The following is a 270,283-nucleotide window of genomic DNA, read 5'->3' as shown; positions in this document are numbered from 1 at the left end:
GTAGCAACATATATAGTTGTTTGTTTGTTTTTTTATTGGTGTTATACTCTTAACATTAAATATATTTAGTTGATCGTTCTTACATATTTTTACCATATATTTCAAAAGTAGAAACGATGTTGAGACCTCATTTCTAGGGAGGTTAGTCATAAAGAAATTAGCCTTCGACTTGTCCAATAACTTTGCTTTTTGTTGTTAAAAATAAACTTTGAACACTCCAATTAATGGGTCTAGGAGTTGGATGAGAAAAACCCATGATAAGAACGAGAGTACTCATGCATGTTGTATATATATAATTTTGATATATTGCACACGTATCATGTATGTTAAGGTCCTGTAACAAGTGGCTTGTTGACGATTCATAAGTGCTTACTTTTGGGATTGGTATGCATAAGGAAGCAAAAATAAATGTGTGGGAAAGAAGGAATGCGTAGTTTATAAGCGGTGGAAGTAATTTAAACAAAAAGTTACTTTCCCTCATTTGATATACAACTTCTTTTTTCAAAATAATAATAATAATAATAATTTATACATTAAAGCCACCATTATATTTTCTGATTGAATGACTTGTCCCGTCCAAGAATCTGGAAAATAACATTATTAATTCTTGAGAGATATCAAGAGCGAAGAAGATAGATAGATTTGGCTTCTTGGCAAACTCACATGCATTCACACCCGTGTACGTAACACAACTTTCAGTATAACCACTCTTTTCGACTTTACTACTTTATGCTGCAGCTGCCCTTTTGCCTTGGATGCTCTCAATACATATACACATACGTATTCGATCATATATGTATATATAGATATGTATGCGCATTAAAATTCCGCGTCGTCGATATTTATATTTATGCATGACTGAGGATATATATTGATCCCATCATAGAGGAATTAATAATTACTCAATCGATTACTCGATACAGGATCAATAATTCAGCTGTATTCCTATATAAAGCGTATATAATGTTCCAATAACCGTATATAATAACAATAATATCTTAGTACAAGACAAAAGCTGGCAATGTTTTGTGGATTGTTGGAGCAAATCTGAATTTTCTTTTGTAAAATAAGAAACCCAAATCCCACACTCGTAGGAGGCAGCTTACGCATCACAAAAGAGTCCGTCTACTTTCTAAATTCCTTGACGAGAAAGTTGCATACTTTCCATGCATCGAAGGGGTTTTCTTTTTAATAAAGCGTCTCCTTTCCTTTCAGTGCTCCTACATATATACATGACACTTACATTATATTTAGTGCCCCTCCTTTAGAATCTACTTTCAAAATATATATATATATATATGAGTAAGTATCTTGTGAGACGGTCTCACGAATTTTTATCTGTGAGACGGGTCAACCCTACTGATATATTCACAATAAAAAGTAATACTCTTAGCATAAAAAATAATATTTTTTCATGGATGACCCAATAGTTTCTGTATTACATTTGGAGAGATGAATTTGAAATCCATGTATCCTATTATACTTTTATTGTTTATTAGATCTTAGATCTACACCTTACTTATTTATATATTAATAATATAAAGTAGAAAGAATTTCAGATTATATTATTATTGGATGATCTTGAAAATCATCATAATTGACACGAATTACTATATAAATATGTAAAAAGTGGATTTGAATTTATGATCTTATTTTTTAAAATAACAAAATCGTATTTTAAATCCATGGATTTAAAATCAAGCAATCCAAACACAAAATCGGTTACAACTACTAGTGATAGAATATCAAGTATAATATGTCAAAATTTCGAAATTTATAATGCGACATGAACTTAAAATAATTTAATTAAATTAAACCATCTTTGATTTTTATTCAACGAAATCACTAAATGTATGAAGTTATATTTATTTTGGCTTTGTGGGATATTTATCTCTTCTCGTCAATTTCTCGATTGCTTTTCCTCCCTTTAGATTCATTCGGTCAACGTGAATATGACATGTCTTAATTTGTGCCACATTTGGAAATTACACGGTTTCATATAAATTTGTTCCGTAAAATGTTTTTTTTTTTCCCATTTTCTAGTTTTTTTTTAAAAAAAAACATAAGTTGATTGATTAAAAAGCTCTTACACTAAGCAAAAGTGGATTAGAACCAACTTTCGAAAATAATGATTCATGTACTCTAATTCTATGCAGAAATTGAAAAATAATAAAAAATAGAAAGTGTTCGATTTGAACATGAAAACATGACTAAAGTGGTTTTTAGTTAGAGTAGAAGAAGGGAGGAGATTCTCGAACGCGGAAAAAGATCGCTAATTATTTATCGTTCAAATCAAACGGTTTTATGTTTAGATAAATTAATCATTCAGTGTGTGAGTAATTAAAAACATTTTTGAAGTTTTTTTATTTTGAAAAAAAAAAGTACAAGTTATGGTTAAAATAATTTTAAATTGAGGGAGACAACTGTAACTTTTCATAAATTAAAATGAGATACGTTAAATTTAAACTCACCGACAAATTTCGAGGTTTGTAAAATTTCCCCTTTAAATTTTTTGAGTGTCGACATCATCATTAATGGCTGTCAATCATTCAATTTGGATCCCTCGTCTGGTACCATAATAATAATAATAATAACCACTACTTTAATCCCAACAGAATGTACACAACCACAAATATTAGAATAAAGATTTCCCAAGAACATTAAATATGAAAATATTATTTTGAAAAAAATTAATTAATTGTTGTACATGTTTATCTTTTTGTGATTTTATTCATTTCTATTAACGAATTTTAATCTTAATTTAGTTCATTATTTTTACTTTTTAGCAATTTTAATCATTTTTCGATATGATGCTGACATGATACAATTGCAATATTGATGTTGTACTGACGAACGTAGTGTCACAACATTCTTGATGAAAAAATTAAAATTACCAAAATCGCAAAATATATGACTAAAATTAACTGTTTTGTATCTAATGAGTTAATTTAACAAGTGTTTTCTGCCAAATTCTCTGTTAATTTACTGAAAACTAGGTTTGAAAAATAACATCTTTCAGTTCAAATTAAGGATGTAATCGAATCGAACCGAGCCGAACTCTTGAATGTTTGAGCTTGGTTCGTTTATAATCGAGCAGAGCTCGAGCTTTATTTAACAAATATATGCATGACTTACGAGCTTATTCAAATCTTTATCGAGCCTAAACAAATTTAATAAATATAAATTATGCATTTAAATTTTTATTAAATTAATTGAAAAGTAAATATATATTTAAAGAAAAATATATTAGTCTTATTAAAATTTGTAAATTTATTATAATAAATAAATTTAATAAACTTTTCTATATATTTCATAAATAATATGCAAAATCAATAAATCAAATATCAAAATTATTATTTTTTCATCTAAAAGATGACTAATGAACTTACCAACGAATATGTTCATGAGCTAACGAGCCGAATACTGTAAAACTTGAGTTTGGTTTATTTATCTTAACGAGCCTCATTAAACGAGCTCAAACGAGCTTTTATCGAATCGAGCTTCGAATAGCTCACGAACGGTTTGGTTCGTTAAATCCCTAGTTCAAATCCATCCTACCGAATATCATTCACATTCAACCTCATTGGATAAAATAAAATAAAATCGCTATCGATCCAAAAGCAATTTAAGCTCCTAAAAATTCCAAATGAAAATTGATCGCCAAGGTGCAATTATCACTACCAAAACCATACTTTTAAATAATATTTCAATTCAAGTTATACTTAAATACTTCAAAACAACTTAAACCTTGCATTTTATTTCGACAAGCAATTTTAAAAAACGGCCATCCAAGTAATGAATAGAATAATGAGGCAGAACTAACCACGAGGCCCCATGTGATTTGATTAGGACAAACATTATTAAACTAATTGACCCTTAACTACGTCATTATAATACAACTAACTGCCATTCAATCAAACACGACTGATTCATTAAATAAAAAAAACAACAGTCCAGAACATCATTAAAAGCCGCAAAACAAGTACTATGTTCATATAATAAAGTCATTAAAATACATAATCTGAAATTACTGAAAGAGACACAGAAATCCCATTGCTATGCAGATCTAACGATTCAAAATATTAGTGCCAACTTTTGCTATGAACCACAAAAATTTCAACTGCAATGAACACTACCATTCAGGGAACAGGCTAAAAATCAAGATTTTCTTGAGCTAATATGCAGTTGAAACACAATTTCATTAAAAGGGTTACATTATTTTGTTATTTCGACTCCTGGTTTCGTAAATAATATCCAGTGTATGGTTAGTTAAAACCAACGAAAACCAACGGAATAAACTGAATAATAGAGGTATGATATTAGAACATCCAGTACCAAAATGTACCTCTTTTTTTCCTTCACAAAGTTGGGAACACTCTGCCTAAACCAAGGAGTGAATTAGTTATGCAGAAACTCAGGCAAGAAATGTATTAAAGTTCAGTGGGTCAAAAGTAGTGAGTTTCGGCTTGAAAGACACCTTCTTCATGAAGCAGAAGTAAGAATCCCATCAGCATCTCCAAGCCGAAGCAGAGATCAACTCCTTCCGTTGCCAACAAAGAACGAGCGACGATTGCCTCTTTTCTACTTGGAATCCACGTACGGGAGTCTTCTTTATGAGGCATTCGGCTTGTGATTCGGTGAAATTGCTGAATGTTACTGGGGAAAAGCCTGAAGATAGAAACATAGTCCTCCAATGCTGTGTCTTCTCAGGATAACGAAAACGACCCATTACAACTTTTTCGATCCCCGGATAGATAAAAAACCTCTCGATATTTTGCATGGCATCTGCATTCATATTAACTGCTTCCAGCGACTCGAGAAGGTTGGAATATGATTGAAGGGCATGAATAATATGGTTGGCAAATGAAAGATCAGTTCGATCACATCCTCGGTCCACAGAGACAACAATTCTTGGAGACAATTGTTTCACAAAGTGAAGGACTAAAGGAACCGGTAACTGGTAATTGACGAGGGAACCAACTGGAAGATTCACGGCAACCACTTCACTATCGGATGTGTGCCAACACTGAGACCATAAACCAGAATTCAAAGAATCGATGCTCATAACCTCGAACTCAAATGCTAGATTCATTTCACTAGCAAAATGAATGAGATTTTCCCGAGTGAGTCCGAGCTCTATCTGCTCATGAGTTGAGGTTGACGCAAGTACAGTGATTTTCAAAGAAGGTGTGCCCTCGTTCCTTAGTGCTAGTTCCTGAATGAGAGAGGCCCATTGTCCACCATACCCAGTATCAAAATCTACAATATGAATCCTACGGAATCCGTCAAAGGCTTCTAGGAGGGCTTGATTGCAAGTAAAATGAGCAAATTGTACTAGGGGTGAAATCTCAGAGAAGGCCTTATAAGCACCGATCTTGAAAATAAGACTAAACGGGGAAGAAGTGGTGGGACACAGGTCAACATTGTTGTTAGTTTGGAGGAGCATTTGCAACGCCTCCTTGCAATAAAAAGCAGCCCTATGAAAAGGCTTATCAATAGGAGAGAACTGGTGATTGAGCCGCGCCAATATCTCTTGCGCGAGTACAGGATTCCCTGTCTGGACCAGCTCAGCCGCTTTGTACAGCTGGTCGATTATTGCCTGCTGTTGTTGCTGGAGGCTATGCCCTGGTTCATCCCCGCCGACAATTTTTGGCTTCTGCCCTGGACCCATCGGCCTATGTTGCCGATATTGGGGAAGTAATTGAATCTGATGAGGAATTGCCTGCTGTCTACTAATGAACAACTCTTGTTGGCCTGTATCCTCATAAGAACCTTTCAACATTTGGCCACGGGGATCGAGGCCACCACAAATAGAACCCGTGTGGAGCCTTTTCGCCTGAGCAGGAGCCACAAAAAGATTCTGCTCTTGGTGTTGTGCAAAAGTTAGAGGTAAGTAAAATGAGGGGTTCTGAGATTGCTGAATTTGGTGCTGATTTATCAGCAGCTGGGGATTGAAAATGGGAGGCTTCATTTCAGCACCAGAATCAAATGCAGCTTGATGATGCAGACCTGCGGCTCCAAGATTGTTGGATATTGAGGAAGGATGCATAAGATCTTTCGAGCTAGGAGGCAACTTATAGTTACTTGGGACATTAGAAGCCAGAACAACACTTTCGGCATTGGATCTATTACTATTGGGGAAATTTTGAAATGTGGGCATAAATTGTGCGTCAAATTGGTCACCACCGAAGCTTTGATCCACAGCCCCAAACCCCGCAGTAAACTCAAACTCCGCCGCAGCTGAACTGCCACCACCGCTAAATTGAAGAACCTTATTCAGATTCCCCATTCCAGGGTCCTCCGCATCCGCCATGATCATCCGGAAAATGGACTGTTCTTGAGTCGGAGAAACGGCGACGGACTCCGACAGCACACTCTCCCAATCCTCCATAGCACATTTCTCCGCGTTCCCCACACCGCCGCCGCAGGCGATTCCGGTATCAAGAGACGTCGGAATAGGGAGGAGTTCGGAATCAACTCGCCCGACATTGGAGCTGGTGGCAGTAGTCGAATCTAGGTGCCACTTGGGAGATGGGTTTGTGTCCGAAACCGCCACCACCCCCGCCGTGTCGTTAGATGCGGCACCGCCACCACCGCCACAGAAAGAAGAAGACAGGGTTGAGGAAGACGTGGGCCGGCTAGAAATCCTTGCAGAATCCAGGACAGACGTGGGCTCAACAAAACCACTATCCAAGAAACAATTTTTCTTGAAAAAATCAAATGAAAGGATGCTACAATCAGTAAAAAAACCTCTTTTCTCCACAATCAGCTCCAAATCTAACACCCCTGACCCCTCAAAATCAAAGGGCAAGGGCATCCCCCTCATTTACGAAACAAATTAAACACCTAATATCCACCACTTCCTTCAATTCCTCCAGCTTTTACAACAAAAAAGCATCAGAACTACCCCACCAACAGACCACAGAGCCCAAAAAGTTCAAGAAAATCCCAATCTTTACAACAAAACCACATCAAACACTATTCCCAAATACCGGAAACTCAAGAATACATACAAACAAGCATATGCATGCATGTATGTATGTATGTATGTATATACTCGCAACAAAATGTGAAAATTTGCAGTGGCTAGCTTAAATCTTTTCACTTTCGGGGAAAATCAACAGACTCGATGGGCCGGGGGGGCCTGAGGTATTCTCCTTTTATTATTTTTTTCTCCCCCTCTAGTTGAAGGAGTAGTTTCCCTACCTTGCATTTTCTGCCATGGATGCGTGCAACATAAAAAAAGTAGTAAAGTGACCCCCTTCATCCATCCATCCTCCCTCTCTCTCTCTCTCTCTCTCTCTCTTCTATTTTCTTCCTTTTTTTTTCTTTACTTTTTCATTTTATTATAAATAATTTAATATATATCTTTCTTTCGCCCCTTTTTAGTCAATTTATTTTATTTATGAGGCTTGTCTGAGACGGAGTTATCTTTCTCGCTAGGGTTTCCACAGCTACACCCAACCCTCACGCGTGTCACGCACTTATATCCTCAGGTATAATTCCTTTTTATTATAATATAATATTCATTTTAGAGAACTTAAATTTCCCTTTTGTCATTCGGTTCCAACGTCCAAATATATGATCCACTCAATTCAGAAATGCATATGAATAATATTTAATTTGTTATATTCCATATAAAATATAAATATATAAATGTACAATATATATATATATATATATGCACACAAAATAACTTACTTGTCTAAGATATGTACATACAGTATAGTCTTATATTAACAAAAATAAATAAATTCTTATAAGTTTTATATGTTTTTAATAATATTTTTCAAATGAAAATTAAGATGGATTTCAAATTCATAGATTTTTTTTAGTTTTATTATTTACAATAAACAATAAATTAAATCTTAAATATATATTTTACTTATTTATATATTAATAATACAAAGTTGAGTTGATTTCAAATGACACAATTACTGAGTGAACTTGAATTTCACACTTATTAACGTAACACATATTTGAATTTTGTTGTCTTACTTCTCTCTGAACAACCAAAATATATTTGAAACACATTCATCAATCCAAACACAGACAATCTTAATTTACTTATAAATAAAAAAATAAAGAAATGGGTATTTGTTTAATCAGTGCATTAGTTCAATGATGTATGTCACAATAATGCACCTTAATTATATGACTTTGTATTAGTAAATTGTTTAAATCACCATGCAATAATGTTACGATTCAATAATTACGAATTTCAAATTGTCTAATTACGAGTCCAATTTAAAATATATGCCATTTTAATTAGCTTATGACCGACCTGACACTGTTTTTAGCTTCCAATCATTTTAATTTCGTAGCGATTAAATGAGTATGTGGGAAATAAAAATAAAATTAAATATTGTATTATTATTTTAGTTTATTTAAAGATTTGATATTTATTTTGGAAAAAGGGATACACGCGCGTAGTTGGTCGAGTGGTTTGGAACACGGACCAACAAAACATGGGGAGGTGAAGTGGCAGAAACGGCGTCCTTTCTTGCGTACCAAAATTGTCCTTGCACATGCAGCTTACTGTCACGTTGTCTCGCTTATCGATGTTAGGGTGATTCCGTACTTTCACACATCAGCTTCCGCTGCGACACTAGACGAGGCAGATCAACGTACGGGATCTCGTCAGAAGATGAGATGAGATAGACGGCCAGAGATCTGTCTCAAAGCAACTGGCGCCTGGTCTTACTGTATTTGTCCAGGATACATAAAATTCGTAATTATTTTAAAATTAATTATTCATTTTAGAAATTGAGAATTAATTTGTCATGATGTTTTAGTGTAGAAGTAACGAAAATTCGTTATAGCGTTGGGATGCAGGTGCACGATGATCAGGGCGGGTTTGTGGCGCACAAGCTTTCTCTACCACCAATACTGGTGGTGTAGATGGTGCGGAATTTATGCTTATTCGTGGTGGAATGGAGCTGTGTTTGTATCTAGGGTTGGTCAATGTATGTATTTTTTCGGACTCCAGCATGGCGGTGCGGGCAGTTTTAAATCCAATGGTCGAGCTTGGATCAGTGGGACTTATAGTGTCGAAGATTATGTCATTGCTACAGCTTACAAATTTTTCATCCCTCTCAGTCATATGTGATCTTCTTCCAATGGCGCGGCACATCTTTTAGCTCGTAGAGAGGGTTTGCTTACTTCTACGAATATCGGATATCCCGTGGTTTTTGAATTTTGTATCTCGAGATTATTTGGATTAAGTTCACTGAAGTTTTCGTTTCAAGAAAACAAAATCATTTAAAATTCAAGAAAAATACTTACACGTAAAGCAAGCACATGCAATCTAGTTGGAGTTGTAATTGAGGGGAAGAAGAAGAAGAAGAGAGTGACACGTGAATTCTTGCATGTATCTCAACATTTGGACCAATTCGATATACATCCATGTATATGTTTGAAACCGATTCAGCTTTATTGATTATGCATGTAAGGTGGTTATATATTTATCACTTTTTCCTGCCATTCTTTGTGAGAAATGAGATCAGAGGATTAAGGGAAGAAATAAACGATTTTCTTTACAATTCGAACCGTCCCTATATCACCACTGTTTGTGATATGACAGAAGATATTTCGAAAAAACGACAGAAAGGAGTTGAGAGTTAGTTATTTGGTGTGTTAGTTGGTTGAATTAGTGTACGTATTTACAATGGTTAGAACAACTGCACATAATTGTAATTTATTCGACCGCTTTCGTATTTTTGACTTTTAGTTGGAGAAATTCTTGTTTGACGAAGATTATGATACTCTTTATATTTCATTTAAATAATGATATTCGTACAACTCCACGTTAATATAACCAGAGAATGTATAAATTCTTAACTTGATAATTTACGTTCCCTGATTTTAATTTGAGTAGGTTTCGTGGAAGACGGTCTCACGAATTTTTATCTGTGAGACAAGTTAATTCTACCGATATTCATAATAAATTGATGTTAGTTTTGTCTTATATTACAAGATGATGATAGGGAATCATAAAGAATTCGATTATTCGAATGAGTTTATGAAATAAAATGAAGCTTCGAATGCGGTGATGGTTAAATAATAAAAATGCCGTGAGAAATATTATATTATATTATATTGAAGAAAAATCAAAGGATGCGTCCCAAATCATGAAAGGATTTGTCTCCTAGTGAAGACAAATATGAAAAATTATATATATAATTGTCCCCTCCATTCATAATTTGGTGATTTCAAAAAAAATAATATAATAAATAATTATCTCTAATATATTCTCTGTATTACACATGCAATATGTTAATAAGTGCCCTTGAATACTTCCTACGAGAAAATTTTAATATTTTAAAGAATACTATATACACAAATGTCTGTGTATATGTATCTAATTCTTATATTAAGAAGGGACCAGAAACCTCTTTAATTTCACAATTAGGTTCACAATTCTATGATACAAACTAATTTGATATACGGATATAAAAAGTGTGATAATTTGGATGTTAATTCTTTTCTCTCATCACAAGGTACCCCTTCAAATCTTTAACCAGATACCTCAACACCCTTTACAAAATAATTGAACTTGGTTTTGTTCTTTCGCAAAACGGATCAATTTTGTGAGACATGTGTCATATTTAGACCACTCATCAAAAAATTATTTTTCATGTCAAAAATATTATTTTTTTTATTGTAAATATTAGTAAAGTTGACTCGAACGTCTCACAAAAAGACCTATTCTTATTCTTTTAGGTTCATCTCTATTGTTATCAGGTGGCCGTGAAAAAAGGGTAGCTAAAATGTGTATCTACCTATGACATTAAAACAACAATATCTCGTGTTATACCCTCTTTTTCTCGTTATTTAATGTTGTAACTTACGTCGTGTTTTCTTAGCTTGATTATATCTTAAATCCAATTAATTCTAAGTTAATCTATAATTTTTCTACAAATTATCTATCTATCATTTAATTTTTCTACAAATTTTCTATCTATCAACTTGGAATAAAACATAGTGTATATATATATATATGTGTGTGTGTGTGTGTGTGTGTCTTGTTCTCCACCTCGATCATTTTCTTCTCAATATCGTTCCTATACTTTTGTTTGAAACTAAATAAAATTATATAGCTTTATTGTTGTTGTCTTCCTAATTATTATTGGTTGATATAGCTTATTTTTTTCCCTGGAATTTGAGACCTAACTATGTAATACTTATATCGTTGGGCTACAGTTATTCGTTCAAATGAATAACATGGTTATTATTGATATTTTTATGGGAAAATGGGGTCAAATATTTTTTTTGGCCCAAAGTCCATGAGACCAAAGCTTTTAGGTTGGGCCGAATGTGTGTGTGAGTATTTATATATATATGCATATACATATGTGTATATATATATAAAATTGTATTTTATTTTATTATATATATTATATTTCTAAAAGTAAAAAGGAGAGAGCGAAATTAATTCAAACAATATTATGCAAAATCATTTCATCTGGCTAGCCAAATTATGGACAAACGAACCCTTGTGGAACCTTCTTGCCACATGAGTTGACCACCAAACTTAATGCTAATGGTATTTTAACCTTGACAAGTCCAAGTACATTGGCCTTAATAGCGATACACAAACACAATGCAGCTTCAACATCTGCCAAACCCTCGACTACTGCACAACATTCCAGGCTAGGCTTCGTTCCAATAACCTCGTGCACGAGCCCTAGCCAGTCTCCACAAACGCCGAACTTAAGGGTGTCTCTGGGGCACTTAGTGGCCTTGGTTGGGGTCGATGGAATAGGGGTTTTTGGTGGGCATGGCACGTGGTCGGATGAAACACAAGAGAAGAAGACGATGTTAAGTATCATGAGAATATATATTGATGGATTTGAAAATGCCATTTTCTTGGATTGGCCGATTTCCAAATGGCTAGCAAATTGATCAACTGATTGGTTTGTGTCACTTTGGTATTTGTAGGGGTTTAGGATAAGGGAGTTGGGGTCACATTTGTGCGAAGTTGATAGCGGATATTTTCAAATTTGTGGTTGATTTTTGGTTGGCCCATGAATTGTGTTGAAGCCGAAAAGATGTTCATTTTTTGTGATTGGCATGATTTGAATTCATCTTAGATTTTTTTTGTGATTAATACCTATAATATATGATTTGGCCCATTAATTTGGTTTATATTGTAGCATGTCAACAGGATTATGTATTGAGTGATGCATGTTTTGATATATATATTTTTTTACTTTCTAAAGACATAAGTTGATTGACTAAAAAATGCTTATATTTTTGTCAATAGTTAATTATAACCAAATAACCAATTTTCTAAATACGACATAATTTATTTAGATATAACCGTATTTTTGGTTTTATATGATTTTATTTATTTATTTATTTTTTTTGCAGTTTTGATCTTTTTCATTGTCAAATTTCAATCTTATTCAACTAATTTTGTTTTTCTTGAATTTTTAGTAAGCAATAGATATTTCAAATTTGCAGCAGATAAGGGTGGTTGGAAGGCTGAGACAGGAAACCTGGCAATACCATCAAATAATCTCTTACTGCTGATTAATTTGCCATCAATCATTATACATGTAGGATTTGGATTACATATACGTTGAGGTATCTTTGTAGTATGAAATGCCATTATCGTTGTGGTTATATTTATTCAGTTGGTTCATGCAAAGATAATCAAGAAGCGATGTCATGTTTGTATTAAATTTTTGTTCGCGAAATCGAAAAAAAAAAAAAAAAAACCAGCAAGCTAGTTAAAAACAGAAGTTTGACAAATTGAAACTATTTTATATAAAGATGGATCACAAGTTTTATTTGTCAAATCCCTTCATATCTAACGCTATATATCCTTAAATCACTTGTTCATCATCTGCTATATGAATCAGATTTTCATCATGGATGTGTGCCACATATCTCAAAATAAAGAGAGCAGCACCGTATAGATTGCAATCAAAAGTTTCAATTCTTTATTGCTGAAGTCGGAAGAGGTGAAGTAAATTTAACTCACCACCACTATTAAGCAAGCTACAATCTCATTTCTCAAGTATCGATTCCAAAATTTGGTCGTAAAAAATTGTTTGAAATTCTTTCAAAGGACGGACAAAATCCAAAGCATCTACTATTGAAATTGTAATTGAATAGCCATACCGTCGCGCAAATGGACCAGCATCTGAACAAAGAACGACACCCCCACATTCTTACATTGGCTCTTATTTCTTGATGAAGTATCCCAACAAAATACCAAGCAAGAGACAGAACAGCACTACAATGGTTGAGACACGAGCACCTTGGCCATGTCTGGTCTGTTTTCTCAACAATTCCTGTCCAAAGAAGAAAAGTAAGGCTAAACTTAAAGCAAAAATGTTGAATCGCAAATGATATGTACCATTTGCGTGAATAAATTTATAACAGATTTAAAACAGATAGACTTGCTCAAATTTTGGTTGATTGGTTATTCATGGAACTTATATATAGACATAAAGAACTAAGTCAAGCCAAAATCAAGCCTAAAGTAGTTCATTTTCGAGCTCAAGCCTGCTACAAAATTTGATCTTGACTACGAAAAATGGAAGACATTTGGATTAAATTCTCACTGATATGTTCAGTTAGTGTACTTGGCAAAAAGATTATGATGATTAGCATTACAAAAATTAAAAACACCCCTTCAATAAGCATACCACCCTGGCAATATAAAATTGCCACATGCTTGAATCCACGACATGTAATAATAATGGATATAACAAAAGTAAAAATAAGAAAATATGTTGCTCAAAAGAAATACAAAATATGATATCATCTAACTATTTCCTATAAATCTCATTTTTTCAACCTGAACAAGGTTAAAATGCAAGGGCACATTCTCATGGTTTATGTAAGTGCACAACGTGTATAATAAGCAAAGTTGTGAAATTTACATTGTCATGCGAAAAATTTTCAATAGGGGTTATATCATTAGGTGAGATATCAACAGACGTCAACTAACTGCTTTGAAACTGTTAAGATAGAAACATGTTACCAATTCCTCTTGGAGCTTCTTATTTTGTTGAATAGCTGAAGCTTTCTCCTCATTCAATTTGGAGACAGCAGCCCATGCCTGAAACAGATTTTATTGTGAATTAAATCACAAACATCACCCCAAGAAGTTACAAGAAAACCGACATCAAAGACATTTTACTGTTGAAGAAAATTCAACTATACAATCATTCAGAATGAATGTGCTAATAAAAATAAAAAAGGGCAGTGACTAACCATGTAGAAGGATCAAATTTCTCCCGTAAATAACCTTTCAAATATGTTGAACTGATTAGCCTCATCTTTTACTTTTTCATAATCTACTTCATTTAGTCAGAATTAATTTGAGATTTAATTCAAACTAAGATATATACAGTATAAAAAAAATTGCAACACATGTGTCTGGATGAATCTTGGGTAATTATGGACTTGCGGCTTCCATGTGATTTTCACCTATTCCATAGGTCCTTGAGATGGATTTTATGCAAAGAAAACCTGTATTTGTTGCATTTATTTTTTTTCAACAAGTTTATCAAAATTAAAAAATCAACGCTCGCACAAGTCATCCAAAAACAAATAAAAAAAATAAACTTGTAAACAATTAGGCATACAAGACGATCAGGGGGATCGAGCAAAAAAAGCATGTTCTGAGCACCGGATTATAACAGGGCACGTCCACTGCCAACACGTGAGGGACTCAAGCACTGAACGCAACTAAAGGGCCACTACAGTTTACATGCTGCAGAGAGTCTTCATTATTGGACAAGCTACAATTAGTGTGTTAAGAATCATTTCAAAAAAAATAAACTAAGCAAAGAACCTAATTCACCCCTTTTAATTATCTAACACTTGAGCAGAAACAATGCACTCTAAAACTGACATTGTTCAATACAAGCTCAAATCCTTGCTTAAATCATTATGTATACTTAGATGGATTTTAGTGAGTTTATATGAAGTTTCCAGACTTCCTTTAAGATGGGTAAAACCAAAGTTTTGTAGGAAAAATAAATCAGAAAATGCATGGCTTGTGGCGAATCAAATTTTTATTGATATTTTCTGCTGTTGTGTAGTGTAATGGCCAATAACTTGATGCTTCTAGTACATCTTATTATATAATTAATTGTACACAAACTTATATTTCAAGAACAGTACAAAAATAAGGCTCTTAGACATTTATGATAGATATATTTCCCATGATATAACATCTAGCACCCTCACAAACATCATAAGTTAAGAGCAGAAAACATCAGACATTTTTTCAAATATATTACAATGTAATGATATTTTTGGGAAAATAACAAATATAAGCCACCTCGGAAGATAATGAATTTCCCATTGATTGTTTCAACGATCTTGCAACCTGAATTTAGTGACTGGAATAAACAATTTGATCATAGCTGAGGCAGAGGTAAACACAAAGAAATATTTGAAGCACACTTACAGCCTCAGACAATGCTGACTTTCTAATCTCCTCTTCGGCAGAAGATGATCTTGGAGAATTTCCCTCTTCGTCTCCTTCGGGTACTGGGGAGGGGGGGTTTGCAGGGATATAAATAACCCTCAATTTAAACTCATTAACGACCTTACCATCCTCCCTGTTGAACTGATATAAAACTGACAGGCATAAAAATAATGGCCGATTGCTTTAAATACCATCAGTTATATAACCAACTCAACCCACCATTTCTTGAGTGACATCCTTGTTCGTTGAACCAATAGGAGCAACAGCACTTTGCACAAGAAACTTATCCCGACATTGCATATCTGGGGGCGCATCTTTTTGCGCTTGCATAGTAACTAACGGACAAAAGAAACAAGCACAAAGATTTTGAAATACACAAGACTTACAAAATTCAAAAAGATAAAACGTAAGGACCAACAATAACTTCAGAAAGATCAAATGGTTTTCACCTGTGACATGGCACACAGAATTGGGCAAAACTATACCAGCATTCGGGCGAACCGAGTACTTTTTGGGATTGGTTGTTTTGACCTTTTAATAAAAAAAGCAATAATCAAAATACAGATCGCAAATTAACTTGTACCCAACATCTGATAAAAGGATCAAACAGGTCTTGTCGTTCTGAATTAAAATGAGAATTACCTTAAATGCAATAAACTGATCGGTCTTATTGGCCAACTGCATAGAACATGAGCTCTGCTTCCTCGATTCAACTTTATGCACAAGACCACATCAAAAGAATCAAAACACACGAAAACTCATCTTCAAAATTAACAAATCAAATTAGGAAAAAAAAAACAAAAAAGCAAACTTTCTATATTCATTCCAATAAATTGGGCAATGATTCCATTGAATGCAAACAAATAACGCAAAGATCATTCAAACGAATCTCTGAAAGCTAACAAGAATTTCATATAAAGCTAGCATCTTTCCAATTCATGGTTCATTTGTATGATTGAAACAAACAAAAAATTAGATGAAAGAAAAAAAAATCAGCAATTTACCTACCTGGGAACTTCAGTTCTGAAGGTTGAATATTGATAAAATCCCCCATACTCATGTTTCTAAATCTTTGGTTGTATCAAGCAATTAGATATATAATGAGCTAAAATTTTCACAAATTGATGGAACGAAAAGGTTAAACAATCAAAATTAATACAGAAAAATTATTTCTTTCTTTGCTTGTGTTTGGACCACGAGTAAATCACGAGGGAATGAAGGCTACGAATTTTTCTAATTTCCAAAAAAAATCAATATATATGGATAAAACTGATTTTTTTTAAAAAAAAATAATATAATCCTTAACTTTGGCGAGTGTTAATTTCTAAGAATCAGATTAAAAGGTTGTTTTTCCTGAATAAGAAACGAGTTTATAAAAAAATTGGTTAAAATTTAAATATATATATTTTTTTGTAAAGGCATAAACTTTTTTCAAAAGTTCAAAATATACTACATTCTTTTTTGAGCAAACAAAAATAATACCTTTTGCTTTAAAGCTTTAATTTATTTTTAAAAAATAAAAATAATATATATATATATTTTACTTTATTCAAAGATATATTATTTCATTTTTTGATGAAATCTTTTTTTAAAAAATGTTAAAAAAAGAACATTTGGTTTCGAGTCGGCGATAGCCGTTGGGCTTGGCTGTATCCAAGGAGCCCAATTCTAATTTCTGGTGGGCCTAATCTGCCTATTCGATTATAAACACCAAACAGGCCTCTATCTTTGCTTGATTTGCACTAGAAAATTGACAATTTTAATGTTTTTCTAAGATAATATTCACTAGTAGACTTATATTGGCTGATTTTCAATAATTTAATATTCCTTAATGAATTTTAAATATATATATATATACACTTTTTAAAAAAAGAAGTTATTAAAATATAAAGTTATTATTTGGAGTGATACTTTTCTCTAATGAAAAATAATCAAAATATGATGTTTAATTCAATTGTTCTACAATTTTAAAAAGTTTAGCTGTATCATTATTAGCAACCGTAGTTTCCGACAAAACGATATGCATCCGATCTACAATTATTATCTAATTTTCATTCATCTCGAATTTTGTAAATATATAAGATATAAATTCTTGGACAGAATATAGGATTAATGAAATTGTTAAACAATAATATAAATAAATAAAAGAAATTAAAGAAAGAACAAAGGTATAAACTTGTGTCAATAGTCTTGCTTCCAAGTCATAAAAATTTATAGTGGCTGAAATAAATTTGTTTTCTATTCAATGCAATTTAACAACCATTTCCAACGATTATTATTACCGCAATAAATAATAGTCAGTACAGCATAATTAAACACACTAATTGCGGTAGCTACGTACCCACAACCAGTGACGGCGCCAACGGGGGCGGTGGATACGACGGCCCTTTCAGTTTTTAAATTTTATTGACTAAAAATCTGAAAATATTTATTTTTTATTTTTTAATTTTCTCTCTAATATTTGCCCTAGAGTCCTTATATTTTTTAAAAATCTTGTTATTTTCTAACCTCTATTTTCTGGCTCCGTTTCTATCCTCTCTGGGTGTGCAAATTTTCGGTTAAATCGAATTAACTGACCGGACCGAATTTCCAGTTAATTCGGAAGTTCTGTTTTGAAATTTTAAACAATCAGTTAATTCGGTTCGGTTTCCGTTTTAATTTAAAAAATTCAGTTAAATCGAATTAACCGATTTATTATATACATTAATTTAAATTGTATACGGACATTAAAAATATATTAGAAGGAAGTCCGATTTTTCATATATTAGAAGGAAGTTTATTCATCCAATGATTTTATTTTCAATATTTATATTTGTTATTTGATAATTTTTGTTCAATGTTTCTTGTTATTTATAAGTTCTCCATTGTTTTCTCTTTTTTTGTGTATTAAAATTCGCATTTTAAAAAAAATATTGGTAACCGAAATAACCGAATTGAAAATCGGTTCGGTTAATTCGGTTTCTATGAATATTTCGATCGGTTCAATTATTAAAAAATAAAATCGATTATAGATCTGTTCGATTACCTAAGGTTATTGCACGTCCCTACTGTCCGCAACCAAGTTTTAATATAATATAATAAGAGATTATTTAATAAAAATTATGAATTTTTTGACAATTTGGATTGACACGAAGATGCGTACTTCTTTACGAGTTGTGTTATTCATACTTCATTGACTCATGCACATGACGATTTGTATGATCAGGTCACAATAAAATAAAATAAAATAAAATAAATTTTGAAATAAAGTATGTAACCTATAATAAATTTATGTGAAACAAAGTAATTAATTAATATTATTTTTTATTTAAAAATCTAAAAAAATATGAGGCCAAATACTTGAGAAATCGAGTTCGACTCCTGCTTTAGAAAATGATAAAAACTTGTGTGAGACGATCTCACAGGTCGTATTTTGTGAGACAGATCTCTTATTTGGGTCATCCATGAAAAAATATTACTTTTTTATGCTAAAAGTATTACTTTTTATCGTGAATATCGGTAAGGTTGACCCGTTTCACAGATAAAGATAAAGATTCGTGAGACTGTTTCACAAAATATCTACTGTTAGAAAATGGACACTAGTTGTTTACGAGCAACTCAGGTATGACTATTATATGTGAATGAATGGTCAAATAAGACAAGACTTTTCATTCGTTTGTTGTCGACATTTCTGGTTCTCAATGACATGTTCAATAAGATATTTTATTTTATTTTTTGTAACTTGATTTCTATCGGAAAAATATAATTATTACAAAGAAAGACAATATACGTCATCTTTTCAATTTTGAAAATGAATTTGAAGAAGTGTTTACATAATATAATTACCATATTTTTACCATTTCTTCAAGCATTGTATAATTTTTTTTTCAAAAAACTAAAAGACTTTGTTCGTATTTGAATAGGTCTCTTGTGAGACGGACTTACGAATTTTATTCGTGACGACAATAAAAAATAATATTTTTGGTATAAAAAGTAATAATTTTCATGGTGGATCTAAATAAAATATCTGTCTAACAAAATTTACCAGTTTATATGTTCATATTATATTCAGTGTTTTTATGCTGCTTCCTTCCAACTCTTTAGGCTTCAGCCCCCAATTTTGAATACTAAATATCTCATCCATTAATCATAATTAAGCTTACACCTCATTCATACTAAATTTCAAACCCCAAACCAAAATTAGCCACAAAAAATGCACCAAATTTTTACTCGACTTTTCAAAATCATTAATCTCTCTATTATGTATATATAATACCCATGCTTTTCTCAGATTCTTTACACTTTCGACTCAATACTTTGCAATTATCAATTCATTGAGTTACATGACTTGTAGTATAAAATATGAGACAAGCATCTCACGTCCTCAAATTTCAGGGGCACCAAATTTTTTTTTAAAATTACTAGTATAGTAAAATATAGTTAATTTACGAGCTCATCCCATAAATAATGATTAATGAACAGTGACTCGTCATAAAAACTTGAAATCTCACCGTACCATTCATTTATTTTTTAAATCTCTCTCATAAACATTCAACAATAATCGATAACCAATACAAAATACATCTTTCATGAGTTCCTGCAAAAAAAAAAAAAAACAAATCTTACGCTATTCTACGACGATCAAGTTCGTTATCGCTCAATTTCTCTTTTTATCGATCCGTTTCAGGCGATTTTTCGATACTTGACTACATCATTTTTGTGATCCATCAAAAGTTGCATATGCCAAAGGGTGTTTTTTCAAGTTGAAGTTCCTTGAAACTTATCTATGATCAACTATGTTTCAAAAAAAAAAAAAACTAAATAACTTGACTATGTTATCGATCAATAAAAAAATAGTTGAGAAAATTGATTATGCAAATTTTATCAATATTTTAGCTTCCAAATCGCAAGACAAAAATATTCATGTGAGTATGTATTGGTCTGAAACATGAATTTAATATTTTGTTTGGTTGATATATACACACACATTAGCGTGGAATCATGTCTTATAAAATACGTCTCTCTCCCTCTGAGGTCTGCCTCAGCCTTACTCTTTTCCGTTTAGCCATGTCCATAGATGACCCTTGGCCTTTCTCCTAGTATTCTCAGAAAAAAATATAATTTTATAACCCTTCTCTGAATACATTCATTTTTACATTATCTGGCCAAGGTTTTGGAAAAGTTAAATTTCCAGGGAAAGAAATATCATGAGCAGGAGACGTGGTTTCTTGATCAAACACCGTCTGACGACGCTTTTCCGGCAGTTCTTTAGGCGAAAGCGCGCCCCAGAAACGTACCTCCGGCTAAACCCGATTGAAACTGAAGCATCCAAAGTCGTTTCAAGACTCATTAACTGGACACAGCACCTCAGAACAAAAGCGCTGGCAATAGTATCAAGAAATGATCATCATGCGGGTGGGGGATACATCCGGGTCGGTGGAGACCCGGTTCTGGAGAAACCCGTGCAGGTTCCTAAAGGGCATATTGCGGTTTACGTGGGTCAACAAGATGGGGATTCTCAGAGGATGTCGGTGCCCGTAGTGTTTATTAATCACCCTTTGTTTGTGGATTTGCTTAAAGAGTCCGAAAGGGAATACGGGTTTGATCATCCGGGTGGGATAACCATACCTTGTCGGATCTCGGAGTTCGAGAGTGTCCAGACCCAGATCAAGGCGGTTCAATATACCCGGAAATTGCAGGTGCGCAAGAGATCCAAAAGGAGCTTAATCGGTTAACGACACACACACACATAAAATTTTATAATTTTATCAACAATATCATGTATATCTAATTAGTTTATAAAATTCTTATTTTCTCCCAATTTTTGCTTGAATTATAGAGGTTTTGATTCACAGTGTTTTATCATAAGCAAAAACTTGTATGAGACGGTCTCACATGTCGTATTTTGTGAGACAGATCTCTTATTTGAATCGTCCATGAAAAGTATTACTTTTTATGCTAAGAGTACTAATTTTTATTTTAAATATCGGTAGGGCTGATCTGTCTCACATATAAAGATTCGTGAGACCGTCTCACAAGAAACCTACTCTTTATCATAATCGTGGCTGATTTTTTCCCAATTTTTGCTTGAATTATTGTATAGTTCGAATATCTTTGTTTTCTTAAAGTTTATTTTTTTTATTATTATTAATAATATTATTTCTTCTTCTTATTTTTATTTTCCCTTTATTTGCATGTCTATTTTTTTGTTCCTATATGAAGCCAATGAATATTTGAGCACCACAGATGTCCTCCTCAGCTACGGATATATTGAAGCATATCCTATCAATATTTGGGGATGAAAGCCAATTCCTACACGCACTAAATATCAGTATCCCCGGCCATTTTGCATCATTGTATTTTAGGTTTCAAATTTGGAGAAATGCGGGATAGCTAGATAGGCACGGATTTGAAACGTTCAAATATTCTAGAATACTGTCGCTCGGTGAGTAGATATTATAGGAAAATTTCATGCTCTCGGGGGATCATAACTATTCATTTGATGTGATTTTTTATGAAGCCTCGCGTAGCGTAGAATTTTCCGATATTATATCAGCGAAACCTATCCTTTAAATTGGTCGAGATTTATTTCGTGTTGAGTTTGATCATGATCGGTACTACTATTATTTCAAGTTTTAATCGGTTGTCAACTATGTGAGCTTGAGATTGAAAAAACCATGCACTGGTTTTCGTGTTGTAAGAAGCTATATTTTTAAAAAAATCAGAAGTAGTTTTAGTCCACGTATTCTTTATAAGATACTAGTGCACCGACGCACGCGTTGCGTGCTTGTATAATATTTTTTATAATTCATTTGATTTATATTTAAATGAGGATCAAATATAATTATAAAAAATAGCGATGGACTAAACCTTAATTTTGATATATAAATCAAAAAATAAATTGGAAAATAAAATAATAAAAAAATGATTTCAGTAAGAATTGAAACTATAATCTAAACCTCAATAAACAATGACTTTATCCACTAAACTACATATAACTTGCATTAAAATTTTAACATTTTATTAATATATATAATTATTAAAACAGACCATGACACCAAAATTAGTTACTCTAAGTGTCTCAAACTTAATAAAATAGTATAGATTTTCATTAACTTTTAACGATGTTACGTGTACATCATTTTATAAACAAAAAAATTCTATGAGACCGTCACACATATATTTTGTCACGAGGATATCCTATTCGACTCGATACTTGAAAAATGTTATTTTTAATCTCAAAATTATTACTTTTTATTTTGGATATAGATCGGTCGAGGACTCTCACGAAAATAAAATATGCCAATAACTTTAATTCTATAGTAAGTAGAACGTAACTCATAAGTAACATAAATTGGAGTGTAGAATAAACAGTGTGACTCTCTACCTATGAGTTTTCCATGCCGTATAATTTGATGCTTCAGCTGCACTGGCAATAACCGGTTAACCCTTCAACTTGACCCCACTCGCCGTGGATGAACCCGGCCCGAATTTTCATACTCTCCATAATTTAAAGTATCCAATCCAGCGCTCCCATCCCTTGGCATCCAACCTTCCGGGTCGATCAAACTATCCAAGAAAGTTGTCATCTACACCGTGAGTGAGTATATCTTCCACGGACGGCCCAATTAGTAGGTCCTCACGGAGCTTTGAACTTGTTCTAGATCCTCAGCAGCCGTCGCCCGACATTCATGAACGTAGATTCCGGTTTTTTGTCCGGGGTTGACCCGGCCCTGAGCGGTCACGGTATTTATTCGGTTGGGCGGATTTCTTGCATACATGGTGCGATTTTGAAACACAACCGCAGATTGACCGAATATGAAATCGACTGTACCATATATATCGCACTTCCGAAAAAATTGTTGATCGCAATGAACATAGAGGGTGTCTTGGTATCCTTCAAAGCTGCCTTGGTAGAATACATAGCGGTCGGAGCCTGACCGAAGGTTGATGGCACCGACGATATTCTGAAGGTGGCCTCGAGCGATGAATCCGTCTCCAACTATAGCTTTACATGTATCATGTGTGGTAGTTTTTTAAGACGTCACAATTTGGTTGATTATTTATAATCAAATATTTCAAACTTTGTTGCACTCGGATGAATGGATTTGGAGCTACAGATTCAAATTACGGACTATATTAAAGTTCTACTTTTTAAAAATATTTTTAATTTGTTAGTTGCGAGGACAAAAAATTACATGCCGAGTATTTAATGTTCAAGAAAATGCTTTACTTGAAGCGAGATTAGGTTATTGAGAAATCACTTTTGCTTAGAGGTGCGGCCGTCTTGAAAGTGGTGATTACTCCTCCGGCGCTTATGTTTCCAGTGATGATAGTCTTCCCAATGCCATCTCCTAAAGACGTACGTGATGTTTACCAAACCAGACCCAATATTTGCATATTCCCTGTACGTACCTTCCTTACATAAATGAAAATATGACGTATCTTACTTTCTGATTCGCCTCCCCGCTGCTAAAACACCCTCATTCACTGCCGTGTAGTTGCCGGAACTATCTCGAGCCTCTGAGACATCTACCTGAGGAGACGATAACTGCAGCAACTTCCGGTCATGCTGCTTCACCCACGGTACGTGGGAACCCTTTTTTGTAACTTGTCCCCCTAAACCCTCCGCCACTCCCATTATTAGTCAAGGCTAGTGGCCTAGTGTGTTACTAAGCAACATACTGACGTTTTTTTTTCATGATTAAGGGCAGGATGTTGTGGACTACACCGAGCTCGAAGAACCCCATTCGACATCTCTTGAGATTCGTGAGAGCCGTGCTTGGCCATGTTTGAGCATCTACTGGGGTACACCGTACACCAAACATTTGGATCTAGGGTCTTGTTGATTTTTTTATTGCGAGCTCATACAACTCGATGAAATCTGCCCAAGCTGCCTTTTCGCCTTCATTACGACATTTGGGACCGAAGGAATACAGGTTGTATAGGGCGTGAAAGCATTGCTCTAATGCGAGTTGCGTCGACATTTTGAAGAAGTGATGTTTGCTCTTAACAGGAAGCTTGTAGTTATGGTTTTGTGAAGAAGTACTCGCAGGGTTTTGGGTATGGAGTTGACCTACGTCATGCTTTTGTTGCCGCATGGAAATAAATGGAAATGGCGGGAGAAATTAAGAAAGACATCAAAATAATTAGGGTAAGGAGTGATTTTGATGCCATTGCTAGTCAGGTTATAGTTATTGGTTATATTGGGGAGCTTCGTTGCGTGGGGTAAGTCTATGTTATACTGGGAGTAGATCCACCCCCGTTTTTTTTTTGTGTATATGTCAATCGTCTTACTTAAAAATAAAAAATGTGAGGTCCATCGATACTTTTTTATTTTATAGTGAGATAATCGGTCGAACTTATATAAACACACCGAAAAATATATCATCCCGTATATATATAAAGGGAAGAATTTTAGTTTTTAAACTAAATATTGTGAACTCCAAATAAGATTTTATTTATGGCTTCCAAGACTCCAAGTGATATTTATACACTACCCCGTCGTATTCGTGGCACACGCATCCTGTTAATAAAATGGAGAATAGAATATGTTTTTTTATTTTAAAAAGAAAGTTATCAATTTCTAAATTAAAATGGTAATTGATAAAATTATATTGAAAGATAAATGTGGAATATGAAATTGAATATTTAAATGGTATTTTGAAATTATATAAAAAAAATCACCAACATACTAAAAATTAGTTATGCTTGGTGGTTTAATTTTATTAAATAATAATATACTATAAATATTTATAGTTCGTACGTATTTTAAAATTACATGATTGTAAAATAAAATAAATTATATATTTATAGTAAATAATATACATCACAGAACATGATGAAATAATTAGGGCAAGACCGCAAGAAACGCACATTCGAAATAAACTTCAAATATCAAATAATTATTTTTCAGTCATTGTCGTGAATTTTAAATTAATCTCAATATAAAGTCATTTTTTAAATGAGCCCTTCAAATATTTTCTCAAGTCTAAATAATTCCATTTAAACTCATCCTAAAGAAAAATAAATTGGTTCGGTAACAAATATTGACAAAATGAAATCAACAAATTTATGTGCTTTTTTTAAAAAATATGTTTTACATTAAATTTTTTTGTTAAATGAATTTATTTTTGACAATACAAAATACTATTGAAAATTAAATAAAAAAATTCTTAAATGAAACTGCATGTGTTGAAAAACATGACTTTTTTTGAAAAAAAATGAGCTAATTTTTTGTTGGATTTATTATATTAAAACAAGCTAATTAAAATTTTATTTATTAACTTGTGAAATAAGCACACGTATTCTGTGTTATTATTTTTTTAAGAGCATAGGCATAGCTTATGTTATTATTTTTAAGTCGATAAATAATTAAAAAGAATTATTTATTTATTTATTAGAGTCGTTCAATTTTATAAAAAATAAATAAATTTTTAGTAGAGTTTTTGGTAAAAATAATACTTTTAATGTAATTTTTTTAGTAGAGTTTTTGGTAAATAAAATACTTATTATAAAATTAAATATGTAGGTGTCTTTAAGATGCTTCTTAAATAAAGACCAGAGAAAACCCTAGCTCAATAAACCTCAGCTTTTTCCTTGTCTAATTGAATCGACGGTCGCTGTATCTGTTGCAAAAGGTTGTTCTTTTAGTGTTGAATTGTTATATACTTATATTTTTATCTTTGAATTAGCGAAATTTGGACGAGATTAAGGATACTTGTGTGGTGCTTGTGTTTTTCTGACGAATTTTTACTGGGTGCAGCGAGAAGAGAGTTATGGCGGGTGGATCGGATGCGGTGGAGACGACAACCTTATCATGTGCTAAATGCGGCAAGCCTTCTCATCTGCAGTATGTGATCACAAGTTCTTTTTAGTGTTTCTGCAACTTTCTTGTAACGGGTTGAGATTTACACAATGACCGTATCAGAAACAATAAGAACTCAATCTTGATCGTGTGCGTGCGTGTGTTGCTTGTGTTTTCTGAAATTGGGGTGTGGCGTTGAAGGAGTTCAATGGTTAAATCTTTGAGCGCGAGTTGTTTTTTGTTTTCCTTACAATAATCTGATTGGTTATGGGGTCGAGCTTATTCTTTAACGAACTTTTTAAACTGATGATTGGTGGGGTGATTTGGTTAATTTTTGGCTGATTGGAACAAGATCGTCATTGATTTTAGTTACTCTTTTTCTTTCCTTTGGTATGTTTTTTATGTAGATGAACGACTTCTGCTGCATATATTATATTCTGCAATCTGACAGGGTGATGATTAGTTTGGTATTTTGTTCATCACTTGCACTACACTTGTTACACTTGTACGTGGCTGTGAACAATCGTCACAGCTATAAATAGCAAGAATAAGAGATGGATTTGTCATTTAGCTACCTGATCAAATTTTCTCAATTCTATTTTCCAATTTTCTACATCTTCTCGAGTTTTACAAGCTGGAAATTACTTGATACAGAATTTAATCCCTTTTAATTCTTGTTGGGGTGGGGAAGGAAGATGAAGTATGTTTGCATCTGTCGAAATTGCATTACAACATATGGTGATTGTTGAACTCTAGAAGGATAAATTGCTAATATAGGTGCCAGTATGTGTGAGATTGCTTTTGGTGAGAGCAGGTTTTGAATAATTGCTCTTTGCAGGTGCCCAAAGTGCGTTGAACTAAAGCTCCCTCGTGAAGGTGCTGCTTTCTGGTTAGTTACTTTGATTTGCATAAATTTAGTCTTGCTTAGCAAAATGAAACGTATGGAATATTTCAAATTTTAGATTCGGTAGTGCTGACTTAAGCAAGACTTTTTATAGTCATTATTAGAGCCCAGTTGTATTTCATAACTTAGGCACTGGGCACGATAAGCCTTATCAAGGCGGGGCTGGACATAATATTGTATGGAATAGGTATTTTCGTGACATATCAGCCAATATGTACTTTACGAACTATTGAAGAACAATAAAATTATTTTTCATTTGTTTATGGGGGAAAAACAAAAAATTGTTACATTTCAATTCACTTTGGATGTACAGTCCTTATATTTAAGGTGTGCTAATTGTGTGTGCTCCTTGAGCCTTTAATATGCATCAAGGTGCGAATTTCATGGTGAAAATCATTGAATTGCTGACTGCTGAGCCTTGGCTTATGTTTAGACATGAGGGTGGGTTTAAATAACTGTGACTCAAATAAAAGCAGGATATTAAGATGAATAACTTACAGAAGTACTGTTCAGATCCCAATGAAACCCAATGATATTAGAAAGTTAAGAATTAATATATCGTTGGGGAACGGTTAAGAGAGTGTTAATGATTCAGTCTCAGGCATATGTATTATCATAATATATAGAACTTAAATGTACCAATGCCTCAATGTTATCATCATTTAGTGGAAGTGGCTGCCTTGATTTTTCTTAATCTTGTTTGATAGATGATGGATGACAAAAAAGAACCGTGAAGACATTACAGATTTACTGTTAACTGAATTCCCTTTCGATGCCATTGTTGATGTTAACGACTCTTTGTTGTCAAAATATTTTTTCTTCCAGTTCTCAAGATTGTTTCAAGGAATCTTGGAGTTCTCATAAATCTGTTCATGTGAAAGAAAAGTTGTCTTCCCCGGGACTTGAAAATCCCAGCGAACAAAATTCAGGCTTGTCTAATGATGTTTGGCTCTATTGCTTGAGGAAAGGGCAAGCTCGTTCACCAAAGATTCCACATTTTGACTGGACTGGGTATGCTGTTACTAGCCATATTTTTCAGGTTTTGTATTCAATCGGAAATTGCAGGAATTTACCTCAATCATGTTTAGATTTTGTTTTTGCGTGCTAGAGTTTTTAGCTTAATATTTAAGAAGATAACCTGCAGTGGAGATAATATTTCTTGTAACAGGACCGTGAAAGCTGTTACTTTATTTATTTGGCTTGATTAAATCTGTATACAGACTTCATACCAGCTTATTCTGTGATTTTAAATGTTCCTTTTATTCAGAGGAGCAGGTGATTCAGTTGTCATTATTCTTTTTCAATAAATTAAAACATTTTTCTTGCAATAGGACTTTTCAACTCTTAGCGAAGTTTTCTAAGTGGTCTCGTTTTAGTAGCTTCTTCGCAAACTTGGTCAAAATTCATCTTTGACTTCATTTATGCTTTGATTTGACGATCGAATGGTTTTATAGGTTTTTCATCTACTAAAAAGGGTATTAAGTTCAAATTTTTTGTCAATTCAGCTGTATGTTTCACAACTTATCCTTGAGTTTCTCTGTTGCAATGCACTCTGCTTTTCAACTAGCAATATTTGATGTGCTTTGCTTGCTACTTCTTACACCATGGATGCCTTTTTCCTTTCATTTTTATTTCTTTTTTATTGTAAACTGTCATGCTCAGCTGTTACCCTGAAACCGTTCTATTTTTCTTTCAGATCGTTAAGACCGTATCCAATATCAAAAAGGCGTCTCGTACCTGCTCACATAGACCAACCTGACTGGGCAATTGATGTAAGTAGCTTTGACTCTCCGGAGAGTTGATCTTTGTATTTATGCCGCAAGTATATCAAATGTAGTTTTTATGAGAACAGCATTCTTGTGTTTGAAATCGAATGGTATTATTGTCTGTGAGTTGCAATAACAGTCCTCTATTCAAACCTTTACAGGGAACACCAAAAAGTGAACCTAACAGTGATCTGCAGCATCATGTTGAGGTATCGTTCATTATGTCCATAGTTCTGGTTAATTTTTCTAAATAAATATTTGACTGAACACAAACTGTTTATCATGATCCATGTCCCGAAGATCAAGACTCCTGATCAAATTGAGAAAATGCGGGAAACCTGCCGAGTAAGCTTCTTTGTTGCTCAATCCAGTATAAGGATAACAGTTCTCTTCTTCATTTTTTTGTATGAATAATGTGTCTCGTAGAGCTTCATTAGCATAGGCTGGTAAATGAAAGTTCAAAGAAACAAACAGTCAAGGAAATAGGGAAAATACCATTTCGAGGCATTTTTCATCATGTGTGATTAGATAAAACATCTTTTTGGCCTTTAAGGTTGATGAGAAATCAATACAAGAGGTGTCTGAAATTTTCTACACATGTAACAAGTCATCCATTATATGAATAATAACGAAGACCAAGCTCACAAATTAAGGTCTACTGCAGTTTATTCTAATGTTAGTTCTTGATGCTTTTTTAATTACTATCTTCAGATAGGAAGGGAAGTTTTGGATGCTGCTGCTCGAATCATTCGACCTGGAATTACAACTGATGAAATTGATGCAGTGGTTCATGAAGCGACAATTGCTGCTGGTATGATCAGCATGCCCTGCATTTTCGTTAATTTATAATATTACAGAAGGAAATGTAGCGTCTTTCAATTGGTGTGCTGTTTGATCATGCATATCAGGTTTCTCAACCTTCTTGTTTGGAGGTAAAATGTCTTGGTAGTTAGTATACCACAACTGTCTAGAACTCGTTTTGGGGGTTCGATGGTGGAATGTAATAATGATAGAGACATTCTATATATATTTACTAGTTCCACCGGCTTCCCCTTTTGCCACCAGTTGTGCAGAACGTTCATGCGGCAGGCTAATGAGTGTAGTGTAATTGGCTTTTGGATTTCCTTATGTATCTTGATGTCAGTGCATGTCAATGTGCCATTTGTCTGTGGATGCTACTGTTCAATATTTTAATCTACTCAATGCAGGAGGATACCCATCTCCATTAAATTACCATTTCTTCCCCAAGTCTTGCTGCACGTAGGTATTTTTTCAATTGAAATTCTGTTTCTTTGCGTTCTTTGACTCTTAATTCCGATAAGTTGAAATTTTACTCATTTTGTTTCAGATCTGTTAATGAAGTTATCTGTCATGGGATTCCAGACGCAAGGTATGTTCTTCACTTGTGGAAGAACCTCCTTATACAATTTTGGATCGTAAATTCATGGAAAGTTTTTCCTTTTCTTGCTACCAACTTTTAGTTTGGGCTGCCGTTTTATATCTTTTGTTTTTCCAATTCTTGATCCCACTAAAGGTGGCGTTTGAAGCTCATCTTCTTCCTCACTGTTTAAAATTTTATTCCCTTGTTTATGAGCTAAAACTGTGCTATCTAAAGAAAATAAATATTTGAAATAATTTCTTTCAGATTTTCAAAAGCCCTAGTTACATGGCATTATCTTCATCATCCTTCTACCAGAGTGCTATATCTGTTCTCTCGCCACCTCTACTGATCTTTTTGCTGGCTCAGGAAATTAGAAGATGGTGATATTGTAAATGTTGATGTAACTGTGTACTATAAAGGGGTACATGGTAAGTGAAAATTATATCATACTCAATGTTGATAGTTTTGCCATTTCTTTACGTTACAGAAACAAACATTGTTATTCCTTGCCTATGCAGGTGACTTGAATGAGACATTCTTTGTGGGTAATGTTGATGAAGCATCTCAACGGCTGGTCCAATGTACATATGAATGCTTGGAGAAGGCAATAGCAATTGGTAAGTGTGTGCTCTGTCTTGTGATGTTAGCCATTATTGCTGCTGATGGTTTGTGTGCTTTAGAATTTCATTTGACAACTTGCATATCTCCCTCCAATGTTGTTGCATAATTTCTGTCTTGTTTACTGGTGATTGTTTGATATTTGAAAGAAATTTTTTTTACATATCGTTTGCAATGATTTTGAGTTACTCTAAATCCCTCTTTTATGTTGTTTCTATATTAATGACGCTTATTGCCATGGCTTGTTCCTCCCCTTTTCAGTTAAACCTGGTGTACGATTTCGTGAAATTGGGGAGATTATTAACAGGCATGCTTCTATGTCAGGATTCTCTGTGGTAAGTGAGATGTATCATTTCTTTATGAACTTCTTTCCATTGAGGTTCAATGTGTGTTAATATTTCCCTATTTCCGACCATGGTATTTGTGATATTAGGTGAAATCATATTGCGGCCATGGTATTGGTGAGCTCTTCCACTGCGCGCCGAATATACCTCATTATGCAAGTATCCTCGAGGCGATGGGTTTATTTTTTTTTTTATTTCTATTAATGTTAGATGTGATTGATTATAGTTTCATTGACGGTGGACTTGCCATAACCTACTGTTTACTTCAGGCCAGGGCCGGCAATTGGCCAGAATTAAAATTTTTGTACCATATTCTTCGAAAGACCACACCTTTTTGCAGAACGAGTATTGCTGGTCTCTTCTTGTATTATATTTTTGCTGTCCCTTTGTCTCTGTGGTTCTTAACCTGAGCAGGAAATAAAGCAGTTGGAGTAATGAAGGCTGGCCAGACCTTTACCATTGAACCAATGATTAATTCAGGTAAACATCTTGTTGGCAAAATAAGTTGATATGACTTCTTTTCCTTTCCATCTCTGGTGTCGTAAGACATTTCCCTGTCTTACCAATTTTAAATCTCTGCTTTCATATAAAAATAATCCCAACAGGCGTTTGGCGTGATCGAATGTGGCCTGATGGATGGACTTCTGCAACTGCTGATGGCAAACGTAGTGCTCAGTTTGAGCACACTCTTCTGGTAATCAGACGTTCTTTTGTGTGTGTAGGCGTGCTCACGCTTGTGAACATTAACAAACTACCCTTCATGCGAATTAACTACAGGTAACAGATACAGGAGTCGAAGTTCTGACAGCACGTCTCCCCTCGTCCCCCAACGTGTTTCCCTGGCTAAATCCATAGTCTGCTCAGTCCATTGAAGTTGATCCAAAAACCGATTATTTCACCCTTGTTTTCTCAATTAATTTATGAGTCTTCCCTCCGCCCTGTTCTCCGAGCTTATAACGTTTTATTCGTGTGTTTCATTTCATTATCGGATTAAGGTTAAAAAAAATTCCCTGTTTCCCCAGAATGACTAAAATAATGTCAGGCAGGACTCATGTATGTGACCAGCCGGCAGGTTTTCGATTTAACATTTTGCATTTAGAACATATATATTACACACGTCGTGTGTGGAACCGGAACAACCTCTGTAAGATAACGTATGAATTATAGATTGAATGACTGAGTACATTTTACAAATTGATGAAAGGAGACGACACTTCTTTGTGCCAGCCCTTTTTTTTTCTATTTTCGGAGCCCGTTGAACTTACGAAGCGAAAAAGCAAATGTTTTGTTAACCTCATTTTTTTAGGAAAAATATATTCTAATTGATTTTTCACTTTACGACATCATTCATCACTAAGTTCAATTAACTCCACAATTGGTTATAGTTTTGCAAGTGGGGAAAGAATAAATATACGAACGTGTGTCGGTGTGCTCATGCTCCCATGTTTTTATATATATATTATCTAGCATTCTTGTGTACACGCTGTATATTTGTTCAATTTTTATTTTTTTCCAAATTTTTGATTATTTTGTTATATTTTAATTATTATTTGAATCACAATTATTAAATATTAGCTTTCATTTATATGTGATGCTTATATGCATATTAAAATTGTGGTTAATAATTATTCGGGAAAATTCTATATATTATATTAAAAATTATGAGATGATATGATCATCTAAAATTATGATATGTCAAATATACACATTCATTAATTTTATGATTTATTTTATTAAGTAAAACGGAATTTTTCGCAATTTAAGAAGAATGATTTTTTTGTTTTTTTTTAAAAAAAACATATCTTTAACTAAAGTCAGTTACTACAACGCAGAATATTATTAATTACTGGTCAATCATGTGTATGCGATTACTAATATGAATAATACAATAGAAATCGAAATAAAACCAGATGATCTGCTGATAAAGAGTAGTAAATAATGGGATGACATTCTCCCAGTTCCATTTTACAACCTCCTGCAATCTTTAATGCTACCAAGAGGATAAAAGCACACACTCGCAATAAAACATCGTACAAGACAACAAACTCAGACGAGGCACTTAAATACATACATGCTCCAAAAATTCGGAACAATAAACACGGTCATTCAGTCACCTTTATACCTGTAAGGTAGACTTGGGACTGGATCACGCTACCACCAATCCAAAAGCCCGGTGTAACCATCAAACCGACTTTAGGTTTTTTATCACCGTCTTCTATAATGTATTTTTTTACTACGCTTTCCATATAATCTTCTGAAAACTCGTTATCGCGCTTCACTTGAAATATTTTGGCGGGATGATCAAAAGAATGTGCCAACATGTGCAAAAGCCAGATTGACTTGGCAAGTTTCAGAAAAGCCTGGTAAAAGGCAGTCCTAGGATGCCCACCGCCCATGATGAAATTCCATTGGTCTAGGTTTCCAAAAAATGAAGCTTCCATTTTCGGATGGATCAGTATGAGGTATTTGTTCTGACAAAATTTTCCAAAAGCTGAATCTGGAGTCTGGCAAACGGCATCTAGAGGATCCATTTCCCTCAAGGTAAGATACTGCTGGAACAAACTTTCATTTGGGACCTCTGGTGGGTTTTCTGGTTTTATGGAATAGCTTGTGTCTTGGAAATCAATGAACATTCTTTGACAAATGTGAGATTCAAAGGCATATTTCTTGTGAGCTCGCTTTGCATAAACAATATCTGGCTCTATGGAGTTTGCTGCCGCATCAAGATCCCATCCAGCTGCTTTCATCATGTTAATCAACGGCTTGGAAAAGTCATGAATGGCCCTAGAAGCAGCTTCCACAGCTGACTTGAAAAGATCCGGTGACAACTCCAATGAGGAATATCTATTTTCATCACCACCCCCTTCAGATTCTTTGGTTGACAAGCCTCTGAGCTTCAAGTTCTTCTCAAGTTTTACACGCTTCTGATTAGCCTCTTCAATAAGCTGCTGTAATTGAAGGATCTCAGAATCTTTATTCTGAATCTCAGACTGAAACTTTTTCACCATGACCTCATATGTTCTCAACAAGCTCTGCTGTTCTTGAATCTCAGCAGCTAGCCGGGAGTCTTGGGGGGAAACACAGACTGGTTTGGGGTTGTGCTCTCTATAGAAGTGCTTGAGTTCGGATAAATTTTTCAACTCTGATATTACGAGTTTATCGGCAGCTTGAATTTTGTCAGGGTCATAAGGAGTATGAGCAGATTGAAGTTGAATGTAAGCTGACTTCAGAGAGGATATGTTTGTAAACATCTTAGATACTAGGTTTTCCATAGCTTCAGGATTTTGATTTGTGGCCTCTTCCATTGGTTGGGGATGAACCTTTTGGTTGCTGCTTTCACGAAGTTGGGTATCTTTCGCACCAGTGTGTTGCATATCTTCTTTTGGTGATGGCAAAACTCACCAAAATACTTTTCACAGAAGGTAAATACTATAGAAGGAAACGTGAAAATAGATAGATTAATTACACGGGATATATCAACTGAATCTAAGAAATGCTTGAACAGGACCAAGACAAAATCATGGTAAAAAACAGTCAAGCTTAAGTGGCATGTCCCACTCCAATACAGTGAAACGATACCATCATCATTGAAATAACAGCTTTCTAAGAGTGCAAGCTTGTATTTGCTCTGAACAAGACTTCAAGAGCCAACGAGAATTTAAAGAACGTGGAAAAAGAATAACACTCATGAGATCACATGCACATCTATTGGGATATGTATTATATAAGTATGTTTGTGTGTGTTTCACCAATATGCAAATAAAACCAGTAATGTCATGTGTCCAGGGGCGTAATAACTTAATTGATTACACACACGAAGAAATGTTATTTAATTAGCACATGAACTCTAGTAAAGAATCATGTAATACACCCCTCCCACTAGCCTATAACCAAAACCTTCAGCGGGTAAACAAATATTAGTAAACTGTATAACTGATGCATCATTAACACCTCTCACTTATTTGGTAACATTTCCAAAGTTAAATTTTGATATTCTGATTTATGATTCTTTGCAACTCTTCAGGACTATTATAGAAGATTGGGATAAAACGAGTTAGAGTATAGACATTTAGAATGGTAACATTCATGTTTCATGACTTTCATCTACTCTGCTAATCCATGAAGATAAATAGCCCACGTTTAATCTTCATAACAGACATCAATAAAATTGAAGAGAGTCTCCTATTCTTGCCGGTGTTAGGTCAAGGTTCATTAAGCTTAAAAGGTACCGAGCAGAGTCCAAGGCATTTTGGGTGGAATATAAGAAGTTCCTCCCATGCACTACGAAAAATCTACCTGGCTAACTAATATCCAAGAATTGCTTAAATGATTTTTATTTTTGATAATTAATTGCAATCACTTATTATGCAAAATGTTGGTTTAAACTGCAAAGAAATTGTTGTCTTCCATTGACAAAAAACTTCCAATCAACACAACACATAATATTCTTACTGTGAAAAGAATTTCTGTTATCTACAACAATTTGGAAAACTCAAAGTGAATAACACGGAGATTCAATGACTCAATTACTTCCAACTGTGTACCAGCGGCCATTGACTGTAAATTCAACTTTTACCAACAGACTTGACAATTTTCCTAAATCAAATTTCCATCCACACTGAAACAATCACGCAAATCACCAAATGCACTAAGCAGTCGTCCTATACTCTGCAAACCAAGAATCAATTCAAAGATAATCCGGGCAAAAAAAATGATTAGCAGTAGAAAAGAAAGATAAAATCGTTGTAAATAAGTAGCACCACATGTAAACATTACTTCAATTCAGGCCCATCAAAATCACACCCCACTTAACAATCACAATTAGATGAAGTTTTACGTTAGGGAAATCAATAAAAATAGATGATTGCTTCCCATTTTTAAGCAAAAATGCAGAAAACACCGATGAATATACCATGTGAAAGACATCACCAGCTCTTCCTGAACTTAAGCATTTATGTAAAACTTCCATCAACCGTTTCTAAACCTCGCTTCACACATACTAAACAAAAAATCTTCATTTTAATACACAGCTGCAAAGTAAGTAAAAGAATAATCGCCTCTAACCACACATATATAAACTCTAAAATTCGTCATAGGCAAACCCTAGAAAACAAAAAAAAAATGAAAGCAACGGAATCTTTTTCACATCTTCCGATTTAAAATGTAAAGTAAGCGGTAAAAAAAACTTAAAATAAATCGACAAGCTTTAAGCTACCTGCTCGGGATCCCGCCGGCAATTGAGGTGTTAATCTGCCGCAGTTCGGAGGACAGAGTGACTTCGCGGGCAAGACTAAATCTTTTTTTCCGACAAAGATCTCGTCCATCACTCCGGACAGTATTAAAAGTAAAGCGAAATTAATACTAGATAATAATTAAATAATACGAAAAATAAATAAATTTATCGAAATATCGAGAAAAAAAAAATCGTAGGCACCGAGATTCAAGACCTCGCCACCTTATTATCATTATTATTATTATCATATAAAAAGTAGAAGTAAGTATTCTTAAACTTCATAATTTCTATTTTAAAAAATTAATCATTTGTTTATTCAAACCATTAACATGCAGAACATAACATAAAAATAACAATGGAAGATTTCATTCCAGTTTTTTATCTTCGTCAAGTTACATAGTTATGAAGATTCTTATAATGTGAGTAGTGTATATATTTTATAAACAAGATAATAATTTGAGTTCATACCTAACTTTTATCCGAAACTCACCATACTTCAATTTATAATGGTTAAATAGTAGGTTTCTTGTGAGACAATCTCTTGTTTGATCCGCATTGTGTGAAGCTGGAGTTATTTATGTTATGTCCCACGACTCAATCGGGCTTGGAGAGAACGGACCGACTCATCAACCAATTGAGTATGTGGCAAGTTTCCGAGCAATGCCTAACATTTTGATGCTCCGCCCAGCTGATGGCAACGAGACGGCTGGTGCATACAAGGTGGCTGTTCTTAATCGGAAGAGGTCATCAGTCCTTGCCCTGTCTCGACAAAAGCTAGCACAGCTTCCTGGAACCTCCATTGAAGGTGTTGAAAAAGGAGGCTACATCATATCTGACAATTCATCTAATAACAAGCCTGATGTCATTTTGATTGGAACTGGTTCCGAGTTGGAAATTGCAGCAAAGGCTGGTGATGAACTTAGGAGTGAAGGCAAAAAAGTAAGAGTTGTCTCCTTTGTTTCTTGGGAACTTTTCGACGAACAATCTGATGAATACAAGGAAAGTGTTATGCACGTCGCCGTAACTGCTAGAGTTAGCATTGAAGCTGAAACGACATTTCTTGCTTTGAAAACAACAATTTTTTCTGGGTTTCTTATTGGTTTGTGAAATCTAGTAGCAAAGTTTGTAGTCTAAATGGAACAACAAGAGAGAGTAAGTCATATCATACCCTGAATTTTTATGGCGGATATCGTCTTAATTTTGTATGTTAACGAGTTTCGAATAATTACAATGTTCTTGTTTCAAACATGCAAAAGTAGGTGGGCAATATGAATGTGTGCATCATTCCTCTCGAGCTATTGCTTGATCCTTCAACATGAGCACTTGTCGAGCTACTCATTATCATTATTTTTATGGTTTTAGATTGGAACATGAATTCAAAACATTTTTCTTTATGAATTGGTGAGGTGAAACTAACCTCTTCTTGAAAAATTTGAGGTCGCATCTGGTAAAATACAAAATAGAGATAGGAGCCACAGCATGAATGCAAGAGGGATCCATCCATCCATCAAACTAGTATGTGGTAAGTGAAGGTATGAAACGATCTCACGAATCTTTATCTGTGAGACGGATCAACCCTACCGATATTCACAATAAAAAGTAATACTCTTAGCATAAAAAGTAATATTTTTTCATGGATGACTCAATAAAAGATCTGTCTCACAAAATACGATCTGTGAGACCGTCTAACACAAGTTTTTGCCTTCTTTCTCATTGCCATTTACTCTTTGCATTTATTTAACTGTCAATTTCAATCAAGATTAGATGATGTCATTTTATATTATTATTTATCAAGACCTTAAGGCCGAGTCGCCCATTTTGAAGGCTATTTCGACCTGTGTAGCTGCAAAACTTTGAACGTCTATTAAAAAAAAAGTTCAGAACTTGGTGTTTTTTAATGGTTTTTAGTCAAATAATTTGCGATAAAAATTTAATAATGCATTCAATTACAAAAATATTTTAACAATCACGATTTAGGAAACCGTTGTTCCTATATCTAAATCTACCCTTCACATGATATTTGATATTACCGAAAATAAATGCTAAAAGAAATCGATATTTACAAGTAAATTAGTCATGATATTAATGTATATAATATTGTTCTTGAATTTGACTATTTCAAAAAATAAAATATTTGTGTTTTATATATTAAATTGTTATTTATTTAGTATGTAGATTATGGTTTAAAATTTTATATTTCATAATTATAGATTTTTTTTATGAATTTCATGTCTTATTTAATTTTATAAATTAATGTATTTTTAGCAGTCGAAAAAGGTTTGGTGAGACAAATTGGATCTCAACGACCCACTTTGCCACAATTACACTCGAGTCTTAACCTGCGCACACCCTTCCCGCTAAACTATACCACCATCCTCGACCAAAAACCCAAGAAGAATTAGGAGGGATTTTTCTGAATTAAAATATATATATTCCTTAGGAAGAAATTGCTGTTGTAAAACTCCACGCCTTTTTCCCGATCAAAATTGCTGAGACTAATATAGTTCTTCGGAGAAATGGCGCACGTTAGCAACATGGCGCACAAACTTCCCCCAAGATTCTCCACCATTAATGCCAGACCTTCTGCTGCAACTTCGAATCCCTTGTTTTTTGGCGCAAAGAATCTGAAACGCCCGTCAAATTATTCATGGGCTGTGGATAAAAAATCAGTCTTTACAGTTCAAGAGAAGATTTCTGTAAAGGTTGTGGCTTCTGTTGCAACGGCGGAGAAGCAGTCAACGCTGCCGGAAATTGTGTTGGAACCGATCAAAGAAATATCCGGTACCGTTAAGTTACCGGGATCCAAATCCCTCTCTAACCGTATATTACTTCTTGCTGCCCTCTCTGAGGTAATGTTGTGGTGTGTTCTACATCGTACGTACATGATTATTAAATTTTTCTCAGTTTTTCAGTGTCTGTGTTGTCATATTGGGATTATGGAAGTGTGAATCTTGTGGGATTGTGCATGAATATGGGTAAAAAAAAAATTCTGTTGTGCGAATTGAGAATGCCAATTCTTCGTCTGATTCTATGCTGTGTAGCTTTATGCAAGAATATGAGTAACCTTGAGAAAGAAAGATTCCACAACTTTTATTTATCTTAAAAACGAGGTTTGAATCAGCTGTGTACTGTGCCCCACAAGTCTTGAGAAGATTTAAGATCCAGGCCCAAAATGCCTCTCTAGGTACAATACACTATGAGCCCGAGGTTCATGTTATTGCAGCCAAATATGTCCGGATTCTTTGATCCAAGTACAATCGTGTGATAGACATTTTTATAACTGCTAATGAACTTAATGTGATATAGTGCCTATCGCTCTATCTGTGCTTTTGTCAGTTTGTGCAAAGACATTTACATGCCAAAATGCATTGTATGCGCTGTATGCAGCTATTTTAGATTGAAATATCTTAAGGGGATTGCTCATTGTGTATATTTTTATGGACCTCTATGAGAATCACTGTTTTTATAGAGTATGCTGGCGCTACATTTCTTGGATGGAATAATGTTTTGATGAACTTTCTGCTATAACGGGAAATAGTTGCATATGAAAACGATAGAATGGAATATATTTTTAGATTACACATGAACTTGTTTCAATGCAGAGTAAATGGATGTAAATATGCAATGGTAGTGGTTAGCTCAAAATATATGCTTTTGCCGTAGAAGTATTGATATGGAGTTGAGAATTCTAATGACATTACTTGAGGTAAGGATACTATTGGAAATAAATTGAATTGCGAGCTATGGAAAATTTATTTGACAAGATGAGAACACACATTCATATATGTATGCTTGAGCCTCATTCCATTTACTTGATTCGGGATTACACAATTTTAAATCTGTGGTTTGAGAACAACAATCTAAGGTTTGGGAAACTGTTTTACGCATTTGGTTGTATCATTATTAAGTTTGTCAGTTTATTTTACACCATGCCCATTTTCAATTTCATCGGTTTCTGTTAACATTATTCCAGGATTCTTGGTTGTCCACATTCCATATTTCTTTTTAATGCACGCTTTTTATAATTGATTATTTAAGTATTATATGCCTTTCTATATCAAAATTCTTACACGAGCTCGCGTTACACAATACACATGATTTTCTAGGGAACAACTGTTGTGGACAACTTACTAAATAGTGATGACATCCATTATATGCTTGGTGCCTTGAGAACACTTGGACTGAATGTGGAAGAAGATAAAGCAAATCAGCGAGCGGTTGTGGAAGGATGTGGTGGTCTATTTCCAGTGTCGAAAGATGCCAAAGAGGAAATTCGACTTTTCCTAGGAAATGCAGGAACAGCTATGCGCCCTTTGGTTGCTGCAGTTACTGCTGCTGGTGGAAACGCAAGGTATTCTAAATGAATTTTGTTGATTCTTTCTTATGTATTCCCTGGTCCTCAAGCACTATTTCATGATTCTTTTTAAGCCCAAATATTAGCTTGTGATTTTTTTTTTCTGTGATCTCTTAACAATTTTATTTTACCTCAAAACACAGCTTACCGATCTAAATAATAGTGATTGATCTATACCTACAAAATATCTTGTTGATTCTCAGATATGTCCTTGATGGAGTTCCTCGCATGAGAGAGAGACCAATTGGTGATTTGGTGACTGGACTTAAACAGCTTGGTGCAGAGGTTGATTGCTTCCTGGGGACGAACTGTCCCCCAGTTCGTGTTGTTGGGAAGGGAGGTCTTCCAGGTGGAAAGGTGTGTCTTACTTTCTTTAAAGAGCTCTTCTGGCTGGTTTCAATAGATGGATTAATGTGACATCAGCTTGTACACAAGGCATGTTGATTGCCTCGTTAATTATTTTTGAATGAAACTCTAGAGAAAAAGGTTGAAGCAAAGTTATAACTTGCACATTCACCGAAGAGTAAGTAGCTAGGTGCCTTGAAGAATAATCAACGGGTTATTTCTGGAGAATGTCTTTGCCAAAATTTTCTTATATGTCATTTTACTCCCTTTAAATCAACTTTCCATCCAAAATTTCAGCCATTAGTCCAATTTGCTATCCTCCGTTAACTCCAGGAAAGGAAGATGTAAAGATGTTCAATCAAATTACCTGGTGATTTAAAATTTATAATACCCACTTGGTGATCCATATTTTTATAGAGAAAATGAAGCAGTGATTTTTTATTTCCGAATTCAATTTTTATGAATGTCAAAGAGGAGAAGAAAAAGTACTCCGGTCATTCTTTCTCAATTCAGTTTTTTGATAAGCAGTTAGCTCCTTATCCAAAATAACTTACATGAATTTACTCAATAATCCAGTAAAAAAGAAAGAAGACACCATTTTACATTATTTTATTGTCATTCCAATTTCCCTGCAATGAGATTGATCCTATAGGCTAGAGTTACTTTTGTTATTCATTTTTGTCAATGAGGTGTCTCTCATAGAAGTTGGCATTATGATGGTGATTATTGAGATGAAAGTTGGGAGGGAAACGTAAGCCTGGTTTGGTAACTGGTGAGGGATCAGCCCTTGGTGTAGGGCCAAGAACTATGTTCTTGAGTTTGGTTTATGAAAATAATTTGTAGTGAATGAGATATTGGGAATATTTTCTCAGAAGCAATTCCTTGTTTTGTTAGCTTTGTTTATGTACTTATTAGTTGGTCCTGGCTCTGCAGAAGTCTTCTAGTCCAAATGAAATGGAGGAGAAGGTATACTGTTCTTGGACTAGGATTTGTGATGGTTTAATCTGTCTTTTGGCAGGTGAAACTCTCTGGATCCATTAGTAGCCAATACTTGACTGCTCTTCTCATGGCAGCTCCACTGGCTCTCGGCGATGTGGAAATTGAGATAATGGACAAACTAATTTCGGTTCCGTACGTGGAGATGACCATTAAGTTAATGGAAAGGTATGGTGTCTCTGTTGAGCACAGTGATGAGTGGGACAGATTCTTGGTTCGTGGAGGTCAAAAGTACAAGTAAGTCCCAATACTCTAATGTTTTCAAGGCTTTGAGAAACTTAACATCATGGAAGTTTAAGGACAAATTTTTCACAAGGTCTCCTGGAAAATCTTATGTCGAAGGCGATGCCTCAAGTGCCAGTTACTTCTTGGCCGGTGCTGCTGTTAGTGGTGGAACTGTTACCGTTGAAGGTTGTGGGACAAGTAGTTTACAGGTACCTATTGCTCCAAAAGTCTCTACTTTTCACGCATTTTTGTGCTATATGTGAAATTAGAAATTTGCATAGGTCTATTTGACAACTTATCTACGTATGGAGTTGATTTTTGACAGCATTCTGTAAAATGATGCCAAGTTTTTTTGGCGGAATTATGCTCTTACGAAGTGATCTTTTGTAACTTCTTATCTTCAAAGTTTTCTTCTTTAAGGGTGACGTCAAATTTGCCGAGGTTCTTGAAAAAATGGGTGCAGAAGTCACGTGGACCGAGAATAGTGTCACTGTTAAAGGCCCTCCACATGATTCATCTGGAAGGAAACATTTACGTGCCATTGATATCAACATGAATAAAATGCCAGATGTCGCCATGACTCTTGCTGTTGTAGCACTCTTCGCTGATGGGCCGACTGCTATAAGAGATGGTACTACTCTCAACTTAAAACATAATATTTGATCATTATTATTTAAAAAAGCAAAGAACAAAAGGAAGCAAGCCAACCTTTTTATGCATATGTTTGCAGTTGCTAGCTGGAGGGTGAAAGAAACTGAGCGAATGATAGCCATATGCACAGAACTTAGAAAGGTTCTTCGCTTTCTAGCTTTCACTTCGTGCTTTCAACTCTCATCAACTTGCACCTTTATTTAAGTCTGAAATAAGTAAGCAGTATATACAAAGCGGCCCCTTGATGTCTTCTCCCTTTTTTGTTCTGAACTTCAGTTGGGAGCAACAGTTGTAGAAGGCCCAGATTACTGTGTGATTACTCCACCGGAGAAACTAAATATAGCCGCCATCGATACTTACGACGACCATAGGATGGCCATGGCCTTTTCACTCGCCGCTTGTGCTGATGTTCCGGTCACAATAAGAGATCCTGGTTGCACTCGCAAAACATTCCCCAATTATTTCGACGTTCTTGCTACTTTCTCACAGCACTGAGAAGCTTTTTCTTTTTTCAAACTGAAAAAATGTATGTTCGCGATTATTCGAAAGATAGAGTAATCTCTCCTTGATGTGAGGAAGAGATGGATGGGAATCTTCCCTGGTTTTCAAGTAAACTGTGTTCGAATGTGCATTAAGGTATTGAGATTGTTGTGATATCAGGAAAAAAAAAATGCAGTCACTTTTGTGTAATTTTTTTTATAGAGCCTTGCTTGTAGATTTAACAGTGTATGTCCATGATTCACTATTAATCAAATAATGAAACGTATCACAAAATGTTGTTTGATGTGTGTGATATATGCTCTTAATCATTAGTTCTTGAATATTACTACTATTACTTGCAAGTAGCTAATTACCTTTCCCTCGAAGTAGACTCCAATTTGTTTGATAATCAAAAGTGAAATGGCTTCTCAAAACTTCTCTTTGTTTTCCCAACATTTTCGAATATTCCACGGTTCATAACCCAAAAAGAAAATCACACACAGGGTAGGAATATGTAAACATGGGAGAGGAGCCAGTGCAGATCATTTAATAAATAAAACTGTTACAATTTTTAGAACAAAATTTCACATGCAGAAACCTAACAACATGGGACATGGGCGGTTCTTGAAAAAGGCAGTTGCCCTGTTCTGAAGTTTGTTTGCACTGTAACCACACACACTAAATGTGACTCCTCCAACCCACTTTGTCTCCTCTTTGCTACTCTACAAGCATTTAAAATCACACCTCTATTTTGTCCAAATATTAATTGCTATGCCCCCTAACTGCGTGCTAGCGTACCATTACATGAATATATGAGAATTAGTGCCTTTGCTAGCTGTAAATTTCATAAATTCTAATACCTCACTTTTGATTTACTTTTATGTAATCTCTAATAGTTATGTTGGTTCTATGTCACACCGATGTACTTTTATACAAGAATAATATTTGAATTCAAAATAAAAATATATAAAGTCCACCAGATTATCGTATGAAAATCTTATATCAAAACATTTGCTGAACATCTCTTTTCCTTGGTTTTGATTTGAACTCCAAATGGGGTTTCTATGATCAGGTGGAATTGATGGACGAAGTTTCCAAGATGGTATGTATTGACATATTTGAGATTTCAACTATTATCTATTAAAAATCAATAGAAAAGTGTATTTATTTTTAATAGTCATAACATGTTAAGGAAAATGTCTGAAAATAAAGTAAATTTCATTATGTGTACAAAATAGCAAATAAAAGGAAAAATTTATTCTTTGCTTCATGGTGACTGTTCTCACTATATTTAAATATCTTGTGGTTCTATGATAAACAAACAATTTATGATTTATATCCAAGTGATTTTTTTTTTTGTTTTGCCTTAGAAAACCCATGTTATAATTTTCTCCACACCAAAAACCGAAAATTTATATAAGGCAAAACTTGTGTGAGACGATCTCACGGGTCGTATTTTGTGAGACGAATCTCTTATTTGAGTCGTCCATGAAAAAGTATTACTTTTTATACTAAGAGTACTACCTTTTATTGTGAATATCGGTGGGGTTGACGCATCACACAGATAAAGATTAATGAGATCATGTCACAAGAAACTTACTTTTTACTTATATACTAATTTTAATTGTTCATGCGTTAATCTTTTTTAAAATTTGGCACAGTTTAGATTACATTTGCATCAAAAAGCTTTCGGAATATTTCCATAAATTGAGCACTTCCTGTTACAAAATAATGCTCCTCCCATCACTTTCTATACACAATTCAAAAATTATGTAGCTACGATAATACTACATGACAGACCTAGAATAATCATTTTTAATGTTACAATCTAATAATATAATATAAAAATTATCGTGAGATCGTCACACGGATCAATTTTATAAGACGAAGATATTTTCCAATCTCACTCATGAAAAATATCATTTTTATGTTAAAATTATTATTTTGATGAATCGTGTGGATCCGTCTCACAAATACATATCCGTGATACTGTCTAACAAGAGACATACTCATAATATAATACACAAGCTTGGTATACGACATGCACAGATAATTGAATAAATAAAAATTTGATTTTGGAAATTTATATTATTTCCGTCATTTCAATCGATGAATTATAATAAGGTATTAAAAAGAAAAAAACAAAATCCCAACAAATCTCATGCACTTAACAATCCAATGGCATGATAATTAAGAACCCCTCATGATTACCCCCAAAATCTCTCCACCACACCACCTCCAACAAATGAGCCTCAAATTCACACTGCAAATCTCTATTTTAAATAAGAAATAACCCCACTAAATATTTATAATATATTTTTTGTGTGACGATTTCGTATATCTTTATTTATAAAACGAGATAATCTGATTTTGAAAAATAATTTAGATGGGGCCGATAAAGTGGTGAGTTTGGGTAAAAGAATTCACATGAGAAAGAGAAATTAAAATTATAAAATTCACAATTTGTATTAAATGAAAATAATTGACTGATTTTGGAAGACAACCCCTCATCCTTCCGAAGTCCACTCTTCTCTTGTTTTGATATATTTTAAACTTTCTTGAGACCGCTTTTCGCTCCCTCCTCTCGTTTAGAAATCTCTTCGCCCTCTCTCCAATCACCATTTTTATTCAATCATCAACTCTCAAATCTGTTTTTCCAATGGGAAAATCGTAGGAAAAGGAAGGTGGGATTTTTTTTTTTGAAAAAGAAAAGGAAAAAAATATTCAATTACCACCGCCACTACCAAACATTTTCTACAAGAAACCAAAGATTCCCCATGAATAAAGTGTAGAACTATTCCACACCACCATCTCTAGGTACGTAATCCGCATTCCTGAGAAGCTGCGTTTATCAAATTTTGAAGGGGGGAAAAAATCACTTTAGCTACTCATTTTACGCCCAGGCCCTCTTCGTTGATTTTGATTTCAAGAAAATCCAAGAAAACCAGCAGATAGACCGCGAAGGCAGGGAAATTGGTCGCGGGAACTCGTCGAATCTCGAGTTTTTTATTTTGTTGGTTAATGTCACAGATGAAGCACATTGACAGCGGCCCTTCAACCCCAGGAAAGTTCAAGATGGATAAGTCTCCGTACAATAGGGTGAGGCTGCATTCTTCTCTGGCCAAGCTCGCTTTTTGGTCATTTGTTTTCCTAGGCTTGATCTTTTTGTTCTTCTATAGATCACCCTCTTCCTCATCCCCTGTTCCTTCAGATCTCTCTAGAAGGTCCCTTAGAAGCTCTTATGGTGACCCTAACTTTGAAAAGAGGGTCAGGGCCTCTGCTAAAATCAGGTCTAGAAATGGGATTTCGGTTTTGGTTACAGGGGCTGCTGGTTTTGTGGGCACTCATGTCTCCTCCGCCCTCAAACGGCGGGGGGACGGTGTCTTGGGGCTGGATAATTTCAATGATTATTATGATACCTCCCTGAAGAGGGCTAGACAAGCACTTTTAGACAGAACCGGGGTGTACATTGTGGAGGGTGATATCAATGATGCTGCCCTATTAAAGAAGCTTTTTGATATTGTGCCCTTTACTCATGTTATGCATCTGGCTGCGCAGGCCGGTGTTCGCTATGCAATGGAGAATCCTAGCTCCTACGTACATAGCAACATTGCCGGCCTAGTTAGTTTGCTCGAGGTTTGCAAGAATGCGAATCCGCAGCCAGCGATCGTGTGGGCATCGAGTAGTTCTGTGTATGGATTGAATACTAAGGTTCCTTTTTCCGAGAGGGACAAGACTGATCAGCCTGCGAGCCTGTATGCCGCAACTAAGAAAGCCGGTGAAGAGATTGCGCATACTTATAATCATATATACGGGCTTTCGCTTACTGGATTGAGATTCTTCACTGTTTATGGACCATGGGGTAGGCCGGACATGGCATACTTCTTTTTTACTAGGGATATTTTGAAGGGGAAGTCGATCCCAATCTTTGAGGCTGCAAATCATGGAACGGTGGCGAGGGATTTTACCTACATTGATGATATTGTCAAGGGTTGTCTGGGTGCATTGGATACGGCAGAGAAAAGTACCGGCAGTGGTGGCAAGAAGAAGGGGCCGGCTCAACTGCGGGTGTACAATTTGGGAAACACATCCCCTGTACCAGTTTCAGATCTTGTGAGTATTTTGGAGAGGTTACTCAAGGTGAAGGCAAAGAGGTTGGTTATGAAGTTGCCAAGGAATGGTGATGTACAATTTACGCATGCCAACATAAGCTTAGCTCAGAAAGAGCTTGGTTATAAACCCTCGACTGATCTACAGACTGGGTTAAAGAAATTCGTTCGATGGTACCTCAGTTACTATGCTAACGGGAAGAAGAGCACTCTATAATACAATTTTTTCAATTGTGCGGTAGGATCATTCCATTCTTGTTCATTTTGATTTTTACAATTGTTTTAAGCTATTTCCCTTCTTGGAGATTCTCTTGTTTCCACAAGTCTCGAGTGTGATATAATGAGGAAATTCCTCTCTCATGGTGAAGAAGCTTTTGTGGTTGCCGGTTGGTGACCATTGGTTCCCCTGGTGTTCCTTTTTCCACTCATGGGATTGTAATTGTTGTAGTTTTATATAATTTGTATAATTCATGACTGATAGAGCAATTTGCTGACTCATGGACGTGTATAATCTGAATTCGATTTTAAATAAAGTAGCACACGATAATTTTGATGTTACAAACTTTATTTAGATTCATTACCATTTTTTGTTAGTTGATTTATCATTGATGAAGTAATTTATTTTCCATATTGTTTTTGGCGGTACACAGCACATGCCAGCTTTTTAACTGCTTGTTCTCCAATAAATGGTAATCTATGTTGGTTGATTAGTTGCTCTTCAGTCACTCACGATCACTCACTCACTCCTATGATTTTGGACCAACAACGGAAGCACAGGGTTGCATATTTATGTACATTTGATGTTTTGAGTTTATACATGTTCTGTGGTGGAAAAAGCGATCATCTTATGAGAACATTCTTGATAGAAACTTGGTGTAATGATTTTTACACATGAATATTTGTGAGAACGACAATCACCGGATGCCTAGAACATCATGTAATGCAGTTATATTTCAGAGAATGTCATTGTCGATTAATAAATCACAGGCAATGAATGTAGTTCTACTAGATGATCAAGAAGTGTTGCCCAACGTACCAGAAGGCTTTGGAGATATGTTCCTGAAATCAGTATTCGATGATCCTACTTAATCCTTTACGAAAGATGGACTGGAAAATGATAGCAAGAAGTATGAAATCATCGTTGAATTTAAAGTAGCTGCCATAAAAGTGCTCGTTTGCGACGATCTTGTGAAAATACTCCAATCTATAGTGGCCGAACTTTTACATTTTTAGAGTAAAAAATGACACTGAGAGTTTGGTGCCCCCAGGTGCTGCTCTTTTTGTTTCTTTTAGTGGGAGTACTCTCTTCTGGGGCCTTCTCCTCAAGAAGGACTAAATTAAATTATTATGCATTTCTAAAGGTGGTGGACTACCATTTCAACATCATGGGAATATTCACACACAAAATTATATGATACTCAAAATAGTAGAGAAACACTAAAGTTTTCTCATTTTAAAAAATCGTAAATAAGGACAAGTTTGTACTGCAACTAAATTTGGAATCAAAGAAATAGTTTTATTTTTATTTTTTAGTTTAAAGGAAACAATTCAATCATTATTATTTTATGAAAATGAAACAATTCAATTATGATTCCACCATTTACTGGAGAAGGAGAACTCAATTGGTGTAGCACATATATGAAACAACCGTTCAGCGTTTCGTGCGTTAACTTTTGTAGATGTGTGTGGAATGGGTACGAGAAAAACAGTGTGGTTGATGTGAAATCAATAAACTTTTTAATTTATTTTTTAAAAGAATTTATAATTTGAACCCATTGTTTATGTTTATATAACAATTATGAATTATGTTTTAAAATCTTTTCTATAATTTCGACTTGTCTCCGAAATTTCTCATCGACCTTTATTTGCAATAAAATGATTTAACAACGAGCTTGTCAACCTAGAAAAAGAGCCTTCGAGTTGGAAATATATATATAGTTGGATTTATATGTGAAGGTGATTTTATCTTGGATCACCGCCTTTTTTTACAATGATAGACATGGACACATTTGGGGATGTAAACGAATAAGAAGCTCGCGAATTACTCGAAGCTCGGTTCGTTAAAAAGTTCATTCGAATTCGTTTACGAGCATGTTCGCGAGCTCGACTAGTTTTTGGGATAGTTAGTAGGGCTATGAGTTTTTATCTCACAATGTTATTTTAGTAAATGTGAGAGTATGTTATCCTAATCATAATTTATTAACATACCATTATGACTAATCTCTTAACCATTTAAATTCAATTAAAATTTTCATCTTCAACTATTTAGGCACTTTAAATTCATAAAATTCATGTATTCAATTGAAATGCTTAAAATCAATCATTAATACTTTAATTCGCCGCGAATTTTTTTTTAAAAACTTTAAATTGCACTAAACTAATATTCAAGATATCAACTTTCTTAATTTCTCAAACTTTGAATTTTAAATCAAGAATTAGCACTTACATTTCAACAATATCTTTAATGATTCCAAAAATCAAATTTTGAATATTTGAATCATACATCTCAACAATTTGGAAATCCCCTAATTCATAATCATAAATTTTTAAGAAATCCTAAAAATTTCTAAAATTTGATTGATATCTTGAATCAAATCAAAGTTTGTACTTATATTAAAAAAAATACATTAATGATCAATATTGGTACCAAAAGATAGCTCTAGTCGAGAACTTTCCAACCATATATTTATTTTAAAATTTCGACGATCGACGGTGAAGTTATGTCTGGTCAAAATGTTGAGATTGGTAAAGAAATGAAGAAATAAAAGGTAAGGGGATTTAGATGGAGAGAGTGTTGTACGAGGAGAGAAAAACAAGATTATGTGGAAATAAGATGATGATGATGGTGATGATACCTATACCTATATATAATTAATTAATTCAGCTCGTCTCGACTCGTTTACACATATCTAAAGACACTATCAGAATCCCAACTATCCGAATATTAAATTTAATCACATTGAACTGCTATTAGCCTCTTGCATAATCTTTTATTTAAAATTTTAAAAATACCATTTAAGTAACTATTTTAAATCAAACTTTATTTTCTCATAATAAATTTGATTGCACATTTTATAGAACATGGCTTGTTCATCGCATACCCATCTCATTCGAAGAACATATAATGTCTTTTCAGAAAAGTAAAGAAAAAACTGAAAATAACCAATAATAGAATAAGTAAATAACAAAATAATGATCACTTTTGAAATGGCCATTTATTATTTATTTCAATTCAAAAATATTGAGACATCGTCGATAATAAAATCTTCAGAAGCCCCATGCCTTATTCGGACGTGTCAGAAAGTTTCAGCCAAAACTGTAACAAAAAGACACCCTAATTCTTTCAGCCAGTGAGAAACCCAAGTGACCAAATTGTAAAACAATCAAACTTAAGGGAGACAGGGATTGCCAAAAATGGGTAATTGTCAAAAGCACCACTTACAACAAGATAGAGGGCTGTCCCGCTTCGATATTATATATATTTGTTTCATTATAGGAAAATTATAACTATGATAACTCAAACGTTCCATTAGTAGTTGTGCGTGCCGTTTCATTTGTAAATCAATTAGTATATTATTTTAGTATTTGTATTAAACACGTTCATCAGTTCATATTATATATCTTTTATCGATTATTGAATTATAAAGGCTAAATAATTCTGATGATTAACATTAATGTATCAAGTTTGAGATGATATATCAGATTTTTCAAATCAATTGTAACAAATTTTCCATATAACTAAAAAAAGTAAAATAGTTTTCATTTTTCAAAACTCAAGAAAACAATTTTAGAGTGTGTTGTGAAATTTAGATGTAACCTCGAGGTCAAATGTTCAAAATACTCAACTTCAAGGTGCATTTTGCCAATAATAAAATTTTAAGGGAACTTCTGTAATTGCCACCAAACATCCGCATTTCCCCATGTTGAAAAGGCTGCCTCAAGGCGACCGACTACCGGACTTCCCAGTAATCAAGATTTCAAAAACCTGCCCCACTCAAAGATCTCTCGAACCTATTATGACCCTATCCTCTTCTCTCTGGTCCGGGAACCAGGCCAAGGACAAGCTCAACCAATGTTCCAAACCTTAAACATCTCACATCTTGCACAATATATTAAATGATAAAGTATACTGAACTTTCATAAAAAAGAAAAAAATTCAGCGGAGCAAAACTTAAAGTAAATCAAATCGAGGTCAGCACGAAGTACATTGTCTTTAAATCATATTTGTCTTTTTCTATATGTGCTTCGAGGATCGTCTTGGACGTCTGTTTCCCAGAATACAACGGAACAACCAGTAGTGATTTAGCACGATGCACTATTACAATGAACTGAAAACGTACCTTCACTTTATCACCAAAATTTAACGGAGGCCAAACGGAAAGCTAACGATATGAAATGCAAAATAATACTTGAAAGAGATCTTGAATGTTTGTAAAAATCATGTACATGTGTTTGAAATAAAGAAATAAACACACTATTTATAATCTCAAAATACAAAAATAGTCATGTAAGATTAATTAACTAAATTATTTTGCTAATTAACTAAAAAATATGGATAATCAAAAGATATTTCATGTTCATATGACATAATTTTTATTCAAACTCTGATTTTAATTCAAATTTTCTAACATCAAAATCCCCATTTTGATCCAAGAAAGGTTCAAACTTTAGCAGCTCAAATCGAAAATTAACAATCTTTATCGACTCTCTCTCTCTCTGTCCATTTCCTAGCAAAGGAGAGAGCTTTCTCGAAACACAGAAAAAATGGTTTTCCTCCTCTCCCTTTTCATCATCTTCTTCTCCACATTTCTCCTATTTTTGCCACCCACAAACTCCCAACCAGCTAACTCTAACACCTACGCCACTTCTTTACCTCTTCTAATGACAATCAAAGCTTCATTGGACCCTCAAAATCTTGTTCTTTCTTCGTGGTCTCTAAACTCTACTTCTGGTCCCTGCGATGGATCCTTTGAAGGGATTGCATGTAATGAGTTCGGTCAAGTGGCTAACATTACACTGCAAGGAAAAGGACTTTCTGGTCAAATACCACCTGAGATTGGTCAGCTCAAGAACTTGACTGGGTTGTACTTACACTTCAATGAACTTCATGGGGTTGTACCTAAGGAGCTTGCTGACTTGACTGACCTCTCTGATTTGTATCTCAACGTTAATATTCTCTCTGGTCATATCCCTTCGGAGATTGGGTCTATGTTCAGCTTACAAGGTGGTTTCTTGGGTTATTTTTCTCTCCTCTTCTTTCAGACAATAACCAGAGAAAGTTAATTGAAATACACATATACCGGTCTTCCAGTTTTTTATTTTTTCTCCAGCAAAGTATGTTTATCTTTGATTTTTGTGTATTGAATGTAAATATCAGTACTATAGTTAGTCGAAAATAAATAATATTGGATCCTTTTCTTTCTTTAGTTGGCTATATTATTCTTCTTCTTCTTTCCTTTTTAATCATATTTTATTTTATTTTTCTGTGTTTTGGGTATTAGGGTATGTTGGGTGGAGACACGTGAACAGCAAAAGTAGAAAACTTTGCAATTCGATCTGTTTTGTTTCACGGTTAATTCTTTATTTAAAAAGAAGGCTTTATCATTTATCGATAAAATATATTGAGGTATAATCTGCTTAATTAACAATGGAGAATGAAGTCATGGTCCCGTAGCTTTCACCACTTAGCTTTAGATTGTTCTCACGAGTTGTAAAAAGTTCGGCATTTAGTTACGGTGATCAAGCTATAACTTGCCTCGCCTTTTCTCTATATTTATGCAGTGTTGCAACTCTGCTACAATAGATTAAGTGGAAACATTCCCACTCAGCTTGGCTCTTTAAAAAAACTCAGTGTTCTTACTCTGCAGTCCAACAAGTTAACGGGTGCAATCCCGGCGAGTCTAGGTGGTTTACTGGTTTTGACTAGGTTGGATTTGAGCTTCAATAATCTCTTCGGTTCGATCCCATCTAAATTGGCGGATTTACTGTTGCTTAAAGTTCTTGACATCAGAAATAATACTCTTTCTGGCATTGTCCCTCTGGGTACCTTCTTGATCTTGAGATTTGCAGTTTCCAAATGATGATTATTGTTATAGTGGGATCTAATGATATTGTTTATTTTCTTGTATGTCAAAACAAAGAACTGAAGAGACTGAATGAAGGTTTCCAGTATGCAAATAATTTAGGGTTGTGTGGGATCGATTTTTCTTCGTTAAAGACTTGTTCTGATTATAGTAAAAGTTCCAGTAAACCTGAGCCATTTGGGCCTGGTACTGGTCGTCTTCCATCTAAAGATATCCCGGAGTCAGCAAACGTTCTACCAAATGGATTGAATCAGTCCAAGATAACTCATACTACTGCAACTGTTGTTATAGTTATTGGATTGATCGTTGCTTCGATGGTGGTTGCTGTTTTCACACTTTCATGGTATCGTCACAGGAAACAGAAAATCGGTAGTGCCTTTGATTCTGGCGAAGCTCGACTAAGTACCGATCAAGTTAAAGATGTTTGCAGGAGAACTGCATCCCCTCTTATTAGTCTCGAGTATTCCAACAGTTGGGATCCTCTGGCTAAGCGAGAAGGTGGAAATAGTTTCTCTCAGGAGGTTCTCGAAAGCTACGTGTTCACTCTGGATGCAGTGGAGTCTGCAACTCAGTACTTCTCCGAGACGAACTTATTGGGGAAGAGTAGCTTCTCGGCTATCTATAAAGGAATATTGAGGGACGGATCTGCAGTTGCTATCAAGTGCATTTCAAAGATTAGTTGCAAGTCCGATGAAACTGAATTTCTCAAAGGATTGAAGCTGTTGACGTCATTGAAACATGAAAATCTTCTGAGGTTGAGAGGCTTTTGTTGTTCCAAGGGGAGGGGAGAGTGCTTCCTCATATATGAATTTGTTTCAAACGGGAACCTCTTGCAATATCTTGATGTGAAAGACGATAAAGGGAACAGTCCTTGGTTGGGCCACTCGGAAATCTATAATTCAAGGGATCGCCAAAGGTAAGCTTTTATTCAGGTCATCTTTTGTTAAAAAGTTTTTGATCTTTATGCTATATCTCATACTTGTGTTCTTGTCATCAGGTATCGAGTATTTGCATGGAACCAAGAATAACAAACGAACATTGGTTCACCGTAACATATCAGCTGAGAAAATCCTGATCGATGAGCACTACAACCCATTACTCTCGGACTCTGGCCTTCACAACCTATTAGCAGATGACATAGTTTTCTCGACGTTAAAAGGTAGTGCTGCAATGGGGTACTTAGCTCCCGAATACACCACCACAGGCAGGTTCACTGAAAAGAGCGACATATATGCATTTGGTATGATCATATTTCAAATCCTCTCGGGAAAAAGCAGAATCTCACAGTTGAACTGTCACGGGGCAGAGTTATCAAGATTCGAAGACTTCATCGATGCAAATCTTGCTGGAAAGTTCAAGGAATCTGAGGCGGCTAGGCTTGGAGAAGTCGCACTTCTTTGCACAAACGAGTTTCCCGACCAGAGGCCAGACGTTGGAACTGTGATGCAAGAACTGGATGACATTGGTTTGAACTCTTGATCAAACATGTCACTCCAAAAGAAGTTAGTTTTACCAATTTTTTGCTGATGGCAAAGTACGCAACAAATTTTATGCCTGCATGCATCCTGTATCAGCCATGAGTTAACTTAAGTTGCTTGAAATCCTAGACCAGTAAGGAACGGATTTGCCTCCACTCGCTTGACTGAGCTTGTTGTATTATTTGTACTCATTTTATCATTAAAGTGGGGGACAATTTTCTTAATGCTGATATTTATCCAAGAAACAGAAGCATTATAGGCGTTTCTCGTGTAATCTCATATTTTTTTTAAGTTCCGAAGCCTGAGTGAGTAGTCGTTACCCAGATAACCAGATTCCTACAGCATTCTTAGCAGAACTGGATGTGAATTCATATAAAAGCTACCATTTAATTATTATTTTCTGAAATTTTCATATTTGGTCACGAGTATTCATTTGGCAGGCTCAGGCTTTCTGTCTTCGTTCCCTCAGAATTTCTTGTCCTTTGCTTCCTGCCAAGTGAATTATCACTGACGTATTCTTTCGCTTTGTTTGTATACATGTGAGAAGGTAACATAAGAATATGAACGTGTCGGGAAGCTTAACGTTTTCCAAACATTTTACTTCAAAAAATATTTACGATTCCTGTCCCCCCACCCCCAATCCTGGATTCTTCCGAGTTCAGATGCTTTCATCAACCTTTGATAGCCTGTATAATAAGCGTGCTTTACCTTCTCGGTCGCGGAATGTTTTAATTTTTTTTATTTTTACTTACAAAATTTCCAATTATTTTCATTAATATGTTTCCAAGTTTCAATTTTTTTAAAAAAATTATTTTAAAAAGTCCCCACCAACCGTACCAAGAAAAGTCCAAAGAATTGAAACAGTAAGCTCGGCGACAGCCTCCACGACTGCCAGCGAACCATGATAACAATATGTTATGATGCTTTTGAAAATGTCAAGTTTTAGCTTTTAGGTTGAATTTGAGTGTTGTCATATGATATTTGTTCAAATCAGATAAAATTAACAAACAAAATTACATAAGAGACTAAGAGTACAAGATCCCAACAATATACCACCATAAAGTTTCTGTGAGATGCTAAAATGAATCTGTACCTTTAAATAACATCCAAAGCCGCCAACGAGCTGGAACGTTTTGCATCTTACAGTGCCCCGTTTCTTGCCGTGATAGCAAAATCTAAACATCCTCACCAACATCATCAAATCATCTCTCATCTGCCGAATTTTCTTCATGTTTGTTCCGTCTCTTAATGTACTTTCGGCAGAGAGTAAGCATACTGGTTGTCCCAGTCCTGGATTAGTTGCATTGCTGTAAACTTAGATGGATGTATGATTGTGTGATCATTATCAGAATTCTTGTGGAGACATGTCTGGTTTCGAAGGGTATTCAAGACCCTGGAGAGCAGGCATCCGCCGCAAATCTTCTTCAGAGTAACTTGGGATAAACCAATATCTCTTGTCCGTCCCAAATACCTATTCACATAACGGGGTTACTTGAAAAAGATGCATGAACAAAAGCACGAAATAAAATGTGGCGAAAGCCAAATAATTTCCTTGAGAAAGAAAAACAATTGCTACAGATAAATAGCTCGTATAGATTTCAAACAATGTGGTTATTGCGAGAAATTATGGCTGAAACTGAAAGCACTCTTATGATTGTTAAAATCCAAATATGCCCAACCTGTTCAAAGTTTCTTTTCCGTCCAAGATCATAGCGCCATTTCGGAGTGGCCTTCTTCTCATATGCCTATTATAAGCCAGTAGAACGCATCAGCTATTTTCGACATAAAACAAGAGTCTAAGAAAGGATCACTTCAGTAGACCATTTACTCCTATCTTCATCTCTCTAGTTGTTGGAAGAACTAAAATCATGCTATGGAACCCAGGAATATATACGAAGTTTCGATATTTGAATACATATTCAATGTGTACCAATAAAATTTTGAATCAGAAGAATAAAGGCATCACTAATCATCAAAGTCAAATTGTGAAAACAGATGAACTATTGTACCTCAATGGTCGTGGTATTGGCAGCCACCATTGATATGTGCATGATCAGAAATCCAAATACACTCACCGCAAATGCCAAATTTAATACTACAAAATGTGAAAAATAGAAAATATCAGCAGAATACAGCAAAGCATTGGAAGGGGAGCTGGCACTGCTTCACCCCATCGTACAGAGCCAAATTTATTGCTCCTTAAGCATTGAATGGGAAAGAAAGGGAAATGTGGTCTTACCAAAGGCAAGAAAAGTTGTGGCAAGAGTTCCTGGAGTCCCAGGAATATCTCCATCGCTGAAGAATGCAATAAAATGAGGTAATAACGACAATGTAACGAGACCAGTTTCGAGGAATGTGTACAACTGCATCACAAGAGAATCATCTGTCATTGATGTGATTTACAGTACTGGTCAACATAAGTATAAATATAAAACCATAGAACTATTTTTAAAAGCCGAGAGCATATTCATTTTAAAAGAAACGGAGAAGATCAATGAGGATAGGTTAAATGTAATTGCCGCTGATGCTACACATAAGATGATAAGAATCAACACCATGTTCCAAACAGATCAACATACACAAGAAAACTCCATTACCCAGAAAAGACTATTTTAAACAAATAGACACAGAATCTGTTAGTTATCACACATAATCATCAAGACCAATGAAAACCAAACAATTTAGCTCTTTCAAAGTTATTTGATCATACCAGGAAGAGAAGGAAATACTTGTAGTTCAATGCCCCAACACAATTGACAACCCATACACAATGATGGTCCATTTTTAGTACGCATCTCCCGCCTAAATAGAAATATCAACAACTCATTAATCGAGGAAACAGAACATAAAAGAATGCAATAGCCACAAAGAACTACATAACAAAACTCACAAACAGAGCAGTGATGGCATCTTGGTGGTTTTAACTGATTGCACTTTCTACAATAACGGATTCCTCTACTCTCGGAGTCGGATTGAAATTCATGATGCGGTTAAAGGATCAGAGTCTCCCCTTTCTTCATCCATTGTCGGCCTCCAACTTGAAGGCACGCTACCAGGATCCGTAAAAACAACAGAAAAATAACTCCACAATAGCATTACTAACTGCATTGAGCATTTGAAGAAATCAGCTTTCTTGCTTATCAATATTGCATCATATCATCCAACAATTTTGTAACTAATCAGCTAAAACCTAGCATTCTTGCATCACTTAGTTTGTGAAACTATTGCACTGACACTAAAATTTTCAAATCAACCAATCCAAGCACATATTGATTTCTATATGTATGAGTAACAAACGGTAATGATCAAATTAACACATGATAACAAAGATAATAATAGATATATCTTGAGAAGATTGAAAACTACTGCATACGTTTTCAGCTACTCTATCAACATTACGTTTCCAAAATTAAGGGCTCACAACAAAACAATAACATCAAGCTGAACAACAGCTGAATTTCTATTAATAACCAACTAATTACACCAACCACCAAAAAAATTATAATATACGTACGCCAAAACCATGAAAGAACAGTGCAGAATTTCCTATAATGCAACTATTTAAAGTGTGATTCAATCTGAAGAACTAAGCTAAAATCCACATTCACGGGACCTTCCGGTCTAATTTGACGAAAGTGAAGTATGAGAAAAAGAAACATGTAACTCCAGGAAAACACAAAGCACAACAAAACTCTGTACAATTTCCCAAAAAGTAGTGCAATAAAGTAAACAAGCAGCTAACTTTCAATATGCAAAAACAAAAACAGATAAAACTCCAAAGAACAGGCAAGAAATTACCAAACAATGAAACAAGATCAACACGGCCAAAGCTTGCAGCGTATCCAGCCCTCCAGCGGCGAGCGCCGGGCCGTAATTTGTGATCACCACGGCATAGTAGGAGACGCCAACGACTGCAAGAACCAATAGAATCATGATCGAACCCAGACCCCGGAGAGCGGTGCAGAATTTGAATACATTCCACGCCATCACTACACCAGATCTATACGAAATATAAATCAATTAAATAATTACAAAAGGGAGAAAAATCAGGATTTTCACACAAAAGTCTTCTTGGTTATTGAATCGGTTAACGTGATGTGATTAGGGGAGTAGTTAGGGTTAATCGATTCCGCGTGGAGAGTATGAAAATCGAGGTACCCGGGAATGAAATTGGGAGAATTGGAAGGAAAAAAGAGGGACAATTATGCAATATGTTGGTAGTTTGGGTCAAATTTCAAACAAATTATACGATTAGTCCTTTGTAAAATTTTAACTAAATCTGATTATTATTATTATTATTATTATTATTGTTATTGTTATTGTTAACAAGTAATAATATTAGTTGGTAGACAATAAACAAGTGGAAATTCAGGTTATTTTTTTGTTTAATTTCAGAATTAAATTTTGTTTTTGTTCTCTTTATTTAATTAATTTATGATATTTTTAACATTCTAAACAAGGGACAATTATTTTAAACACGTATTTAGAATATTAATTATAGTGTATACATACATTATAGGTACCATGAGTTCTGCCTCATAACGTAAGATAATAAAATTCGTTAAGAAACTTACTATATATTCTAAACAAGGGACAATTATTTTAAAATTTACAATTTATTTCCTATTCAAATTATGTATCTATACTATTTTATACAAGTTGAGCATTGTATACAAACTTCTTTCGTCTCACTTCATTACATCATCGTTTTATTTTTTTTATCTTGAAAAAATAATCTTTGCTTTCTAAAATAATTTTTATTCTTTAACATAATTTTGTTCTAAATCTCATGTCATATTTACTTTTATAAATATTATAACTAAATCAGAATCTTAGAAATATAGAGTAAGTCTCTTATGAGACGGTCTCACGAATCTTTATCTGTGAGACGAGTCAATCCAACCGATATTCAATAAAAAGTAATACTCTTAGCATAAAAAATAATATTTTTTCATGGATGACCTAAATAAGAGATCTGTCTCACAAAAAACGATTCGTGAAACCGTCTCATACAAGTTTTTACCTTCAAAATATGCAAAATACATCATATTCATATATTAATATTACATACAACGTGTTTAACCAGTCGTCGATAATTATGCATGCCTTTTCCACACAGCTTTTGTTTTAAAACCAAATCACGTCCACTATCGTTGATCGATACTCAACATGGGAAATTATTAAAGTCGTGGTCAATTTGTGGAATCAAACGGCTCGACATTTTCTCCTTTGTGCGGTGGAACTGCATCCAGAAGACTTGACTAATTTGATTATCAAATCACCCAGCTTTCCAGATTTGTTTTATTATATTTTTCAGTATATTAAATTATTCCACTTAATTTATTGTACGTATAAAATCACGATTTTTATTTATTTAAGCCGATATACTCATTCACAAGTTGTGACAAATATATATTTTCCTTAATCACAAAAATTATTCGTCCATATATATATATTTAGGCGGATCGATCCAATATCGTGGTTGGGGGAGATTAAAGGGAAGGGGCGAGTTAATCTAAACTTGTGTATACTATAAAGTGTTACGCATAAAAATTTACATTTTTGTTTATTTGAAATGTTCATACACATAGTTTTTTATGGAAATTTATTACGGTAAAATTAATTATTTGAAAAAAAATATCCCAAAAAAAAATAAACCCTTATACTAAATATTGATCCATGTTGGGTTAGACATAACTGTTGGGTGCAATAATTATCCTCTGTATGGTAGAACGATCGAATCATGGTGTTTGAGCTATTGTGCGGTTTAAAAGATTTGAGTTATAACATTACCACCAGCTATAGCTTTAGGTAAAACGACAAGCGCTCGGTTCTACAATTGGTATCAGAGCCAAGGTCACGAGTTCGATTCCCATTGATTGCAATGAGTGCCATTATTGGGAATGAGATTGTTGAATACAATAATTGTCCGCTCTTGGTAGAACGATCGAACCGTGGTGCTTGAGCTACTGTGCGATTTAAAAGATTTGAGTTGAATCATTACCACCAGCTATAACTTTTGGTAAATCGACCACCTCTAAAAAAAATAATACTTCAATTTTCACGTATAAAATTTACACATAAAAACTAAAAAACCACTTGTTTTTAGATGTTGCATGGTATGTTATCCCGTATACATGTCATAATTATAATTTATTTTAGTATTTGGTACGAGGATCTCGAATCGACAATTCCTAAAATGGGGAGCATTTATCTGTTGCATGAGTTTGTAACTTATTTTTTAGTGACACCAACCGGCTTTGTATTTATTTTTGAGTTAGTTCCGCCATCCCGAGTTGGTGGAATCAAAGTTACTTCAGTTCAGACAACTTTAATTTAATTCCACAATCAAAATAGCATGTTACTTCTGATGTATATATCATAAAGTATTTTAGTATATTCTTTTTTGGTCTAATTTTATCATTATGTGATGGATTATTTGTTAACTTTATTTAAAAAGAAAATATACTTTGTTATATATATTTAATTGTTCTATCTTTACATAAAGACATTATTTGTTCTATTTTTCCTTGACAAGTATATTAGGCTACTAGTTATTGAATTCTGGTTATACATCTTTTGGGATTTTTTTTTTTTTTTGGGTTATGCATCTTTTAAGTTGATTGACACATTGCTTGTCACTAATTAATTCACATTGCTTGTCACTAATTAATTTTGTTAATAAAAATAAATGTAGGTTATTGATTATAATGTTATTTTTAGAATGATTTTTTTATCAAAGAAAATTTATGATTTATATTTATTTTAGTCCACGCCGATGAAAATTCCTGGTTCTTGCTTGCATGTTATATATTTGTATCATGTTATTTGTCAATTATTTGATCTTAGTCAATTAATTTTACATTTTTTATGGATTTAGTTCTTTTTCATCGGAATGCTGACGCCGTATCAGAAAATGAATATGTTTCATCGAAAAATACTAAACGTTGCGACGATCATTGCTAACGTGTCTTATGTTGCGATGAAAAATGATTACAAATAAAAAAAATTGCAATTTAATGGACCAAGACTTGTAACTAAATCCATATTTAATGACGCATGAAAGCTGATTCTTGGCACCAACTTAACATAAATTTAATGCAACAGACGGAAAAAGGGACAGTGGCTACCTCATAAATCTTCTAGGCGCATCAGAAAGGCTCCAAATCTTCAACGCGGATCTTGAGAAACCGGAGACCTTCGCACCCGCCATCCAAGGATGCACCGGAGTTTTTCACGTCGCTCTGCCTTAGGTTTAGAAGGCAAATAATTAAGATGAAGAAACAAAGACCAAAAGGGCCATCAATGGCGTCCTAGCCATTTTACAAGCTTGCATTGATTCGAAAACGGTGAAGCGATTTATACACACTTTGAGTGCATCAACAGTTAAAACACAATGGCAAGAATCTAGTATTGTAGACGAGGATTCTTGGACAGATGTGGGACTTATCAGAAGGTTACGAGGTTCAGCGGGATCATATGTCACAAGAAAGACACTGACAGAGAAAGCAGTTACTGAATTTGCAGAGAACCATGGATTGGATTTTGTGACAGTGATCCCGTCATGGATACATGGTCCCTTTATCAGTTCTCATTTCCCTGATTCAGTGAAGATATGCCTGGCTTTGATTTTCGGCATATACTTGTGAATTGAGTTTTAATTCACAAACTTAATATCGATCCCAGCTAGCCCGATGAAGTAGAGGGAAAATAGCAGTATTGATAATTAAATTAGTTAGCTTGGAAATAATATACTTCATGGTCACAAATTACTAATCCCATGAGGGCGTGCAGATGATCAAGAGCATTACAAGTACTTAATGGATACAAGTTTAGTTCATGTGGACGATGTTGCAAGCGCCCAAGTTTTCCTCTTCGAGTATCCGAATGCAAGGGAGATACATTTGTTCAGCTCTCCATGTTACGATACACGAGTTGAGAGAGAGTATTTCTGCAAGATATTCTCAATATCAATTGCCAATTAATGCAGAGTAAGTACATCTGATCACTCCCTTTTTTTTTGGCAAGGGTAGACCAATGGGGTAGGACAGAGTGATTAACTCAAATTATTATAGAATTTATAAATCATTTTTAACTCGTGGGACGAGATAGACATTGCAAACTACATTAAAACGGCCATTAATCAACGTCTAATTAGTTACCTTTGTCAGTTATGGGCATGGAACCCATAATTAATTACCTTTGTCAGCCATCCTTTTAATCCATTTCACATCCTTCTTTGTAAAATTTTGTGTTTGACTTCGTTCAGTTCCTTGAAGGACCTAATATCAGCAATATTCTCCCGGTTTTCATCAAAGAAATTACTGGATACCGGATTCAAGTTTCAACATGGACGACTTGAAGATATGTTCGATGACGCAATCACATGTTGTAAGGAAAAGGGTTTCCTTTAGTTCATCATGATTCAGATATTTCCTTCGTGATCTTCAAAAGAATGTAGGATGATATGTTCAAGATTTGGTGCCTTAATATAAAAATTATATATTCAATAATTAATTGTAATAATGTGAACTTTTTTTTTAAACTGTGAAGCAAAACTAATTGTATTCATCGTTACGCTGCCCGGTTTGGTATCTATGCTTCTCGTTGCTGTATTTCATGAATTTGTGTCTTGTTTCCCTGGAAATTAAAGTGTTTCTTTTCATTCATCAAAATCGCGGCGTTTCCTGTTCTTTGAATATAGTCTTCTTTAATTATGCATGGCAACAAACTGTATGTAAATCTAATTGGTGCCGTAGCATAAAAGACCCAAAGCAACAGTTCGGGGATGCATCAAACATCTGGTAAACCACAAATTTCAGACTTTAAAGTAACGAAAAATATATTCACCCAGTACATATAAAAATCGAAAACTAATTAAGTCGAGATAAGCCCAAGTACAAGTTTTAAGAACTTCAAGCAAAGCTTCTTGTAGATGATAAATCATACACGAGTCGACTCAAAAATACTAGGGTTGAGAGTTTTCGAGTTCAGGTCAGATTGGTTCACACTCGAATCTAACCCGATTTTTTTTTTAACTGAATTAAAGATCAAGTTATCACTAAACCCAAACCCACCGACCCATTTATATTTTAAAAAAATTAGGACCAAGGATACGCGCCCAACCCATTAGCCCAAGTCCCCGACCTTCTGTTTTCCTTCTATCTCCACCCGACCTGAACAATATAAATATAATAAATTGAATGAAGTGATGAACGAAAGAGGAATTGTTCGAAACACTTTCAGAAATAGTATTCCTAATGGTCTAAGCTGCTCAACTTGCCAAATTTTGAAGTTTTTTGTTCACACTGTTAGCTTCTTTCCATATATTTTGCTACATCAATTTAATAAAAAATGAAACCTTTAAATCTGAATTTTATTTTAATATCATGAATCTTCATTGTGATGTTTTAAAGTTTTCTAAACAATTGTTTTTTTATGGATTAATCAATAATTTAGACAATTATTATTAGACTCTTAAATTTTAAATTTAAACTAGTGAGACATAATTATCATATTTAAGCGATCATTTGTTGTTATGTGTTTTGAATTTTTTTATAATTTTATTTACTTGTTTTGTTAAAAATAAAAGAATAATATATTAACGTTGTATAGTAAAAAAATAAAATCAGGTGAGTTGTGTTAGTTTGGGTTTGGGTTTAAAGTTTTTGGATTGTCTCAGGTTCGAGTCAGTTCAGTTTGAGGATTTTTTTTGTGATACTATTGTTTCAACTCGATCCGACTGACCCAAATTGAAACCCATAATAAACCAAGCAATGTCAAAGAACTACATAGAAAATTTATGAAAGATTTTTTAAAAAATTGTTACTCCATCCCTATCATATATTTAGGCTTGTGCGTAATTTCACACTGATTTTAAAAGTTATTGAAAATGTAAATTTTAGAAAAAAATTCTCCTTGTACTCTTATTTAATGGATGTTTTAATTGGATTAAAAAATTGTTGGAAGGCAAATATATATTGGTAAAAGAGAAAAATAAGTGACACAGATAAAAGAAAATTCAACCAAAATATAAGGACAAACATAGTATTAGATTTTAGGGAAAGACGAAAATTAATTATTATTTTGTCGAATTAAATACATAAGTTATCGTTATAAAAAAATATCAGTAGTTAGAACTTAGATTATGAGAGTTGATTTGTTTAATATAAAAGTTCAGAAAATATTTAGGTTATGTGTATTGAATTTTAGGTGTTGTGTATACGTGTTGTAACACATATCCACAACATTCCGTGAAATTAATTAGTTGACCACACAAATAAAGTTTTACGATTAAAGCAAGACAGAATAAATCATACACAAGTATAAAACTTGAGTTGTATTTCAACTTAAAATATTCACTAGAAAATTGTAAATAGTTTACAAAAATAATACTAGTGAAACTACAAAAAACAATCTTCCTTGATAGGTCAAGGACGTAAAGTGCATCCGAATAAACAATTACAAAACCACATATGCAATGAATGTATTGCCAAAAACACGGATCCATACACAGCTCTTCGACCAACACTTTTCACGAGTGTTGTCTGCGATTGTCTTCAACACCTCGCGGCAACACAACAAAACCAGCGCGAGTTAATCACACGAAATCTTCACTTCTCAGTTTTTCTGCATGCCTTGACAATCGACAACCAAAATTACACACGCTTCTCTCTCTCTCAACTAATCTGCTGTTTCTTGCTTATTTATTTCACATTTTCCATAGATTTTATTTTTTGTGTGTAGAATCCTACACAATTAGCATAAACATAATTTCATTAAAAAAAATCTTTTGAATATTAATAAAATATTTGGAGAGTTATCATTCTCATCAATAATATTATCACAATATTATCTATAAAGAACAAATTGTTGGAACATTTTATGTTCGCAATTTTGATTTTGATGTTAACAAAACTTGTTATTTTGTTTTTAATGAATTTACCGAAGTGTGCAGAAAGCTACGGAGCCTAAACTGAAGCTATCGAGACGCAAACTTGAAAGTGCCAACTGATTGCCAAATATTAAACCAGTTCAACTGATATATCAAAGACCAGGTTCAACTGATTTTTCAGCTGATAGGTAGTTCAGCAAGGACCTTCAGAAGCCCGGCCAACATGATGAAGAGCTCAATTGATGAAGAGCCCAGCTGACCGGTTTAACTAATTGCAATGAAATCAGTTCAGCTGACGAGCCAACTGATTTCACCACACCAGTTCAAGACTAGTTCAACTGACCAGTTCAGAGCATCAGTTAGGAGCCGACCAGTTTGCAGAACACGACAAGCTTATCTAAATAGAATTCAGCTGTGCGAATTAAGGAAAACAATTGTCCAGTCAAATGACAATAATGAACGTTGCAGTAGAGCTTAAAGTCAAGACGTTCCAGAATGACCGTCAGAAAGGACAAGAGACAAATATCGAGGAACAGATTCAAATTGCAACAGAAATATTTGATGAGTCTTGAAGAAAGGTCACAAAGCCTCTATAAATACAAGATCAAGACCATCAACAAACAAGTGTGTGAAAATCACGAGAAAAGAAGAAGGGCACACTCAACGTATATCAAATTACAAGAAGCAATCCGCCCAGATTCGAGGGAACACTTCAACGTGTTATCAGCTTAGATTAGAAACACAATTTCCTCAGTGTATGAGAACACTTTCGTGTTATATTCATATATCAGTTCTCACACATGCACACACTATCACTCATATATACAGAAAAATTGAGCGTGTTGGTAAGTTGAGTGAGTCTTGCACAAAGACGTTAAACTTGTGTATGTAGTTTTTAACACATAGATGTTAAACAAGTGTTGGCTAGAAGGTGCTGCCTTCAGTCTAGGCTAGGAGTTCAGTTAGGCAATAGCGTAAGTCCTAAACTGAGTGGGTTTGTACAAGGTGTTGTATAAATCAAAGTCTTCTAGTGGATCCTATCCGAGGTGGTAGAAGAGGTAACGTAAGAGCAGTTGAAATCTCCGAACATCTATAAACATATCTCGTGTACTTAACCATTTACTATTGTTTTTAAATTGATTTGATCAGTTCGAGCTGATATTAGATCAGTTCTCACCATAACTAAACTGATACAAGCAAAAACTGATCCCCTCATTTCAGTTATTCAGTTCACACAAATTAAAAGGCTTTCAAACTAATCAGCTTTCTTACTTAACAAATGATTATTTCGAGTATTTTTCGCTTGGTTTAAAACCAAACTCGATCTAATTCATCGGTGTTTACATTATCAGAACACGAACTATTGCAGCTTATTGAGAATATTGTGTCTGAAGCACCATCGCAGGTGTCAGAACCGATCCATCACAAATAATTAAGAAAAATCTAATAATTAGTTTAGAAAGACAAAATTTTATATTTAAATATATCAATTATATCAACAAAAGAAGAAATTCTTAAAAATATTTAAGAATAAATATTCATTTCAGACTAGCTTCTGCAAAAAAAAAAAACGTAAATTAACAATGTAGTCGCGCGAGTTGAAGGTTGAACGATCATTAAATAAGAGAATATTAATGATGACAAGCACAGTAGAGTTGGATAATAGTGACCGAAAGCAAAGGTTGCACGAAACAATTTAATGGGCTTGACCATTGGTTATTTTCATCAGAAAACTATAATTATGATAATGACATTTTTAAAAATTTGTAATACTCATTCTTCCAACAAAATATTATCATGCATTTGGTGATTAACCCATAATCAACATTTAATTATCGTTGAAATTTTCTAGCTAGACAGGTCTACAAAGACTATATATGCATGTGGATGTGAGCAAATCAATTAAGTCCCATTAATTACCTCTTGGATTACTTGTTTAAAGTTTCAAACTTTTAATTTAAAACTAATAATGCACTTGTGAGAGTAGTGAATGTAAATCTGAGTTACTCAAAAGGCAAGTGGATAACGTCCCGTTTATTACAATGGGAGATATGAGATTTATCTAAATCTAGCCTAACTATCACGCAGCTGGTGATATTTAAACTCAATACCAGATATCCCCCTTTACACTAATGGTGTGTTTGCTCTCGGCTCAGGTTTTAGGAAATCAAAAGATTCTTTGGTCTGGGTATTCGGTGATAAGCGTTTGATTTTTTGCTGATTAATTTTTGAAATTTCATTTTTTTTCTTGAATGAAATTATTTAAATTGAATTGAAATTTATGAGTTTTGAAGGTTAGAACCTCCGTGATTCGGACTCTATTCTTTGATGGTTTATATTTTTTCATGATGAAACTAAATAAAATTTAAAAAATAGAGAAAAAAATAATTAGAAATCAATATTAAAAATGAGATAAAATGCAAAATCATATTAATTTTTATTAAAAAATAAATTATCAGATGAATACATAATTTATAATTTAAAATTTTATAAAATATTTATTTATTAATAGAACACATGATTTTGAAAACAATACTACAAATATCATTTTATATACCAAATTGTCATCAATGCTAGTTTATTCTATTTTTGTCTCAACAACAAAAAATGTAAAATTTATCACACTCATTAAAATCTTACCAAACAAAACATGATTTATCACAACACATTGTATATCCTCATCTTGAGTTTTGTCATCAATCCAATTAGTTATCTTATCCTACACACCAAACATAGCTTTAATGGATTCTTGGTAAATGGCTTCTTTCATGACACAGATTTAATTTGATTGATGGATGCCGTTGGGAAGATCTAAAATGATTGCGTGCATCAGCCCCCACCAGCTTTGGAACTTATTATTTAAGTGAGTGGATGGTTCTCTTGCTACTACAGATCAAAGAAAATAAATTGAAAGGAGAAATTTTATAATGGGAGAGGAAATAAAGAAGGGTAGAATCTGTGTGACGGGTGCAACGGGTTTTCTTGGATCTTGGATGGTCAAAAGGCTTCTTGAAGATGGCTATTCCGTCAATGCAACTATAAGGATGCATCCAGGTCTATCATCAGATTCAGCCCATCAAATTGCTTCTTTTTTTTTCTCACTATTATTATGATCATGTGTATAACATTCATGTATATATCAACCAAGCCTAAAAAAAATATATTGGTATAATCTTCACTTGAACTTAAAATGCGCTTAGAGTGATCACTCAACAAGCTAGCTATCTCAACTGCTTTTGCAGGAAAAAAAAGGGACATCAGCTACCTCACAACCCTCCCCGGTGCATCCGAGAGGCTCAACATATACAACGCCGATCTCGACAATCCTGAAACCTTTGCAGCCTCCCTGGAAGGGTGCACCGGAGTCTTTCACATGGCCCACCCGCTAGACTTCGAGGAGAAAGAACCCGAAGAAGAAAAGATCAAACGGGTCGTGAATGGAACGCGGGCCATTCTGCAGGCATGCCTTGACTCTAAAACCTTGAAACGGGTCGTGTACACATCGAGTATCGCGGCTGTGGTCTTCAACAAAAATGCTGCCAGCATTATAGACGAGAGTAGTTGGACGGACGTGGAATTTGTCAGAAGTGTGAAAGGTTTTGGAGGGGCGTATGTTGTGACCAAGACCTTGGCCGAGAGAGCTGTGCAAGAATTCGCCGAGGATAAGGGGCTCGATGTCGTGATTTTGAATCCTACGTGGGTTACGGGCCCTTTTATCTGTCCTCGGATCCCTGACACAGTCAACATATCCATGGCGTTAATCTTTGGTATGTTATATATCAAGTATCAACTGCAAGCATAGTTTCACGATTATCTTTTCTATTAATGAAAGATTCACACACACACACACACACACATATATATTATTGACCTAAGAACAAGAGTGCAGAACAATTCCCTTCCATTTCTGAATGAATGAAATGATTAGTTAAATCGTTCAGTACACATTTATATTTATACAATAATTAGCTAACTAACTATCTTGATTAATTAACTAACTCTGTATAAAATATATCGTGTTTTTTTGTTTGATTTGTAGGTGACAAAAATAATTATCCGATGATTATGGAGAGTAGTTTAGTGCATGTGGATGACGTGGCTAGAGCCCATATTTATCTTTTTGAGCACCCAGATGCCAAGGGGAGATACATTTGCTCTGCTGTTGAATTCACGATTCATCAGCTATCTCAGTTTATATCATCCAGATATCCGCAGTTTCAAATCCCCACTCCTGAGTAAGTTTAATTAATCCATCCCCTATTATATTCATACCATTTTCAAAATTTTAATCATCTCCTAAAAAAAAATTAAATTTGAAAAAAAAAATAATGGACCGAAACAGAAATCTCTCGATACATATTACTAAAATCACAGAAAAACGAACATAAATGATCAAATTTACAAATTTCCCACCATATGAAATAATTTTGGTAACACATGCAGTTGTTGGAAAGATATTCAAGCATTTAAAATCTCTGGCCTTTCTTCAAAGAAGCTGTTGGAAACAGGATTCAAATATGAGAATGAGCTTGAAGAAATGTTTGATAGAGCAATTGAAACCTGCAAACAGAAGGGTTTCCTCTAGTTTCAAGATTTGTCAGACTCCTCGTTCAATAAACATGTATTATCCTACCTATATTTTTTTTCTTGGTTCTTGCTGCTAATTAATTGTTTTATGGGTGTTACCTGTTCTTTAATCTGTACGATTTGAATGTAATAAAATGCATGTTTTAAAATGATACTGTGTATATATCATTAGTTACTACATGCATGTTATACCAAAAATATGAATATTATTGTTACCTATAATTTCTTTCTTGGTTCCTATGCTACCTAATTGTTATATGCATAGCATAGAGAGAATATTCTTCTATTTGTTGAGAAAACTTTTTTTGCTAAAATTGTTGGCCAAATCAATTAATGTGGAATCATTAATTTTCTGAAATAGAAAATTCAAATTCAGTCATTCTTTGTTAAGACATTAATTACAATCACGATAATTAATCCAATTATCACCATTGTGTTAGTTTTTTTTTTTTTAATGTGACATCAACCATAAAACTCACATATTTTGGTATTCATTGGATTTAGACAATTCTACCATTGCAAATTCGAGCACAATGCTGCATCCGGTGGATTTAAATGAATGTTTGCAAGAATTTAGGGTAAATTCAGGTGTGTGTGTGTGTGTGTGAAAAGTCTGAAATTTATATATATGGAAAGTCTGAAATTTGTCTTACAACAAACTATAAGCCGTAAAAATCAACAAAAACATTCGACAAGCATTTTTAAGAAGCATGCACTACTTGACCAATTAACTAGAAAAACGAGAAAAGGGTCCATCTTCGAAAGTAAGGAGAAATGAGGACGAAGGTTAAGTTCGACCATTTATGTACCATATCGATTTTAAACCGCGTGGTAGCTAATGCAATTTGTGGAGCCAAAAAGACATCAGCCTGCAGATCACAAGTACTCACAGATTGGCTTAGAATTTACCAAACAACACATCCTTGGCACGATCAAACCTATTTTATATATCGTGTCATCTGTCCTCTATCAACTTTTAGACATGTAGGAATAAAGATATTGGCCATATAAAATCTTAATAAATAACATTTGTCATCAGAAGATTCAGAAATAAATAGTTAGATAATATTAAAGAAAATACCATATAGATGCAGTTTTCTGTGGTGTATTTGCCAGCATAATCCTTCAAGAGCTGGATATGTGAACACACTTACATATCACTTTCTTTTAGAAATGAAGAAGAAAGGAAGAAGGTAAGACGACTTTTACCGAGGAAGCCATTTTCTATGTTCAATTGAGCCCACGCTAATGCTTCTGTCACATCAATGGACACCATATATTACATCCTCAGAAACGGATTAAAAAACTCACCGGCAAAGATAACATGCGAAGAGGATAGATACTTGAAGACACGATACTTGGAGTCTGCAACAAAATTGTAGTATGCTGCCTTCTTGTACAATAGTGTTTTTATGTTTTTTTTTTTTTTAAGTTTCGTTCCTTTTGTAATTAGTTCGTAGAATAAATATATTTTTTTATAAATCGAATAAAATAGGCTTAATATGACAATTATTAAAATTAACAAGAATTTCAGAATTGGTAATATTTCATGTCAATTTTATCTCATGTCTCAACTTGTACAAAATGTTTATTTATTTTTAAATAAAAATGATAGAAAGAAAAAAAAGTCACAAAAAATTATATAGGAAAAAAAATGGTTTTGATACAATTAAAACACATAATTTTGAAGAAATACCTCGAAAACATTAATGAACTTGAATACTTATATATATATATATATATATATATTATGTTATTAAGTGTGAGACCCTTAGGGTGTGTTTGGTACAAGTGATGAGATAAATAAATGATTGATTATGCTATAGATAACAAGATTGATATATTATTAATCAAACATTATGTGATATTATTAAAATTGTTTGATTCAACATTTTGAATATGTGATTAGATTTTAAATATTAAGAAATTTACTATTATACTCTTGTTAAGTTTACTTATTTGTTGTACACATCTGGAAGCAATACATAATATTAGATGATGATAATAATAATGTTAATAATAAAGATATTAATAGTATTTGAATTAATAAGTGTAAATATCATAAAATTAAATATAATAAAAATAAAAATATTATTGATAAGCATAACCAACATTAAAATTTAGTTTTTATTATTTTATTAAAATATATACAAATAAATTATTTTTTCAAAATAAAAATATATATTTATATTTTTTAAAGTTTAAATCAAATTAAATAATAATGATATATATTAAATATCATTATCGACATCTAACGTACAACACTCTAAAATAAAGTTTTTATTCAATAAATAACTTTAACACTTTAAGAAATAAGAGGAGAAAAATGTAATTTATTGAGTTTTGATAATGTATCACACTTGAATTGTTAGATTAATAATCAAATAGTTATCCACAAAATTGGATCTTAAATGAGGTCAAAATGATTATTAAAACATTTTAAAATTTTAACCAAACATTGGATAAGTGTTTGACTATTAATCTATCTTTGTTTAATCAACTCAAACGACATCAAAATATTTAATTTCATAATTATCATTCATACCATACTAAAAAACTCATCAAATCACTCCATATTTTACATAGAAAAGAATCTAAACAAAATTTCACTTTTAAATCGAACAACTTTTCTAAATTGAAAATAATTTTGTGTTAATTATTTAGTATTATTTGATCAAATTAAAAATAATAATAACACATGCAACGCGTGTACATAATTATTAAGTATTAAAATTGGTTAGCGATATTTTATATGATATGTGTAATTAGTGAGGTGAAATATTGATACACATACTTATTTATTTGAGTAGGTCTCTTCTTAGATGGTCTTACGAATTTTTATCTGTGAGACGGATCAACCCTACAGATATTCATAATAAAAAGTAACACTCTTATTATACAAAGTAATGTTTTTTTATGGATGACTCAAATAAGAGATCCGCCACTCAAAATACGACCCATGAGACCGTCTCATACAACGAATTTAACGTAGAATACTCTTTCAAGACATTGTTCTTTATGAAGTTTTAACGAATTTCAAATCAAAATTTCTCAAATTTTAGATTTTAAGTAACAAGTAGATATATCTTATATGTCAGAGCTCAAAATGAAAATCGCCTCCCACCATCTAATTTTAGATCACAAAGGCAAAATTTTCCAATTGTGAACTAAAAACTTTGCTCTCTAATTATAGAAGGAAAAAAACATTGAATAGATGAAGGGTTATAAATGTATATAATATGTACATAAAAATATTCATAGGGTCATAAATGGAAAAAACATTGGCTTAGTTAAAAGTAATATATCTTGTAACTTCCACTTTAATTTAATGTATTTACTCCTAACAACTGTAATAATAAGCTGGATTTGAATAATCGAATATTTTAATTAATACATAAAAGTTATACAGTCTTAATAATATTATTTGTAGTATGTGTATTATTATATTATATGTATGAAATTAAATCAAATATCGATAATTAACAAAGGTCTAATAAACTTTTAACAGTAATTAGTTTTTGCATACTTTCATAGGAAATTATAGCAAAAGTTATACTTTTGTATATGATGTAGAGAGAAAATGGTCATTCTTTTGGTTTTTAAATAAACATGCAAGGATAATTTTTGTTTATATAATGTAATGTAGAATATTAATATATGATTGGACAGATAGAGACAAGGCGACATTCGAAATATTAAAAACAATTTTTTTAAGGCTTTTTAATTAGGAAATTGATTGAGAATTATTTTATTTTCTCATGAGGTTTTAGAACTGAGATTTGTAACAATCTCCCACAAAGCCTAAATGGTCAAAATAATAAAGTCAAATCATTATGTCGACAAAATAAATCAATCCAATTTAACTTAAAATCAAATAATTTAATAAAAATAAAAAAAACATTTATAGTAATTTAAGCTAAAAAAATATTATCAAAACATGGTAAAACTATTTATTGATTGAATTGCTTAAACTTATTTTTTCATTAATTATGTTTCTTTTTTTCAGTTGATCAAACTTGTTTTTTGATTCTATATTTTGACTTTCTTCTGTTATTTCAATATATACAATAATAAATTACAAAATATTTAAGCGGCTCAATTATAAATATAGCTTCATTTTATTCTTATTTTATTAGTAATTGTAACCGAAGGTAGAGCGGCAATTACATAATCATAAATTTTATTGGATTTCCTTTGTATTTTTAGTAGAACGCATCTTTTATAGTATTTATAAACATTTTTTCACATTTCATGTGTAGTGTAGCCTGCTTTCGAGGACATTAGTCTGTTTTCGCCATTATTTATATACCTAAGTTTGAAATAATATACTATATGTGGAACATAACATTATATCATTAATTAGTTCTCATAATACATAATATTAAATGGCACGATTCTTGCTACTCATTCAAAATATGGCCAAAGCAAAGACACATTCCCAGTACATCCATTAAAATTATTGCCTCAGATGCCTTGTTCAGTTTTTGGCTCATTTTTCACCATCAAGCTTCTAGCTTCACTCTCTGAAACATCACTGAACAATGAGAAAAATAACAAGATTAGCAGCCGACCTTTTGGTTGGCCTTCCATCACTTTCACTCAAAAAGGATTCAAGCACGAGTTACAATGAAAGAAACAAACAGAAGACAATGATAAGTTTAGACCTCTCAGCTGCTTCAGTGTTGCTTATTAGAACAACTTCATGGACTGCCAACAATTCAGTGAAGCTCTTGAGGTCCCTCTCTAGGCAGAATTTGTGGAGATGGCGGAAGAAGTCGTTGAACTGTTTTGGCTCCTAAATTTTCAAAGATTCTTGACATGGTATCACATTCAACAAATCTTCACCAGTTCTCGCAAACTATTTAAGAATATGTAAAACCAAGAAACATATCCAACACGGAGATGGGGAATCATACCTGCTCAAGAATGCAACCTCTGCGCAGTGAAACCAAGCATTCAAGTGCTGTCTGATAAGCATCTCCTTCAAAAGAATTCTCGACTAAATCAAAAATCTTATGTTTCATATTCTGAATTGCATGGTTAACCCATTGTGGACCATCTCTGCGAGATACCATGGCCTCAAAATCTTGAACAGGATTAGAATTGCCTATTTTCTCAACCTTGACTTCAGATTTATATTCAATAGCATCCATGGCTTGACCATCAGCGCTAGCACCTTCCACTTCATTGTTTGATCTAGACGGTTTTTCAGTTAATAATCTTCGAGATGATTTCTTCAACTGCAGCATAGAGCAGGTTGATATCTCTGAGACTTGTCAAGGAACTGGTACCAAAAACAAAAATAATCGTAAAAGTAACCTTTGGATGCTCTTTGAGTTCAAAGGACAGTCGAAAATCATTGGTCACGGCTCTGTTTTGAGAAAGAAGCTCGGGATCAGGTTCTGTTATCTTTCTAAGGGTTTCATCAAGTGGAGGAACACTTGCATTTTGGTCTTTAGATTTCAATTCGAGACAACGATAATAGCGCTGGAACATTCATGGAACAACATAAGAGGGATATTAATCCAAAAATATGAACTGTAAGAGGAAGAATTACGATAACATTCAAAAACATCTCTCTTCATAAAACCTATTCTTATCTTTCACAAACAATGAGAACTCTTCTGCAATCGCCCCAATTGTTGGTCCAAGAAACACAAACAAGGGTATTGATATGAAATCAATCAAAACATTTTCACATTCTTTGATGTGCTTATCAAGACAAAACAGAAACATTATTGTTAACTACCTCCAGAACAGGATTTGGAGTGAAGTTGGGTTGCAAGACTTCCCCTTTGCCAGTTGGAGCAAGATCGAGCATTTGGACAAACTTATCTGTTGCCTCTTGCTGTTGGTCATTTGGCTGCATCAGTGGAGGCATCTTGTCAAAAGATGGAAATTGGAACTCCCTGACATCCTCGGCAAATGGAAGAACATTGAAGTAAAACGAATCTGGCTGCACAAAAATAAAAAAAACGAAGTAAATTGATAAGATGAATTAAAATTAAAAGCGAAAAACAAAGGCTTGGTAGCTGGTGGTAACCAAGCAAGCCTTGGTAAAAGTCAAGGTAGCGAGTATGATCCCCATTATTTGCAAGTTGTGCAATTGTCGGGTGCAGGATTGTTGAGAATCAATAGTTACCTATGTAGTTTAGTGTGACTATCATCTATATGGTACAACAACCGAAATGTCGAACTACAGTCAGAATGTTTCCTGATGACTTACAATATTATTTTTCTCGGATACAATTGGCGTTAGCACCCCAACAACAACATTTGTCTGCCCTTGTCTCCAAACACAGCGGATAATGGCGACTTTATTCATTTCCTGCATTGATCTAGCTAGTGCAGAAACTGCGAGAATGGCACTGGTATTTCCAGGTTCAGCAATGAAGATGTTGACATCTCTCATATAATAGTGTCTATCAGTATGTATTGATGGAGACAAAAAATGTGGAAAAAAATATCTCTTCAACATCAATATAGCAATTAACTCACATAAATCATTCGGGGTTAACAAGGAGCGACTTAAATTTACCGCATTATATTTGCATTGTCGGTAAAACCAAGAAGCTTCACACCTTTCTCAGGTTTGAACTTTACGGCCTCCCACTCAGCAGATGATATTGGAACTACTTGCGGACCATAGCGGTAACCTTTGATCCTTTGTTCAGGTGGCACAACTCTATCAGGTTCTGAAACACTTTTGTATTCATAATCAACCTTAATTTCATGCGTAGCAAATTTATCTGTCAGAGGTGCTTTGTCAGAATACTTTTTTAATGAGGGAAATTTCTCTTCTGATGTTTTCTTGTAAACCCACACCTAAATCAAAACAAAGCATAAGGATTATTGTTTTGATGGGTTAATAATGTCAATGTTCACAAATCTAAAACATGTTTGTAGCAGAGAACAATTAAAAATCCTATACAAATGCATAAAACAGCATATCGAAATTGGACGAAATTATGCAACCAGAAGTCCTTGATTAATATGTCCAAGAAAAGCTAAATGTTAAAGAAATTAAAACATTAGCTGTTAGCTCCTCTACTCATTGATAACTTAAACCTGTAGTACGTCATCACATATGACAAAAGAAACATGAGGGAAAGGCACAAGTATTGAATTCAGAATGAAAGAATATCCGCAAAAAAGGAATGTGTTCTGAAGACTGAAACTTTATAGCACAACATATGTAACATATTTCCTCCTTAGCATCTTAAAGTTATCAGTGGTCATCAAAAGCTATCAGATATCACACATAATCACATACAAGTACTGCAAACCATGTAATCATTTCTAAACCGACAACATCTAGATAAATAAATCCCTAACATCTTAAAGCATTAGATGGAATGGTCATCAAAAGCTGAGAGAAATCAGCAATCATCAGTCATAATTTCTACGACCTCTCTTATCATTTGTAAATGATACATCCATAACATCAAATCTTGAAACAAGATTCTGAAACATTCTCTTGAAATAGTAAAGTACTTGCCTAATTGCGCAAAATTATCTATGCAAAACTAGCAAGAAATCATAAAAGAAATTTACTAGCTCATTAAAAAAATAAATGACGTTTTTTTCCAGGATGACCATCTTATGCCAAGTGAATAAGCAAAGGAAACGGAAAATCACAACGTACATCCTCACAAGGAAAATAAATTGGAGTAAAACAACAAACGAAATTTTTAGCACCCATCCGCTGGTCTCACCTTGATTTTCATTGTAGAGCTCAGCTCAAAATCACCTCGATATATAGTAACAGGAGAAATATTACGGGTTCTTAGAGCACCTAATAATGAAGTTGGACTCTCCACACACACTTTCCTTGAGGAAGAATTATTTGTAAATATATTTAATAGAGAATCATTCTCTTCCACAATCTTCTCATCTACATTCCACTCTCTTTTTACCCTAACGACTATGCAGTCCATCTTCATGCCATGTGCCACCATCTGTGCAACAACCGTGTTGACTTGATCCTTCTTTGTTCCCTCGTATGGATCTTTGATAGGAGAACATGTGTCTGTTATGAGACATATACGTTTCTTTCCCTTGTTCGTTGGTCCATACTTCTTAATTAACATATCCATTCCAACAACAAGTGCATCAAGAACTATCAATAATGTTAAAGAATAAATTGTTCAAAAAATGAAATACAAATTAACATTTATTCTGACGACCACTGAATTATTTTCTCAAACACTAACTTAAGAAAGAATTTTGAAATCTGAATGAAGGACCAACCAATTTTCAGGAAAACTCACGTAAACCAAATAGATGATGACAAAGAAAACACAGTGATAACTATTACTCCAAAACCGAGCATAGATTGCTACACCATAAATCAAAAGCAAAAACTGGATACAATCACCATGTACAGTTCCTCTAGGGAGCTGTTGTAAAGTTGCTACAAAATCTCCATCAACGATCTTCATGCCTTGCAAAACCATCACATTTTCATATCCACCCACTTCTTCTGTCAGGTCATTTTTAGAATCTGAAATTTCCATCCATTAAATAAATAATTTCACTAAATGAATCAAACAGAAAAATAATCAAAAGAACACATCATTTTGAGATAACAGAACAAGGATCGAATCACAATAAAAAAACGATGAACTGATAGAAATGTTCTCATGTCATCTGGACTTGTGGCTTATGCCGTAGGCAGAATTTTTTGATGTGCCAATCATAAAATAACTCATGAAGTTCATGAGCAACTAACACACAAGCATAACCAATGCAATTTCTGGAGAAAAAATAAACGTGATTCCACAAAAATACAGTCTTCACTATTCACACATACTGCACGAGTTCTCAAATACTCAAAGACCTGCAGTTCCAAACACGACAACTCCCACTTCATCATACTTGTTGAAAATAAGCTGCATGGATGAAAAGAAGATTATTTGAACAGTCAGCAAATGCGACATTAAATTCTTCAGTTCAGATATATTTGTGTACCTTCTTTTGTATGAGCATGGAGCAAACCTTTTCCATCTCCGGCAGCATAGAGTGCATTGAGGGACCAACATCAAGCACCAAAACTAGACCTTCCTGTTAAATGAAAAAATAATTTTTGACGATATTCTTTCAGCATTATCAGCCGGGGAGGACCACAATATTTTGTGTTTTAGGGGCTGAAGCTTGTGATTTAGAGAAACTAAAAATAAAATATTAAATTTTTTTCTCTTAAGAGGGGAACAGAACATCTTGCCCTGCTCATCGCTTATCACCCTCTTAGTTCACCCTGAGTACTAGGCATGTTCGAGCAAGTACATGATGTATGCTGATATTCACTCTCCAAAGTATTATGACGCATCCATTTCAAAAAGTGGTGGAACCCAAAATCAATTCTTGAAGCGCAAATATAAGCAAATATAAAAAGTACCCAAATATAAAAAGTACCAAATACTAAATGAAGTCAACACATTCTGATTAGGATTTAGTTTGAATCATTAGCTCGAACGATGAAAATCAGTTCTATGCCCAGTTAGAAAATTTATAAATAAATCAAGAGAAGATTACCTTGTTTCGAGCCATTCGCAGAGAATCTAGAGGTAGAAATCTCGAGCCCAGGAAAAACTCTTTTTCCCCTCTGAAAATTTGTTACAGAGAATGGGAAGGATGGTGACCATGCTCCATGGCGCGCCGGTCGATATAAATTACTTCAAATTACAATTTGACCCCGAAACTTGATTAGCTTGCTCGAGAATTTTCCTATTCGAAAGTTTCTTGCCATTGGCCCATTGGTATGTCTCTATATATATATATATGTGTATATATATATATATATGTATGTATGTCTTTTTTTCTTCTTCCATTTTTTAAAAATAAATAAACAAACATTTATTTGGGATTTTAAAAAAAATTATGATTAAAAAACAGAAAAAAGTTAGTGTTTTATTTTTTAATGATTTTTTAACCTATATGACTTTTTTTCAAGCTAATATTAAAATTATACACAATTTATCATATATTTATATAAATTCAAAGCATGTATAATGATAAGTAGTGATACCCCATGGAAGACAAGCCCATTAAGGGCCCTATTACCCCTGGCACATCCATAGCCCAAGTGGAGAACAAGCCCATCAAGGGCCCAGATATTCTCCTATAATACCAGGTTTGAGCATATGATTATTGTTTTCAGCAGCACCCTCCTTAGCTGCTCCCCCATTTATCCTCAGTCACTGACTTGAGCGTCGGAGGGGCTACGCCAGGACACCCTCCTGGCCCCCTTTAACGGTCTTTTTGGTGATTTCAGGCTCAGGACAATTTCAAAACCCTGGGTCTGTATTAGTGACACTTGCTGGGAGCGGACCCTAAATTTTCCGTGAGTATCAAGTAGCATTTTAGTAATTTTCAGAATTTGAAAAACAAGAATATGAAGTAATAAGCTGCTAATGAATTTATAAAAGGTTACGGTATTTTTTCAATTAATTAATGAAAAAGAGTATTTTGTGAGTTCGAAAATAATTATTCCTATATTACTTCGTCATTAGATTATATGGATCGTTCACATTTTAATAGAGGGGAAATGCTTCATCTATATGACAGAATAATCCTTATTTTGTGGTGTATTTTGAAAATATGCTCTGTTCACATCATACACAGGAACATAATGCGATAGTCACTCCAACAATTTCTTTGAAATGGCTTCCATGGCTTCCCCTAAAACTCATTTTACCCCGAAACAGACTCGTGTAAATTTTTATTATCGCGTCGAATCAACGTTTGCATTCTATCTCAGTAGAAGCCGCCGCAAAATGGAAGTACTAGCCAAAGAGGTAGCAGTCGTTGGAATACAGATAGCTAAATTATTTTATTATTAAAATAATGTTATTTTGTTGAGGCAAATAGAGAAACAACTCAGGTAATGAATACTAAAAGTTGATAAAATACATCAGTAAGGAACTCCAATGATAGAATGTCTGGTTCTGTTATTTCATTCTCTGAAGCTGCAATAGTTCCTGTGACATTATGGAATTTCTGTTGCTCAAGCGGTGTATCCATCAGATTCCAAAGCTCTACCATGGTCACTACAAGATCTTGCAACTGAAAATGCAGGAATAAGAAATTGACGAAAAATGATACTTTCCTGTCCGTGCCCGTGCCCCATGAGTCATCCAAAGTTGGATGAATACCATAAACTGTCAAGTTGAAATCCATTCCAAGAACCGAACAGAGATTGTTCACCACAGTGAACTGTTCTGCTACCTGCTTTAGGCGCTCACTTTGTAGTTCGTACGTAAATTCAATCCATTAGACTAAAAATATAAATATATATTGTTGAGAGAGTAGACTGTAGAGAACTAACAGCAAAAAATTTGCTAAATCCTCGGGTTTCCTTATGTTGCTTTATTAACTCAAAGGTTAACACTTTGTATATCTTAATGTTTCTCCGGACTAATTCCAAAGTATTATATATACTGCGTAGGAAAGAACTTAGTTCATGGTCCCACATTTTAATTAGATGGATTATTGGTATCAATGTCAATATGAGTGAGATCGACGAAACGAACTGGTCAAGTAGTAGAAAAGTATCTTATCTTTCTGCAGTAAAAGCAAGTTGTTTTGTAAATCTTCTAATATTTTAAGCGACAAATCACTATCATCAATGACCATTGTACCCAATATATCATCTTACTTACAATTTACAAGGGTTACGCGGTACTTCTAAATGTAGACAGAAAATTAATCTTCTTAATTCGTCAAAATAATGATCAACGATGGTTCGATTATCTACTAACTTTTGAACCAAACATATCCATATTACTTGCACTCGCATACAAGTTGTAGATAACTTATATTATTGGAAATGGTCATGTTATGTGTAGTATGATGGTTATACATTGAATTACAAAATGCATTCCAAATGACAAAATTATCTTAATCGCATTTTTGAAAGAATTTTCCAAATAAAATGCAATGATAATTTTGTCATTTCAAATACATTTTTTAAACTCAATTTGTAATACTCATTGTAAGATACGACAGCATGTCAACAAGGAATTCTATTCAATCAACCATTGCATGACCAAACATAACATTCAAGTTGACACATCTACATGGATAATCGGGAGCTTGATGTGTTTGATGAACAGAACAAAAAAAAGTTGATTTGTTTACCTATCAGCAAAAGACTCAACCACCCGCAAAAAATTAAGAAGTATCACTAATAATCCTCAAGTTTCAATCCAATGTACACAAAAACAGACCAAATCTCCACACACCGGAGAAAGAAATCGCAGAGCGTTTGTCCCTCGTTAAATGATAAAAGAACCCTAAGTTGTGTAACGCACATGCATTGAATGCTCATTTATACTTCGTGAGAGGAAAAAGGACTCCGCGCGGCAGTTTTTGAAATTTCAAAAGAGATTTTTCGTCCTTTCCTGATCCTCCAAGGGACTTTTTTCCTTGGGCCACAATGCATGTGAAATATAATAACCGGACTATCAAGATGACGTGTAATTAATTCGGTACGTTCTTGTTTACCCGAACAATAGACTAAAAAATCTATACATTATCCATCTATATATGAATTATCATTCATCTATTTTCTCGTAGTTTTTAACTTTGTAGGAGGACATCTCAAAAGATCGATTTTCAAATATTTAAGAAATCCATTGCAATAAGCCAATAACGTAACAGAAGTGCATGGGTTACGTGTTGTGTGTGTAAGAGAAATTCATATCTCCTGATATGCACACATCCAATTTGAAAAACATTAAAGTAAAACAAAAAAGGAAAGTTTTTCCAAAGGTCACTTGCCATAGTTAATGTCACAATAGTATAGAAATTAGTTGAGATCTTTATCGAAGCTTTGAAAGATACTATAATGATTGATACAAATCTACCACTCATGATAGAAAATTTCCGAACAAATGGACCAAATAATTAGAACAGAGGCGCAAATTGAGGAGAATAAACGGTCTTCTGAGACCAAGGCATGTCATCGGCACCACAGCAAATAATATCGTGTAGCGAAATCTCGAAGGCAGAAATGCTAACACATGCTACGCTATGCAGCATTGAATAAAATTTGTTAGTTCGAGTTGGAACATGAAGCTCACGCAGGCTTTGACGTATATTTCATGATACAAATGGCAAGGAACAAACAGATGCAGACGTAACGGCATCGACGTATGAGAAACAATGATACAATACAAATAATACCAAATCAGAAACTCCAAGTTCTAAATTCAGAAGTAAGAAGCTCCACACAGATTCATGCAAGTATATGCAGAGATAAAAAATGGCGAAAACTTTACAAATCACACATGGTATAAAAGACTGTTACTGTGATTGTGAGAGCCCCTTTAAAGCTCTGTGTACACAAATGTACAACACACTACCGACAGTGAACTAACACGAATGGCCAGCCAAAAAAACTGAGTTATGTTAGAGTAGGTTCATCGAGAAGAATGATCACTACACAATCTCCTCGTGCCGGAATCCAGAATCACTACAATCAGCTCTAGGATCCAGTCCACAAGGAGAGTCGAACCACTTCGGATTTTCATGGTAGAAGCCATCCACATGTAAGCTGGAAAGACCCACATCTGGATCCATCTCGTCCTGATGACCCGATGGTTTTACAAGCTTCGGATTGCTGCAGCCAAGAATTTCCTTTTCATCAAATCCTCCACATTTCAACCATTTTTCTTCTTTACAAGTCTCACCGAGCAGATCCTTCTCACTCTGGCAGCCGGCCCTCATCTGATCCCAAGAAGCAACCTCCCCAAGAGTTCTCCCGAAGCTGTCCTCGTCATCTTCGATAACATCTGCATCCTTGCCATCCCCATAGATCCTTGTATGATGGTCATCACCCCAATCGGGTAAATCATGCTCGACCACCAACACATCATCAATATGCTGCTTCTCCAACAACAATCCAACAGATTTTGATCCATCGTCAGGAATATTTCGTAACTTATTAGTTATGTCAAAGAGCTCGTGCGACACAGAACCCAACATTTGTGGTGGGATTTTTCCAATCTTACTCTCAAGTAATCCCAACTCATTCCTTAATTCTTGAACCTGCTGAAAAACAGTATGCTGCATATCTCCAGAATCCTTTCCCAAGAACCCAAAAACATCATTTTCTCCTTCCTCCACCATCCCATACACAGTCTCGTGATCCATCAGAAAACCTCCTTTATAACCAACCATTCGGTGTATAATCCTGGCATTCCCATCCAATGGCCCTGGCTCATGCCCTGAGTGCACCGCATACAGCTTAAACACAGCTGTCCCTTCTTCCTCGTAGACAAAAGTTTTTTCCTTCTCATTATAATTCGAAATGGGAACTATTGCCCTTATACGAAACCCACAACCGCACCTCTTCGAAGTGTATGGCTCCCTCTTCAACATCCTAGATTTTTTCGAGGAAGCTGGCTCCCCTGCCCTGTGGCACGCGTAATCCTTAACCTCAGCCATAAATGGCTTATATCTGATATATTTCTGCCGTATACACAGCACGACCTTATGTTTTGCGGCCAATTGCTGCAACTTAACAGGCACTTCTTTAGCAGGCACTTCAAAAGACTCGGTGTATTCAAACCTACGCCTCTTAGACCTTGGAGCGCACCCTGAGGACTCGTCCGAGCACACAGGGCAGGCAGCAATACAGTTCCTAATATAACTCTCAGGAATACCATAAAATTTGGCACCTACAGTCCATACCTGCTTAATTTTCTCAATGGTTTCTCTCAACCCTAGGTGTTTAAGATCCCCGTCACCATGAAATGACATGACTATGTCCTGCCACTGGTCCACGTGCGAAACAAATTGATTGGAATTGTTCTTGAAACAAAGGAATCGGATGTTATTACCAGTAATTGAGCCACCGGATTCCGACACATGGACGGTGAGCTTATCCTGGATGCGCTTCCACGCAGTCAAATACGCAGTATCCTCGTTGCGGTCCTTCCACACAGAACGCCAGCTCGCGAGCACCGGGGAAGTCGTGGCGGCTCGGATCTCCTCTGGCGTTGCTAATCGGCCTTCATTCAAGCATTGAACCATTAGGGCATGTGACTCCTTATTAAAGGTATAAAATTGAGTCGAAATATGCGGCTCCGGGCTGATAAGCAGTAGTGGACGATTTATTCGCCTTTCGTGATTGTTGATCAGTGATGAATTCGGCATACTAGGGCTTTGAGCCGGAACGACTCCATCAGAGAGTGGGAGTGGGATTTCGGCATCAGACGAGGTGTGGCTGACGTCGTCGTCGTCTTCGTCTCGGAAGAGCTCCATTTCTGCGAGAGAGAAGGGGTCTTCATCGATGGAGGGCTGAGATGGAGTGCGGTGAGGATGCATGAACGGTTCATGGTTGGGCGACAGCGGACCCAAGTCATGAAGTAGATCCTTTTCGATTTTGCTTGGATTCATTTGCATCAACGAAATTCACGGCGGCGCGACGGCGAAGTTGCCTATAGACTTTAGCATACGGAAACTCGGCGGTCAGGGGACAGAGAAGGTTTTGAATTTTTTCTCTAACTGCGCCTTCGAATATATATGCTGAAAACGGTGTCGTTTTTGGTTCACTGACAATAACAGGACACGGGTGAGTGAAACTGAGCTATGTTTTGACTTGCATGTCAAACACCACATCTATAATTTCAGATAAATATGATAATTTGTTATTTTATATAATAATTAATTGAATAAATCGATATTATATTCATAATCAAAAATCAAAAATTAAAATTTACATTCATTCGTGTCTTCATTTTTGTATATCTATATTGAATGTTTATATAACTTATTTTGTATATTTCGTTTTTTATAATAATTCAAACAATTGGTAAACTATAAAAATGTAATATTTGAACTGACATAAAGTAATATAATTAAAAATTAAAAATTCGAAAGTAATAAATGTCACTATATTGATGAAATTGTAAAATGATTTAGAATTTTGCAAGTGACTGTTATAATTTTTTTTATCACTAAATCAAACTTTGGCTACTCGATAAATATTCGATATTGCATGTAGCAAGAAACATTTTTATTTCCGAAATTGCATTGAGGATAAATACCGAGCTGAGTGGGTATAATCAATGACCCAATATTTTTTAGTTTCTCTCTCAAATTGGTGACTTCCAAATTTATAGTTTTCAGCTGTCCTTTTCATTTCTTCTTCTTGTTGGATATTTCCACCCATAATATTGGATGTAAATTTGCTAATTTGTCGAGCTGAATTCCTTCGTATTCTTTTAGGGAATATTTCACCCTGCCTCATGGGGTACTGCCCCCAATGAGAAGATCAAAAGCCCAAATTTAACCACATATATGCGGGGTTCACCAATTCATATGCGGGGTCAATCAAATTTTTTAAAATCAACGGCCCAGATCTTGTGGGGGGCACTGCCCCTGTAGGTAGCATCGACATAACCTTCTTTTAGTACTAATATTTCTATTATAAGCCGAGATTTCATATCTGATTTGGATATTGGATCCAAAAGTTTTATTTATTGACAAAGTGTTATCACATTTATCAAAAACTACTACCAAAAATTATGTTACTTCTCGAGCTGAAGATCAGTATATTAAATTCAAAGTAACGTGTTGTATTACACTGAGGTGGATTAATTCCTTCTCTTATAACCGTATTTGAGAGTTTCCTATCTCATACGGATCATCAATTTTTTTGATGTCCCGTTATCATATCTAACGGATGAGATTTCGCATCGATTTATCTCATTTTTTAGGTTAACCAAAAGGTTCATTATATGAATTTTAAATGATTCTATTTATATTTGCATTCATATGTACTTTCACCCATCTGAAAGTTGTTTTGGGTCCAAATCTATAAATATTACATCATCATCAGTCGGGTAATGTGGTGATCAAAATCTCGAGGCGACACAACGGCATATTAATGACATCAAATTACCCGGAATACCCTTCAATAATAACATCATTTTATTTTAAATATAAATTAAATAGGTAATAATAAGGTTGATAGGGAGACTCCACCTGTTTACGAGTTGGTTCTCATGAAGGATTAATATTAAAGAGTTGTTTTTCCCAAGTCAAACCAAAGGGCATCCATGTCATTCAACCTTGTCGAATTTAGACCGGTGAATCAAATCCACCATCCGCTTTTCTGCCTTGATCCCAATGACCCATTCCTCCCGCAGCTCCTCCCGTTAATCCGGCCTAGATTTGCCGCCGCCGCGGTCTCCGCCGAAGTAATCACCGCTCCTCCATAGCCGCCACCTTAATCGAAAGACATAAGCAACCTTACTTCCAGGTAACATTCCCAGTCCCAGATCCAACCCCGTCACCACCATCTTCAGATTCCGGGAATGGCTTCTTCGGAAGCCGATTCCCGCTTAAACCAAGTCGTCGTCCCTGCACTCGAAAAGATCATCAAGAACGCTTCTTGGCGGAAGCACTCCAAGCTCGCCGCGGAGTGTAAATCGGTTGTCGAACGCCTCACTTCACCGAATTCTAACCCTACCACACCAACTACCTCTCCCTCCGCCCTATCGGATACCGACTTGTCATCTCATCCTGGCGTCCTCTTAGAACTATCCCTACCTGATTCCGATCTCATTCTCAGCCCCATAATCAACGCGCTCTCTTCTAGTTACCTTAAAGTTTGCGAACCAGCTCTTGATGCAGTTCAGAAGTTGATTGCACATGGGTATTTACGTGGCGAGGCGGACCCAACTGGTGGCCCCGACGCCAAATTACTCTCCAAGTTGATCGACTCTGTGTGCAAATGCCACGATCTAGGGGATGAAAATGCGGAATTACTGGTGATCAAGACGTTTCTGTCCGCTGTGACTTCGGTCTCACTGAGAATTCATGGAGATTGCTTGCTGCAGGTGGTGAGGACTTGTTATGATATTTACTTGAGCAGTAAGAATGTGGTGAATCAAACTACTGCTAAGGCATCACTGGTTCAAATGCTGGTTATTGTGTTCCGGAGAATGGAGGCAGATTCATCTACCGTGCCATTGCAACCAATTGTAGTAGCAGAGCTCATGGAACCAATTGAAAAGGCAGACGTGGATGGTTCTATGACAGTGTTTGTTCAGGGTTTTATTACCAAGATAATGCAGGATATTGATGGGGTATTTAGTCCTAGTACGCCCAGTGCTGGCTTCGGATCAGCGGTTGGGGCACATGATGGGGCGTTCGAGACCAAGACATCGACTGTTGAGGGCACAAATCCGGCTGATTTGTTGGACTCAACGGATAAGGATATGCTGGACGCGAAGTATTGGGAGATCAGTATGTATAAGACAGCTCTAGAGGGAAGGAAAGGAGAGTTGGCGGATGGTGAGGGGGAAAGGGACGATGATTTGGAGGTTCAGATTGGTAACAAGTTGCGGAGGGATGCATTTTTGGTTTTCCGTGCTTTATGTAAGCTCTCGATGAAGACTCCTCCTAAAGATGCTGTAGCAGATCCTCAAGCAATGAAGGGAAAGATTGTGGCTTTGGAGTTGCTTAAGATTTTATTGGAGAATGCTGGTGCAATTTTTAGGACAAGTGAAAGGTATGGGAAGTTTGCATTATTTTAATTTGTTTCTACGAGAGCAAAACAGCAATTTTTGCTCATCAATCAATGAGTTCTGAAACCGGTATCCTGTATGGTACGGTCAGTTGGTTATATATGCATGAATGATGAATTTATAGCTTGTGCAACTACTTGGCATGCGAGTGACTGGTAAAAAATTTGGTATTGTTGTTATCAGGGATAGTGATAGTTTCTGGAGATGCCGTAACAGAAAAAGAGTGTTATGTTTGCAAGATTAATTACTTATATTACAATGGTTTATTGGTCATAGAATAAACATACATGCCTCGTGCATTTATTGCCTGAAAATACGTGGGTAAATCCTAAATGAATTTTACACCTTGATTCTCACTTGATACAGTGTCTCAAGAGTGAGATCCCTTGTGCAATTTTCTGTAATGTTGAGTATATGGTGATTTGACTTGGGGAAACAATTTGAGGTAGGACTCTCTGTGTAATGGTCTTAAGTATAGTATGGAACCCCTTTCAAAATGCAATTATGTATTTGCAAATTCCTCTTGCTTGCGTGAAAATAAGTTGCATTTGTAGTTGCAACGCCGAGTTGTTAATATTGCTATGGTAGTTTAGTACCTATGATTGAACTGTTCATTACGTAGCTTATTGTCGAGAATTTTCTTCCATGCCACAAATATAATTGTGAACTAGTCTTGTTGGTTTAGAATCTCATGGTTACACTCCAGAATCTTGTTAAATGCATATAAAATAAATTTTTTTGCGGTGATGTTTAATCTTTATGCGGATGGATATAATGTTTAATCTTTTATGCGGATGGATATTTTTATACCTGCTCAGAACTTATGATTAACAGTTCTCTTGACGTGGAGAGATACCTTTAATTCAACTGAAGTCCTCAGCATCTCTTCTACTCCTTTTTTTTCTTAACATCTGTATAAATATTGTAAACAGAAGAACAATATAATGCCAGTTGTTTTCACTTGCAATTTTTTCTCCTCCATGTGCTGCAAATTTTGTAAAGTTTCTTTTTTTTGTATCTCAATATGTCCTTTAATCTACTAAACTGGATCCGGTAGAATTGAACACCATTCTTTGTTCTTTTCAATTAGTTAGCTACTGGCTTGATTGGTTGAACCATTTCGTGCATGAGGAGAAGATACAATATAGTATTATATTGCTCATTATAAATATGTATTTTTGTGCATGGATTAGTTTCTGTTAAAATTTCTCCAGTTGCTGCAATACTTCCAACTAAGTTTGTCTGAACAATTGGAACGAGTCTAAAAGGCTTGTTCAAGAGCTACAACATTTAGAATAATTTAATTTGAGAGAAATTGTTCTGTTTCGTTGGATATCTGTGCGAATCTGTCGTTTTCCATTGTTTGTTTCTTCTTTCTTTTGTGCAATTCATCGATACTATCATCAATTTGGTAGGACTCCTTGATTGAATAATATACTGATACGAGATCACTCTTCTTTTGCATGGCTTGGATTTTTTCCCCTATTAAATTGGCTGCTTTTCTTTAACGGTATTATTAAACATGCCAATCTGCTTTTTCTTATTGAACAGATTTTTAGATGCTATAAAGCAGTACTTGTGTCTGTCGCTGCTGAAGAACAGTGCTTCAACCCTTATGATCATTTTCCAGCTCTCTTGCTCAATATTTATAAGTCTTGTCTCTCGATTTAGAGCTGGTCTGAAGGCAGAAATTGGAGTCTTTTTCCCCATGATCGTGCTTAGAGTATTGGAAAATGTCGCACAACCGAATTTTCAGCAAAAGATGACAGTGCTTCGGTTTCTAGAGAAGCTGTGTGCTGATTCACAGATCTTGATAGACATATTCCTTAACTATGATTGTGATGTTAATGCTTCAAATATATTCGAGAGGTTTGGTTTTTATTGATTGTACGTTATTTCTCATGAATGTCTTTGCATTAATGCTCTTGAGTTTGTTATTGTACTTATTTACTGTTAGGTATAAGTGTCTGGGCATTCTTTATGGAACCTAAAATCTCTATATCTTTCTCCACTTTGTTGCGTATACCAGAATGGTCAATGGACTTCTTAAAACTGCTCAGGGGGTTCCACCTGGTGTTCCAACTACCCTCCAGCCTGCTCAAGATGTTACTATGAAACTAGAAGCTATGAAATGCTTGGTTGCTATTTTGAAGTGCATGGGTTACTGGATGAACAAACAATTACGCATTCCAGATTCTCGATCTGCGAGGAAATTTGAAACTGCTGACAACAGTTCTGATCCTGGTATCTCATGGGCGAATGGTAATATAGATGAGCCAAATGAAACGCCAGATAGTAATTCTGAAGCCTCCACTGAAGTTTCTGATGTTTCAACAATAGAGCAGCGCCGTGCATATAAACTAGAACTTCAGGTGCACTTTAAATTATCCTTGTTTGATTAATTTGGTGGATAGTTCTATCTTCTGACAGTAAGGTGATTGCTGATGGAATCTAATGTGTGACATGTATAACAGGAAGGCATCTCTCTTTTTAACCGTAAACCCAAAAAAGGTATTGAATTTCTTATCAATGCCAATAAGGTGGGAAATTCGCCAGAGGAGATAGCAGTTTTTCTCAAGAATGCATCTGGTTTAGATAAAACTCTGATTGGTGATTATTTGGGTGAAAGAGAAGATTTATCTCTCAAAGTTATGCATGCATATGTGGATTCCTTTGATTTTCAAGGCATGGAGTTTGACGAAGCAATCAGGATTTTTTTACAAGGCTTTAGACTGCCTGGTGAGGCACAGAAGATAGATCGTATTATGGAAAAGTTTGCTGAAAGGTACTGCAAGGTCAATCCTAAGGCCTTTACCAGTGCTGACACGGCTTATGTGCTTGCATACTCTGTTATACTGCTGAATACTGATGCTCATAATCCTATGGTCAAGAACAAGGTATTTTTGTATGCTTGTAAAAATTTTATGGTGGCGGAGATTTAACCTACTCTTCTTCATAATTTTTTATCATTTGTGTAGATGTCTGCTGAGGACTTTATACGGAACAATCGTGGGATTGATGATGGAAAAGACCTACCAGATGAGTACTTGAGATCATTATTCGAAAGAATATCAAAGAGTGAGATTAAAATGAAAGAAGATAACATGTCCATCCAACAGAAGCAATCTGTGAACCTAAACAGAGTACTAGGTTTAGACAGTATACTGAATATAGTGATCCGCAAGCGAGGGGAGGACAATATGGAAACTGGCGACCACCTCATGAGACACATGCAGGAACAATTTAAAGAAAAAGCTCGCAAATCCGAGTAAGATAAACTCTGAAATATTTTTCAGTCTAAAGGCTTGACCTGGTGCTTGACAATAGCATGTTTGTTCTTTAGTTTGAGACGTTTTTTCCATTTCCCCCCTAATGTGTTATGTTCTTTCATTATCTTTGTTGGGAGATGTTGTCTGTGTAAATGGTCTTTCATATACATTTATCACAAAAGCATACTTGAAAACAATATGAAGATATTATTAAGGGAGCGTACAATTTGATGAATGGCTGCACTTGCTTTCTCGTTCATGATTGGGGAAATTTACAGTTTTTTTCTTAATTGTTTATAGGAACAATGATTGATATCATGCTTCAATATATAATCTAGATTTATTTTAATGCTGATTTTTAATTGGCAACTTGTAGGTCAGTATATTATCCTGCAACAGATGTGGTGATCCTTAGATTCATGATTGAGGCATGTTGGGCTCCCGCTTTGGCTGCCTTCAGTGTTCCTCTAGACCAAAGCGATGATGAGGTTGTGATAGAACTATGTTTGGAAGGTTTTCGCAGTGCAATCTATGTTACTGCAGCGATGTCCATGAAAACTCATAGAGATGCTTTTGTGACATCGTTAGCCAAGTTTACTTCCCTCCATTCACCTGCAGACATAAAACAAAAAAACATTAATGCAATCAAGGTAAGAATGTACTTCCTATGTGCCTATCGTATTTTGGTTTCTAAAGCTAATTATTCCCGAAGTCAAGAGTAGCTAGTTCCTGAATCCTTTTCCGATCTTTATTCTTTCCGAAGAGTAATTAAAGTAACTTATGCTATTCATGATAATGGGTAACACTATTGTCCTGGTTTTATAAGTCTCCCTCCTCATACCAAGGCACCCAACAAAATATTCCTGTGCTCTCTTCTCTTCTATGTTCATTTATGGATCCCTATAGGTTTTTTTTTAAGCTTTAATGGGTCTGATAAACTATGAAACCACTAGTCTGCTTTTGGTTGATTATAACCTATTGGTTTCTGCTCCGCTCCCTTTTGATATACCTATATTCTTATCCCATCCTTCCTACTTAGGCACATATGCTTATACAAAACAAAAAATTGCATGATTTCCAAATAGGCCCTGCCTCCTATGACTGCCTCTATTACATTGACTTACCTATCTTCATGGTGCACTACTCTGATTTTCATGTGGGAGTATTTTGTTGTTGTGTTCTGTGACCATTTTCACCTTGCACTTCTGTATGTTGCCGGCTCTTAGTCTCAAAGTTACTTTTCTGTTTTGAGTATCCACAGTCTCACTTTGTATAGGCAGTTAATCTTAGTTTAAAAACACATCATTAATGCTGTGGAGGCATTTGCAACAACTCTGATCCTTCAGTTAACTTTGTTTGACAGGCTATAGTTACAATAGCGGAGGAGGATGGTAATTACTTACAGGACGCCTGGGAACATATTTTAACATGTGTTTCACGGTTTGAACATTTGTATCTCTTGGGTGAAGGTGCTCCACCAGATGCCACTTTCTTTGCCCTTCCTCAGAACTGACTTTGACAAATCTAAACAAACCAAATCTAATATTCTTCCTGTTCTGAGAAAGAAGGGTCCTGGGAAGATTCAGAATGCAGCTTCAGCTGTGAGAAGGGGTTCATATGATAGTGCTGGTATTGGTGGTAATGCTGCTGCTGGAATTACTTCGGAACAGATGAATAACTTGGTCTCTAACTTAAACATGCTGGAACAAGTTGGTGAAGTAAACCGCATATTTACACGAAGCCAGAAGCTAAACAGTGAGGCAATAGTTGACTTTGTCAAGGCTCTGTGCAAAGTATCTATGGATGAATTGCGATCTACATCTGATCCGCGGGTTTTCAGCCTTACAAAGATTGTTGAAATTGCGTATGTTACTGTTACCTTTTTTCCTTCGTCATTCTGAATTTGTTTCTGACAGAATTATATGATGAACTTCAAATACTTTTTTTCCTGTTTTTGTCTTGTTGGCAACGCAAGTCAGTGGTAATTTGTTTGTCTTTACAGGCATTATAACATGAACCGGATTAGGCTTGTTTGGTCAAAAATTTGGCAAGTACTCTCTGAGTTTTTTGTGACCATTGGCTGTTCGGAAAATCTTTCAATTGCAATATTTGCAATGGACTCTTTACGCCAGTTATCAATGAAATTTTTGGAGAGAGAAGAGTTGGCTAATTATAACTTCCAAAATGAGTTTATGAAGCCTTTTGTAATTGTGATGCGCAAAAGTAGAGCTGTTGAAATCAGAGAATTGATTGTGAGATGTGTTTCTCAAATGGTGTTGTCTCGTGTGAATAATGTCAAGTCAGGATGGAAGAGCATGTTCATGGTAATTAAATTCTTTCATCGCAATTTTTTTGTTAACGCACTCTGTTTTGAATGTTTTTCCTGGCTCAAGAAGTTAGCTTCTTCTGATAATTTTCACTTTTGCAGGTTTTTACAACTGCCGCTTATGATGACCATAAGAACATTGTCCTTCTAGCCTTTGAAATAATTGAGAAAATCGTGCGAGACTATTTTCCTTATATAACCGAAACTGAGACCACCACTTTTACGGACTGTGTAAATTGCCTCATTGCATTCACCAATAGTAGATTCAACAAAGACATTAGTCTTAATGCTATTGGTTTCCTCCGTTTCTGTGCTGCAAAACTTGCTGAAGGAGACATCGGCCAGGGAACTTCTGGAAAGGTCTCCGACTCTCCATCTTCATCTCAGAAAGGAAAAGATAAAAAATTTGACCATGGAGAATCCGTAGAGAAAGTGGATCATCTCTATTTTTGGTTTCCTTTGTTGGCAGGTAGACAAACTGTTGTTTTGTTGTTGATTATTTAATAAATGATCGAGGTCTCAACCCTCATCTGTTCTAACAATTTCTCTTCTTCTGGTTGTTCAAAACGAAATGCTAGTTTAGTTAAAATATTCGGCTCACCCTTTCTTCTCACTGCCTCACCAGGTTTATCTGAACTTGGCTTTGACCCAAGGCCTGAAATCAGGAAGAGTGCCTTGCAAGTACTTTTTGATACTTTACGCAATCATGGTCAACATTTTTCTTTACCCTTGTGGGAAAAGGTTTTTGAATCTGTCCTATTTAGAATCTTCGATGATGCTCGACGTGCAATTGATCCATCTGGTGAAAACGCTTTGGGGCACCTGCCCAATGGCGACATGGAGGAACTTGATCAAGATACATGGCTTTATGAGACGTGCACATTGGCTCTACAACTGGTTGTGGATCTTTTTGTTAATTTCTTTGACACGGTCAATCCCCTTCTAAAAAAAGTGCTCATGTTATTGGTTAGTTTTATCAAACGACCTCATCAAAGCCTTGCTGGTATTGGTATTGCTGCTTTTGTTCGCTTGATGAGCAATGCTGGTGAACTGCTTAACGAAGACAAGTGGTTTGAGGTGGTTTCATCTCTCAAAGAAGCTGCTGAGGAAACACTTCCTGATTTTTCTTTTGCTCTTATTGAAGAAGGTAAAATATGGGGCAATAAAGAAGATTTACATGGAAACAGCCATGATGAATATTCTGGGGCAATTACCTCGGACGACGATTCAGATAACTTGAGATATGTCTTGCAAGTTGCTATATCAAATGTCAGATGTAGGGCTGCCATTCAACTTTTATTGATACAGGTGGGTAACATTGCAGTTAATTAAACTTGTTTTTTCCCCTAAAAAATTGTGGCCGTTTGCTACACTAGCCTCTTGAAAACGGTGTCTTGCTAAAGTGGTACATAATAACTTTTCATTTGAAGTGGTACATAATGATTCATTTATTTTATAACTTCTGATAATAACTTTTCCATTTATCATGACAGGCGTTCATGGAGATTTATAATATGTATAGAGCTCAACTATCAGTTAAAAACACCGTTGTACTCTTCAATGCAGTCCACTCTCTGGCATTTCATGCTCACAAGATAAATAGCGATGCAGTTCTGCGGACAAAACTACTAGAACTCGGATCCCTGACACAAATGCAGGATCCGCCCCTGCTTCGCCTGGAGAATGAATCTTATCAAATATGTCTCACATTTCTGCAGAATCTTGTACTCGACCATCCTCCTAGTTATGAAGAGTCGGAGGTGGAATCTTACCTTGTTAACCTCTGTCAAGAGGTCTTGAAGATCTACATTGAAGTTGCACGCTCGGTACAAATTCCTGATTCGGTGCTCAACCAACACCCCCCCCTCTGGATGATACCTCTAGGTTCAGGAAGACGGAGAGAATTGGCTGCACGTGCACCTCTCATTGTCTCTACTCTACAGGCTATATGTAGCTTAGGAGATTCTTCATTTGAGAAGAACTTGTCTTGCTTCTTTCCCTTGCTTACGAGCTTGATTAGTTGCGAGCACGGGTCAAATGAGGTACAGTTAGCTCTAAGTGATATGCTCAATTCATCGGTTGGGCCGCTGTTACTACGGTCATGTTGAGCTTTTGAAGACCTACAAGCTTTCTTGGAGATGTACGATACATTTATGGAGTTCAATATATATATATATACACATATTTTTGTAATTTCTCTTTTACTTTATTGTTGTTGTTTTGGAAAATATAGGATCACATTGTATGTATGAAAAGTTGGGTATTGGTTTTCTACATCCAGTGCCGTAGATGACCTTTTAATGGTTAAGCTTTAGGTTCTTATTTTGAACGGCGAGTTCAGTGTTGTAAGATAATTTTGAGCATATCATACGTGGAGTAAATGTTTTATCCTTCCAAGTTTCATTTAGCAACCTGAAAGAACACTCACAAGCAACTGAAATGTGGCGCCGTGGGTTGTGGATATATAATTAATAAAAATTAAAATTTATATTCTATTTTATATATTTATTTAGTTGGATGTTATATATATTTCTAACTACGTAAATGTTGATAATTATATTATTTCTTATGTGGTGTGTATATCAGAATATATATATATATATATACATTGAGAAAATGTCAATATTTTGGAAGATTATTTATTGGGAACCGACTTGCCGTCTCAAATGGTTGTATAATCAATTCCAAACAATAAATTATGTAGGAAAATTCGTAAATAAATATAAACGACACTAAAATAAAATGCCGGCAATTTCACGGAATTGGACCGCTGTCTTCTTGCTTAATCGGTCTTTGCAAATATTCAATATTTTTGTGAGAAAATATCTCACACACACACACACATGTATGTAAATTTATTTTTATTTTGAGTTGGAAATATCGAATTGAAAATATTTATTTTTTTTAATGAAGAAAGCATTTATTTTCATGCGCAAATAAATACATGCTAGACGGTCTAAGATATACAATTTTCATTTGATATTATCAAAATCCGAACTGTTCTTCGTACTTTATCCTGTAACTCTCTCACGTTTCCCGACTTGGACAAATTCTTGCAACTATTCCTTCTCTCACAATTACTCAGCCATCATGCTACATTCCTTAAAAAGATGCTTAACTTCACCACTCAACCGATCAAGAAAACTTCTCCCGAACCTCAGTTTCTGCGGTGATTTCGGAACCTCGAAGAGAAGGAAAACCAAGAGACTATCTTCTGATTTAGCTTCTTTAACTTCATCTTTCGCAGCCATGGAGATGTCATCCCAACTGCAACAAGTTTTCAAACTCATAGACACAAATGGAGATGGGAAGATATCACCGTTAGAGCTCCAACAAGTCGTTTTGAGCTTGGGGGACGACAACTCCATGGCTGCAACAGAATTAGCACAAGGGATGGTTAGAGAAATGGACTTCGACGGAGATGGCTTCGTGAGCCTGGATGAATTTATGAGAGTGATGCAAAATAGTAGTGAAAATGAAGATTCTGGATATGGGTTTTGCGAGGAGAGTAGTTTCATGGAGGTTTTCAGGTTTTTCGATGATGATAATAATGGCTTGATTTCTGCTAGGGAGTTGCAAAGGGTTCTTGGAAGATTAGGGTTTGGGAAATGCAGGATTAGGGAGTGTAGGAAGATGATCCAAGGAGTTGATAAAGACGGGGATGGATTTGTAAATTTCGAGGAGTTCAAGTGTATGATGAGTGCTCGATATTAGTTTAGTATGTCAAATTGTACCATTTTTGTTAATGTAATTTGCGTTTTTAATATCATCATTTCATCGTTGTCCAGTTGAATCCAAATTTACAATAATAAAATAAATCTGGCGCAATAAAACACGAGCAGAATCATCTTTTTAGTATAAATCTTCCATTAGAACATAATCTTAGATTCAAGCATGTTCATATTGATCACATGCCTGCTTTACGGTCGCATTGTTGCTCGATCGATCGTTTGGGCTCGAGTGGCCCCAGCCCCCAGCCGCATGTGCACGGGCTCGTAAATGAAGCACATGGTCTTGCTATACGTAAAGCATTCACCACTTGGCTACCTTTCCAGTTGTGACGTTGCTATATCATATATAGTTTTGGATGCAATTAGTTGTAGAATATAATAACAATGGCTAATTACTCTTTGTTTTGCTGACCCAATACTCTTCTAAAAAGGATTGGAAATTTTCACAGTTTACACTACACAATCTAAATTTTGCAGTAGTTGATTTTTGAAGACACATCTGTCATATCTCGTGTATAGACGTTAGATCATATAAAACGAGAGTATTATCGATGTACATAACGGCGAAACCAGAGTTATTAAACTACGCCTGGCTAAAATTTTAAACTATGAAATCCTTTAATTTTTAAAATTGAGTTTATATCAAGAAAGTGAGAGTATGATCAATGTACATGTGTGATAAACACACACAAACACACATGTTTGTGTGTGTTTTCTTCTGTTATATCAGGTAGTTCTTCATATACCACATAAATCATGATCAATGCCGGGTAACACACTCTAATTTATAGAATAAAAATTATGAGAATACTTGAATTGTAAATTATTTGACAACAAAGGTTTTGTTTATTTCAAAAATAGTAAATTATCTTACCTTATTTATAATTTTAAAAAATCTTCAATTACATATGTAATATTATATTACATTGATTAATTATTAGTTATTTTCATTTATGAACGATCAAATCTCAAAAATGTAATTACGAAATATGTATATAAAATATTGTTACCCTGCAAGTACAAATTTGTAACCATTTGATTAAAAAATATATGATTTGGTGAGAAGATAATCGAGAATCAGAATATATAGCAAACAAACCTAGCTCCTCCCGAACCGCCACCCTGCTTTTATTGGCTGTCAGTGGGGCACCCACAGAAAAAATATAAATGTAGCAAAGAAAAACCCTAATAAGTGATGTATATACATAATAATATTAATAATAACTAACGAATTACGCACGCACGATGTGTATTATGTATATTAACCATGATCTAATAATTAGTGAACTATATATGTACACGATAAGTATGTAACATAACGACTATTATGTATATAAATCACGATCATCAATACATTGAGTTGATTGATAAAATTTTGTTATATTTTTTAATTATTATTTGGGTAACGATTATGAAATTATATTAAATATGTAATTTATAGAGATAATATGTAATTTTTTGAATTTTAGAGTGAATTATATATTATAATTATGAGTGAATTATATAAAAAAATATTATTTATCTAAATGGATATGACATTTTCGTAAAAACTAACTGGTGTCATAAAGTCGGACCACTAAGAACCTCAACTTTTATATATATTATAGTTCATTTAATGATTCAAATATATACATCTACCCGACTCTATTACTACATTAATCATTTTATATTATATTAATTACATGAATGAATATATTCCATAAAATAACAATAAATATTTATAACACATCGATCTCTATAGCTAACCCAATCCCCCCCCCCCACCCCCCACCCCCGACACACACACACAATATGTATGAATTTTCGACTTCATTATTGATTTTAATTATGATATATTAATGGTTAAAAAGTAATGAAAATAATTGATTAGATTGAAAACATCTACACACAAAATGATTGTGTACGTACATAAACGAATGATTGTGTACGTACATAAACGAGTAAGATGGCTAGTCAATTTATGGTGATCGATTACTTGTGATATATATATATATATATATATATATATTTGTTAAAACATCACATGTTACTGAAAACTAATTCCTATTTGGTTTTATTATTTGTAAACAAGCTAGATTCCTAACTCCTAACTAAAACACAAACATCATACTATTCCACAAACAAAAAAGAAAAAAATTTGTGTGAGACGGTTTCACAGGTCGCATTTTGTGAGACGGATATCTTATTTGGGTCATCCATGAAAAAGTATTACTTTTTATGCTAAAAGTATTACTTTTTTTTATTGTGAATATCGGTAGGGTTGACCCGTCTCACAGATAAATATTCGTGAGACCGTCTCACAAGAGAACTACTCAACAAAAAAAGAAAAAGAAGAAGCCAATTTTTCATGTTAATCAAACTACTGAATTCGAATTAACACTAGATGAACTAATAAATTCGGATAGGTCTTTAGTTAGTTTAATTCAATTCTCAAGTATTCAAATTTTCCCTCTCGTTGATTTCACTCTTACTTGATTTAATTAAAGGAATTTTTGCAGCACTTATCATAATTTTAGGTAGAATAATTGTACAACCAAAGATTTTGTTGAATGGAATCACTAAACTATATTTCACCGAAGAAAAAATCAATTCCATATTTATTGGAAAAATTAAATAAATTTAGAGGAAATTCATTCAAATGTAGAAAAGGTTGGACACTCTGAAACAGTTATCTTCGTCAAAATATATGGGACAATGATTAAAAGCTATAAAAAAAGAACCAATTATTTTTTACTGCGACCCCCGTATTTCTTGTTTTTTTTTTAAAAAAAAACAAATATTAATATATGAAATACTAGTAGCCTATTTATTCAAAGTAAATTTATTCGCTTTAATTAATATTAATAAGACAAAATAATTATTGTGAACACAAGTTAAATTTAAATTGGGCATCCATAATTTTACGAAACTGTATGTCGAGCGAGACAAATATTTTGATAATTTTTAGAACACATGTGTTAAGACTATATGTGTGTGTGTTTTTGTGTGTGTGTGTGTGTGTGTGTATATATATATAGTTACGTTCATGAAATTTATTAAGAAGATAATGATTGACTAAACTTATTTAAAATAGTTCATAAGTTCTTATGTCTTATAAATTGTTTTATGAGCTTATAAATTGTATGATCTTATTTTAAAAATACTTATATATTTTAATTTATTATAATAATACTTATATATTTTAATATAATTATTGTTAAAAACAACTTTAATAGCAATTATAATATTACTCGATAAAATAAAAATATTTATTATTTAAATTAATGATAATGAATTGTTATTGTTGTTAAAACATTTATAATTATTTTAAATATAATAGAATTTATATTAAAATAATAATAATTATTATTATACGAGTGTATGTTTGAGATATTACAAAATGTATTATGATAATTTGGCCTTTAACTCATATTCAAATAAAATCTTAAGAAAAAATGAGAGCACTCAATTTTTTTTAGAAGCTGTCAAACAACTTATTTTGACATCTTATAAGATATTTTTAGAAAATGTTACAAAACAAAATTTAAGAGCTTATAAGTTTTGTCAAACATACTCTAAATTCTCCGAACAAAAGCATCAACTAGGAAAAAAATAATAATATCATTACCACTAAACGAAAGCAACTTTGGACCTTGTGCGACAAGCTTAATTGTCAATCTTATCTTTACAAACCATATTTTACCAATTAATTTAAAGGATTCTTTTTACCTTCCCCCATTAAATAATGGTGTTCATTAGCTAGCTAATCAATAGTGGGAGTTATTGGACCACACACTATTAATCACTTTCATGTGATGTGCACTAATTAGGCTTGAATATCGCATGTTCCATTGAAATTATACCTCAAGGGTGCACTTGGATTGAAGACCTCAAATTAATTATATTTTAGTTGATCGGGATAAATTTAATCTATGGATTTCAAATTCATACTATATCGATATAGTATCATATCATACTTCAAGCAAAAACTTGTATTAGACGATCTCACGGGTCGCATTTTGTGAAACATATCTCTTATTTGGATCATTCATGAAAAAATATTACTTTTTATGCTAAGAGTATTACTTTTTATTGTGAATATCGATAGGATTGACTCGTCTCACAGGTAAAGATTCGTAAGACCTTCTCACAAGAAACATACTCCATGCTTCATCAATCCCAAATACAAATGCTACATTTTCTTTTTTCATCAATCTCAAATATATAATTCAGTTTCCATATTAGTATTATTTTATCTTTTTTTTTTTTACCAATTTACCCTCTTCATTAAATAAATTAACTAATTCCAACAAATTTTTTATGATATTAAAACATTTACTGAAAAAGGGTAAAATATAAAATTTCATTCTTAGTCCGTGTGAAAACACGCATAAACTTAAACATATGAGACGAACGGAGTAATAAATTTCAATAACTTCCAATATTTCTATAATTGGAAATATTATATTGCGCGATAAATCGATCTTTATGAGTATTAAGCTAAATATCGATGATGCAATAGTGAAAGCATCGATAATGAATAGTTTTTATAAACAACGCGGGTATGATAAATACATCATCCCACGTTGTAACTTTCTTGGAAGATGCATGTGAGTCGAAGTGGGTTGAAATTTGATGCACTCCATTTTCTTTCTCTCTTTCTTTTGAAGGCCAATCAATCCCTAGTTGGGGATTAATTAATTAATCAATCAATTAATACAAATTTCATCTGTAATGGGAATAATTTAGTGGGATAAATTGAACAAAGCCGACCAAAGTAGAGGTCAACACGTGATGAAGAGTGATTGATTTGGAATCCCATTGTCATCTTTCCGCACCACTCCATTTCCAGTTCCATATGACGATACAATCTTTTGTTTTAATATTTTTGTTTTTGTTTTTGTTTTTGTTTTTTTGTTTTACAGAGACTTTGTATGTTTGTTTATCACTTGTTTAATCAACTAACTTGTCATCGAATGTTCAAAGTTCGTTTTGCGTGCAACGATTTTGATTTTTTTCGCTTTTAGTCTTATTTTGTCGATGCTGATGTGACATCGAAAAACACAAGTGTCCCATCACAATCAATAATGTGTAAGACTTCATGACATCAATAATCAGACCAAAACAGACGAAAATTAAAATCTAATGCATTAAAATCAAAACTTTGAATACTCGCCCACACAATAAATTTAAATATTGTATTTATGATATTATATAATATGAAACAGAAGTTGAAACAAAGAAGACATAATTAAACTTAGCAGGTGACCCGTTCCTAGGTCTTAAGGGTGAGTAATGTCACCGGTTTCCTTAATTTCTTCTTGGGTTGACATGTTTTGTAGGATCGAGTGTTTGCTGCTTTACCAAAAACTAAAGCTAGTAGTAATGATACAACTCAAATCTTTTAAACCGCACAGCAGTTCAAGCACCACGGTTCGATCGCTCTACTAAGCAAGGACAATATTGCACCCAATAATCTCCCTCCCAATAATTGCACTCCTTGCAATCAATGAGAATCGAACCCGTGATCTTGGCTCTGATATCAATTGTAGGACCGAGCGCTTGCCGCTTTACCAAAAACTATAGCTAGTAATAATGGTGCAACTCAAATCTTTTAAACCGCACAGCACCTCAAGCACCACGAGTCGATCGCTCTACTAAGCAAGGACAATTTGCACCCAACATGTTTTTGTTCTTGCTACCCACATAATTAGTGTCTTTATCCACTCAACACACGATACATGTGCTGAGTGGATAAATCATCGTCACTCATTCAACCATGATGTATGGATGAATTGTCATTATTTTTCACTCATCACACGTATTATTTGCTGAATGAATGAGAGAACTACCCATATATGGGTGTTATCTACCAAGCCGGTTGACAGATAAACTAGGGTTTATAACAAACTTTTTAGCGCGCAATTGCATACAATAAAATTATATATAAATATTTATATGTATATAATAAATCTTTGAGTGCAATATTATGAAGTTAATAAAATTTTAAATTTAATATTTTAGGTTTTATTTTATTTTATTTTATTGTATCGTGTATTGTATTTTATGTTGTTTCACTTTAAAAAAATGATATTGTGGGGGAAAAAAAGGTATTTAGGGGAAAAAAATTCGGTATGTCATGAGAGACCATGAGGTGATCTTGCTTTATAAACAGTATATATTTGCGTCCCAACTCTAAATATATTAAATATTTAAAATTAGGTACAATAATTTCTTGTAGGTATCATTTAAACTTTTTATATCTCATAATAATTTTTTAATGATTGAACTTATGAATCAATTTATAAGATATATGTAAGACGGGTCAACCCTACCTATATTAACAATAAAAAGTAATGATCTTAGCATAAAAAGTAATACTTTTTCATGGATGACTCAAATAAGTGATCAGTCTCACAAAATACGACCCGTGAGACTGTCTCACAACTATTTACAAATCACATCAATCTGTCAGTTTTTGAAATACGATGGAAGTTTAGATTTTGCATAACTAAAATAAAAGTTTAATTTGAATTAATATCTCATCGAAATTATATATAGACCTCTCAACAAAAAAATTAGAGAGAGTGGAAAGAAAATTATGTATTTATAGTAAAAAAAATATTTGTTTAATTTTAAATAACATGTTCGTTAGTTACGAGGAATTTAAAAAATGGGAAAAAGACTTTTAATTAAAATTTAAGCTCTTTTAAATATAAAATTTCACTAAATAATATTTCTTGATGTTTAGCATAATATTAATTTATGTATTGCTTTTTCAGACATGTACGAACGGTATGTATTGCTTTCCATGTACTTACCTAAAAGAGTAACAAAATAGTTGGAGATGTTATAGCTTATGTTGGCTTCAATTTCCTATTTTAAGTAATTTAATTACATTGCCATAATTATTATACATTTTATAATGTACATCCCAATCATTATGTTTTCTTTAAACTAATTATATTAATGTTTTTCAATAATTTAATTGTTATTTAAGTCCTATCATTTATCGTGAACTCGAGACATTACAAGAGAATTTATTAATCGGACAACTTTCAGAATGTTGAGAAAGTATAATATATTAATCGGACAACTTTTTTTTTAACTAACTATATTAATGTTTTTCAATAATTGTTTTGTTGAGAGGTCTATATATAATTTCGATGAGATATTAATTCAAATTAAACTTTTATTTTAGTTATGCAAAATCTAAACTTCCATCGTATTTCAAAAACTGACAGATTGATGTGATTTGTAAATAGTAAAACTTGTGTGAGACAGTCTCACGAGTCGTATTTTGTGAGACTGATCACTTATTTGAGTCATCCATGAAAAAATATTACTTGTTATGCTAAGATCATTACTTTTTATTGTGAATATAGGTAGGGTTGACCCGTCTTACATATAAAAATTTGTGAGGCCGTCTCACAAAAGACCTACTCTTTGTAAATAGGTATTTGACGTTTTAATTATTAATTAGTCCTTAACTTTTGGCATTTTAGAATCTTCAACATGTCTTTTTTTTTTTTCTAAAATTATTTACCCTTTTTTAATTATTGAGATATGTGGAATAAATTTAATCAATGAATATCATCCTTTTTAATTGAAACATACTTAAGGTAAATTTTACAATCTATATCATAAAAATTCCTCGGATATATTGTTGGATATATCGTTCGTATTTCTATGATGCTGGAATATTACAGAGAGAAAATCGCCCACCAGATACGGTCTGATGGGCGTTTATTTTGCGTGGATCTTTGGGGCAAATTAATTCCTATTTCCTATGCCTCACATGTGCTCTCCAATTTTTTTTTGGAACTTCTATGTTCTAAAATATCTAACATGTCATTTCTCAAATAGTTATCTATCAAAATTATCCTTTCACAATTTTATTTTGAAAAAAACAACCAAATTAAAAGATTCATATCTGGATTCTCGTTTATACAATTTCAAAATTTTAATATCTATAATAAACTTACTATATTTTAAACTCGAACACATCATATTAACGAATTTCGATATGTCAATGTGACGTCAAAGTTTCTTTACAGTTTAACTGTCATAATATTTGTTAACAACTTCATCGTGTGAGTTTATTAATAATTTTTATGTATCTCTCTATCCCTTTCCGATTTTTTCTCGAAGTTATCTCTAATTTATTTAAAAGCTCAACTATCTCAATAAATCTTATCTAATCACTAATTTATAAATATCATAATATAATAAAATAATATATATTTAAAAATAAACATATGTATATATACCGAACTCATTTCCTCACATTTCGTGTCGTTATGTCCAGGTTAACAGTTACTGGTTGCCTAGCATTAAACTAGAAACGCCACCGTTTCATGATAGGGGCCTGGTCAAAGTCATGACTAACTATTCCATCTTGTCTTATATTGAATTTGAGTATACAACAACCCCACATCCGATTCAATGGGTTTATTTTGGACTCATTATTTTGAAGATAATTAATATAATTCATATATATTATCGTTAAATTTTGTTTTAATAGAGAAATTAAAGTGATTTCAGGAAAAAAAATCGAGTTTATAATATTTGTGATAGTTCACTTAAATTAATAGGATATTCTGATAGTAGTTGTTGCGAAAAAATTCAAAAGATCTCGAGCTCGGCTCGAAATAGAAGTGTAATTTCTACTCTAAATAGAAAAGTTCGAGTTGGAAACCATGCTTGCAAAACCGACTTCATTCATATATTAAATGAGCTCAAATCATTTAACATTTTCGTTACATTGGCATGAATCTTTATGTTCCATATGGTATCATTTATTCAGTCTTTTCTTTTTCCACTTGAAACCAATGACTGCTAATAGTTAGCAAATAAATTCCCACATCTTGATTTAGTTATGTAATTTGAAATATTTTTTTTAATCATATACAACTATTAAGATTCCTGAATTGAACCTGAATATTTTTAAAACACCGTTAGGTGCGAATGATGAAATTCAATGTATCTGTATTATCCTACGTTTGGTTCAAGTTGAACAATAGTTTGAGTTAAAAAAATAATTATGTCATTCTTATGTTTTAATTTATTATCTCATCTTACGAGTCAAACGAACGGAACAGAAAGAATGGAGAGATGTATGTTCCCAAAATAAAGATTAATCTAACTATATTATTAAGTATAAGGCCTTTAGAGTAACTACTTTATATGACACCAAAATATTTAATTTCATAATTATCCTTCTTACCCTACTAAAAACTACTCAAATCACTTTATGTTTTACACTGAAAAAAATCTAAATAAAACTTCTCTATTAAATCGAACAACTCTTTTAAGTTGAAAATAATCGAATTAAAAATAATAATAACACATACGACGCGCGGGTATTTTTTTACTAGTATATATAATTGAACGAGTGAAAATAGTATGGACTTTGATGAGAATAAAGAGACATAGAATAGAGAAAAAGGGCAGCATTCCCCACCTCCCATGCGGCCTAACGCACGCTGTCTATTTACCGGATTTAACCCTATCTCTCTCCTATTCGGTCTCTCTGTCTCTATGGGACCAAACCCTAAACCAAAACTTCACTTATCTTCTCCTAAACATAAAAAGATACCAATTTTACTTACAAATTACTGTCTTATCTCTTCATCTCTTCCGACACAAACGCACAAACTCGATCAGCAACGATATTAATAGGGAGATGAATATTTCTGCTCAAATCTTGGTTAATTGTGATAATTACGCTGATGTTCATGAGGTGAAGGTTACTTAGTTATAGAGTTCCTCAAGAAAAAGCTAACCCTTCATCGATTTCCTCCATCTCGTCAAGATTTTGTGTATATATTTGAAAGAATTAAGGATAGTGTAAGGTTTGTAAGGATTAGTGATGGATCAGCTAGCTCAAGGTCGCTCTTTACCACTGCCGTTCCTCGCCAGAGATCTTCAGCTCCACCACCACCGCCAATATCAGCAGCAGCAGTATCACCAGAATGATCCAGAAGATGAACAAAGCGGAAACAGCAACCCGACCCGTATCTTGAAGCGAGACCGTGACGAGAATTATGGTCTTCCGACCACCAATTCTTCCACCAACATGGCTACCACCACGCCGACTTCTGAAGGCAAAGAGCTTGCGCAGCTCACTGGTGATCAAAGCGAGGTCACTAGAAGACCTCGGGGCCGCCCCGCCGGCTCCAAAAACAAGCCTAAACCCCCGATCATAATCACTCGAGATAGTGCAAATGCACTCAGATCTCATGTTATGGAAATTGCTAACGGCTCTGATATTCAGGAAAGTATATCAATCTTCGCCACGAGGCGGCAGAGAGGTGTTTGTATATTGAGCGGTAACGGCACGGTCGCGAATGTAACCCTCCGGCAGCCTTCTACTCCCGGTGCGGTTATGACTTTACAAGGCAGGTTCGAAATTCTCTCTCTCTCGGGTTCGTTTCTTCCGCCTCCAGCTCCGCCAGCGGCATCTAGTCTGACTATATATTTAGCCGGCGGGCAAGGACAGGTCATGGGGGGAACGGTTGTTGGGCCACTTCTGGCTTCCGGGCCGGTGGTGATAATGGCAGCATCGTTTGGTAATGCAGCTTACGAAAGGCTGCCTCTAGAAGAAGAAGAGGCGTCGGCGGCGGGAGGGCAGGGAAGCGGGCAGCTGGGATCTACGGGGATGGTAGTGCAGCAGATGATGGATAATCCCAACTCAACTATGTTTCAAGAGATGCCTCAAAATATGCTAAATTCATGCCAATTACCAGCTGAAGCAGCTTTCTGGGGAACAGGTCGCCCTCCGTTTTAAATTAATCAAGAAATCAAACAACCTGGTTACTTTTCTTAAAATTTATGGACATGATTTCTCTAGTTCTGGAAAATTATCTAATTTGCTTTTTAGTTCATCTTCGTCTTCATGATCCTTTTAAATAATTAGCACTTTCTCGATTCTTGTTTTCGTGCACTGGTTAAAACTAACATGCCCTTGTGCCTTTTGAGAAGAACTAACTAGGGATGTACAAAGTCATGAATTCTTACAAATTACAAGCTGGGAGTGAAAACATTGTAAGACATGAAATCTACAAGTTTTCTTCAAGAATGTCGTTACTTAAATTACTTTGTTCACAATTTCATGTTTGCAGCATCTACTGAATTCTGGTAACTTGTTGACAATCATATTCAATTCATCCATCAGTTTCTGTGGAAGCAATAAGATTTTTTTTTTCCTTTTAGGTTTCTTTTTGTAGTTTTTTAATTTGGTTCTTTAAAATTTCTCCTTTTAGTACTGCAACATCCAGAATCAAACCATCTCATAAAATTAACCTACTAAAACATGTCTTCTCGTTTTTAGATAGTAATGACATCCAAATTTTTTAGATTATATTAGATAGAGATAAATTAAATATGCAGCAGTTTTTATGGCATAAAACAATCCAGCAAAAACAGTATATATATGTATAAATTTTGGTTTAAGTTCAACCTTCTGTATGAGCACTTGTGCCGTAAAATTAAGGTTCCATTATTTCAAATATACTTTTGTTGTTTTAAAAAAATAAGATCATAAACTTTAAATTCACCGTTTACATGTTCATATAAAGTTGCATATTAATTAAGATGTTCATTTGAAATTTATTACATTTTGTATAACTAGTGTGTAAATAACTAATATATGAATTTATTTGATATATTATTTTATTATTAATTATAAAACTATAATCGAAATTCATGAACATCAAATTGACGTCCCCATATCTAACTTCATGTTTTTTATGCGTGCGTGTGTAAATCATATTTGTTTCAGATGATACTGCATTATAATGGGAATTCTGAAATTTGAAGTTTCAAGGTACGCATTTGGTTTGGTGGGCAGTAGCTAGCTAGCTAGGCAAGATGTTGAGTAGCAGTGCATGAAAATGAGGTTGGTTGGTTAACAGTAATTATGGAAAAATGGACAGAGATGTGTGGGCATAACATGATGCCTTGATTTCTTGTATGTTGACTGAGGTGCAGAGACATGAATATTGGGTATTGGATCTGGACTGACTGCACGTGCACTGCTCTCAACTAAATTGGCTCTTTTCCAAGGCAAAACTAACTCCCTCTTCCACCATATCCCAAATGATGTTAATTCAGTTTTTGATCTTCTATCTCTTTGTAATAAATATCAAATTTGAATCTTGATTTCCTTAAAAATAAAATTGAGTCTTTGCTAGCCATGTATTATTCAATCCTTTTGCAGTTTGAACAATTTTTCAATGGGAAAGCTAATTTAACATTATACGCGTAAACGTCACGTCGAATCAACGTCATATTGATGCCACATAAAAAAACATCAAAATTGAAAAAGAAAAGAGATAGACAACGGGGTATGACGAAAATTTTGACAACATAGATAATCAAAATCGTCAAGAAGAGATAGATATATAAGACTATTGCAATTTTATCATGAAGTACCTTTAATTAGAAATCGGGAATAAGCTAGAGAGAACAAGATGGAGTTAGTCCCACTGAAAATATTTTAGAATTAACAATTTGTGTTTATGTAAAACTCTATCTTTGTTTGGATAAACATGTATATGGCTGATGATGTTTGTATGGAGCTTCAGGAATGATTCATGCATTAAGAGCCATATTATAGTATACATAATCAGTCCTACCCAACATCTACCAGGTTTTTCTCTATTAATTGGGGATTTGTGTAAATATATGGATTAATTTTTTAAGATGTGTTTTGCGTCGTACCAGAAATTAATTAATAAGGATACTAAAGTATTATCGTACAAAATATCAGAATTGTTTGGTCATTTATTTGATTTTTTGAACTTTTTAAAGACTGTATTTTTTGGCAAGCATTGTAAGAGATTGTGTTTAGTTTCTTAATTAAATATCATTTTGAAGGTCGACTGAGTTTAATAAGAGATCATAGATTGTGTTTAAATTCCTCAAATTTCGTTTAACTTTCCTGCATCGTGGTATAGTTTAGGTGCTGCTAGGGATGTAATCGAGTCGAGCCGAACTCTTGAATGTTTGAGTTTGGCTTTTTTATAATCGAGCCGAGCTCGAGCTCGAGCTTTATTTAACGAATATATTCATGGCTCACGAGCTTATTCAAGCTTTTATCAAACCTAAACAAGCTCAATAAATATGAATTGTACATTTAATATTCATTAAATTCATTAAAAAATAAATTATACATTTAGGAAAAAAAATTAATATTCTTATTAAAATTTGTCAATTTATTATAATAAATAAATTTAATAGATTTTTATATATATTTCATAATTAATGTGTTAAATCAATAAATTAAATATCAAAATTATTATTTTTCATCTAAGATATTACTTATTAATTTATTAACGAACATATTCACGAGCTAACGAGCCGAATATCGTAGAGCTTGAGCTTGATTTGTTTATCTTAATGAGCCTCATTAAACGAGCTCAAACGAGCTTTTATCGAATCGAGTTTCGAATAGCTCACAAACGGTTTAGTTCATTTACATCTCTAGGTATTGCGTACAAATTATTTATTAGGCTGACACACAGTTTTTTTTTTTTTTGAAACAGAGAGTTTTACATTATGTCTCAAATGGACTTTTTTAAATCTCTCACTTTAGGTATATAAAATCATATGTAATTCCCTAAAAAAAACATATGTAATTAAATGAAAACGGTGTCCACATGTGTATATAGATTAACGTTATTAAATTTTAAAAAATGTATACTATTTTAACGTCGTATTAAATTTGCTTTTTAAAGTCCTTAGTTAACATATCACTTTTGTTTTGTTTTACAAATTTTGTATATTCAAACTTGGCCAAAAAACCTTGCATACAACTTACTTTTTGAGAATATAAACTCTATCTAATTTTTATACTGAGAATTGAGAATTAAAGTCCTAAGGAACAATCCGTGATTCGTGAAACACAAACAAGCCCCCAAAACCCCAAAAGGCTGCCCCATCATGTCATTGGACAGTCCTCTTGAGTAGTGTAGATTAGTATTTTAAATGCTTTGAAAATCCAAACAACTCACATTTTCTTTATTTCTTTCACAATCTGGTACCTTCAAAAAACCTTGCATACAACTTTCTTTTTGATAGTGCTTGGTCGATAACATTGGAAGTTAAAAAGAGTTGCGAGTACTTGATATTCTTGGCATTCTTCACTATCATTATTATCATTGTTTCGAGAAAACGAAAGGACATATATCAAAAGGGCATTTCCATTTTGTCTCAATCGCAATCACAAAGATAGCTAGAAGTTCGATCCTACAAAATCAGACTTTCAACATCTCGACCTGCTTAAAAATGTCAACTTAGAATAGAATAAATTCTTCAACATATGCACATTTACAGCAATGACCCCTTGCCTCGGCTATAAACAAAATGATAAAAAGTAAAAAAATTACTAATTTGCACAAAAAGAAGAGCATATATATAAACTAATCTAGATTTTCTTGAGATGCAATTATCCAACAGAATCTTCTTGTGTATCATCATCGTCTTCCTCCATTTCATCATTAGCCACTAATCCATCTCTACCAACAGTCTCAGTATCTGAAGCAACTCCAGTAACAGCTTCGTTCGCATCTTTGTCTTTATCACCACAATCTTCAGTTTCGGAAGAACTTGCTATTCCGTCACACCCAATTTGATTCTCTCTTATAACAGCACTGCTAAATTGTTCCCTTGAATCAGGAGAAATAATAGCAATCATCTCGCACAGTAGCATCAGATTTTGAGAGTTCGCGGCAGGAGCATCAGATTTTGAGGATGGTAAGTGTTGACTCTCAGCTACAAGACTGTTGGAGTCTTGCACAGGCATAGCAGTACCTTCTTCGTCGTTTCTGCTCCTGGGAGAATCGTTCTCTCCATGGGCAGAAGGAGCGGTGCTGCATGCCCAGCTCCCAACCACTTCTGAGGCCAAAAGGTCACCTGTTTTGATACTTCCTCCACCTTCAGTGTCTTCCATCGGGTTCTGAACTGCCAAAGGACTATTCGATTGAGAGAGAGAAGGACCATGACTTTTGTTTTGAGCCTGATCCACAGCTTCTGTATTTGTTTCATCATCTATCTGCATCTCATCATCATCTGTGGCGCTAAATTTATTTAAATCGAATTTCAGCCTTCCGCGAAGAGATTGGCTTTCAGTTTCCACAGCATGCTCAGTCTCAGCAACATCTCCTTCCAGAATTGGTAATGTACCAACACCCTCGGTTTCAGGGAATTGTTCCGTTCCAATAGCATCTCCTAGGAAAACAGGTGTTGTGCCATTGGCATTGATATCAGAACCAAAACCACCCCCAACATTATGTTCATCACCAGTGATTTCCATCTCCTCGGTATCCTGACCACCTCCACCACAGTTTTTGACATTACAGTCATGCTTTTCTGTCATACTTGCTTCATCACTTGATGACTCAAGTTGATCTCTGCCATGGCTATGACCTGCACCCGATCCTACCTTTGCTATAATATTATGTTGGTAGGTCTCCTTGTCTCGGGCCAAAGATCGAATTACATCGATATATTCTGGATTGACGTCAGCATCAACAGATGTGGATTCATAATTCTCGTCATCTTCGAGCGTTCTTTGCATTGCCTTGAGTTGTTCTTGCTGCTTTACAAACAACACGGATATCTCCTCTGTAGTAGAATAGAATGCGCGAAGCTGAGTTTCACTGCAAAAAATTATTTGATGTGACCAACCAGCAATGTGCTCAATGGAAAAATGTGCAGATTACTCGGTAATAACTGTCAATATCAGGAAGCAAAAAAAAAAAAAAACAATGCCATATTTATTTAATGATTATCTATGCAAAAGAAAATATGCTCATCGCCCAAAATCTATTAAAAAAAGTTTTTGTCGTCCAGGTATGCAAGAAATTTATGGCATTAATACATGCTATTAATTTTCTAAACTTATTGAAAAATTAAACCAATCCTTCATTAATCCATCTCATGTTGTCGCTCTCTCACCGAAGCATAATCCTTTCCTTAGCCCCTTTTAGTCTGCGCTTTTCAAAATCAAGATCCCGTAAAGCAGCACTGATCTCAAGTTCTAGTGCAGACACCTTTGCCCAAGCTTCTTCCCGAGCTGCCTGCTATAAGCACAAAAGAATCTCAGTTCGACACATAAAACTTTGGTTTGCCCTAATATGTGATTAATGATGGCTTAACTTCATCCCAGGCATTTACTTTATATTGATAATGTTAACAAACAGTAAACAAAATGTACTGCAAATCCTACCTTTTCGTGTTCAAGCTCTTTAATTAGCTTTTCTCTGTCATGCTTAAGTTCTTCAACCCTCTGTGAACTCAACCAAAAGCACAAGTAAGAATATGGAACATTTAGCAATTTTTAAAATGGTAGCAGCATATCTCGGCAGATAGAATTAAGCCACTATACTTTTCTGCTCCTGGCAGAAGCAAGCAGCTCCTCATGAATTTGACCCTCCAACTGGCGAACTTTATTATCATAGTCGACCAGCTTTTGCCGTGTATCTTCCTGCAATTAACAGAGCACAGCAACTTTATATGCAAAGACACTCTGAAATCAGGAAGAAAAATGTAAACGTACCAATTTGGACCTCAAAGTTTCCACCAATGAACACCTTTCCTTCTCTGCATCCTGAATAAAAGTCATGATTAACTGCTCTGCCAGAAAAACAAACTAAAGCCAAAACAAATCCACTTTCTCTACCTGAAGCTTGTTTATCCTTTCCTGTTGTTCTTTCTCCCGCCGTAGAGCACCATCTGACAATCTTTTTATTTCCTCCGCAGTCTCAGCTTGAATTCTCTGGATTGACATTTTTAAGTCTGCAGCAGCTTTCTCCCGCTCTCCTCTTCTCTGATCACGCTCCTCGTCTAATAAAGTTTTCAGTTCTGACATAGATGCCTTCTGGCTGAACCAAGCAAACACACACAAAAAATATTTCCTCCATATCTCAAGAAAATTTGAATCCATCTGAGTTTGTTGCAAATAATATTATAAGATGCCGTAGAAAGCTTAGAAATATACAATTAAAGTAACTTTAATCAATATCATAAACTAAAAGCCAGATGAAAAGTGCTGCAACCAGTTTAAAGAACAATGATTGTGAATGGTTTGCGCATTTTCCATCAAGTCTGAACCTAAGTTGTTTAATTTCATTTCTCACCTATAAATTATTTCATTAGCTTCAACACACGATTGCTTAGATGCGATAAGTCTTTTGTTAAGGTTTTCCATCTCATGTTTCTGTTCAGAAAATGTTCTATTCAGCTCTGCCAGTTCCTTCTTTTTAGCTTCTAAATGCTGGTTCAACATATTGAACTCGGACTGATAGGATTTTGATATTGATTCTTGCAACTTTCTCATTTCCTGCAAAATAAAGCGCTCTCGATCATTATTGCAAGCAGACACCATCAAAATACCACACACAGCATGCAAAATAAAACGGATCACGTACAGAAATTGTCCTTGAAATCGTATTATGCAGTGACGGAGAGGGAAAATGATGATGTAAATTTCATCATGTTCGATGAGTTACAGAATACAGAGTATGCCACAAACATTTACGTGCCGCAGCAGAAAAAAAGATGTTTAACCTCACATAACGTTAAGGCAACATGTTTACAATAATATGCATCAAAGAATATTACAACTACAATGGAGGCTGCACGTCCAATGAACTCTAATTGTAAGTTCTAATCCCAGAATAATAATTTTTTAGGAATTATTCTCACATGCTTCATACACTACAAATCTTCAGTATGAAAGTTGATAATAAGATTCCAATGAATTTCAACCATAAATTCTGAAGCCGCAAAACCATTGTTCATAAAGAAATATTTCAAGATAAGTAAGAGATAAATTCTAGATGACAAGGGCGCCATTCCATAAACCAATGCACAAAGGCATATGATCATAAAAAGTTTTTTTTAAAAAAGAATAGAATGTATGAGCAAAGCAAGACATACAGATTCATGCTTCTCGGTAGATGCACGGTTTTCACAGCGCAAAGCTTCGACAATCGCAACTTGATCTTCCAGAAGTTTCCTAAGTTCCTACAATGCATACCCAACACTTGTATAAAAGGTGACATAAAGTATGAAAACATTGGAGTTGCTGGAATACTGTAGCAATGCAAAAGCTAAAAGTCTATATTAATAGTTAATACCTTGTTTGATTTTTCAAGGCTCCGAAAATCATCAAGCGATAGTGGACCATCTAAAGCTCCTATGCCAATCCCTTTTAGTCTTTTGTTCTCAGCACCCAGTTCCTCTTCAAAAAATGACTAAGCTATAAGCAATATACAGATAAAAACTTCATGCCACTACGCCCACATATATTAGAAATTCAAGAAAGAGATTCCAGTACACTTGCACGCAAGCCCCAAATTGTGCACTTTATCTTTAGACTGCAACTATAATATTGAATTTAAAACAAAAACTAAAATAGATAGCTTGAAATTTGTAGATTTGAGAGAAGAATATTTCTCATTGTGAATTCTACCGAGTACAATACAATTTTTATACAAATAGTGCAAATCAATCACCACATAATAAGGATTTAATCTTAGATAACAAATCTCCTAAATACACAGGATCCCAAAATTAGTCTGATCTAATCCCTATAATCCTCTCTATATTTACAACAGTATCAAATTCCTAACTTTGCTCCATCATTCTACACTCTCATGCTGGGTATAAATTTATAATATTCACAGCTCGTGACTTAGTTCTACAAAGTTGGTTCTCGGAAGAGCTTTACTGAGTATGTCTGCTCTTTGTGATTTTGTAGGAGTATTAGATCAATTGTATAATTGCCTTCTAAAATTTTCTAAAATGAAATGTCGATCTATCTCGATGTGTTTTGTTTAATCATGACGTACATAGTTCTTTGCAATGCTAATGACAGTTTGATAGTAACATAACATTTTGATAGGATTTCTTGTAGCTCTTCCCAATTCTTCCAGCAATCTCTGTATCTAGATTCCTTCACTTCAAAAGTTGGGCTTTTTGTTTCAGTGCTCATGACATATTTTTACGATGGAGAAGGCTAGGGTTTTGAGAGAGTAGGCTTTGATACCACATAGATTTGAAAGAAGAATATTTCTCAATATGAATTATATACCGGCTACTCAATCTTAGCTAACAAATCTCCTAAAAAACAACATTCCAAAATTAGTCTTATCTAATCCCTATAAATCCTCTCTATATTTACAATAGTATCAAACTAACTTTGTTCCATCATTCTACAAAATTCTAAAGCAATTTACCAGGTTTTCTCTTTAGCAGTCCATCATTTACAACAGAGGATTTCTGAACTTCCCGAAATACATATGCAAAAGCATGTTCTGCATAAAATCAAGAAAACAGAGTTCGTGAGTAAATTTGATGGAAGTTCCCAAATAATATAATTATTCGGTCTCAAACTGTAGATAATTAACAAAGAAAAGTCACCAAATAAAGCCAAAACTCCACCATGCTTAAGAGCAAAACAAAAAAAGGCAAGAGAAGATCTGACAAAAGAATTTAATTTAAACAAATTCAACTAACCGTACCATGATGTGGAGCAACTGCTATTGAGATTATGTCTCCATGGCACAGCTTCACTTCAGGTCCACTTTTATTCAATTTTTCCCAATTTAAATACGTACCATTCGTGCTGTGTAAAAATTGAAACCATCAAAAAAAATTGCTACGCAAAAATCTACAAATAGACCTTTGCTAAAGAATAAATAACCTAAAATCTTTCAAGAACACGGAACAAGAGTTGTCCGATGGAAGTTTCGTATCTGCAGTAGCAACCTTCTTCCGATAAATCTTGCAATGATTACCACTTACAGCAGGTGCAATTATCCGAAAATGTGTGTTATCCACTAACCGACCGATACAGTGTTCATCGCAAGTCAGAGGCATATTTATACTCTGTTCCGAATACTTGCATCAGCCAATATCATAAAATGTAACTATGCAGCAAGCAAAGAAGTGCGGCAAAAGTATGAAAAGCTAGATGCTAATGCATGCATATCACAGCAATCAATATAAGAAGCCATAATAAAACAAACTAAAGCCACATAATCTAAACCCACTATCTCAGTCTATGCCATAGAGATGCACATTCTATATGAGGGACGTTTACTTGGATTTTTCTCAACACTTAAAAGTCAGCGACATTACACAAATCTAATTGTCAGTTTTTTTATGAGGGAGATTTTTTTTCAGCCCTTTGCATGATTCTATAACACATTCCGAAAAAGAACCCCAGACAAAAAATGCATGAAAACTCTCCAAGTATCCATAACATAGTAGGTCGCAAACTGCAACGGACCAAAGAACAAAACCCAAGTCTTTTGGAGCAGCGGCAAACCTGGTAGCGCTGGCGTGCCTTTTCTGATATGGCAGTGAGCACACCCCAAACTTCGGGGGCGAAGCATTGAAGCGGCTGATCGGCGATTCTCGCGGCCACTGATGATGTAAACTCCTTTGCAGTTTTCAGATTTCTGGACGGGTTACTGCTGTTGGCAAACTTCTCGGGAACATTTGGTGTCGAATTCGGCTTAGGGGCCTTGGGAGTTGATAACCTCTCGTCCTCGGCCATTTCAGTGACAGCAAAACCTAGCTCCAACTGGTTTTGGTAACTTGTAGCTTGTCGAGGAAGCTCTCCGTAAAAATATTTCTTTTTAATTTTTTACTGTGTTGTCATGGGTCATTATTTGACTATTTTCTGCTTCATAAAAATTAAGAAGAATTAATTTTATTAATTAATTTTATGAAATGAATATTTTTTTATTCTTTATGAAAAAATAATAAATTTTATAATAAAATTAATTTATCTCGTAAATAAAAATTCGTAAAATCATATAAAAAAATATACTTGCCGATGGAACAGGAATTGACCAAGCATGGTAGATGTACAATCCAATTTTATTATAAATACTAAATAATGTAAATTGCAAGGGTAATTTCATACCGATGAATTTTGAATCTAAATTTTCATATTATTATTTTTTAAAATAAGACAACATACTTTAAAATTCTTAAAAAAAATTATTTGAAATTTTCTCATCAAATCAACCTTCTATAATAATAGGCTGAAAATAGTTTCAAGTATGTATAAGCACAAAGGGTTCAGAAAAGAAATTAACAAAGCACAAAGGGTTCAGAAAAGAAATTAACAAAGCACAAAGCCAGAATGCTAAAAGATTACGCCATACAAAGCCATCGAAGCACCTAATCCAAAACATATTTTCTTAATTTTATATAAATAAAATAATTGTATTTAAGAAAAGAGAGTAAACCAAATGAAAAGAAAAAACATAGTTAATACACATATGATACAATGTTTTAAAGCCCGAAGTAAGATATTAGAAACAATTGAACTACACGTCGGAGATGAGAATGCTGTCAATTTAAGGTAATATCACAACCAAAATACACAAGTTCCACTGGTTTAACCTTAAAAAAGGTTGAAGAAATCTATGTTTTGCTTAGTCTACCAATTAAAAGCATCAAACTCCAGGGAATCAAATTTAATATGGTGAATTTCCAAACACATCAACACCCGACACAGTATTTGAACAGTTTACTCAACCAGCAAGTGGATTGGCGTGTATTGTAACGCGATTAATCCTGATCTCCATAAGAGGTTGATCACCTGGTCCCGTTGGAGCCTGGGAGAAAAGTGAACAATGTTTTGTTATATAAATATGGCCAACGAAAAAATGGTTTTTGGAATATAATGAGAATTCTAACTTAATAAACAACAATAAAAATGATATTTCAGAATGACATTTTAAATTAGCCTTGATTATGATTAGTCCCTGACAACACAACACAACACAACACAACACAACACAACGGGGGTCAAAACCTTTTGACATACCTTTTCCATTATATCAAGAACTTCAAAACCATGAATCACTTTGCCGAAGATGGTGTATAGTCCATTAAGATGAGGTTGCTTCCCGTATGTAATGAAAAACTGGCTTCCATTTGTATTCGGGCCACTATTAGCCATGGATAATATACCTCTAGCATTGTGCTGGATGAAAACCAAAAGAACAAGAGAATCGAGGTCAGTGTTCATGTAACAAAATCAACTTTATGCTATTCAAATTATATCAACACACGAGAATGATTTATGAATTCCAAAAACTGACTAGGAAAGATCAACCTACTGGAGTTGAGGTTAATAGGTTACTTGTGTTGTAGATTATATCAGTACACGAGAATGAATTATGAATTGCAAAAATTGCCTAGGAAAGATCAACCTACTGGAATTGAGGTTAATAGGTTACTTATGTCAAAATACTCATGCACTGGCAATTACACTAAGAAACTATTCCCTATATCTTCCACATCCAATTAAAATTCCCAAAATTAAATGAACTAATAAATCATATGAGAAAAAGGCACACCATCTCATCCCATTAGTTTACATGCACTAACTGACCTTAATATGGAGAGGAAAGAGGAAACAGTCTGAACGTATAAGTTCTCTGGATCAAGTAACACTGTTAACATTAGGCAGTCAAAGTAAAAATTCTACCAAAATTGCAAATACATGGGATGAGGTTCTGTTTATTCGGTTGTGTCATGTGCACTTTAGAGTTCGGACTACTTAAAGGTAAAAGCCCACAAATGAGGGTCTTTAGAAATTTATGAAGAGTTTTAAAATAGAACTAAATCACCAGCATATAAACCAGCGGAGCAAGAAATCACAATTCATACCTTGAGAGACTCTCTCATCTCATCATTGAACTTTTTACCCCATATACTTGTCCCACCCTTGCCAGTATTTGTTGGATCACCACCTTGGATCATGAAACCCTTAATATTTCTATGAAAAGTAGTAGTATCATAATAGCCACTTGCACACAGGGCCAAGAAATTCTGCAACAGAATTTTAACCCAAAAAAAAAACCCTCAAATTTACACGAAAATGCATACAGTGAACGTAAAAACACTGGGTAATATGATCATCGAAAGGGTCAGAGCGATAGTGAGGCATGGCAGTCATCCAAATGTTAGTGAAAGACAAATTTAGTCCTGTAAATACGAGTGTCTATATAAATTCCAAAAATAGTATCAAATACGTACTTCAGCAGTTTTGGGGACCTCGTCGCAGAATATTTCACACTTGATGTCGCCCAAATTCGTGTGAAGCGTAACTGACTACAAATCAACAGGTTATTAAAAAAAAATCAGAAACTGTTTGATAAAACTCCTCACTGGTTAAAAAAAAAAATTTAATCTTCATATAACACAGAATAAAAGGAAAAGGAAAACAATACGTGCCATTTGGCAGGAAGAAGATGTATCAAAAAATTCTCCTCCTACGGAAATCAACACAGCTTTGACGGTGGTTTGAGTGATATCTGTCCCGGCTAGCTTCGAGAACCTTTGGTTGTTGTGTTCCGGGATTCTTTTGGGTGGAAGTCGCAATCAAGTGATTCGAAATTATTATTCTTTGTTACTATTAAAGTAAATTAAATCTATATGGGTATCAAATAAATTTGTAGCCTTTTAAATGAAAAAAAAATTTCAACGTTAATCTTTGTTTGTTTGCTAGTTTACTTTTTTGTTTTACAAAATTTGGATATAAACATCAGACAGAAAATTAATGCAAACAAAAAAACTAGTGAAATCAACTATTAAGAGCGTTTTTGTCAAAAAAAACAAAAACAAAAAACAAAAAACGAAGTGGTTCTTAAATTTTTCTTTAGAAATTTGCAAAAAAATTTAAAAAGCATTTTTTTAGAAGTTATAAATATTTTTTTAATATTATTATAACTCCTCTTGATTCTCATTTTCCTAAATACCTTTTTTAAGTAAGTTTATTGTAAGACGGTCTCACGAATCTTTATTTATGAGACGGGTCTACCATACCGACATTCACAATAAAAAACAATACTCTTAGCATAAAAAATAATATTTTTTCATAGATGACCCAAATAAGAGATCTGTCTCACAAAATACGACCCTTGAGACCGTCTCACACAAATTTTTGCCATCTTTTTATCCCAAAATAATAATTAATCTATATCAAGATTTTCCAATTATTAAATTAAATCATAACTTAATACATACTACTTTTAAAAATATAGATTTTATTATAATCATTCACACTATCGATTCAAATATAAATATATCATATGATCACACGTTTTCTTTCTATATAAACACAAGATAATAGTATAACAACCTCAAATAATGGAAAATACAAAAGTCACTTTGTTTGATTTAGTTGGAGCCAAACTCTCGATTCCACTGCTCAAGCTCTTCCCACTTGTTTTTCTGTAAGCTAGGTCTAATCACGCTCATCGCCTTTTGAAAATCTCCGTATCTCAATCGCCTTACCTGCAGATTTCATACACACCGATCCTGATTCGTATAATCCATATTCGATATTCCTCATTTTGGTCCTAATATTCAACACTAGCTGCTGCACATTTGCATGCTTATTGTATATCAAGACTCAAATCTTTGAAAATCTCAGGTCCATGGTTTCTAGAGAGTATAAGAAGCAATGATGCAGATAAAAGGAAGGGAGACAAAGTTCAGCACAATCAATAAATCACTCCACTCATTTCAAAAAGGGTTAAAAAAATTATAATTCAGTGAATTTTATCATCAAAAACCGAATATCTGTTATTAAACTAAATGAAAAGTCACTTTTAATCTCATATAACATAATGATATAATATTGTAATACTTATTAAAAAATTATAATATTGTGCTTCATCCAACTCATTAATTTCTCAGCTGAAATTGTAATATTTATTAAAAAATTATGACTTTAAAATGTTCACTGTACTGAATTTTTTTTACCAATAAGATAAACTATGTCCATAAACAATTATTGGATAAATTCACTTTTAAATTTGTATAATAAAACCATTTAAAAAATTAGTTTGATAACAGGCATATGTTTATGATCAAATATAAGTTAATATTACATGTTGAAAGAAAACAAATACTCAAATAAATTGTTTAACCATAAGACTATTCTAAACAAAATTTATCTTCTCAAAACGGTAAAATAAGAGAGGTCATTTCTTTATGAAACTCATGTATCATTTTTTATCGGATAACATATAAACTCTTATCCTAGGTTAATTTAAACTAGTGGGAAGTTTCAGAGCATAAAAAGAAGATTATAACACAGCCGGCCTACCTGATTTGCCTGAACCGTAAGAATGTCTGAACCAAGTTCTCTAATTGGCATCATCGCAGCTTCCTCACACAAAGCTTGAAGGTCGCTTCCAGAATACCCTGTAAATATATGAGCTTATCATAAGTTTTATATCAGACTACACGGAAATGGATCACATCTGGATTTTGGATCCAAACCAAGATTTATGAATGTAAGAATAGTTGAAAAGAAAATTATATTACCATCTGTCTCTGTCACAAGTCTCTCTAAATCTCTCTCTGTAGCCAAAGGACATGTAACAGTGTTAAATGCAGTACAGTATTAATTCCTCCTGCAGCAGCAAAGGGTACACAAATGAAGTAAAACAAACCCGACTGGCTGAGAGCTCATGCTTCTAACCTGGCATAGCAAATGCATTGCCCTTGAGCTTATGTTTCAAAAGAACTCTTCTAGCAGTTGCATCTGGCAAAGGAATGTATATCCGCTTCACCTGTGGCAAGGCATGACAATCAACAAAAAAGTTCTACTAAAGTCCTGCCAGCTGTATAAATTTATCTTGCAAAAAAAAGTTTCATAACCTTCTCAGATACTTTCTTAACACGCCCTCTCCATTAAAACACCAATAAAATGCTTAAACAATGAATACATAGATAAAACAGCAAACAATTGATGTCCACCTCAGAGATGTGATCGACGGGAAATCCAATTTTGTTCATGAGCCTCATGGAAATTTAGTTAGCCTTGAAATTAAGGGCCCACTACAAGGATATGGCCTATTTGAATTTCAAATGTGCCCGACATGATTAGGCCTTTCCTCATTCCTTTCAGAATAACAGGAAGCTAATACAATAATATTTCTGAAGAATTTGACCCAAGAAAAGGCTGCAGATTATAGCTTGAAGCCTCGAATACATAACTAGAGTCAGAGTTCATTTCATTATATCGAGTTGACAAGAATCTATGTGAGAAAAGTTAATTCACATTGCACGAATGCAGTCTAAACACTTCTAATATCATATGCAATGTGAACGAATGCAGTCTAAACACTTCTAATATCATATGCAAGTAGATTAATGAATCAATTCGTAAATATTCCATGAGGATTATGCCCGTGGCAACATACTAACCAGTCTTCTAAGAACTGCATCATCCAACTCTTGGGGTTTATTGGTTGCACCTGCAATGACGAAGAATGTCTTCTAGAAAAGAAATGCAATGAAATTTAAATTATAATCTGCCTTGTTTCAGAGAGATTATGAATTCAACATCTCATTATCGATTTGGAAATTCAGCAAATACTCCTTCAAATTACCCGTTTGGTTCTATGAGACATTATCCATATCAGGACTTTTGCATAATTTGAACACCAATTCCAGCCTATGTAACACAAACTGCATAGCTACAGTGCTAGAATTATGTGGAAAATTGAAGCCAATATTCAGATTTCAGAATTTGGCTAGCATACCTTAATAATTAATTTTCCTACAATGGATGATTTCTATAAAATAGGAAAGTGGGTTTAAGAGTTATTTATTTTTTGAATACTTTTGGATTTTCAATGTTTTAACTAGAGTTTATCCCAAACCCTTCAAAGAAAACAGCATGCAGCTAGCCTGGTATGTGATTTTCTTTCCTAATTGAACATGAACACTTCTAGATGATCTGGTGATTGTATCGTAAACAAATCTTACCAATGACAGTAACTAAATCATCAGAACTTGACGTCACTCCATCGAACTGAATTAAAAACTCTGACTTCAATCTTCTACTTGCTTCATTCTCATTAGCGGTCCTAGTTGACATGATACTATCTATCTGTATCACAGAAGGTGTGCAAGTGTTGTGTAAACAACATATCCGTGGCTGCTAAACAAAAATGGTGGAAGAATACCACCATGAAATAGTATTACATAGAAAGAGAATGATAGGAAACATTAATAATATAATAGTTTGTTTCATTTTTAGATTTTTTTCCTTTTAAATGAAGGTTTGCCCTCTTTTTTAATAAACAAGGACATATACATTCAGTGCAAAGGTTGGAGCCAAAAGTATAAATATGCTGATAGTTCGACAATTATTCCACGGTGGTACAATACCTCATCAATAAATATTACTGATGGCTGTCTGGAAATGGCAACCAAAAAAAGTGTTCGAACAAGCTTTTCACCTTCTCCCACCTGGCATTTCAAGCAAATATGCAATAATTTCAACCGTGAAAAGTAAAGAGGACACATCCACCTCCACAATAGTCTGCAGCGAAGATACAGGGTGGGGCAGGAATGGCAGGTGTAGTACACATACCCACTTTGATGTCAGGGAGGAAGCAGAAACATTGAAAAATGTTGCTTCTGACTCTGAAGCAACTGCTTTGGCAAGCAAGGTCTTCCCAGTTCCAGGTGGTCCAAAGAGAAGCAAACCTGCAAAATAATGGAGTCTTTCACTTTTTCGTCAAACATCTATAGTCATACGAATGGGAAAGTAAAGTTCATTTCCCATATACTAACCCTTGGCAGGTTTCCGAAGCCCAGTAAATAGATCTCTTCTTTTAGTTGGTAGAATAACCATTTCCAATAGTGCTTGTTTTGCCATTTCAAGTCCAGCTGCAGCAGAGTATCATAAAAAAAATAACATAATTTTGTCCATTCAAAGAAACAATTAAAGCATAAGGAAGAAATAACTAGCCAACCGATATCTTCCCATTTAACTGATGGGCTTTGTTCAACAATCACTGAATTGATCATCTCCACGAGCTTAGCATCATAGCCATTGCCAGATTCGACAGGTCTTGAAGTTGTTGCCTTACCAGTCTGACTTCTAACAGCAGAACTGCCTCTGCTGTTGCCAGAATATTTTTGTACTTCCCCTTTTCTAAGATGTGAACTAGTAGAAGCGATTGCCACAGCTTGCGCTTTAGGCAAGGTATCCTAAAAATATATAGGCCATAAATAAGAAAGAATTTAAGTCACGTGATTGGATGATTGCTTATTAATTGTGTTAACATTTTTAGAAAATGGTTATATAAATAACCTCTTCATAGCTCAACTTGAATTGAAGGTCGAATTACTCAATTGGCAAAGTTTCTTGCTTTCCTACTCTAGGAGATTATCGGTATACAAAGTCAATTACAGTGGCCAATAAGCCATAACAAGTGACTTCAACAGCAGATGTAGAGATGTAAATGAGCCAAACAGTATTAGGCTCGAGCTCGGCTGGTTTAAGGTATATATAGACTCGAGATCGATTCGAACTTTTATCACGAGGCTTGAACTTGGCTCATTTTGAAATAACTATGTTTGCGAATAGCTCAAGCTCGATTCGCTTATAGCTCGTTCATGTTTAACGAGTCTAACCTGAGCTCGACTCGTTAAGCAAGCTTGTTTTCAGGCTCATTACGCAGGTCGCAGGCTAGTACTAATATTTTAATTTGCCAAATCAAAACTCGAGCACAGATCGTTTATGTGGGTCGCGAGCAGGATATCATTAAACTCGAGCTTGGCTCGATAAAATTGTCGAGCTCGAGCTCGTCTTGATAAGATTAACGAACGAGTTTTTAATGAGCCGAGCTCTAAGTAGCTCGCAAGCGGCTTGATTTATTTACATCTCTAAGCAGATGTGACCCCAAATTCAAGTTCTTGAAGGACATAACAAAGACACGATAATTCAGCCCATACCTTGTTTTCTGATGATCCACCTGATATATAAGTAAGAGGAAACTGAGGAGAATTAACAAAGGAAAAGACCGTGTTTCTCATTAATCATGCTTATCTAAAATCAATGGTAAAAAAAATTTTAGGAGACCAATGCAAGAGGGGATAGACCTGTTCTCCGTGATAAAGTTTGTAATCTCTCTGCTACTTGGCCCTGCCATTTTGACACCTTTTGCCGATAAGATTTAACCATCTCCAGTTCACTGTTGAAAATTTAATAAATTGACAGCAAAAGGCCAAGAGACACCGCACTATCCAAAATACATCTAAAACTACCGACATGTTAAAGAATCAGCAATGAAGTATCCAAATCATCTGATAAGGAGTCTAGGATATGACATTATCCCCAATCATCTTAGAAAACAGAGAATGACATTCTACAAGTTGACTCTGGACACTATCAAATCATGTTAAGTTGGCAAATTCCAATATCAATGAACTTTAGAACATCGACTACTGCCACATAAAAAGGATGTGAGACCTGATACATGGTATGACTCTCCTCAAGTTACAAATGAATCAAATGCCACCACGCAAAATGCCGAACTGATTCACATAAATACTTATTGTAGATCAATTGGTGCATCAACAAATGAAAATTCAAGTTACATCTAAACAGTAGACCTGATAATCGAATTGACAACCAAACGGATTCCATGCAAATAAGAGACCCAAAAAATTCATCCAGTACTGGCATTAGACAAAATTAAAAACTCTCTCTTTATTACCTAGATGATATGTAAGAAGGAATTGGTGTTGAAATAGCTTCACTGAGAATTTTCTGGGCATTATGGTAATGCAAAACGGCGTCGCCAGGTAAACCCCACTCTTCAGCTCGTACGGCCTTGGCGATCTCCTCCTTCGCCAAATCGAAAAATCCCTTCAGCTTGTACGCAGCCCGTTCGTTCCCAGTCCAAACACCGCCGTCTCCGTCCATGGGACGATTCGTTCTATTGCCAATGTTATGCTGTGAATTGCCTAAACTGGAGAAGATCGTGCTTATGCTTTCAATAATTTCTCTCAAATAGCTCATTCCAGGGCAGATTTTGGCCCGTAAATTAGCAGAAAATGAGCCGGGATCGGAATCTCGGTCCACGCCGTCCAAGAAATTGACTTTAGGATTCGCAAGTGCGCCACTCGCCCCAGCTTGAGGTTCGTTCTTACATGGGTTTTGCAAGAAATGTAATTTATATGTAAACATTAACTTTTAAAATCGAATGTTTGAAAATTTAAATTGTTTCGAAATACAATCCTGATAAGACCCGATTTCTTCAACTCGGATATATAAAAAATACAATCTTGATTAAAAGCATACCTAATAATTAGTAACTCATGAATATTTTTTAGTAGGTTTTTTGTGAGACTGATCTCACGAATCTTTATTCGTGAGACGGGTTCACCTGTCGATATTCACAATAAAAATTAATATTCTTAGTATAAAAAATAATATTTTTTCATAGATGACCCAAATAAGAGATCCGTCTCACAAAATACGATCCGTAAAACCGTCTCACATCTTTTTATCATTAATTTGATTTATATTAAAATATATGTAATTTTGTACTTGTAAGATCATAATTCAATTTTAAAAAAAGAAAGAAAGTAAACAGATAAAACTAAGCCATCATTTGTTTCTCTGTTAGGCTTTACATATAATTTCAAAAACAATTATTAAGATTTGAAATTTAAAAATAATGAGGTTGTTTTAGATAAAGTAAAAAATAACTTATCAAACAAACTAGACTTTAATTTCTCAGTTGATAGTTGTGGACCTGTGTTCCATCTTTTTTTGAAGAATCTCCCAGATGGCTTTTCATCAAGGGAAGAAAGGAAAAATTTATTCAAACTCTGAGAAGCATTGCCGGATCCAAGAACCGTAGCCGATTAACAGAAAGCTTCTTCAACGAAACTGTCAACTGGGAAGATAGTACAAGAAAGAGACATTTGAAAAAATCTTTTTTCCCATGTTTGACGAAGCAGATTGCATATATGGTTTACTCGACTTAATAAGTTATTCTGGTGAAATTTTCTCAACAGAAGCTTCCAGCGTGCAAACATATTCTTACTCCTAAATGAGTAAATGTTGCGAGCTCTCAGGAACATTTTCTCAACTTCGGTAATCAAGTGTATTTTGTGAATCGAATACAAAAATCATGATGTTTGAAGTTATATTTTGGTCTTATAAGAAAATTAAACTTACCAGCATTCACGTCACATACCACAGGGGATTGGTACGGGCACTGTCGTATTTTGCTCAATTTTCACAAGGAACTGTAGATGCTAGCCGAGTGTCTGAAGTTATTGATCGGATCCCAGAAGTTGATCATTGTTGTTCCCATGGATTTCAACCATCAAATTTAGAGATGTATCTTTCGCTTACCCTTCTCGACCAACTATCCAAATTCTACAGTCATTAAATCTAGTAATCAATTCATCAAAAACTCTAGCATTAGTTGGTACCAGTGGAGCTGGAAAATCCACGTTCTTTGTTCCAAAACAGGGTAATATCACGGTCTTTTTATTACCTGAAGGCTTATAGTTTCAACCACTAGATTCCTAAAAAACCCAACTAAATCTAACCAGTCGTGATTCAAATTTTCATTGCAAGTGAAATGGCTAACTACTCAAATAGGTATGGTTGGTCAAGAACCAGTTCTGTTTGCGACAACCATACTTGAGAAATGTGATCATGGGGAAGAAAAATTCCACCAAGAAAGAGGCCATTAGAATCTGTATGGCAGCAAATGCTCACGATTTCATCAGTAACCTTCCACGAGGCTATGATACCGAGTCGAATATATATTTACCTTGTGTATCATTCACATGCGAAAATTTTCTGTAACTATGCTCAAAACTTGTGCTTCTAGACTGAGGATAGAGGAACACTGCATTGCGGAGGTCAAAAACAGCGTGTAGCATTTGCTCGAGCTATGATAAATGATCCAAAAATCCTCCTTTTGGACGAGGCCACGAGTGCTTTAGATTCCGAGGCTGAATTTGTCGTTCAACAGGCAATTGATACGTTATCCAGGGGTAGAACTACCATAATTATCGCCCATAAGCTAGCTACTGTAAAAAACGCCGACACTGTTTTGGCACTTGATTGCGGATCAGTTGTTGAGATTGGTAATCATCGTCAGCTCATGGCAAAAGCTGGATTTTATTCTAATATTGTCAAATTATCTTCGGAAGATGTCCCACAATCTGCTCTTAATCAATTTGATCAGCCCAAGAACCTAGATTTCTCCACCTATGAGAACATATGCACAATGAATAAAAAATGATGAATGTTCATGAAATATCGAACCCCTAAGACTTGACATCTACGCAAAATGAAAACTAAGGAGAAGAAAATGATGAAAATCAGTCAAAATTGAGAAATATCACCTTAGACATTTGGAACTTGCAGAAACCAGAGCTGACCCTGCTGATGATAGGGATTTTCTTTGGCATGCTTGCAGGTGCAACTCTATATTTCCCTTGATTCTGGGGCACGCTGTAAACGTCTTCCTTTTTTACCAAGCTGTAAACGTCTTCTGAGACAAGAACCAGGTTGGTTTGATTTCGATGAGACTTCAACTGGAATTCGTGTGTCAAGACTCTCATTAGATTGTGTTAGCTTTCGGTCGGTTCTTAGTGACCATCTTTCCTTCTTACTAATGGGATTGATCTCAGCAGCTGTTGGACTTGGCATCTCATTTTTTCTTGAATGGAAATTAACTTTACTGGCTGCTACTCTTACACCTCTGACACTTGGAGCTACCTATTTAAACTTGATCATCAGCATTGGACCAAAATTAGACAACACCTCTTATGACAGGGCTAGCAATATAGCTGCAGGAACAGGGTCAAACAAAAGAACTGTAGCTACATTTGGAACACAGGAATGCCTAGTTCAATCCTTCAAAGAAGCTTCATCTGAGCCTAGCAGAATTTTGGTCAAAAAGTATCAAATCTTGGATTCGTTCTCGAATTTTCTCAAGGTTCCATGTACGGAGCTTATAGTTTAACTTCCATGGCTGCAACTGCAATACGTGCAGTTTTTGGGATCCTCGACCGAAAGCCTGTAGCAGGTGGTGATAGCAGGAAAAGCAGGAAGTTTAAAAGCTCCAAGGTGGTTGATATCGTGTTCAATAAGGTGACATTTGCATATCCATCTAGGCCAAATGCAACTGTTTTAAGGGATTTTAGTCTAAAGGTAAAGGTGGGAAGATGGTGGCTCTTCTAGGAGGAAGTGGATCAGGAAAATCAACGGTTTTATGGATGATACAGAGATTTTATAATCCAACAAGTGGGAGAATTTCGATGGGAGGTATTGACTTGAGGGAGCTTAATTTGAAGTGGTTGAGAAGGCAGATAGCTTTAGAGATCAGGAGCCGGCACTTTTTGCTGGTAGTATAGGAGAGAACATTGCATTTGCGAACCCAAATGCTTGCAAAAGAAGCTTATGTACACAGTTTCAAACAGAGGTAAGCATGAAATTTGCATTAGCGCTCCCTTTAAGCCAACATACAACGGAAGTTTTCTTGAAAGATAGGCTGCAAGTTCGACAAGGGGCACAACTGAGAAAACTTGAAATATGAGATATTCTTTGATACATTTACTACAAACTAGTTGGATTCTTCTCATTTTGCTATAGGTAGGTGAGAATGAAGTACCACTATCAGGTGGACAGAAGCAGAGGATAGCAATAGCAAGGTTTATACTCAAGAAATCAAAGGTACTGGTACTAGATGAAGCAAACAGTGCGTTGGACTTGGAATCAGAGAAACACGTCCGAAACGCACTTAGAAAGGCGTCCCAAGATGGCACCACCATTGTGGTGGCTCACCGTCTGTCAACTATCAGAGAGGCTGATTTCATTGCTGTTATGAGACTCGAGAGATGGTGTGGTGGCTAAATATGGAGATCAAAACACGCACAGACAAGGACAGAGGATCAATATAGGATGAGAATTGAATTTAGCCGTCTGCAATTGGTTAGAAAATATATTCAATCAAATTATCGGATGCCTTGAATTCATCAGTCCAACTTAAACCCGCATTTGGTCAGTCGAAATGAATATTTGAATGGTTGATCTCGAACTAGTTTTATAGACGACCAGAATTATGCACTTGGACATGGATTCATATTTTACAATAAATTCTATTTTATTGTTGATTGATTTGATTCCATGCTCAAAACTGATGAATAAGTCGTGAATATAATTCTGCTATATGCATATCATAAATACACCCAAGGCCATGGCACATGCTAAAGAAATCAAATGAATAATCAAGCATGACTTGTGATCAACACCTCAATACATCCGATACATGGCGAACTGACCAGTCAGTACACAAATAATACAGAAAGAGGTAAAACGTTAGGAAGATGATGCCAGAAAGAAATTCAAAAAGAAAGTGGTTGTCTCGAAATGGCCAAAAAAATTGGTACCTAAAAAATTTAAAGTTCCTCGATGTGATTCTCACGCCATTATTTTAGCAGACCTCATATAAAGGCTATCCACAACCTTTCCCATGTTAGAAATAGTTTCGAGCGTTGCAGGATAGATTGCATCAGTTTTGGGATCGTCAAATATGATTAGACATCCAGCACCCTGGTCTAGAGTTCCTGCAAATTTTTTGTCCAGAATCATCTGAGATAGTTTCTTTTCCACATGGTGAGATGGCAGCTCGATCAACTCTGCGATATGTGCGATCTCAACTCTTGAAAAGGGCTCAATCAACCTGCAAAGATTTTGCTCCAACAGAGTGTCGTAAAGGGAAGAAAGGTGCCTGTGAACAATTGGGTCTTCGTCCAACTGAGTCTTGAACTTGTGAAGCGCGATTTCAAAGAGCTTGAGCGAGCGTTTTGAATGCGCATCAGCAACAGCTCTCATTGCATCGAGTTCTTGTCCTTGGTATTGTAAACCTACTTTAGGGATGATGTGATTCCTGCCACGTCATCAGCCTGATTAACCATAATTTTGCATAGTAACATATATTTGAGACTGAATATGGCCTGGCGATCTTCAAGGGCATTAAATGCTTCAAATGCTTCAAAGAAGTAACTGTAAGCAGTTTTGTAGTCCTTTTCCTCGGCGTGGAGAATCCCACTCTGCAAATCTATAGTACCCTGCTGAGCTGGAGGGACATATATAGCATTGGCGGCTGTCCTAGCTGCTGTAAGTGCAGCCTTGGCTTTGGGAAGGTTCCGCAGAGAGAAAAGAAGTTTGCTTTCGAGCAAGTCAATTTCTACAAGCAGTAGCTTGTCATCTAATCTTCTGACTTCCTTAATAAGACCTGAAAGGAGATTCAGTGCTTCAGAAAATTCCTTATTGTCCATCAGGAGGGCTGCAAGCCTTGCCTCAATTCGCTGCCGGAGAAAAGTTCGTTTTTCAGCACGTGTCCATTGTACTATTTCTTTGCAAAGTGTGACCTGAAGATCAGATGAACCAGGGATTTTAGCAACTGCGTCAACAATACCACGGACAATCTTTGCAGTTTTTGCCTTCGGGATCAAAGAAAAGAATGGACGTAGCTTGGTGAGGAGATCTTGAAGTTCAGCTGCTCGACCCTCTTGTCTAAGAAGATCTGAGAGATTGGTGATGGCATGTTCTTTTATTCGCAAGGCTTCAGAAGAAGATGAGGGGTTTTCAAGAATCTGGTACAGAATGGAGATTGCCTCAGATGGAGTCTTGGCTTCAGCAGCCTGGATGAGTGAATCAGTAGTGGCAGGAGGGTATGAAGACATGATCACGACTTACAGATTTCGAAGCTCTGCAGATGGAGACTCGTCAGAATAACCAATATATAATTAGTACAAATGACCGGATAGTAAAAACAATAACTGAATTTGTGACGACAGGCAGGTATATCCGTTGTTAAAAATCAATTTAAAAAACACCATCAGGTTACATTGAAGCAAAAATTAGAATACTTTACCAAAACTATCAACGGATTATATAGGAGTTAAATTGTTTTACAACAACCACCTAACCATGTTAGAGAATATGAGATAAAAGAAATATAAAAGAACAAATAGCACTGATGCAATCAAGTACTCATACTTTCAGTATCCATTTCCAAAATGCAAATAAGAGGGCAGTTGTGACTTGTGAGAGCACTAAATAATTAACATCTTTTCAGTGAATTTTGGCATGCCATGATACTAGACTTATATCTGTTTACATAAGATTTAGTTTAGATTCTGATGTTTGAATACTTCTTTTTCCACATGCCTAGACTAAACCTACGTACTGAAACAATATAAACTATTGCACAGCTGTATAAACATACACGAAAAACTAAGCAAACTAACATACTTTGAAACCAGAATCCATGGTTTATATCAATAAAACACATCAAACGCAAAAATCAGTGGCTTACAAGCTCGCGGTAAACAGAAAAGTATTATTCTCCAATAAACTATTGTTTCTCTGCTCCAGTAAAATCAAATTGATAGGTACTGATATAGAATTTAGAGGATCTTGTTACTGGCGAGAAGAAGAGACCACCTGAATTTCGTAGTATGCTTCGTGAGACAAAACCCTATCCACCAAATTACAGAGATAATGAATTGGGAGAGAAAACGCTTGCGAGAATGTGGTATTCATCTCCAACCCTTGATGTTTCAAAAAAGATATTCAACTTTCACCCATGTAAAATCTTAAGTACTGAAGTTCTGTTCAAATAACTAATCTTGGAGCTTGGTGACTGAATCTCTATCGAATCTCAGAAGTATTCAACGATGGTAAAAAAAAACCACTTATTAAATAAAATAGAGCATTTTGAACACTAAGACCATGAAATATTCAAAAACAAGGGTTACCCAGCTCACGATATTTTCAAGGTTGCTACAAGGAAAACGGATCTTAGAAAATAGATTACCATTAACAATATCAATCAAAATGAAAAACCCTAATTGTGTGTCCATGTGCGCCAGGACACACGTATCTAAGCATAACATATGCACCAAAATACGTAACAAAAGACAAGAATTCATGGAGAAAGTACCTAAAAATTGAACATATTCAGGATAATTGACCGAGCGGAGAGAACGAGTAGGCGGAGAGGTCCGACAGCAAACGATGTTAGGGCAAATGGTAATATATACGCGCGCGCAAGCACAATGAAATGCGATTTAATTACCTGGATTCCTGATAGCACAAAAGAAAAAAAGGCAACCATAAAACACACACAGTGTGTCGGATTAAGACATTTTCTATCCCACAGATGATTTTCGATTTCATGAACTAAAGCAACAGAAATTTCAAGGCAGGGAGATAAATAAAAACGGCTAAGCACAAGTCAAATTTAAACATCAATTATCCGATAAATACTATTAAAAGGAAGAATTAGGAAAAAAACGAACGCGTCAATCTCGAAAAATACAACAGAAGCAAAGAATGATTACTAAGAAGAGAAATCGGAATAACCTGATGAGAGGAGAAATTTGGCTACTCGACGGCCACGAGAAAAATTTGAAGGAAAATGGTCTGGATCCAGAATTTACCGCGGCTAAAATGTATGTATAGCTAGATGGTTAATCAAATATGCATAAATTTTTTTGGTCGAGGAATCAATAACGAAAATTGGATCCTACCAAGTAATGTGATAATTTAAAAAAAAAAAAAACCTTGCATTAAATAATGTAATGGTCCGAAGTCCAGTTTTGCTCGACTAAAGTACAATGAGAACTGAAATCGGGAGGTCTGCGGAATCACGTTTTTTTGTGTTCGTTCAGTGTTTAGTTTCAGGTTATTGACTGACTACGCATTTACGGTCTCAGGCAAAGAAGCTCAAAGCAGAGATTCTGCTGTCTAAAATTGTGTCATCCTGGATGCCTGCCGGTCCTTCAGATGACCAGGAAACAATCACAGATGAGGAAAGAATTACGTATCGAAAGGTTGGATTAAGAATGAAAGCATACCTGCCATTGGGTAAGTTGTCATTGTGATAGAGTCTACTGGTAGCCGGCAATTTGAGTCCAGTTTCCATTTTTCAGTCAAAACATGTGTTCAAAGTTTCATAAACGGAATATCATGTTTCTTTATCGGTGATATAAGAGTCCAGTCATGGATAACCCGAGATATTAAATTGATATCTCAAATCAGGGTGAATCTTCAGGCTGGATTCTTCAGAAGTTGGGCAGGTGAATGTCCGGGACATCTTCTCCCCGGGCTATCAGAAGCTAGACTCTCATACAAGCTCCTGGATGATTTCTACCGGGTTACCTCGAAAATAGCACATTACTCGAGTGCATCAGTATGAGCTACTTTATGCTTGATAATCATTACTGTCAAAACTACAGGCGTGTCAGAGAAGTTCTTAGAGGTAGGGTCGCAGGTGGGCACTGAAAACGAGATAATCATGTGATTTCTTCCTATAAATAGCAGGTATGTTTTTCATTTGAAGTATTCTGGACTTTTGAGCATTCACGTATATTCACTAACATATACAATTTTTCTTCTTCTTCACCTGCTAACTTAAGCATCGGAGTGGTCACGCCAGACACCCTTCCGACGTCCATTCACGAATGAAAATAAGTAGGGAGATGAATTTGTTTCGTTTGTGTAAGTTACAATGAAAATACATTTAAATCAACATATTTTAAATCTTTACATTAAAACACAACCTTTTTGAATTTAGAACAAAATGAGGCACAATAGCCCGAGTAAGAACTAGGTCGTTCTAGCGGGGTCTACAAAAAAAAGATTTGAAAATTTTTCTCTCTCTAATAATTTAAATTCCTGAAATATTTAGAATTTATTATAACGGTAATTTGTAGAAAAATACACTTGCCAATGATTTTTTTAAGATTCAGTACACATAAGTTTTTTTTGTATTTTAATACCTGACAAAAGACAAACTTAGTTTTTACTACATGTTTCATGTATTTTTACCTTTTTACCCTTTTTACTTAATAAAAAATTATATAAATCCATTTTTTTGTTAGCCATCTTCTCTTTCCACTCACCATTTCCGATGCATTTGGACCACATATACATTGAATTAAAATATTTTTTTATTTTAAAAAAAAATTCACAACCAAGCATTGAACTTTTTGAAATACTTAATTTTACTTGCGAAATACTTAATTTCAATTTTAAAATACTTGATTTAGTAAATGACATACTCATAATGTGTATTAAAATATTTGATATTCGAATATGCAACGCAAGTTCACCAAGTGCTCGTATTTTCTTTCAAGATCCATTTAGATGACATGTTCATTTCATTTAATTATTTTTATATTTTAAAAAACAAAACAAATTCGCAACTAAGCATTGAAATTTTTCAAGTACTTAGTTTTACTTGCGAAATACCTAATTGCAGTTTTAAAATACTTGATTTGGTAAATGAGATACTCAGAATGAGTATTAAAATACTAGATATTCCAATATGCAACGCAAGTTCACCAAGAGCTCGTATTTCCATCCAAAATCTATTTAGATAACTTGTTCATTTCATTTAATTATTTTTTTTATTTTAAAAAAACAAATTCGCAACTAAGCATTGAAATTTTTTAAGTACCTAGTTTTACTTGCGAAATACCTAATTTCAGTTTTAAAATACTTGATTTGGTAAATGAGATACTCATAAAAGTTAATAAAATACTGGATATTCTAGTAGGCAACGTAAGTTCACCAAATGCTCGCATTTTCATCCAAGATGCATTTGGATGACATGTACATTTCATTTAAATATTTTTTATTTTTAAATTCACAACTAAGCATCGAACTTTTTGAAGTACTTAGTTTTACTTACGAAATACTTAATTTCAATTTTAAAATACTTGATTTGATAAATGAAATACTCAAATTGAATATTAAAATACTGGATATTAGAATATGCAACGTAAGTTCACCAAATTCTCGCATTTCCATCGAAGATGCATTTGGATGACATGTTCATTTCATTTAATTATTTTTTTATTATTAAAAAAACAAATTCGTAACTAAGCATTAAACATTTTCAAGTACTTAGTTTTACTTGCGAAACACCTAATTTCAATTTTAAAATACTTGATTTGGTAAATGAGATACTCAGAATATATATTAAAATACTGGATATTCGAATATGCAATGTAAGTTCACCAAGTGTTGATCTTTCCTTAGAAGATGCATTTGGACGACATATTCTTCTCGTGTGATATCTATTTTGTAAAAAAATATCAAATTCCCAACTAAACATGAAACTTTTAAAGTAATTAGTTTAATTGATAAGTACCTAATTTCAGTTTCAAAATACTTGATTTCATAAATGAGATACTCAGAATAGGTAATAAAATAATGGATATTTCTAATATGCATTATGATGCAATTTCAATTTAACAAATACATTGTTCATCACTCCTCATGAAATAAAAATAACAATTTATTTCGATATACAAAGAAAGAACTTACTTTTACTCCGGGAAAAGTATGCTACTATATTTTTGTTAAAAGTAAGTGCTTATTTTGATCTACAAACAACTTACTCTTACTCCACGATCACTAATGAACTGTGTTCATTTTTTTAAATGACATGAATAAGTATTCTAATGAATCTTAGTTGGAAAACCAACCATGACTGAATTTACGTTGCATATTCGAATATCCAGTATTCTATCACATATTATGAGTATCTCATTTACCAAATCAAGTATTTTAAAATTAAAATTATGTATTTCGCAAGTAAAAGTAAGTACTTCAAAATATTCTATGCTTAGTGATCGAGCAAAACTTTCATTGTAAAATTCTTAGTAAAAATCAATAATATTCAAGCTCGAAATAATCGCAAGTGCACGATGTCAAGTAATAATATAATGTACAAGAGTACGAGTATCGTTCATCTAAGGATTGTATTTCTCAATTATTATTCTCAGTTATTCAATTTTTAGCAGCGATACTTCAGATGATTGTTTACTACTACGATTATTAAATAAAAACTCAATGAAATGATTCAAGGATTGAAAGATGAAATAAATAAGCTAGAATGATTGATTAAAGTTCAATGAGAAATGAATTTGTTGAGAATCTCGGTTCACCTACCCCTCCTTAATCTACTTAATTCGTTCAACAATGATCTATGCTTTCGACGATATTTCATATCCAATTGAACATGCCCTCTCAAGCTATGCCAAACTAATTCAACTCAGTGAAGTAATTAAATCTCTTTGATTATTTGTCAAGGGTGAATTGCATGTCGTTTTATTAAATCCCCTAGCTTTCGACCTACTGGACTATGACTATCGACGTGTATCCGACTTCATATTTCTATGTAAATTGTAAATCCACGTATTATGCTACTCGTTCCTATCACGGGTTATTCGCTCGAAAAACATTGTCCGAAAATCTTCAAATCTTCGCTCCAAGCCTTTTTTCTCTTTCAATGCTTTGTGGCTGCTAAAAAGTCCTTGAACATGTCATCCAAATGCATCTTGGATGGAAACACGAGCACTTGATAAACTTACGTTGCATATTCAAATATCCAGTATTTTAATACTCATTATGAGTATCTCATTTATCAAATCAAAGATTTTAAAACTTGAATTAGGTCTTTCGCAAGTAAAACTAAGTACTTGAAAAAGTTCAATGTTTAGTTGCGAATTTGTTTTTTTAACAATAAAAAAAAAATTAAATGAAATTAACATGTCATCCAAATGTATCTTAGATAGAAATGCGAGCACTTGGTGAACTTACGTTGCATATTCTAATATCCAGTATTTTAATACTCATTCTGAGTATCTCATTTATCAAATCAAGTATTTTAAAATTGAAATTAGATATTTCGCAAGTAAAAGTAAGTACTTCAAAATGTTTTATACTTAGCTGCGAATTTGTTTTTTTTTTAAATAAAGAAAATAATTAAATGAAATGAACATGTCATCCAAATGCATCTTGGATGTAAATGCGAGCACTTGGTGAACTTACGTTGCATATTCGAATATCCATTATTTTAATACTCATTCTGAGTATTTCATTTACTAAATCAAGTATTTTAAAATTTAAATTAGGTATTTTGCAAATAAAAGTAAGTACTTGAAAAAGTTCAATGCTTAGTTACGAATTTGTTTTTTAACAATAAAAAAATAATTAAATGAAATGAACATGTCATCCAAATGCATCTTGGATGGAAATGCGAGCATTTGGTGAACTTACGTTGCATATTCGAATATCCAGTATTTTAATACTCATTCTGAGTATTTCATTTACTAAATCAAGTATTTTAAAATTTAAATTAGGTATTTTGCAAATAAAAGTAAGTACTTGAAAAAGTTCAATGCTTAGTTACGAATTTGTTTTTTAACAATAAAAAATAATTAAATGAAATGAACATGTCATCCAAATGCATCTTGGATGGAAATGTGAGCATTTGGTGAACTTACGTTGCATATTCTAATATCCAGTATTTTAATACTAATTCTGAGTATCTCATTTACCAAATCAAGTATTTTAAAACTGCAATTAGGTATTTCGCAAGTAAAACTAAGTACTTGAAAAAGTTCAATGCTTAGTTGCGAATTTGTTTTGTCTTTTAAAATAAAAAAATAATTAAATGAAATGAACATGTCATCCAAATGGATCTTGGAAGGAAATACGAACACTTGGTGAACTTGCGTTGCATATTCGAATATCAAATATTTTAATACACATTATGAGTATGTCATTTACTAAATCAAGCATTTTAAAATTGAAATTAAGTATTTCAAAAAGTTCAATGCTTAGTTGTTAATTATTTTTTAAAATAAAAAAATATTTTAATTCAATGTATATGTGATCCAAATACATCGGAAATGGTGAGTGAAAATAGAAGATGGCTAACAAAAAAATGGATTTATATAATTTTTTATTAAGTAAAAAAGGTAAAAAGGTAAAAATACATGTAAAAACTAAGTTTGTCTTTTGTCATGTATTAAAATACAAAAAAAAACTTATGTGTACTGAATCTTAAAAAAATCATTGGCAGGTGTATTTTTCTACAAATTACCCTTATTATAATCATTGATACATAAATAAAAAAATGTAATGAAGTGATTTGAAATAAATATAAGTTAACAATATCCAAACAAGAGCTATGCATAATGAACTTGAGCAATTTCTTGCATTCTCGGATAAGATGTTAATTTTGGAGATCATTTATTTAGTCTTTAATTTCAAAGAAAAAATAATGAAGACGAGAAATTCATCTTTTAAAAATGGTGCATGTGCTACGAATAGAAAAAACAAAAACAAAACATGTCAGAGAACAAAAGAAGTTTAAATTAAGAAATTTATTACAGAATGATTTCCCCGAAAACATTACAAAATCAAGGTTTAGGTTGATAAATTTATAGGAAAGATTGAATCAAAATTTTTTATACATCACCTGGAAAAAATTAATTAGAATACACAATTTGAGGGTCAGGCTTAATGCAACCAAAACTTTCTTAACCCATTTGGTTTAAAAAATAATACACACTAGTAAATACAATCGTGCTATTTTTGGCTCGCCCTTCCAAATAGCTATTCAGGAAACTTCCGAGTGTAAAATAAGGAACTATACTTCAGAATGCATAACCCGCAATACAGTTGGGGAACCACAGGCGGCGAGTGGGCGTTGAACTACGATTCCTACCAAAGATGAAATCTATTACCTTGAGACTTTTAGTTGATGAGAGGGCTTAGTCCATCACCTTCCCATCCCAGCTTGAGCATGTGATCTACGACCTTCAAGCTTAACTACAAGCAACGGAGACAATTTATTTTTCTTTTAGAAAAATAGTAGACAGAATACAAGTACTAGTCAAAGAGTAGGGCAACATCCCCGAACTTTCAGTGCATTAAAAACTCCAAGCTCAATATTTTCATCCCTCAAAATAAGCTTCATAAACTAACTGATATTTTTTCCTTTCATGTTTCGACACATTCGAGAAATTGTAAGAATTCAGTTTATCGCTTTCTTCCCAGGTATTTTCTGGGTAGATGAACGGAACCAAAAGATCGACGTGGATAATGATTTGTAATGTAATTATTTTCACTGCCATAGAAAGGAGTCAGTGGAACGCACTTCATTTCTTTCCTAACACAAAGAAAGCAAAAAGAGGCTAGTACAATTAACTTCAGGTATTTTCATAGTAGAGAATATGTGATTCCATGATCAAATTTAAATTTATAACTAACTAAAAAATTTAAAAAAGAATGGAACTTACAGCAGGATCTGTATATATTATCAACTGTTTATCATCTGTTGACACCAAAAGGTTTGTGTTATCCTCGTTCAAAGCAAAGGTAGTAATATATTGCCCTTCTGCTAGTTTCATCACATGAAAGACCTGCGGGTAGAGGATTCTTAATAGTAAGACAAAATAACATAAATGAATATTACAGAAGCCAAATCGTTCTCAAAACAGTACATGTGCTTGAAGCGAACATAAATACAAATCATAAAAGTATCTATTTTATAAACTCACACCACTTTTACCCCACCTTTAGAGTGTAGAGATCGAAGAAGCAAATAGAAGGAAATGGCACATCAACTCTATCGCCTACACCACTTGATTCTTTCGCTTTCATAAGCTGGCTGTAATCAGTGCCTCCATCATAATCCAAAGATGGGTTTATTCCAACCAAAGCACTATGTCCATCAACAGAAACCTCTATGCAACTAACGCTTGACAGGAGCGGAAGTTGCTTTTTAGCAATCAGAGTTCCATTAGGAGTAAAGGTTCTGAGCGTACAAAGATATCTATTCCAAGCAATTATGATTCCGTCGGAAGATATGCAGACAGAATGTGCTTCCACACCAACTAGTCGTCTAACCAACCGGCCTCGTCTTATCGAATGAATCAAGAGATCTGATGATTTGGAGCACGAAGCTACAATTCCAAGGTCAGAACTGACACTGCAGCATGTTATTTCCCCTAGATGACCCCTGAGGACATGGATGGGACCCTGAATACGGTGCCCCCTATTATTTTCTGCAATGTTGTTTGCAGCCGCACGAACGCCAGGGGATTTGGGTGTGCCTGGATTAGTGGAAGGCTCTTGTGATGTACTAGAATGGGAACTGGATGCTCGATGTATTCTCCAGAGTAGAACTGTTGCATCCCGAGATCCAGTGACAAGATAGTTGCTATCAGAAGATATATCTAGGCAAGTCACGGGAGCGCAATGCCCTTTGGCTATTTCAATAGTTTTTGCTCCATCAGCTGATATCAACCTCACACTGTTATCTACATGCCCCCCTAAAATAAAAGATCAATATTGTAAAGTCAATAAAAACTAATGACAAATCAAAAATCATTTTCCAATCAGTTAGAACCTAAAGTAGCTGTGAGAAATCTACATAAAAATTTGTATATGAACAAGACAAGACAACAAACAAAAGTGAAATACTGTGCAAAGCAACTTCTTATCACACAAAGCATAGTTTTCTAGGGTCCAGACCACCAATAATTAATATGAACAAGACAAGACAACCAAAAAAGTGAAATACTGTGCAAAGCAACTTCTTATCACACAAAGCAACTTCTTATCACACAAAGCATAGTCACTCATGGAAATAACGAGGAAAGAGTAGTTTTTTCAGCAACAGCTCAATTGTGATTTTTTTAAACCAGCTAAAGGTGGTCACTTATTTAGCCCGTCTAAGTGAATGAGAAAAGTGGAGATTCTAATCAATTTATATTTGATCACCTAATGATGTCAGAATCAAAAGAACCAGCCGCTAGTGAACTGCAACAAGCATAGCTTACAGTTTGAAAGATGGATTAACTCTTATTATCACGATCCTGGTATAATTGTTGATGGGATGATTTTGAAGAAGGCATGTCATCTTATATGCATTCCACTAATAACTGAACCACATGGAATCTTTTAATTTCTCATTCCTGAACGAGTCACTCTCAAGCACAGACTGACAGACCATTGAATCTTCTAGTTATATTGGTATCCCCACTACCTATCTGAATCACCCTATCAATGATACTTAATTTCAGCCCAATAAAATAGAGAATGGAAGGAGAGTAGCAATCTCTGAAATTCCATTTCACAAGTTAAAAGCCACCTGAAAAATATATCTTACATGACATAGTAAGTTAAATAAGCAATAGCCTCTGCTTACTTCTGATACATTGGACAGAGAGAATAACTAAGTTTATTACACAATTCATATGACTTTGACTTGGAAAAAAGGGCGTCAGATTTAAAATTAAATTGGAAAGCATGTATACTCACCAGTGAGAATTTCTCCGTCACAGGTGATTGAAACTATTTCTGAGCTTTGGATCCCAGAAGTTGGAAAAGCCAGTGCTTGTGAGAAATGGCACTCTTCTGATCCACATGATGTTGGCCCTTTGAACATTCGCATAAAAGCTCCACCACCAGCAACCCCACCAGGCCTTCCATGGTGAAAAAGGAAAGGCGTCCCATGGCCATCAGGTGTGTTGGGCTGCCACTTGTGTTGTGCTATATGTGCAGCTGGCGCACTTCTATCAACAACTATAAGAGAGTCGGACGAAGCGTGAATGGCAGAAGCAGGCAGATTGCAGCGTTCGGGATAGGGAACAACATATGGCTTAACATCTCTAGGATTCCGGAAAATGGTCTGTAACACAAGCAGATATCATAATGCCTTTACAGCATGTTTCAAACTAATCCAATTCTATACGGATTAAAAACAGTTCTCACTCAAATTAGTACATATATAACTTTCATAAGTTGTAGATGACTTTAATGTTGCATAGAAGTTAAACCCACCTGTCAATAATTCTTATTATTAGCATGAGAAGGCATCTGAGAGCAAGCAGCTCAGAGAGTAGAACTATAGAAAAAGTGCTGATATCTGACAACTAAGGAAAACTTGAAGGCCTACCAATTTATGGAGCTAAATAAAAAACAGAAACCACTTGGTTGTAAACATTATAAAGATTTATAGGCATTAAAAGTCTGGCATCCTACTCTAAATGTAAGTTCCCTAAAAGAAAATTAAATGCATTCCATAAATTCTGTTAAAATGCACCTGAACAGTTGAGGTAAAATTCTCATACTCGATAGATACATGAAATTACAAATCCACAATTCAAAAGAAAGAAACAAGCTTGAGATGCTGATTCAGAAGAACTCGACTCCAACAAAAATGATAAGAATGGGAGTATTGAATATGAAACCCTTCTATTTCTCAAGAAAAATAGTGGAAATTGATCATGTAACCGACCATAGGTCTTTAGTTGATCCACGAGAGGAAGTATCATCAAACTAATAAAAGATGCCAAGATGTTGAATTGGTGGTACACATTCAACATCCTTAATTCACATTTCTGACAATTTTATCCACATTTCCACAGCAGTTGAATCCAAACCACAGCCCTACATACAGTGTAGAACAAAAAAAGTGCTGGCAATATGGTAGATGCAGGAGAGGGAGTGGGAGGTCTTAGTTTAGATCCATTCCCATGTACATTTGTCGTTTTCAATAGTGGCCTTTGATTTAAGAAAGAAAACAAAAGACTAAATTGACAAGAAAAAGTGAAACATAAAGAAAAAGAAAATACCTGCATGTGAAGGGCATCTGCCAGTGCCATCCTTTTCACATGAGGTACAGTCAGAAGCTGTGACGGGGTTTGACCAAAGTAAGCAATCTGATCTTGGGTGGAACGCTGTTGTACCTTTTACAAATTTTGGAATATATAAATAAATGCAATCCAGATGGCATTCAAAAGTAAAACTAAAGCAACAAAATTAAACAGAAAGCATACTTACTGGATCAGATATTTTATCAATATCTACAGCTCCTTCATACGTGATATAAAAGAAGACATTATTAGCTTGGATAGCTTCTTTTCCGCGTTGCTTATACCTAAATTTTTAGAATTGTTGAAACCAGATTCAGAAATTGTACACATTAACATTCATCTATTTACAATAGAAGGAACACATACTTAAATCTACAGTAAGAAAATATCTCACCCAAATATAAGATCGATCCATTCATGCAAATGAGCCGAGACATGCTCACTCTCAAGTGCCATCCGATGTTTATGGATAAAATCAACTGGGTTTTCTGCCCACGGAGGAAGCCGGACCGAACCTTAAATGTGGGGACAAAATAAAACTATCAAAGACCTATACAGGAATCAGTTTCTGATATAGTAGATAGCGAGCAAGCAATTTAAATGCATACCCAGCGTTTCTCCAAGCTGTGTCGTACCAAAGTCGATTGAGTTTTCGTTGGTTAGGACTTCTGGAAGATAGAATAGCTCGGGAACCTAAAATCAGGAAAATAAATAACTCGATACCAAATTCGAAGAGCCATATGCTCAAATACATTCTGCAAGATGTGAATCTCAGTTGCAAGGAAAAATAAAGAGAGAGCAAAATGACATCATACCAGTTCCTTTACATCACTCATGTCTTCCAGAACTCCAACCCAAGTTGCATTTATGTCTGAAAACATTCTATCAGCATGATCAAACTTGCCACCTTGAAGTTGAATAGATAGAGTAGTAAAAGGTTCTACTCTTGTGAGGTAATATAGCACCTGAAACATAAAACAGAGAAGGTAGCCAAAATATTTATACTCGAAGTTGCACTTAAATCATCCAGATATACAGAAATACAATCAATGAGACTGCTAACGTCAAATGCCATAATTTGAGTGCTCCTCTTTGTGGCAACCTCAAGCGATCATACCACTAGTGACCAACTATATGGTTTAATCATTTTCCAATAAAGTCAACGCTTCGATAGCATATCATAAATTAGTCCTGCAAGCTAGCCATAATGGCGTTCAGGAATCCGGAATAAAATGATTCAACCAATATAGCATCATTCTTAAATAATTCTTGTGTTATAGTTTAGCACGCATGAGTATAAAGAGGTAAAAGGAAAACTCTGAAAGCTGTTTCTGGTCAGACCATACTATTCCACACAGAGAAAGATAATGGCTTTACTTTCTGAAGTTACGAATGTCTTTTTGTCTGAGGTTATATCTCATGACAGAACCCTGAATGGTAAAACAAAAATAACTGTTGTAGTCACTAAAACATTGCTCAAGGAAATAGACATAGAAAATTGTAATTAGCTACCTAGAAATTGGGTATAAGCTTGCAAACCAGGTTATTTACGCGAAGATGAAATATACTGATGCAACAAACTATAGATACTTTTTTTAAAGTAGAATAATTTTATTAATCAAGTCAAAAAAGGAAATGGGTGGGACTAGACAAAGACCTCTGGAAAACACGCCATAAATGGATAGAAGCTACAGAAGAACAATAGATTTCTACAGAAAATTGTAGCAATTAATGGTAAAAGAGGCTTATGCAGTCATTATATTGTGAGAACCTACTGTTCCAGCTGTGGAGTAGTGTGATCCATAGTGGAATTTTGGAATGAGAGGATCATCAAAACTAGAGTATCTCTCTTGGAATTTCTGTAGTCTCTCCTCATTCAGGGCACCAACAGGCTGCAAATATATACAAAAGAATTAGAAGACAAAAAGAAACATGGAGTAATTGAAGGAAATTGTACTATACACAACCTTTGACAGATCTCGATAAGAAGAAGGATTTGAAAGATCCAAACTAGGTGAGCTATAATCAGAAAGGACCCAGGGGAATACGGGATACTGCACATATGGATGGAATTAAGCATTAAAATTAATCCAAGAATACGTCTCTATCAAATTAGAGAATAGCATTTCCCAGCAGACACTACCTGTGTAATGTCATTATAACTACGCCCAGCCAATGTATTGAGCTGCATTAGATATTCAAAGTTGCTGAGCTGCAAACAAACATACCATTTAGCATCTTATTGATGTAAATCACGAAGTTAAAGTCGAAGAAATAGACCAAATAAATTTGGAACGAGTTAATTTATAACATACCTCCCACCTAGCCCAACGTTCCATAAGTTGAGTTCGCTTTAAAAGTTGTTCAGGTCTCTTGAGCACAGGAGAAAAGAATACTAGTTTAGAAATACTACAAAATATAACTAAAATCAATTATCAAAACATTCACATCCAGGTGTCCATTCAATGCCATGTTTGTGGGAACAGTATGTACCATTGCAACTAAATATAAAATATACGTATGCATAATCTCAGTAAGGAACACAGAATAGTTTTGTGAAATCCAAAAGAAGAGGGTGGTTCCCGATCAGAGGAGCACAGTGACTTCTGTTATAAAAGAGGGCAGCAAGGCATGACAAGGTCAATACCTGAGTTGCAAGGTAGATATTGTTCAGATAAGGAGGACGGGCTTGAACAATAGCTCGATAGGCATTCTGTCGGCCCTCGGTGCTCTGCAAATGAAAACCCGATAGACTAAGATTATTAGAAGTAAAATTAAAAAATCTTTGCAATCACAGAAAATCTGAAGGTTCTTACGCCAAAATCAAAAAAGTAGTTTGACCGATCAATCATGAATAACTCCAGAGCACTTCTTCTCAAAAGATATCTGCAGAAATAGAAATTAAAAAATTCATGTATAACGGTGAAAAAAATATGCTTATCCGCCCCATTTTAAGCAATTGTGGATTCAAACCAACATGCTCATGAATAGGTGAATATAAGAAAAACAATAGCATTGGACAAGGATGTTTTAGGAGAGAAGTAATTTTTCCAAGACATTACTTCCGCTCTTAAACATGCTGTGACTATAGCAGCCAGGAATTTTCTCGTAGTTCGCCTTTTCATAGGCAATCCTTCTACAATGAATCGATATCATTGACAGGCATAAAAAGATATTAGTCTAGCACTTGCTCAAGAAGATGTTAAGAGAGTCTTAGCCTATTAGACGATGTCTGAAATGGGTTTGTATGATGTTAGCTTTGGGAATGGATCTTATTTAAGTGCTTTATTTATTTGATTACTAATGCTTATTCCAAAGCATTGTAGAGAAATTCTCACACTTAACTTGTGATGCTATGCTCTTGACGTTCATGGACATCAGTGGGTGTTTTGGTGGAGGATAAAAAATTCAACAAGACATATTAGGTAAGAAATTGCCCATTCTTTTATTGTCTAAGCATTTCTGTTTCCACTTCACGTCCCAGAATTATAAAAGTATGAAACATCTGTGGTAAGTAACATCCACACAAGCAAGAAAACATCAGGTTTGAGAAAAGGTATAAGCTGGCCAACGGAATGAGCAGGAGAAATGGTAATCTTCGATCAGGACAACAAGTATCCTCTTGTTTCAGATTCTGTGGACACCAAACTTACTTAAAGCCTAAAAAGGAGAAAAAATACAAGGGTAAAAGAGTAAGAGGGAAAAAATTACATAGATCACAAAAATAGGACAACTGGTGTGGGTAATAACAGATCCCATTCTACTTTTTCTAATAATGCTAGATAAAAACTGAGAAAGGGCTTAGAGGTCAAAGTGGTGTGTCAATGATATCACCTTCTGCTATATACTTGGTGAAGTGACGATATCAACCAGCTTTGATCCTTTTCTTGAACCTCATTCAAACCTTTGCAGTTCAACACATCGTCCCTAGCACCGTTATCCATGTGATCAACCAAAAAGTTAATTCTTCTACTTGTTATCTGTCAAAACACACCAGTTTCACAAATTCATCATTACCTTGACATAAAAGGTTATCACAGATATCCTGAACTTATTCATCGATAAATACAAAAATCTTCTGTGTAGGATCAAACAGTTGAAGAGGAAACTCAGGTTTTAACAAATCATTGACCTAATGCAATGAGCAGCCAATAGATTAAAAACTAGGAATTCCTACATATCCATGACCAACAATCAAATCACAAATTTTGGAAACAAAAAATCAATGCCCGTACCAAGAAAAATAGGACTCGTAGCCGAAAGATGAATGGGTTAAAGACAAAAGGCACCTATTATGTTATTCTCTTGTTGCCAGGTCCCTTTTCTCAAAATTCTTAGTGTGTGTTTTGATTGATTGGTTTGAAATAAAAGAACTTCAAACATATAACTTAAATCCATTATCGACTGTTTGGAAACCCATGGAATTTTATGGATTTCAAATTCCTTCATACCATTTTAAGCTTGTGTCATAATCATTCTAATGGATTCTTGAATCCCCACAAAAATTAAGGTATGTAGAACTTACTTGAAAAGTTCCTGTTAGGACTTTTAGAGCGCGGACCATTGAAGACGGAAGCTCAAGAACAATTCTTTCGTCATGCTCACTAGGAACATAACCAGGAGCAACAGCTGATGAGACTGGTGCCGAGTCTAGGTCATTAGTCACTGGAGGGTCTCTAGATTCTGTAAACATTGTCAACGGCTGCTCGCCCGATCCAGTCGCCTTCTGAAATTCACCATTTCGACTACCATCCAAATAGAAAGCATCATGCTCATCCTCCTCATTTCCTATCTCAGTTGAGATGGCTTCTGCAGCTAAGACAGAGGCTTTGGATGGACTTGCAACTTTATGTGTTTCGTGCTTCTGATCGATATGGTCTTCGTAGTTCGCAGCAGCACCAGAATGATCTGATCCCTGGTAGTTCCTTCGTAAAATTCTCCTCATCCTTGAAGAACTTTCCATGGAATCTAGCTTCCAGAAAACCTAATATTCTCCCAGGCTAACAGTTAGAAATAGTTGATTCAGAAATCTTGATACAGATAAATTCTAGTAACAAGAAACCTACATGCTGGGTACTGCACAAATCATCACTGAAAGGCCCAAAAAGACATTTAATCTCTATCAAACAATGAATCAGCTTGCGCCATTCACGTATGCCAGTGTATGTGCGATGCTTAGCTATCATATCAACTTGTGACCTCCTGTCCACCTAAAAGCACAAACAAAGGTTTGAAGTGTATGCTTTCTGTAACTTTAAGATACTGATGCCTTCAATAAAAGAATGCAATACCTCAGATCTTTGCATGTTTCTAGCTAAAGCTAAACTTCCTACAAGGACAGCAATATATTTATAGGAAAGGGCATTTAAATCCTTGGCATATACAGATTTTGAATCAACGGATTGCAAACATTCTGCCCAGGCAGTTCCCATTGCTTCTGAAACACTCCATCTCTTTACACGGTCCATATCAGTTCTAGACCGCCGTTGTGCTGATGTGGCCATTGCCACGGCACTAAGACCTCGTCCTGAACCAATCTTTGCATTACGCTCAAGGTCTCTTGCAGCTACCAATGCAGCTGCTTTTGCGGCAGCCTTGTCCTTTGGAACAACTGAAAATTTGTTTGGTGTCTCCAAAGGCTTTTGAAAGCTTGAAAATGTGTGCAATCTTGTTGTTTTTCGCTCAAGCAACGATGAGTCGCGTCGAAGCTGTGTGGCAGTCGGAGGAGCATTGTTTTCACTTCCAGCAGCACCAGCAGCAATCATGGCTAAAGCCATAGCAGCAGGAGGTGATGCGAAAGATGCAGCCCAGCTAGGAGATATCATAGCAAGTGAAGCCTAAGAAGTATCAACATAAGTCTTATTTATGGCACAGTAAGAATCGCAAGATTTATCAGAACATAAATAGGAGAAACATTCAAAGGAGATAGAACATGCGGTGTGGTTGATTCTTGAAATAGCATACTAATATATTAATACAAGGCATATGGACACAAAATTTGCCTCCAATATAGTACTATCTTTTCAAACCATGGGGCCATGCTAGGATAAAAAGAGTTGGGTCAAAACTTTGATATTCTAAAACTGAAATGCATCTGTAAATAGAAAAGATGGGTTCATTGAAAGGATTTGGACTCAAGTGGCTTAGCTTCAAGAGAGACCATTACTATAGCTAAGCTGAAGAAGATATTTATCGTAACCATCCAGATAAGCATGTAAAAAATCTATGTTGAGATGCAGATGAGAAGGTGTAGAAACACCAAGTTCGTGATATAAATAAATGACTGCACTTAATGGAGCCAAAATGTCCTCAACCAAATGATTTTAGTGTAATCTATTCAATGTGAGCCAAAATATTTGGCTAAGAACGTTGAAAAATGTTCTGGAACATGGTGGTTCATTTGGGATCAGTAAGTTTTATTTGTTTGGACAGAAGAAGCTGACTTCATTTCTCACATAAACTACTATACGACAAAATATGGATAAAATAACTGTGTTCAAAGGAAATTGGATCGGTAACCTCAACAGGTAAAGCATCTGCAGCCAAGGCACGGTCATCAACAACAAGGGGATTTATACCATCTGCAGTCGCAAGTTCATGAATTCCAGCCAAAAGTGGCCGCCACCTTCTTAGAACAGCAACAAATGGAGGCAAAATGGCCTCCAAGTAATGCTTGCGCAGAGGATTTCGGTCCTTCCCAATAGCATGCCACACCTGCAACATTAATAAAATAGAGCATAAGTAGTTATAATAGTGGTTGTTCTTGAAACCAATATAGGTTCATACATAATAGGAGAGTAAGGTGAGTTGAGCTAACTAACAAACCCAATAAGCAGGCATGTTTCAAGCTCAATCGAGTGTAAGATTTTTTAAGCATAGACTCCATTTATTCATGAGCTCGCAAGCGCGAAACTAATTTTAAATATTTTTAAAAGAAATGAATATTTTTATTTTATATATAATATTATATTATCATTGAATTAATTTTAGTCAGAAGCTCGTGAACAGTTATAAGCTCAATCTCGCATGTCAAACTTGTTATTCAAACATATTTGTTAATTAATTTTGTAAATCCAATTTAAAACTCATAAGTTGAGCTCAAGGCTCAATTTTTTTTAGAGTTGAGTTCAAACTCAAGCTTGATTTATTTACACTCGAATCCATAATTCAGGACCAATACAGCACAAAGGAATATATAATTCTGCTAATGGCAACAGAAGCAACCTAACAATAGTACAAATCTAACCTCGGAATATAAAACACATGATGCAACCAAGACTCGCTGCCTCTTTGACTCAGAAATTGGCATGTTCAGGACAGGGGACAATACACTGTACATTGAAACCTGAGTCAGTTTCTTAGTGTAAATACACAAAGAAAAGCTTAAAACAATTTTCCCAGTTGAGTGGAGCACTATCACATTTGTTACTCATGGGACAGTAATCATCCTTCTCATAAAGCTTTAGTCCAGGTAAGATGAAGTGCATTGCGAAGTATATGAAACGATGATTCAGAAAGATACAAAGAAGATAATTGACATGGAATCTGAAAACATGCTATCAAATCAACAAAAGTTCCTCATGTGAGATCAGATGGGAAGTGAACATCAAAATGTTTGGCAGGTCCCATGCATGCGAAACAAAGATTTTGGTGAAGAAAACAGTATAACCATCAGAGGGGGGAAGTGAACATCAAGATGTTTGGCAGGTCCCATGCATGCGAAGCTAAGATTTTGGTGAAGAAAACAGGTATAACCATCAGCAAATCAAAAAATATGAATAAATTTCATTGCCACAGCTGGTTTGTGTTGACATAAATAATAAATCTCTCACATGAATGTATCAATGGTTACAAAATGGGAAGTAAAATAATATATTCAAGTTGATTGGAATGGGTAACAAAGATAATACCTCCAAAGCAGTGAAGATCGTGGTTTTCTAGTTGATAATCTACAATTTGTGTCAAAAGAAGTAAAGTTGCTAGTTTGACGACCAAAACCCTTCGGAGACCTGTCTGCCACCGTTAAATGCCTCATGAGCACATGGTCTTCACCAGTATCATCCTCCCTCAGTGAGACAAGCACCATCCGAAGCATACATAGGAATGGTTGGTCACTATCTAATAGCTGATAAAGCACTGACATTCCTCCCATCCCAGTACCAGATCCTCCACCAATACCAAGACCCCCACCGAGTCCAGAATCATCTAATAGCAAAGCTTGAAGCATGGTAACTGACTTGTTTATCAATGGAAGTTCAATCCAGTTTCCATCACCGTCCTTCTCCAAAGCAGATTTCCAAGAATCCCATCCACTGCCACCTCCACCACACTCTGAGTTCTTCGAAGGAAGACCAACACCATACCATAATTGACTTCTATATTTCCATCCTTCTGCCAAATCCATAAAACAACTTCCATATGACACAAATGCACATGAAACTGATTCATAAGGTTCTGCAGCCGCTGCAGCAGCAAGTCGTTCCATAACTGTGGTAGAAATTTGTCCATTAGCATCAGCCATTGAAGCAAGAACCTACTCAAACCAAGATAAATTCAGTTCTAAAGTGAAGATGATTGTGTGTCGAAATTGAAATGAAGAGACAACTTTATGCCATAAAATTTTATTATCTTTTAGAACCAATACTGTGGCAGATGACATAAAACACATAAGATACAGTTATCAAAATGAATAGCAGACATACTGCAATAGAAAATGACATGAGATCACATGTGCAAACAATAGCATGGTGAAAAACATTCATCAAACTTGGGTATAACATTTGATAAAGTAATCTTTTCACTTCAGGCTGACATCAGATGATAAGAAACAAGAATATATGAAATATGCTCAAGGAAAAAAAACAGACATAAAGGAAGAAGCAAGGAAATAAAAAAGCCAGTAGCAAGTGCATATGGATCAGTTATTTCATCGTGGACAAGATATGGATATTGTGTCATAATCATATAGCAGCAAACATACATCAAGAGAGAGGCCCCCAGCATCATTAGATGAAGAATTACGATTAGACACGGGATCTAGAGTTTCTCCATTCACTGTACTTGAAGCCTGGTTGCCCACAGGAATAACAGTTGAAAGTGTGGACGCGGATGTAGTCGGAAAACATGAAGCACAATAAAGTTTGCTTTGCAACCGTAAATGATCTTCAACAAGCATCAAAATCACAATTGCATTCTCAACCAAAGCCACAGAAAGTTGAGCAGCATTCTCTGCTTCCATCCTAGCATTTTTAGGTGACAACCCCTCAGCTGCCACTCCAGCAGCTGCAGCAGCAATAACTTGAGTCTGCAGCAATAAAGGGGCTACGACGTTGACATCATAGTATAATAAGAAGAAATATATGTATATTTTTAAAACCATAAAAGAGAACCCCCCCCAAAAAAAAAAAAAAAAAAAAAAAAAAAAAAAAAACCAAGTAAAGAATGTGAAAGCTAAGAAAGAAGAGCACGGTTAAGAACAGATATCAAAGACACTGTGTCAATGGTGAACAGAAACAGACAATAATGTACAGTATTCCAAAAGTCATATGAATATAAGCTTCAATAGAGATGGTTTCTTTGTTTCTAAGAGGCATATGAATATCAGCTTCGATAAATGCTGAGAATTATAGCCTATCTTACTGCCAAGGGAGGGGGAGAAGGTGAAGTTCTTTTGTTCAAGAAGGGAAGAAGAGACGTAGACATGGAAGACATAGAAGATGCTTCACTTGAGGGGCAAATATAACGAGCTAGGTCATCACCCACAAGGTTACATTGGAAAGTACGTTTGAAAGTTTATGTTCATTTTCAAAAATATACCACTGATACTTAAAAATGTAGTTTACTAGGGTACTGAGGAGTTAGGGCTTAGGGCATTAAGAGCTATACATATATTCCAAATTTAGAAATGCACGAGGACATTTTAAAATTGTCTCCACCTCTAGACAGTTCGCTGCAAATTTCCTAAAGAGTACACATATATTATTCGATAAATTGCTACCAAGTCCTGGATTAATCAGGAGAGTGAAACTCCATCACCATGTTTCCGAATAAAATACGGGTAGAAAATTTACAGCTATTTAAAATGGTAAGACTGGAACTGGATGTTATGTGCCATCACAGGGAGAGAAAGAAAGACATTTTGTTATCATAGTGTCACACCTAAATTCCAGTGGGTCAATAAGGAGAAATAAATATGTATCCTACATAAACAAATAGAAAAAGAACTTGCCATAAAAGAGATTTACAGATCACCTGATCCTGCAATTCCCTAGCAGCAAAGTCTAGCAAGCTACCCAAAAGCCTCCTTTTGAAAATTGGCAATGATTCTTCCCGTCTAAGAAACATGTGTTACTATAAGCTGCAATAATATTGGAAAAGAAACCAAAAGAGAGAGAGAGAGAGAGAAGCATGGCCTATCAGAGCGTCAAAGTTCGCTTTGAACTGCAGAAGTTAAGCATATTTGATTGAATTTTATTCAGAATATTTGAAGAACAAGTATTTGAACCAACCTGTTAATACATTCCTGATTCCTCAATTACCATGAATTTTCTAAAAAAGCTAAACATGATTCAAGTCATTGTGAAGTGCAAATTCCAGAAAAGGAGTGCTGAAATATTCTATCATAAAATGCAAAAACCCCAATATTTATTTCCTATCCTATAAAACTTTAGAGTGCAAGTGTCAAGTCTTAAGTTGCATTACCTAATCCTTAGATCACCAGTGCTACAACCGCCCACCATAGACAGCCATTCTGCACAATGAATTGTAGCTTCAATATCCTGTCACAACAATGACAAAATAGATAAGGACACTTGGAAATTTAAGATACAGAAGGAAAAAAAACTAAAATTTGGTTAAAAAAACTACAATTTCAACCAAAACAGAAACGAAGAGTAGAAATTGTTATAGACAATCCAACTGCAGAGAGTTTGGGTCAGCAAATCCAAAATGCAGGATTTCTTTTCAATTCTTGATAACAATTTTCGTCACCAATTTCTTATTTTTGTTCCACATATTCATATCCCCAGAAAATCCACCACAAGCAGGGGTATCTGCAAATGGAGAATCCCTGCTGCAATTTCTTATGACAAAGCACCACAAGTAGGGGTTGATAGGTGTGGATGGGGATGATTAAAGACTAGAAGAATGCACTTGAAATAAAGAATTGAAATTGGAGAAAAAATTATGCGAAATAATAAATTATAAAAACATTGCCTTCCACGGTATATTTCAATACCAATTCATTTTATTCTCTATCACTCAAAATTCTATTAAAACAAATTCTTCAGCCTTTTTTATCGTCTAACAAAAGTTGGCAGCAAGGGTGACAATAAATATAAAACAAAAAGAAAAGGCAAAGAACATAAACCTTCCATCCATCCTTTTGGCGCATTGAGTGTTCCAACATAATAATCAAGAAGTTGTGAATAAAGTCTTCTACATCTTTCAACTCAGATGGATTTGTATTTTTACTTGAGCCGTTCTGCATGATAGGAGGTGAAAAGTACAAGGAAATTATAAAATTGACAAAGATGTCTCAATAATGTAATCATGTGAAGCACTAAAGAGGCTTGATGAATACACCTCGTGATTGGATATGAGAATCTCCAAAATCCACTCGGGCCATTCATCCATTTTTGTCAGGTTACTTCTATTTTCTGGATGACCGCAAGACAATATCAACAGATCCTGAAATCAAAAAGAAAGTATAAAAATTCAAAGGAGATGTTTGCAATATGTCGCTCAGACAAAGATATACTGGAATGTTGTTGTTCCGTCATGAACATTAAAAAATGAGTAAAGCAAATTTCCTCCAAAATTGCAGAGTCAAGCAAAAATCGATTATTACAAACAGTGGGAGAGTATATGAGGAGAACATTAGAGCGCTAACATGGTTACTCTTCTGTAACACAAATTAAAATTAGTGACAATGCTGGAATGGAGCTTCATTTGATGATGATGTGAGCAGAAGGTTTTTTATCCTTTATGTGAAAACCGGATTTTTTTTTTCTTAAGCATTATAAATCATTAATTTCAAGGAAAGTAGAATATTGACTTCTTGGGATTAGATGGAAAAGTATATTGTAAATCTTTGTATTGGGAAGTTTTATAGATTGAATGTTTTATAGCAAGTCAATGATATCTACACCTTGCATATAATTTTCGAAATTTAGGGGATTATATTACAAAGATGGGAAGGAAATATACTAGACCTAGGAGACTAAGGCATAAATATTGTCTATTCTCGAAAATCTCCTCAAATTAGAAAATATTAAGGTGGGGAAACTAGGATTTAAATCTCACGAAATTGGAAGATAAATCAGCAACAATGGCAAGGAAATTTGAGTCAAATAATGTGAGATTTATGCCAATCTTGAGCATGATTTTGTGCCTTAATTAACCCCCTCTCCCTCACCTATAAATACCCCATCACCTCTACCATTATTCACACCCTACAAAAATCGAAAATTCCCCTTGCTGGAATCTCGAAAATTTCAGCATCCTCTAGCCGAAACTCTGCCCGAATATCGTCCCAACATTAGCCTAAAAATCGAAGCCGAAGCGCCGTCCGACCGAAGAACGAGGAGCGACCCAATCCCCGAAGTTGTGCACCACGTTTTAGCATCATTATATACGGTAAGTGGACTTATTTTTAAACTTTAAAATTTCGGATTCGGGTAAGCATGTTTTCGATTTTTACAAGAAAAATAAATAGTCGAGTACAATCTCCTTTCTACTCTTTTCGTGTAATTGTCATACGATTTCAAAAGCACTGTGAGGAGTCGACTGTATACGGGAGGGAATCCCAACCACGACGTACCCTTACGCGGTGGGGGACATAACCGCTATACGGCCTCGCCCCCTTAGAGGAGTAAAAATTAGGGACTGACGTCAGTAAACCGTAGAAAGTAGATGAGTCGCAGTGCTGGGTCAAAGTTTATGCATGTGTTATGAAGTACGTATGAACTCATGATTTATGATTCGAAATTTATGCATGTTGTATTTATTGTGCTCGATTTTCCCCCACTTGCTGAGTGACGACCATATCACTCACCCCTTACTCTACTCTCCCCAGATAAATCAGAAAAGAAAATCGAAGAGGATGAGCAAGACCAGTTTTGGGGCTAATAATAAGATGATTCAAGAAGTTTATTTTAGTTTTGGCTTAGTAAGTGGTAAAAGCTTCCGCATATTTTTATCATTTTAAGAATCTACGTTGTAAAGACAATCTTTTGATTGATTATGAGTAATAAACTGGTTTTTGGTTTATATTGTACTACGAGGCTTGTTGTTTTCAATTGTGTGGTTGTAAAACAATGCCGGTATCGGCTAACCCCGGTCTCGGGGCGTGACACTTTACATACTTGCGGATATCTTGTCCACCTTTTTGTAAACTTTATCCTATTTTATCATATATAAAATATCGTTTCTTATAAAAAAATTAATAATTATAATAAATAAGTAAGTAAAAAAGTAAATAACAAATACATGCCAGGAAAATATCATATCATTTGAGTGTGCTACAAACTAAGTACCTGCAATGCTCGACTTTGAAATGCTGTTGATGCATATGGAAGTGAACGGAGAAGAACCAACAAAAGTTGAAAGTGCTCAAAGCGATGACCTGAATCATGGAAGTTTAGTCCATCATCGTTTGAAGATGCATTTATCTGAAATCATTAAAAAAAAGGCATCTCAGAAACTCAAATTAAGCATGGACTTGAATGTACAAGCTTTTCCAAAAAGTGGGACATCTTTCAGTTTGAAGAATTTAATACTCTCTATTCGATAGGTCCTTGAACATTTCATTCAGAAGAATTCAGATTCAATGTAATGTTATAAACTAGGAAATCATACTGCAAAACAGACGATAAATTATTTCCATTACTTTTATTTGCAGTGACATTGTCCAATACACACTGATTGACCAATGGTTGCACCAACTAATTAATGGGTCGTCACAGTTATACCATTAAATGGAATTGATCAAAGAGCACTTTATTCTGATTGAGGCCCGTTTCTAAAAGAGATGGAAAGTTAACCAAAATATGGACAGAAAATACTGCAAGAATCTTCGGATTCTAAATTTGACCTATAATAAAACCTACTGCACCATCTCAATCCTGCGAATCTTACATTAGAAACCATGTAGCATACTTAGAAGTAAAAGCAAAAATGAGTTAACAGAGGCATGTTTCCACTACTTCTACGGATATAGAACACACAGAGAAAAGGACAGTGTCTCGCCAAACTAATTCTGTTCATCGGACCCAGACCAAAGAGGAAAGACAAACAGATTTGACCAAGGCCCGCAGTTGTCCACCATATGTCAAAAAGAAAAGCAGTCAATTTATTTCACATGCAAAAATGTCATTGCAGCAGCAAGTCATATATTAAAACGGCATACCGAAGCAGCCAATAATGCTGTGTAAACACGGTTAGTCATAAGACGATGTGGAGCCGCCTGGAAAGCCTTTTGAAGACCAAAAAGAAGGAGAGAAACCTTATCATCAAACATGGTACCTCCTCCCTCAAGTAAACCAACAATGTTTTTTGAGACATTTGGGGGAGCAGGCGCATCAAATTTCAAATGTCCTGCTATCACCAAAGCTCCTATGAGGTTGATTATTCCTACAACTATACCATCACTTTTGTCAACATTATACACATTATTCCTCGCATTTTCAGCGCTTATTGAAAAACTTATACCACCCAAGTTTTTAGTGAAAGGATTCTCGGAGATAGATGACATCCTTTCAATATTGGATAGCGTAGGACCACTAAAACCCTCGAGTTCAGAAGCATTTTCATGTAAAATTGAATCTTTTTGCTCCATGTATCTTCTATAACCATGCTCACTATTTTCAGAAATTCCCTCCCTTATATCTGTATCTGTTTTGGAGGATGACAATGCCTCCCCCTGCTTGTTTGAATACTCTGCAGTAGCATGATCTCCAGCTTTTGCTTCACGCTGCAGCAGGACAAGAAGTGTTTCAATGCCACCAAATGATATAAAGGCCTCAGCAAAAGTTTGAGCCCTGGAAGTATTTGGCTGAACCACCAACCTGTACATCAGATGCAGCACCCTGGCAACCTGGAATGAGGGAACTAGCCGATTATGCCACAGGAGATAACCAGACAGGATTAAAGCACTTTAGGGTGAAAAAACTTAACACTGAATTATTGTTGGGTATATAGATGATGACAGAACTTAATTATCCAAAACTTGAAATGCGTAGAAGTGAAAGGGCACCTTTGTCCAAAAATTGGGATAGATATCAGGGTTGAGACCCATAAAAATCCCTCTAACAAGCAATTGACATCAACTAACTGTTAACAATTTTATTTCCTAAAAAGAATTGAGTAAGAGAATACTCTAGTGACAACCAAAAAATGAAGCTTTAATTTCCTAACAAGGTATGGCCTTCTGGAGAATAAAATTAGAAGTCAACAACTCAAATTACCTTGCCATCTCGAATTGGTTCATGTTCGTTCCTAAATAAGTTGCAATGTACAACTACCAACGCGATTGTATCATTGAAAAGAAAAGGTATCATCAATCAACTATCTCAGATACCCTTCAAAGAAAACATATCTTGCTATGCCAGGAATCCTTCAAGCTAGATATCAAAACTATGTATTCTCTCAATAGGATGATAATCAAATTTTTCATCCCAAAATATGGGCATGTGGACCTGTAGCAGCCCACAAATCATCAAACAGATAGAATAATTGTTGAATAAAGTAATTTCCGTCGAATGGTTTCAACTCTTGGGTTCCTTGGCAGTTTTCACTGATAGTAGAGGAGGGTAAGCATAGTTGGGGTGATAGTTGATGAAAAATGAATGTTAATTCAAATATGTTTTTCTCCAGTGAGAAAGGGAGTACATTTGTTTCCCTATGAACACTGTGAGGCATGCTGACATTGAAATTGGATAATGAAAGCAAGTAACAGGAATAAAATTCATCCAGGATGCCTTCATGTTTAATTTGAGCATAAGAAGCCAACATAGGTATACTTTTAGTACACAAGAACCCCGTAAGTATTACACAGAAATTTACTCAAATCTGGGGCTTTTTGTTCGAAATGATAACAAAAATAAAGCTAGTTGAACTTGAGATGAATATAAATTTATTCTGACAATCAAGAAAATACTATGCAAAATAACTATAGAAGACCCCAGAGCCACCGAATCGATCAAGGAAAGAAATATTCGATTACTATTGATATTTACCTGATTCGGTTGTGGACAGTCGACCATGAAACCCAGTAAACAACGGACATCTTCTGCAGCCAAGGATGGAGGAGCAGCCACAACTAAAAGTTCAACAACCACTAGAAGTTCATCAACTAAAGCATTCACTTCACCAACAAGCCGAGTATCCTCGTTCATAGAAAATGTGTTAACAGAATCGCTTTCGCGAACAGTCCAATAGCATCGCCTGCAACCATCTAGGAGCATCTGAATAGCATTAGCATCTCGCATCACAGAAGCATCGGTGAAAACCATATCAGCAAGTGAAGACAAAAGCTTCTTTTGCAGTCCATAGCTGCATAAACTCCAAATTTTCAGATCAAGTAGCAGGTTACTAAAAAGCTGGACTTCGAGCATATGGTTGAACTTCTGAGATTGACATAAAGAGACAATAGCAGCAACGAGTTCCTCATCACTAACTCCATCATGCTTGGCAACATCGATAGAAGATAAAGTTTGCAATAAGTAATTTAATATTCTCGCCAATATTTCAGGGCCTCTTCGGAGACATAACTCTTCATTGTTTCCTGGGTGCCTGATCGCCAAAGACATTATTCGGAATATAGGAGCAGCAAGAGCAGTTGTTGCTAATGACAGAGAAACGTCACTTTGCTGCGGTTCAAGGCTATTCTCATGCACACTGCTCACCGCAAATGGAAGCAAGGATATGGGACCTCCATGAGCCAAGGCCCACAGAGATTCTGTAGGTCGCATTCTTGTAGCAACATGCACTTGACCAAGAACCTCCGCAGGCCTTCGAAGCATGCCTGAAATGCATCAAACCACTACTTGTCTAAGAGAGGATCTGTAGTGCAGTCTTCGCTTAATGCAGAAAAATAAGCAAGAATGTATCCAGCAAAACTAGATTGTTCAGTTTATTTAGTGCATGCATAAATCAAATATAATATGTTGATAGAGGACTTTAACCCATCAGAACTCTACAGCATTCCAGAGAGAGTTAACATGACTAGAAGAATACCAATTCTTTACAGGAAAATTTTAAATAATTTGAGAGCAGGGCAAGTAGTTGATTAAAGGAAAGAAATATGTTAAAATAGAATCAAGTGTGTGCCCCCAGAAGAGTGGGGAAGTGAACCTTCTAGAATTATTTTACTTGTGTTGATTTCATATTTTCCACAAATCAGAGGAAAAAATAAGACTCCCAATAATCAAACGGAAATAGTTATTTTATTATATTTACTCAAAAATTGGAATTCTTGATACCTGCAGCACCATAAGGAGAAGCATCTGGACAGTAACGCCCACTAAGCAAATTAGGATGATAGAGAAGATGAATGGAGCCAGCAATTTCAGCATCAAGAAGAGCACTGTCCCGAGCAACATTTTGGACATGGTCATTTGTTGCCAGCCATGGAGATCCAGCACCGCTACCAAAAGAAGGCAGTGCATCCCCTCCTCTATACGCCAGCCGTGCGATCTTTTCTGGCCCAATGGGTTCCGTGAAAATATATACAGGCCCCATTTCAGCAAATAAAGGGCATTGGCGTCGACGACGTTGTAAACCAGCCATAGTTGGTGGAGGATTAGTCCCAATACAGCAAAATGCAAGTGGTTTAGAAATTCTTGGGAAATCGAAAGACCGACTTTCATATAAGGAACCATCTATGTACAATCTCATTTCACTTTCAGACTTTCCAAGAAGCCCCTGCTTGCATGTATGTTCCAGGCCAACAAAGTACCAACACTGTGGCTTGAATGCATAAGTAAAATGCAGAGACGCTTTCCTCCCCTTCCCACTTCCACATTCAACAACCAGAAATTGTGCATGAAAATATGCTTCCATCCCTTGATTATCAGCGGATAAGAAACTGAACAACCGAGGCATGTGAGCTGTTCCTTCCCCAGCTAGTGCGCTGGCAGCTGCAGCAGCTGACATAGGAGAGGATTTTCCTGAAGTGGCAGCAGCAGCCATTGCAATTGCAGCAGCAGTAGTTGCTGTGCTTATATTATCTGCAAAAGACTCAATATAGATCCAAGTGGCAAATGCATATCCATTAGTAAAAGGCCATTTACTCTCACCTGGCCCTAGCAAGCCAGAGCTTTCACCATCAAACTCAAAAGTGCTCGCTGGACCCCTGGCCTCTTTTCCACTCATGGCCTTCTCTAAAGAACGCAATAAGCAAGCAGCCCACACCGTGGTGAGTGTTTTTGTAATGACATGTAGCCACTTATGCAGATCACTTGGACTAAGAGAATGTCCAGCTAAGTATTGAATGCAGTAGCATAGAGGAGTTCCGTCCCATTTCATTTTCTCTGCCGAACCAACATCCTGCACAAAAATCCTCTCAGCTGATTGAAGTAGGACTCCCAATAATCCAGCAACAGAGCACATCGCTCTGTTCCTAGTGCAAGCACGCAAAATAGCAAGTAGTCCTCTCACCATCCGAGTCCTAGGAGACATGAGACCCTGGAAATCCCCAGTGTCTGGGAGCCATGGAATTAGCCCACCAGCCACAATCGCAGCCCTAGAGTTCAGCATCACACTGGGTGGATTATCATCTTCATCCTCTTCAAAAGACTCAACACCTCCCATTGTGGCTAGAAGTGAATCAACAACCAAATAAGAAATAGCGACAGCCTCATCGTCACCTCCAAAACTCTCAACACCACTCACCACGTTCTTTAGCTTTTCCAAGCTTTCTGGTTTCCCCATTATAGCAGAATCTACTAAATGCAAAAGCTCTGGAGACACATTAGGCACGGCCTGTTTAGGCTTTGGCTTTTGAGGCGATTTCACCGGAGAGTATCCAAAATCCCCATGAAAATTTACAGCAGAATCAAGACTAGCAGAAGGTGATGCCTCCATGTCAAAATCTGAATCTCTGTCCGGCCCAGGGATAGAAAAAAAATTATTATTACGAACCTCTGCACCTTGAGGTGAATCAATTTTGGATGATCGAGCATGTTCAAAAGAAAATTCAAATACATTATCGCTTCCAGTAGATGAATGTCTCAAGTTACTAGGACTCGTAGACTGATTCACATCCTCTTCATTTTTTACAGAATCTTTTAGCGAAACGTGCTCAAAAAAATTATCATCTACCACATCAGCTCCTTCTAAGACTACATCACTGCCCACATCGTCCGATTTATCACTATATGTTTCTGTGTCTGCAGCATGAGAAATTCCAATAATATTATCCCAATCAGTGCCTTCTTTTTGCGTTTTGTAGTTCTTCAAGTCAATTTCTTCATCGACTCTCGCTCCTCCTTTCTCCATTTCGATCTACAACAATCTTTATATCTTACGAATTCTTCATTTGAAATTTTTACAAAGTAATTTTACCTGAATGTATGAATAAAGACGTACAGTTAATCATACAAGAAAAGAAAAAGGTAGTCATTGACAAATTACTGAGATATAGGAAATGTGCCCATATCAAATAATCAACAAGGAAAACCAATGATTGGCAATAAAAACAAGGATCTGCAGCAAACACATTTCTAACTAAAATGCTATGCCTTCACGGGTCCAGCAATTTAATAGCTGGGTTCAAGTATGGCAAGTTCAAGCTCAAATTTCAAAAGATTTATCCAACTGAAACCAAATGCAACCATCTTGGGGAAGCAAAAAGATTCTCCTCGCGTTTTCAAGAAGTACGACGCAAAACAACATTACTAACGGTCAAAATCAGCACTGAGAACGAACAAAAACTGATAGACGTCTGGCAGAAGACAATACTAAAGTTTACTGATACTTCGTCACAGACCTAAAAACATCTTATACACCGCACTGCTGGTCCACAACAAATTAAAATATGGATCATCTTCTGCCACAGTGTGGATCAAAAGATTTGAAATTAATTTTAAAAATCCGCAAAGATGCGAACATGGGCATGATTGCAATGGGGTAAAAGAACGTCATTGATTGTATCTTACCTTGCAAGAGAAGATCTGATCAGCGATTAGTGAGGTTGAATATGGAGTTGCGAAATAAATTGGAAAAATAATAATGCTCGGAGAAAATTGAAAATAATGGAAAATTGAAAGATGGGGGAAATGAAATGGGAAAATTTGTAAAATTTGGGAAATAACCTCGGTGAAGTATCTTAACTTAGTTTTAGATTTTCGGTATAAAGAGATTTTTTTAAGAAAAACGCTTTTAAAGATGCAAAATACTTTTTTTTTTCCAAATATTTATACTCTTTTTTCATACATATGTCTCTATTCAAATCTATATTTCCAAAATATGTTTTGTCATATAATGGAATTGCTTGAACTTAAAAAAATAAAGAATCAAAAATTACATAATATGACATAAAATGAAAATACCTCAAAAAAAAGTTTAAGATAATGACCCAACTTTCTGTTTATAAAAAAATATTAAAATCATTTATATTAACTTGTCAAACAAGAGAAAATACGTCGAATTTTACTTGAATTTTTCAATTCGAAAGAAAATAATTATAAATTTTTTCTTTCATTTGACCAATTATATCTTCTTGATTTGAATATTTGAACTAGCTAACACAAACTCCCCAAAAAAAAATGAATAACTTCTATTTAATTTATTATATATCTTAATTTTTTATTTATTAATTTGAAAAGAGATAAGATATGGTGAATTGGAAACAATACAATAAATATTAATTACATGAATACATGAATTTTTTTAAAAAATAAATTTATGGAACAGATCTATCAATATGAATGGATCATACTTTGCATTCCACTTCCGGTTCCTATGTTAATAGTAATGGGACTTATTTTTTTTCCTGGCATAAACAAAATATATTCGTATTATGTGGGACTTTACAAGTATTTTATTGTTAAGTATGATTTTTTCAACTGATTTGTCTATTCAGTTAATAAATAGCATTTCTATCTATCAATATGTATGGTCTTGGACTCTCGATAATGATTTTTCTTTATAATTTGGATACTTTATCGATTTACTTAATTGATAATTTTATTTTGTCAATGTTAACCACTACTGTTAGATTTATTGGTGTTGCACTATTTTTCTTGACAACAACTGTTTATGATAGAATATGTCTTGTGTATCTTGACGAAATTGTGTCTTGACGAAATGATATCTTGTGTATCTTGACGAAATGGGTGGAAATAGCTATCTCAATGCCAAAAATATTCACGATATTAAGTAGCTTTTCGACGGCCTTCCTTGCATTACCAGATGTGAGTGGTTTTATTGCCGAATTAATAATATTTTTTGACTGCTTACTAGTCCAAAATATTTTTTCATGACGAAATTACTAATTAGTTTGGTAATGGCAATTGGAATCATATTAACTCCTATTAACTTATTATCTATGTTGCGCTAGATATTCTATAGATACACGATTTTTAATGTTCCAAACTACTAGTATTTTTATTATGGACCACATAGTTAATGTTTTATCTCTATTTTTTTACTCGTACTACGTATTGGTATTTATCCTGATTTTGTTCTTTCACTATCAGTTGAAAATGTTGAAGTTATTCTATCTAATTCTTTTTATGGATAGTTTTGATGAATAAAAAAATATATATTATTTCTTTATGTTCGTTGTACAATGAGAAAAGAAATTTTAGTTCCTTACTCCTAGGTCAAGTAAAAAAAATCAATTTGAAAAGGTGAGAACCTTGTGAATCACTACACTATTAAATTCACAGGGTTCTCACATATTCACACAAGTTTTTTTTATCTGATGTGTTGTCCACTTTTCTAATGATATTCATCATAACCCCTTAAAATTAATTGTGTTTAATTCAATTATATGTTAATGTAAATAAACCATAACTATGTAGTCCTATTCCTAATAGATTTATCCAAAAATAGCATATCCAAAATATAAGAAATTCAATAGACACCACAATTGTTGAATTGGTACCCTAAAATTTTATGTTTGTCCGAGTATGTAAATAAATTGACAATACGATCCAAGTAATAAAATCTCAAATTTCTTTTGGATCCCAACTCCAATAAGATCCCCGCCCATACTGCTGCAGAAAGAATTCATATAGTTGAAAGACAAATCCTAGACTAATAACTCAATAACACCGATAATCCAATTGTTGAATCAATTGAGATATGTAATAATTAAAAAGAGAAGTATTTTTGAATATATTACTTCTTTCGTTCATGTATTCGATTTCATCAAAGAAAAAAGAACCACTGAAATTTAAAAAACGATTACTCGTAGCAAAAAACTTTTTATTTTTCTAACTATAATGACTGTAAGTGATACTGATAATAATGATTCACATAAAAGGGCAGTGTAGCCTAATATCATCGTACTTACGTGCATTATTAGCTACTCAGATTGAATAGCTGGTATTAATACTGTAGATTTGTATCTTTATCTTTGGAAGATCAAGCGGAGGCCTGTTTACTTATGTTTTTTCATATGAATCTTTTGTCTCCAGCTATAGGAGATCTCATTTTCGTATCAACTCAAGATATGCTTATCGGACTTTATGTATTTGTGTAAATGGGTATAATCGATGGAATCGCAGAAACTATCAAAATTAAAGATGTGACAATAATAACTATAATTATAAGAAAGAACCCTTTTTTTTCAATTTGTATGGAATACCATTTTGACATTTTTTATTTCCATATTTGAAAATAAAGCCCCATCCTTGTAAAAAGATCAAGATTTAGATTGGAGTAAGTCTCTTATGAGACGGTCTCACGAGTTTTTATTTGTGAGACTGGGTCAATCCTACTCATATTCACAATAAAAAGTAATAATATTTTTCATGGATGATCCAAATAAGAGATCTGTCACACAAAATACGACCCGTGAGACCATCTCACACAAGTTTTTGTCTTTAGATTGATATCTTCATTGCAACTATTTATTTTATTCTTTCTTCGCTTTTTGCATCAAATAATATCTACTACTCGTATTTATTACTGGACGATTAACCAATTCTTTAAAATGGGAAAAGGTGATTCCAAAAAAGAAAAAAATTGTATCTAAAATCATGAAAAATAAATTTATATATCTCGCAGCTACTTAAAATTGTGAAAATATCTTTCACTGTAATAATTTCTATTAAATACAACATTGTTTACATCATAAATATATTAATTTTTCCCCAATAACTGAATATTTTTGTCTATAAATACTGCATATTTGATTTCATCCATAAATAAATTTTCTTTCATATGAGTTATAGTCTCAATAAGAATGTTATTTCTTATTATTCATATATTATGATATGAATATACCACACCAATTCGTCTTGTATGGATGACGAGATTCCATTGATTATGAGTCAATTCCAATAGATTCGTTGAAGGGTCTCATTGTCGTGCATCCAGTAGGAATTGAACATACGAATTCATCAATTATGAGATGAGCGCTTTAACCATTCAGCCATGAATACTCAGTGGGGATCCTCGTACATGGTGAATAACTAAATTCCAATTAAAATGAAATCTTTAGGATAAATCAATGCAATTTATTATGAATCAATGAAAGGACATCAATTCAAACCCTGGATTTTTGAATTGAGAGAGATTAAGAATTTTCAATGTTTCTTAGATTCATGGAACTAATTCAATTCAGTTGGATCTTCTATTAACATCTTTTCGACCACTCTCGTACTCTATGTCGAATTTGCTTAAAAAATAAAATAAATTGAAACATACCAAAATCACTTTTCTATCAGACGAACCTGTTTTCTTGTACTTGGATCCCCAAGTTTTTGGAATGCTCCAAACTCTACTTGAGCATCCAAAATAATCTCATGTATCTATATTCGTGAGATGAGTCGATCTGACCAATGAAAAATAATAATTTTGATGAAAAAAATAAAAAAAAATTCATAGATCGAGCAGATAGAAAACATGTCTCACAAAATCGACATATAAATTTTTGTATAGTTTTATAAATGACTATTCCAATTGCAATAGAAGAAGGAATTGGAATATACAGCTTTGGTCCCGAATTGGTTACGTTTCAATCGATTTAAACTGATAATTATTCTTTTATATTTAAATAAAGAATAATGTGGATTTTAAACGGGCATTATTATTAGCATGTTTTAATTAAGTAGGGCAGTCGGTCTGTTGCGAACAAGGGAAATATTCGAGTCCGGACCACGAGAATAATGGAAGTTTTCTCAACATAATACAAAATTTTGCAAGTCTGAGGTGATCTGGACTGGTTCAGAAGGATTTGTTTTTTTTTTGTTTTTTTATTATGTTAGTATATGTTATATCGAGTGGATGTTAACAATCATTATTATTATTATTATTATTTAGACGATTTTTTTAAGAAGAAAATCGTTTTAAAAAATTTAATTCACGCGAAATTTAATAGAAGAGAAATTTAAGACAAATTGAACATCTTTGCAATTACGTACGGGAAAACTAAATAGTTATGCTTTTTTATACGCTGTTGTCTCCGTACCAGTTTCGTCGGTAGCCATTACTGCGGTGTCGCCTAACAAGTCAATCATCTTGGAATTTGGTGTTCACAACAAATAAATAAATAATAATATATACGCATAATTAAATAAATAAATAAGAATGGAGAGGCCAACTTTACATCATGACCAATAATTGCTCGCGCCTTTTCGGACTTAACAAAATCGAATATGATATAGTCAAATAATTTTTAAGTTTATTGCTAATAAATATACATATATATTATTTTAAAATAAAAAATTTCATCATAATGAATTTTTTTTTTAAATCTGATTATTTAAGATGATTTTCATTTGTTACAGTTTCATGCATTGACTTTAATTTTGAAAAACTCCTATAATCATTGAAGTAAATTGATATCCCATGGATGAGTCCATTATCCCTGGCCTATCTCTAGCCCAAATAGAAGACAGGCTCATCAAGGGCCCAGGTATTCTCTTATAAATACCAGGTTTGAGCGTATGATATTTCATTCACTATATTATTTTCAGCAGCACCCTTAGCTGCTCCCCCTATATATCCTCAGTCACTGACTTGAGCGTCGGAGGGGCTACGCCAGGACACCCTCCTGGCCCCCTTTAACGGTCTTTTTCGTGATTTCAGGCTCAGGACAATTTCAAAACCCTGCGTCTGCACTAGTGACACTTGTTGGGAGCGGACCCTAAATTTCCCGTGAGTATCATAAATTATAATTTCTTTTAGCCAATTGATTCATACATCTATGAAAAAATTCTGAAATAAAATAAATTTTTTTAGCAAATAGACTTTTAGGTATGAAAAATCAAAGTGTGTTTATCCTTTTATGAATTTGTATTTTTACGGAACATATAAATATCAATATAAGAAACAAAATTCCAAGTCGACATTGTACAATACATAAAGTTGGTCCTTGTCTAGACGTGGTCCTTGACGCAATGTATGTAGAATGCTGATACCCGGGGAGGTTTGATTCATGGGTATCAAATGATCATGAGTCATGGATCAGGTTATGAGAAGTTTTGGATCAATCTGATAGATAACCAGACAAATATATGCCCGAGACATCATCTCCCCGGGCTACTAGCAGCCGGTCATATACCTAGCTCGAGCTACCAGAAGCCCGTGCTTCCAGGCAAATTCTAGGGTGATAGCTTTCTACTCGGGTTACCTCAATAGTAGCACCTGCAATTGAGTGCACAAATATTTTGATAATTATTACTGTCAGAATCACATGGATTTGGCGTGTCAGAAAAGTCGTCAAAAAGAAGGGTATGAGCAGCCAGCTGTCTTGCCATTATCAATAAGTTGGAACTGAAAACAAGGTCATCATTGACTTTCTTGCTATAAATATCAGGTTTGCTCGAATTTGATTCATTCATTCACATATATTATATCTTGTCCACACCATTTTTACAGCATCTCTCTTTGGATTTTTCCTCACCCATTTGCTGACTCTAGCATTCGAGCGACCACGTCGGACATCCTCCGGCGCCCATTCACGTGGTTATATTCGTGTTTACAGGTCATCACTGATTTTTCTAGGAAAAAGAAGGAGATCTCTGGTTTGAAAACATCTCACTAAGCTCTCATTTCTCATCCTTCCTCATAATCCAACATGGTGAAAAATGCCCACGTATCTCGCACTCATTTTTACCAGGTCACATCATATAAAATAGTTAATATTAAATTTTATATCCATGTAATCTTTTTGAAATTACAAAAATAATATAATATATAATAAATGCTGAAAAATAAAATTAGAATTGAAACATGGATGATTGCCCTATGTAACCTAGCGATAATGTCACAGTAGATGTACGTCTCTCTATATAAATGGGGTGGCAATCTTTCAAGGTTCCTCCGAAGCAGAAATATGGATTTAATATTCTTGAGTATTCTCCTTTTCTCTTTTGCAGTCTGGGCATGGATTCTTCAAATGCTGAAATCGAAATTCAGGAAACCTGCAGGCAAACTCCCTCCAGGGCCGAAACCATATCCTATAATAGGAAACATTCTCGAACTCGGCCGAAAGCCCCACCAATCGCTCGCGAAACTCTCCCAAATATACGGCCCCTTGATTCATCTGAAACTCGGAAGCTTAACAACCGTAGTTGTCTCCTCTCCCGGAATCGCCAAACTCATCCTGCAAAAGCACGATCAAGTTTTCTCCAGCCGGAACCACCCCATCGGGTTACAAGCGCTGGACCACGACAAGCTGTCGTTGGTGTGGATTCCGGTCGAGAATCAGTGGCGGAAGCTGCGCAAAATATGTAGAGAACAAATGTTTTCGGTGCCGAGTCTTGATTCGAGCCAGGGTTTGAGGAGAGACAGGCTGCAGAAACTGTGCGAGTATGTGCATCGGTGCTGCATCGACGGCAAGGCTGTGGATGTCGAGAGAACTGCATTTACGACGTCGCTTAATCTGATGACGGCCACTCTTTTCTCCGAAGAATTTGCTGCTTTTGATTCGGCATCATGTGAAGAATTCAAGGAAGTGGTGTGGGGAATAATGGAGAATATTGGGAAGCCGAATCTTGCAGATTATTTTCCCGTGTTTAGAGTGTTGGGTCCGCAGGAGATTTTGAGGAAGAACACTGTTTATTTCAGGAGATGTTTCGATATATTCGAGAAAATCATTGCAAAACGGCTGGAAATGAGGGGAAGAATATCGAGGAAAAGTGACATGTTAGAATCTTTGCTGGATATAAACGAGAGAGATGAGTCTGAACTGAGCATTCTTGACATCAAGCATCTACTTCTGGTTAGTTCACTCTATCAGGTTTATGGTACATTTGATTTGTTTATCGTCACTAACTTTTGGGCGTCATGCTAGGATTTATTTGTTGCGGGCATATTAACTATATAAAGTTGTTATTTCATTATTAGCTGGTTAGTTAGTTACTTTGGTTAGTTAGGATAATTGAGGGATATAGAAACACCTCTGTACCAGAACTATTCTCTCAATTTTTTGATCAATAAACAATCCGGCAAGGTTCTCTGAATTCAGGAACTTTTCTCGCAATATGGTATCAGAGCTTCCGCGCGAGATACGTTGATCGGAGCTTCAATTTTCGTTTTAGTTTGCAGTAATCCTCAGCCTTTGGTAATCTTTGATCTGCATCACAATCAATTTACATTCAATTCCTCATCAGTAATTCTTATGCCGTATATCTCTCATGGCTCCTGGAAATTTACCTGAATCCTCTCGAGTAAGTGGTCAAGCTGTCATTGATGATCCTATGAGTCCATATTTTCTTCATCACTCAGATAACCCAGGGCTCATTTTGGTCTCGCAATCACTGATCGGAGACAATTACGCGTCCTGGAGTAGAGCCATGAGAATCGCTCTCTCCGTCAAGAACAAGTTGGGTTTTGTGGACGGAACAATTGAGAAACCGTCGGAGACTGATGCAAATCTACTTAGTTTCTGGATTAGAAACAACAATATCGTGATTTCTTTGATCTTAAATTCAGTATCAAAGGAAATTTCCGCAAGTGTTCTTTTCTCTGAATCTGCAGCAAACATATGGGACGATCTAAAGGAGAGATTCTAACAAAGTGATGGTCCTAGAATCTTTCAATTACGACGCGATCTCGTGAATTTGCGTCAGGAACAACTCTGTGTAAGTGTATATTTCACGAAGCTTAAAACGCTATGGGAAGAACTAAATAATTTTCGTCCAATGTGTAACTGCGGTAGGTGCAATTGTGGAGGGGTAAAGAAGATAGATAATCATATTCAAATGGAATATGTCATGACGTTTCTTATGGGACTCAATGATTCTTTTGCTCAAATTCGAAGTCAAGTTCTGCTGTTTGATCCCCTTCCTCCCATGAATCGGGTTTTCTCGTTGGTTGTTCAAGAAGAACGGCAGAGAGCAATTGGTGCTCAATTCACAGCTTCTAATTCTGCAAGAGACATGGCATTTGCTTTGAAGACTGATCAATCAGTAAAACGTAATGAAGGCAGAGGGTCAGCAAGATTTCACAAGGAAAGGCCATTTTGTACCAAATGCAATGTTCACGGTCATACGGTGGATACGTGTTATAAGATACATGGGTATCCTCCAGGCTTTAAGCTTAGAGGAAACACCACAACTCGATACACGACAGCAAATGCAAATCAACTCTCTGAAATACCGAACTTCTCGAGTCATACTAACACCAGTGGTGATATATCTCAGAGCTCTCTTCAAGGTTTCAATAAAGAACAGTTGGACCAATTGAGGGCAATATTTGATCAACAGATTTTGTCACGGGACAAGCATAACACCTTTAACACAGAAAATACTCGTACCACAGGTATTTGCTTATCCACATATGTTCCAAATGGTTTATCTTCTCCGTCATGTTGGGTCATTGATTCCGGAGCATCCAGACATATTTGTGCATATGAGTCTTTGTTTAGTTCACTTCAACCAGACACTAGTTCCATGGTTACTTTGCCCAATCACACAACTATTGATGTCAAGTTTTGTGGCAGTATTAAACTTGGTGCCTCATTGGTTCTTGAAGATGTTATGTTTATACCGAACTTCAAGTTTAATCTGCTATCTGTCAGCTCTCTCCTTGCCAAAAATAGATCAATGATTAGTTTTTATCATAATTCATTCATCATCCAGGAGGTAACAACGAGGAGGATGATTGGCAAGGGTAGGAAAGTTGAAGGACTATATGTTTTGGATACATGCTCGGATTTTCAGAACATATTGATCAATCAAATTTCGATGGAGACATGGCATAGTCGGCTTGGCCATCCATCTGACACAGTCATGCATAACATGCAGGACAGTTTACAATGCAGTGGAGTCAACTTAGACAAATGCAAGTCGTGCCTCATTTGTCCACTAGCTAAACAGAAAAGATTAGCATTATCTCATCATAATATGTCAGACTCTTCTTTTGATCTTGTACACTGTGATGTTTGGGGGCCATATAGAGTTGCCACCCAACATAATCAACGTTACTTCTTAATTTTGGTAGATGACTGTACTCGTTTCACGTGGGTGTTTCTACTTCAACAAAAATCTGATGCTTATAGAATTGTTTCTCGATTTTATACTATGATTGAAACTCAATTTCATAAGAAGATCAAAGCCTTTCGTACAGACAATGCAAAGGAACTTGCTTTCACAGATTTATGCATGGAAAAAGGCATCATTCATCAGCTATCATGTGTACAGACACCACAACAAAATTCAGTAGTCGAAAGAAAACACCAGCATCTTCTAAATGTTGCTAGAGCCCTGTTCTTTCAATCTCATGTGGATGCTGAATTTTGGGGCGATTGTGTACTAACATCAGCTTATTTGATCAACCGAGTACCTTCCCCTACAACTCAACACAAATCTCCTTATGAGTTACTTTATCAAAAGGCATTTGATTATTCATCATTGCGAATATTTGGATGTCTCGCTTTTGCTTCCACCTTAGCTGCCTATCGGGACAAATTCTCACCCAGAGCCCGTGCCTGTGTTTTCTTGGGCTATCCTCCCAATGTCAAAGGTTACAAGCTCTTGGACATCAATACTAAAGAGATTTTTATTTCCCGAGATGTCATATTTCATGAAACAACATTTCCATTCTTGTCTTCTAATCCTATGGTTGATTTGTTTCCTGATATTGTTCTCCCGCTTTCACTGGACACACCAAGCCCTAATAATAATGTTCCAGCTCCAGTTGCTACTCCACAATCCACTGATTTGAACACAGCTCCTTCACCATCGATCACAGTTCCCCCTCAAACCAGCTCCATATCTCATCGAACATCTTCCCGAAACACTCATCCTCCATCCTATCTTCGTGATTATCATTGTAACCTGCTGAAGTTAAACGCCCCATTGACCTCTAAGTCTTCTTATCCTTTGAGCTCATACATCTCCTATGATTCCCTTTCACATTCATATCGAAATCTGACACTCAATGTGTCCTCCCAATTTGAACCCGAATTTTTTCATCAAGCTAAAAATGTTCCTCAATGACAGGCTACCATGAAAGATGAACTTGCAGCCATGGAGGCTAATCACACGTGGTCAGTTGTTCCTCTACCATCAGGCAAGCATGTCATTGGATGTCGTTGGGTTTACAAAATTAAATATGCATCCAATGGATCGATTGATAGACATAAGGCGCGTCTAGTGGCCAAAGGATATACTCAACAAGAGGGTGTTGATTTCTTTGAAACATTTTCCCCAGTGGCGAAGTTGGCAACCGTCAAGGTGCTGTTAGCTCTTGCTTCCAGTCAACAATGGCATCTTGCTCAATTAGACGTCAACAATGCATTCCTTAATGGGGACTTACTGGAAGAAGTTTATATGGAGTTACCACTTGGCTATCTTCCTAATTTGCCACATAAAAACTCATCACAGAAACTTGTATGTAAGCTTCACAAGTCCATTTATGGTCTTCGTCAAGCCTCTCGGCAATGGTACACTAAGTTTTCCCATGTGTTACTCCAGTCTGGTTTCGTTCAATCTCAATCAGATCATACGTTATTTACCAAAGGCACGGGAAATTCTTTCATTGCTTTGCTAGTATATGTCGATGATATTATCATTGCCGGGCCGTCACCTAGGCTTATTCAGTCTTTAAAGACTCATCTTCAGGGACACTTTAAACTCAAAGATTTGGGTTCCCTCAAATATTTTCTTGGTCTTTAAATAGCAAGGTCGCAGCACGGTATTTGTCTATCCCAACGTCATTACACTCTTAAGTTGTTAGAAGACGCTGGTTTCCTAGCCAGTAAGCCAACTTCAACTCCAATGGAACCACGCCTTCGTCTAAACAACACTGATGGTGAACCATTGGCAGACATCTCCCAGTATCGAAGTCTCGTTGGACGTCTTCTATATCTAACTTTGTCTCGTCCGGACATTGTGTTCGCGGTTCACAAGCTAAGTCAATTCGTGTCTAAGCCACGCACACCTCATTTACAAGCTATACATCATCTTTTACGCTACCTCAAGTTAACACTGGGTCAGGGCATTTTCTTCTCGGCCTCATCGCTCACTCACTTGCGCGTCTTTTCTGATGCCGATTGGGCGTCATGTCCAGATACCAGGAAATTTGTCACAGGCTTCTGCATCTTTCTTGGTGATGCTTTGATCTCCTACAAAGCCAAGAAACAAGCCACAATTTCCCGGTCATCCACTGAAGCTGAATATCGAGCATTGGCTAGCACTACTAGTGAAATTATTTGGCTCATTCAATTACTTCGAGACTTTCACATATCTCCGTCTTCCCCGGCCACCTTGTTTTGCGATAGTCAATCGGCCATCCATATCGCCCATAACCCCGTGTTCCATGAAAGAACCAAGCACATAGAGATTGACTGCCATTTTGTCCGAGCAAGAATTCTTGATGGTTCCATTAAGCTGCTTCCCATTCGTTCGGAGTCTCAACTCGCAGACATGTTTACAAAGCCATTGTCTTCCACTACTCTATCCCATTTACTCTCCAAGATGTCTATCAAAAACATTTATAGTACATCTTGAGGGGGGATATTAACTATATAAAGTTGTTATTTCATTATTAGCTAGTTAGTTAGTTACTTTGGTTAGTTAGGATAATTGAGGGATATAGAAACACCTCTGTACCAGAACTATTCTCTCAATTTTTTGATCAGTAAACAATCCGGCAAGGTTCTCTGAATTCAGGAACTTATCTCGCAATAGGGCACGGATACAACATCAAGCACAGTGGAATGGGCTATGTCAGAGTTACTCAGGCATCCAGATAAAATGCTAAAAATCAAAAAAGAATTAAGAGAAGTAATTGGAAATAATGAACAAGTTGCAGAATCAGACATTTCAAGACTTCCATACTTAAGAGCTATCGTGAAAGAAACTTTTAGGCTTCATCGTACTGTCCCTTTGTTGGTACCTCACAAGTCTATAGAAGATACAGAAATCAATGGCTATACCATCCCAAGAAATGCAAAAATTCTCATTAATGCGTGGGCAATCGGGAGAGATTCTAGTACATGGTTGGATCCTGAGTTATTCACCCCTGAAATGTTTTTAGAAAGCGAAATGGACTTCAAGGGCCAGCATTTTGAGCTCGTTCCATTCGGTGCTGGTCGAAGAATTTGCCCCGGCTTGCCGCTGGCGAATCGTATGGTGCACCTTATGATTGCTACGTTGGTGCATAACTTTGATTGGGAACTTGATGGAGGACTAAAACCAGAAGAACTGGACATGAATGAGTTTTGGACTCACTCTGCAAAAGACCATACCTCTAAAGGCTGTCCCAATTAAATTTCAGCGATTTTAATTTTTCCTTTTTTATTGAATATGTTGCATAAATAATAATTTCTTATGTTTGCTAAACATATATGGTGTCTTTTTTTAATTAGATGTGACAAAAACTTGTGTGAGTCCGGTCTCACGGGTCGTATTTTGTGAGACAAATCTCTTATTTGGGTCATCCATGAAAAAGTATTACTTTTTATGCTAAATATCGGTAGAGTTAAACAAATCGTCTCACATATAAAGATTCGTGAGACCGTCTCACAAGAGACCTACTCGTAAGATGTGTCTCCTTTATTAATATAGTAAAGGTAATAGATTTGATTTGATATATCAAACCTAGCTAATGGAGCGTGTAATAAATATGTTATTCGATGGTAATCTCCTCTCTAGTATTGCGATTGGATGGAGTATATATAAAGTAATTCTTATGTACATGGTAATGAATAATTTGATTTTCAAGAATAAAAACAAAATATAATTATCAAAATGATTAGTTGTGCTGCGATGTTGTGTTTATGAAACTGAAAAGTAGAAGGTATGTATATATTATCTCACGTATCAGTTTTTAAGATGAGTCAAGTCAATCGGATCGAAGAGATATTTATCTCACAAAATTATATGTCAAAACGTCTCATGATAATTTTTCAATACACTTTTTTTCTTCTCTTTTTTGAATTTAAATCAAAATCATTGGTCAAAAGTTACTCTTATATAATTTAATTATAATATTATCGTTGGAAATCTTATTAATTTGTCAGTATTTACCATAAAAATATATTATTATTATTATTATAAAAAGATACAAATGAGGGTAAGCTTAGTGTGGCAAGAAAGAAATACACGTTTCGTAGCGAGAAAGAATTAGGATTTGAAGAACGTCTGTCCCAGATGGTAGGGCAAGAAATTTCAATGCCCTTGATCGATTTGTGTATTATATGCAGATGCTTGCAAGGGTAAGATACGAAAGTTACATTTTTTTAGCATCATAAACTATATATTATCAAATTTTTACTGAAAAAGATTCCGACATATAAAATATATGGTATAAATAACACAAGTGTAAGAAGTGACATTTTCGGTGAGTAATAATAAATTAATTGATTTTCTGTTTTTATTTCTTATTTCTCCGAAAACATGGCTCACAAATAGGACCAAGTACTTCTATTTCCTTTCTGGAGAATATGGAAAATAAGAACAGATGAGCCAAGTTTGCTTGCTTTTCTATGTCCTAAGGCCTGTGAGATCTCATTCTCCAAAATAAAAAACAAATTTAAACACCCTTTTTCACACAGTTCTTTTCCTATAATAGTCTTTTATAATAACTATTTTATAAATATCATGAATGTTGCATGTTTTAATAAAATATTTATCAATGTAAGGGTTATAATTTAATTTATATAATTTTTTAAGTAAAGTTATATAAATTTTATTGTCTGTATATAACAAGAATTTTACGTTTTTATTAGAGAAATGAAAACAAGGATCAAGGGTACGTCTGTTTTTAATGGAAAAAGTCAAAATAGAGTGTATTTGACAAATTATAAATGGGATGTAAATATTACATCCCAAAAATATATTATTATTATAAGAAAAAAGTAAAAATGTGGGTAAAATTATGTCAAGAAATACATGTTTAGCAGAGAGAGAATTAGGATCAATGTAATTTCAGTTCCTAAGCTAGTGATCCTTTAAAGACCATTAATAATGTTTTAATTGGGAAATGGTTTAAAGTGTAATTAATTTCTAATATAATCAAACATAAAATAAAGATGAAATAATTTAATCTTGTTGATTCGATTTTCTCTTGTTTGTTTAGTTTTAATAATTAACTCAATTGTGAAATGTAAAACTGAAAACAAAAATAAGACCATAAGCAATTTAGACATGGTTTGGTCAACCGATTTACATCCACAAAATCACGCTCAGCTGTCAAGCAAATTCGCTTAATAGAAAATGTTATGATCATACGATAACTTATTACATAAAAGACTCTATCTTTTCTAACGTCGTCTCTATAACGAATATATTAAGTAGATTTCGCTTGACGAGTGTCACTCGTCTTCAACTCCACCTTGATCAAACTTCTTTCGAAATTGTGGATTTATCTTATCCCGGAAACGTCATCTTTCTCTCCATAAGAATGAATCACGAGCAATTGAAAATCTCTGAAAACATAATGACATGGGGGAAACTGTCAGTATCTTTATCTTAAGAGATGTCCCGAAACATACAGCAATGACATAATAATGTAACTCTTAAAACTCATTTCTCACTCGACCACTATGGGCACACTCAGCAATTTTTAAAATGAATTAACACAACTTTATAAAGAAAAAAATTATCCAATATAGACATTATATTTTCAAATCTTACACCATATCTTTTAAGCTAATGTTATCCAATATCTTAATGATATAAAACACATTCAAAATAGTTATCTTCTTCACTTATCTATTTATCTCAAAAAAACTTCAAATCAATATTTTAGATTTGAATAGGTCTCTTGTGAGACGAGCTCACAAATCTTTATCTGTGGAATAGATCAGCCCTACTGATATTCACAATAAAAAGTAACACTCTTAGCATAAAAACTAATACTATTTCATGGATGACTCAAATAAGAGATCCGTCTCACAAAATACGACATGTGAGACCGTCTCATACAAGTTTTTGCCTTTAGATTTTATTGAAATCTAAAAATAAAGCCATCTAAAAATAATATCTAACAAATCTAAATGTAATTTATTTACCAAACTATAACCCGATCAATACAAAAAACTTACGAGACGATCTAACGCGTTAATTTTGTGATACGATTCTTCGACTTGGCCCAACATATGAAAAAATATTATTTTTTATACTAAAAATATTACCACTCATGATATCATATCAACTCATCATCGTTATGGCGAAAACTTGTGTGAGACGGTCTCACAGGTCGTATTTTGATAGACATATATCTTATTTGGGTCATCTATGAAAAAATATTACTTTTTATGCTAAGAATATTAATTTTTATTGTGAATATCGATAGGATTGACCCGTCTCACAGATAAAGATTCGTGAGACCGTCTTAAAATTCATACTCCATGGTTATAAACCTATGAGATCGTCTCACAGTAGACTTGTTCTTTAATTAATTATATTGGTATATGTATATACGCATGCTGAGTTAAATTTATAATTATTACTGATAGCGATTAAAATAATCTAAATTATTAAAATCATAAATCGGCATATCAATTATTGATTAAATTATGGCTGAGAATTTGACATTCTCGACTCGAAATTGGCATTATCTATTTTTAAATTCCACTTATCCCAACGAGACAAATATAAAATAATTTTTAGTCAACTTGCTTACGTGCATGTCGTTAAACGTTATAATAAATACAGTCAGTCTCGTTAATTTTAAATAATCTATCTTGATGGCCCCAAATGAGATCTCCCATTCGAAGCATGGTAATATATATATATATATATATATATATATATGATCATTAATAATTTTCTTTTAATGGTTTATCGAGAAATGGTCGTGCAACAGGTTAACTCTACCTATATTTACAATAAAATAATACTTTTAATATAAAAAAAAAAATTGTTTTCATGGATGACTCAAATAAAATATTATTATCACAAAATTAAACATATGAGATCGACTCACAAAAGTTTTCGTGTCTTATAAATGGTTGACTTGAACGTGATATCATTTTTTGAAATGAAAATATTTTGGGAGAAAATAGTAAGTCTTAATGGTAGTTAGCATAAATTATAAATCATTAGTAACATATTATTAACCAGAGTATACATTTGAAAATAAAATAAATTAGCAATATGTTTAGGGGAACGAATGAAATTGTAGGTTTATTCGGTTAATATGATTGATATAAAAAGAAATGAAAATTAGAATAAAATATTATTTTAATAAATTTATCACATTTCAATTAAAATTAAAATCTGTGCATTATTATTATTATGGCTACTATTAAATGATACTTATATTAATAATTTATTATTATCATTATAAAATTTATTTTTAATATATTGTCCTTTTATAATTTTAATATTATTTTTATTATTATTCACATTGTTATTATGTTTTAATTTTTTTTATCTACTATTATTTTTATTATTATTCACATTGTTATTATTGTTTGTTTGTTTTTTCTTTCTCCAATATCAAATGTATACTTGATTATCTTTCCTGTATACTCGGTTGATGAAAATTGGAATTTTAATCTTGAAAGTTTGTATGTTTTGAATTTTATTATTTTAAATTGTCAAATTTTGATTTTCATATAAATAACTAGAATTTTTTTATCTGAAACCACTAAATCGATCGACTATGATTTTTTTGACATTGATTCTACTCTACGTAACACATGTGGAGATAATAAAAGGTGATATTACTCACATTACAATTCACCTGATAAAAAATTTGAAAAATACAGCAAAACGACCTTCAATGCTTCCAAATAAAAAAAAAATGCTTGTCGTTTTTTATTTTGGTTTATGTATATTTTAATGTGTATAATATTAGTTTTATTCTAATTATTGCACACTCTATGTTGGGGGGAATATCAGTGTCAAATAATCAATATTCGATAATTTAGTGGTTTTTGATAACAAAAATCAAAACAAAAAATTCAAATTACTAGATGAAACTGAATTTTGATAATTTACTAATCTATAACTCAAATCATACTAATTTATAGAATTAAATTCTCAATTTTTCCCACTCGGTGGCAAGATCATAAGCCTCGATAGAATCATAATAAATTCGTCCTTGTATTACATGTTTGTCCCCGGATCATATCTGTCAGTAGTTTTTTAATCGGAAATGATAGATTAAGAGGCAACTATTTAATCATTTTGATTTTTTTTAAAATATTAAATCACAATGTGAAAAATGAGATAATATTGTAATATATTTTTTCAGATCTATACCAATAAATATATATATAAATATTTAATTATATAATAACGACAACCAATATTCACCGTCCCATTAGAATTAAATAATAATACTAATAATAAAAAAAAAAGTCTGCCGTCTATAATAGGAGAGTATTAGAAGTGTAAAAAAATAGAATCAACCAAAATATGATAAAATATTGAAAGGTTGAATTCGACTCGAATTAATTTTATTCGAGTGTAGCTCGTTTCTACGTTCGAAAATTTGAAAACTTCTGGCTCGAATTAAAACTCTAGTTCGAGTTTGGTTTGAAATATTCGAACATATTCATGAATTATTCGAAATATTACTTGAAAATAAATATTCGAAAGATTAAAACATAGTTATTTAATATATAATTATATTATATTAATAAAATATTAAAATTTACTAAGTATCAAATAAATTTTTTTTGCTCAAATTCGATTAGAAAATTCAAACATGTTTAAATTGAAATCGAATTCAATAACCTAAAATATAAATAAAATATTTTTCAACTCAACTAGTAAATCAAACTGAATGTGATGTACGCTTAGCATCTGTCTATAAATCGCAGAAGCAAGTCTTTCAAATTTCATCGGAGAAGAAACTAATATATATATGGAGTTAATATTCTCAAGTATCCTCCTTCTCTCTTTCGCGGCCTGGGCGTGGATTCTTCAAATTCTGAAATCAAAATCCAGGAAACCAGGCAAACTCCCTCCAGGACCGAACCCATATCCCATAATCGGAAACATTCTCGAACTCGGCCAGAAGCCCCACCAATCGCTCGCGAAACTCTCCCAAATCTACGGCCCCTTGATTCATCTGAAACTCGGAAGCTTAACAACTGTAGTTGTATCCTCTCCTGAAATAGCCAAACTCTTTCTGCAGAAACACGATCAATTCTTCTCCGGCCGACACCACCCCTGCTCAATACAAGCGCTGGATCACCACAAGTTGTCGATGGCGTGGATCCCAGCCGAGAACCAATGGCGGAAGCTGCGGAAAATATGTAGAGAACAGATGTTTTCGGCGCCGAGTCTTGATTCGAACCAGGGCTTGAGGAGGGACAAGTTGCAGAAACTGTGCGAGTATGTGCGTGGGTGCTGCACCAATGGCAAGGCAGTGGATATCGGGAGAGCTGCATTTACGACGTCGCTTAATCTGATGTCCGCGACCCTTTTTTCTAAGGAACTTGCTACTTTTGATTCGGGTTCATGCGAAGAATTCAAGGAACTAGTGCATGGAATCATGGAGACTGCTGGGAAGCCGAATCTTGCAGATTATTTTCCTGTGTTTAGAGCGTTGGATCCGCAGGGGATCTTGAGGAAGAACACCGTTTATTTCAGGAAATGTTTCGATATATTTGAGGAAATCATAGAGGAACGGCTGAAAACAAGGGGAGGATCGGTTAAGGATTCGAGGAAAAGTGATATGTTGGAATCTCTAATGGATATTAACGAGAGAAATGAGTCTGATCTGAGTATTCTTGACATTAAGCATTTACTTCTGGTGAGTATACATAAATACATACTAACTTCTTTTTTTCTTGACATAAAGTATGCATAATTTTAAAATAAATAAGAGCAAATACTGATAGAGTATTGATCAAAAAACTAGTTAGTTTGTTTTTTCGATTTGAATCCAAATAATTTTTTTTTTTATAAAAAACAAATATTTGTAATAAAATATAATTGTAATTTCATGAGTTCCATTCTAAATTTTTATAAACTCACATATAAAAATAAATTTAAATATTTTTTACAAAATTTTAAAAAATATTTATAAAAATTATAACAATTGTGGAATACAATAATTTTTAAAAAATACATACGTCAAATTATAACTTTAAATCATTAATAAAAAATAAAAAATCATGTCAATTTTACTTCTAGATTTTAGTTAAAATTATAGAAGATAAAAGAAAAGTTGGCATTTATAAATACCTCAAAATATTTTCATCCAGCTAAAATCGAATAAGTCTTTCCTCAAAGCTCCTCTAAACACTACGTACCTCGACATGCTTGTATCTAACTAGTTGCCATACAAGGATTTATTTGTTGCAGGTGCAGACACAACTTCAAGCACGGTGGAATGGGCTATGTCAGAGTTGCTTAGGCATCCAGATGAAATGCTAAAACTAAAAAATGAATTAAAGGAAGTAATTGGAAAGAATGAACAAGTTACAGAATCAATATTTCAAGACTTCCATATTTGAGAGCAGTGGTAAAAGAAACTTTTAGGCTTCACCCTGCGGCCGCTTTGTTGGTACCTCACAAATCTCAGGAAGATACAGAAATCAATGGCTACGTCATCCCAAAAAACGCCCAAATTCTCATTAATGCATGGGCTATTGGCAGAGATTCAAGAACATGGTCGGATTCTACTTCGTTTACTCCTGAGAGATTTTTTGAACATGAAACTGACTTCAAAGGTCAGCATTTCGAGCTCCTACCATTCGGTGCCGGTAGGAGAATTTGCCCAGGCTGGCCATTGGCGAGTCGTATGGTGCACCTAATGGTTGCTACTTTGGCGCATAACTTCGAATGGAAACTTGATGGAGGACTAAAACCTGAAGAAGTGGACATGGGTGAAAAATTTGGACTCACACTACAAAAGTCTATACCTCTCAAAGCTGTGCCAAGTATATAGCTACTATTGTCTGCACCTTTTGTTGATGTTGTATGCTTGAGATCTCAATTATGTTGTGATCATTTAGTTACTATTGTCCACTCCTTTCGTCGATGATGTACAAGAGAAGTTATCTATCTATTTGTGTAAATTATCATGTCTGGACAAATTTCTTTTTTGTTTTGAGAAATCTAAAATCTCATCATACATTCAAGACAGAAACATTCAATTTAGTGAACATAAGTGCAAAAAAATCACCTCAATCAACTTACGATCACAAGGATTATCTTCATCCAAAAAACCATGGTTTATGAGTAATTTTGAATTAGGTTGTGGTCCACATCTAGAACAAAAGAAACTCTAAAATGAGGATCCTCATACATACGAACAAACCAAAAAATTACTTAAACAAATTTCCCGACCTTCCACCGAACAGAACCTTGCCTTTTTTGTGGAACAGAGATCGAGAGAGCGAAAAAGAGTTATGTGATCTTAGTGAAATGGATGAGACGGGTAAAGGGCTCCACCGGATCAAATCAATAATTTAGTGTTTAGGAATTTGAGTGAAAATAATGGCTTTGATAACACCTGCAAACAAGAAATGAACTCGTGAATGGGCGCCGGAGGAGTGTCCGTCGTAGCCACTACGATGCATAAGTTAGCAGGTTGAAGATGAATACAAGCGAATATATGTGAGTGCTTGAGAGTTCCAGAGTTTTTCAGAATCTGTAAATGACATTAATACCTGCTATTTATAGTAGAAAATGGGGTATGTACCTCGTTTCCAGTGCCACCTACTAAGTATGACAAGTCGGCTGCCCATACTATAGATTCTGATGACTTTTAGAACACTCCAAACCCATGTTGCTCTTACAGATTAGACAGCCTGTATCAATCATACTCGAGTGTGGTGCAATTCTCGAGGTGGCCCGGGTGGTAAGGTACCCGGGTGCTTGTTTGAGGGCCCGAGCTGTTGATTATCCGGGAGAAGAAGAAGTGCTCGGGTAGCTAGTGAGGAGAGTACTCGGCATATTGGCTCTGTTATGACTATTCAATTAATATCCTGGATCATCCATGACCCGGCACTTTATGGGGGTATCAAGTTATAACCAAAAAACAATAGGTTCCTCGGATTTATAGGGACGACTACAAGTTGCACAACCCCATCTACAACATTTAACATTGCCTTGCAGTTGCTTCTATACGATAATAATGGTGATCAAGGGGAACCAATGCAAATCTCCCGGCCAAACTGACTTTCTGCATTGAAAGGGATCTAGCCTTGTCCACCTTGACTTCGAGAAAGAGCTTGAACTCATGAGCTCGGAGGCATGACCTCAAGATTTCAGAGCCTTGTCCACCTAGACTTAGAGAATGAGGTCGGAGGCATGAGCTCCAGATTCCAGGAGGCAGAGAACGAGCTCGAGGTCATGAGTTTGGGGACTTGAGCTCCATGTACAAGGGCCTTGTCCACCTAGACTTAGAGAAGGAGCTCGGAAGTTTTAGCATGAAGGCTTGATATCGTAGTCGCGCTTCAACTTATCCGACCTAGGAGCTCGGTCTCCAACAAGGAGCTAGGCCTCTACTGTCGGTCAAGCACGAACGTCTCATGCCATTTTTGACGAATCGGATCTCCACCATCCAGATTGAACTATATGATGCTTGGAACACATCATCTAAATTTGAGATCGATCCAAATTTGAGATCGATCCAAATGTTTGTCCCATGTAAGGCCATCTCCAACCACAATTTTTATTTTGGTGTAAATTTTACACTAAAATAATGCGATTTCTGACATCCATCTCCAACCTATTTAATTCAAATTTTAGACCAAAAAAAATATTCTCGAAATATTCCTTTTATTTTACATATATTAATTATTATATTTTATTTAATATATTTTTAATTATGGATAATGTTTATATTACATATATTAATTTATTGTATTTGAATCATGTGTTTCAAATTACATTTGTATTTCAATTATTTGTTTCAATTTAGTTATGAATTGTATTGTTATATTAATTTTTTGCATTTATATTTAATTATATTATTTATAAATCAAATTATTCCTTAATTATTAATAATTAACATAAATAAATAAATTAATATTTAAAAAGTCAATAATTATTATTATTTATTTTTTATTATTAAATATCTAATTATTAAAATAATAAATATATATTATACTATTATTTAAATAATCTATATATTTTGTAATATAAATATTTATAATTAAAAAAATACAAATTTATAAATAAAAAAAAGTAAACAAAAATACAACCCCTGCGCCAACTTCCTCTGCGCCCATTTGATGGAATTTCACACCATTTTGGCGCAAGATTGGAGATGATCTAAGGTGACCAAACTCTCAAATATAGATTATGACGACGACTCACAAATACTCAAAAAACGAAGTTGTGAATGAGATGTAGAAAGAATTTTTTGGCTTGTTCATTCCAACCCTCAAGTCATTATTGAGCTCACGAAAATAGAGAAAATTCATAATTTATAATTTACCAAATACAAACCTAGTGTTCGTGGGGGGGGGGAATAAAACAATGATGAGCTTGAGACAAGGGCTAGACTTGTATTTTGATTTTTGATTTGTCATCCGCAAAACACCGCCTAGATGACCTGTCCGAGGTAAGGTGACCAAGCTCGCAAAAAAAGAAAAAAACTCATAATTTACAACTTATCAAATACAAACCTAGTATCCGTGGGAGAATAAAACAATGATGATCTCGAGACCAGGGCTTGACTGGTTCGTTCGATCCTAGGGTGTGAGGACAGTGCCTACATCCCATATGAATGGTTGGGATTCCACTTCATGGGAAAAAATAAATAAAAAAAAAAAAATTGGGCCAGAAAAAATTCCGGCCCTTGGATGTACCCTGCAGGCACTGCCTGCAAGGATAGGATGAATAATCCGGCTTGACTCGTGTTTTGATTTGTCATCCGCAAAACACCGCGAGCCTGTCTAGCCCTAAAAAATAGACCATAACACTACATATATATATATATATATAGATTTGTTAGAAGTGGTGAAGGAATGTTCAAATTGTACACGTAATGGGTAAAGTATTATTTCGTTACGGAAGTTACCACCATTTTGTACCATATAAAAATTATTAAAATAATATGAGAAATGTGAAACAGTATTGAGAAAATTGGGGCCAATAGCTGCCAACCACCACACTCACCTCGTACCTTCTGTATATGATGACCATGGCTTCAAAGTCTACCTTTAATCTTCTTCATCTCCTTTGGCTCCAAATTTTCAAACAAACAACGATGTCCTCTGAGCAACAGACTGCTCCGACACTTCCGTCCATGAAAGACGCCTACAAATTCCTAAATCTAGTCCCGAACCCCGACGGTACACTCACCAGGCCGGATATTCCAAGCGTCCCTACATATCCCGACCAGACCCTCTACAGAGACATACCTCTCAACCCAACAAATGCAACCTTCATTCGACTCTATCGCCCCTCCACCGCTCCTCCAAACTCCAAATTACCCATCGTTGTTTACTTTCATGGAGGAGGGTTTGTGATTGTCAGCGCCACGTCCAGCGTTATTCACGAATTCTGTACTGAAATCGCGGAGCAGGCCTCTGCCCTCGTCGCGTCTCTTGAGTACCGTCTCGCGCCGGAGCATCGTCTGCCGGCGGCGTATGAAGATGGGGTCGAAGCCATCTCGTGGGTCAAGACCCAAGCAACAATAGATGGGGAAGACGGTGCGTGTGAGCCTTGGATGAAACAGTACGCCGATTTTTCTCGGGTTTTCGTGATGGGAGGCAGCGCAGGCGGGAATCTGGTGTACCACGCGTGTCTCCGCGCGCTTGACCTCGATTTACAGCCACTCAAAATCGTAGCGCTGGTGATGAACCAGCCCTTCTTCGGTGGGTTACGAAGGACTGAATCGGAGCTCAAGTTCTTCGACAATCACGTTATTCCTCTGCACGCGACCGATCTGCTGTGGTCACTGGTACTGCCTGAAGATACCGACCGAGGGCACGAGTACTGTGATCCAACGACGAAAGGGTCCCGCGATGGGAACATCGGACGGCTGCCGGTGTGTCTTGTGAGAGGGTATGCAGGAGACCCGTTGATCGATAAACAGAAGGAATTCGCGAAGATGCTGGATTCACGTGGGGTGCACGTGATAGGGCAGTGGATTGATGGAGGTCACCATGGCGTTGAGATATATGATCCCGTCGTTGCTCGGGCACTCTACCACGATTTTAAGGTCTTTATTTGCTCTTTTCAAGCTGCATAATTTCCTTCCAAAATATTATTTCACGTTTTGTTTATTTATTGATTGGACATGTACTAATAGTAACTAATAAATCCTTAATCGTTGAAAGTTTTTAATATGGCTGTTGGAACTAAATAAAACAAGAGGAGGGGCATGCATTTGTTGGATTTGAAATATTACAGGGTTTGGTTCTAAGCAAAGTATAATTAAAAGATAAATATTTATATTGTCATAATATTACTGATGTAATACATTCCAACTAATTTGGTGCAATGTTTGTGTTTATTAACCGAGAGATCTCTTATTTGGGTCATCAATGAAAAAATATTACTTTTTGCATGAGTATTATTTTTATTGTGAATATCGATAGAGTCGACCCGTCTCACAGACAAAGATTCGTGAGACCGTCTCACAAGAAACCTACTCCTTGTCTAATAAGTTGGTATCTTTGAATTGTTGAGTAGATATGTCAAAACTGGTTGATCGAAACGTATTTTTGACATGATGAAAATCATCAATCCAATTAACCTAGTTAAGGTTACGGAAGGATCTAATCAATTTTATGATTAATTTGACGGATTGAGTGGAGTGACATGCAACCCACCGTCATACCTAGTCCTTTTTTTACATCTCTAATTTTTATGTGACGAATTCCATATTTTAAGAAGTCCACCAATTTATGATTTAAGTTTCAATAATAATTTTATGCGCCAATGAATGAAAGTTTAAACCTAGTTAAGAAAGAAAATGAAAGTAGATCAATAATTTTAGTATTGGCCCAAAGCCCAAAATATAACAATCCTGAAAAAAGGTAAGCCAAATTTACTAATACGAGGCCCCATAAAGTATCCATTAGCAGCCCAGCCCGACGGTTGTACAATGTGATGCTTCATGTCACCACAAAATAAAAAAATATATACGTCTTATTAGATAATAATTTAAAATGACGTTACAGATTAAAAAAAAATGAAATTAAATCACTAATTAATAAAAAAAGTGAAAACAATTTCTAGTTTTCACATTTTTAACTCGAGATAGAACTTTGTCAATTATACTAATGAAATAATATATTTTTTTTTTTCAGTTCAAACCATTTTTTGCTACCTATAAGGTATAGATACAGTCAAATTTACTCTTTTTAACATTTAGAAATTTTTTTTTTTGAAATTTTATAAATATGTTATTATTTACAAAACATTCTAATTTAAGAACAATTAATATTTCAGTTACATTTTTATTCAAAACTATTTGAAATTTTAATGAAATTAAGTATTATTTTAACAATTTATTAACATTATTGTCATCACTACTCCCAATGATTTATTCACTATATTATCTGTCCATGTTTTCACAACTTGGAATTATTATGCCTTTTCCAACAGTTCAAATTTGTTTCATCGTATGATGACAACAAAATAAAACATTTAGCCGCATCACATTGACCCTTTTCCAATATTAAATTGATTAAAAATATTTAATTCTGTCATATTCTAATTTAGGAATATTACAAGAAAAAAATTTGATTCAAATTTACATTTTTTAACAAATTCAAGTGATAAAATTTGAACTTTATTTTATTTTTAATCGTATTTGTCTATACTTAGGCACTACGTGAAAAATGATCACGAGTTTCCATACATCGGCAAAAACTTGTGCGAGACGGTCACACGAGTCACATGTCGTATTTTGTGAGACGAATATCTTATTTGGGTCATCCATGAAAAAATATTACTTTTTATGCTGAGAGTATTACTTTTTATTGTGAATATCAGTAGAATTGACTCATCTCACAGATAAAGATTTGTGAGACCGTCTCACAAGAGACGTACTCCTATATAAAATATGATCCACGTGTATATTGGGTAAATCTACGATTAAATAGCCGATGTATTATAATTCATTTAATTGAGATTACATCAATTTTAATAAACCATTATAACGTAAAAAAAAAAAATCCGCAACAAAATAACCAACTCTCATAAGAATATAATTTTTTAAATTAAAAAAAAAGTATGAAATATTGAGATTTAAACTTAATTAATTAAAAAAACAATCGGACCCCGTATTAATCTCAATTATTACTCGGTAATGTGACAAAGCAGTTTCTTGTTTTATTACGATTGGATTGGAACTTGAAAATTTTGATACAGCTTGATTTGATTGGCATCTTGTTCGCATATCACAATGGAATCTTCACAAAATCCAACATTAAATATATAATTATTTAATTACGATTAGTTAAACTCTATCAAGCTATGGATTAGTGGACTGCTGCCATCAAGTTATTCTTTTTAAGTTATTTGTCACTTAGCTCCGTGTTCAAATAATTAATGTAATTTAAAAAATGTGATCGGATGTAATAATTTCAAGAATGATGGAATTATATCGTTATCATCAATTATAATTTTTGTTAAAACGACATAAATTCGATATTATAAATTATGGAACAAAAAATGGAATACCATTTTCAATTAGTTCATCCTAAACATCCCAATATCAATATGCAACTGATTGCGACTTATTCTTATTAATCTAGAATATCTAAGCTGAGAATTAGCATCAATATGTCATTAATTAGATGCCCATTTTTTAAAATTCCCCATTTTTATTAAAAGATAACTTCAACAAGAAGATCACAAAAACTTGTTTGAGACGGTCTCATGTGTCGTAGTTTATGAGATATATCTCTTATTTGGGTCATCCATGAAAAGTATTACTTTTTATGCTAATAATATTATCTTTTATTGTGAATATCGGTAGGAGTATTATTTTTTACACTAAGAATATTATTTTTTATTGTGAATATCGATAGCGTTGACCCGTCCCACAGATAAAAATTCACGAGACCGTCTCACAAGAGACCTACTATAAGAAAGTTAAACTTCTTGTGTATATATATATAAACGTTTTGTATGTATATATGTATATTATTATGTCAGCTTGACATCTTTTTATGTAAAATCTAGTAAGGGTTCGCTGTCAAATCTTTAACGAAGAAAAGTGATTGTCGTAATCTCTAACTTCCTGGATTTTCTTTAATTCATGGATTTATTTTTTAAAAAATTTATTAATATTTTAAATTTTTATTCACATTCATAAATATACAACAAATATACCCATTATATTTATATATTTATATATATATATATATAATACACAGACACGACATACTTTATAATGTCTACACCTCACAACTAGTGGAAGGATATGTTATTTTATAATTAAAATAAATAAAATTATTGTTTTTTCCCCAAAATATTTGAGTGGAGTTTATTGATTTAGGCTTTGTGGGTTCAATATTTATCTATATATATATATATAAATTGATATTTACATTTTATTTTGTGTTATATATATTTCATTTTACATTAAATATGTGTCAAATTTTATTCACAAATGAATAGAGGGTAAATATCAACTTTCATTAAAAAAAAATAAAAATACTGATTCATATAAAAATATATGTAGGCTGTAGTTGAGCCATGGCTTGTTCTTCGTTTGGTACTTTTTTTCATTAATTGAATTTGTTGATATATGACTTATGCGAAATTAGGTTTTAAAATCAGTATTCGATCTATTTTATTGGACATTGATAACATAAACGACGATGATAACGAAATCAAATAATCTAATAACATGCACGATATTATTTCTCCGTTATTGATGAACAAAATTGTTGAAAATCTCAACATACAGACGACTGTGCACAAATTTGCTTATTGCATGGCTTGCCTTGTTTCATTTTCTACAATCGATCCTCCTTTTACCTCTAAACTAAAGCCGACTAACCCTTGTTCCATTAATTAACACCTAACCATGTCACAAAAGCTTGGAGAGTTTTCATGTCAGCCCGGTAATGTTTCTGTGTAAATTCGAGTAGAAGCTGCCACGTGAAATCTGGATAGTTTCTTGGGTTTTCTTCATCCACCAGTTGTTCTGGAGGGCTCACGATTTTGTTCATTCTTGGGCAGAGGAAGAATGCGAGAGATTTTCTTGGGTGTCTACTGTTTACTACAGCTCTGTGCAAGCAGCTCTTGTAGATCCCATTTGATAGAGCCTGCAAGATTTCATTCGTTAGTTTTTTTTAAACAAAAACATAAAATGTACACCTCATTTTTAGATGATGCATTAAATTATTTAGAAAAGGATTTGATCGAAATCGAAGATATAAAAACTTTCCACACTCGTATATTAGCAACATGGAGTCCATCACAATGATTCGACCAGCACTTACAAACATATAATGCATTTTTGAACTTACCATGAACGTGTCTCCGATGTTGACGACAAAAGCTTGGGGATTTGGAGGTATGGAATGCCATTTTTCATCGACAAACACTTCGAGTCCACCAACTTCATCCTGATGAAGAATTGTGAGAGAAGTAGGATCGCAATGGGGTCCTGTCCCGAGCGCAAGATCAGGTTGTTGACAAGGAGGATAATAGTTCATCCTCATTATGGAATCATTTCCTTCAAAGAATTCTCGAAAATACCTTGGTCCAACTCCAAGGCTCATTCCAAGAAGCTCCATAACATTTAGAGAAAGATTACTCATGGCATCACAATACTTCTGGCTCACCCTCCTGAGAAACATTAATCAAACATGCATCAATGTATATTTAAACACACAACAAACTACGGAAGTTTACACACACACACACACACACGCACAAAAGTATATAGGCTTTTTTTGGGGATTGGATGAGTACCCAAATGTCACGTAATCTTCGCCCATTAACTCCAAGAAATAGCTTTGAATGATGTGGGAGAGATGAGAATCCGCACTATAACGAAAAGATACCGTCTCTTTCCATGGAAGTTTTGACGAGAATCTGTTGGTGAAGCTACTAGCATAGCCACAATGGTCCCCTGGTTTTCTTAAAGCTTTTTGTTTCTCCTCTAGAGGTTTTCTAAAAAAGAAATCTATGCCTTTATGAGCTTCTTCAATGAGCTTCAATTCAGTGCCATGGTTTATGACAAGAAAGAAGCCATGCTTTCGGCAGGCTTGATCGACTAGTCTAGCAGCATTAGATACAGCCTCCGGATCACCGGACAGAAATCCTCCCAAATCTATGGGCGGCACATCAAGTATAGGAGGGGGCTCCGAACACGGTTTTTCGTGATTGGGCCATACGAATTGTGGTGGTATGTGCGATTGGTGTTGCAAGATCGATGCATCAAAGATAAAGGGTTTACCTTCAAATTGCATTGTCTTACAAAGTTTATTGTTTTTTTATGTTAAGATGTGGATGCTGAAGGGAGAAAAAGTGCGTAAACTTTATAGTGAATTGGAGGGAAATGAAGTGAAAAAAGACATGAAAAGAGTTGTAAAAAAAAAAAAATTGGTTGAGAAATGCAAGTGGGAAGAAACGTCAAGGATGTTCATTAGTAAACTAATGTTGGAATCTTATATTTTGTAGTCATTCTTGCGTCATTTAACAAATGATTGGAAGTTAAACGAATTAGTACTGTTACTTGATGTACCTTTGTTTAAAAGATTGCCAAGATTTGACGACACCTTTTATACGAAAATTCTTACCTCAATCATACGTAAGAATGTAACCTCTGTTTTTCCCAGAAAATAAGAGACGTGCGACTAAGGTTGAATGTATATATTTATATTCTATGATGCACAAGTGTTTAAGATTTGGTTTCTTAAAAGTGTTTATATAGGCCCCGTGAGCAGAAAACTTTTTCTATTTCTCCCATTTTTACTCGAATTCATAATCTTAAGAAATAGGCAAGAATTCATTCAATGGACACGATATAGGAGGAGAATTTAAACTTTTCGAAACCGGGGAGCAGAAGAAATCCACGAGAAATCCTCGGTGCACATTCTGCTTTGGGGAAATGACCAATAAAGTAGATCCCATGGTGGTGGACTGAAAAGGGATGTTTTATGCTATAAAGATAAGCAATTTGGAGCAATGAAAATATGCAAAAATGCAGAATCACATCACATCATGCAGAAGAAGAATAGAGTAAGAAAAAAACTTTAGCTTTAGTGCAGACATCGAGTAAACATATAAAAAAGAGGGGGGGGGGGGGGGGGGGGGGGTCGCTAACCTGTGCTTAGTTATATGTTGAATCTGTCAAAAGACAGCTAAGTACGTGCAGCAGCGGCTTGTTTGCGCACAACGATCATTATAACGGTTATTATTATTCGATTCCAGTTCTTAGGAGCAGAATTATATATGTAAGTGCACATGACACTGTAAGCATCAGAACTGCAGCAACAGTCAGTGCCAAACAAAAACTAGATTTTAACCAATCAGTTGCTTGAGAAAAATTATAGGTCAATACAATCACCAACCAGCAGGTTCAATACCCTGTAAATCTAATGCTCATACAATCACCAACCAGCAGGTTCAATACCCTGTAATTCCAATGCTCATACAATGAAGATCCATCGTAAATATACTACCAAGATCTACAATTTTGTGGAAGTTAAACATGTCACATCAAAGGTGAAAAGAGACAATCGACACTCCTTTTCTTTTAACAAGTTCAGTCAAGTAACCAACCAAACTATTTGCAAAAGTTTACACCTTCGTTAACTCTTACAAGACCAAGCACTTTCCCAGCATAAAAACAACAATCAACCAGATTTCATAAAGAACTATTCAGAAATACGCACGTAGAGGTACCATGGACCATGCAAGTGTCTGCTTAGCTGTCGCTAACGCCTAACAGGAAGGCAATCGCAGTGATATTGATTTGATATCTCACATAACCAAAACTCGGTTACAAACTTCATTGCATGGCTCCACTTTTCACACCTGCTTAAGTCTTTGAATTTTGTATCATCGTAGCTTTAACTTGAAAGAAAGGTCAGTCCTTTCATAGATTTACATCCAAAATAAACAAGCTGACTTTGGGGTAACAACCAAAGGATTTAGTCAGAATGGGTGGACATGAAAAAATGAAAACATGAGAAAGATACTTTAGAATTATCGAGATTATTGACATATGCGCGCGTGCGCGCACACACACATATATTTCAACCTGCACATCTCAAATAATCTACGAAAGTTCTTAAAAGCACGCCAGGCACGATCAAATTTCGTGAATTAAATCAAGAAACAAGGAAGAAATAACATTGCAAGAAATGGGCGAGAAGGAGAGTTAAGAGTTGTCTCGTTCGACAAGTCAAACGACGGAACGAAGGAAAATAATAATAATAAAATCACAGAATTGATGCATGTAAAATATCTGTATAGCGGTGGCTGCACGAGATTTCGTCGCCGAACTGGCGGGAAAAGGAGGCAGCGGCCTTCTGCAGTCTGCCGTGGATACCAGCTTGCCCTTTATCTGGGCCGTTATAGTACAGGCAGCCCTGTTTGGATAGGCCCAATAGAACCCAATCTGATCTTGACATCGTCTTTTTCCAAAATATTTTTGCCAAGACTATCAAAACCAAACAAATCAAAATATTATTGCTCATTTTTTTTAATGCTCCCATTTATCTTTTGTCAGAAAGAATGACGAGTTCTCTCTGTGACTAGTAAATCTTGTAACTCTTGATCTTTCTTAATAAAACTACAAGTTTTGCTGGAAAAAAAAAAGCCGCACAGAAGCAACTCAAAGTTGTCAAATTTTGTGTAGAGGGAAGGGAGGGCCCTTCTGTTTTTGCGTCCTAAAAGTAGTACTGTTCACTAATTGGTTAGTGTCGAAAAGTCGCATTGCTACATTTCCCGATTACTATTTAGAACTGACGGAATGAAACAGTAGGAGCGGGTCAGGCTTTCGTACGGACGTTACGGAAAGAAAGAATAAAATAAAAAAAAAGCTTTGAAGTTCCAAGAAATGCTTTCGGCTTCCTTTCATTACAACACTATCAGAAAAAGTTTGCTCAAACGGTCATCATATCTTTGAAAGATCATAAATTTTTTTTAAGGAAAAATGCTAAATGAACAGATAAATAATCCTAAAAACTACGTTTTTAGCATTTATCAATGTGATACAAATAATTTACCAGAAAGCCAAATAAATGCAAAATGTACACGATTGCTAATTTTACTTGCAAGTAAATCAAACAGACAATTCTCCTTTGCCTACATAAAATAAATGAGAGGAAAACAAATTATTATAATTAAACCCCACTTGATATTGTCTTACAAACTTTTGTGCTTGGTTTAAAATTATTTCACTGTACATTAGTGAAAAAATTTATGCACAATAACTAGCTTTCGTGTTTGTTCTATGTATATATATATATTGAGTTGAGAAAATAGTTTGAACAAGACATTGTCTTAAACCTGATACCATTTAAAAAAAATACCAGATACCACGTAAAAAAAAAAAACAAAAAGAAAGGAAAAAATATGGAAAAAGAGCAATAAAAATTCCCAATACTCACGGAAAATTAGTGTCCGCTTCCGGCAAGTGTCACTAGTCCAGACACATGTTTTGAAATTGCCCTGAGCCTGAAATCACGAATAAGATCATTAGAAGGGGACCGGGAGGGTGTCTCGACGTAGCCCCTCCGACGCTCAAGTCAGAGAACCGATGATATACGGGGGAGCAGCTAAAGGTGCTGCTGAAAATAATATAGTGAATCCCCGAATTAAACACTCAAACCTGGTATTTATAGGAGAATACCTGGGCCCTTGATGACCCTGTCTTCATTTGGGCTAGGGATGGACTAGAGGTAGTGAGCCCATCCACAACGTATCACCATTTAACTCTGAAAAAAATAAAAAAAATTCCCACTTGACCACTAAATTTTTTCTTTATTTAGGAAGTGACTTCCACGACAGCCCAGCAATACCCCACTATAGATGGGTGAGTACAGCCTATCAACCTTCAATGCAGTGGACCACAATACTTTTATACGTACACACCTGCTTTTATAAATTTTAAAGTGTAAAATTTTAAAAATAATATTACGTAAAATTCTACAAAAATCATTATATTTGGTCAAATTCTTGTTTCCGCATGTTTTCTCCGAATGAAAATTAATTTTTTCCGATCCTTGGTTTTTAAAGTCAATGTAATTCCGAGCAATAGTTCAATTATTCCTTCGATTTTGAAATATGTTCCAACCCTTTGTAGTAAATTTGAGATGTGATCATCGCACACTCGATCTAACACGTTGTCCAAGTAAATATGGCATTGCGATTGGGACAAATTGGATATTCTTAATCAGGTGAAATGGTTGCAAAATGTTTTATTTAATTTAAAAAATAACAATGACTATAATAATCAAATGAACATGGTACGTAAAAAAGGTCATGTTGAATATATATTTTAACTTATAAGTATTCTCGATCGATCGATTCACATAACGAGCAGAGATCGTCGTCCTTCTCCGCAAATCAAATTTTCTGGATCCGCTTTCTATTATGAGTCTATGTTATCCAAATCTTTTACCTGAATTTTCAAGGGCTGAGAATTAATTTTTACAATCAATTTACGTACGACATAATGTCTAACTACATAAAGAAATATATTCTCAAGATATCGAAGGAAATATAATGGATCGTGAAACATGGTCATATCTAATTGTTGTATTGTACAAAATTATAGTAATTTCAAAGAGAAATAAAATATTTAAATTTGGGGACATCCTTAGCATCTTGTCCCAATAATTAAGCACGATGAGACTGCACCAAAATTTTCAAGCAATTGGAAGTCACATAAATATATAAAAGCTATTTCATAACTTCGTAACCTGCATAACAGTAAATTAACTATAAGTGGAATATAAAATAAAAACAAAATAGAAAAAAGATGAAGAAATGAGATAAAAAATGAGGTTTTTATGAAATATTATTTTCAGTTATTATTTTTTTACTTGAAAAAAGCAAAGATCACTTTTGATTTCATTAATGGACGATATATAACCTTGTTTTCTTCATTTCCCCCCAAGTTTTGGAACGAAAATTATTTCCTTTCTTACGCATAAATTAATTATTTTTTTGAGCAGTCAAATGCTTGAAATATTGTCTTTGTAAGTAGTAAATATATGCAACAAGCATGCAGCTGCTAAGTTATTAAATTTTATTTTAGCTTGTAAAATTAAAATTCATATATGTTCAAATTCAACTCGAATTCGGCAATTTAAGACGACTTAGTTAACAAAATCCAAGATCACATTTAAATAGAATTTATCTATTACTTCTCTGGTCTAAATTTGCCTTCTTTCCTCCGCTAAGCAACACATTTATTAATACAACACTATTTGAAAATATTAAGGCATCCAAGTACGTACTTGCCATTTATATGTTCAAATCCATATTTTAATAAGTATATATATCAACCCAATGGTGTTTAATTAGATATTTTATATGTAACAAATGTTTTGATTAATTTTTTTTTTTGGTAAAAAAATCCAATAACATGTGTATATATTTATAGTTTATTGTCAACTTTTTTTAAAATAAATATTCTAATATGAATTTATATTTATATCTATATCCAACTTTACAAAAAAAATTTATATTCCATATAAAATGAAATATACATGTATATATATGGAACATTGACAGCTAAACTTGGGCAGCCTTCCTGCACATCCCTGGTGAGTTGGTTTAGCTAGTTTTGATTTATAGTTGTATTCCCACCTAACATTCTTTTCTATAATTCTATCCAAATTTATTATCACCGACCGAGTACTTAATTTTTATTGATGGAATATTTGGAACATGTATTATATAATTTCATCCCATTATGAACTATTTTTTTTAGAAAATTACGTTTGGGTCGTCCTTTAGCAGTTAAGTTTTTCTGCTGCTGTTAAAATTAATATTAAGATAAATCAATTATTTCACATAAGTTTGCATAATTCTAACATATTGCCGACAAAATATATATTATCTTGCAATATAAAATATATCGTGAAGGGAAATAATGATTCCGAATTTAATTGACTTAATTCCTAGGATTTAAATGATTCCCTAATATTGGTTTTTTCTTGTTGATTTGATTTCATACAATATCTTGTGAATGAGATAATTAAGAAAATATATTTTAGATATGCTATTTATGATAATGATTATATGAGATATGGTATTAAGAGTTTATTTCTAATTAAACTCTTACTTTCTTGTGAGATAGGTTTCCTTGAAGAGAAAAAGTCTACACCTATAAATAAGAGATCAAGGACATTGGTAAAAGGCTTCTTCTCGACACACAAACATATATATACGCACTTGTGCACGCCGTCAATATCAGAGAAATAAGTCATCAAGGATCGTGCTGTTTTGAAGAGTTGAGATTGCGTGTTGCCTTGAATGTTGAGGACATCTGCAGACAACATCCGTAACGAAGTCGGCTGAAGATCGTTTTCATTGCTCCTTTTTTGGCATCACATTTTTTGCTTTCTTAGTTGATGTTTTACTATTGTTGATTGTTTTAGAAAGCTTTTATTTTCTCAACGTGTTGAGTAAATTGATTTTACTCTCAATCACTAGTGATAGGTTTTTGTAAACGGTTTGGTTTTCTAGTGATTAATTTTTGGCATAAGGCACCGTACAAGTATTTATACTTGTGCAAATTTAAGCTTGTCCATCTATTTTTTTAAAGTGAATTTGTGTTATAAAATATAATATTCCGCTGCATGTTGTTTTAAATTTGTAACATTTGACACAACAATTAAATCTGATAAAACACAAATTTGCAATTTATTCACATATGTCGAACACTATTCCTTACATATCGTAAACCTATAACATCTATATCTTGATTGTCGTCTACAAGCAGAAGATATAAACAAAGGCATGTAAATAAACGTTAACAGAAGTGCATTAAACTCACAGCATTGAACCAAATACATGTCCACGTGCAAATTAATATTCTGAATACAGAGACGAATGCGGTTGAGTTAAACCTACCCTAAGACACCATTTGCTTCAGAGAGTATCGACATGATAAATGATATATAATATATGGATGATAAAGACTACACGTGTGGAAATAAACAAGGATCATTTCATGAAAACATAAGATAATATCATAATGCTAGCATCTTATGCCAACACATTTTACGCATTTTGTAATCGAGCATGGACAAGGAAAAATAATTGAGATAAAATTCATATTGAACTTGAAAACATATTTTTGGATCATATAATAAAAACCTCGTCAATTAATCATTACCATATTTCAACTCCCATCTGTAAATTGAGGCATCTTTCATATCGAATAGGGTTCTTTGATGAAATGGGATGAATGTCGTCTAGGGGTGGGAAAAATACCGAAAATTTTGGTATATCGCACATATCATGCCGACACATACCGAACAAACCGAAATTAATGGAATATCGAAAATTTCCGGCATTTTAAGATTTCAAATTCTATTTTCTTGTGTTCGGCTCAGATATTTTGGTATATCGATATTTAGTTAATTTACCGATACCGTGCCGAAATTTCGGTATCGGTATAATTTTATTCATTATCGAAATTCAGTACAATATCGGTATTCGATATTTCAATACCGTATTTTTCGGTACAATATACGGTATTGTTTGGAAAATTCGGTATACCGTACCGAACCACCCCTAATGACTTCACAATGACCTATGGGTTAGATACCACTATTGACTCATATATAGAACAACTCAAATGTCTACTGGGGAATTGATGTTGTGCAATCACACATTAAATGTGAAATTAATTTTTAGGCAACTAAAAATTAATTTTTGGGTTATATATATATATTGCCATAATTGAAATAACTGAATTTCTTAATATTAATCTTCACAAGTTTTTAGACAATTTTCTTATTTGTTGGCAAGCCCAAATCATGAATAAAAATCAAAGTGGTGTTGATTTGATTGTTTTTTTTAAATAAAAAAAAATGTTCAAAAGGTCAGAAGTAAAGAATGTGGATGTTAGAATTCGTGATTTTATCCAAAATTTCTCCTCAAAATTGTATAACTTTTCTTTTTCGGTACTTATAAAATACATTTTCTTACAAGAATCTACATGCATGGTACATAACACAAATGAAATATCTAAATCCACATTTGAAAAGAAAGAAAATTACCAGCCAAATTAATACATGATTGATGATATTTCATATTTGTTTGCAAATGATAAAAATAAAGCTACAGACACACACACCCTGAAATACCTAACTCAATACTCTCCTTTGAAAGAAATACAACTAGCTAGGCTCCAGCATTACTAAAACGGCTAAGTACTTGTCAAGTTGAATATCATCAAACATTCTTGTTTTTCATGCAAATATATGAAATCATCCTTAATTTGTGCACATTTTCACATGGCCAGGCCAACTCGCTTTAAATTTTCAAACCACCATTTACTTTTTCTTATTTCGTATAAATGCCAATTGTACTGCTCTAATTATATTCCTACAATGACCAGTAGCCAAGAAGTGTACTGTATTATTCAGGAGTTGCAAGGAAAGAGCGCGCGTGAACGTCAGTCTTTACCCAATCAAACACTGTCACATGAGAAAGACTGAGTCTTTTACAGAAGAATTAATGGAAAGACAAAGAACACAAGTAATGTTTTCATCTTCCATAATATGCAAAAAATTGTTGCTAAATGTGAGAAAAAGAAAAGGTGTGAAGATTAAGAAAGAATTATTTGATTACCATTTTCTTGCAAGAGTAAAATCCAGGAACTAAGAGTTCCACGTTTAAAAAGAGAAGGAATTTCAGTACGCTTTACTTTATTACATAGACATACAAATATACATACAGTCAGACTCGATATTATTATATCCCACCTCCATCTTCCCTCAATTCCTTCTGCTATATATACATTCACTCGTCACACACAATTTACACAGATTTCTCTTGTAACACTGTGTGAAAAAAGCAACAAACGGAAAAAATGGGAAGAGGGAGAGTGGAATTGAAGAGAATAGAGAACAAAATTAACAGACAGGTGACATTTTCTAAGAGAAGAAATGGGCTATTGAAGAAAGCATATGAGCTCTCTGTACTTTGTGATGCTGAGGTTGCCCTAATAATCTTCTCTAGCAGGGGAAAGCTCTATGAATTTGGTAGCAATAGGTATATATACTATATGCATACATATATAAAAACAACTTTAAACAGAGGCATAACTCACATAAGGTTATTATTCTATGTGTGTACATCAAAATATCCATTCATATTATTTACATATATATATATATATGATGATTGTGTTGAACTTTGATTTTCTTGTATGTTTTCGCGTGTTTGATCAAATGGGCTTTCTATAAAATACCTAGAAAAGCAAAAGATTGTAAATTTTGTCACAAAAACCTTCACAAAACGAAGAGATAACAAGAACTCCAGATCATGTCAAACTGGAGAACTCCTGTTAAGCTTTTGCAGCCATTTTTCCTGGGTTTTGCTTTATTTCTTTAATTTTGTGTTGAACGTACCGCTTCTATTGTCTTCATCCACTTGTTTGGTTTTTGGAATTATATTATTTCTTGTGGTTTCAAAGATTGATGCTTTTTCCTATAAATCTTCCAATGAGAGATCGACACGTTTCATGGGTTTTCTGAGAATCCCATGGATCAAGAGATCACACTGACGAGGTTCGTTGTGATTGTAAGGTGGTTGTTTAGTTTTACCGAGGAGACTTCTCCTGGGACCTCTGTGCAAAATCTAGGGTTTCTCTCTCTCCTCTCTCTGTATTCTCCCCCTTTTCTTTCCTCCTCAGTTCTTAACATTTATTAGGGTTACCCAAAAAATGAAGCACTGTTCAGACCCTCTACAGAAAAAAGCTTCAGATGTTCTTCTTTCTTTAAAATCCTCAGATTCTCGAGTTGATCTCTTCACAGGTTTTTGCCCTTAAATCATGCTCTAGAACTTGTATCCATCGTTACATCGAGTACGATTATCAACAACGTGCATATTTTTATGATTTCGAATTAATATTTGTTAAGGTTGAGACTTGGACCTAACTCAACCCAAAAGTTAGCTCGAAAGTTTGTGTTCATATATACAACTTCTAGAGATTTTATCCAACCGATCTGGTTCAATTAACAAAAGTTGAACATGATTTTAGACCGATTTGGATCTTTCAATAAAAGAGTTGAATATGCGTGTCTTGTGTGCTTTGTGAAGCAATGATTTCTGCTGTTACATTTTTTCCCCATCGATCTATCAGAACAGAAGGTCAGTGTTTTGGATTTCAAGCAAGAACTTTAATATTTATACCTTAACAGAGTCACTGTGAATCGAAGTCATGTTCCTTTTTCCCCCCCTGTTATTTGATTTTATTTCCAGATTTTCAGGCCAAATTATGTTTCGGAGAAATATTTCTCCCTTTTACTTCTTTTTTTTTCTTCGGTTTATATATGGAATGTGATATTTTTTCATCATTGATGAAAGAATGGGAATGGGAATGGGAATGGGAAGGAGGGCAATTCCGGCGAGGAACCCTCTCTCTCTATTTATCATTTTCTTTTAATGGAATGCACATATTTTTTTCTAAGAAAAATATGATTTCTACTTTACTTTTTTAAAATATAACTTTTATTTCATTCCTCTTTATTATATTTCTGCTCCTTCTTCTCGGGAGGGGTGTATGCTCCTGTTACTCTTACTTCTTTTCTCAGAATTTCTTGTTCCTCGTATGAATTTAAGCAACTTATTCACTCTCTGGTTTATGTCACACATTTTAGGATAAATAACCTTTTTTTTCTCCTGAAGGGAGGACACAAAGAGAGACATGAAGCTAGATGTTAAAATGGTTCATCGTATACATATTTGTTTAGTTTAATTTTTTCATCTCCTTACATTATACAATATGCTTTTGTTTTCTTGTTTCCATGTTTCTCAATATTTTTCGTATATTAATAAATTAATTTATAGTATGTCAGAAAATTAGTCTTTATATCATTAATAATTTGCGAATATTGAAATAATATTTTATTTTTTGCAGTATCATGGGTACCCTTGAACGCTACCAGCGATGCTGCTTCAATCCTCATGACAATAGCATCGAACCAGTTGAAACACAGGTTTGCTTTGATCTGAACTTTCCTTTATTAATTTTATGCAATGATATTTATTTTTTTATAGTAGAAAACATCTGAGGTTGATAAATATTTTACATGGTTGAACTAATTTCATCATTTTGAATTTCGAAATTCTCGTTTAATTTACTTTTGGGGTGTCAATACAGAACTGGTATCAAGAGGTCGCAAAATTAAAGGCCAAGTATGAATCGCTTCAACGGACTCAAAGGTCGTGGCTACGATTCTGTATCTACTATATTTATTTCCCTTTCGAAATTTTTGTAATTTATCACTTTTTTGCTAGTGAGAAATTAAAATGACTCTTGAGTTCAATTCTTCAAACAATATTAAATGACAGAAGAAAAAATTCCATTAAGATTTGAAAATTTTACATTAATCATGATATAATCAATAAATTAATTAATATAGTAAAATACCTAAACTAAGATCATTAAATTCCTGCACAACTGAAACTCCCTTAAGGTGCATGTGCTTTTTTATGTGTATGCATGAAATTATCTGAAATTATATTTCTTAAAGTTGAAAATATTATTATAAATGAAATTATATAGATTAAAATGTGAATATACTTAATCCTTTTTCTTTGTTTTAATTTTACCATAATCTCTGTATGAAAATTCTTGAAGCTTTTTTTTACAAGCAAATTCTTGAAGCTTTTGGTGTGCAGTAAAGTGATGAAGAAAATATTCATATTTCTGCTTTTATTATGCTTAAAATGATAATTTCGACATTGATAACTCTTTATTATGTCATAGAGTAATTTCAGGTGCAGTTAAATAAAAAAGACATGTATTACAAAAAAATCAATAGCTATTTAGAGTTTGTTAATTAAAAATTGTCTCCCCATTTAGTTCCTAAATCTTTAAATTTTTTATAATATTTTTCGGTTTTGGTCTAGTCTCCCACTATACGTTTTGTTTTATGTAAACAAATCAAGTAGGGGTTTGCATATATGTGTGTGTGGGTGTGTTAACATTTAAATTAAATAATGAAGGCATCTGCTTGGGGAAGATCTTGGGCCATTGAGTGTGAAAGAGTTGCAGAATCTTGAAAAACAACTAGAAGGAGCTCTTGCCCAAGCCAGGCAGAGAAAGGTACTGATTATTATTTGCTAGGCGCGCATGCATGCATATACATCAGCTAAAGATCATGAGTTAAATCGCGATGAAATATATAATTTGATTATTTTCGAATCTAGAAGAAAAATCATCGATCAAATTACCAATAATAAATAACATACAACAAGAATTATTTATTTATGTAAGTGCACTTAATAATGAGTCCTCTTTCTCCTTTCATAAAACATGCGCAGACACAAATTATGCTGGAACAAATGGAAGAGCTTCGCAGAAAGGTGATCCTAGGAAAATTCTCACATTGTTACTCCACTTTCGTGTTTCAAAATCTTAGATTTATTTCTAGTCGATCGATGAACAACTTATAAAGTATTTTCACAGGACAAAATCTATGGCTAGAGATTAATAAAAATCTTTGGTTCGCTAGCGAAATTCCGAAACATCATCTACTACAAGCCAATGTTGACGATAAACTTGACTGATACTTGCAGGAGCGCCAGCTAGGAGACATGAACAAGCAGCTCAAGATGAAGGTTTCACAGGAAATGTCATCGGTACATGAAATTTTACTGGTTACGTTATAAGTAAAATAAATTACGAAAATATGCACACAAGTCAGTTTTTTACATGCATGAAAAAAATTAAACCAAAATTGAACTACAAAAGTATTTTATTAGACATAACTTCTTAAAATATTTTAATTTTTAAATGAAAGTAAGAATAATTTTCTATTTGGATGTAATATACAATTAACATATAATAACTCATGTATCGGCTTGCCATTAATGCAATTGCAGCTAGAGGCTGAAGGACAAGGTCTGAGAACACTCCCCTTCCCATGGAACACCGACGCGCCGGTTGGAACCAGCAATTGTTTCGTTCAAATTCCGGCATCCAACCCTATGGAAATCGAACAGGAGCCTTTCCTCCAAATAGGGTATATACACATGAGTATATATGTGCATGTGTGCACATATAAACCCTAATTCTATATTTGTTGTAGGCGATCGACGAAAGGATGACCCTTGAACTTTTTCTTATAGGTATCAACACTATAATCTTGGAGAAGCATCGTCTGTTCGAAGAAACATGGATGTTGACAATAATATTATCCAGGGGTGGACGCTCTGATAAATCTGGTTAATTTAATTTTGAAGTATTAAAATGTTTGTGGTTATGAATCCCATTTGACTGATTAAATGATTGGAATGTATTGGAGTCTTTGTTGTACGTAATTATGATCAAGCAGTATATATATAGAATATTGATCTTGTGAACCGAAGAACGAATATTTGGCTTTTGAATAATAATTTTACTTTCATAAAATTTGTCCTAAAGGATCATTAATTTGTTGGGTTGAAATTAATCTTAACTAATTCAGTCAGAATAGGTCTCTTGTGAGACGATATCATGAATCTTTATCTGTGAGACGGGTAAACCCTAACGATATTCACAATAAAAAGTAATACTCTTAGCATAAAAAGTAATAATTTTTCATGGAATACCCAAATAAGAGATCCGTCTCACAAAATACGACCCGTGAGACCGTCTCACACAAGTTTTTGCTATTTAGGAGTAGGTCTCATATGTACATGGGAAACAGGCCGTACCAAATATTTTCGTTTTCCTCTCAAAATTAATGATATCGTCCAATTGAATAATGCCATAACATGGAAAATACATTTTAAAAAGGCCAAGAATTAAGTGAAAACAGATGAAATTAATGGTTCACCCGCCACTAAAAACATAACGTATCAAGTGTCATTTTCGGAGCGACTTTGTAGTAGGCAAACTTTATTTTATCGATCATTTTAATTCTATAATCATGTGGAATTATATTTATTATAAATAGCTTGCGTTTGGATATATATGTACGTATTATATAAGCTTTAACAAAAAAGACATCCCTTTTTTGGAAAAAAAAAACTAAATGCTTTTGTTAAAAAGAATTTCTTTGTGATTGTTTAACATGAAATTTTTTCTATTTTTTTTTAAAAAATACTTTAAAAATTCTAATTAATCATACACCTTTTGTATCCAAACAAGTGGAGTGTAAATGAAGCGAGCTGATTCGAAAAATATTTGATCGCTTATCAAATTTGAGTTGAACTCGAGCACAAATTATTTTGTTCTATAGTTCACGTGCCTTAATATTTTATTTATATAATATTATTATATATTAAATATAATAAATTTTCAGGCTTTCGTGTACTTATTTTCGAGCAATAGTTCGTGAATATGTTCGATTCTTTGGGGCTGATTCAAACTTGAGCTTTAATTCGAAACGAATTAAATGATTTTTTTAAAAAAATTCGAGATTTGAATCGAGCTCAAACTCGAATAGTTTTAATCTGAGCCGAATTCGAGCCTTAAATTTTTTGTCATATTCAACTCGGTTCGTTTTTTTTTAACAACTGCAAATTGGTTCACAGTTCTCATATTATTTTTATAACAAGAAAAAATTATAGTTTTAGTCTTATAAATTTAGATGTATATATTTTTAACTATGTAACGTGTCAAAATTTGAATTTTATATAGTAATTTAGATTTTTTGGGTTTAGTTTTTGCACGAAGCAACTAAATCTATTGAATATTGTTTATTTGACACTGATGCTTTACTAGATGATTTATGTGACGAGAAATGAGAATAAAGCCTATAAAGAATGATGTTACATGACGCTTCGATCAAGGTTATCTTCTATAAGTTCGCTATCATTCAATTTTAGATAACTTGCTTTTCGATAGTTGAGCTCCTATATTTTCAACCCGCACTTTGATTTTTTCCCCGAAAAATGTTTAGAGACTTATATCTATCTCAGAAAATGAATAGCTCTATCACTAGACTTGTTTTCTGCGGATATTTTTACAGATTAATAATGTTTGTGGTATGCCAAGTTAACTTGTAGCTTGAACAAGTAAAAATCATTTAAAAAATTCCCTAATTCCTATAGATAATACAAGTAATTGCATTTTTTTATTTGATCATAGGCTTGTCCTAATAAAGTAATATTCTTACCAATTGAATCGAAAATTGTTACGCCGTATCTCAATACAAAATATATGAAGTCAATTTCAATTATTAATTTAGAAGAGAAAATTGCAAGAAATATATATAATTACACATGTTAAAAGTAGGTTTGCGTTATATAAAAGAAATCGATGACTTGTTCCACTCGTCCTTACTAAATTCTCCCCCCTAAGCTCCTTGTTTGTTTTCTTTAATTTTCTATGTAAATTTTGTGTGTGAAAATGCTTAATTTTTATTTATTTATTTTTAATAATGTATGTTAAACCTTTCAAGCTAAATTATGAGATATCCATCGTTATCCTAGAAAATATTGTTAGCCAATTAAGGTTATCGAAATATTATCTTGATTATGGTTTTAAGTTTGAAGCACTAGATTGTTATTGCTTGAAAGTTACTGTAAAATAAATAAAAGATAAAATTACAATTTTGGTATCATATGTTTGCTTCGTTGCGATTTTGGTCATATATTATATCAAATTTCAGTTTTAGTCATCTATCTTTTGATTTTTTACTATTTAAGTCATTTTTAATTTGGAACGCCGATGTGACATTAAAAACATCAGCGTCGCACATGTGCCCCATATCGGAAAAATAAGTTAGGCTACAAAAAAAAAATAGTGGACAAAAATATAATTTGATAACACAAATGATGAAAATCGTAAAATTACATATATATGACCAAAACAAACAACTTTCCCTAAATAATATATTTCACATATATTTCTTGCCTTTTATTTTTTTAGGAAAAATTGCAATTATAGTCCTGTAAGTTGGCTTATTTGTGCTTTTAGTCTAATTTTAACTTGTTAATGTTTGGTTTTCATTCAATAACTTGAGTTTTTTTTTTCTTTTTTCACTTGAAACTACTAAATCCATCAAATATTGCATATTTGACGACATAGATGATATCCTACATGGTTCATGTTGCTAGAATAAAGACTATATTATACACATTAAAATCTGCCTAAGAAAAAATAAAGGGAAACAACAATTTTTTTCTTCTCATTTTGAAATATTATGTATCGTTTTGCTTTATTTTTTCTCTTTATAGGAAATCATCAGTGCCAAATAAGCAATATTAGATGTGTTTAATGACTTCTAATCTGTGAAAAAATGACTAAAAAATTCAAATTATTGGATGAATATCAAACATCGTCAAGCTCCGGACTAAAACTCAAAATATGCCAAATTACAAGACTGAAATTGTAATTTATTTTTGTTTCCCAAAGAAACAAGATGAGATTAATTCGAATCCTTTGAACAAGTACTTGCGTGCATTTGAGTTGTGGTTATTTTTCACATAATTAAAACTGATTTAAATTTGGAAGTCTCTTTCTGAAATTTTAAGGATTATGCTGTACGCCTTGATATTACTTTCATTTTAATCCAAATTTTTCTCTGATAAACTAGTTCCTTTTTTTTTTCAATCTTTGTGTTTGATGTTGGATTTGTAAGCTTTGATTTTGTTTTTCAAAAAAATTTGATTTTATTTTTAGCACATAGTTTGTGATTTATATGGCCATTGATTTATTTGATGCCAAAGTTACCTATTTATTTTTACTTGTTCATTTCTATATAAATGCTCATAAACCCCAAGTTAAAGGGTTGTAAATTTAATACATGACTTTGATATGATATGATATTTTATTCTTTAACTAAAAAGATAAATCTTAGATAAGTAATGTTTTAATATAATGTACTTATAACTACAATTTCTAATTCACTTAAAAAATTCATATATTATTTTTACAAATTACATATTTAATATAATTTCATTATCTTTCTGACTTTATCTAAAGAATAATTTAAAACTATAACAAAATTTTATAAATCAACTTAATCTATTAATAATAATAATAATGATTCATATATGTAATAACGAATGTGTTTCGATAGTTTTAATTAATATTGTGTCAACTGATACAACCTCTAGGCTCTAATGCCGTACATTTTTTTTTTCTCATTCATATAATTGACACATACAGAGAGATACATATATATAGCATATCTATATCTAGGGAATAATTTTTCTTCCCAAAACAGCATTTCCCCTTTAATATTTTTTGGGAAAATAACTTTTTTTTTTAGTTCATTAACTTGTAAATTTTTGGTTTTGGTTAACTTCTAAATATTGGTCTATCTACCACCGGAATGTTCACTTTTTGTCGAAAAACAATTATTAGACGTTGGCTAAAGCTAACATTGCAAAAAAATTTGCGGATTTCTTCATTTTGAAGGAAAATCGATTTATTTGAAAGTTAATTAACAAAAAAAATCGAACAAATCAAAAAAACTTTACAAGTTCTGTACATCCACCAGAACCATTCAAAGTTTGTGGCACCAAAATGTGCTTTAATCATCACAAAATCAACGATTTTTGATAAAAGTAAAACATTTTAGTGGTAGATGAATCAAAATAGCCGAAATTCAAAAGTTATTATACAAGATTAAAATAAACTAAAAAATTAATCAATCAAAAAAAAAAAAAAACAATTTGCTGGACCATAAAAATATTTTTCCTTATTTTCAAAGGAAACAACATAGCTATACTATTTTATATAGCTTTTAATTTCTTCCCAAAATACTCTTTCCCCCACAACACCATTTTCAAAAGAAAACGACTTAGTACAGCAAAAATGAAACTGAAACATTAATTTTGCATTAAAATGTTTACTCTAACATCGCTATAATTTCACACAAATATTATATACAAATTCATATTATATATATATATATATATATATTTTTATTAAAATTTAATCTACGTGCATGTATATGAATTTATGATATTTACAGTATTTTGACAAAAAATTTATTACGTAGTTTACAATCGTTTATGGTTGCAATATTGGATCAAATTATGGAAATGAATAATCAGGATTGTGTAGGAATTAAGAGCTTAAAGATTACTGTCCCCTCATAATCAAGCTTTATTGATCTTTCTTCTAAGGTTTCACAATCTTCTTCCTAATCTCTTTCAATGCATGACTAAGAGTAAAGCTATAGTCTAGTAAACTACTATTCATGGAAAGTTTCCTTCAAACCATATTATTTAAATGCCAGTTCGTTCACTCTTCAACGACAATATCCAGGGAGATTTAAATTCAAAGCCTAACAATGCAATATCTTTTACTTCTCTTCACCTTTACATGTCTTTTACCAGCAAATTATGGGAATGTGCAGAAGGTCGTCACCTTTGCAGCTTCATTTTCTTGAATGATTTTAGTGTTATTTTCTACGTTTCGTGGGATTTGCCATGTTACGCCATGTGTTCTAGTTACTGCAGGAATTCTACATCGTTTTCTTGAAAGACCATCCAGTGAGTGGAAGATCGATTCTTGACACACATCTCAATGTCCTCTCGTCCATAAAGGAAAGGTGGGTTTTTCTACTAGTCCCTCTCCCTGTTCAGAGACACGTTGTTTAACAATCTTATTATTTACATCAGTATGTTTCGCTGACACAGTGAACAAGATGCTTCCGAGTCTCTTGTTTATAGCTACACAAGAAGTTTAAATGCATTTGCAGCTAAGCTTTCTGAAGATGAAGCCAGGAAGTTGTCCGGTATGTGACATATATATATATTTGTGTGTGTGTGTGTGTGTGTGTGTGTAGTATACAGCCACGTGGTCATGATCATAAGTACATCTTGAATAAGTATTTTTTGTTACACCTGTGTTGAAATGGCTGCGGAATATTTCTAGACATGGATGAAGTAGTTTCGGTTTTTCCAAACCGATACCGGAAACTACACACCACCAGATCATGGGAATTTCTAGGACTCACCCCAGATTCGAAAAGGAACTTAGAAGTTGAGAGCGATGTCATAGTAGGCCTATTAGACACAGGTAAATTTAGTGTCATTTCAACAATTTTACTTTTTATGTATCATCATTCAATCTAATTCATGTGTCGACATGTTGCAATTCTATAGTAGCACATGCCGCTGAGTTAAAACATTGAACAATATGCAATCTCACTTCTGTGCTAGGAATCACCCCACAATCTGATAGCTTTAAGGATGATGGTCTTGGCCCTCCACCAGCAAAATGGAAAGGAAGTTGTAAACATTTCACAAATTTTTCAGGATGTAACAAGTAACTTCATGCTCATCTGTTAATTCATTTCGATTTGTCGTATTTAGATTTACTTCGACAATAACATGTAATTTTTTCATATTTTCGAATTTATGCTGTGCCCCTGAAGCAAACTTATTGGAGCAAAGTATTTCAAGCTAGATAAACAACACGATCCCAATGATATATTGTCGCCGGTAGACGTAGATGGTCACGGCACACATACTTCATCTACTCTAGCTGGACGTCTCGTTCCAAATGCTAGCGTTTTTGGGCTAGGACAAGGCACAGCGCGTGGGGGGGTGCCTTCTGCTCGGGTGGCTATTTACAAAGTTTGTTGGGCGAATTCGGGATGTGCAGATATGGACATACTGGCTGCATTTGATGCTGCTATTAGTGATGGAGTAGACATAATTTCCATCTCAATAGGAGGGGCATCGGCAAGTTACACAAACGATTCTATAGCAGTTGGAGCTTTTCGAGCCATGAGGAAAGGGATTCTTACTGTGGCTTCGGCTGGGAATGATGGACCGAGTCGTGGCACTGTTGCAAATCACGCGCCTTGGATCCTAACAGTGGCTGCTAGTGGGATCGATCGACAGTTGAGGAGCAAAGTAGTATTAGGCAATGGCCTGACTGTATCAGTAAGATTAGCATCGATAAATATAGTTGAAACAGCTCAAAAACCATTCCTCAAAACGTATATCTGATCATGTATCATGTATGCAGGGAATCGGGGTAAACACGTTTGAGCCAGCAAAAAAGTCGTATCCTCTAGCAAGTGGGGTCGATTTGTCTATGAATTCCGATACTAAAGAAGAGTCGAGGTACTGTCTCGAAAATTCGATGGATCCGAGAAAGGTAGAAGGGAAGATTGTTTATTGCAAGCTACAAGCTTGGGGTGCTGACTCTGTGATCAAACGTTTGGGAGGGATTGGAACAGTGGTCGAGAGTGACTTGTTTCAGGACGTGGCACAAATCTTCATGGCTCCGGCGACTATGGTGAATACGACCATAGGGAAGCAGATCAACGACTATATTCGTTCGACAAAGTAAATAAATACGTTAACTCGTTGATATCAACCAGAAAGCAAAAGTTTATAAATATTTTCAAGTCTTTAGTTTAAAACAATGTTATTCGTGCCGATTACAGATCAACTTCTGCTGTTATATACAAATCGGAGGAAATTGAAATCCGTGCTCCTGTCACAGCCTCATTTTCGTCCAGGGGTCCAAATCCTGGATCACAACACCTTCTCAAGGTATGAATTGAATATATGAAAGTTGCGTAGTTTATGGTCTTTTTTTGTAACTAGCTTCTGATAAGACAAGGAACAGCCTGATATTGCAGCTCCTGGAATTGATATCCTAGCATCATATACTCCATTGAATTCGCTAACCGGATTGAAAGGCGACACCCAACGCTCGAAGTTCACCTTCATGTCCGGTACCTCGATGTCATGTCCACACGTCGGTGGCGCAGCTGCCTATGTGAAGTCATTTCACCCTGACTGGTCCCCAGCAGCAATTAAATCTGCCATTATGACTACGGGTATATCTTGAATCATTTCTTTGCATTTTCGACTAGCTAGTAACTAATCCACGTGCAGTTCATTATCAAAGTTCACCCCTGCTTTCATTAATCGTCACACATTTATTCCTCTTTGCAGCAACACAAATGAGTTCAAGACTAGATAAAGATGCAGAATTCTCATATGGGTCAGGCCAGCTCAATCCCACCCGAGCAAGATCCCCTGGACTAATATACGACTTGGATGCAATCTCGTACATTCAGTTTCTGTGTCACGAAGGCTACAAGGAGTCAGAGTTAGGGACTATACTCCACCAGGGACCGATAAATTGTTCAAAACTGGTTCCACCAGATGGGGAAGATGCTCTAAATTATCCCACCATGCAACTTTCATTGAAGAGTGATAAGGATACAACGATAGGCGTTTTCCGAAGGAGGGTCACCAACGTTGGGCCGCCTGTCTCTGTGTATAATGCCACTGTCAGGGCTCCATCAGGAGTGGTCATAGTGGTGAAACCAATGATTCTGTCATTCACTCGGACGCAGCAGAAACGAAGCTTCAAAGTGGTGGTGAAGGCGAAACCGAAAACGAATCCCCACGCTGTGCTTAGATCAGGTTCACTTACATGGAGAAGCTTTCATCACAGTGTGAGGAGTCCCATTGTCATTGCTGATACATTGGATGAATAGATATATAAAAAAACTGTGTACACAAGGCCTGTCAATATTTGCAAGTGACATGAATGGCTCTCTTGATTGAAGCTGCTTTTACAAAAATTAGGCAATGTTTGGTTAAGCCATTTAAAATCTTAGCATTTTCCCTATCAAAAACAAACGAAGATCATTTACTATTTTCAATATCTCAATTAAGTATAAATTAGTAAAATAAGAATTATTTTATATGTGTTAGAATGAGTAATTAACTTTTAAATATTAACTTGTCATATTAGATTCATTTCATTTTTGCTTCAAATATTTTTTCTCAATCTCAATTATTCAAGCATTACTAATGAAGAAAGTGAAAAGTAGTGTTAATCAATTTTGTAGAATAAAACGAGTAAGTTATATTAGTTAAAAACCGTTATGCAAATCTTAGATAAAAAAAATATTTTGAAAATTTTTAAAATAATCTACATAAAACAAACAAAGTGTGCTCTAATATGTTGTGGTTCCAATATATTTTCTTTCCACAAAACTCTCTTTATACCTATCATGCGAAGAGTAGGTCTCTTGTGAGACGGTCTCACGAATCTTTATCTGTGAGACGGGTCAACATTATCAATATTTACAATAAAAAGTAATACTTTTAGCATAAAAATAATATTTTTTCATGAAAGACTCAAATAAGAGATTTGTTTTTATGATAATTTTGTATTTCATTTTGCATGTTTTATTTATTTTCAAATTTATTAATTATTTATCAAATTTATATTAATAATAATACTTTGATAAAGTTAATACTTTCATAATACATTATTGTATAATCATATTATAATATTTGCTCAATTTAATATGTTGTTTGTTAGATAAAAAGAGTCTTAAGGACATATTTGGAATTTAAGGCTATTTTTAAAATCTAACTTAATCTAAGACCAAATTCGATTATGGTAGTTTGTACGAGGTTTTTTTAAAATAAAATTAAGCAAACATCACATTATTTGACATAATCCTCGAAAATACATTTTTCTCACCGTACTCAAGATTATTATCCGAAATTATCCAAAATTTTAGAAAAGATATAAACTAAATACGAAAAGTGGAATATAAGAATCAAATTTGTTTTTTAGCAAATAATTGTTACATTTGGATTTTAAATTCGAAAACTCCTTTCAAACTTTCGACGATAAGTGAATGTCAAAAACTTGTGTGAGACGATCTCACAAAAAGTATTTTGTTAGACGGATCTCTTATTTGGGTCATCCATAAAAAATATTACTTTTTATGCTAAGTGTATTACTTTTTATTGTGAATATATATAGTTGACATATTTCACGGATAAAAATTCGTGAGACCATCTCATTAATTTAAGTGAATTACCGAGTCCATTAAAATTTGAAATATATATTCGAGAAATATCATTAAATAAAATATAAAAAAATTGTTATTACGTAAACAAATGTGTGTTACTACTGGTGATTACACGTCACACACGACCGGGTTTCATATTACCTATTTAAAACCCCGAACGATTTGCTCAAATTCATGTTGCTTTTTCCTCCTTTTGGGGTACTGGATCTCGTTGAAAAGCACTCATTTCCTTTCCGATCAACTCAATAGAGGAGTAATTATTGGGTTATTGGAGGTATTTAGAAAGTCCCTGTTCGATTTACGTTTTTTTTTTTTTGGTGTTTTTGATTCCCTCAGCAGAAAGGATTTCGTCGTTCTGCCATAGGCATTTATTGTTCTCCATTTATAGGGATCATTTGTTCCATTTAGGTTAATTCTATCAAGGAAAGATTACTCTTTGATTGGAACTTTTGTCGAATGTGCAGTTCATTGAGTTTTGTAGGATCCAGTTTGATTCTTTTGCGAGGAAAGATCACCCTTGGATTGAAATTGAGACAACCTTTCGACAAATACTGAGATTTTCCGGTTTTGTATTATCGAGTTAGTAATCATTTCGCAAGGAAAGTTAAATATTGGATTAGTTGTTAGGCACTTTTGATTAATATTCAGTTTGTTTACTTGTGCATGATCAAATTAACAATATGCTCTTAGGAGCTATGAGACACTTTTGATTCGAATTTTTTCCTTATCTTTTCTTAATTTAATTTATAATAGTTTTGCCTGTATATAAGAATCAAAAGTTAAGAAAAACTTTGTGCATAAATGGATGAAAACAATAATAGTTACCCTCCATCTCCATACCCTTACAATCCGGCCTATGGTTATACTCATACTCCTGTACCTCCAAGTCAGTACCCACCTCAACCTTTGCATCTTCCTCCTGCTCCTGGTTCATACCCGTATCTACAGCATTCACATTATCCTACCACGCATAACACTATACATTCCACGCCCCTGAACTTCCAGTATCCTGGTTCAGCACCACCACCTCCACCTCCTCCCACTCCTGCACCTTACCACCCACTACAGCATAGTTCCTATCCTTACCAGTACCATTCATACACGTCTCCTCCTCCACCACCATCCGCTCCTCCTCAGCCGAACCCAGAGACCTTTGGGAGTTTCCAAAATGGTTCGTTTAATTACCTCCATCATCAGTCATCTGGGAGGTTACAACTTCCAGACATTCAATCTGATATTCCTCCTAGAGTCAGCAGCGATTACTCCACTCACCATCAGTATCAGCATAGTTCATCATCTGTCAGTGATTCCATGTCGCAGTATGATCATCAAAATGATAGTTCCCAGACATACCCTCCGCTTTACCCACCTATTGACGATCAATTGGCGTACATGATTTTATCTGATGATCACAGTAAGCTATCTGTATCTGCGTCCCCTCCAGCCCCTTCATCTTCATCTAACGCCACCCCCCCGCAAAAATATCACTCGGGACCCTTGCCAATGACTGATAAATTTGATGGTTCTGGGATAATTTATGGGTATCCTAATACCTCATTTTCAAGTTTGGAAACATCTTCTGTCGCCCAGGGGCTGCCCTCTCATCCAGTATCATCACATGTATCAACACATTCAAATCCGTCACATGGTCAGGGTATGCAGGTAGTGCAAGTCTCACCCACAAAAACATCTTTGAAGGTTTTACTTTTACACGGGAACTTAGATGTATGGATATATGAAGCGAAAAACCTTCCAAACATGGATATGATTCACAAAACATTTGGGGATATGTTTAAATTTCCTGGAAACACGAGCAACAAAATTGAGGGGCAAGCACATAGTAAGATTACTAGTGATCCCTACGTCTCCATAACATTAATCGGAGCCACTATTGGAAGGACCTTTGTTATTGAAAATGATGAAAATCCTGTTTGGAGGCAAAATTTTATTCTCCCAGTAGCTCATTATGCTGCTGAAGTGAGCTTTGTTGTTAAGGATAATGATGTTGTGGGGTCACAGCATATAGGGACAGTGTCTCTTCCAGTTGAGCACATATATGGAGGAGGAAAACTTCAGGGGCAGTTTCCAATCGTTAATGCCAGTGGTAAACCCTGCAAGGCTGGAGCTGTTTTGAGTTTATCAATTCAGTACTACCCAATAGAGCAGCTGAGTATTTACCATCATGGAATTGGAGCCGGTCCCAATTATCAGGGAGTTCATGGGACATATTTTCCTCTTAGGAGAGGTGGGACAGTCACCCTTTATCAAGATTCGCATGTACCTGATGGATCCCTCCCGAGTCTAAAACTCGACAATGGAATGCAATTCATAAATGGAAAGTGTTGGCGTGACATTTTTGAGGCAATACGTCATGCTCGGCGCTTCATTTATATAACCGGATGGTCAGTGTGGCACAAAGTTAGACTAGTTAGGGATGACAATTCTATCTCTGATTCCACTTTGGGCGAACTGCTGAAGTCAAAGTCACAGGAAGGAGTAAGAGTGTTGCTTCTCGTATGGGACGACCCTACGTCAAGAAGCATATTGGGCTACAAAACAGTAAGCTTTACATTGCTCCAAATATTTAGGATAATACTCCTGAGCTTATACCATCTGTAATGTCTCAAACAAATATATGAATTTGATTCTCTTTGCTAATTTTTGGGCACAATGCATCATTATGGTGGTTTTTTGCTTTCAAGAAAATCTTAAAATATATGATTATAAGATTAGGTTGTCTTGAATATTTCTCGCCTCGCTATATAAGAGTTGTGGATTTTCTAACATGGAAGCGAAAATCACAAATGTGCTATAGGTCATGGTGTAACTGTCAAAGATTTCTTTTAATTGATTTATCGAATGCTCGAAAATTGAGATGACACTAAAACAGAACAAGAAGCAAAATAGCAGGTTGGTCCAAGTAGACAATTTTTTTTATTTAAAAAAGAACTGAACTCAAAATACTTTTTTGGAGATCCTCATTCTCCTGGAGAGATTGATAAAATATTCCGACCTAGTGGCATTTTGATACCACCAGCTGCAAGTAAACAAAATTATAAGTAATCTAAAAAATTGAAAAATTAGATCTACTATCCAAGGTTAATCAGTGTCCTTTGCTTGAGTTGCTGGCATGCATTGGCTTTTAGGGTATCTCCTACGGCTTCATTGAGTTTTCATTTCTCATATGTAATTTTTTAGAGGTCAATTTTCCTTGCATAGTTTATTTGAAAGTTATCTCATTCTTTATAATAATATTCGGTGTGGGCAGGATGGAGTTATGCAAACTCATGATGAAGAAACTCGTCGATTTTTCAAGCACTCCTCTGTTCAAGTGCTACTTTGTCCTCGAGTGGCTGGAAAGCGGCACAGCTGGGTAAATCAGAGGGTATGTTTTCGGATGAATGGGTTCACATAAATAATTTGTTATGCCAAATTTGACTGCTGCTTCAAAAAGTTGTGTATACTTTATGTCGTATTTGAAATTTTTGGTGTTTTAAAAATATAGATTTTGCATTGTTATAGTGGTTGTTCATATTGTGCGAAGGCAAACTGTAATTTTTTACAATTTTTTGACTAGGAAGTTGGAGTCATTTATACTCACCATCAGAAGACTGTGATTGTGGATGCTGATGCTGGAAACAACAGAAGGAGGATCATAGCTTTTCTAGGAGGACTGGACTTGTGTGATGGACGATATGATACTCCTCAGCATCCTATATTTAGAACACTTCATACTTTGCATTCAGACGACTATCACAACCCCACTTATACGGTAACTCATGTTCCTGTCTTCAGTGAATGTTTTCTCTGAGCATCTTAGGCTGCTATTCACCGCTGTAAATTTTTGTCTATTTACCAAATCTATGAAAACTGGAACACCTTTAGATTCCCTTTATAGTCTTTGTTGTTTTGTCAATGGCTGGTTTTTATTATCCCATTTACATAGTAACCATTACAGGTGTACCCACTTGTCATGAGCTTTACCTGCCTGAAATTGAGATGTGTGTACGAGCTTGTAAGCTAACATGTGAAACTTTTGTGATAAAATGAAACGTATTGACTTTTGCAATATGTTGGTATGAATTTGTACTCGAACAGGGAAGTACTACTGGTTGTCCAAGAGAACCATGGCATGACCTGCACTGTAAAATTGATGGTCCCGCAGCATATGATGTTCTGACTAATTTTGAGGATCGGTGGAGAAAGGCTTCGAGACCGCATGGAATTAAAAAACTGAAAACGTCATCTGATGATGCTTTGCTCTCTATAGAAAGGATACCTGACATACTGGGGTTGTCCGATGCTCCTTGTGTAAGTGACGATGATCCTGAAAGTTGGCATGCACAGGTACATAATCAAGAAATTTTGACAGATTGCAAAAGTACCTTTTGTAACCGGTAATATGGGATTATTGTTATTGTGCTGTGATATGTTATGCAGGTATTTCGGTCCATCGATTCAAATTCGGTCAAAGGATTCCCAAAAGATCCTAAGGAGGCGACAATGAGGGTGAGCTGAAAACTAAATTCCTTGTGCTCGAATTATTGGTTGCATATCATATTTTTTTACTAAATATTTTTGTCATTTTTTTTGGAAATAGAACTTGGTATGTGGAAAGAATGTTCTTATAGATATGAGCATACATACAGCATATGTGAAGGCTAATCCGTGCTGCCCAACATTTCATCTATATCGAAAATCAATACTTCATTGGGTCCTCATACAACTGGAGTTCATACAAGGACATTGGTGAGAAACTGCCTTTCTTGTGTCGTTTTCTTAGCCCAAAATGTTCAGATATGTTTATTTATGTCACATTGTTGCACACTCTAGTTAAAATTAATCCTATTGAAGTTTTACATGACACGTGTTCTGAACTTACCTCTTCCTGCCTGATCACGAGTTTGCGATAACCAGCTTGACCGTGATACCACAGATATCGACGTTAAATGCATCGTCTTTCATGCAGGTGCTAATAATTTAATTCCAATGGAAATTGCTCTTAAAATTGCTGAAAAAATTAGAGCACATCAGAGGTTTGCTGCTTATATTGTTGTCCCTATGTGGCCTGAAGGTAATCCAACAGGGGCTGCAACACAGAGGATTTTATTCTGGCAGGTATGCACTGCCTGTAGTGATGAATTTTTATACAAATCAAGAAGATCAAAGTTCCATCAACACTTTCCGATCATCTAAATATGTGTAGCTTATGCTTGATTCCTAATCACCAGGGTTCGAATAAAAACATTTTCAAATTTCATGCGTCGCTTCGCCTTTCTAAAAAATTGTCTCCCTCCCTCAACTAAATCTATGGATCTGCAACCTATAGTCATTTTGTGTGGAGTTCTGTTAATTGATGATCTTTTTTCCCAGCATAAGACAATGCAAATGATGTATGAAACCATTCACAAGGCTTTAGTGGAGGTTGGGCTTGAGGATGCTTACTCGCCGCAAGATTATTTAAACTTTTACTGCCTTGGCAACCGAGAGACTCTCGATGCCTGTGATCTCTCCGAGAGTGTTACCTCATCAAACAATCCCCAGGTACTCCATTCTCTATGATATCTCAAGTATTATGATTTTTTTTTTATATTGAAGTTTTATTAACTTCATTTCCAGGGACTTAGCAGGAAAAACCGAAGATTTATGATTTATGTTCATTCTAAAGGTATGATAGTGGATGATGAATATGTAATACTGGGATCTGCAAACATTAATCAAAGATCGATGGAGGGTACTCGAGACACGGAGATTGCAATGGGTGCTTATCAGCCTCATCACACATGGGCAAGAAGATTATCGAGCCCCCGTGGACAGGTATCCTCGTAAAACGGAATGTACGCTGCTCACAAATTTGCATAATATTAACGATGGGAAAGTTCATCAATATGCTAAAAATCTGTGAATCAAGAAAATTTATCAAAGTTGGCCATTAAATTGAGTAAAATATAATACCAGTTTTATAGAAAAAGGTCCTTGGGTGACCCCCTTTTCTTGGTGTTTCTTGCTGTTAAGAAAACCGAGTGGGGAATTCCTTGTATTTGCTTATTTGTGCCTTGGTCGAGTGCTCCCACCTTGTTTGCTTGGTTGAGAAATTTAATAAATGAGACAAAATAGAGGTTCTAGAAAATTAAATTATGGGCCGGGGAGAAATCAGTTTTTTCTCCTTTTCAGTGTAGCAGAAATGTGCACGTCCATACGAAAATTTAGGAGGGCGGCAGCTCCTTATGGTCACCCCTTGTTCTTCAGTGGCCATAAGCCACCAAAGCTCCAGAATTAAATTAAATTGCATCTTATTAGACTCTCACTCGTACTTTACGTGCCTTTTCCTACAGATATATGGATACAGAATGTCTCTGTGGGCTGAGCATCTTGGAATACTAGAGGACTGCTTTACTCGACCCGATTCTCTCGAATGTGTTAGACGTGTTAGATCGATGGGGGAGGCTAACTGGAACCAGTTTGCATCAAACGAGGTATCAGAAATGAGGGGACACCTTCTTAAGTATCCAGTTGACGTTGACCGGAAAGGCAAAGTGAAGCCGCTCCCCAACTGTGAGACATTCCCTGATGTTGGAGGGAACATAGTTGGATCGTTTCTTGCCATCCAGGAAAATCTGACGATTTAAGACACAACACCATACTTAAGTGGAAAGCAGCGTCCTTTTGGTTGGTTGTACGCTTCTCTTGCAGCAGAAGTGTCGAGGATGATTTCAAGGGAAAAAAAGTTTGAACGTTCCATTTAACTTCTCTTCTGAGTACTGTGTAATTAATCTCTACTTTCAGGAAAATTTCTTATTTTTTGCATGAATGATCCAAATCTTGGTTATCCCGGATTGAATGTTTTGAGTATTGCCAAATTTTGACTAAAATGATCGGGAAAAAATGCATCCCGATCAAATCACTGCACTGTTTTACGTGGTTTGGATCTGCACTCAAAATTTCAGGTACCGTCTCTTCGAAATAAGCGAGGTAGTCTATGCACCACCGAGAGTAAATTCTCTCTTATTGATAATTTTTATTATCTCAACAACATCCTTATATAACTTTGATATGTTGATTATTCAAGTACTAAGATTTCGCCGCATCCAATTATGCTCCGGCATCACAAAAGAAAAGGTACCGCGAAATGAGATATTAAGTTGCAAGTTCATGACTTGCACGTCCTGTGATCATCATGAACGATCATCAATCGAGAGTGTAGACACCCTAAAAAAATAAACAAATATTAATTGTTTGATTTATTAATAATAACAAAAACAATAATGTTAATGATTAATAAACCACTTCTTGATAATAAGAACCCCGACTTATTGTCCTCAAAAAACTGGTACAAAAATATCCAACTAGTTTCGACCTTGGTTTTGGTATGAATTATATATAATATATGATGCCTTCATAATTAAATGCTCGACACAAATTGCTACTGTGGCAGTGAACATTTACGTTTATCTGATATTGCAGAGCACTCTTTGCATTTTCAGCCTTTTTATCAAACCTTTTGTTTCCCCTTCTTGAGTTTATCAAGTTCTTCTTCAGCATTCTGCAGCTGTACTCTTAGACTTGACACTCTCTGCTCCAGCTCTTCTACCGTTCCTCGAGGTATTGATGATTGATAAGGTGATAAGAAATGTTGTGAAAATGCTTTCAAGGCCTCAATCCCACAAACCTGTTGAATATGGAGACCGGTCCATCACAGAAATATTAGATGAATTAAATAAAATCAATCTGGGAAAAAAAACGGTATTTTGTTATTTATCTACCTCTTGGGGAAGCAAAGGTAACTTAGTTATGTTAAAATCGTCATATAACATGTAAAACTGATGCAGGTACTTTTGCTGCATTCCCATTCTAGCTTGAAGCAACTTTGATTCGACAGCTGAAAAAAGTAAGACAGAACAGGAGTGATTTTAGGTATTTAAAGTTTACGTTTAAACTAAAGGACTGATCCACCATGTTTCAGCGGTACCTTCTTCATCAAAAATCACTTGATTAATAATGATATTATGTGTATCAATCTCAAATTTAGTAAGTTCTTGAACAAGCCGTTCAGTTTCGTACAAAGACAGGAATTCTGGTATGCAAACGCAGACAAAAGTAGTCAAATCCTGCAAAAGACAAAAAGAGGCATCACTTCTGGGAATAACTGAATGCTACAAAAATGAAAATTAACTGTGAGCTTCGCCTACAGGATGATGTCCGGTCAAATTTTAAATTTTCAGCTACTCCAAAGAAATGATTAATTATATGCATAGAATTGTGGAATAAGTTTTAACTCTTGTACGACCCCAGATTCCACAAATCACTTTCTATAGACATTGTGATAAACCAGAAATCTATATCCCGACCAACGCAAATATCATCTTACAGGATCCTTGAACTGCTTGTTTACTTGTTCAATCACATCTTTCATGCCCTCGAGCTTCCCTAAAATGGCGTCTTCACCAAATTCATCATCAACACCAAAAAGGCGAGTCATCTGCCAATTAAAAGATTGAAGCAACTTATTTGCGTATCAAGCAAAAAAAAAAAAAAAAAGCTAGTAATGACACACCCGATTCTGAAAAAATGTAGCGAAACTCATTTTTAAATAAGAGCTATAAAGGATGTAAAATAAAGAAAATCGGTTGTGCTCATCCTGGACGAGGAAAAGCGATATAATCTATCGTCCAAGCCATGGGTGTTTGAGCGATTGATAAATGTTGCTAGTGTTTCAATGTTATGAGTCGTCCATTAATGCGACCCAAAACAAAACCTTAGATCATTATCATCAATTTGTATCACCAATATTTAAGACAGAAACAAATGCGTTATGCATGTTTTTACAGTGTGTGAAAAAACCAGATTTAACTTTCAGTCTTACTCCCATTTACACGAATAGCATCATCTGATGAGGTTAACAAAAGCATACCTCAGAAAATTTCAAGTTTGGGAATGCATTATAGAAAAAACTGAACTTGATTGACCTTCAAAATTAAACTTCACCAATTCTTTTTATACATCATTAGCTTTCCTTGAAAATTCAGGTTTGCCTTTCATCTTTGTTTGAATTGGGTAAGTGTCATTTTAAAAAAAATATTATGTGTCATCTGTCAACAGAAAAAGTGTATATCGAACTCAAACCCCTAAAAAGCTCAAGATCCATACAAAAAGAATCATAATAAACCAAAGAAAAAGATGGTGTATTTGCAAATCTTGATTGGAGGGGGAAAGACAAACTTTGGAGAGGCGGATTGATCCCTTCCATTAACTTTACTCACAATGCCCCACATCCCACTCCAAAGAGAAGCAAAAACAAAATAAATTTGCCCTTTATTATTATTTTTGGCCTTTTCGGTTCCATCTTCTATTTGATTTCATCAATTTCATCATATATGCAAAACCTCCCACATTACCACAGAGAACATGAAAAAAAAACTACATGCCATGAGTATGTATATGTTCAAATAACCTGAACCTAATATAAAAGCAGTCAAGTACACAACTACTTCAAACATTTGGCAAAACATAAACTACTTGATCCTTAAAGAATATGAGTTGCAGTCACATGTAGAACTACAATTCGATTTCAATGCATGAGAACTCTTTTAGAAGAACATTTTGGTGCTAGTTTGTGAATATTGACCAACTGTCTTCGTGTTAAAGCTATTCTAATACAAGCTCACCTGACTCAACAAGCCACCAAATTTATTTTTCAAACTCATCATTTTTGCAAGCCCTTTTTCTAGTGTTGAAGGAAATTGTAGCAGGCGAAGAGTATGGCCAGTTGGAGCAGTATCAAACACTATCACAGAATAATCCATAGTTTGCACTAACCTGCATAAGATATTTGAGTACAAGTTTGAAATATGAGATGATCAATTAACAAAAATAATATGTGATCCATGATAAATATCCAATTATTAAATTACATAAGCTAAATAAATTGCAGCCCAAACTTGATATTTGGAATATTTTCAAAACATCAAATCAAACTATATTTTGCATCACGCAAACTATTTTCAATCAAAATGTAATAAAAGGCAATAGATCAGATAAAAGAATCTAAAAGGCTTCGTAAGAGCAGTACATAATGAAGATAAATGTGGCTGGCCAGTATACAAGACAAAGTTGGAGTTGACGTCATCTTATTTTTAACTTAATATCATTATCGACTTGAGCTACACATTTTTAACTTTACACGTGGAAGAAAAACTTATAAGGAGTGCCAATTAAATAAAATTTCATAATTCTTGTCAGATAATTTCAAAATACAGGCACTCCATCACAAGATCTAATGTTTGTATTGAAAAATTTCCAGCAAACAACATGAACAAATACATGAAAGGATAAGAACTTCATAAGAAAGGATAAGATTAAAAAAACCCGAACACACAAAACTCCAAACCGAACTGCATAAAGAATACATGAAAGTAGAAAGAGCACACCAAGTTGTGGTTTCTAATTCACTCAAATATATCCCAGACATCAAAATTTTATAATTTCGGAGCACTAACAACGTGGAGCTTACTTCAGCATTTCTGCAAAACTCATAGCCTCATCGATTCCTGGGATAGAATTTGCTAAATCTGATAAAAATCCATCAGTCATATCCGACCCGAGACTTTCATCGTGTTCCACGTTTGGATCAACTTCCTAAAGAAAGAGCGCACTTAATCACACTTTAAGAAGCAATACTTGGCAGAAACCCAGCCATACCCAAACAAACACAACGCGCGCATGAATTTTCTATTCTACATGACAGACTGAACCAAACCAGATTTCTTCTATTCTACGCTACAGACTGAACCAAACCAAAATCTGGTTTGATACAAATAACTTGCCTTCTAAAATCTATCCAAAGCATGAACTGATCCAATAAAAGGTAGGAATTACTCTTGTTTGTTGATTAAACCTTGTTAATGATTAATATGTCAAAGGTTATTATGGCCCACAGAACTCAACTCGAATATAAAGAAAATTTTCAAGCAAAGAAATATCAAAAGCAAGAATAACAAAAATAGAAGTTTTTTTTTGGGAAGGGGCAATAATTGCCCCTATCAAGAGAGTGGTTGATTACGGTGTTTGAACTGCTATATGATTTAATGATTTGTATTGTATTGTTACCATTAAAATAATTTTTTTTATTAAACAACAAGCGTTCGATTCTGTAATCGGTATTAGAGTAAAGTCAATGGTTCGATTCCTATAAATTGCAAGTTAGTGCAATCATCGGGAGTTGTATTATCAGTTGTCACTCTTGGGAGGATTAATGAAATTGGTGATTAGCCCGCCATACAATTAAAAAAAAATTCAGTTGTACTACCATTACTAATTACCAACTATAGGTTTTGATAATTCAGTAAATGTTCGGTCTTACGGCTTTCCAGGTAGTAATTAACCCAAATGTGATAATTAACTAAAGTTACGATTTAAGAGACGAAAATTACTTATATTTATGGGCAGAGAAAGAATCCTACTTCTCATAATTAAAAACTACAAAGCTTGGGGACCAACCAATCCAGTAAGACTTTTAGTGATCCACAACAAGAGGAAAAAACTAAGCCAAGGGAGGGTTTTCCAAGAAAACAAAGAGAAATTGAGACACAAAAAATAAAAATTTAATTGTGTCCAAAAAAAATCAAAACCTCAGAAACTAAAATTTCGATTCAATGTCACATTTCCACATCTCCAGATATCAAACCAACCAAACAAGGCCTAAAATTAAACACCGAGAGTTTTATATTCGTATAAAAGAGAAAGAAAGGTAAATTACCATGGCGTACAAGTTGGAGTAGCCATTAACAAGGGTGGGGGTCTTGATAAACCTCTGCTGGAACGCATCACTCAAATTATGAGCAGGATCGGTGGAGATTATAAGCACAGAGGAGCGCACCCGTGCAAAAAGGGTAGCAAGAATAGAGCTACATGTGGTCTTCCCAACGCCACCTTTCCCCCCTACGAACACCCACTTCAGCGAATCCTGCTCCAATATGTTCTGCACGGTTCCCTCCGGCAAATCTTCGGTGGAACCCATCGATCAATTTCGATCGAAACACGATGATTATCCTGCTCCGCGGATGCTGGAAAGGCTCTCGTTCTTTGCAGTTCGACAAAGATTTTGTAGTATCCCCGAGTTAGGGAAGGAAATTTCAGAAGAGAGATTATCTAATTATACAATTAACAAAAAATTAGATTTAGATTAATTAATTTAAATCTAGTATGAGACTAAATTTTAACTAACAAAATTTAGGAGATTATTATTTTATAATAATGAAATTTGGTCATAAATCGAATTCATTTGTCTACTTTAACTATATTAATTAAATTTCAAAAACATTAGTCAACTATTTTTTTCATTTACTTTATCTTAAAAAATGCGATAAATGACGAAGAGTGAAACCAATTTTTTTTATGTTTTATAAGTTTAAACTGTAATTTTTTTTAAATGTTTATTAAATTTTAATTTTCTTATATCAATAAATAGGTAAAATACGTATATATAATAACTTTAAATTTCTTTTTTAAAAACACAAAAGTCTCAAAATTATAAAAAATCAAAATAGGATCATATATCAAAATAAAATTTCTGTTAAAGTTATATATCAAATTAAATATGTTTCAATATTTTTGGGCCAGATAATCTTGAACTTGTGAGGCACAAATTTTAAATTACTAAATTTTAGAAATTAATTGAGATACTAAAGAAAATTAACATGTAAGGAAATGTTATATATTATTATTTAATAAATAAGGCTATTTTTTAAAATAGCTTTTCTTAAGATGGCCTAGAATAATTAAATTCCCCATTATTCATTAAGAAAATTCAAATATTTAAGTTGAAAAATAAATTAAATAAAATCATTTTTTAAAAAAATAACAAATAAATACTTATATTTGAATAGTCATAAATTTATGATGAAAGAACAAGTGTTCTACTAAACTTACACATTAACGCAATAATTAGTATATAAATAAATGTTAGGATAATTGCATCCACGTATTATACATACGAAAAACTGAAGACAATTTTAAAGAAAAGGATGTGAAAATAGCTCCATGACCACTTCACGTAGTATCTTGACAATTGACAAGGCGAATAAATGAAAGCTAAGTTACATTACAGGAAATGCAAGTGAGCAATCAATTTCAAACCAAAGGTCTCTTTTCTTCGTCTTCTTGAATCCCGGTTTGAAACGCGACATTTTCCCTCGGCCGCGTATTTTCAATCTTGGCATGGGAATTTGATGTTGCACGCTCCTCTGAAGGCTTATAATCAGGCAACATCTTTAACACGATGCCCATTGCTATCAGCAATAGCCCACTTCCATGTTGTTCGGTTAGAGGCTTGGTGAAAATCATATACGATTCTTAGCAGTCGTTATCTGTATGAAGTTTGTTTCGATATGAACATGAATATCAAAAACTAAGTGTGGCAATGACTGAGAAAAGAAAGGTCAAGGTACAAAAGAGTAAGATGGCATGGGAGTGAAGCCAAAAAATGATCATAAGTGTTAATTTAGATACTTCAATTTATTGTATTTTGAAATGTAATTTCATAGGAATCTGACCTTTCTTTTATAAAATTTATAAGAGAAGACATTTGCTCGCCCCCTTGGGGCTGCCTTTTAGTGTGATTCTTTAGTTAATGGGTGTGCTGAACTGTTCAAGAAATGGTGATACAAATGTATATGGCGAGGTCGAAACCAACTATTTTTGGAAAAAATATGACAATGTTCCAAAATATTTAGACTGAGAAACCTGTCAGCTGCCTGTGATACGCATGTCAACAGTTGCTCGTGTTGGTTAGATCAACAGACCGTGAGAGTTGCCAATTGAAAGTAAAGATGCGGCGACTTTTACGTACCATGGCAGTGGTGGCAGCACCAAACCGAGCAATGAGAGAAAGGACGGACACTTGTCCAATAAAAGTGGCCATGGCTTCGAACACAAGAACTCCATATACATAAAGATGCTGTATTGAAAACCAATATAAATGAAAATTGTTTGGAAATCAAATATTATCAAATTACATTATTAGAACTCAAAACATGTCAAGCTTACCAAACTAAAATTAGAATTTTCTCTTTTCAAAACAAGAATATTTTGTGTTTTTAAAATTAAATATAAATATAAAAATAAACCATAGCATGAATATATTACTTCAATGGTCCCTTCTATTAAGAATAATTTATCGTGACTTGTAATAAGTTGTAGAAGTGTGAAACATTATTATTTGGTTTATTCATAATATTTCATAATTTTAGATTTAATGATGTTTTAAAAATAGTCCCATAAAATTCTACGAATATTTTCCAATCATACTCCTATACATGGTTTCGATTATATAATTTTGGTATATATCTTTCACCACCTTATGATTCTTTCATTTTAATGAACACTAATTCTCAACCAATACTTTTAATAAACTTTGTTTATTTGTAATTTTTTACTCTCATCAAAATTTATCTTCAAGCTCATCAAATCATGGTTACATTCTAAAGTATATCTTATTGAATTTGAATATTATGATGAGGTGTATCTTATTACACCGAAATATTTTATTGATTACTATACAATAAACTAAAGAATAATCCATCAAATTTGGGCATGACCTTTTGAATTATGTGGACAATATTCGCGGCCTTTACAGCGTAATACGAACATGGTGTTGCACGGAGATAAACTTCAGACATTAGTAAGTCTACGCTTTCAACTTCTGCAGGTAGCCATCTAAAATGGACACGGCCGACGACCGGATCTATACAGTATGTAAAGATCTTTCCTTTTCTCGAAACCTAGTTGTTCAGACATCACCTGATCCCATGAACACACGAATATGTATTAGAAAACATCGAATATAACGTGTCCTGACATCAAATGTTACCTTAAAAAGTAAGCATCGTAGCACGATCCTCCAAATCCGGCACGACAGAACTCCAAATGCACTATTTTCATGCAGTAATAGATCGTGGAAAAGAATTCTAAAACCAACATAGAAAATATCTGAAAACTAAATAATACACGTATTCAATACCATCTCAAAACAAGATAATCAAACAGTAATTCAACTTCATGATGCAACCATCTGCACTTCAATAGCAGAATAAGCTTGCAAAAAACTAATAAATAAATCACAGAATAAGCTCCGAAAACCCACTAAAGAACCATGCAAAGATTAGATTTTAAACCATTCTTATCAATTCTAGCTCAGCCCAGAACACAACCAGCATTACCAACTAGGGACAGTGTCGAACGAAAAAAAGGAAAGCGAATTCAATGATAAAAACTTAGTCCAGCAGATAGTTTTTCAAAAACGAACAAAAAAAAATTATTTTCCTTTCTTGGTTACCGCACTTATTGGTCAGCAGTTTGTGCTCAGGTCTAGTAGAATCGAAAGCTAAGAGACGGCGGAGACAGAGAAATGCAGGGTGAGAAAGAGATGGGTCTCGCCTGGTACCGCGATCATTTTACTCGTGTGAATATGTTTACTCACTCAGCAAAGACTCGCGTTGGTTCTCCCTGCCGCCTGCCGGCTCTCTATTGGTTCAAATTTATCCACATTAGGAAATGTCCGCCACCTGTAGGGTGACCATTAAATGTTTCTCCATTACGTGTGGTTATATTATAATTATTATCAACAACACATGATGTAATGATATATGATACAAAACTAAAATACGTCGATAGACTAATTCACAACGATAATATATAACTTTCATTTCATGGCCGGCTTTGGAGTTCTTGATTAGAATCCGATAACTTCTGTCCATGCACCCAATTTTTCATTTTATGTGATCCAGTTATACCGAGTCGGATAATTTACAGAGTAAATAATGTTGTCAAAGAACTCCAAATTATAATTTTTAATTATCATTACAATTAACAATCATGTTGACAAGTTAAAGTTAATTAGTTTATAAATCATAATTTTATTATTTTCATTAAAATTCAACGCAGCCTTGATCAGAAAGCTAGAGAGACATGTTGCTATAACATTCATGTGAATTGTAAGCTTCTTTTACATTTTACTGATGGATTTATACCATACTAAAATAACACTACAAATTTGCGCATATTTTCTTGTTTGAGGATTCAGACTTCTTTCTTGGACCACAAAAATATCGGAAATGGATTCCAAGCCTTAGGCAGAAACCAGGTCTATTAAATGAAGGGATCATGAGAAGAGGAATTCATTTGAGCTGGAACGTGTTAATTTTTTTTTTTTTATCTCAATCACCATGGATCGGAGACTCGGTGCTGAATGTTGGTGGAACAATGACAGAAGAAGAAACCTTGAATCTTTTACTTCTACAGCACTTATCATTCCCAATCCCACAACTTGTAATCCACCCAACCATTTGATCCCCTAGACCATTACAGGCTTCTCCCACTTCCGATCCCTTTGAATCCAACCCGAATCCGAAATACGGTTCTCTGCTGTAATTCGGTCCGCTAGAGCTCTCCCCATAAGCTTTGTCATCGCGAACATGAGGCACGATCACACTCGGTTTCACCATATTATGATCGATGATTCTCTTGATGTCAGAAGGGTTTTCTTGGCACTGATTATATCCCTTGACGTGAAAAATACTAGCAAAAGTGAAGTGATCGCTTACCCTACTTCTATTCGCCGAGTTTCTGGCCATGACACTCAGCAGATTCTTACTGAATTTGGCCTTCAACGAAGAGAAACTAAGCCCAGATTTGGTATCAGCCTCGTCATCTCTCTCGTTTGCATTGGTGGGATAGGGTTGGTTCCTCTTGGGATCCGTTGCCACGAAGTTGGTGCGTGCGTTTTCTCCTCGGATGGCACGAGCTGCCTCATCATAGGCACGTGCGGCTTCTTCGGGTGTGTCGTATGTCCCGAGCCATAGCCGGACTCGTTGAGACGAGTCTTTGATCTCCGCCACCCATCTGCCGGACGGCCTCTGCCTTACGCCAATAAATCGACGTTGTGATGCATTCGATTTCGCAATCTTCGCCGTAGCAACTGTAGTTTTGACTATGTCACATCCAGCCATAATATTTCAAAGGCTTTTTGAAGAATGTGTTAAATTTGAAAAGCCTTGTGCTCTGCGTTCATACTAATTGGTCTCTATATATGTAATAAGCCATCATGAACATCAATATAAAATCTCGGATTTTGTATTTTAATATAACTTTACAATTTTTTTATAAATGCATGCGTAAAATAATGACGATATGTTCTAATTTATTTAAAAATGATGCGGAAATCTTCTCAATTATTTGTTTTTTGTACCTATCCTAATTCCTAATATACCATTTTTCTTGTGCTTAATTAAATTAATCTCAGTCCCTATCATCCTTAATTGGCTTTTGAATAGCAAAATCGATAATCAGACAAAGGTCATTATGCACAAATTTGGATTAGTGGAATTGGCTAACAAGGAACATAGCTAAATAGAAGATATTATTGTTAGAATGAATCGCTAATAACAAAATATAGAAGTAGGGAACGAAAAGTAATATCGTAAAAATACATACAAATCTGCATTTTCAGGAGCCATCTTTATCTAATTATACTCAATATATCAATCTATAAATGAAAAGTTTTCGAACCACTGTCGATGAGTATGTATATCCATGTTCGGCATAGGGAATTCATCCTTTGGGCAGGCCTTGTTGAGGTTTCGGTAGTTCACAATCAAAAACAGTATACGAAAATGAGCATACTATTGAAAGTATGAATATCATGTATAAAATAAATAAAACAGTAAATCAAACCGAGTTCTGTACGAAGTACAGTTTCCTTAAAACAGATTTGTCCCCTCCGACGGTGATTCGAGGATCTCGACGGACAACTGTTTCCCATGATACAACGGCAAAACCTTGCAGCAACTTAGCACGAAGTAACTACACCAGCGAACCGAAAACATACATTGACTTTTTCACCAAAATTTAACGGAGGTCAAATGGAAAGCTAACAATATGAAATACAAGAGAATGCTTGAAAGAGATCTTGAGTGTTTGTAAAAACCAATTTTATGCACATGGAATGAGAAAATGAACACACTATTTATAATCCCCAAAATGCATACCAAGAGTCATGCAAGATTAATTAACTCAATTAATCTTCCAATTAACTCAAGAATATGAAGAGCCAAAAGTCTTCAATTAACTCAAGAATGTGGAAACTCAAAAGACACTTCCACAATAATGAGTCACAACTAACTCAAGAATGTGGAGAACTAAAAGACACTCTCACGTGCATGAGACATAATTTTCATTCAATCTTTAATTTTACTTGAAATTTTCAACAATTAATTCCTACATACATATTTTAATTAAAATTGATCAGTTTTTCCTATTTCATGCATATAATACTATATAATAATTTGCCTTAATTTAAATATTTATAATGTATCCTATACAATTACGTATGCCAATAATTGAATCAGAACCACCCGAAGAAGCATCAAGTGCTTAGCAAAAGCTTGAACTTTATTATTTAAGAAGATCCAAATTAAAGAGCTTAAACAAATAAAGGAATCAGTGAGACAATAGAGACAATTTAGCAAGAAGAGGTCTTCTTATTTTATTATTTTACTATACATATGAAGAATGGATTTTGGAACGTTAATTAAGATTAATAAATTAATTGTGGGGTTAACCATTTTTTTAAGCTATTGGAGATGGAACTATTTGTGGGATTTCGAAACAAAGTATTTGTCTTTTGTGTTGTTTGTTTCTCTTCGATCCACCCGAAAAATTCAATTATATATAATAATAATAATAATAATAATAATAATAATAATTTTTTTAAAAAAAAATTATAATTAAAGAAGAATTTTGTCCATTTTCTTGAAATTTGCTCATTTAAGAGTGGAAGAGACATATTTGTCTCTAGACTCTAATTATTGTGGCACTAATTAATTACAAATACATGTCATTAGTCATTAACTAACTTTGTTGCAAAATTATATGACATATTTTTAAAATTTTTTTAGGTGATAAACACTGTACAAACTACTAAGCATCATCACCACCACCTACCAATTATGGTAGAATAAAGCTTTCAATCTGATCCATCCAATGGCTTGCAACCAAATACAACCTTTTGAGCCACCAATCAATTAAAGAAACAAACCATTTTAATCACTAAAATTATGTGCACTCAAAGAGACGGCTTGTAGCCCAATGGTCTCACCCTTGCCGGTTTAGCAGGTTCTTCGGGTTCGATCCCCCCTCCCCACGTGAGTTGTAATAAAAAAAATTATGTACACTCAAACATATGTGGGTACAAAAACTAAAGCTGAACTCTGGATATGAATTTGAAATATATAGATTTCGATTAATTTGATCGTTTATAATGAAAAAATATATCAAATTTTAAATCTAAATCTTAATTATTTACATATTAGCAATGCAAAATAGAATGAATTTTAAATGATATCATTATTGAATGAATTTGAAATCCATCGTCATATTAACATGAAATAATATATAAACATATAAATGATGGATTTGAAGTTTATGATCTTACTTTTCTAAACAGCAAAAAAAAAATATTTTGAAATCTATGAATTTTGAAATCCATCGAACAAAGCGCAATCTAATACTACTATATATTTCACTAATTAATTAAATATTTGTTATGTGTAGAGAGTGTTTTTGCGACAAATTTTACTTTTAAAGAAGTATACAATGTTTGATAAATAAATGATTATAATACTAATTTTTTACAAAAATTACTTTCGTGAAAACAAAATCAACATCTAACCACATTTTGTATTTCAATCAAATTAAGCAGAAGCTAACATAGAATCTGATGTAGTACTATTCTACTATAAATATATGAGTATTAATTCGATCTTTTATTTTTTAGAATTTAATTATTAAGATGAATCGAATACATTAAAATTAAATTATATAGCCCGACCCATTGCAGGACCGAACATTCAAGTAACGCGGGCTAACCCGATTGAGTCACCAAACGCTGTCGTTTAAACCCATGCAACTCCGCACTCTTTAACCTTAACCCTAGGGTTTCGGGAGGCAAGACCGTTTGTTGCAGAGAGCACCTAAGGTACGTACTAATCGCTACCATTTTCTTTGTATTTATGTGTAGAGTAGAGGTTTTTCTGACTGATTCATTTCTCCGTGGTCAGTTCTTCGGATTATTTGAGTGGAAAGCTCAGATCTTTCAGTTGAAAATCTTTTGTATTGTTGGTATGTGTACAGATCTCAGGTTGTCGTTAAACGAAATTATGTTTTTTCCCGTTGTGGAGGAGAATTTTGATGAATTGTTAATTTGGTGCTACCATTTTAATTTCTTGGTTCGAGGGTTCTTTTGTATTTATATCGTTAATGTTTTATATGTTATTTTTCTTATGGGAGGGGAGAGGTGGAGCTCTTAGTTGCAAGAATTCGGGACTAACACGATTTTTCACAAATTTTTTAAAACTCGTTATTGAGCAATGTTGCTCAGAGTAGAACTCCTGCTGTCTGTATCCATGAATTTGATCTGAAGAGCTTGATTTAGAAGAGTTGAACGTCCTTTTTGGCGGTTCCAAATTAAATTACACAACAAGTTTTTGGATCTCAACTCCGTGGAGTTGTTGATTGGATATTTTTCATATTTATTTTTTTAATAGTTTTGCAAGTGAAGGAGTGCGAATTGATGAATTGAATTTTTCTCGATGCATCATCAATTTAAATTTTTTGCTTTCCCCTTTTTTGGAACACCTGTTATTTCTTGTTCGAACTTATGGTGAAAAGCTAACTTTTTTTTATAAGCTTTCAGGATGATGAGGGGCATATTTTGTGGGAATCTGGAGTTTGATGCTCACCAATCCGATGTTGAACGCCTTTTCAGAAGATATGGAAAGGTTGAGAGGGTGGATATGAAATCTGGTGAGTTTGCATTTATTTCTACCCAAAGATTTTAGGAATTTACATATAATGTTTTAAAAACAAACTGCTTTACAAACTCAGTCTGCAGCTGTACTTGGTGGTCTGTACCACTGGAACTTAACTGGTGAAAAATTTGAGGGGGCAAATTGTTCTGGCCACACTGTTTGGTTTAACTGATAGTAGTAAATGTTGTTCATGTTCTGTTGGCAACTCTTGTTGAGACATAACACTGAATTCATGTAGCAAGAATGATGGACGATGATTAATGAACTGAATTTGTTGGTATACATTGGTATCTTACACTTCCCATGTTGGCTGAAAGGAAAAAATAGACTGGCATTTGTTACCTTCTAAAGCTTGCTTTTTTGTGGCTGGACAAGGAAGCTTTACGGATAGGACAGTTTTTGTTGATTAAATTCCCATTATCTTTGAAGAGATCCCTATACTGATACCGCAAAGGATAAACATATTTTTTAAAAATAAATATTATATGAATATTTAATTTGTTTATTTTTCTAAAAGGGCGTTTTTGCTGTAGTGAAGCCCCGAAGCTCAATAGTTTCTTTGATGCAGGATTGTTTGGATATTCCATGATCTTCCTGGATGATGGATGGTTCTCTCCGTTTATTTTCTGGCTTGTGCCCAAGATACATGTTATTGTGTTTGTTCAAAAGAACCAATATGATCTGCCATTGTCATACCATCCCACACTTTCCTGAGACCTTTGCCTTTTGCATTCCTCATGAATTTGCCCAATCTTCAGTTTCCGACATGTTTCAACATAGATTACATGTTCATTCCGGATCCTGTGGCAGGTGGTGTGTTTCCTTCATAAAAATTTTCCCCTGCTCTCTTTCTCTCTCATTTGCAGGGGTTTTGGGTGGTAACATTTATTTAGTTACAGTATGTTGTAATTAATTGTATCCAACCGGAGGCATATTACCGTCACCATTTGATGAATGTAATATTTTTTTATCTCTCTGCCTATTGAGCTGCATTCTCGTTTGGCTTTTCACTTCTCTCTTTTTACTTTATTTTGATTTTATAGGCTTTGCTTTTGTCTACATGGAAGATGAGCGAGATGCAGAGGATGCAGTACGAAAACTCGACAGGACAGAGTTTGGTAGAAAAGGACATCGACTTCGCGTCGAGTGGACTAAGGTATTAGGACGCCCCTAGAAGTTGTGATGATGTACTCCATAGATGTACTTCAATTGGAGTTATATCTGATCAAGTTTTCGTTTTTCTATTTCATAAGCATACTATTCTAATGACTTTATTGAGTTTGAACTGTAGCAAGAACGAGGTGGCAGGAGGTCCTCTGATAGCTTGAGAAAACCTTCAATCAACACCAAACCTTCAAAAACTTTGTTTGTCATCAACTTTGATCCCATCCATACCAGGACAAGCGATCTCGAAAGGCATTTTGAACATTATGGAAGGGTATCAAATGTAAGAATCAGAAGGAATTTTGCATTTGTGCATTATGAATTGCAGGAAGATGCCACACGAGCATTAGAAGCTACTCATATGAGGTTCGTGTGTAAAATGAATTTTTGTTGATTATGCTAGTAGCTTGAAGCAATGTTGCATTTCTGTGGGTCCGGGTCTTTTTTTCATGTGGGTTTGATGTTTCCTGCAATTTTGCTTTAATACTCACATTCTTCTTTAGGTTCGTGTTTTGCAGTTAATATACCTACTAATTTCACTTTACACGATGGTTGAAATGTTGGGGAGAAAAAATAGCTTTGGTGGTGTTGTGGAAAGAAAATTAAAAATCCCAATATTGGTCTTTTGTTGATAATATCACTCATTAGTGTGATTTCACGTGCTTAAACTATTTCACAATTCATGTCATGAAGCAATATGAATGCTGTCACACCTGGGGATATGCCCAAAAAACACTCTGCTTGAGATTCTCACTTGGGATCATCCGACTTTGATGCAGTAAATTCATGGATCGAGTAATTTCTGTTGAGTATGCCATTCGAGATGACGATGACAAGAGAAATGGATACAGCCCTGATAGAAGAGGTCGAGATTTGTTCCCTGATAGAAGAAACTATGGTCGGGGACATTCCCCAAATGATTATCGCAGGGACAGGGATAGCCCTGATTACGGACATGGATCTGTTCCAAATCCTAGATCTGAACGGAGGGAGAGTCCTGATTATGGCAGGGCAGAACGCCCAGCCAAGGACAAGTATCGAAGGTTAGTAATTTCCCTTTATTGTTTTGAACATTGGATTCATTGTTCTCATAATCTCGATGTTGGTCAATAATAATGCCTTTGTTCTTCATTGATCATTCAGCCGTTCGCCTCCTCATGAAAGATCTCCATCTCAAGAATGAAGAACCTGTTTGATTTTATTCGGAAACTTCAGCTGAAATTTCTGTGCGAGAGTGGACGGTATTCTGGTTGAATGTAGTATGTAGCCAGTATTGGAGATGAGATAACATTTGTTTTGTAGTGTGGTTTATCGAATTGAATCGTTACTCATGTGTCTGAAGTTCATGATTCAGTCATGTCTCCTATGGTGATGCTGTTATTTGTTCCAATTTTACCACCTACCGGTGACCACTGGCGTTCTCGGGAAAATGACTGTTGTCCCCAATGTACAAGTAAATGTCTGCATGTGTTTTTTTCACTTTCGTCTAATACATTGTGTCGTACGAAAAATGGCGTGGCTCCCTTTAAGCCATTGGATCAAATCAAAACCTCTTGTGATCTCACTAAACCCTCCTTTACTCCAAATACTCCCGGATCTTCGCCAGGTGTCTCTTTATTATATTCATTTGCTCTTGATTTCTTTGTTAACAAAAGTTATATATCTATTGATGGTAATTTATACAAAAATTACTTTGGTTGATTAACGAAAAAGCAATTTTTGTCGGATAAAGAGTTGAGGGATTTTAAATCATTATGTATGAGAAAAAGGAAAAATAAAATGCTTAAAGTATATGATTGAAGTAGATTGGTTTTTTAATGATAATTTTAGAATTATAGTGGACTGGAATAAAGTATATGGGCTCCAAATTGGAGCCTTGAAATCCTTTCCGCAATCGAAATCTCCATTTAAGTCGATAATTTCTAAATTAATTTGTTCTTTTTCTTGTTTTTTTTTAAAAAAATATATAATTGAAATAAAAAAAAAAATTGAAAAAACAGAGGACCAAACACGCCTTTTATCTACTCGGCCTCTATCTAATCTATCACCGCAATGATATGGTACACTGCTTTTGCCATAACACAAAATTTCCAGAAAAACATATTTTGAATTTCCAGACAAAAGGGCTCGTCGCAGGTCCCGGTAATGATCACCCCTGTAACTGTTTATATGTAATCTGATGCTGTACGTATAGTTTTTCATGTAAAGTTTGAATCTTTAACTCTTTGGCTATAGATAAATTTACTGATATTGGGCTTCTGATATTTGGGTGGTTTTTTTGTTGTTCTACCGTGCATAATTGATTAATATACTGTTGAATCAAGTTTTATAGAGTAGCTCATTGAAGAGTTGGGGAATCCAATTTTCCTCTTGCTGAAAAGTTGTCGAATATCCAGTTATTTGTTTAAGATTTTACGCATGCAGCTTGATTTTTCCGAATGGTTGCGCTAAATTGTTACATACTTCAAAGTCTGCCACCAAAAACTTTTGCTCAGACTACTGTAAAGGATTGTCTTTTCTTCCGTATATTTGACCTCTTATATTGATGACTATATATTGGGATTAGCATAGTTTTTCCTTTACTAAATGATGATATATGTCTTAAAAATTGAAAATGGAAAATGGAAAGACTTAAATGTTTTATCATCTGGACGAAAATTGTGGCTGATAATTTGATAAAAAAAATGATTGGATGTTCTACAAATGGGATTGTTTATTTAGTGATTGTGGCGCCAATGAATAATCTTTCATTGTCCAAATAATTGCTCTGAAGATGGGTTCCAGTAGTTTGTCTCATACCTGCGATTCTTCTAGCTTTTTTTATTTTCGTCGGAGTAAAATTGCTTAACTGCTTATGTGGTGTCATTGAAATCTCCGATATAGCCCGATTCTAGAATTTTTCTGGCAAGGTACTGCCAAATGTATATTAATTGAGTTGGTAGCTGGATCTTTTAGGTTCATCGAGATAAAACATGAGTGCATTGGATGTCACCAGAGCAGAACTTGCTCTTGCTGTTTTGTATCTGAACAAAGCGGAAACCAGAGATAAGCTGTGCAGGTCAATACAGTATGGTTCGAGGTTCTTGAGTAACGGGGAGCCAGGAACAGCACAAAATGTTGAGAAATCAGTCGCCTTGGCTCGAAAAGTTTTTCGTTTGTTCAAGGTCGGCACTTAAATAGGTTTTCTAAGGGCAAGAACTTTTTATTGTGTTTTCATTTCTGCTTCTTTAACTGTAACTTAAGTTTTCTGTTTATTCATATTTGTTCCGAACTCCAATCATGTCTACGCAGCAAGCTCAAACACGTAATGTCTATGGTCTTGACCAAGTTTCTCTCTCTCTATGTTTTATAGTTTATCAATGATCTCCATGCTCTCATTAGTCCAAGTGCTCCAGGAACTCCGATTCCTTTGATTTTGTTGGGGAAGGTATTTGCTCAACTACGTTTGTTTGCTGAATCCTTCTTCTTTTTTTTTTGTGTCTTAACGTTTTTCTTGGTGTCTGCTCCAGTCAAAAAATGCGCTTTTGTCAACTTTCCTGTTTCTTGATCAGTTTGTGTGGCTCGGCAGGTCAGGCATTTACAAGGTATGGAATAAACTTCGTATTGTTTACATTCTTAGGAAAATGTTTTTTGTAAGCAACAGTTTTCACATGCAGAACAAAGAACGTACTGAGTTAATCGGAAGGATCTCTCTTTTTTGTTGGTTGGGCTCTTCCATCTGCAGCACTTTAGTTGAGGTATGATGACTACCTTCCGTCTCTAGTTCGATAATTATACTTTTCAACTGTGCCGTCCAATTTTTAGATATATGAATAATGAATTTATGTGGTGTGCTTATTTCTCCAGATTGGTGAAATTGGAAGGCTTTCGATATCAATGAAGAATCTAGAGAAGGAACTGAAGAACACTAATAAATATAAGGTTAGCTACTGTGACATGTCATTTAACAAGCCAGTCATTTAGATTATATTCTCTTTTCGGGGCTCTATGGCCTCACTGTCATTCTGTAACAACTTCTAATTATCTGGCAATCTATCATATTTCTTGTGACCTTCCTTTCTCTTTTGCATCTTCATCGCAGAACGAGCAGTATAAAAGCAAGGTTCAAGAGTCGAACGAGAGATCTCTAGCCTTTGTTAAAGCAGCCTTGGATATAGTGGTTGCAGTTGGCTTGCTTAAACTGGCACCCAACAAAGTCACGCCTCGTGTCTCAGGCGCTGTCGGATTCGTGAGCTCTCTTATCTCCTGCTATCAGGTATTACCTGTCCTTTCCATGCTTCATTAGCATTCTTAGGTTCCACTTTCTCATCAAATATCATTTCTTGTCCCTAATCATGCTAACGAAACCCTTTCATGGTACTGGGCAGCTGCTTCCATCGCCACCAAAGTCGAAGACTACATGAAGGATGGCTTAAGTTTGTCAGTAGACAAAAAAATCATATGTATACTCGAATGCTAAATGTCAACTTCTGTGTGTATAATAAAGGAACCTGACAGATAAAATTCAAGCATATACATCGGAATTGAAATCAAGTTACATTGGCTTAAAGATAAAATATGTATGCAAGCTGTTTTGGTTATATAATTAACCAAAAAAATGCAAAATACAGTGTATTTCACCAACGGTTTTGAGTACCATAAGAAAAATATGCGAACTCATACTATTGCAATTTGGTGTGCTCTTAGGTATATCCATCCACAATTTCATTCAATTCAAACCGTACTCGAAATCGTCTACCAAAAATACCTTTTTTAGGATTTTTGAATGTTAATGTTAAATAAAGTTTAGTAATAATTATAATATTATTGTTTTTTAAAATAATTATAAATATTCTTAAAATAATTTGATAGATAGTTAAATATTTATAATTATAATTTACATTTATTAAAATTAATTTAAATATATTTATTAGAAATATATTTGAAAATATTACGGTAATCATTAAACAAAATAAATTAGAATTTAATAAATATTTATTTTCATAAAAGAATTAATTAACAAGATTAGAAATTTATAAAAATTTAATTTAAGATAGATTTGCATTACAATTTATTTTCTTTAAAATAATCGAAAATAATAAAAATATATGAAATTAATTTATAAAAAAATATAATAAAAATTTAAATATTATATTAATTTATCATTATCACTATTTAAGAAAGGGATATTTAATCATACAAATAACATAAATAGTGAGGGCTTTCAATCATAATCAAAGGCCTCTATGCTAAATTAAAAATTAACCAAACATGAGATAAATGACGATTATTTAATAATCATTCTCTTATCATGACTATCAAACATAGGTTAGGTGAATGTCAACTCAATGATAGATAGAGAGACGAACACGTACGATTAATAAATATTATATCAAAATTGTTATATGTTAGTCACGTAGCATTAAAAAAATGCAAGAATGATTGTTCCTTTGTATCCCACAAACATACAAATTGTTCACGTTTTATATGAGAGACATTAAATTCCACTTGTGGCTTTGAATTTCATCTGACTCAGCTCCACGATGGAAATTTTCTTTATTATATTTATATTTAATGCCAACTACTTAGTTTCTTGTCGCCTTCACAATATTCAAAAGTCCACTAATTAAGCTTAACTTTTTGTTTAATTCTCTTTTGTGTTTCCAATTTGTTTTTGTTCCAAAAAAAAATGATTTGGTGGTTAAATTAATAACATACCCCTTTTCCAAATGGAGAGAAAAAGTGCATTATTAAATAAGAAGAAAGGAAAATGTCACCATTTTTTTAAAAAATTAATCATATATTATTATTCTCCTAAATTCGCCGGCCACAAAATTTGGATAAGACGATATTAAATGCTGATTTTATATTCATGCTTATCATCGTGGCTTGGCACGATATATTTCAAAATTTTAATTTCATATAAACATATATATGTATATATATATATATATATATATATATTGCAAAATATATATTCTTTCATATTCCCAATTGGATGTATTTTATTTACACCATTTACAACATTGTTATTTCCGTAAATAAAGAATTTTTGTTGTTCAATATCCTAGGTACTTTTGTCCTATCCAGCCGTAGCAAATGTTTTCATATTAACTACGATTTTGATTTGATATTAGGTTCAATTCATGGTCATTTATTAGAAAAGTAAGCCTGTTATGCGACAGTCTCACGAATCTTTATTTGTGATATGGTTCAACGTTACTGATATCCACAATAAAAAGTAATATTCTTAGCATAAAAAGTAATATTTTTTCATAGATGACCAAAATAAGATATTTGTCTCACAAAATACGACATGTGAGACCGTCTCACACAAATTTTTACCTTATTAGAATATGTAAGAAACCGAGCTTTTGGAAATGGCGACGGATGTCAAGGGTTTTTTGTCCTAATGATGGGTGAAGCACTGAAGCTCCAAGACTTCAATGGTCTTAGAAATGAATCCAAAAATGTTTGGTTAATAATTAGATAAATCTGGTCATCGTCATTGTATCAAACAAGGAATATAACAACCAATAATTATCATGCTTGATATGAAATGTTATTACAAAACATTATTAGATAAATAATTTAGGTATTAAATGTCGTATTTTAAAAAGGAAATAGAAAAATATAGGCATTAAACGAAACGAAAGAGTGTGACTTTATTTATTTTCCTTTTTCAACGTTAGCCAACTGGAGTACTGATTTTAGAATTTTTTCTCAACTTTTATTGCACGTCACTTTGGACCCATTCAGTTCTACTTGCATATGAGAGCGTGGCAGCACCTTCTCATGTTCTCACCTGAGAAACGATTGCGCACGCTCCCACATTGCGCGTGACATTATGACCCACGTCATACTATACTGGATAAGAACATTTCCACTTCCATGTCAGCATTCCAAACACAAACTGATTCCGCCCCTCTGCGGTTCACTCCGATTTTCTCCATATATTTTCGATTTAAATAAATAAATATTTTAACGTCGTTTGTCTGAATTGGACAATTCTCAAAGTAAAATGTACAGTTAATATACGTTGACGAATAAAATCATTTACATTTTTTTTTCCCGTAAAAGAGGTTTCGAATAATTTAAATTTTATTTTTCAAGACTTTTCATCTAAATTTTATTACCCAATAATTCCTCATGTAATGCTTAGCATGATTATTTGATATTGTCCTTTAAGGTGGACATTGTAAATCATTATTTTTCGGGTTTTGAATTTGTTTTCCTTTCAAAAAAAAAGTTTGGCTAGATGTTTTAATATCTGAATTATGTTAAATTGGGTGGAGTTGTTCTAGTAACTCTGTTGAATCTGCACTTGAGTTCGATTTATACTGAATTTGAGTATCATAGCTAATTGGAAATTGATTATATTTTACTTGGACTTTATTAATTATTGTATTCTTATTGAATTTTAGCTATTAATTTTTCTAAAAAATTTATGTCATTTAAGCTATTAATTTTTTTCTTTATTTTAATAACAATCGAATAATTATGGCTGTTTTAGGCCTATGGGGTCAGGCTCGATGGCAGCCTTTGGTGCACGTATTTAGAAAAAAGGAAAGAAATGAAAGGATCAAACTTGGGAACTGGAAGAAACCGTAGTGAGTTGATTCCATGTAAATAATATATAAAAGCTCAGTTCTTTTCTTGATCCCTTTCTCATTTCTCTCTGGAAGACCAATTCTTGAAATTCTTCCATCAATCCGAATCTAAAGAAATGGGCGCCAATTCGTCTGCTTTATCGGGTGAGGAAAACGGGCCGGGGCCACTACGGAGGACCGAATTGGAGGACATCCCGGAGTCATGCATGGCCCTGATCCTGTGCTACTTGGACCTCCCGGAGATCATCAAGCTGGCCGGACTGAATCGGGCTTTCCGGGCGGCGTCCTCAGCTGACTTTATATGGGACCAAAAATTGCCATCCACATACCCCTTTATTCTCAGCAAATTGACGCCTGATCAAGGAAAGAGTAAGATGGATATTTACATCAGACTATGCAGGCCGAATCCCATTGATGGTGGCACGAAGGTGGGTGATTTCTTGTGGACTAAGTTTCTTGAGGGGTTTTGGGATGTGAATCGGTACTAACTTGTGTTTTTTTGTGAAATCAGGAAGTTTGGGTTGACAGGAAAACAGGAGGGGTCTGTTTGGCGATTTCTTCGAAAGCAATGGCGATTACCGGGATTGATGATCGGCGGTATTGGAATCACATCCCGACTGATGAGTCTAGGTGGGTTTTTCCTGTTAAGTGTGTATGATAGCATGGAACTTTACTCAAGAATAATCCGATTTCTTTTTTCCCAAATATTTGGTTCTAGGAAATGGATTAATTCTTCCATATGGGGGGTGTCTTCTTTAACTAATTTCTTTAATTTCTCTTAATGTAGATTTCAAACTTTTGCCTACTTACAACAGATGTGGTGGCTGCAAGTAGATGGAGACCTCGAGTTCAAACTTCCAGCCGGAACTTACAGCATGTTCTTCCGACTCCAACTTGGAAGAATATGCAAGAGATTGGGCCGTCGAGTATGTAATTCTGATAATGTGCATGGATGGAACAAAAAACCTGCACATTTTCAGTTGACAACACATGATGGGCAGCGTGCTGAATCCCGGTGGATATTGGATAACATAGGAAACTGGTTACATTACCACATTGGTGATTTTTTTGTGAAGGATCACGATTCATTGACAAAGATCAAATTTTCTTTGACTCAGATCGATTGTACTCACACAAAAGGGGGCCTGTGTGTAGATTCTGTTTTGATATGTCCCGTTAGTTTAGGAAAACAGATGTTTTCTGTTGATGGTCAATTGTGCAAAATGTTTTAGTGTACAGATTATAAGAACCGATTATTTATCGAGTTGTAACGATGCAAGGCCGATCCTTATTGCTACAGCAACCAAAATACATGTTTTCATTGTTTTGACCGCGTAAACATTGACGCTGGACAATCTGGGTAATTATTGCTTTCCGGCAATATCATTCAAGGACTCGCTTTTTGAGGAGCAGAATTTGTATATGAGTAATACGAGGATCTTATTTACATAAATTACATACACATCCCTAAATTTTGTTTCAACTCACAACTTTTCATCGAAATTCATAATTAACCGTCTTTTTTGCTAGAAAATGTGAAGATTATTGTTGAGCAGCACTTTTTATCGCACAAGCACCATCTTCAGTAACTACTTGGAGTGCAACCTCTTGTTTTTGCAGTATTGGAACGAGTTTAGAGTTGCTTCGCTTCAGGGCACTGCGAAATGCATGAATTCTTGAGTTGGCATTAGCCTTAAAACCCGACACCTTCTGAAGCAAAACTCCCTTCTTATGTAGATCAACGAGTTCTGAAACTAGCAGGCATGCCAATGTAACAAAACCTGAGAAAATAAAAAGCACCGCAAAGGTTTTCACTGTGACTGTAGTTGGGGAGCCAGGGCTTCTATCTGGAACCAAACATGTTGCATTACTAATCCACTGTTTCTCAATCTCTTGAATGGCGTTGTTTTCGGTCAACATAACTATGGCACGCGAGACATCAGAAACTAAGGGGGAACCTCTGGGAAATGCCTGCACATGACAAATAAAAACAAGATGTGAACAATATGTTGATGCAAACTGTAAACGTAGCTTCTTGAGTCGACAGATGCTTACAAAAGCGAAACCTTCGGTTCGATAAGTTGGCTCAATTGTCATGTATTTGCCACAGGTTTTCGACAACAAGAGCCTAATGTGGGGCACAACATCACAATATGCTGAGATGCTTCCATTTTCACTTCCCAATGTTAAATTAGCTTCACAGGCTTCTATAGAACTATAATTCCGTATATTTGATTCGAGGAATCCTAAATTTTTCAGGAAACCAAACAAAAACGATCCTTCTTGGCACCCAACATGGTATCCCTTCTCCATAAGTTGATTCACATCTGGCACAGTAGGTCGAAGACTCTGTACTACGAGTGTTGATGATAAGCTGGCAGTAAGAGTTGAGTTCAGCAGGCATGCGACAGAAGACCATGCCACCAAAATTAGACAAAGCAAATTGGCATCGAGTCCTTGACCTACATTCGAAATAAAGCCATCATCAGATGAAAGACGCGAGAATTAAGACAAAAGTGCAATGCTAGAAAAGAGGGAAATATATGTTTTCACCAGGAAAACATGGGAAATAGCAAATCATGCCAGGATGCTGCCCAGGTGGTTCCCTGGCATTAGAGAGGATCCTTCTTCCAAGAATCCAAACAGCTAGAGCACCAGCAAGATAGAAGACAGCAGCAGTCATCCACAGTTGTTTACTCAGGAGGGTAAAAATGGTAAATTCGTTATTCGCGTCTTCATAAGCAATAGGGACTATACAGCTCACACCTCCTTCAGCATATGGCATGGTGAAGTCTGCGTTTATGGATCTTTCATATGTAACAGTAATATCTCCCATCGCAGCATCAAATTGCTCCTAAATATGAACCCGCCAAAAAAAGGAGAAACAAACCGCGAGCACGTCAATTTTAATTCTCCTTAGGAAACTCAAAGTTTAAAACAAATATCACCTGCTTAGATACTTGATACACGAGATCATTATAATTCCCGGCTGCTGAACCATTTGCATTGAAAAATCGGTAGGGGACATATTCGAGAATTATAGCATATGGTAACGCGGCCATGACAGACTCAAACACGTGTTTATGGTATCCCCTAACTTGCACTGCATCAGTTGTAGGATTAAACTCCAGTTTCAAGAATTCGTTAAAACCTGGTTTTAGTGGTACCCCGACTCGCAGGTGTTTACCACTTACTGGCATTTGCCATCCTTTCGGAGCAACCGTTAAATCCCCTGGCCATATGATACTCCTGAACTTTACTTTTGAAGAAAAGTTAGAATTGGTTTTATTCAAGTTTCCTTTCGTATGATTTTCAACATAAGGTCTCCAGGTGGCCACCTGTCTCTCATGATTTCCATCAAAATTAACTATCTGATACGATGTCTGCTCCAACTGTCCCTTTACGAGCTTAAATTCTCCAGCAAGACCAGTAAACCTTGTTTCTAACAATACTTCGCGAAGTTTAGGACCCGTGTCTGAACTGTCTACAGCAAAAGGATTAGCATAATTGCCACTGTTTTTGTTCTTAACCAGATTTGGTTTAATGCTTCCAACGCTTTCCGCTGCCATAGCAAGAGCCCACAAAGTATCATACGCCCAAAGCCCAAATATACTCGTCTCAGTTACTTTCAAATCCGAATTTTCCCCAAACGTCCTGATCCATCTACCAGAAAAAGATCGCAGTTCTTTAGACTTGGGGACTAAAGGTTTAACCCCAAGAAACCCTTGCATGGATTCAACAATTTCGGAATCCATCATATGAAATAATTCTGTTAGCCCACTCGTGACAATCCAAGCATATCCAGCACTGATCATTCCTAATTCTCTCAACTTTAGAAACAGCCTTGTTCCAAGAAACTGAGACGCGTGCACCACAAACACTCGAGTCTGCATACCCATCATTTTGTACAGTTCTTGGCTTATGAAATCATCAGACGCTGATTTCGGAATCACGCTTCGATACGAAATTCGAGCATGGACATCGTTCAAGGCATTCGACAGATAAGGGACGATGCCATTACCATAATCCGTGTCTTCATTAATAACGACAACTTGGTTCCATTTGAAGGCCTCAATGATCGAAGCAATAGCCTGGACTTGATAAGCATCGCTTTGTGATGTCTGAACCAAAAAAGGAGCTCGAGGAACAAGAGAAGGACTCGTAGCAGAAAAAGAAATAATGGGCACACGAGCTCTATCTCCGAGATTCATCACAAAGTTGACCTGTGCCGAGTTTTGTGGACCAATAACGGCATCCACTCTAACATGTTGCAGAAGATCAAGAGCTGAGAAGGGTTCGCATAAAGGTACAAAGCACATTAGTTAGACCGTTCTAAATGTGTGAACGTATTTAAAAGTTAAAACCATATATATATATATATACTAGGTAGGTGCACGTGCGATGCACGTGGAGATATATGTTTCAATAATTGTGCAATAAATATTATAGAGTAAGCAATTCATTGACAAAAGTTTTCGAACTAAGCAATAGAGAGATAAATCTATATAATAATAAGGTATCGTGTCTATATAAGATATAGTACGATAATAATTTTCAGTTAAGGTTGCAAACAACAAAACAAAGGATTACACAATGTACTATGATCGTAGCAAACAACCTACGCAAAGCAATAGGCATGTGAAAACTTGCTGCCTCATTTAAACACTCAAAATTACTCTTATCACTTTCTAATAGCCCCCTACATTGTGCTGCTTCCTTGAAAGTAAAACAAAATATTCCACGAACAGTGAGCAAATCAGAGTAGGACTTAGGGCCTCGAACATGAAGAAGTAATAAACGATGATAATACCTCTAACCTTCTGCCGGATTTGCCGAGTTAACACGTCCGATAACCTGTCTTTGTTTCCTTGGTTTCCAAGTTCTAGTTGGTCGATCCCAAACAAAATGCTCTGGGAATTCAGAATATAATAACTTTGTTGCTTCCACAATGTGCGAACAAGTCTTAAAAAATTCAGTCAACATAGTTTTGGAGACACATTCGGATGCCAACACATTGCCCAAGTTCTGGTAATTTGAGAAGGTGATCATGTGCTTGTCCAGTAAATGTAGATGCAAATTGATAACTGCATGAGAGATTTCATTCAGATCAAATTCAAAAATGCGTCACACTGATTCTGGAGCAGACACCCATCGAGCATCCTGAAATGCTCGTATTTCATCTACAAATGGGTTAGAACTATGTGGTGATAAATGAACACTTATTTTGTCATGGCCCTTGTAAATATATTTGTATAAATATTTTACAGCCGTTAGCCCAGAACAAATTTCAACATTGATATGACAATCATAGCGATAGAGTAGATAAGGATTATAAGGAACAACCCATTGAGAATTCATTGTACAATTCCGAACCTCAACAGAGCGACCATCGTTTTTCCTCCTGTACATATATAGGGTAACCATCATATCGTTGAACAGAATGTTCTAAAAAAGGGCGAGGATAATGGTTTTTGCATTTTCCATTAACCATAAATGGACATTTTAAATTTAACGTGCCACAAGGTCCATGCATCATATGTCGGGAGACCAAACCAAACAATCGAGGAAAAACATCTTTATCTGGAAGCTCAGCAACAACGTAAGAGTCGAACCTTTCAGGCGAGTTAATCTTATAATTAGATTGCAGGATAATAATCATATGACAATAAGGTAGACCTTGTTTCTGGAACTCGATAACATAAACATAAGCAACAACATGGCCAAATATATAGACTTTTTTAAGAATCTGATCCATTAGATCAAGTAATTTTGCACGAAACACTCGAGAGACCAAATCTGGACGATCACGAGCAAGTTGACCTTCAAATAAATTTTCTCGAATCTCTTTCCAATCCGGATTGCAAGTCATCGTAATAAACAAGTCAGGTTTTCCAAATTTCTGAACCAATGCAATTGCATCAAGATATCGACGTCGCATATCTCTTTGACCTCCTATGAAAGATGCTGGTAAAACAACACGTTGCTCGACCTCACTCCCACGTGATTCACCATTGGCTACACTGTCAACCACACCCCGGTACAAGTCCGACCTTATCTCACTTTGGTGCCTTTTGTAGTAATCTAATCTCATTGTTTCTAGTTTAATGTACATATCAACAACAAATTGCTGCAATAATCGACCACCATACAAGATTAACGAAGTGTTGCTACCATGAATTTGCAACCTGTAACAATAGTACTTCCTACAAGAAATCATCCTACCATTTTTTTCACGAACAACTGCATGAAACAAATAAAATACACACAAATTAGTTGCATGACAAAAATATAAATATATGCAGCCGACCATTATCTTGTTTGTTTGGGGGAAATTGCAAGAAATAATTACTAAAATTGAGTATGAGGTAAAAGATTAAAAACGCACCACGACTTTCATCAGTAATAATACGATCGAAGAAATTAACATCTGCAAGTGGTAGCACACTCTCATGCACGTCAACATGTACCTTCAGAATATTCTGCTGCCACCCATTGTCCCCATACGGAAAAAAAACGGATTTTGCAAGGAATCATAATAACCATAATAATGTTGTATTTGATGGGTTTGACCATCACGACCACAAGCAACTATGTCCCTGTTCTGTGGAATGTTAGCATCATCATTGCCTTCGACCCAAATAGCCGCAACTTGATCAGCGGATGGGCTGTCATAACATATCTGGTCAACGGGAACATTTTTGGAAATATGCAATCTTAAGTTTATGATTGAAGAATATTGATTTATCGTCTTTAGAAGTTGTGCATAAGGGCTTACTTTCATTATGTCCATCAGCAAAACCATGAGTTCTCTGTCAACATAAATGTCTGGGAAAACGGACATCCTATTTTTCAACTCATTATCGTTGTCCCAAAAATAAAGTTGGAAATACCTTGCACCATCCGAATTAGGTATAAGTGGTGGCAATGAATGGAAAATCTAGCCAGGCGCACGAAATGTGTATACCCCAAGTTGAAGAGAAGCCAATTCCTTGTCAAGCCTAACCCCAAATGAAGTGAAAGAAAAAACATTGTTGTACAATCGTACTTTACGGCGGAATAAAATAGCCAAGGGAGACGATGGGTCCTTGAATAATTCCAGCAATGCAATCTGAGTAATAGGATATACCAATCTAATCTTACCACATGCGCAACAAGAAGATGGAGCTTCACAAAGGAATCTATGTGCGCCACAAAATTGACATGAAGGAACCATTGGCAAGACACTGATACCAGCAATATCTCCTTCATTGTCTGAATTTTAAAAAAAAATGCAATTGGGGAAAAAAAACCCAAGTATTTCAGGTGCGAAAAAATGAACATAGAAAAACCGAGAAAAAAAATCCAAGTAAAATAAATGCACAATGAAAACAACAACATATTACTTACAAATAGGAGAACACGCCAGAGGAACGGACACAATATGTGATGTATGATGGAATTATATCATTGAACGACAGCAGCACATGCGATAAAAAAATATAAACAGATCAAAGGGGGAAAAACAATCCAATCGATGCAAATAAACATGGTGAAAATAACAAAGCAGCTAACCGTTGGAAGTAGATAAATCGGCACCACCAACACACAGAAATTGAGCAGCGCCGCTGCCAAATTAAAATGATTACATGAAACTCTTTAAGATAACACACATAGCTAAGAGGGAAAATAACGTTAGGAGAACACATAGAAAATACAGGAACTCGGAAGATGCAAAGGGGCATCAACAAAGCAAGCAGGAGAGAAATGAAGAGAGCGAAACACATACCCTGAGACAAATCCCGAGATGGCAGCCGGCCGTCTACCCTGCGCCATGAAAATTAGAAGAAGTAAAACCAAAATAACAGAGAGAAATTGAGGATCACAGCGACATAAACAAATTGCAGGCGATAGAAATCGGTGAGTTTACTGGAAGGTGGATGAAATAACCCATCAACAGTAATGACCATGGTGAAGCAGTAATAGGAAATGAAGAAACTTAGGAATAAAATAAATAAGAAGGAAATAAATGGGCCCATATATCTATCAAATGGTAGTAAGCAGCGAAAAAATTAATCTTCCATGAAGCCAAATTGCAAAATCTAGAAATATAAGGGTACATAGGGGAAAACACAATTGAAAGTGACATATATGTATATTAAATGTTAGAAATCTTTTATCATATTTCAATATCTATATAATATATGATTTTATTATTTCGTATTTAAAAATAAACTTGTTAAAAAATTTGCTAAGAAATGTAAATAAATAATTTTTCTAACATAAAATTTAAAAAAGAAATAGGAATGTGTATAAATGTCCAAATCCATTTAAGATGGAAAATGAATTACAAAAAGTTTTTAAAAAAACCTATTAATTTAATTTGCTAACTTAAATTAACAAAAAAATTTAAATAAATAATTTTTTTGGCATAAAAGTTAGGGAAGAAAGAGGAATGTGTATTAATGTCCAAATTCATTTAAGATGGACAATGAATTACAAAAAAAAAAACCTTTAAGATAACCTATTAATTTATTTGCTAACTTATATTAAATAAATGAACAAGAACATATAAGGAAATTCACAAATGAAAGTGGTATATTTATATGTATGTTAGATATAATCGTGATATAAGATCCAAGAAACCAATCCACTGTATTTCAAAATTCAAGATTTTTACTGCGATGGCTGAAACTTACCTGCAGCAGCAGCATCAACGACACTTTCATTTGAGTCTTTGAAATGGAGAACCAGCCTAGTCTTAAAGTCTTTGTGAACCGAATAAAAATCGGTAAGAGCCATGGATATGCAGCTCTCACCTATACGCCCCACGGTAGAATTCAAATCAAGAATGACACCAACGTGAAAATCAACTGTGCTGCTGTTGCTGGAACTTTGTGCAGCGCGAAGAGGAAGTATGAGAAGACTTATAATGAACAATTTAAGCAACAAGGAATCCATTCATGAAAAACAATTTTGCCACTAAACCTCGGGAATTAAGCAACTACTAATTGTATTTATAAGATAAATCCCACAAAAAAAAAGGTTGCTACTTTTCAGGAACTGAATAAGATAGATCATAGAAGGGATGTAACAAAATATTTTGGAAGTAGGACATGATATATAGTTGTCTTTAGCCGTAGTTCATAACCAAGGCAGACTTGGGTGATTTCCAACTTAATTTTATGTATCGATTCATACAAAAGAGTTTTAAGGGAAAATAATTTAACAATTTTGCTCACCCATATTATTACATCTCAATTTCATTCATGTATCTTTCAATTTTCGATAATTTTAATATTTTTCATGACACCAATGCTTCAATGGTGTCCACATCAGCATCGCATCATAAAATGACTAAAAAAATACCCCAAAAAACGAAGATTTGACCGAAGTAAAAATCGACAACATGAATAACAAAAGAAAATTCAAAATACAAACATACCATACCAAAAAAAAAAAACAGTTTTCTCTCTTTTTAAAATATCTACAAATAGTATAACATGAAATTTTCCCTTTTTGTCCCTTTTTTTCTTTCTCAGAATTCATTCTTCTTCTCAAATTATATTTTACCATTTCAAACAGGGAAAAAAAATTAGAATTCCGATTGATGAAATTTTAAACTAGCTACCTATGTCACGTCCACGACTTATAAATTTATTTAACCAGCCAAGGGGGATTGATTCAACTATGTTGGACATCCATTTTAATTTGATATTATCTGCTTCGATCCCACGGCATATAAAAGCAAATTATTAAATTTGGCTCGGCCTGTATAATGCACTATTTAAATAAAATTAAGAAAAATCAAACGTTGAATACGCGTAAATTATTTATATTTTTTTAATAGAGAAAACAATGGATAAAAACCTAGCTCCTAAGATAGGAAATATTACGGAAAATAATTTTATAAGTTGGTTTATTTAGTTTTCTAGGTCGTCGGAGTATGATTTAAGTAGAGTTTAATAAGTGGTTTCTTTTACTTTAAATTTTTTTTAGAAAGAATTCTGACTTGGCAGGTGGCAAGATAAAACATCTCACCGGATGATTTTTTCTCCCTAAAATATTCGTCTATATTTTGATTTGTAATACCTCATGACCTCGAGTATTTGACTCTGACAAAAACTTGTGTGAGACGATCTCACGGATCGTATTTTGTAAGACAGATCTCTTATTTAGGTCATCTATGAAAAAATATTACTTTTTATTGTGAATATCGGTAGAGTTGACCCGTCTCACATATAAAGATTCGTGAGACCGTCTCACAAGAGACATACTCTTGACTCCTATAACAATTGAGTTAAACTATTTATAAAACTAACTTGAATACAAATACAAAGTAATTGTTATGTTACAGAAGTCTGTTGTGCATTCGTTCTTATACGGACCTGAACCCAAAGCATGACAAGACGAACATATTTTGCTTGAATATTTGTGAAAATAATTTTAAAATAATCTCAATTGTTGTTATTAATGTGAAAAGTAAATAAACTGAAAGTATAGATGACATTATTCATTTAAATAATTTAGCTATAATTTTTTTTTTACTTTAATGACCATCTCTTAATTTGTTTATTATTTACTATTTATAAATTTTTGGTTTATTCAAAATATTTATGTAAATATATACATATACATACAAAATGTATAATTAGATTGAGTAAATATATAAATTAAGATAATCATATAGATATAAAATAAACTCAAATATTAGATTATTTAAAACTCATATAAATAATAAATCTATGTACAAAAATATAGACAATGAATAAAATTCCAAAAATACACAATTATATATATATATATATATATATATATATATATATACACACACACATATATTAAGGTTAGTCAAAGTCAACCCTAACCCTAGTCAAACTAGGCCCCAAGTTGAGAAAATGACTTCGACGGCAATTAAGATATCAATTAATCAAATCAAAATATTTTAAAAGATAAGAAACTTCTGAGAAATTGGGATTGGCAGCAGCATATCACAATTGCAAGAATAATCCCTTTCCAATTATCTATTATATATTAAATGTGAACTGTGTCATTAATTCTGGTGTCTCATGTGACCGCCACTTTTAAATTATTTTTGGATTGCTTCTCTTAAATTGAAGTCACTCACTAATTCTATAATGAATAAGTACGGGTCAATCTCACCACTATTCACAATAAAAAGTAATACTCTTAGCATAAAAATAATATTTTTTCATAGATGACCCAAATAAGAGATCAATCTCATAAAATACGACCTGTGAGACTGTTTTACATAAGTTTTTGTTTTTTATAATTATGATATTATTTCGATTTTAATATAAATCAAATTAATTAAAAAACGACGATAAAACATGACCGTCACTTTGAAACTTATCGATTCTGCTCCATCACAAGAAATTAGGCGTATCTATCAGCAGTTTTAAGCGCGTAATTTCTAGTTTCCTCCGTACAATAAATGGGATTCGAAAGTTGCTTTCAGTGCTTAAGCCAGTCAAGATTTCTAACAAGTTAAAGACTTTTGGATAGGATTCAGATTCGGTCTCCGATGCCATTGCCTCGGTCTTAGTTCTCATCTCAACTATTAAAGCCATTTATTCAAAAATTTAAAGAATAGGAGACCCTCTACACATGAACTTGATTCATACATATCGTGAAATTTATACGAAAAATATTCCTTTTCATCAGTTGATTGAGGTCGGAGATATGATTCATAAAATTGATCATGAGACGATCTCACGTGAGTTTTTATAAAATTTTAAATAAAAAATAAAATATTAAGCCACTTGCATGAGAGAAGGCATCTAGAATGTGGTTGAGTTACAGAAAATGGGCATCTAAATTGTTACTAGAGCCCATATATTGTATATAGTAAGGAAATATTGAATAGGAAAAAATGGATTTGACTATTATATAAAATGATAAAATAGGTCAGACATGTTATATACATTGTGTAATGAATCATACATAATCCATAAGATTAATTCAACTTGGAAAAAAAATCAAGTGTCATTCGTATTTTGCGACATAAGATGGGTAGCATGCTGAATCCCCATGCATAATGCTATATATAGATTTGTGTAAAGAGTTTTGGTGTAAAGATTATATAACTAAACACTTAGGCCGCGTTTGGTTGCGTTGATTAGGTGGGTTTAATTTTTTTTAATCCACCTAATCTCATGTTTGGTACGTTTTTTATTTAACCAAGTCAATTCATCCTATGAATAATTAGGTTATATTAGGTGAGTTAAAATAATCACTCCTCATCCCCTATGATTATTTATCTCACTCTTAATCCATCATAATTTTTCAATTTTACTCATCTCCTAAATCTAAACTCATCACCAATTCCCTCACCCGACCGCCGGACGGCAACCCCCGCCGCCCGTCGGCCAATTGCCGACCGTCTGCCACCGCCTTTCGTCGCCGTCGCCGACTGCTGCCGACTGCCGACCGCCGTCGTCGACTGCCCCCTCCGTCTGTCGGCCGACCGCCGCCGCCGACAACCACACCGTCGGCCGACCGCCGCAAAAGTGGAAAGACAATTTTGTCAATTCATCAAAAGATTATTAATTATCTCATTATTAACCATCATACCAAACATAATATTATTTTATCATTATATATTATATTTCTAATTCAATCATTCTTTTTATCATTTCTATCTTAATCATTTCATTATTTTATCCTCCAACCAAACGTAGCCTTAGTGTTATATATGTATGAAGTAATTGCTGATGATAACGACACAACTTATATCTTTTAGTTATGCAGTGGCCTAAATGTCAACGTAGCCTTATCTATACTATCTATAAATATGTGAGTTTGAATTGTGAATTTACTTGATTATCCTTTCACTCACCATTACTTCATTAATGTTTTACTTAGTTACACTTTCACTCACCATTACTTCATTAATGTTTTATTATTTATTTATTTAGGTGAGATGTGAGTTTGAATTGTTAATTTACTAATGCTTTATTTATTTATTTATTAATTTAGGTAAGATATGAGTTTGAATTGTTAATTTACTTAGTTACCATTTCATTCACCATTACCCCATTAATGTTTTATTTATTTATGTGACTTTTCAATTTTCTGATCTAAAGATTGATATTGAAAATAAAAATAACTTTATTTCATTATTTTAGTTGAATGGACGACAAATATTACAAACACATTAATATGATACTTTATTTTATTTTTAATTTCACAAATTGTTATATTTAATTAATGTCTTAGTACACATATCAAACTTCAGAAAATGTCATTCTTTATGGTAGACCATGTAGATTATATATGTTCTTTTGCAAAAAAAATTTATATTTTATTTTACGTATAATTTGAGTAGTTTGATTTATTTCAACTAGACAGAGAAATTAACGATAAATTAAAAAGAACGAAAATTAATTTCTATTTTTGTATTAAATTTATTAGATAATCCTTATACCTTTTTAACAAAAATAATTTTTTAATAAATATGAATTATAGTATAATTTATTTTAATTCATTAGAAATTAATTTTTAAAATATGATATTTTTTAACTTTGTATTACTTATTATTTTATTTATATATGTGTTTACTACACATATTTATTTGATTGATATTATTTAAAAAATGTATTTACCATAAAATATTAATCATCAATATTAATTTACAAATGATTCATTCTGATATAAAATTAACTCTCTATAATATGTATTCTAAAACAACTGAGAAAGTTATACACAATCCATAAGGGGTTAAAAGTTATCAGATCTATATACCTATAAATATATGAGTTTGATCTGTGAATTTTCTTTGTTACACTTTTACACACCATTACTTAATTAATGTTTCATTTATTTATTTTGGTGAAATTTTCTGATTTAAAAGTTGAAATGGAAAATGAGAATAACTTTATTTCATTATTTAGTTGAATTGACAAAAAATATTACAAATACATTAGTATGATACTTTTTTATATTTTTAATTTAATAAATTATGATATTAATTAATGTCTCAATATATATCTCAAGTTTACACTTTTCTACAAGTGTTATAAAAACTATGCGAGAAAATGTCATTTTTTTAATGGTGTTTTTCCAATTAAAATTGATATTGAGAGCATGTAGATTCTATATGCTCTTTTGCAAATTTTTTAATATTGTATTTGCAATATAATTTGATTATTTTGAGTTATTTCAACTTTATTCATAGAAAAAGAAACTAATGAGAAATTAAAAAGAATGAAAATTACTTTATATTTTGGTATTAAATTTATGAGATAATCTTTATAATTCTTTTAATTAAGATAATCCTTATAATAAATATGAATGATAGTGATAATTTATTATCATTTGTTAGAAATTAAATTTTTTATATATGATATTTTTAAATTGAATGTTACGTATATGTGTTTTACTACACATATTTATTTGATTGATATTATTTTAAAATTTTATTTAACATGAAATTATTAATCGTCAATATTAATTTTCAAATGATGTATTATGATATAAATTAACTATGTATAATATATATTTCAAAAAAGGAGAAAGTTAAACAAAATTCACAAGCAGTTAAAAGTTAGCAAAAACAAAATTGATATTTAACTTAATAACAAGCTTAGGGGTTTTATTTTAACATCATTATGATAATTTAGTTAATTAAGAGAATTTTATTTGATAATCGCTCTATGCACAGGACAATCTAGGCCATTGTTGCTTAACAACTGATATTATTCAAGTATCCACCTTTTGATGAATAGGCTTTGTACAAGCTTGAGTTATATTAGACTTTGTCTCGGTTTTGTACCAGTTGTTCTAAGAGATTCGTTTTATTCAGTGATGTTGTTTGTATGTTTCATAGTTTCAGGAATAAAAGCTAGTTCCAGTACACGATTATTGTTGTTTCCTTCAATTTCTTTGTGCATTAGCAAAAGGAAACTTTCTTTTGAGTAATACAAGAAAATGGTGAAGATTATGGATGAGCAGAACTTTTTATGGCACAAACACCATCTTCATTAACCACTTGGAGTGCAACCTCTTGATTTTGCAGTATTGGAACAAGTTTAGAGTTGCTTCGCTTCAGAGCATGCACTGCGAAATGCATGAATTCTTGAGTTGACATTAGCCTTAAAACCCGACATCTTCTGAAGCATACTCCCTTCTTATGTTGTAGTTCCACGAGTTCTGAAACTAGCAGGCATGCCAATGTAACAAAACCTGAGAAAACAAAAGGCACCGCAAAGGTTCTCGCTGTGATTGCAGTTGGGGCGCCGGGGCTAGTATCTGGATCAGAACATCTTGCATTACCAGTCAAGTTTTTCTCGATATCCCGAATGGTCCCATTTTCTGTCAACTGAATTATGGCACGCGAGATATCAGAAACTAAGGGGGAACCAATGGGAAACGCCTGCCCATGACAAACAAAAACAAGATGTGAACAATATGTTGATGCAAACTGTAAACGAATCTTCTTGAGCCACAGATGCTTACAAAACCGAAGCCTTCGGTTCGATAAGTTGGCTCAATCGTCATGTATCTGCCACAGTATTTCAACAACAAGAACCTAATGTAGGGCACAACATCACAATATGCTGACATGCTTCGATTTTTACTTCCCAATGATAAATTAACGTCATCTATAGAACTATAATTCCTTATATTTGATTCGTGGAATCCTAAATTTTTCAACAAACCAAACACAAACGACCCTTCTTGGCAACCAACAGGGTATCCCTTCGCTATAAGTTGATTCACATCTGGCACTGTAGGTCGAAGCCTCTGTGTGACGAGTGTTGATGATAATCTGGCGGTAAAAGTCGAGCTCAGCAGGCTCGATACAGAAGACCATGCCACCAAAATCAGACAAAGTAAATTGGCATCGAGTCCTTGTCCTACATTCGCAATAAACCCATCATCACGTGAAAGAATTGAGAAATTAGACCTAGTACAACGTTAAAAAAGACGGAAATATTTCACCAGGAAAAAATGGGAAGTTGCAAATCATGCCAGGATGCTGACCAGGTGATTCCCTGGCGTAAGAGGCAATCCTGCTTCCAAGGATCCAAATGGCCAGAGCATTAGAAAGATAAAAGACAGCAGCGGTTATCCACAATTGTTTACTCAGAAGCTTAAAAATGGTAAACTCGTTATTCTGATCTTCGTACATAATCGGGACTACACAATTCACTCCTCCTTCTGCATATGGCAGGGTGAATGCTGCATATAATGATCGGTTATAAGTAATTGTAATATCCCCCAAGGCAGCGTCGAATTTTTCCTATCAACCCCGGAAAAAAGAAAAAAACAAAGAAGAAACGAAACCTTGAGTACAATAATTACAATTCTTAGTAGAAAACTCAAAGTTTAGGACAAAAATCACCTGTAAATATACTTGATACACGAGATCGTCATAATTCCCGGCTGTTGAATTATCTGCATTCAAGAATGGATAGGGGACATATCGGGGAATTACAGCATATGCAGCAATAACAGATTCAAACACCTGTTTATGGTATCCGCTAACTTGCACTGCTTTAGTTGTAGGATCGATTTCCACTCTCAAGAATTCGTTAAAACCTGGTTTTTGTGGCACCTCGACTCGCAGGTGTTTACCACTTACCGGGATTTGCCTTCCCTTCGGAGCAACCGTTAAATTCCCTGGCCATGTGATATTCCTGAACTTTACCTTTGAAGTAAAGTTAGAATTGGTTTTATTCAAGTTTCCTTTCTTATGATTTCCAACATAAGGTCTCCAGGTGGCCACCCGTCTCCCATGATTTCCATCAAAATTAACTATCTGATACGGTGTCGGTTCCAACTGTGACTGTAAGAGCTTAAACACTCCAGCAAGACCAGTAAACCTTGTTTCTAACAATGCTTCGAGAAGTTTAGGCCCCGTATTGGAACTTTCGAAAGCAAAAGGATTAGCAGCATTTTCATGCTTTTTGTTCTTGACCAGATTTTGTTTAGTGCTTCCAACGCTTTCCGCTGCCGTAGCAAGAGCCCACAAAGTATCATATGCCCAAAGACCAAATATACTTGTCTCAGTTACTTTCAAATCCGAATTTTCTCGAAACGTCCTGATCCATCTATTAGAAAAAGATCGCAGCTCTTTAGAGTTGGGGACTAAAGGTTTAACCCCAAGAAACCCTTGCATGGAATCAACAACTTCGAAATCCATCATATGAAATAATTCCGTTAGCCCACTTGTGATAATCCAAGCATATCCAGGACTGATCATTCCTAATTCTCTTAACTTTAGAAACAGCCTTATTCCAAGTGGCTGAGACGCGTGCACCACGAACACTCGAGTATGCATACCCATCATTTTGTACAGTTCTTCGCTAATGAAATCATCGGACGCTGATTCTGGAACCACGCTTCGATATAAAATTCGAGCATTGACATCGTTTAAAGCATTGGACAGATGAGGGACAATGTCATTACCATAATCCGTGTCTTCATTAATAACGACAACTTGGTTCCATTTAAAGGCCTCAATGATCGAAGCAATAGCCTGGACTTGATAAGCATCGCTTTGTGATGTCTGAACCAAAAAAGGAGCTCGCGGAACAAGAGAAGGGCTCGTTGCAGAAAAAGAAATGAGGGGTACATGGGCTCTTTCTCCAAGATTCATCACAAAGTTGACCTGTGCCGATTTTTGAGGACCAATAATGGCATCCACACTAACATGTTGCAGAAGATCGAGAGCTGAGAAGGGAATATCGCATAAAAATAGAGAAACGCATTAGTTAGATACTTAGATTTGTTCTAAATGAGCGAAATTGTTTGTAACCATATATATGATCGTTGAGTTGAGATCCGAGAAAACAAGCCACACCAGTCATTCCTAGAACAACATATTCGAGATGTATTCTAAAATGATGACTCAAAAAAATCGGGTTGGTTATAAAAACTTACCAGCAGCAGCTGCACCAACGACACTTTCATTTGAATCTCTGAAATGGAGAACCAGCCTAGTTTTATAGTCTTTATGAACCGAATAAAAGTCTGCAAAAGCCATGGATAGGCAGCTCCTACCTATACGTCCCACGGGAGAATTAGAATCAAGAATAACACCGACTTGAAAATCAACTGCGCCGCTGTTACTGGAACTTCGTGCAGCACGAAGAGGTAGCATGACAAGAATAACTAACATTAATGGAAGCAACAACGAACCCATTCATACAAAATCTCGAAAACGTACGACTAAGTGTATTATACGAGGCCGCGAGAAATCCCACAAAGATTGCTACTTATAATCAGGAACCGAATACGATAGAAGTTGATACAATTTAGTAGGTTGTTAAGATGCAGATTAGTAAGAGTTTATTATAGCACACAAGGAGTAAAGTTTCACGAGGAATTTATAAGCCAAGGTGTACTACAAATACAATATACATAGTTTCTATCCGGGGGAGATTTGGGTGTTTAAATTATTGAATTATTTATCTTTTTAACCCAAAATTGAACTACGACTACTCCTTTTTTTCTTCTCAAATCTCAATAAAAAATTTAGTCAATTTTCTATAATACAATAAGATAAATCAAAGACGAATCCGATTATAAATAATTAATTTTTTATTATTTTATGCCGTTTATAATTAAGTCCAACCAAATTTAAAATATCTATTAAAGTCAGCATGCATGATACATCCATAGGAATGGAATTAAAACAACGTCATTTAGTGTAAAAACTTGAGTCGTTCTTACGTTATTTGTGATTTAAATTCCGTATCCGATCCGTTCGCTTTCGAACGATTTGAACCATGTTCTCTAAATCACAAATGGAGATAAATTATATGGTTCTAACTTCAAACCAAGTTCAGTTTATTGGATTTTTGGATCTCAAATAAGGATGATTCTCGATTGTTTATAGCGTGTTTCGGCGTATTCTATATGTATACACATATAGTTTCTCTTGATACATATTCATAAATAATTATATATGCGCGCAGCTGAAACGTATATATGTCTTGCCACATGATTCATGCATTAATTAATTAGCTTTTGTGATCGTTAGTTACCATTTCAAAGTATATATGTCATCCTAATAGTGTACAATATAATAGTCTGAAGAAATAAGCTTCATTTGAAATAATGGATTTCAATAAATCATGGCTATTTGCCTAAATTAATTAGTCGAGAGAGTTTCCAATCCATCACTTTTCAGTTTAGTAGTAGTTGTAAAGGATTTCTTTTTATCCAACATAGTCTCTTTTAATTTAAAATCTCTTCTTCAAATCAGTTACTCAAATCAAATCATTTATTCTGAATCAAATATTTTCCATCGAAACGTAATCGATGCATTTGAAAATCGCACTAAAAATTTGAAATCCTTTGACTTTCGTCTATTTTTCAGTGTCAAGTAAGCAGTTAGACCAAAAATAGTTGAAAATAAAACTATATCATCTAGTCAATGCATACAGGATTATTGATTAGGGTTTACTCTGAAGCAATTTTAAATCAATACATGAAACTTCCGGGGAAATGGGGTTGACAGCAACCACTAACTAGGGTATTGGTTGAAGAAACTCGGGCACCTCAAAAATATCAAAATTGTAAGAATGAGTGTTACTCAAATGAGAAATTTTTTAAAATTTTAATATGTAAGTATATTTGTATATTAAAAAAAATGAATTTTCTACGCTCATAATATATAATTAGATTGCAACTAAAAATAATAAAAAAAAAAAAGCAGACAAATAATCATTATATTAACTGGGAGTTATACGCTTCAGTGATCGATAATGTCATATAAATTGATTGAATTTAGACCAAAATTTAGATAAATAATCAATGGTTTGAAAAGTAGTGTGCAATTAAGTTAGACATCAATTGATCAAGTCATAAGTTTTCAACGTGTACGCTTCAAAATTTTAAGTATGCCAAAAGTGAGAAAATTGCATTTTTGTCATGTACGTTTTTCTATTTGTGATTTTGGTTTTTTATGTTGTCAAGTTCAGTCTTTGTCTTTATTTTTTCAATTTTAGTTCTTTTCCGACGTGGTGTTTATATGACACAAATATTCTCCTGATGTGTGTTTTGTTGTATCAACACTTTCAATGAAAATGAGCTAAAATAACCAAAATAATAATAATAAGATATAAATTTAAAACTGAAATTTGACAACACAGATTATTAATATCGCAAAAAAACGAACATAAAATACTAAAAATGTAATTTCCTATGCCAAATAAATACATCTCTAAAAAAATTTGTATATATTGTCGAGCAATTGCGTTTTAAATATACAATTTACAAACACTTTTTAGATTTATTTTTTATAATATTTCATATTTTTAGTTGTAGGTTAAATAATTTACGGAATGCTATCTAGAAAACAATATTAGAACATTAATTTTTTTTATGAATCAAGCTATTGCATTAGGTCATATATAATGACCGATAAGAGAGTTGTCGATAAGCTATAGTTAATAAATTAAATTCATTAATCGCAAAAGATACTGTATATATTATTTTTAATATTTTACAAATATGGAATCATAATTAATTTGGGATTATTTATGGGACATTAATAAGTTTTAATTTATAGGATCTTAAATCTGGAAGTTTTCATTAATCATTTGAATTTGATTACTAATGGTGCAAGAAATTAAAGCTGAAAAATAATTACAAATATCGAGTCAACTAATTTTAAACGAACAATACAAATCATGCATTTAACTTGTAAGTGTTAAATATATAACCGATAAAAACGTATTAAATCGATAGGTTTAATTGGATATCAATATTTGTAGTTGTAATAAAAAAACTGGATATCAATATTTTGGTCAAGGCAAGCCGTCTTGACGGATTGAGAAATCTTCAACCCAACTCAATCCAATGTCGGTTGCGGGTTAAGCGGCCAGCATGTGGGCCAACCCAACCAAAAAATAAAAAACTCTATAATTCATTGAATCTAATCATATCATAAATAATATTTTCTAAAAAAATCTTAATAAATGTAGTTCTTGATTTTATAATTCTACTTGTTAGCCAAAGTAATTAGTCCAATGAATTCACACCTTTTACTACAAAAAACTTATATATCTTTTTTTTTCTTCTCAGCTCGTGGATCAACCTGCGACCCGCGTGAGCTGACTTGTTTAGGCTCGTCTTTAAATAAATTGTAAAATTTCAATACAACTCACTTAAGTTATTTGGCAGGACTGACCAACCCAACAGACTCAACCAATATCTACGTCTCTACTAATCACATGCTGCATAACATTAATTTAATGAAGTTTGATTTAATTTTAATTCAATTCTTTCTAGAAAATTAATTTAATTATATTGGTTGTTCAACATAAAAATTTTTATATGTGATATGATTATATGCTTTGATTGCATAAAAATAGTTTTATTAGAATATAACATATATATCTCCATTTATAGATTTTCGAACAATATATTTATGCAATTTGAAATAATAAAAATAAACATCTTTATGCAATTATTCATTTTATTTAACTATTTCATTTAGTGATAATATTTTAAGTTTGTTTTATTAATTACTATAGACTAAAATAATATCGTACATCGCAAATTAGTCTGTGTCCTTAGGTTGGGTAATAAAATGTTGGTCCCAGTAAACCTAATGCGCAGCCCAATTAGGAGCTATTCATAGATACCGCCGTTTTCTTCGGTTCTTATTCGGGGTGGTTTCGTTTTTCATAAGCACGATCATAATATTGCCGACAGATAAAAAAAAAAAGTAATTTGTAATTTAAAAAGATGTAAATGAGATACCGCCGTTTTCTTCGGTTCTAATTTATCATTTTGAAGTAACTTAATCCAATTTATTATTGATGTTGAATTTGATTCAACTCATAACCAATTATATTGGTTTCAGGTTCAATTGGGCATACGGATCGATTTTAGAATGATTCAATCTGTTAACCATGTTTTATTTACGTTAATTACAGATTTAGAAGAGATCGAGTGATTTATAAATTAGCATACATATTCTAGCTTATTATTTTGGAATCATTTATGAATTTAATTATGATTTTATTGATAGAATTGTGGAACCGTTGCTCACTTCTTTACGACTACAATCATATCAGCACTGAGTAAGAAAGCTGGTGGGGAAAAAAGAGGTAGAACATTTGTTCAAAAGATATGGTAGCGATAAACCAAGGGTGAAACAGATGTTTATACACTTAATTCCAATTTTCAACCTTGAAAATGGATCCAAAAAATCAAATTACCGGACCACCGACCGTCGCCGCCGACCGATAACTTTCGGCCGGCCGGCAGCCGTCGACGCCGTTGACTGCTGGCCACACCGACGTTACCGGAACGTCGCCGTCGCCGCCGAAGTGGAAGAAGAAAAAAAAAAGAAAGGGCAATTTTGTCCTTTCATCAAAAAATTCGAAATTATCCTACACTTAAAAATCATATCAAACATAACA

General features: G+C 34.4%; 32 protein-coding genes, 1 long non-coding RNA gene and 7 pseudogenes across 50 annotated transcripts; 21 read left to right on the top strand and 19 right to left on the bottom strand.

Annotated features, from left to right (window-relative positions):
* Positions 1 to 3,967: 3,967 nt before the first annotated feature.
* Positions 3,968 to 7,320, bottom strand: LOC142553116 (uncharacterized). Its single transcript, XM_075663122.1, has one exon. The coding sequence runs from the start codon at positions 6,824 to 6,826 to the stop codon at positions 4,508 to 4,510; it is 2,319 nt and encodes a 772-aa protein (XP_075519237.1). The 5' UTR covers positions 6,827 to 7,320; the 3' UTR covers positions 3,968 to 4,507.
* A 4,110-nt stretch (positions 7,321 to 11,430) lies between these two features.
* Positions 11,431 to 11,929, bottom strand: LOC142553114 (putative lipid-binding protein At4g00165). Its single transcript, XM_075663121.1, has one exon. The coding sequence runs from the start codon at positions 11,862 to 11,864 to the stop codon at positions 11,478 to 11,480; it is 387 nt and encodes a 128-aa protein (XP_075519236.1). The 5' UTR covers positions 11,865 to 11,929; the 3' UTR covers positions 11,431 to 11,477.
* Positions 11,930 to 12,924: 995 nt separating this feature from the next.
* LOC142553113 (vesicle-associated protein 1-3-like) lies at positions 12,925 to 16,691 on the bottom strand. 3 transcript variants are annotated; one of them, XM_075663119.1, is made up of 8 exons: positions 16,463 to 16,683; positions 16,097 to 16,167; positions 15,904 to 15,985; positions 15,674 to 15,789; positions 15,434 to 15,595; positions 15,305 to 15,352; positions 13,997 to 14,074; positions 12,925 to 13,301 (listed from the first exon to the last, which is right to left on the bottom strand). In XM_075663119.1, the coding sequence occupies exons 1-8, from the start codon at positions 16,512 to 16,514 to the stop codon at positions 13,191 to 13,193; spliced, it is 720 nt and encodes a 239-aa protein (XP_075519234.1). In that variant the 5' UTR covers positions 16,515 to 16,683; the 3' UTR covers positions 12,925 to 13,190. The 3 variants fall into 3 exon arrangements, with proteins under 3 accessions (XP_075519234.1, XP_075519235.1, XP_075519233.1); XM_075663120.1 differs by lacking the exon at positions 15,305 to 15,352 and having other exon boundaries at positions 16,463 to 16,685; XM_075663118.1 differs by lacking the exon at positions 15,305 to 15,352 and having other exon boundaries at positions 15,674 to 15,985; positions 16,463 to 16,691.
* Positions 16,692 to 20,419: 3,728 nt separating this feature from the next.
* LOC142553112 (auxin-responsive protein SAUR36-like) lies at positions 20,420 to 21,931 on the top strand. Its single transcript, XM_075663117.1, has one exon. The coding sequence runs from the start codon at positions 20,641 to 20,643 to the stop codon at positions 21,166 to 21,168; it is 528 nt and encodes a 175-aa protein (XP_075519232.1). The 5' UTR covers positions 20,420 to 20,640; the 3' UTR covers positions 21,169 to 21,931.
* Positions 21,932 to 22,816: 885 nt separating this feature from the next.
* Positions 22,817 to 23,457, bottom strand: LOC142554309 (pectinesterase 2 pseudogene; annotated as a pseudogene).
* Positions 23,456 to 24,699, bottom strand: LOC142553111 (putative pectinesterase/pectinesterase inhibitor 17; annotated as a pseudogene).
* A 1,267-nt stretch (positions 24,700 to 25,966) lies between these two features.
* On the top strand, positions 25,967 to 32,473 carry LOC142553110 (methionine aminopeptidase 1A). Of its 2 annotated transcripts, none has more exons than XM_075663115.1 (17): positions 25,967 to 26,076; positions 26,203 to 26,285; positions 27,079 to 27,129; positions 27,970 to 28,155; positions 28,841 to 28,916; positions 29,072 to 29,119; positions 29,211 to 29,255; positions 29,622 to 29,721; positions 30,119 to 30,170; positions 30,259 to 30,300; positions 30,658 to 30,719; positions 30,810 to 30,908; positions 31,171 to 31,244; positions 31,343 to 31,412; positions 31,668 to 31,733; positions 31,859 to 31,947; positions 32,031 to 32,473. In XM_075663115.1, exons 2-17 carry the CDS (start codon positions 26,212 to 26,214, stop codon positions 32,106 to 32,108), a joined length of 1,212 nt encoding a protein of 403 aa, XP_075519230.1. In that variant the 5' UTR covers positions 25,967 to 26,076; positions 26,203 to 26,211; the 3' UTR covers positions 32,109 to 32,473. The 2 variants fall into 2 exon arrangements, with proteins under 2 accessions (XP_075519230.1, XP_075519231.1); XM_075663116.1 differs by having other exon boundaries at positions 25,981 to 26,071; positions 26,198 to 26,285.
* Positions 32,474 to 33,134: 661 nt separating this feature from the next.
* On the bottom strand, positions 33,135 to 36,627 carry LOC142553109 (protein GRAVITROPIC IN THE LIGHT 1-like). 2 transcript variants are annotated; one of them, XM_075663113.1, is made up of 3 exons: positions 36,469 to 36,614; positions 36,166 to 36,252; positions 33,135 to 34,682 (listed from the first exon to the last, which is right to left on the bottom strand). In XM_075663113.1, the coding sequence occupies exon 3, from the start codon at positions 34,625 to 34,627 to the stop codon at positions 33,356 to 33,358; it is 1,272 nt and encodes a 423-aa protein (XP_075519228.1). In that variant the 5' UTR covers positions 34,628 to 34,682; positions 36,166 to 36,252; positions 36,469 to 36,614; the 3' UTR covers positions 33,135 to 33,355. The 2 variants fall into 2 exon arrangements, with proteins under 2 accessions (XP_075519228.1, XP_075519227.1); XM_075663112.1 differs by lacking the exon at positions 36,166 to 36,252 and having other exon boundaries at positions 36,469 to 36,627.
* Positions 36,628 to 38,791: 2,164 nt separating this feature from the next.
* Positions 38,792 to 43,754, top strand: LOC142553108 (3-phosphoshikimate 1-carboxyvinyltransferase 2). Its single transcript, XM_075663111.1, has 8 exons — positions 38,792 to 39,335; positions 40,593 to 40,837; positions 41,044 to 41,197; positions 42,204 to 42,418; positions 42,498 to 42,615; positions 42,827 to 43,037; positions 43,137 to 43,198; positions 43,334 to 43,754. Exons 1-8 carry the CDS (start codon positions 39,003 to 39,005, stop codon positions 43,550 to 43,552), a joined length of 1,557 nt encoding a protein of 518 aa, XP_075519226.1. The 5' UTR covers positions 38,792 to 39,002; the 3' UTR covers positions 43,553 to 43,754.
* A 2,297-nt stretch (positions 43,755 to 46,051) lies between these two features.
* LOC142553107 (UDP-glucuronate 4-epimerase 3-like) lies at positions 46,052 to 48,207 on the top strand. The gene is made up of 2 exons (XM_075663110.1): positions 46,052 to 46,354; positions 46,441 to 48,207. The coding sequence occupies exon 2, from the start codon at positions 46,559 to 46,561 to the stop codon at positions 47,861 to 47,863; it is 1,305 nt and encodes a 434-aa protein (XP_075519225.1). The 5' UTR covers positions 46,052 to 46,354; positions 46,441 to 46,558; the 3' UTR covers positions 47,864 to 48,207.
* A 4,086-nt stretch (positions 48,208 to 52,293) lies between these two features.
* Positions 52,294 to 55,648, top strand: LOC142553106 (G-type lectin S-receptor-like serine/threonine-protein kinase B120; annotated as a pseudogene).
* Positions 55,649 to 56,233: 585 nt separating this feature from the next.
* LOC142553105 (putative protein S-acyltransferase 14) lies at positions 56,234 to 59,429 on the bottom strand. Its single transcript, XM_075663109.1, is given in 8 exon segments — positions 56,234 to 56,678; positions 56,887 to 56,952; positions 57,217 to 57,302; positions 57,447 to 57,570; positions 57,918 to 58,009; positions 58,098 to 58,188; positions 58,190 to 58,309; positions 59,006 to 59,429. Coding segments are annotated over 8 exon segments (894 nt in total). The 5' UTR covers positions 59,195 to 59,429; the 3' UTR covers positions 56,234 to 56,552.
* A 2,556-nt stretch (positions 59,430 to 61,985) lies between these two features.
* On the top strand, positions 61,986 to 63,743 carry LOC142554308 (vestitone reductase-like; annotated as a pseudogene).
* Positions 63,744 to 68,911: 5,168 nt separating this feature from the next.
* On the top strand, positions 68,912 to 70,840 carry LOC142553104 (vestitone reductase-like). The gene is made up of 4 exons (XM_075663108.1): positions 68,912 to 69,155; positions 69,344 to 69,868; positions 70,141 to 70,336; positions 70,545 to 70,840. Exons 1-4 carry the CDS (start codon positions 69,029 to 69,031, stop codon positions 70,684 to 70,686), a joined length of 990 nt encoding a protein of 329 aa, XP_075519223.1. The 5' UTR covers positions 68,912 to 69,028; the 3' UTR covers positions 70,687 to 70,840.
* A 4,192-nt stretch (positions 70,841 to 75,032) lies between these two features.
* On the bottom strand, positions 75,033 to 80,440 carry LOC142553103 (ATP-dependent DNA helicase 2 subunit KU80). Its single transcript, XM_075663106.1, has 12 exons — positions 80,223 to 80,440; positions 79,659 to 79,751; positions 79,528 to 79,579; positions 79,060 to 79,191; positions 78,404 to 78,807; positions 77,227 to 77,513; positions 76,915 to 77,110; positions 76,438 to 76,644; positions 76,008 to 76,175; positions 75,605 to 75,928; positions 75,353 to 75,483; positions 75,033 to 75,222 (listed from the first exon to the last, which is right to left on the bottom strand). The coding sequence occupies exons 1-12, from the start codon at positions 80,235 to 80,237 to the stop codon at positions 75,153 to 75,155; spliced, it is 2,079 nt and encodes a 692-aa protein (XP_075519221.1). The 5' UTR covers positions 80,238 to 80,440; the 3' UTR covers positions 75,033 to 75,152.
* Positions 80,441 to 83,797: 3,357 nt separating this feature from the next.
* On the bottom strand, positions 83,798 to 86,233 carry LOC142553102 (uncharacterized). The gene has a single exon (XM_075663105.1). The coding sequence runs from the start codon at positions 86,094 to 86,096 to the stop codon at positions 84,129 to 84,131; it is 1,968 nt and encodes a 655-aa protein (XP_075519220.1). The 5' UTR covers positions 86,097 to 86,233; the 3' UTR covers positions 83,798 to 84,128.
* A 1,508-nt stretch (positions 86,234 to 87,741) lies between these two features.
* Positions 87,742 to 97,213, top strand: LOC142553101 (brefeldin A-inhibited guanine nucleotide-exchange protein 2-like). Its single transcript, XM_075663104.1, is given in 12 exon segments — positions 87,742 to 89,211; positions 90,779 to 91,096; positions 91,257 to 91,599; positions 91,702 to 92,124; positions 92,206 to 92,495; positions 92,873 to 93,146; positions 93,860 to 94,006; positions 94,008 to 94,360; positions 94,499 to 94,820; positions 94,925 to 95,291; positions 95,448 to 96,130; positions 96,316 to 97,213. Coding segments are annotated over 12 exon segments (5,334 nt in total). The 5' UTR covers positions 87,742 to 88,012; the 3' UTR covers positions 96,931 to 97,213.
* Positions 97,214 to 98,188: 975 nt separating this feature from the next.
* Positions 98,189 to 98,536, top strand: LOC142554307 (putative calcium-binding protein CML18). The gene has a single exon (XM_075664991.1). The coding sequence runs from the start codon at positions 98,189 to 98,191 to the stop codon at positions 98,534 to 98,536; it is 348 nt and encodes a 115-aa protein (XP_075521106.1).
* A 9,442-nt stretch (positions 98,537 to 107,978) lies between these two features.
* LOC142553099 (AT-hook motif nuclear-localized protein 22-like) lies at positions 107,979 to 109,745 on the top strand. Its single transcript, XM_075663103.1, has one exon. It carries the CDS (start codon positions 108,404 to 108,406, stop codon positions 109,319 to 109,321), a length of 918 nt encoding a protein of 305 aa, XP_075519218.1. The 5' UTR covers positions 107,979 to 108,403; the 3' UTR covers positions 109,322 to 109,745.
* Positions 109,746 to 112,720: 2,975 nt separating this feature from the next.
* On the bottom strand, positions 112,721 to 119,182 carry LOC142553097 (uncharacterized). Of its 2 annotated transcripts, none has more exons than XM_075663100.1 (13): positions 118,871 to 119,182; positions 118,244 to 118,428; positions 118,062 to 118,165; positions 117,777 to 117,854; positions 116,676 to 116,779; positions 116,476 to 116,562; positions 115,674 to 115,876; positions 115,217 to 115,418; positions 115,094 to 115,144; positions 114,923 to 115,021; positions 114,764 to 114,823; positions 114,493 to 114,617; positions 112,721 to 114,194 (listed from the first exon to the last, which is right to left on the bottom strand). In XM_075663100.1, exons 1-13 carry the CDS (start codon positions 119,099 to 119,101, stop codon positions 112,982 to 112,984), a joined length of 2,742 nt encoding a protein of 913 aa, XP_075519215.1. In that variant the 5' UTR covers positions 119,102 to 119,182; the 3' UTR covers positions 112,721 to 112,981. The 2 variants fall into 2 exon arrangements, with proteins under 2 accessions (XP_075519215.1, XP_075519216.1); XM_075663101.1 differs by having other exon boundaries at positions 114,493 to 114,614.
* Positions 119,183 to 119,894: 712 nt separating this feature from the next.
* On the bottom strand, positions 119,895 to 121,957 carry LOC142553098 (peptidyl-prolyl cis-trans isomerase CYP18-1-like). The gene is made up of 5 exons (XM_075663102.1): positions 121,797 to 121,957; positions 121,603 to 121,673; positions 121,234 to 121,395; positions 120,386 to 120,544; positions 119,895 to 120,173 (listed from the first exon to the last, which is right to left on the bottom strand). Exons 1-5 carry the CDS (start codon positions 121,801 to 121,803, stop codon positions 120,090 to 120,092), a joined length of 483 nt encoding a protein of 160 aa, XP_075519217.1. The 5' UTR covers positions 121,804 to 121,957; the 3' UTR covers positions 119,895 to 120,089.
* Positions 121,958 to 122,607: 650 nt separating this feature from the next.
* On the bottom strand, positions 122,608 to 128,581 carry LOC142553096 (uncharacterized). 2 transcript variants are annotated; one of them, XM_075663098.1, is made up of 13 exons: positions 128,094 to 128,581; positions 127,477 to 127,568; positions 127,330 to 127,349; positions 126,345 to 126,582; positions 126,163 to 126,258; positions 125,960 to 126,075; positions 125,755 to 125,835; positions 125,350 to 125,473; positions 124,786 to 124,835; positions 124,058 to 124,148; positions 123,901 to 123,936; positions 123,680 to 123,777; positions 122,608 to 122,862 (listed from the first exon to the last, which is right to left on the bottom strand). In XM_075663098.1, the coding sequence occupies exons 1-13, from the start codon at positions 128,564 to 128,566 to the stop codon at positions 122,746 to 122,748; spliced, it is 1,632 nt and encodes a 543-aa protein (XP_075519213.1). In that variant the 5' UTR covers positions 128,567 to 128,581; the 3' UTR covers positions 122,608 to 122,745. The 2 variants fall into 2 exon arrangements, with proteins under 2 accessions (XP_075519213.1, XP_075519214.1); XM_075663099.1 differs by lacking the exons at positions 122,608 to 122,862; positions 123,680 to 123,777 and having other exon boundaries at positions 123,905 to 123,989.
* Positions 128,582 to 129,700: 1,119 nt separating this feature from the next.
* Positions 129,701 to 132,399, top strand: LOC142554306 (ABC transporter B family member 19-like; annotated as a pseudogene).
* A 217-nt stretch (positions 132,400 to 132,616) lies between these two features.
* LOC142553095 (26S proteasome non-ATPase regulatory subunit 11 homolog) lies at positions 132,617 to 135,954 on the bottom strand. The gene is given in 4 exon segments (XM_075663097.1): positions 132,617 to 133,285; positions 133,288 to 134,126; positions 135,363 to 135,505; positions 135,785 to 135,954. Coding segments are annotated over 2 exon segments (1,266 nt in total). The 5' UTR covers positions 134,101 to 134,126; positions 135,363 to 135,505; positions 135,785 to 135,954; the 3' UTR covers positions 132,617 to 132,832.
* Positions 135,955 to 141,569: 5,615 nt separating this feature from the next.
* LOC142553094 (BEACH domain-containing protein C2-like) lies at positions 141,570 to 166,194 on the bottom strand. The gene is made up of 32 exons (XM_075663096.1): positions 166,041 to 166,194; positions 163,365 to 165,447; positions 162,120 to 162,907; positions 160,292 to 160,978; positions 159,420 to 159,554; positions 157,468 to 157,572; positions 157,253 to 157,366; positions 156,586 to 156,662; positions 156,136 to 156,217; positions 154,865 to 155,188; positions 153,795 to 154,417; positions 153,131 to 153,215; positions 152,404 to 152,598; positions 151,176 to 151,721; positions 150,951 to 151,094; positions 150,410 to 150,868; positions 149,719 to 149,864; positions 148,701 to 148,770; positions 148,532 to 148,615; positions 148,200 to 148,256; positions 148,028 to 148,096; positions 147,852 to 147,938; positions 147,660 to 147,776; positions 146,700 to 146,849; positions 146,493 to 146,577; positions 146,279 to 146,399; positions 146,072 to 146,168; positions 145,864 to 145,977; positions 144,548 to 144,917; positions 142,799 to 143,556; positions 142,522 to 142,644; positions 141,570 to 142,051 (listed from the first exon to the last, which is right to left on the bottom strand). Exons 2-32 carry the CDS (start codon positions 165,379 to 165,381, stop codon positions 141,977 to 141,979), a joined length of 8,904 nt encoding a protein of 2,967 aa, XP_075519211.1. The 5' UTR covers positions 165,382 to 165,447; positions 166,041 to 166,194; the 3' UTR covers positions 141,570 to 141,976.
* A 6,104-nt stretch (positions 166,195 to 172,298) lies between these two features.
* LOC142553089 (cytochrome P450 76T24-like) lies at positions 172,299 to 178,908 on the top strand. The gene is given in 4 exon segments (XM_075663085.1): positions 172,299 to 173,281; positions 173,354 to 173,372; positions 178,198 to 178,726; positions 178,728 to 178,908. Coding segments are annotated over 4 exon segments (1,560 nt in total). The 5' UTR covers positions 172,299 to 172,333; the 3' UTR covers positions 178,792 to 178,908.
* A 5,350-nt stretch (positions 178,909 to 184,258) lies between these two features.
* Positions 184,259 to 186,476, top strand: LOC142553090 (cytochrome P450 76T24-like; annotated as a pseudogene).
* LOC142553091 (serine/arginine-rich splicing factor RS40-like) lies at positions 184,788 to 241,805 on the top strand. 7 transcript variants are annotated; one of them, XM_075663090.1, is made up of 7 exons: positions 238,260 to 238,319; positions 238,402 to 238,462; positions 239,037 to 239,146; positions 240,195 to 240,307; positions 240,443 to 240,681; positions 241,095 to 241,358; positions 241,459 to 241,805. In XM_075663090.1, the coding sequence occupies exons 3-7, from the start codon at positions 239,038 to 239,040 to the stop codon at positions 241,496 to 241,498; spliced, it is 765 nt and encodes a 254-aa protein (XP_075519205.1). In that variant the 5' UTR covers positions 238,260 to 238,319; positions 238,402 to 238,462; position 239,037; the 3' UTR covers positions 241,499 to 241,805. The 7 variants fall into 7 exon arrangements, with proteins under 7 accessions (XP_075519207.1, XP_075519206.1, XP_075519205.1 ...); XM_075663092.1 differs by lacking the exons at positions 238,260 to 238,319; positions 238,402 to 238,462 and adding an exon at positions 184,788 to 184,793 and having other exon boundaries at positions 239,030 to 239,146; XM_075663091.1 differs by lacking the exon at positions 238,402 to 238,462 and having other exon boundaries at positions 238,218 to 238,319.
* Positions 189,410 to 190,711, top strand: LOC142553088 (putative carboxylesterase 8). Its single transcript, XM_075663084.1, has one exon. It carries the CDS (start codon positions 189,559 to 189,561, stop codon positions 190,618 to 190,620), a length of 1,062 nt encoding a protein of 353 aa, XP_075519199.1. The 5' UTR covers positions 189,410 to 189,558; the 3' UTR covers positions 190,621 to 190,711.
* On the bottom strand, positions 194,224 to 195,815 carry LOC142553085 (gibberellin 20 oxidase 1-D-like). The gene is made up of 3 exons (XM_075663082.1): positions 195,309 to 195,815; positions 194,861 to 195,182; positions 194,224 to 194,656 (listed from the first exon to the last, which is right to left on the bottom strand). Exons 1-3 carry the CDS (start codon positions 195,806 to 195,808, stop codon positions 194,399 to 194,401), a joined length of 1,080 nt encoding a protein of 359 aa, XP_075519197.1. The 5' UTR covers positions 195,809 to 195,815; the 3' UTR covers positions 194,224 to 194,398.
* Positions 196,804 to 197,176, top strand: LOC142553086 (uncharacterized). Its single transcript, XR_012821900.1, has 2 exons — positions 196,804 to 196,918; positions 196,966 to 197,176. It is a non-coding gene; the product is annotated as an uncharacterized LOC142553086 (long non-coding RNA).
* On the top strand, positions 204,283 to 208,886 carry LOC142553084 (agamous-like MADS-box protein MADS3). The gene is made up of 8 exons (XM_075663081.1): positions 204,283 to 204,584; positions 206,455 to 206,533; positions 206,698 to 206,759; positions 207,546 to 207,645; positions 207,864 to 207,905; positions 208,119 to 208,181; positions 208,425 to 208,564; positions 208,671 to 208,886. Exons 1-8 carry the CDS (start codon positions 204,403 to 204,405, stop codon positions 208,756 to 208,758), a joined length of 756 nt encoding a protein of 251 aa, XP_075519196.1. The 5' UTR covers positions 204,283 to 204,402; the 3' UTR covers positions 208,759 to 208,886.
* On the top strand, positions 213,735 to 217,118 carry LOC142553082 (subtilisin-like protease SBT4.14). Its single transcript, XM_075663078.1, has 10 exons — positions 213,735 to 213,841; positions 213,942 to 214,033; positions 214,122 to 214,219; positions 214,360 to 214,503; positions 214,647 to 214,752; positions 214,862 to 215,375; positions 215,461 to 215,783; positions 215,885 to 215,993; positions 216,070 to 216,283; positions 216,402 to 217,118. Exons 1-10 carry the CDS (start codon positions 213,773 to 213,775, stop codon positions 216,950 to 216,952), a joined length of 2,220 nt encoding a protein of 739 aa, XP_075519193.1. The 5' UTR covers positions 213,735 to 213,772; the 3' UTR covers positions 216,953 to 217,118.
* LOC142553081 (phospholipase D gamma 1-like) lies at positions 218,433 to 224,919 on the top strand (annotated as a pseudogene).
* Positions 224,764 to 230,421, bottom strand: LOC142553083 (ATPase GET3A-like). Of its 2 annotated transcripts, XM_075663080.1 has the most exons (8): positions 230,046 to 230,421; positions 228,801 to 228,925; positions 227,956 to 228,106; positions 226,659 to 226,769; positions 226,260 to 226,398; positions 226,054 to 226,169; positions 225,737 to 225,959; positions 224,764 to 225,499 (listed from the first exon to the last, which is right to left on the bottom strand). In XM_075663080.1, exons 1-7 carry the CDS (start codon positions 230,304 to 230,306, stop codon positions 225,783 to 225,785), a joined length of 1,080 nt encoding a protein of 359 aa, XP_075519195.1. In that variant the 5' UTR covers positions 230,307 to 230,421; the 3' UTR covers positions 224,764 to 225,499; positions 225,737 to 225,782. The 2 variants fall into 2 exon arrangements, with proteins under 2 accessions (XP_075519195.1, XP_075519194.1); XM_075663079.1 differs by lacking the exon at positions 224,764 to 225,499 and having other exon boundaries at positions 225,515 to 225,959.
* A 495-nt stretch (positions 241,806 to 242,300) lies between the features above and the next one.
* On the top strand, positions 242,301 to 244,985 carry LOC142553092 (peroxisomal membrane protein 11D-like). Of its 2 annotated transcripts, none has more exons than XM_075663094.1 (8): positions 242,301 to 242,457; positions 243,271 to 243,479; positions 243,668 to 243,742; positions 243,825 to 243,899; positions 243,972 to 244,052; positions 244,162 to 244,236; positions 244,397 to 244,570; positions 244,683 to 244,985. In XM_075663094.1, the coding sequence occupies exons 2-8, from the start codon at positions 243,288 to 243,290 to the stop codon at positions 244,716 to 244,718; spliced, it is 708 nt and encodes a 235-aa protein (XP_075519209.1). In that variant the 5' UTR covers positions 242,301 to 242,457; positions 243,271 to 243,287; the 3' UTR covers positions 244,719 to 244,985. The 2 variants fall into 2 exon arrangements, with proteins under 2 accessions (XP_075519209.1, XP_075519210.1); XM_075663095.1 differs by lacking the exon at positions 242,301 to 242,457 and adding an exon at positions 242,478 to 242,499.
* A 2,804-nt stretch (positions 244,986 to 247,789) lies between these two features.
* Positions 247,790 to 249,408, top strand: LOC142553079 (F-box protein PP2-A13-like). Its single transcript, XM_075663075.1, has 3 exons — positions 247,790 to 248,332; positions 248,416 to 248,534; positions 248,692 to 249,408. The coding sequence occupies exons 1-3, from the start codon at positions 248,021 to 248,023 to the stop codon at positions 249,134 to 249,136; spliced, it is 876 nt and encodes a 291-aa protein (XP_075519190.1). The 5' UTR covers positions 247,790 to 248,020; the 3' UTR covers positions 249,137 to 249,408.
* Positions 249,409 to 249,439: 31 nt separating this feature from the next.
* LOC142553078 (glutamate receptor 2.8-like) lies at positions 249,440 to 257,079 on the bottom strand. Its single transcript, XM_075663074.1, has 5 exons — positions 256,580 to 257,079; positions 250,853 to 252,189; positions 250,458 to 250,758; positions 249,960 to 250,366; positions 249,440 to 249,875 (listed from the first exon to the last, which is right to left on the bottom strand). Exons 1-5 carry the CDS (start codon positions 256,839 to 256,841, stop codon positions 249,447 to 249,449), a joined length of 2,736 nt encoding a protein of 911 aa, XP_075519189.1. The 5' UTR covers positions 256,842 to 257,079; the 3' UTR covers positions 249,440 to 249,446.
* Positions 254,701 to 255,862, bottom strand: LOC142553080 (uncharacterized). 2 transcript variants are annotated; one of them, XM_075663076.1, is made up of 3 exons: positions 255,670 to 255,862; positions 255,456 to 255,508; positions 254,701 to 255,155 (listed from the first exon to the last, which is right to left on the bottom strand). In XM_075663076.1, exons 1-3 carry the CDS (start codon positions 255,714 to 255,716, stop codon positions 254,842 to 254,844), a joined length of 414 nt encoding a protein of 137 aa, XP_075519191.1. In that variant the 5' UTR covers positions 255,717 to 255,862; the 3' UTR covers positions 254,701 to 254,841. The 2 variants fall into 2 exon arrangements, 1 of the variants encoding a protein (XP_075519191.1); XR_012821899.1 differs by lacking the exons at positions 255,456 to 255,508; positions 255,670 to 255,862 and adding an exon at positions 255,291 to 255,449.
* Positions 257,080 to 262,717: 5,638 nt separating the features above from the next.
* Positions 262,718 to 266,176, bottom strand: LOC142553075 (glutamate receptor 2.8-like). 3 transcript variants are annotated; one of them, XM_075663071.1, is made up of 6 exons: positions 265,788 to 266,176; positions 264,247 to 265,577; positions 263,844 to 264,144; positions 263,358 to 263,758; positions 263,175 to 263,274; positions 262,718 to 263,084 (listed from the first exon to the last, which is right to left on the bottom strand). In XM_075663071.1, exons 1-6 carry the CDS (start codon positions 266,047 to 266,049, stop codon positions 262,840 to 262,842), a joined length of 2,640 nt encoding a protein of 879 aa, XP_075519186.1. In that variant the 5' UTR covers positions 266,050 to 266,176; the 3' UTR covers positions 262,718 to 262,839. The 3 variants fall into 3 exon arrangements, with proteins under 3 accessions (XP_075519186.1, XP_075519184.1, XP_075519185.1); XM_075663069.1 differs by having other exon boundaries at positions 262,718 to 263,274; XM_075663070.1 differs by having other exon boundaries at positions 262,718 to 263,274; positions 263,886 to 264,144.
* Between the last annotated feature and the right edge of the window lie 4,107 nt (positions 266,177 to 270,283).

The sequence above is a fragment of the Primulina tabacum genome, chromosome 8 (genome assembly GCF_025594145.1).
Source record: "Primulina tabacum isolate GXHZ01 chromosome 8, ASM2559414v2, whole genome shotgun sequence".
In the NCBI taxonomy this organism is placed as follows: domain Eukaryota; kingdom Viridiplantae; phylum Streptophyta; class Magnoliopsida; order Lamiales; family Gesneriaceae; genus Primulina; species Primulina tabacum.
The sequence above is the reverse complement of the archived record's forward strand: the minus strand, read 5'-3'. Positions and strand labels throughout refer to the sequence as shown.

Coding starts and splice junctions, on each gene's coding strand:
- LOC142553102 (XM_075663105.1), bottom strand. CDS start 86,096: ATGCAAATGAATCCAAGCAAAATCGAAAAGGATCTACTTCATGACTTG.
- LOC142553109 (XM_075663112.1), bottom strand. CDS start 34,627: ATGCAACACACTGGTGCGAAAGATACCCAACTTCGTGAAAGCAGCAAC.
- LOC142553113 (XM_075663118.1), bottom strand. CDS start 16,514: ATGAGTATGGGGGATTTTATCAATATTCAACCTTCAGAACTGAAGTTC. Junction 16,168..16,462: donor TTCAGAACTGAAGTTCCCAG/GTAGGTAAATTG, acceptor TTGTGCATAAAG/TTGAATCGAGGAAGCAGAGC. Junction 15,596..15,673: donor AGGATGTCACTCAAGAAATG/GTGGGTTGAGTT, acceptor GTTTTATATCAG/TTCAACAGGGAGGATGGTAA.
- LOC142553096 (XM_075663098.1), bottom strand. CDS start 128,566: ATGTTTACATATAAATTACATTTCTTGCAAAACCCATGTAAGAACGAA. Junction 127,569..128,093: donor CCTTCTTACATATCATCTAG/GTAATAAAGAGA, acceptor AATTTTCAACAG/TGAACTGGAGATGGTTAAAT. Junction 126,076..126,162: donor GCTTCGGAAACCTGCCAAGG/GTTAGTATATGG, acceptor ATTATTTTGCAG/GTTTGCTTCTCTTTGGACCA.
- LOC142553091 (XM_075663088.1), top strand. CDS start 238,354: ATGTGTAGAGTAGAGGTTTTTCTGACTGATTCATTTCTCCGTGGTCAG. Junction 238,463..239,029: donor GAAAATCTTTTGTATTGTTG/GTATGTGTACAG, acceptor TTTTTTTATAAG/CTTTCAGGATGATGAGGGGC. Junction 240,682..241,094: donor TTAGAAGCTACTCATATGAG/GTTCGTGTGTAA, acceptor ACTTTGATGCAG/TAAATTCATGGATCGAGTAA.
- LOC142553110 (XM_075663115.1), top strand. CDS start 26,212: ATGGCGGGTGGATCGGATGCGGTGGAGACGACAACCTTATCATGTGCT. Junction 28,917..29,071: donor AACCTGACTGGGCAATTGAT/GTAAGTAGCTTT, acceptor AAACCTTTACAG/GGAACACCAAAAAGTGAACC. Junction 30,909..31,170: donor GGAGAAGGCAATAGCAATTG/GTAAGTGTGTGC, acceptor TCCCCTTTTCAG/TTAAACCTGGTGTACGATTT.
- LOC142553107 (XM_075663110.1), top strand. CDS start 46,559: ATGTCACAGATGAAGCACATTGACAGCGGCCCTTCAACCCCAGGAAAG.
- LOC142553082 (XM_075663078.1), top strand. CDS start 213,773: ATGCAATATCTTTTACTTCTCTTCACCTTTACATGTCTTTTACCAGCA. Junction 213,842..213,941: donor ATTATGGGAATGTGCAGAAG/GTCGTCACCTTT, acceptor TAGTTACTGCAG/GAATTCTACATCGTTTTCTT. Junction 214,504..214,646: donor AGTAGGCCTATTAGACACAG/GTAAATTTAGTG, acceptor CTTCTGTGCTAG/GAATCACCCCACAATCTGAT.
- LOC142553080 (XM_075663076.1), bottom strand. CDS start 255,716: ATGGCGCAGGGTAGACGGCCGGCTGCCATCTCGGGATTTGTCTCAGG. Junction 255,509..255,669: donor ATCTCGGGATTTGTCTCAGG/GTATGTGTTTCG, acceptor TTAATTTGGCAG/CGGCGCTGCTCAATTTCTGT. Junction 255,156..255,455: donor CGATTTATCTACTTCCAACG/GTTAGCTGCTTT, acceptor TTTAAAATTCAG/ACAATGAAGGAGATATTGCT.
- LOC142554307 (XM_075664991.1), top strand. CDS start 98,189: ATGGCTGCAACAGAATTAGCACAAGGGATGGTTAGAGAAATGGACTTC.
- LOC142553104 (XM_075663108.1), top strand. CDS start 69,029: ATGGGAGAGGAAATAAAGAAGGGTAGAATCTGTGTGACGGGTGCAACG. Junction 69,869..70,140: donor ATCCATGGCGTTAATCTTTG/GTATGTTATATA, acceptor TTTGATTTGTAG/GTGACAAAAATAATTATCCG. Junction 70,337..70,544: donor TTTCAAATCCCCACTCCTGA/GTAAGTTTAATT, acceptor TAACACATGCAG/TTGTTGGAAAGATATTCAAG.
- LOC142553078 (XM_075663074.1), bottom strand. CDS start 256,841: ATGGATTCCTTGTTGCTTAAATTGTTCATTATAAGTCTTCTCATACTT. Junction 252,190..256,579: donor CGTTGATGCTGCTGCTGCAG/GTAAGTTTCAGC, acceptor AACCCTTCTCAG/CTCTTGATCTTCTGCAACAT. Junction 250,367..250,457: donor CTATTTCCCATGTTTTCCTG/GTGAAAACATAT, acceptor TTTCGAATGTAG/GTCAAGGACTCGATGCCAAT.
- LOC142553079 (XM_075663075.1), top strand. CDS start 248,021: ATGGGCGCCAATTCGTCTGCTTTATCGGGTGAGGAAAACGGGCCGGGG. Junction 248,333..248,415: donor CCATTGATGGTGGCACGAAG/GTGGGTGATTTC, acceptor TTGTGAAATCAG/GAAGTTTGGGTTGACAGGAA. Junction 248,535..248,691: donor ATCCCGACTGATGAGTCTAG/GTGGGTTTTTCC, acceptor CTCTTAATGTAG/ATTTCAAACTTTTGCCTACT.
- LOC142553112 (XM_075663117.1), top strand. CDS start 20,641: ATGAGCAGGAGACGTGGTTTCTTGATCAAACACCGTCTGACGACGCTT.
- LOC142553075 (XM_075663069.1), bottom strand. CDS start 266,049: ATGGGTTCGTTGTTGCTTCCATTAATGTTAGTTATTCTTGTCATGCTA. Junction 263,759..263,843: donor CAACTTCCCATTTTTTCCTG/GTGAAATATTTC, acceptor TTGCGAATGTAG/GACAAGGACTCGATGCCAAT. Junction 263,275..263,357: donor GAACCGAAGGCTTCGGTTTT/GTAAGCATCTGT, acceptor TGTCATGGGCAG/GCGTTTCCCATTGGTTCCCC.
- LOC142553092 (XM_075663094.1), top strand. CDS start 243,288: ATGAGTGCATTGGATGTCACCAGAGCAGAACTTGCTCTTGCTGTTTTG. Junction 243,743..243,824: donor CTTTGATTTTGTTGGGGAAG/GTATTTGCTCAA, acceptor TGTCTGCTCCAG/TCAAAAAATGCGCTTTTGTC. Junction 243,900..243,971: donor GCAGGTCAGGCATTTACAAG/GTATGGAATAAA, acceptor TTTCACATGCAG/AACAAAGAACGTACTGAGTT.
- LOC142553094 (XM_075663096.1), bottom strand. CDS start 165,381: ATGGAGAAAGGAGGAGCGAGAGTCGATGAAGAAATTGACTTGAAGAAC. Junction 159,555..160,291: donor CAGCATTATTGGCTGCTTCG/GTATGCCGTTTT, acceptor TAATGATTTCAG/ATAAATGCATCTTCAAACGA. Junction 142,645..142,798: donor TCGATCTCTACACTCTAAAG/GTGGGGTAAAAG, acceptor CTCTACCCGCAG/GTCTTTCATGTGATGAAACT.
- LOC142553103 (XM_075663106.1), bottom strand. Junction 79,192..79,527: donor TGTCGTGTTTGGAACTGCAG/GTCTTTGAGTAT, acceptor TGGAAATTTCAG/ATTCTAAAAATGACCTGACA. Junction 77,111..77,226: donor GACAATGCAAATATAATGCG/GTAAATTTAAGT, acceptor ACATACTGATAG/ACACTATTATATGAGAGATG.
- LOC142553088 (XM_075663084.1), top strand. CDS start 189,559: ATGATGACCATGGCTTCAAAGTCTACCTTTAATCTTCTTCATCTCCTT.
- LOC142553083 (XM_075663080.1), bottom strand. CDS start 230,306: ATGGGTTCCACCGAAGATTTGCCGGAGGGAACCGTGCAGAACATATTG. Junction 228,926..230,045: donor ACTCCAACTTGTACGCCATG/GTAATTTACCTT, acceptor CTCTTTCTTTAG/GAAGTTGATCCAAACGTGGA. Junction 228,107..228,800: donor AGTTTTGCAGAAATGCTGAA/GTAAGCTCCACG, acceptor TATCTTATGCAG/GTTAGTGCAAACTATGGATT.
- LOC142553097 (XM_075663100.1), bottom strand. CDS start 119,101: ATGGCCGAGGACGAGAGGTTATCAACTCCCAAGGCCCCTAAGCCGAAT. Junction 117,855..118,061: donor AGCAGTTGCTCCACATCATG/GTACGGTTAGTT, acceptor GATTTTATGCAG/AACATGCTTTTGCATATGTA. Junction 114,618..114,763: donor AAGAGCTTGAACACGAAAAG/GTAGGATTTGCA, acceptor TTGTGCTTATAG/CAGGCAGCTCGGGAAGAAGC.
- LOC142553099 (XM_075663103.1), top strand. CDS start 108,404: ATGGATCAGCTAGCTCAAGGTCGCTCTTTACCACTGCCGTTCCTCGCC.
- LOC142553114 (XM_075663121.1), bottom strand. CDS start 11,864: ATGGCATTTTCAAATCCATCAATATATATTCTCATGATACTTAACATC.
- LOC142553085 (XM_075663082.1), bottom strand. CDS start 195,808: ATGCAATTTGAAGGTAAACCCTTTATCTTTGATGCATCGATCTTGCAA. Junction 195,183..195,308: donor GAAGATTACGTGACATTTGG/GTACTCATCCAA, acceptor AATGTTTCTCAG/GAGGGTGAGCCAGAAGTATT. Junction 194,657..194,860: donor ACATCGGAGACACGTTCATG/GTAAGTTCAAAA, acceptor GAAATCTTGCAG/GCTCTATCAAATGGGATCTA.
- LOC142553108 (XM_075663111.1), top strand. CDS start 39,003: ATGGCGCACGTTAGCAACATGGCGCACAAACTTCCCCCAAGATTCTCC. Junction 40,838..41,043: donor GCTGCTGGTGGAAACGCAAG/GTATTCTAAATG, acceptor GTTGATTCTCAG/ATATGTCCTTGATGGAGTTC. Junction 43,199..43,333: donor TATGCACAGAACTTAGAAAG/GTTCTTCGCTTT, acceptor TCTGAACTTCAG/TTGGGAGCAACAGTTGTAGA.
- LOC142553116 (XM_075663122.1), bottom strand. CDS start 6,826: ATGAGGGGGATGCCCTTGCCCTTTGATTTTGAGGGGTCAGGGGTGTTA.
- LOC142553084 (XM_075663081.1), top strand. CDS start 204,403: ATGGGAAGAGGGAGAGTGGAATTGAAGAGAATAGAGAACAAAATTAAC. Junction 206,534..206,697: donor TCGAACCAGTTGAAACACAG/GTTTGCTTTGAT, acceptor GTGTCAATACAG/AACTGGTATCAAGAGGTCGC. Junction 206,760..207,545: donor TCGCTTCAACGGACTCAAAG/GTCGTGGCTACG, acceptor TAAATAATGAAG/GCATCTGCTTGGGGAAGATC.
- LOC142553098 (XM_075663102.1), bottom strand. Junction 121,396..121,602: donor AGGTCCCCAAAACTGCTGAA/GTACGTATTTGA, acceptor ATTCTGTTGCAG/AATTTCTTGGCCCTGTGTGC. Junction 120,545..121,233: donor AGATGAGAGAGTCTCTCAAG/GTATGAATTGTG, acceptor GTTTTCATCCAG/CACAATGCTAGAGGTATATT.